The sequence below is a fragment of the Tympanuchus pallidicinctus genome, unplaced genomic scaffold (genome assembly GCF_026119805.1).
Source record: "Tympanuchus pallidicinctus isolate F22 unplaced genomic scaffold, pur_lepc_1.0 scaffold23, whole genome shotgun sequence".
Lineage (NCBI taxonomy): Eukaryota > Metazoa > Chordata > Aves > Galliformes > Phasianidae > Tympanuchus > Tympanuchus pallidicinctus.
In genome coordinates, this window is record NW_026294740.1 from 78,195 (window position 1) to 320,164 (window position 241,970).

At 42.4% G+C, this 241,970-nt stretch overlaps 5 protein-coding genes across 10 annotated transcripts; 2 read left to right on the top strand and 3 right to left on the bottom strand.

Moving 5' to 3' along the window:
* The first annotated feature begins 2,846 nt into the window (after positions 1-2,846).
* DHRS7C (dehydrogenase/reductase 7C) lies at positions 2,847-14,854 on the top strand. Its single transcript, XM_052688190.1, has 7 exons — positions 2,847-3,006; positions 3,496-3,651; positions 6,232-6,344; positions 8,192-8,402; positions 10,376-10,468; positions 11,573-11,728; positions 12,202-14,854. Exons 2-7 carry the CDS (start codon positions 3,498-3,500, stop codon positions 12,408-12,410), a joined length of 936 nt encoding a protein of 311 aa, XP_052544150.1. The 5' UTR covers positions 2,847-3,006; positions 3,496-3,497; the 3' UTR covers positions 12,411-14,854.
* Positions 14,855-17,926: 3,072 nt separating this feature from the next.
* On the bottom strand, positions 17,927-35,757 carry GSG1L2 (GSG1 like 2). Its single transcript, XM_052688200.1, has 5 exons — positions 34,749-35,757; positions 32,850-32,897; positions 29,169-29,321; positions 23,425-23,536; positions 17,927-18,310 (listed from the first exon to the last, which is right to left on the bottom strand). The coding sequence occupies exons 1-5, from the start codon at positions 35,092-35,094 to the stop codon at positions 18,055-18,057; spliced, it is 915 nt and encodes a 304-aa protein (XP_052544160.1). The 5' UTR covers positions 35,095-35,757; the 3' UTR covers positions 17,927-18,054.
* A 5,592-nt stretch (positions 35,758-41,349) lies between these two features.
* Positions 41,350-73,502, top strand: GLP2R (glucagon like peptide 2 receptor). 2 transcript variants are annotated; one of them, XM_052688171.1, is made up of 13 exons: positions 41,350-41,695; positions 46,112-46,205; positions 49,936-50,040; positions 53,318-53,439; positions 55,240-55,346; positions 55,563-55,719; positions 57,299-57,458; positions 60,250-60,310; positions 62,999-63,068; positions 65,123-65,211; positions 66,253-66,391; positions 69,670-69,711; positions 71,881-73,502. In XM_052688171.1, the coding sequence occupies exons 1-13, from the start codon at positions 41,591-41,593 to the stop codon at positions 72,214-72,216; spliced, it is 1,587 nt and encodes a 528-aa protein (XP_052544131.1). In that variant the 5' UTR covers positions 41,350-41,590; the 3' UTR covers positions 72,217-73,502. The 2 variants fall into 2 exon arrangements, with proteins under 2 accessions (XP_052544131.1, XP_052544133.1); XM_052688173.1 differs by lacking the exon at positions 49,936-50,040.
* Positions 73,503-86,362: 12,860 nt separating this feature from the next.
* GAS7 (growth arrest specific 7) lies at positions 86,363-184,601 on the bottom strand. Of its 5 annotated transcripts, none has more exons than XM_052688176.1 (14): positions 184,347-184,601; positions 146,377-146,497; positions 124,699-124,770; positions 123,574-123,659; positions 120,844-120,897; positions 114,872-114,961; positions 111,630-111,745; positions 104,620-104,694; positions 100,289-100,367; positions 96,960-97,088; positions 94,861-94,984; positions 91,493-91,572; positions 89,389-89,487; positions 86,363-88,720 (listed from the first exon to the last, which is right to left on the bottom strand). In XM_052688176.1, exons 1-14 carry the CDS (start codon positions 184,527-184,529, stop codon positions 88,607-88,609), a joined length of 1,422 nt encoding a protein of 473 aa, XP_052544136.1. In that variant the 5' UTR covers positions 184,530-184,601; the 3' UTR covers positions 86,363-88,606. The 5 variants fall into 5 exon arrangements, with proteins under 5 accessions (XP_052544136.1, XP_052544135.1, XP_052544138.1 ...); XM_052688175.1 differs by having other exon boundaries at positions 146,377-146,500; XM_052688178.1 differs by lacking the exon at positions 184,347-184,601 and adding an exon at positions 151,957-152,120 and having other exon boundaries at positions 146,377-146,500.
* Positions 184,602-191,973: 7,372 nt separating this feature from the next.
* Positions 191,974-235,534, bottom strand: LOC128083223 (myosin-1B-like). The gene is made up of 39 exons (XM_052688262.1): positions 235,331-235,534; positions 235,078-235,221; positions 234,826-234,982; positions 234,261-234,288; positions 233,830-233,941; positions 227,993-228,085; positions 227,833-227,896; positions 227,645-227,743; positions 227,450-227,553; positions 227,132-227,270; positions 226,749-226,867; positions 226,503-226,652; positions 226,230-226,400; positions 224,029-224,338; positions 223,186-223,253; positions 223,012-223,099; positions 220,844-220,961; positions 219,286-219,409; positions 218,647-218,783; positions 216,931-217,186; positions 215,097-215,339; positions 213,359-213,535; positions 212,579-212,724; positions 212,405-212,495; positions 210,250-210,639; positions 210,039-210,165; positions 209,413-209,531; positions 208,523-208,719; positions 207,739-207,922; positions 206,693-206,858; positions 203,637-203,761; positions 200,965-201,273; positions 200,675-200,878; positions 200,472-200,597; positions 199,179-199,349; positions 197,513-197,617; positions 197,335-197,430; positions 196,793-196,927; positions 191,974-192,054 (listed from the first exon to the last, which is right to left on the bottom strand). Exons 1-39 carry the CDS (start codon positions 235,532-235,534, stop codon positions 191,974-191,976), a joined length of 5,877 nt encoding a protein of 1,958 aa, XP_052544222.1.
* Between the last annotated feature and the right edge of the window lie 6,436 nt (positions 235,535-241,970).

The following is a 241,970-nucleotide window of genomic DNA, read 5'->3' on the forward strand; positions in this document are numbered from 1 at the left end:
TGCTTGGAGGTAAACCAAGTCCTGTGTGGCAGAAGAGAACTGGGAGGACATCTGGATATCACAAAGGTTAAGGAATGTGAGGGAAGCTGAGTGGCATCCCACCAGACAGGGTTGGATCCAGCACACAAGCAAAAATGTGAAGTGAAAGAATTAACTACACTCCTTTTGATGAATCCACTGATACACCCTACTTTCTTTCCCAAACCCTGAAAATGGGTGATGAATGGGAAAATTTACTGGAGTTGCTACATGTAGAAAGGGGGCATTCAGGATCATGATATCTATCTAAGGAAGACAGAATCTATCCATGTATCTATCTAAGGGTGACAGAACACTGGAACAGGTTGCTCAGAGAGTTTGTGGAGTCTCCTTCCATGGAGATATTCAAGACTTATCTGTACGCCGACCTGTATGACCTACAGTAGGGCACCTTCAGGGGGGTAGGTCTCGATGATCTCTTGAGGTCCGTTCCAACTCCTGTAATACTATGATTCTGTGATTTTCTCCTATTTTCTCATCCTTTCACTTGTTTTTCCCTCTATTCCTAACTTTTCCACTCTTATCCCCTTCTTCCCTGGAGGAAGTGTCCAAAGGAAGGCTACGAAATGGTGAAGGATCTGGAAGGCAGGGTGTTATGAGGAGCAGCTAACTCTCTTGGTTTGTTCAGCCCTGAGAAGAAGAGGCTGAGAGGATGCATCATGGCCTAACGCTTCCTCACAGAGAGATTTGGGAGCAGTCAATGACCTCTGTTGATAGTGACAGGGCCCAAGGGAGTGTCATGAAGCTGTAACAGATGAGGCTCAGGTTGGATATTAGGAAAAGGTTCTTCATCAAAGAATGGTTGGGCACAGGGCAGGCTTCCCAGGGAAGTGGTCATAGCACTGAGTTGTCAGAGTTAAGCATCTGGACAATGCACTCCGACATACGATCTGATTTTTGTATGATTCTGTGTGGAGCCATAAGTGGGACTTGGTGATCCTTATGGGTCATTTGTAACTAAGGATATTCTATGAATCTATGGAAAACCAGTCTCCATTTTGTTTATAATCTCCCTTTATGTACTGAAAGATTGCAATGAGGTCTTGTTAGAGCCTTCTCTCCTCCAGAGTGAAGAAGCCCAGCCCTTCTTCACAGGAGAAGGCTCCAGACCTCTGAGCATCTTCGTGGCCCACCTCTGGACCTGCTCCAACAACTCCACATCTTTTTCGTGCTTAGGGACGTGAACACAATATCCCAGATGGCTACTCTCAAAGGCAGAGCGGGACAATCCCTTCCCTGCCCTGTTGGTACTCTTCTGCGGATGGGTGCAGTTGGCCTTCTGAGCTGCAAGGACACACTGCTTGCTCATGTCCAGCTTTTCATACATCAGAACTCCCCAAGTCATTCTCTGCAATGCTACTCTCAGTTACTACTTTTATCAGTCTGTACAGATAATTTGTATTACTCCAACCCGGGTGTAACACCTCACACTTGGCCTTGTTGAACTTCATTCAGTTCATGTCAAGGTCCCTTTGGGCAGTATTCCTTCCATCTATTATGTCAACCACACCACTCAGCTGGGTGTTCTTTGCAAAGAACACTTGCTGAGAGTGCCCTTGATCCTTCTGACTAGGTCACTGATTTTTAAGATTTTTAAGAGTGCCATTCTCAAGAAAGACCCCTGGAGGCCAGTGCTCATTACTGGTCTCCATCTGGACAGAGAGCTGTTGACCACAACCCTCTGTCTGTGGCCATCCAGCCAATTCTTTATCCATCTCACAGTCCACCCTTCAAGTCCGTATCTCTCCAGTTTATAGAGAAGGATATCATGTGAGACCATGTCAGTGGCCTCACAGATGTCCATTATATAGTTCTTTGCTTTGGTAATCTTAAATCATGCATTCTTTCTCAGGAGATCCAACTGTCACAGAAAGGAATATGCATCTTTATTTCTAGAGCTAGTTAGAATTAACTGTCGATAAGTCTCCTCCTGATGGCCTCTTGAACAACTTTCTACTCTTCCCATTCATTGAAAGCTGATACTATTTTGTACCTGCAGACAATAACATCTTTGCTCCTTGTAACAACACCCCAATATCAATGATTCAGTAATGTTTCTAACCTTGTCATTCTCTCACAGAGTTGAGAATTGCTCTGTAGAATTTAGTTGACCAGTTACACAACATTAACAGGAGTATTAAATCCAACTGTTAATATTTACATTCATAAGATTGTGATAAAAGATTCTGAATGATTCATGATACATTCCCCCGCAATTCCAATTGAATCTCATTACTGAGTCAGTCAGGTCAATAAACATTGCATCTTTGAAGGAAATGCAAGAGGTGATAAGGTAAAATTGATAAGATCCTGAAATTGCTGGAAAAGATAGACATCTACCTTACAAATACCAAGACTGGAAAGCAGCATGTGCCCCCTGGAAGCACAGTACTTCCAGCACACTGCTGCCCAGCAGGAGCTCTTGGCTTATTACAAAACGTTAGCTCCCAAAGCCAGCTTGCTTGGAGACCCTTTCCCGGTGCACATGTATGATTCATATTGTAGAACAGTGACTATTTCAAACTGAAAGTTCTTTTTATTGTTTTTAAAACATATAATCATCATGCATTTGATACATAAGTTTTGGGTTTGTTTTTTTTAATAAAGTTAGTTGAAGACCTCAGATGGGAAACTGAGATAGTCCTATGAACAACTGCAACCAATGAGAAGACAAAAAGACAAATGTTTCATTGCACAGTGGATTTGATACTGTACATAGAGTCTTTACAGGACTGTCCAGCCTGCTGAACTAAACAGTCAAGCATGTGAATCACACTGTAGGTGCTATATTTACTTCTGAGGTCCCTCTGCTACAGCAGCAGGCTATACATAGCCATTCTCACACAGGGCAAGCAGCCTCAACTAGTGCAATCTTCAATGAAAATCTTGAAGGACTTTAATTAAACTCATAATACAAAAACTTGTTGCAAACAGTATTTATCTATACCAGGATTCTACATAGTCATAGTAAGTGGTTTTGGTTTTTCTTTTTTCCTGTATCTTTCAGAACAGAAAACATTTCTATTATATGTTTTACTTGAAATTAGTATAAAAAGCTTTTTATCTGTTTTCCCATAGTAGCCACATAATAAAAAGCTTAATCTTATATTTTATCCTATACTTTGCCATATTTGGCAATACTTGCCACTTTGGCAATATTTGAACTGCAATTTTATTCTGTTTTATCAACAGTCATTTTTAATCTAGAAATCTAGATTTCATTAAAATGTGAAATAATGAGGAAAATGGAGAAAAAAGCAAAAGGACTTATTAACTTATGTTAATATGAAACTGCTGATTGGAAGATAATATTCCCACAGCTTTATGTGTTTGTTATGCTGGGATTACTGACTTTTTATGCATGGAAACATTTCTTTTGTAGATAAGAGAAACTTGAAAATTATAAGTTCATATTATGGTTACTGTTACTTTAATATGGACTCTTGTTTTCCACAGATATGGGTATTCTTGCTGTGTTTGCCCTACCATTGCTTCTTCTAGGGATCAGTGGAATCATTTATATTTACCAGACAGTCATATGGCTAGTGTCCAAATCAGCAGTGCAGAACAAGGTGGTGGTGATCACAGATGCCATCTCTGGACTAGGCAAGGGTGAGTTGTCTCTTTTCTTCTCCACGTCAGAGAACTGAACAGTGTCTATGACTTTCAAGTGTACTTTTAAAATCTCAGATACAGGAACCGCAGATGAACTTTCAGGAACTGCAGAGCTTTGAGTTTACGGAACAGAGTAGCAGGTTTTATAACCATGTTAAGTGATATTTTTAGCACTTTGCTACTCTGAGATCTAATACCATAAGTTGTCACTGTAGAGTAGCAGCAAATCAGCATTAACTGGTGTCACCTTTCTCTGTTACTTGTTCCTTTTAAGCCCTTAAAGGCTTCCACTTTTTCTGTTCCCTGTAACAGTACTCACCCTTCTCCCCCTGTAAATTGCTGCCCCTCTATCACCTACATTACTCTTTTTCCCTTGATATCCTCCAGAACCTCCAACAGGGAGATCTGACCATGTGTGTTCAGTGGAAGAAAGGAAAGGATATGTGGTAGTTAATTTATTTATCCTAGGCAACTGCAAGATTCTTTTTTCCACATACTAGAATTTCTGGACAAATGGAGACGTGTCAAAGTTTAAAAAGTAACAAAAAAATGATGAAGATGTTTTCAGTGGTTTATGACTGCTAATGAAACTTGATTCCCAGGCTTTTTTCAGTGCCGTAACTCAAAAGAGTCTAGAGAAATACATCACTGGTTTCCCTTTTGCTGTTGATCACAAAATAATCTTGTTCATGAATTTTGTTCATAAACCTGCCCTGTTAAGTTAATAAGAAAAATATTGGTGTAGCTATAAATAATCTTTTTAAGTCACAAAATTTTTCTTTTCTAAAAAGGAATGAAAAAAATTCATGAAAATACAACTGTGAAAAACAAACATTACATAAATAGAAGTTTCCACTGAAAATGTTTATAGAGGTAAGAACCTGGGTCCAGAAGGCTTATATAAATACTTCCATACAGATATTAAGATTCTAATATTGAAATTTAAAAAAAAAAATAAGAATATCTGGATTTTCCTGCAGCTACTGAAATATGAAGAAAAATATTTTTGAAGAGTGGATAATGTTGCCTGTTTAAGAAGGGTCATAGGAAGCAAAACAAATCAAAGAGACGGGAAAAGCAAGAGTAATTGTAAGGTCATCTTCCTGTTCTTCCAGTGTTGAATATGCAAATGACATACAGATTTAATTTAAGGACCAAATATAAGGGTTTCAAGGCTGAAAGGATTTTGAAGATCTAGACAGAAAATAAATCATGAAAGGAAAAGACCTTTTAATTTTCAATCCTGCCAGCACACATAACCCACTGCCAGCTACTTGTCTATCTGCACCTAAAGCAGATCTTCTGATTTAAAGCAGTGTGTTCATTGTGTCATGCCTACAGGCTATCTGCAATACAATTTATATTACAAGAGATTAAAAAAAAAGGCAAGCGTGTACTTTTCCTCATTGCAAGGACTATCTTGACACATTTCCAAACTGAGAACCACTTCTTCAATTCAGCTGAGCTAGATTGCATATCCCTAGGCACCCTATGACCTCTTGGGGAGTACAACAGACAGTTAATCCCTGAAGATGTCCCTGATTTTTAAAAAGCCTTTCTCTGATCAAACGGGAAGCACAGTGAAGAATGTATTCTCCCTTCATCAGCTAGAGAAGAAAACCAGTCAGACACAAACCATCAAAAAGCTTCAACCTGATATTTCAGGCCGATGCTCAGGCATGAGAAACTGTAGTACTGACTGCCAGTTTCATTGAGCCACCAGTTTGAGAAAAGTACAATTCTAGCTCACTTGCATTAGCAAGAGAGAATCTTCTCCAGAGACAGTTTAACTGTTGTGAATCTTTAGTCCAGAATGTCCTTGTCTGTATGTAGAGAAAGCAGTTCTATCCTAGCATACACAGAAATTTCTCAGTGATCTTCTCAGGAAGGCTTCAGGAATCCTGTCTGAACCAGAGGTAGCTCAGGGTTGTCCCCATTGCCTCCACTGAGTCCTGGGAAGATTGATGAATAATAAGGGTCTGTGTAAGAAAGACCTTCCAGCTGCTATTTCATCTCATTTGTAGGGCAGTGGCTGCTAAGTTTCTATGTACCGTTCTTCCTCAGAATTGTAGATGAGTTTCATGTGCCTGAAAGTTTCATGAAGACAGTGCCCAAACCTAGTTTTCTGCATTCTGGGATTGGTTGGTGTATTGGTATTGTTGTGAGATTTTGACATGTAACAACATCATAAATGTATTTTTGTGTATGTTTTTCATTACACTGTACTTACATGTGGAGACAGTTAAGGAAGAAAGACAAACACTTTTTTTCTTATTCTAACCCATTAACTGTCACACTGTTCTTTTCTTAATTATATACCACAACTAAAGAGTATCATCATGCTATACCATTAATTGTGATGACCTTAATATGGTAAAAATATTCATAAAATTTCATTTATTACTCATTTATATTTGGAAATTCTTTTTTTCTCATATTTTTATCCTTCAAAAAATAATGAATTTTTAATGAATGATTCAACATCATTAGCAAAAACAGCCTCCCGTTTCAACTAAAATGGGTATAATCAAATTGCTACTATTGTTATTATTTCTTTTGAACTTCTTTCTCTCCTAGAATGTTCTCAAGTGTTTCATTCAGGAGGAGCAAGGCTTGTGTTGTGTGGCAGAACATGGGAGAAGTTGGAAGCCTTGTATGATGCTTTAATTAGCGTGGCAGACCCCAGTACAGTAAGTGTTTCCTCGCAGTGCTCTGAAGATTGACAAGTTGAGGTAAAAACCTTGTTCACGTACAAAAACTGCTTTTAAATCTACTAAAATGAGGTCTACATGGAGCTTAATTCAGACACCAGCAGTGATTTTGGTCATCCACAAAATATACCCAGCACAGTTCAGAGAAAGAGGAAATTTTGAAGAGCATGATGTCAAAAATATGTCAAAAATAAGATCAAAAGCTCCTGAGTGGACCTGCATTTTGAACGAATCCCTGCTCAAAGCCAGACAACTAGAAATGCGAGGTAGAATGATTTACATGTTAATTCAGATGTTGTTCTCCATTTCATTGTGTGAACTGCCATCATTTTTTTGCATAGCTTGAGTGTTCAAGAAAAGGGAGGTGGTTCCAAGGATTTCATTAATCTTAAATATTTCTACTACTTTGTGAGAGTTCTCAGATTGCAGGTTATGGGAGCACATAAATACAAGTTCTCTCATTACCACTGACTAAGCATGCAAATGGAGATGTGAGACCAGTAAAGGCTTCCCATGCTGTCAGAGGTGGTTCTTTGGGAGATGTTTCTTTGGTGCCCATGGAAAATCCTTCCTTCTGTGATCAGACTCATTTCAGAGCATAAGTAATCCATAAATTACATAGCCATTTGTCACCAGACCAACAAATACATGTCACCCTTTTTCTACAGTGAGCTTCATTCATCTTCACAAAGAAATACTGTGTTTGTGCTAATTTGTGTAATCAACTGGGAAAAATCATTAAGTATGACTAAGGGACCTGTCTGTACTTCAGCATAGTAATACGTGAAAATTCTCAGAGTTCATTCCTCTGTGCTGCAGCTGATAAAATCTACATCTTTGAAAGAAACAATACACGTGGTTTGGATTGCCTATAGTTAAACAAACTATTCCCACCTCCCAATTTCCCCTGTACATTCAGTTCCTCTTATATACGCGAATCATCTCTCAAAGCACTTTAACTAAGGTTCTGTGGTCAACAAATTTCTACAGAGTTCTGTTTATGAAAAGAGGAAGGATAGGAGTCATCCCATGTGTATTTATCTGCATTTATTGGATGCAGCTATTCCAGCTTACTCTTCCCGAGGTGTTATGCACCTGTATCTGAATTTCAGAGTACAAGAGTACCTATTACTGAGTTAACCTCTTTCCAGAGTGGGTTAAAAGAACAAATGAAGATTTTCTGTAAGAATAATAATGCACTTTCTTCAGATACAGTGGTAAATTTTATTGTTTTTAAGAGTAAATAGAAATTGTAAGTAGAAAATAATTTATGTATAAGGAATCTGAAACTGAGAAAACCAACAAAGTAACTTTATATGCCAATGGGTTCTGACGAGCAAGTATTCCTTTATTACAGCACTGGGTGCATGGAGATCGCTCCACCAACATGCACATGAAAAGAAGCAGCAATTGCATATTTAAAGGCATAGTGTATACGTAGTCATTACATTCCAAGCACATGGGCAGAAACTCCAAGAAATGATCAACATCTCTGGTGGTTGTGAACTGAAGGCTAGCAATCATTCTCGCTGTACATTTCCAACCTTTTAGGAAGGGTAGCCCAAACTGGTTTCCACTGACGTTACACTGAGCTGAGGTATCTGTTTTGCCATCTTATCTTCAACAACAAGACATCTGTTCTGCTTTCTTCACTTGGCAACGAGTCTTGCAGTTTTGCCGCCTCCACATTTTGTTCTTGAGCTTATGTTCACACAGGCCTCCTGTCCTGCAGCTTCTATCCACTCAAGTTATGCAAAAGGCTGTTCTCACAATATGGAAAAACTGTGCCATGATTCAAATCCTTGAATATTTTTTTCCTTTATTAGACATATACACCAAAGCTCATTCTTCTGGATATCTCAGACATAGACTGCATTCAAGATGTAGCTAAGGAAATCCTGAATTGCTATGGTTGTGTGGATATACTCATCAACAATGCAAGTATGAAGGTAAAAGGAGCAGTGCAGAGCATTTCATTGGAACTTGATAAAAAGATAATGGATGCCAACTATTTTGGACCTATAACATTAACCAAAGGTATTTTAATTTTTTTCCTTTTTTTTCCTGTCACAACTTGAAGTTTAAGATCCAAATCACCGGCATTATTCTGATGCATTAGCATTTAACTTTGCCTTCTTCACTACAGACAGAATCATGTGAACATGAGTGGGCTGCAATTGAAGTGAATAAGATCAAAATCAGCCTGGAAATAAATCAGGCTTGGAAATATATTAGTAGGTGTTTGAAAAAAATTTTGTCGACTTGTTTTTCCTTTTGGTGACTCCTTCAGTTCTGTGCTTGCTGCCTTTGTTGCTATGAAAATTTTGACTCCATCTCAGAGCTATGATACAATTAATACAAGCTATACCTAGCAGAAAGAGTCCTGAGTCTGGTGTGTCACAGCAGATGGTTACGATCTCCTCAGAGGGGACTGACAGTGCAGGCAAAGTGGGGAGTAGTGTGTGATGGAGAGGCTGAATTGCACAGAGCTTGCAGTTGGCAGTGACACATTTGAAAGCCTCTGGATAAGGATTTAAGTACAAGCAAATAAGTAGATGTCGTTATGGAAGTCTACTATTGGTCAATCAGACAAGATGGTGACTCACCAGTTCCTGGTAAAATTATGGGGAAAATTGTTTTAGAAATTATTGAAAAATACCAGAGAGACAATGCAGTCATTGGTTACAGGGTACTCAGAGAGTTGACTGATGGCACTGTGATAACTGTCATAATTACTTTTCAACAATCTTGGGTATCTGGAATGGTCTCAGTTGACTGGAAGCAAAGATCTTGAAAAAAAAAAGATCTTGAAAAAAAAAAGATCTTGACAATGATCTTGGAAATTAGGGGCCTTTCAGTGTCATTTCAGTGCCTGGTAAAATAATGGAGAAAATTATGCTGTGAGATATTAAAAAATGTCTGGAGGATGATGTATTAATTGGTCACAGACAATACAAATTCATGAGGGGAAGGTCCTGTTTAACTAACCCAATTTCCTTTTATTGACAAGATCATCCATTGAGCTGACCAAGGGAAGCCAGCTGGTGCTATCTTTTTGGATTTCAGCAGATCCTTAGATGCTGTTTCTCACAATATCCTTCCAGACAAAATGTCTAGCATATGATTAGGCAAAAACATAATGCAGTGCATGAACAATTAGATGACGAGTTGGGCCCAACGGATTATAGTGGATGAGTTACATCAGTCTGGTAGTCAGTCACTAGCAGGGTTCTACAGGGCTCTACTTTAGGGCCAGTTATCTTTACCAATTTCATCGATGAGTTAGTTTGAAGATATGCTAAGTGACAACACTACATTGGGAGGATCATCTGAAGGTAGAGCGGCTTTACAGAGAAAAGTTGGAGGAATGAAAAATCACCAATTCAATGAATTTTAACAGTAGTAAGTGCCAGATCCTGCCCCTGGGATGGGATTAACCCTGGGTATGTATGTAAATTTAGAGATGAGAGGCTGTAGAATAGTGCCACAGAAAGTAACCTAGGGGTTATGATTGACAGCAACTTGAGTATGAGTCAGTAGTGTGCACTGACAACCGTATCTTAGAATGCATTAAGCAAAGTATAGCTACACTGGCAAGGAAAGGGATCGTCGCACTCTGCTCTGGGCTGGAGGGCAAGGCGTATAAGGAGTAGATGAGATACCTTGGTTTGCTGCATCAGGGGAGGATCAGGTGGGGGTTAGGGAAAGATTCTGCACCGGAGATTGGTGTGTGTGGAACAGCTACCCAGGGCAGTGGGTACGGGCCTGAGCTGCTGGATTCACAGAGCATTTGGATCTCTCTCTCAGCCACATGGTTTGGATGGTGCTGAGTGGAGCCAGGAGCTGGCCTTGATAACTGCTATGGTCCCTTCCAACTTGGAATATTCTATGATTCTATGATCTTACTGTTCATTAAATTTTGCTAAATATACTTTACCTGTCATTTATTTTCTCTGAAGATATTAAGCTCTTTTACTTATTTGGCTTTTTCTTTCCATTTCTTTTTTCAGCCATTCTTCCCAACATGATTTCTAGAAGAACTGGCCAAATAGTTTTAATTAATAGTATTCAAGGAAAAATAGGAGTCCCATTTCGTGCAGCTTGTAAGTTATACATTCATTCATATGGTATGTTTTTATGAATTCATAAATTCAAAAAAATGTTCACATAATATTCATTTTAATGTATAAATATTTAGATATTAAAAGTGGTAATTTCCAGCCTTCTTAATTTAATTTTATTTAATTAATCAAATTTAAGTAGATGATTAATAATGTATTTGACTGAAACATTTTCAAAGTCAAACTCAAGAAAAAATAGTTAAAAGTACTGTGAAACATGACTGCTGCCTATGGTGCTTGAGAATACATAGATATCAAATGTGACAGCAAATTTTTAAAGTTCTTGGGAAGGAATCAGGGAACAATGAGCCTTTAGCTCTAATATCTTGTGGTGGCTTCACACTGATAGAAAGCTAAGCTTCACCACACCTCTCTCACTCCCACTCCTTAAAAGAACAGAGAAACAAAATACTGTAAAAAGAGGCTCATAGATAAGGAGTGGTTGAATTAAAGTGAAAAGGGAAAAAGAAAAGGTCATGCAGAAGCAAAAGAAGAAATAAATTATTTAATTTTAAAAATATTAACTTAATAAATATAGTTTATAAATATAAACTCTTATTTTAATATAAGTTTATAAATATAAACTTTAATATTGAAAACATACAGAATTGTTGCTGCAGGGCCAAGTCCGAATTTATTTGCAAAATACACAACTTGTCTTCCAGAAACAGCTGTGTATTTTACTGCATTTTACTAATGTGTCACAAATTACAGCATCAGATGCGGTGGACACTCATCTCAGAGACAACTGTCTGTCTACTAAAGATGTTCTCAAACTGTAGAGATATTAGAGAAACTACTCTTAACCCAGGACTTAATATTTATGACTGGGGAATCCAGACATGCTTTCTCACATGCTTAGGGAGGTTCATATTGCACCTTATGCAAAACTTAATTTTGTAAATTCCATTTCTTCTGTTTGTTTTAAATATGTCCTAATTTCACTGAGTGAAGTTATTCACTATTATTTTGTCTTTATTGGATAATCATTCCCAGATTAATGTTCTAAAAATTATTGTTTCATGGAATTCCTCACACATCCAAATCCATACATCCAAACATCCACGTGTTTTTTCTTTCTTTCAGATGCTGCTTCTAAACACGCTGCTGTAGGCTTTTTTGATTGTCTTAGAGCAGAAATGGAAGAATTTGATATTTCTGTCAGCACTGTCAATCCAACCTTCATCTGTTCATACCATCATCAGCCAGCACCTGGCAATTGGGAGGCATCAATTTGGAAATGTAAGGGGTTTGGTGAAACAAGACAGACATTGGATGAGTTCCATATAGATGTATGGAAGCTTTTCTTATGAAGAAAAGAGCACAGGGAAAGAAATGGAAAAGACAACAAGATGAACGCGTTAGGAGAACAAAAGGAAAGAAAGATTGAAGAGATCAGACGAATATATTAAAAAGAGGAGATATACGGAAAGGAGCAACATCATGTGAGAAAAAAATACAGCATGGCATGGAGAATGAAGGTTGAGAAGAGCATGAAAGATAGAAGGGAGATTTCAGCTGTGCTCAGGTTGCTTCTTCCCTTAGGGAAAATCTTGGTGTGGTTGGTCAGGAAGCACAAAAGAAGGGAAGGGAGAGGGTAAAGAAATGAAAGTTTATATGAACTTAACTGGACTGATGTACTAGTTGTCTATCTTCTCAATTCCCTCAGTTGTGCCTGCCTGTTTGTACTTCTAATTCCTCTCTCTTTGATTCAGTCTTTTTCAGAAAGGTGACTTATGGTGTGCACCCAGCAGAGGTGGCAGAGGAAGTCTTGCGCACAGTGAGCAGCAAGAAGCAGGAGGTGCTGATGGCCAACCCTATACCCAGAGCAGCTGTTTACATTCGCACCTTCTTTCCTGAAATGTTTTTTGCCATTGTTGCCTCAGGGATTAGGGAAAAACTGAAGACAGAACAAGAAAATTGATTTTGTTTCCTTCTCCCTGCTTACGACCTGAAAAATGTTTACATTTGAAATATCATTTCTGCTACCAGTATGGGTGGAATAAAGCAGGAGGCTGCTACCCTAAACCTGCCAGTGTCTCAGTGATTCACTACAATTGGCACCCTATCATCTGTGAGATTTCCACTCTTCTGGATTTAGTGAATATGACAAGGGAAAACCTGATAGGAACACCATCACTGTTGTTACAGAGCAATTCTCAATATAAATGGGCAGGTCAAAACTTTGGGGACTTGTAACAACTTATCAGAATAATCGTCAGAGCTGGGATTGATGGGGACTTAATGGAATGAAAGGATTGAGATGGAAGGAGATGTGGGAGACAGAGGTATACAAATTAATGGAAAAGGGCATTGGAGCCCCATCACATTGTTCTCCAGATACAGTTTTTTGTTAGTATTTGTAATGGATATTCAAATATTGACCTCCAAACAGAGCTCATCTAATTCAATGCCTCAGCTGTGACAGAATCCCAGAACATATGCAAAAATATAAGAATGGGGCAAAAATACAGAATAATGCTGTTGATTAGAATCTTCTAGTTTCTCACAACTGCTACACAAGCACAATGCATCCGTCTCTGCATCTTATTAAACTATCCCTTCTATCAATTTTTTGCACAAGTATTTTCAAATTCTTGTTAAAATATTCCATCCCTGAAGGCAGGAACTCATCATACATTTAAAAACATATTCATTTATGCTTTCTTTAAATCCGATGTCAGATAGTATCTTCTGATATCTCCTACTTTTTTTCTGTGGAACAAAAATCACTCTCAATTTGTTCACTCTCTGTCATTCATACCCATCATACTTTCCAAGCAGTTACTTGTTTTCCAAGTTGAAGAGCCCTGTTGTCAATTTGCCCTCTCTTTTGGAGGGCTTCTTATTTTTCTTAATGTCTTTCCTAGCTTATCTGTTTGGGGTTTTACTGTTGTTTTTTTGCTTGTTTTGTTGTTGTTTTAAGACAGAGAGGCCACAGCTGCATGAAGTATTCAAGATAGATAAATACTCTGTATTCATAAACAGGCTTACGTATATTTCCTGCATTACTATCCTGTGCTTTTCTTCTGCATGTCTTTTACAAAATCCTAGTTTTGAGATACTTTTCTAATGGCCACTGAAAATTGAGTTTGCCCGTTCCTTCTGTTATGTGAGGTTATTATGCAGCAGATCCAGTGTAAGCATGAATGCTATTCATGTCACTTGTGTAAATTCACCAAAGTTCTCTCACTCCTAGCTACAAGGTTTCTCTTCCCTATCATACTTTTCCAGTTCAATACTTACTTTTTCTTACCCTGTGAGATGAACCAGAATGTAAATAAAGCCAGAGCAGAAGTGTTCTGATCTTAAGTTTCACATCTGAAAGCTTAAATTTTGTCTCTTAAATCCTCCTCTTGCATCTCTTGTGTCATCAACGCAATCATAAGTGGCCACCTGCTCTTTTGCAAATCTTGGCAAAATGCCTTATCTGCTGAACCCCTTTATACTCCTAAAGTATGCAACCAATCTACACTTAAGGCTACAGCAAAGGCCAGTTACTCACACAGTTAATACCAGCTGCACTAATATGCCTATTCCTGTCAGTAAGAATCACCAAATGTGAAAGAAAATTCTCAGTGCAAAGAAATATATTCCTATCTGGTGGAGAGATTAACCTTTTCTCATATCACAAGTCCAGTTGCTCTGTTCTCAGGAAGCAAAAATTCATCTACTTCAGTCAGGGACGTTGTCCACAATTAGTCATAAGCAGTGAGTTTCTGCATTACCCACTGGACCTCAATCTGTATTCTTTTGGAGGTATGAGCTTCTATTGTTGTATGTTCCTTAATAGTGAAGTCAAACATCCATTTTGTGTATATTTCTTCTCCTCATCAGAATTCTGTTCCCTTAAACAAAAGAACTGTACTGTGGTCTCTGATGTGCTTGACTCTATGCCTCAGCAATAGCAAAACCTCAGCTCCACAAAGACAAAATATGAAATAACTGGGCAGTTTCTCCAGAAAAGGCTCAAGGAATCTGGATATCGCAGCTAAGTAGGTATTAATGTACTTTGCTGTAAAGCCAGGTAGATCTGCCATTAAAATAAGCTAAATAATCTTTTTTGCTCCCCTTTGCACTTCCTAAATATCAGCAGAAATTCTTGGTTCATTTCAAACACTTCAAAAACATTGAACATTATACAGAACGAAAGTGAAAATTGTGAGAATAACAAAGGCATGAAGAATCAAGAAATTTTGAAATTAGAAAGCAAAAGAAAGTTATATCTGATATTCAAATACATAAATATATTGCCAACAGCATAGAACTAAACTGTTCTCCCTTTCTGTTGCTGCAGGACAAACTGCAAAGGAGATTTGCAGGATAAGAATTTTTTGCTAAGAATAGCTAAGCATTAAGGATAAATTGTCACAGAAATTTTAGAATGCCTGTCTTTGGAGGCCTTAAAGAACAGATTAATGAAGCATCTGTAAAAAAGCAATGTAGCTTCAGCTTATCCTGCCTGGGGAAAAAGAAGGATTAGGTGACCTTTCAAATGGGTCACACTTTTCAATAATCTTGTGGGTTTGTTGTTGTTTCTTTTTTTAAACAAGGTTTATCCTCTGACATTTCTGAACTGTTTTTACCTGCCAAGGGAATTGTCTTATTTAATACAAAGTTTTCTGTTTCATTTCTCCCGTAAGTGCTTCCAGTGGCCTTCAACAAAGCCTAAGAGATGGTAGTGATAGAACAAGGGGCAATGGAGTTAAACTGAAAGAAGGGACATTTAGTTCAGACGGCAGCTGCACTTGTTACTCTTAATATCAGTGGAAAGAAACAGGTGCTGTAAATTACATAAATTGCATTCTGGAAGTGCTTATTTCTTCCGTTAACTTCTGCTGCACTCTGAGTAACCAACACAATCATAGCTTTGTCTGTATGTATCTCTGAGCACATCTTACTAAGATTTCATATCCATCAAACTTAATTGGGTCAAATGGTCTGCAATATAAACACCAATATATTTGGTGGTATAAATGCCTAACATCTTGCTAAAGCAAGTTCCACAGTGCTCTCTGCAATGAAGTGTAGAATGAAGAGCCGATTCACTGCCTAGAGATGCTGCATTGGGTTTGTTATGTTTAAGGTTCCTAGAAGTGGGTAAAGAATTGGCCGGCTGGTAGCAGCCAAGGGGCTGTGATCAATGGCTCTGTGTCAGGGTGCAGGCCGGGCACAAGCGGTGTCCCTCAGGGGTCCGTGTTGGGACAGTTGCTCTTCAACATCTTCGCCAATGGCAGACGATGGCATCCGGTGCAGCCTCAACAAGTTTGTGATGACACCAAGCTGAGCAGTGCAGTTGATACACTGGAGGGAAGGGAAGCCATCCAGAGGGATCTGGACAGGCTGGAGAAGTGGGCCCATGAGAACCCAATGGGGTTCAGTAAGGCCAGGTGCAGGGTGCTGCCATTGGGTGGGGGCAATGCCAGGTATTGATACAGACTGGGGGAAGATGTGGTTGAGAGCAGCCCTGCGCAGAAGGACTTGGGGTCCTGGTGGGCGAGAAGCTGGCCATGAGGCAGCAGTGAGCGCCTGCAGCCCAGAAGGCCAGCTGTGTTGTGGGCTGCATGAAAAAGGGGCGGCCAGCAGGAGAGGGAGCTGATCGTCCCCCTCTGCTGAGCTCCTGTGAGGCCCCATCTGCAGCGCTGCGTCCAGGCCTGGGGCCCCCAGCACAGGAGGGACGTGGAGCTCTGGTAGCGGGTCCAGAGGAGGCACTGAGATGAGCAGAGGGCTGGAGCAGCTCTGTGTGAGGCAAGGCTGAGGGAACTGGGCCTGTTGAGCTTGGGGAAGAGAAGGCTGCGGGGAGACCTCACTGTGGCCTTCCAGTGCTTGAAGGGAGAGTAGAAACAGGAGGGGAACGGTGATAGCATAAGGGGGAATGGATTTAAACTGAGACAGGGGAGGTTTAGGTTGGATATGAGGAGGAAGTTTTTGAGCCAGAGGGTGGTGAGGCACTGGCACAGGTTGCCCAAGGAGGCTGTGGATGCCCCATCCCTGCAGGCATTCAAGGCCAGGCTGGATGTGGCTCTGGGCAGCCTGGGCTGCTGGTTGGTGACCTGCACACAGCAGGGGGTTGGAACTGGATGAGCATTGCCTAGAATGTTGGCATTTCTGCCAAGCACATTTTCAGCTTGATGTCCAGCAAGATCCCCAAGTCACCCTTCATGGAGTTGATTTTCAATCATCATGGTAATCCAATCACTCAATCCATGCCACCACATTTCTCATTTCAATTACACTGCTGTTCTTTGTCTGCATACAGTGTTCTAGTTCCTCTCACTTGTTTCACAGGCTGCTTGGATTTGCATATGTACACTTGATATTAGTTTTATTTTATCCTGTTCTGTCATTCCTGAGGTCTCACTTGTCACCTTGTACCTTTTTCTTTCCATCTTTCCTGCTTAATGACATAATTTGTCTTTTCCATCATTCCTAGTAAACATTCACCTCAACATGTTGACCAGCTTCATCAATGACATTATTTTGTCCAGCTTTACCAAATAGCCCTTGTCTCCTCAAGCAGTTCCTGATCCTCAGAGAGGGTGCTACAGTTGTCAAAGCCTGTCATCTGGACCAGCTATGCAAAATCAAATGTTGTCCGAGGCATCTAGGCCCTTTACCCAGTCAGTCTTTCTTCCTGTAGGGTCATGGAAAACACAACCTGGGCCCCCATGTCCTATACCTTCCCCCTCAAATCAGAGTTGTATAGTCACTCTGGACATGCTCAAGGCCTCCCCAGTAGTATCTTTGGTGTCCAAATGGGTAATCAGCAGGGGATAGTTGTCTGAGGGCTGGACAGACTTCAGCAGTCTCCCTGAAACACTTTATATGCAATGTTCCAACAGAGAGCAAACATCCCTATATGTTATCACATCACCAGAAAAAGGCCTTCAGTCCCTGAAGGAGACAGTCTCCCACTGCTGTCACACACTGATGCTGCTGCATGTTTCAGGATTTGCTGGCTCTGAGCGCACCCCAGGTAGAGCTTCCACTCTTTACCTGATGCCAGAGGCCAAACCAATTCTGCAGTTGCAGATCTGCTAATGGAGAAAGAGCCATCTTCCTCTTACTGGACGTTACAAGCACCCAGCATTCTCAGTCCTGTGACCCTACAGCAAGCAGACTCCAGCTGCACTTTCTTCTGTGCATATAGAAGTTCAGGTGCTTGTCTTTGCAGCATCCTGTGAATAACTTGTTAATCTCTTTTTCATCACCCACTGTGCTATGCAGCCTGCTCACCTCCTCCCACAGCTCCTTAACTCATCCAAACAGCATATCTCCTGCAAACAAGGGTGCATGCCTTCACTTTTCTTAGCTTCAGCAAGAGACACCAGGCACTCTGCTTAAAAATCAGAGGAATGCAGAACCTATGTCACAGATCTTTTTCTGAACTAGGACACCTGAATCTGCTTTTGCAATACTAAGACTTCCTTGAAACATTCATGGAATTATTATTTTTTTTATTAGAGAAGATAACTAATACTACACAAATGTACAATTTTATTAAATAACATTGTTTCATTCTGTTCTGATTTTATGGTTCACAGTATGCCTTGAGAAAAGGTTAAAACTTATAGAACTGAAATAGTGCCCATGTAACGTAAATCTTTTACTGGATGTGCACAGTCCTCTGTAGTGTTGTGAAAAGAGTTCACATACACATTGCAAGCTTTCTCTGGAGCTGCGTGATCAGGAAACTTGTATTTAATCTTTAAACTCCTTTCCAGCATTTTTCTTTTGTGCTTGAATTCCAAAATAGTTTTTGTATATTTGTTAATAGTGGTGACAGCTGCAGCCATACAGCAAGCGAAGGAAGCCCAAGCGAGGCTATAAACAAAAAAGTTTATTAGAAATTAGCAGAACATCGTCATATCCAACTTCTTCAACTTTATTTTTGAAAAAATGCACCTAAGATGTTGCACTGTTTTATACTAGGGAAAGAGGAGCATAGTCAGAGAAGAAGAAATGCATTTGGTTAATTGCCATCCACATACCTGACTTATAAAATGGACCTCTGTATAATGCTTATAACATTCACATTTATTGTCCTTCCTTATAATATCCATTTTAATGCCTCTGATCCTCTGTTAATTCTGAGCTCATTTTCAGAAAGAGGAACTGCATAAGAATGAAGATGCATACAAAATTAGAATGTGCAGCTACTGAGACTAAAAATCTCACAGATGCCACCGACAAATAATTTGTGTCAGTTACTCACAAAGATTAGTAAGAAAAGAGTTAAATAAGAGGGTCAAACACTGAAATACATTCCTGAGAAAACAGATGATGACTAAAGAGGAAGAAAATAACACCAACTATGAAATGTTTGGAATAACACCATAAAAAGACGGAACTAAAAAATGATATTGAGTTACAGTTTACTGGAGATACAGGAAAACTCTAGACTACTGAGTGGGCAATGCATGCTAGAAATATAAAATTATCATGTAAAAATATGGTCACAGTGGAATGAATTAGAGTTTACAGTGAAGAAATTTAGCAGAGCCTTTCTTAACATGGCAAGGTCAGGATAATCAAATGAAATGTGTGCTTTAGTGGAGAAGTCAGTTTAAGAAACTCCTTTTAATATCTTTTCTCCTTCATAGATGTTTGTTCCTACATCCTTGCTGTAGTTCAATGAACTCATTTGTGTTTTTAAATAACTCTTTCCTTTTTTTAATTTTTTTTCCCCTTCTAAGTGCTATTTTCAGCAAGGATTAGTTACCAGATAATCAGACAACTAGATGCTTTGACAGAGTTTGAGTGCAATGGAGTATGGCACACAGATGCATAGGACTAATAGGAGCAGGAAGAAGGCAGATCAGTTTAAGTTATGCTTTCTCCTCAAGTCAGCCAAATTACACACTGACTTCCCATCTCAAATATGAGGATAAGTGGAAAAGATCTTGTAGCAAAGAAATAGCAAGAATTGGTGAAAGTCAACAGAAGCAGGTACACGTACATTACCGTTCAAACTGAACGCAAATGGAACAGTAGGTCTGCCTATGCTGGTAAGTAACCTATGGCTTGAGCCAACTGTAGTAGAGAAGAGCTGAAGATGGCAGCAATGAAATCACGTTTTAGCCTATGAGATGATTTAAAGTTAGTGTATCTGATCTGATAAAAAGCATTTTGACTGAATAAATAATGCACTGTGGGATTAGTAGAAAAATCAATATAATTAATACTATGAAGCACAACTCTTGTTGACCACCCTGTTAAAGGCCTTTGAAGAAGCTACTGAAATAAAGAAACTGATTACGAGAAAACTTCAAAAAAGGCCTCTTAGCAAAGACTGAAAAAAATTGAGCTCTTATAAGCAGATACTTCGGCAGACCAATGTTGTGTTAAAATATACAAAATAAAAACCAGAATTGTTTCTTTGACTGTAGAAAATATTAATGTGATTCTTCAAGATTTTTCCCAGAACTTTTCCTTTTACATAAACAATTTGGCAAAAAATAAAAATAAATAAAGAAAGAAAGAACCCAGTGGCTAAGGAGAACCAAGGAAAGAAGTGAGTGAACTCTTGTTACTGAAAGAGCCAGAGGATAAAAGAGAGCTTGGCTACAGTGGAAATTCAGCTTCAAGAAGCGAATTCAGTTTGAACTCTGCTCAAAGAATAAAGGCAAAAGCATGATCAGAAAGATCAACTGGAAAAGAAAGTGGATTACAGCAACTGGTTCATCTGGTAAAAAGAATTACAGATAAAAGCGCAACTGGAATACATGTTTTTCCATCACTGCTTCATGATGGAAACTTACTACAAAGTAAATCTTTAGAGAGAAAATGATTTTTCATTTGAGAATGTATCAATGTGAGAAACACAAGGGTAGTGAGAGATTCACTAACAATATAAAGATCTTTCAATCTACCTAAGAAGATAGAAAAGAAATATGGAGAGATTTATTGTCTTAGTTCCAGCTGGGATGGAATTGTTTTCTTCAGAGTCTGACACGATGATGTGTTTTTGGTTCTAGGAGAAAAACAATGTTGATAAGACATCAATGTGCAAACAACTGTGATGCTGAGCTACCTGCTGGGTTAAACCACAACACTTATTATAAAGATGTTCAGGGCCACCACAGACCGAGCCTACCCATCAGTAGTGATTATTGTTGCAGGTGCCTCCTGGACCAGGTGGAAAAAAAACCTCAGGCATTGCAGCCAGATATGAGGAAACATGGGAAAATGTAGCAGATGGAAGAAGCATGACAGGATCAACAGTTCTTGCTGGCACTGCAGTTCTTTTCCAATGAGTCTGGAGGTTGGGATGAAAAACTGCTGCCACGGGCCTGATTCTCTGTTTTCCTTGCTGTTAAGGAGGTAATGTTAAAGAGGACCCAAAGGTAAAGTAGTAAAATCTTTTCCTGTGTGTCTGCCTGTCCATATCCCTGACATGGTCTTAGTGACAAGTGGATGTTGGGATAATCAAAAACAGAGTTAAATACAATAATGAATGTCCAACTTTTGTCATTTGTCTTCTTTCCTCATACATGAGCATCTTTCCCTTTTCACTCTCATGAGGTTCTCCCAGTCAGTCAGTATGAGAGAAGTTTTGGAATGCTGAAGTTGAGGATTTACACAAAAATGAGGAAGGTCCAAATGTGGGCTATCAAAAAAGAGACGATATTACGTATAGAAAGAGATAAGAGGAAAGAAACCAAGAAAGACAGATGGAGGATGAGGCATCTGTATGTATTTTTTGCTTTATTCTTACATTTGAATGGGGTGACATGACTACCTTTCAGGTTGAGTAAAGGAAAGAAGACAGTAAACTTTGCCAGGAAAAAAAAAAAAAAAAAAAAAAAAAAAAAATAAGGAGCATGTAACTGATTAGAAAAAAGGCATCACAGGCACCACACAGACCATCTTCCTCTACGCCTTTGTACATGCAGGTACCAATGGCTTCCTTGTACGTTGGACAGACATGTTAAGCTACATAATTTCTTACTATTTGAATAGTCTCTGTCTTTGAAGTTTTGACTGGACCCAAATGTAAGTGCACTGAAGGCACAAGAGAAAATTTGTACGTATTGAACAGAAGCTTCCAAACAAGCTGCTTCTGCTCAGGAAATTTAGACCCCTGGAGGCAAAGCAATGTAGAGTTGTCGATGTGTTCAAATGTGATTTCAGTTATTAGAAAGGTGGAAAGTAACAAACCAGGAGACAGGGAAAAAAAAACCAAACACTATTTCACTGCAAAATCTCTAGAAAATCTGCATTGTAAAGACGTAGCTATAATCTCTCATTCAGTAAAAATACAATAAATCTTAAAAGAACAAAAGTGTGAATGACAATGAGCTGTGATCTAAACTCTCAGAACTGGTATGTAGAGAATTAGTCTGAGTTTTCCCTTAGTGACATTAATTATTGGGCCCCGGCAGACATTGGATTTAACCCATTCCCAATATAGATGTTTCTGCACTGACATAATGACAGCTGTTTCCAGCAAATATCATATCTGCAAATTCATAGAATTATCTTAGAATCATCGAATCATAGAATCATAGAATGAAAAGGACCTCAGAGATCAACTAGTTCCAACTCCCTGCTGTGTGCAGGTCACCAACCAGCAGCCCAGGCTGCCCAGAGCCACATCCAGCCTGGCCTCGAATGCCTGCAGGGATGGGGCATCCACAGCCTCCTTGGGCAACCTGTTCCAGTGCCTCACCACCCTCTGACTCAAAAACTTCCTCCTCACATCCAACCTAAACCTCCCCTGTCTCAGTTTAAATCCATTCCCCCTTATGCTATCACCATTCCCCTCCTGTTTCTACTCTCCCTTCAAGCACTGGAAGGCCACAGTGAGGTCTCCCCGCAGCCTTCTCTTCCCCAAGCTCAACAGGCCCAGTTCCCTCAGCCTTGCCTCACACAGAGCTGCTCCAGCCCTCTGCTCATCTCAGTGCCTCCTCTGGACCCGCTGCCAGAGCTCCACGTCCTTCCTGTGCTGGGGGCCCCAGGCCTGGACGCAGCGCTGCAGATGGGGCCTCACAGGAGCCCAGCAGAGGGGGACGATCAGCTCCCTCTCCTGCTGGCCGCCCCTTTTTCATGCAGCCCACAACACAGCTGCCTTCTGGGCTGCAGGCGCTCACTGCTGCCTCATGGCCAGCTTCTCGCCCACCAGGACCCCAAGTCCTTCTGCGCAGGGCTGCTCTCAAGCACATCTTCCCCCAGTCTGTATCAATACCTGGCATTGCCCCCACCCAATGGCAGCACCCTGCACCTGGCCTTACTGAACCCCATTGGGTTCCCATAGGCCCACTTCTCCAGCCTGTCCAGGTCTCTCTGGATGGCTTCCCTTCCCTCCAGTGTATCAACTGCACTGCTCAGCTTGGTGTCATCACAAACTTGTTGAGGTCCACTTGAATTCAAATGCTGACTACCGAACAAATTTGAATGGATTTTCAGTAGCACAACAGAGACATGCATATTGCAAAAATCCCTTGCATACCCCTCTTTCTTAATAAATTAACAGTATTTCCTCAGAAGAAATGTTGCAATTGCTTATAGGCTTATATATGCAAATCTTTTCTCAAAAATTTACATTTTGTCTGAAATGTTCCACACGCAATGAATTGAAGTAAGGAAATATGTAGCCTAAGTGTTTGAGGCCAGGAGAGTTGTAAGTAATTTATGCAAGACAGTCTTCCTGGAAAACAAAGGTACCAAATCTAACTCTGAAAACAAATGGGTAATCTGATGCATGTGGAAAAGAACCTCTTCTTCATGCAGAACTGTCTAAAGGATGGAAAATGCAAAACTGACAAGTTTATACATCCTATGCAATAATCTAAGTACTGAATTTGGAGAAAAAAAAACATCTAAATCAAGAGGGAAGTAGGTTAGACCCATCCATTATAAAGTAGGTATAAATTCTTTGAATATAGGGTGAAGTGACTGAAATGTAAGGGAAGAACCAAACATAAGCAAATAGGTACCAATAGGACCAGCCATAATCCCATGTGTGAGGTCTCCAGTCTTCAGGACCAAGATTTACAGTCATTTGAAATACAGTTGTGTACATCATGTGAGCAACCATGCCCAGAAGACCTAAAAAATACAATATCACGAGAATATTAGATATCAATACATAAAATATCATGAGAATATTAGAAAATGCAAGCTGCAGCCGTTCCTCACTCTCTATAGCAGTTGTCTCTTGAGCTTCTGAAGAACATTTTTCAACATATCTGAACTCTATAAGACACTGAACATACTTATGAGCATCCTGGACATTGTTATCTGGCTGTATTTATGTGTTGTGATAAAAGCAGAAAAAGCAACATTAAAAAGCAAAAAAGTTAATGGTCCTCACTCTCTACTTTTAGTATTTCAAAATCTACTTTTAGTAATTTAGCCCTGAGCAGGCATCAGCCACGGCAGTGAAGTCTCACTCAGTTGCATTGTGCAGGTCATGTTTCCTGTAGCTCTATCTTTCAGTGGAAAGATTTTCAAAAGTACAAGTATTAGTTGTATTGGTGCCTCAAAAGCAGACAGATTTATCAGCATTATTTGAGTAAATGAATTGAGTAAATGAGCAAGTGCCTAATGCCTATTAAAAAGCAGTGAAAGACTCAGTTGTCAAAGTGGATTCTATTTAATAATTTAATTTTCAAAATTCCTACAAAGCTACTACCCAAGCATAATGAGATCACTTTTCCCTCAGCATTTTATTTTCAATCAGTGAACTTCTCCATTAATTTCTGTATTTTTTGTTTCCAGCTATATATATAAACATCCTGGAAGTATCAAGCAACTCACTGTCTGAAACACCAGACAATCCCCCCACAAGTCCCAATTGATGGATATTCCCAAAGTAGCTCTGCTTCATGAATTCTTGGGGAAAAAAAAAAAAAAAAAAAAAAAAAAAAAGATAAAAGCAATTGCTTGTCCACAGAGGCTCTCAGTCTAGGACATAACAAGTAGAAGTTGGCAGTGACCTGGCTTCAGTAGTCATTACAAAAGCATCTTTCCTGAAATACTGGATGTGAACCTACTGTTTACCAGAACTACCTCCTTGAAGTTCTCATATAAGGATAAAATTTCACAGTAATAATTTTTTTAGTGCAACATATTCTACATCAGTTAGAACAGTTATTATAAGACTTTATTTGGTCTGAGCTAAAGACTGAAGGAAATTAAACCCTGACTTTTTTAAATGGTCAATTACTATAGCTGTTTCCTTAAAATGTGTTTTTAGTATAGCTTTAGTTATGTAGCTATTTTTTGCTGCACATCTCATTAGTTGACTTTCAGTTTGTTTTTGTGTGCTAGAATTAAGAGGATGTTGGTATAAAAAACTGCATTTTCATTACAGATTAAAGTGTAGGAATCTTTAAACCATTTCCTTGACTAGATTAGTCTAGTCAAGGAACTAGATTAGTAACTTAGTAATTAGTAATTAGTCAAGGATCTAGACTAGTAACTAGATTTGGTTCATATTTACAATAGATTATATGTAAATTTAACAGCCAAGACAGATGTTCTTCAATTTTTTAATATCTCATGAAATGTTTAAAATAGGGGTCTAGCTGAAGTAAAGAGTATCCAGTAAAAATGTACAAAGGTACATAGGGAATAACAGTGACACACCACTGACACAAGAAAAATGAGCTAGTAATTGGTGAAACTGTCTAAATAGTTAAATTAAGCTTGTAAGCGTGTATGGAAAGAGAACTTCTGCTCCTTTAAGTGTATCTGTACTACTACCTTTTTCTTGTGCAATGAAGGACAAGAAAGGAAGGAAGCCATAGACAAAAACATATAGGGGCAACAAACCTGACAGATAAATGATACAGGAAGTAGTGATGCAAACCAAACTGGAAAGCAGGTAGAAGGGAGGAGAAAGGAAGGGAGGACAAGCAGGAAGGAGTAATGAACATGGAGAGGTAGAGGGGTGGGGGTGGGGCTAGTGAAAAAGTATAAATGGGCTGAAGGTGCTGGTCCTGTATGAAATGGGGGCAGTCAGTGCTTTCGCTGGCAAAGCCCATTGCCTGATCATAGCAGCCTGTCCTATCTTCTTCTATTTTCTCACTTTTCTTTTTCTTAAATATCTGTGTACTTGTGCTCTCTGCCTTATGTGTATGTGGACATCAGAGACTGTGCCAGCTGCTAGGGATGTCTGATGTGTGTATGTGTGAAAACTGGTGCTGGCTCTTGGGAGTCAGGCCAGGGGATGAGGCACCCCTAGCTGCGCAGTCAGCTGCTGAACTGAGAGATGTTCCGACTGTCAGGTCCTGCAAACTTTGAGCCCTAAGTGCCAGCCACTGGAGTCAGAGTAGGGGTATGGGCCCCTGATTGTGATACCAGATCCTGGTTTTACCTGCCACTGAAACACAATGGTGTGTTCCCCAAACCAGCTGCTGGCAAAAACCAGTGTGACTGAGGAAATGTACATGTGTGTGGATGTGACTTTAAACGATCAAGTGCCAACCACTGAGGTCCTCTCAGTATGGGTGGAATTTAATGCCACTTACTGGAGTAGGGCTGGGAATGTGGATGCCCCAACCCATAATGTCAACTACTGGAACCCATAGGGTCTTAGTGCAGCTTCTGGTGTGTGGAGGGTCTTCTACTCCTGGCCACTGAGGCAAGCATGTTGTGCAATCCCAAACCATCTACTGGTGGGGTGCTGACTTGAGTGAAGCAAGTGTGGGGCTCCATACTGGTGGCTGAAGCCAGGCCATGCATCACAGCCCATGTGCTTGGCATCAGCCCATGTAGGGGCTGTCCATATCTTCCCCAAAGCTTATGTATGTGTGTATAAGCCAGCAAACACCAAGCTGAACCAGACAGCAAATGATGGTGCTGCAGGTCCAGTCTGGGGCATCAGGAGGGGTGGGAGTTCATGCTGTTATATCCAGGAGGATTTATAGCATGGGGTGCACATGGGATGAGTGTCTGCCTGTGATAACTGCATTTTTGCAGTATGCATCAGGCTGAACTAATTTATAAGTAGGAGATCTGAGAAGTAGACAAGGGAACCCAGGATCTGGGCAGGCATACTGGACAGACAGAGGGTTTGGGCCAGCATGTAGAGCATCTGTGAATGTCTGTGTGCTTGTGAACCTAGGGAGTGCTGTGTATGTGCCTGCACAACTGATTTCCTGCCTCTGCCAGCCCAAGCTGAGAGTCAGTTTTCTGTGTTCATGTTCTTATGTGAATCCTCTGTGTTCAAGTCAGTGTTTTGACTATGGCAAGCTGACTGAGTATGTCATGGTCCTTTGCATGTCTGTATTTGTCATGTCACTGCGACATGTACTCAGCATTGCTACTGGATAAGCTTTCAAAAGGGCAGAGACATCGGGTCCACGGGCACAGAGATGGGCTCCATTGGCCAAGAAAAAGAAGTAGTCTGGTGCCAGAGTGATTGGAGGAGGTGGCCACGGTCTTTACATCACTTAGGCTTACTACTCTTTCCTTAGAAATAGGCCTGACAATGGATGGAAAGATACAGGTAGAAATAAAAAGTAAGCAAAAAAGTAAGCTTATTTATTCAGTCAAAAAAAGTATGCTACTTTACTCTGTCTGTAGATGAGGTTCAAAATACAGAAAATCTCTCATCAGTGATAAGAGAAAAATATTTAAAATATTTTAAAATTGTTTCCAGGACCTCTAATGGTAAATCCCTGCTCAAGAAAGATTATGGAGACAGGGGTCTTTTTTGAGCATTTAGTAGAACTGGTGACTATGAACATTTTTACCAGCCTTCAGGAAAGTCATTCTTAAGAAAAAAAAAAAAAAAAAGAAAAGAAAAAAGAAAAAAGAAAGAAATAAAGAAAGAAGATATTCTACAATGTTCTCAAAGTCATAGACAGCAAATCTTGGGTACCACTCTCTGGCCTATATGGAGCTGAGAGAAATCTGGAAATGTGTAAGAGTTAATTAAAAAGAAGAGGAAATCGCCTGCTGTGTTTCAGGTGAAGATCCCTAAAGATACAAAAATTGTAGCAGCAGTGGCTTTATATTGGGCATGAAGAAAGCATTTTCATCATTAAGGTCTGGATTGCATTTCCTAAGAAAGTCACAGAACCTTTATTACAAAGGTGGGAGTTTTGTTTTGTTTTTGTTTTTGCTTTGTTTTGCTTTGTTTTGTTGTTGGTGGTAATTCTGGAGGTTGGAGATTTTTCCTAACACAAGGCTAGAAAATATCTGTCAGAAAAAGATTAGGAAATTTGGGCCTAACTTGAACGCTGAACTAAAACTACAGTGTTCCAGAAGTTACTATCTGGATTGTAAATCACTGTCTTCTAAAGTTTTTGGAAGGTCACCCCATTGTCTGCATTAAGCACTTTCCTCTAGGAGAACTGCAGAAAAGTTGAGCAAGAGAATACCTGGAGAAACAAGAGTGATCAGAAGCAGTAGAAATATACGTGAAGTCACGTGGCATGTTTTTCTATTATTTCTTTCAGAGAAGATGAATCTGAGACACAATAGATATCTTCAAGTATGCAAAGGCATCTTCAGAAAGGAAGAAAAATGTTTTTTTCCTCATTATAATTACTGGGCTTTTAAAAATCTTAGTTTACTTATCCAACAAATGATAATGGCAAATGCATTAAATATGTGATTATATTTAAGAGGAAAAAGTATAATGAAAAATCTTTAATTCATGAAGAAAAGCACAGCAATCACAAATACAAGAACACTAAATCCACAAATACTAGAATTAGGATCAAACCCAATTTTTTCAGAGAAAAGCATCTTGAGATAAATTCATAAAGACATAGGCTTTGCCATCTGCCCATGTATTTGACTTGCAATCTGTGTTTTTAGAAGATATCCCTCAACTAATATAAATCACTTTGGACTCATGACAGTGTGAAAGATAGTGGTATGTGTTCCACAAGAAGTTATATGTAACTATGAAACACTGTGCATGTTACCAGTAATTTTAGCTCAAATTTCCTCAGTGTTTGACGTAGAATGGCAGAGTAGCTCAGACTGCAAGACACTTTCAGAAGGCTCTGGTCTGATCTCCAGCTCTCATTGCATGGTCAATGATAAACTCAGACCACATTGCTCAGGTAGTGATATATTAAGTTCTTCACCATGAGGACAGACAAGCAGTGGAATCAACTTCCAAGGAAGGCTGCAGGTCTTTTGGAACCAGAAGGATATAACCCTGTAGAGCAAGCTGCTCAGATCTTGGAGGTAACCCTGCTGTGAACAGGGGTTGGACTGGGGACCATTTGAAGTTTCTTCTGAATTGAATTTGTCTAGGATGCTATTATGAGATAGCATTGGATTAAGAAATAAAATGCAGAAAATTAAACACAATTTGTATGATTGTTTTCTATTAAAAATTATGTGATTCCATTTTATTCCCTCTTATAACTGCCATTTTGATTTGACTATTGCTCATTTTATCCTCAGCATATTGGAAATAGAAAATCAAGTTATTTTGAAGGGTTTTTTTTTCTTTGACAATCAGACAACCAAATTCAAAATAATAAAGTTAAAACACTGACATTAAAAATAGCAAGTACAAATATAAACTAAACTTAAAAAAAAACATATTAAGTAATGACCATAATAATTAAAAAAAAAACAGCAATGTGTTATTAATGTCTCAGTAAATACAGTAGTAGTTTACAATCCTACACGCTGTTACTAATCTTCAGCTTGAACGCTATCAATGTTAAATTTTCTGGATGTAATAAATTGAGATCCTAAACTGTACCTGCTAGTACGATGACTACTGCAGAAAAGGCGTTGATCTTTAGTCCATCAATGACAGTACTGTAGTAGCACATTTCTACTGACATGAGAACAACTCCAGTCAGAAGCAAAATGTTATAGAGTAGCTCTGCTACAATAGACAGCCATAAAACTCCTGTAAAAACAAATAAATACTGAGAGATGATAAAAAAGTCATTTATATTTTCACCAGTTTTCTCTTCATTCATATTGTTTACATAACTTTAAACAAAAAGTCACAGAATCACAGAATCACAGAATGGCCAGGGTTGGAAGGGACCTCAAGAATCATGAATCTCCAACCCCCCTGCCACACGCAGAGCCACCAACCTCCACATTTAATGCTAAACCAGGCTGCCCAGCACCCCATCCAACCTGGCCCTGATCACCTCCAGGGACGAGGCATCAACAACCTCTCTGGGCAGCTGTTCCAGCACCTTACCAATATCTGTAAAGAATTTCCCCCTGACATCCAACCTAAGTCTTCTCTCCCTAAAATTAAAACCATTTCCCCTTGTTATGCTATTATCTACACTTTCAAAGAGTTGACTCCCTTCCTGTCTATAGGCTCCCTTTAGGTCACACAGAAGCCTTCTTTTCTCCAGGCTGAACAAGCCCAGCTCCCTCAGCCTGTCTTTATAGGGGAGGTGCTGCAGCCTCCTGATCATCTTTGTGGCTCCTCTGGACCCTCTCCAACAGCTCCCTGTCTTTCTTGTACTGAGGGCTCCAGACCTGGATGCAGCACTGCAAATGTGGCCTCAGAAGAGCGGAGTAGAGAGGGACAACCACCTCCCTGTCCCTGCTGGCCACTCATCTTCTGATGGAGCCCACAATACCATTTTTCCCAGGTGCAAGAGCACACTGCTGGCTCATGTTCAGTTTTTTCTCCATCAGGACCACCAGATCCTTCTCTGCAGGGCTGCTCTCAAGGACCACTCCTTCCAGTCTGTATGAATGCCAGGGATTCCTCCGGCCCAAATGCAAAACCTTGCACTTTGATGTGTTGAATCTCATCAGGTTCACCCGAACCCACCTTCCAAGTCTGTTTCAGGTCCCTCTGAATGGCATCCCTTCCTTCCCCTGCACCAACTCCTCAACCTCACCACTCAGCTTGGTGTTGTCAGCAAACTTGCTGAGGCTGTCCATCATCAATGTCATTGATGAAGATGTTAAAGAACACCGGTCTCAAGACAGACCCCTGGGGGACGCCGCTCCTTACTGGCCTCTACCTGGACACAGAGCCATTGATGACCATCCTCTGTCTGCAACCTTTCAACCAGTTTCTTATCCATCAGGTGGTCCACCCATCAAATCCACATCCCTCCAATTTGGAGATAAGGATGTGGTGGGGGACCATGTCAAAGGCCTTGCTCATGTCCAGCTAAATGACATCAGCCACTTTCCCCTTGTCCACCACTCCATCATGGAAGGTCACCAGATTGCTTAAGCATGACCTTCCCCTGGTGAAGCTGTACTGGCTGTCCAGGACTATCTGTTCCATGATCTTCCCAAGCACAGAGGTGAGACTCACCAGCCTGCAGCTCCTGGGTCCTCCTTGCTCCTTTTCTTATAAATGGGAGTGATGTGACCCTTCCTCCAGTCATCTGGGACCTTACCTGACTTCATCTGAAGTTAGAGGCTATGAGAATGCTATTTTAACATCAAGAAGAAGACTTCAAGTTCAATAGCTGCCCTAACTTATTATTCCTGTACTGGCCATGTAGTGAATGAGCTTTTGCATGTTTCTTCTGTATGTGTCAGAACCTCACAGTTCAAGGTGGGAAAGTACAGTTTTTGCACTGAATAGTTACCCCAATCATTAACAAACATATTCCCTTTTAGTTTACAGTCTTTCACCAGACAAGCTCTTTCTATTTGGACAGAGATGCCTTCATGTGCACAGACAATCTCCAGTTTTCACTGAGATTCATCTGCTAGTTCATCTCTCTCTAGTTATCTATTAGTTACATCACTGTTTTTCTGTTCATATGCTAATGTCACACAGGCAGGAGCAGGCAGAGTCCTCTTCTATCCAGACAGTAGCAGGAACCGGCCAACAGCTGGTCACTGAACCATACAAACCTTCTTAAAAACAAGTTATTGTGTCCTTTGACATCTGATTGTGTATCCACAAAGTGATTTCATAGATATATATATATACACCAGGTATATGTGCATACATATATACTAACAAACATAAATTAAAAATAGAAACATTGCTAAGACATGTAATTGACTACTACATGTAATTGAATACTATGCACTTGTGCTTTATATGAGTGGATCAGACGTTGCATGAGAGTTCCTGGGCGAGGTGTATTTCTCAAGAAAATCTTTATCTTGGCAAAAAAAAGTTCATTTTGTTCAGGAAATTTGAATGATACATTAACCAGAAGTATGGTCCAGTAATAGGACCTTGCATCTAAATATTTTTGAATAGTGAGCCATCATTATACATGCACTGAGCACTTATGTGTATCACCCTGCCTTGGGATATTCAGCTCAGGAACAGAGACTTTGATGCATCTCAAGTCTTGTGCACGCAGCAGCCATACGTATGTATGGAACACAAGCTTTGTCTTCCTGTGCAAGGTGAGATGTGACAAGGGCAAAAATCTTTATTTCCACACAGCATTGCACTGCCCTGAGGTATTTTCACATTGCAGTATTCAGGTACAGAAGTGCTTTCTTAGGTGTCTTAATCTGACTTCTGACCAGGGGCCAATGTCCTGTTAATGGAGGTGTTTCAGTACTGCATCCACCAGTGGTTCTAGGTGTGAGGAGCAATCAGTCCCAGGCCCACAACGTACTCCTCGTGATACAAACATCTTGAATTATTTGTGAACAGAGACATGGCTGCACAGAGGTGAGAAGAGGTGCTAGCCCTCAGATATTCAATCTTTCTGATACACAGGTAGTTGCAAATGCATATCCAGGCTATTTGGACAAGAGTACTTTTCTAGTATGCATTTGAAAACCTTGGAGAAGATTTTATTCTAGATCAGCCACTTCCTAGATTGGTCTAACCATTTACATGATGGGATTAACATTGGAGGAGACTCTCTTCATGGCATTGCAAGCAGGTTTTGTAGAAAAAGGAATGGTTCTTTGAAAGAACTAGGTTTACTCCACACTTTCTGTAGTTGTATTTGGACTGCAAAACCTGGATGAATGGAAATACCTACTGAGAGCTTACAGGGAGACGATTCATCTCCACATTAGTTTGGTTCACAGCACATCTCCCAAGTCCCTTGGGATTTAATGGGGACAGCAAGTTGCTACCCCATTTGTGCTTTGTATGCTGCCATCCCTGTGGCCTTTCAAGGTAGCACAGTGTCATCCATAGAGTTCTTGACTGAATTTGAAGATATGAGGAAAGAGATAGAAAAGCTTTGGAAATCCTAATTTCCAGTATCCTTATTCAAAATACGTTTGTTTTTTTTTTTTTGTTTAAGTTGCTATTCAAAAGGAGTAATTTCAGAGGATACTGACATATACTTTAAGTCATGTGGGCTTCATTTTGAAGTGGAAACACTAAATAAGCAATTAAAACTATATGAGATTTTTTTTTTTCAAATCCAAATACATTATATTTATTATATTTATTATATTGGTAAATCTGATCAAGAATGTTTGATTTATGTAAACAAAATTGCATATTTACCTCGATCAGAAGCTGGAGTCAAACTGATAAAACTTCTACATTTCTCACCTAAAAATAATAATAATAATTTTAAAAGAAAATTCTGCATTGTTTGGTATTCTGTAATGGCCTAAGGAAACAGTTAAAAAAAAAAAAAAAAAAAAAAAAATACCATAGAAGCACAAATTAAGATGATCAGGAAAACCTTTATTTAATGGGAGTTTGTTCATAGTCTCTGATAAGTGGATCAACTCCTGGAGATTGTCCCAGCCTGTTCCAGAGCAGAAATAGTATTACTCTTTTATGGGAGACTTAGAGAAAGCCTTTGAAGTGTTTTCCAAAAAGTTACAGCTGTGAAAGCCAGAAATTCAAAATTAACAGTTAATTTGAAAGACTATTTCATCCAGCTTATGAATTACAGAATCACTAAAGTTGGTAAAGACATCTGCAGCAACAAGACTGTTGCTCACACTAATTTCTTCGAAGCTTGACTGCTTTTTTATCTGTAAGATCTGATTTTCAAACCCATGTGACCTCCTGATTTCCATGTAGATGCTTTGAACAGAGCTCTTAGAATTAATTTTGGTCTGAGAACAGAGGATGGGCTTTTTTAGCTACTAACTGCACCAAGTATGAACAAAAACAGCCACAGCCAACAGATCAATCCTATGAACCCAGTATCTACAGCAATCTCTACCTAAAATGGTCTTTTTTTGTTGTTTTCTTTTGAGTGAGAGATGCTTTTTGCTCTGATCTTTGCCATTAACCCCCTTGAAATTGCGTAATATACAAGATCTTTTGGCAGAACTCACTCCTCAGAACATACAACTTCTAAAATATTTGTATTTTGTTGCAGATGACAGCTGACTTGATTCCTAGTTTTGTTCAATTTGGCACTCCTACACAATAAGAAAAAATTAACTTCAACCTAAATTCACAATATAAACCCTATTTCTTGAATCAGTTAAACAGTTCCCATATACAAAGATCCAAAATTAATTAGAGGTTCTCTTACACAGCAATTTCTTCCCATTCTACTGATACTTATGTAGTCAGAGTAAAACACAGTTAGATGCCAGAGCTCAGGATTCATGAATTCCAAATTCTTTTTTAGGAGGGTGAAAAATAATACTATTCTGCTTTGGTTTATGTATTGTGAGATCACAGTAAGAAAGTAAGAGTGCCTGTACTTAAGAGGAAATCCATGAAAAAACCTTAGTCTCAGATTTAACTGGTAAAATGAAAATCTAAATATCTTTAAAAATGCATGCTACGGTTTTTATGTTCCTACGGGGCAATCATTCAAGGCAAATATAACCTACAGAACTGTAGGGTTTGTATTGGGCCTCTGCAGACCGTCTAGTTCAATATCCCCTAAAACATGTTCCCTGCAGCAGATTGCTCAGGTAGGCACCCAGGTGAGCATCTCCAGAGTAGACAACTCCACCAGCTCTCTGGGAAGCCAGTTCCAGGGCTCTCCCACCCTCACTGCAAAGAACTTCTTCCTCGTATTTGTTTGGAACTCGCTGTGTTGCAGTTTGTTCCCATTGCCACTTGTTCTGTCATTGTACAACATTGAAAAGATCCTGGCCCATCCGTGATGGGGATTATTTTTGCCTAAGAGAGTAACAATATCAGAAAATTAAACACTTCCCTGTTATGAGTGAAAAAAAACAAACAAACGTTGATCTGCACTATCTCTGTCACTTCAAAATTCTTCACAGAATTTATTAGAATTTTTTTAGAAATTGACTAGGGAGTATCCTCTAAGATTCTCTTTCCTGGAGAAGATAAACTTTTAAAGGCTACTTTTTCTTTTAAAATACATACATGATATTGCAGCAAAGAGGAAATTGACATCAAATAAGTAGAAAAAAACTCTGAGTATTTTCTAAAGTAAGTTTATGTGCTTTTACTCACCTTCCCCATTTATAATTTCTTCACATGAATACCAAATCCCAGCATGAAACTTTCGGTCAACAAACTTGTCGTCTCCCATCTCCCAGATATATTGCACAGCATTGCTGTTGTTGGCATCAGGGCTATTAAAGCGGATGCAGTTATCCCCTTTGGCCTGTCCTATGCAGAAAGGTTTGGCAACTTTTCTTGTCCCTTCACACCAGTAATTGCTACTGAATGCTGTTAGAGAGAAAACTAAAGAGAGAAAACCGAGAAAAAATGCTGCTGAGGCTCTCTGCCGTCTGTCTGTGCCTGGGGCTGAAACTGGCATCCTCTGGGACTGTCGTATCTGTTCTGAAACAACCATTTACAAAGCTACATATATATCTGCCTTGTGAAACACCTGCCTGTATTTACTATCTTGATCTTCACTCCTCTCAGTGAACTGCACCAGCTTAGCAGTTAAGGCAGAAAGCAGAGACAGAGGCGTAATCAGAAATCATGTGGTAGGAGAGATTAAAGATTTAGGGCAGTGCTGGTTTGTACTAGCATCTTGTGAAAGAAATACGAGGAGAAGAGATAATGAATTATAATTTGGCCCAACAGTCACAGGACTAAAGGCACAAAGAATACAGAAGTATAAGAAGCATCTCAGAATCAGAGTCACAGAATTAGAAGTAGGGTTTGGAAGGGACCTCTAAAGTTATTGAGTCCAATGCCCCTGCAAAGCAGGCTCCCTACAGCAGGCTGCACAGCTCAGCATCCAGGCGGGTCTGCAATATCTTCAGGGAAGGAGAATCCACAGCCTCACTGGGAAGCCTGTAAAGCATACTGGTATGTAATCAGAAAAACAAAATATTTAAAGAAACAAAATACACTCGCTATCTCAATCAGCATGAGGAGTCAAACTGATGAAGCCTCTACATTTATCACCTAGTAAATAAATAAAATTAATCTTGCAGTTCCAAATGCTCCTGTAACACAGAGCATTGAATTAAATTGAATACAGCAGTCAATCTTACAGAAATACTTAAGGAGATCAGAGAATTTCACAGCACTACAGCATTTCCCACCATTTGTGCTGAAAGGAATGAGGAGCAGTCCCTGAAGAACGCTGCACAAGTGCCTAGTCCTCACTAGGTTTGCAGGCAGAGGTGGAAGTGCATCCTCATACACCATTTGTTTAATCCTACTGTCAGAGGATTTCCACTTTAAGTAGTGCTATGGGATTGATGCACATTCAGCAAAGCTTCTTGAGCACATTTACAGTACAATCTAAGACCTAAGGTTTTCCACTCCTTGGCCTTGCAGACTTTTTAATATTCACTGTTGAATGGCTAAGCTGAAAGATATGAACAAGGTTGCTTGTCAGGTAGCTTCCTCTCCTGTATATTAGCAGTTATCATTCAATAATCTGCATTTCCAAATAGAGTTTGTCTTTTGGTCAGCTGTAAAGTTGAAGCAAAGGCAGGACCTATCTTAAAACACAGTGGTTCCATACAATTGTTCTTTTTTGAGACTGGTTTACAGATTATTTGACAATCATTGTATTGGACAACTTGAACAGCACAAATATTATTGTGTTCTGTGTACAAACACAGAGGTTCTTATCTCTGCTTGTACCGAAACTCTTCTGAAATATCATTATCTGATCTAGAAAAGGGAAGTGTATAATCAAGATAGAAAATGCTGTTTACTATATATCCCTTGTTTGCACAGGAAGATCACCTAGAAATCCTATTATAAGCACTTCCAGAAAGGAAGACACTTGTTTAACACATTTTGGATAATACTTTTGATAGCGCACCTCAAAGAAACTGATACTGATACAGGCATCAAGAAGTACAAAAGCAGCAAGACCATGAATGATGGTGTGAGGAAAACAGAAGCAGACACAGCTGGTCCTTGGTGTAGCAGCAGCAATCAGATATAAAGATACCTTAACATTGGTCTCCTTCACTGACTGAGCCGTTGGGAGTGTTAATTCTAAAAAGAGACTGAAGAGAGACCACAGAGCATCAACATAAGTTTCAGATGACTTTAGAAGATGAGCAGTTACAAACAACTTCTGGAAGCTGAAAACTGAAAACAGAGCCTCAGCTGCTGGGGCCAGCTATAAATCAGCTCCTGTGAGACACAAGGTTGCATTGCAGAAGATCCTGCAGATCTCCTCATCTAAGGTCTAGGCTGGGCATGTCCGACGTGTGGCCTGCACCCTCACACAGCCCAGCACAGCCTGTCCTGCAGATGCCCCAGTCACAGAAACACAGAATCACAGAATTGTAGGGGTTGGAAGGGACTCCAGAGATCATCGAGTCCAACCCCCTGCCAAAGCAGGTTCCCTACAGCAGGTCGCACAGGTAGGCATCCAGGCAGGTCTGGAACATCTCCAGAGAAGGAGACTCCACCACCTCCCTGGGCAGCCTGTTCCACTGCTCCGTCACCTCACTGTAAAGAAGTTCTTGCGCATGTTTGTGCAGAACTTCCTATGCTGCAGTTCCCTCATCCTGTCTCCACTCACCACTGAAAACAGTCTGGCCTCGCCATTCTGTCCCCCACACCTCAGATATTTATAGACCTGGATCAGGTCCCCTCTCAGTCTTCTTTTCTCAAGGCTGAACAGACCCAGTTCACTCAGCCTTTCCCCATAGGAGAGATGCTCCAGACCCTTCACCATCTTCATAGCCCTCCGCTGGACTCTTTCCAAGAGATCCCTGTCTTTTTTGTACTGGGGAGCCCAGAACTGGACGCAGTACTCCAGATGAGGTCTTACCAGGGCAGAGTAGAGGGGGAGGATTACCTCCCTCGACCTGCTGGACACGCTCTTTTTAATGCACCCCAGTAAGCCATTGGCCTTTTTGGCCACAAGGGCAAACTGCTGGCTCATGGCCAACCTGTCATCCACCAGGACACCCAGGTCCCTTTCCGCAGAGCTCCCCTCCAGCAGGTCATCCCCCAACCTATACTGGTGCATGGAATTATTCCTCCCCAGATGCAAGACTTGCTTTTGTTAAACCTCATCCCATTTTTTTCTGCCCAGCTCTCAGCCTGTCCAGGTCTCGCTGAATGGCAGCACGGCCTTCAGGCTGTCAGCCAATCCTCCCAACTTCGTATCATCAGCAAACTTGCTGAGGGTGGCCATTATCCCCTCATCAAGGTCATTGATGAAGATGTTGAACAAGACTGGGCCCAGCACAGACCCCTGAGGAACACCGCTAATTACAGGCCTCCAACCAGACTCTGCACCACCAACAACAACCCTCTGTGCTCTGCCAGTCAGCCAGTTCTCAACCCACTTCACTGTCCACTCATCCATCCCACACTTCCTCAGCTTTGTTATAAGGATGTCGTGGGGGACAGTATCAAATGCCTTGCTGAAATCAAGGTAGACTACACCACTGCTCTCCCCCTATCCACCCAGCCAGAGACAACATCATAGAAGGCTACCAGGTTGGTCAAGCACGACCTCCCCCTGGTGAACCCGTGCTGACTACTCCTGATAACCTTCTCTTCTTCCAGTTGTCTGGAGATGACATCCAATACAAGCTGTTCCATCACCTTTCCAGGGACAGAGGTGAGGCTGACTGGTCTATAATTGCCTGGGTCTTCCTTCTTGCCTATTTTGAAGACCGGGGTGATGTTGGCTATCTTCCAGTCTTCAGGCACCTCCCCCATCCTCCAAGACCTCTCAAAGATGACAGAAAGCAGTTCAGCAATCACCTCTGCCAGCTCCCTCAGCACCCGTGGATGAATCCCATCGGGTCCCATGGATTTGTGAACATTGGTGTTGCCTAGGCGCTCCTGGACCACCTCTTCCCTGACAGAAGGGAGGTCTTCCATTCCCCAGATCCTCTCACTAACCTCCAGGGTCTCAGATTCCTGAGGGGGAGCTTTTTCACTGAAAACAGAAGCAAAGAAGGCATTCAGTATCTCCGCCTTCTAGGCATCCCCCGTTACCAGAACACCCCCGTCACTTAGCAGGGGAGCCACATTCTCCCTAGTCTTCCTTTTACTGTTAATGTACTTGAAAAAACCTTTTTTATTATCCTTTATCCCCTTTGCCAGATTTAATTCCAGGCAGGCTTTAGCCTTCCTTGTCGCATCCCTGCACACCCTGACAACATTCCTGTATTCTTCCCAAGTAGTCAGACAGTCCTGCACATCATGGCAGCAGCTTGGCCCCACAGAGTGGCCCTGGGCACGCAGCTATTGCATGGAATAGCCACACACTGGTGTTATTATGTCAGCTGGAACCAGGACACAGGGAGGATGCAGTGCAATGCTAACTCAAGTTACGGCAAACAACTTTATGCATTCTGATACATTGACTAAACATAGTCCTGCAATCGGCAAAAAAATACGCAGCCTTGTTTTCAGTTTTGATAAGGGGATTTGAGAGTAGGTTTCAAGATTGACAAAAAAATCATCAGTTTGTATTTGTGATTCCATTTTCAGTTGACATAAATGCATTAATGACAAATTTTCAAATGAAGCGCATAGAACTGCAATCAGAGGTTCAACTCAAAAATTGATTATATCTCTTTAGCAGACTGTTATAAGATCTGTCTTACCAGAGAAAGATAACCCTCACATCACAATCATGTCTTATTCATGTCATCACTTCTTGAAAGTGCACACATTTGTGAACAATTATTGTCAATGATGAAGTACAGGAAGAGTAAAATTTCATCAAAAACCTCTGGCAAACACCTTGAGGTCTCACATAGAATTGCAAACACTGCCATTGAATCAGACATGAATTAGTTTCACAGTGATGGGGTCAAATACTCCACTAGCTTTACAGTGTTGTTGCTCTCTTTTCTTTAATGTTTTAGTAAAAATATTAAAAGTTTAAATAAGTTTTGCTACTTATATACATTAACTATATTATTTACTTTACAAGGGCTCTGAAAGTAACGCCTCCTGTTTTATGATATAGATTGATAACATCAGAGGCAGATGTTGGTGAGATGCCAGTAGAAGTTGAACCTTCCCACCAGTATTTCATTACTTGCTGTCCTGTGACAGATGGCAGCAGAGGAGAACTCCAACAAATTGGACCCTGACATTAAAGTATGTTTAAAGCAAAGCTGTGCAACTGGATTCCTCCACATGGAAAAAAAATTGCACTCGTTAACATTCATCAGTGCTTTCTTAACTTTTATGGAGACCAAACAGTGGATGTGAGCACAGTGGGTGGTGTTTCTCAGCAGGGCTGACAGTGACATGTGCAGGCTCTTGTTCACTGTTGGTGAAAATGCACAGCCAACGGTAGAGACTGTTGAAAAACAGTGTTTTGTAGCTGAGAGTTTGCTTTTTTAGAGTTACCGTGCTCATTGTTTCAGTTTCCATGAAAATAAGTAGGAAGAATTACTTTCACAGAGACATACACAGATACTGCCTAAGACAATTCCTCATCACTCCGTGCAGCCCAGGCAAGCCCAGGATATCTTTAGCACTGAGACATTTCTTATGGTGGTCTCAAAAGAGCTCCAACGCCAGAGCACTGTTTGGGTTTGCTGTCTGTAGCCTACCGCAGAGCTGATCTTACACAGCAATGAGAAAATTTGTATTTATCCCTTGTAATAATACGCAGCTGAGCAATTGTGACAGGGGTTTATAGATGCCTCTCCTTCGTCCTCAGAATTGCCTGTAGGTGTGGCTTGGGGAGGATGTGTGCTCAGGAGAACAATCCCTGGCCCCAGACAAGACAATGAAGGCAGTTCATGTCCTTTCTGACAGACCTCTTGAGGGTGGGGTGGGTCCATTTCAACCCTGAAACGCTTGTCTCCAGAGCACTTTTGTATTTTGTTCCCAGAAAATTTCTGTACCACATCCAAGCCTCAAGTAAAGATGAGATACGGTTATACATCATGCCCTTCTATTTTTTCATTCATCTAGGCCAAATTTTGGGCAGGGAGAGAGGAAGACATGCTACTGAATAGATTGAAACAGTGCACTGCAGTTTGCTTTAAGCCTATGCATGGCGATGAAAACCAAGTTGCCACTGGTTCTACAATCTCAGTGGTGCATCTCTGTCCCTTATCTGGCTGAGCTGGAGGGGATACCCATGAATTCAGGGAGAACTTCTATACAAATAGCTGCATGTCTAATTTCTCTTGGAAGTGCAGAAGGACACATCCACCTGAGTCTCCATGCTGTGGAAAGTAGAAGCTAGGCCCTAAAATCTTTGTATTGTAAATATTTTTAATTTCCTACATTTGTGTATCATATACACTGAATATGAAAAGAATTATTGTAAAACTTTAACTGCTGACTACGTCAGTTTTTATACATTTTGACTGGCCTTGATCCTGCACTGACTGTGCATGTTTGACAAAGTATTGATTAGGGTGGATCAAAATGCCTGTTACTGAGACCGAGCTTCTTCATGCCAACCTACTTGATTCAGCAAGCTTTTACGGATTTTCTACATTCTAGGTCACCCTTTTATAGTTTCATGAGGTGTGCATAAACATATGTATATATTTAGGAACTGTATTACATTCTCACAAAGTCACTGGCAAAATTCCCATGAAGTTTCAAGGGAATAGGATCAGCTTCTTAATGTTTTAATAGTTTTGTGATTTCTTATTGGCTAAAAAACAAGCTACAGTAAACAGACTTCATGTGAAGTTTAGAGTAAATTCTCTGTGACTTTAATCAGAAAAAAAAATAAAAAAACAAGACATAGCTGGAGACCATCAAGTCTAGACATTTTAGTAGGCTTTCTGGTTTATATCTAAGAAGATTCTTGAAACAGAAGAATAAAAGAAGACGCTTTAAATCTGTTACAGGAACAAGTGATACAACTGGTCTATTGTACAGTGATACAGCAGCATACTGGAAACAAATTTATTAAAATGGGCATGATTACACTTTTTGGTCTCTGCTTCAGCATGCGGATCTGGTCCGGAATATCTCCCATACCTGCCAGCTCAGTCATGATATTATTTATAGTGAAACAGGTAAGCCAATTCCATAATTAATAATTATCAATATAAAAGTGAATATATATCACACAGCATTTTAACCTTCCCTGCATGTTTGTTTCAAAAACATTTGACATGACAACTAATGTTTGTTAAAATTAGTTATAAGAAGAAACATTGTCTGAGAAACAATAGAATTACATGTTATAACTCACTCAGAGTAGATGATATATTACAATTTTACTCTATAAAAGCTGGTTCATACAGTGAATAAACCATGTTTGCATTTATTTTTGCAGTGTATTTTCATAATGACATTGATTATTAAACTAGTTTTATTTTTTGAGTTTTCTACCAATATATCAATACTATTGTGAAAATTCTTTATTTTCTACTGTTGTTTCCAGTCATATTCTAATCCCAATGTTGTTCAATTTACATTTTTTAAATTTTTTATTTAATTTACATTTTACATAAATGTGCTATCATTTAGCCTTTTAGAAATATACAAAGTGAAGGCATTGCTTCTCATATTTGTGAAAGCTGATGTTACTGGTTTTGTTCTGCAACTCAACTTCTAACATCAGGCTAGCAAAACTATTTAGTATTGTTACTTCTAATTCTTGGAGTGCTCTAGCAAAATAGTCATTTCTTTCTTATTCTAAATGTATGAAAAATTAAAAGCTTTCTTCCTCATCTGTACTGTCTTGAAATTTGTGAGAGTTCTCAGAATTTAAGGACAGAATACCTCAGTGTTAATCTCCTCAGGGAAATTTTCTTCTTTTTTTTTTTTTCTTCCCATTTTATTTATTTATTTATGAATATATACCTTTATTTCAGTAAATTAAACTGATACATATATTAATGTGTTGAAGTTAATTCCAATTCATCCAAATAAAAATCATATGCAAATTTAGGGAAATAATCTGTGAAAGAAGTATACAAGGCAATGAGCACAACTGAACAGGTTTACTTTACACTGAAATTGTTACTTCTAACCGCTTGTGCTACAATTATGTGTGAATGTGCTGTAAATATTGAAATTTTGCTTTTTTTTCTGTTTTTCTTAAAAAAAAAAAATTACCAAGAGACACATATTCTGAATCTTGAGCTTCTCTCATGTAAATGGATAGAGAACTGATGCACTGATGCAGATCTCCGTTTTCTGAGAGTCCTTGAATCCAAAGGATGCCTCAAACAAAGCGCCAGTCAGTGTTAACTGAAAATCTCCCTGTGACTTCTGTGTCATTACAGTTTAAAGAAATTAAAGAGATGCAAACTTTATTATACAGTAGTCATTTATGAAAATAATAGGTAGATTACAATTATTCTGTTTGCAAACTTGGAGGTCTATTATAATAACCTACTTCTTAGAGGGGAACTTTTAGCAGTGCCATCTACTGCATCCAACGTATTTTTAAACAGTGGGGTCATCTTTGTACAGCTTTGTGCACCTGAGCGAACCAAACAAATGTTTGGAATGGAAAGACCTCTCCAGGAAGGTTTGGTAACATTTCAGTGTCAATGAACTGAAGTGAAATGAACTGAAGTGTTCACAGGCTCTACTCTGCAGAGACTGACTATTCCAGAAAGAAGTGAAATTGTCATTTGTACCTGGAGTGCTCCTCATTCTTGTTAACTAAAATTCTTCATGGATGACTCTCAGCAATTTCTCCAGAAAATGAACCAAACAAGCAGCCAGGTAGTCAACATGAGGCTTTCTCTGTGTTTCTTTAGCTGTTTAATGCATTTGTTTATTAGAAACAGAAGTGCTATCCTTAAATCAAGCAGTCCTTTCTACAAGTGCGTCATCATATCTTTTGCTTCTTTAAATGAGGTTCACTGACCAAGGAGTATCTGAAGAATCTCCCCTGGCTCTCAGCATTTTGAGGCCCAGATGAGGGAAATGTCAAGAAGATTTGTATTTTGGAAACATGCATTCTTTTCTCATGGCTGCTGTAAATATTCTCTCCTTATCTTGCAAGCCCATCAGATGAAGAAAAATTATAGACTTTCTGCTGCCTGGAATTTAAAGTAGGGCGTCTGGAAATTAGTTGAGAGTCTCAAAGCAGAGCAGTGAGCAAACAACATCTTGCACAGCCAAACCATGCAAGAATGGGTGGTTTCAAAAACAACTAGATAACATTCACTGTTGTTCTGTTTTGAACATGCATAAATACTACTTTTTTTTTGCTTTTTGGTAAACTTGTGTTCAAAAAATAGCTTACAGGTGAAGTTCACACCATAGGGCACCCTGGTTTATTTCAGCTCTTAGCACATTATCTGGCTCAGACAAGTACCACTGTACACATGTGAAAGGTGCTTTCTGAAAAGGGTCTAATCCAGTTGAAAGAAAATGGATTTTCCCTGGGGAGCTGAAAATTATTTGGTGCAAGAATTATTATTTTTTTTTTTAACTTTTGTTTGGATTGTCTTCCCAATTTTGTCATTAGAGTATGTAACATTTTCATCCAGTAATGAATTGTTCTGTTTTGGTGACACACACTGACATTGTTCTTGGACTACTTGCCTGCCTCTGGCTTCTGAAAGCCCCGGTGTTCAGAAGACCAAATGGCATATTATACAGAGATTGCTTTGACTAACGTTTCTTACACTGGATAAATAATGATCAAAGTATCATGCTGATACTGAGCTGCAAGCAATATTCTTTCTCTACTGCTATTGTACTAGTTGGGCATTACTTAAACAGCCCAAATCTGATAGGATGCAAAGCAATTTTGCATTTAGCTCTTCTGTTTTACCCATTCCTTTCCCAAACAGCATTTATCAAGTAGCTCTCTGAAGGCCTCTGCAGTAGGAGAGCGTTGTATGAATAAGATGAATCAGAAAGACAGATATTTAAAGAGAAAAAGTTAAAATTACAAGTCCTCTCAGGATAACAACAATTCTTACATTAACAAGATTTTTGCCACAGATGCCCACCTCATCCTCAGTGCAGCAGTCACTTCATGTGAAATCATTATTAGCATCTGTTTGTCACTGGGAATTACTACTTTTTTTTTAATGTAGCTTTTAATTTATAGCAGATTTTATCTTAGCTTTTTTTTTTTTTTCTTCTCTTTACTAGCAACTATATATCTACATCTCAAATTTCACCCTTTGAAGATAACAGCTAGGTCTCTTTTTTTCTCCGTATCAGTTTTCTGGTGCATCTCAGGTTCCAGGGTTATTGATCAACAGCCAGCTGAATGTGAGCCAGTAGTGTGCCCAGATGGCCAAGAAAGCCAATGTCATAGAATCATTGAATCACAGAATGGCCTGGGTTGAAAAGGACCATAATGATCATCTAGTTTCAGCTATATGTTCTCAGCTATGATCAGCTATGTGCAGGATTGCCAACCAGTTTCTTCACAGAAAGGGTGAATAGCCATTTGAAAAGCTTGATCTTGAAGATCTTTTCCGATCTATGTATTTCTGCAGTTGCAGTGCTGTGCATATCTTATAAATGCAACTCTGCAGGGAGCAGCTGAGAGGAGAATTGATTTTTCAGGCACTCCAAAGAATCTGCTGTCATCAAACCGCATAAATCTGAAGTCAAGCCTGTACTGCACTGCATTAATAAAAGAGAGATTGTTTTTTGTAGTGCTTTTAGTTGTATTCTCTTTGAGCAGATAAGATCAAAGCAGTTATTCTAGATTGTATTCTTCAGAAATCTAGTTTTTCAGAATTTAAAGGCCTTTTTGATCTCTCCCTAATGATAACTGTAACAGGAAGATCCAAGCTTCCAGGTTTGAAAATATCTAATATGAAAAAAAGAAATATTCATTTCTATGAGATGTTTTAAATGGAGAAAACTCTTTTATGGATAAAAATAAGCATTCATACTCCATTTCATTTTGTAAAACTGTCCCCTGACCAGGCAAAAACAACACAGTGTTAGTGGAGACAAGCAAGAATAAGTAGAATGAATGATTGTAAGTTCTCCGGAAAGCAGAGGAATAGAAATGCATTTATGGCATGTTTGCTGTATTAGAGGAAGAAGTGGCCTTTCAGTTGCTGAAATGGAGTGCAGAATGAAGTGGGGAAGAGACAACAATAGCCAAATATTACTGTTTATTCATTTCACTTCTATTCAAATTATTACTGAAGTATTCAATCAAGTAAGCTTGATTATCTTCAAAAATACTATAAAAATAAACAGCCCACAAAGTTGTTATCAATCAAATTCCAAAGTTAATCCAGCAGAAGGAGAAATGTAAATACATGAGAACAATTAGCTGACCTTGGAATGAAATGACTGTAGAAGCTTCCTCCCAGGGAAGAGAGGTCTTTTTCTCCCTGCCTACCTAACTTGCCTCCATTCTGCTCCTTGCTTCCTTGCTTCCTTGCTCCTCTCCTCACCTCTTAAATTTGTTAGTTGATGGAAACTTGTCCTCTAAAAGACCACTAGACTAGCTGGTTTTCTCCATGTAAGACTTTTTTTACTCACAGGCCAAAGGATCCGTGCTGGAAAAAACAACTACTGGATGGAACAAATACAAACAGGAATGCCTGAAAATGCTACAGGAAACAACTGTAGGTACTGGTAAGTGTACAAACAGCAAATAAAGATATGTTAAGCAGCATAGCTAAAAATGCAAATATTCATATAAAGTTATTTGATTCACAGAAGTGTGTGACTCTTAAGTTTTAAATGTAAACAGCCAGTTTTGTAACTAGACCTACAAATACGCAGTCATGAAGTAAATGGCTGCCTTTGTCCTCAGCTACTTTATATTGAAACAAGCCATAGAACAGCTGGTCCTGAGCTACTGCTGTGATACATCACAGACTACAGACTACTAGCTGAGAGGTCCTTTGGATGAAGGAGACCTGTGTTCACTCCCTTTTTCAGCCTGAAGGAAGACAAGCAATTATTTCTGGAAATTTCACTAAGCATAAGATAATGTGTCATTAAAGGAAAAAAAGATGACTCCCATTCCTCTTTTAGAAACTGAGCCATGGTGGACAAAAACACAAAACAAAGGAGGCAAAGCAACTGGGGTTTATCTCTTTTCACAGAACTGCTTGTGTATTTTTAATGCAGCCCACAACACAGCTGGCCTTCCGGGCTGCAGGCGCTCACTGCTGCCTCATGGCCAGCTTCTCGCCCACCAGGACCCCAAGTCCTTCTGCGCAGGGCTGCTCTCAACCACATCTTCCCCCAGTCTGTATCAATACCTGGCATTGCCCCCACCCAATGGCAGCACCCTGCACCTGGCCTTACTGAACCCCATTGGGTTCCCATGGGCCCACTTCTCCAGCCTGTCCAGGTCCCTCTGGATGGCTTCCCTTCCCTCCAGTGTATCAACTGCACTGCTCAGCTTGGTGTCATCACAAACTTGCTGAGGTACACTGGATGCCATTGTCTGTCATTGATGAAGATGTTGAAGAGCAACTGTCCCAACACCGACCCCTGAGGGACACTGCTTGTGCCCGGCCTGCACCCTGACACAGAGCCATTGATCACAGCCCTTTGGCTGCGACCAGCTGGCCAATTCCTTACCCATCCAACAGCCCATCCTTCAAATCTGCAATTCTCCAAGTTAGAGAGCAGGATGTGGCGAGGGACCATGTCCAAGGCCTTGCAGAAATCCAGGTAATGACATCCACTGCTCTTCCCCCATCCACCAATGCTGTCACTGCATCATAGAAGGCCGCCACATTGGTCAGGCACGATCTGTCCTTGGTACAGCCATGCTGGCTGTCTCGAATCACTTGTCTCATGTGCCTTAACATAGCTTCCAGCAGGATCTGCTCCATGATCTTCCCAGGCACAGAGGTGAGGTTCACCGGCCTGTAGTTCCCCAGGTCTTCCTTTCTACCTCTTTTAGAAATTGGAGTAATATTTCCTTTTTCCAGTCACCGGGGACTTTACCAGACAGCCATGATTTTTCAAATATGATGGAAAGCGGCTCGGCAACCACATCAGGCTTCTACCTCTTTCAGAACCCTAGGATGGATATCATCTGGCCCCATAAACTTGAATGTGTTCAGTTTCATGAGGAGGACTTGCTCCACCATTACAGTGGGACAGAAACTACTCCCCACACTCTCACCTAGAGACTCACGGTCCTGGCAGACATGGGAAGCCTGATCACCCATGAAGACTGAGGCAAAGCACTCATTGAGGACCTCAGCTTTTTCTACGTCTGAGAAAGTCAGCTCCCTGTTACCTTTCACCAGAGGGAGAAGGAACGCTCTCCTTGGCCTGTCTCCTCCTGCCTGTGTACCTGTAGAACCCCTTCTTGTTATCTTTCACATCTCTTGCCAAGTTCAGCTCCATCTGCTCCTTGGCTTTCCTAATCCTATCTCTACACACATGGAGAACAGCCCTGTATTCCTTCAAGGATACACCTTCTTCCACCTTCTGTACATTTCCCTCTTTTCTCTCAGGTTAAGCTGCAGGTCCTTGCACAGCCATGACAGTCACCCGCCTTCCCTGCTCAACTTCTGCTGGAGGATGGAGAGCCGTTGTGCTCTCAGAAGTGTGCCCTTAAAGAGCTGCCATCTCTGCTCTGTGCCCATCCCTTAAGGACAGTTTCCCAGGGGATCCCACTCAGCAGTTCCTTGAGCAGCTGGAATTTTGCTCTCCTGAAGCACAGGAGACTAACTCTGCTTTTTGCCAGGCCCGCATTCTTCAAGATCAGAAAATCCATAGAGGCATGGTCACTACAGCCCAGGCTGCCTCCAGTCTTAACCTCTCTAATGCTCTCCTTTGCATTAGTGAGCACCAGGTCCAGTAAGGCTTCACCTCGGGTTGGCCCATCTATTACCTGGACCAGGAGATTATCCTTAACAGACTCCAGGAATCTCTTGGATTGTCTGCCACCCACTATGCCGCTCTCTCATCAGATATCTGGGGTGATTGAAATCCCCCAATAGGACAAGAGCCCACGAGTGTCACACCTCCTGCAGCTGAAGCAAGAAGGCCTTGTCAGCAGGCTCCTCCTTATCAGGTGGCCTGTAGCAGACCCCAACCACTAGATGCCCTTTATCGGACTGATCCTTGATTTTTACCCACAAGCTCTCGACCTGATTGTGGCTTTTGTCAGATACAGCTCTTAGCAAAATGCAAAAGCAGAGTGTGTTGTGGTGGGAAGTGGCAATTGCAAACAATCCAAATGACCCAGGAAGCCAAAAAAGCAGTGACACATAGCAAGATGTCAGAAGACAGTGGTTTGTAAAAGAATTATACATACTCAGAAGTCCAGTTTTCAAGGAATAATGTAAAAACTATTTTTCTCCTGTCAGCCTACATAATTCATACTTGTCACAACTACCTGAATTCTGTACCTCTGATGAGATATGAGGGAAAGGAATAATAAGAATGCATCTATAAATGTTAACAACTGTGTGGGTCATAAGGCAGATGGAGCTCAAAAGTATAGCAAAATCATTAACAATTGTCCATGTGTTTTAGCAAAAGCACCCCGAAAAGATTCCAGTGAGAAAGTACACAACTATCCTTGTTTCTTCTTCCCACCAAAATCATCAAAGAATTGTTGATCATTATGGAAAACAAAGCAGGGTATATTCTTCTGCCTCCAATGGACAGAAAGATGTGAAGCTCAGAGATGAGAACTTTAACTTCTCCTAAAAAATGTCAGAAAGACTGAAAACTAGAAAACCCAGAAACTAGTACAACCAGCAGTGTTGAAGTGCAGTTTGAAGTGTTTTGTCTGCTCTTTATGTCCTGTGAGTGATGTGGTATCTGTGAAGATTAAAACTGATGGAGTTGATCTGATAGGCTGCCAGCTCCCAATCCATTATTACTGAGAGAGCAATAGAAGTCACTACCAGAGAAGATGATGATTATCTGAGCTGAGAACTGGTGTCACAGGGGTCATGAAAAGTGGAATATTTTCTATTTGTCAGCAGTCTTTGATGTACAGCAACTGAGAGCACGGCTGGAAGCTGTTGCATTTAGAAAACAGAGGTCTTGGGATGATTTTCTACAACACTACTAGCTCATGGTAAAGCGTGTGAAACATGTTGCTTATGTGTACTCAAGGCAAAAAGAACAGTAGCTATTTCTGCCCTGTTCAACAAACATGGTGCAATGAATGCATGAAGTCTGTTACATTTTCTAAATACTCTTCTCATGCCAGAGCACAAGTGATCGTATGTTGTTTCCATATGATAGGATTGATATTTACTCCACACTGAATGAATCCACATGCTTGCAGGTTACTTAAAATGGTACACGATGTTTTTCATGATCATCCATTGTTTGAAACATTTTTTGTAAAACATCTATTCACTTCTCTCCCCAGGGATACATTGTAATGGGACTTTTGATCAGTTTGTTTGCTGGCCATACTCAACCCCAGGAAAAGTATCTGTTCCTTGTCCTTTGTATTTGCCATGGTTGGAAAATGGTAATGTAAAAGTTGTAATTTTTCTTAGAGTTTACACTGGCAATCCAGACACATGACAAATATTTCTGGTCTATTTTGTGACCCGTGTCTTCATTTCAACTCTTTTCTAACTTGACACACAGAATTACAAGCAATATTTAGTTATTTACATTTTTTTACCCTTATTTACCACTGATGGAGTTTTGTGCTTCATCTCTGCGCTGTCAAAGCAAAATTTCCAGCAAAATTTCCAGCAAAAGCAAGAAGAATGTATAACTGTACAGTCAGGCCTTGATTGGCAGTAACAGATTTGGGGTTCAGCTTCTGGGATGCCTACAGACCCAAGAGATTAAGCACAGGAATGGAAGAGACAGTCTAATGGGTCTGAGCAGTCTGCCCTCCAGTGCAAGGTGCTGCACCAACAGCAAGTGGTGCATTGAACAAAAGGGTTTTCCAAGCTGTGCTGTGCTGGACAGAGTGGAGCAGGAAGGCCCTCCTGGAAGGGAAAAATAGTAACATCTGCAGGAGCAAAGCCATCTGAAAGCCTTCCTTTTCTACAAAAGAATTCCAAAAGCATTCTTACCAGCATAGTCTAGTGATTCTGAATCCTGCTTAGTTTTTCTTAGCTACGTATAGTTTTTGTAGTCATATTTGTAATACCTCTTAGAAGAACCAATTGTGCTTGAGTTTTTTGGTTGGGAATCTACCATGGGCTGCTTATCTTAGCTTTCTCCAGTCCACCCCACAAAAGATTTAATCAAAAATGTCATCATCTGTCTTTTCTGGGGCTGTTGAGCTCCAAAGCAGAGAAACCAACCTTTATCTATTCTCTCAAATACCTGCTTCTTCCAACCACTTGTAACAAATTCAGCTGTTCGAAATAAACATGGCAGCATCTTACTTCCCTCCCTGTAATTGAGACTCCTTTTTTTTTTTTTTTTCCTTTTTTGTCTTTTTCTGTCTGAATTTCTACAAAAACAACCTGTAAGACATTGCATCATATCATGAAGCTTTCCACTGTAATTGCAATGGGAAATACTAATACTGATTAGACTTAGGTTGGAATGCCCCAGTGTCTTAGGAGGAGTGTCACTGAGACAGCCCTGCTGTCTGTCCTGGTAGTTCTGTGGATCTGGGCTTACCTGTGGTCCTCTCTTCTCCTCTTCACGTTTTCAAGGTACAGCCGTGGTTATCCTGGAACACAACTTGGACTTGAACCAAAAATGCTTGTGGGCTTGAGATAGATTTTTTTATGATTTGGTATCATTTCACTAGAAAACTAGAGTACTATAGAACTAAGATTTTGGACCACATTTCATAGGAACTCCTTATTTTTATTCAATGATTAAGTATCTGCTCCAGTTAACGTCCACATAAATTTTAGCCCCTTTTCCTGGCTCTAGAATCCCAAGGCCCATCCTCACAGTCAGGCTCCTGCATGGCCTTTCTGAAGATTAGAATATACAAAGCGTTGCCAAAATTCTCCCTAATGCTAATACGGAAGAGCTCACAAAGCATTATTTCCTCTCTCCCACTTTGTATCTGGCATTGGTCAGTTTACTGCCTCTAGAGCTAGCCTAGCAATGAAGTGGGACCACACTGCAACATGGCAATTTCTGAATGAAAGCTTAAGAAGGTGATTCTCTAAATAACATAAACCCTAAGATCCCTCCTGACCTGATCTGCCATGAACTTCTGGGATCCCTTAGCTTTTTGTCCTAGACAGGAACTTTTTCTTCTCTGATATGCTTTTACTTTTTAAAGAGATATTTGTCATACTACATAAATCATGTCCTTAAAGAGTCTCCATCTCTGTACAGTATGCCAGAGTACTCGTAAACATAGAGGTCATTTCCTGCTTGGGGAATCTGTTAGAATTCCACTACATGTTGGACAATAAAATGTGCACTGAAAATGAACAGGCAATCATCACACAAAGCTCCTGCGCCTTCACAGCAAACTGTGCTCCAAAAACAGTTCTCTCAGTTTCAGTCATTCAAAGTAAAATTAGATATTCTGGAGGTTGCTGCTGTATGGCAACTGTTATGATAACCCCTCTTAGCTGTCTCTTCTCCAGACTGAACAGCCCCAGGTCTCTCAGCCTTTCCTCATAAGGGAGATGCTCCAGGCCCTGGCCATCTTTCCCTGCTAACCTTGAGCTGAGGAACCCAGAACTGGACATGACACTCCAGATGTGATCTCACCAGAGCAAAGCAGAGGGGAGAACCTCCCTCACCCTACTGGCCACACTCTTTGTAATGAACTATACATCACTGGCCTTCTTGGCCTCAAGGGCACACTGTTGGCTCATGGTCACTCTGATGGTCACCAGAATCTCTAGGTCCTTCTCTGCAGAGCACCTTTCCAGCAGGTCAGCACCTGTCCTGTACTGATGCATGTGGTTATTCCTCCTCAGGTGTAGGACACTTCATGTGCCCTCTTCACTTTTTGAACCTCATAAGGTTCCTCTCTGCCCAACACTCTAGTCTGTCCAGGTCCCACTGAATGGCAGGACAGCCTTCCAGTGTATCAGCCACTCCTCCCAGCTACTCCCATCAGAACATGCTGACGGTGGACACCGTCCTTTCTCCTGGGTCGTTGATGAAGATATTGAGGGAAGACTTGACCCAGCACTGTCCCCTAGGGAATACTAGATAAAGGCCTCCAACTAGACTCTGAGTCACTGATCATTACTCTCTGAGCTCTGCCATTCAGCCAGATCTCAGAACACCTCACCATCCACTCACCTATCCTACACCTTGTTTCACAACAAGGATGTTGCGGGAGATGGTGTCAAACACCTCGCTCAAGTCAAGATACACAAAATGCACTGCTCCCTCCCCATTGGTCAAGCATGATTACCCCTTGGTGAATCCACATTAACTACTCCTGATAACTTTCTTCTCTTCTAATTTCTTGGAGATGGCACCAAGAACAAATAGCTCCATCACCTCTCCAGGGACAGAATTGAAGCTAACTGGCATGTAATTTCCCAGATCCTTCTTCTTGCCCTTTTTGAAGACTGAGGTGACACTGACTATCTTCCCTACTTTCTTCTACACAAATGTGAAAAATATATTGTCAGACAAAATAAAAGATGTGTTTTGGGTTTTTTTTGTTTTGTTTTGATTGTTGTTGGTTTTTTTTGTTTTTGTTTATTGTTTTTTGTTGTTGTTGTTTGTTTTGACTGCATTTGAGCAAAGGTTTATTGCTATAGTGTAAAGAGAAATCCTTAGAATGTTCATGAAAAATGAAATCTTTATTTTTACTTGTAAGACTAAACTCTATTTACTTTCAGGAAGTGCAGGAAATGTATACAGAGTCTGCTTAGATGAAGGAACTTGGCAAACGAAGGAAAACTCCACAGACATTTGGCGTGACAGTTCAGAATGTTCTGAGAAAAATAATCTCCGAAAAAATGTAAGCATGATGTTTTATACCATGGTTTAATCCTTTAATCTTCGTAATCCCTTCTTGAATAACTGATAAAATATTTCGGTTGAATACCTGCAAAAGATGTTCAGATTTCATTTGGATTACCAAATTGAAAACTGCTAAGAAGAAGCAGAGGAAGAAAGATTAAGGAAGGAGATTCTAGCTTTAGATTAGATAAATTGTTTTCTGTTTAGAGTCCAGCATTCACATGTACTGAATCCCTCCTAATAAAATTGAAATGAAAAGCCTGCGACTTGTCTAGCAAATAGCTCAGAGGACTGGAAGTCGGCCAAAGCCAGACTCCCAACCCCTGTGACCTCCTGAGCCTTTTAGCATAGCAGTTCAAGCTGGAAACCAGGGATCCTGATGCCTTGCCACATTGCCCAGCTACGCAATGCCTGGCAATGAATGCAACAGTTTCAGATAACAGTAAAGCATGTGACTGAACTGGTTTCAGCTTCTTGTAACTTCTTTTGCCGCACTGTTTGGCTTGCTGATCTCAAAATGAAGTCTGTTTGGAGAGCAGTATTACTACTGAACACTTTATTAATTTAGCTTTTGTCACTTTGGTAAATGATACTAATGTTTATTACTTTATTGATTTTATTTTTATTAGTAATTTATTGATCGTGTATTATTTATTAAGCAAGATTATTTCAGGATTACCAAGACCTTAATAAATTCTTTATACAGTGAATATATGGTTTTCCAACCTCACAGTTTATTCAAGTGTGATAAACTTGGAGTACTTTGTTTTTCTGCAGCCCGTTGACTATCCTGGATTGTAAAGTTGTGGGTGGAGGACTACCACTTTAATTCATCAGGTGTGGCAGCAAGAGAACAAGAGGTTTCTCTGAAAGTTTTAGCCAGCTTTCCAAACAAGCCTAAATGTGTGTTTATACCGTGTAATTATATTTAGTCAAAAGCCACAAGCTGTTAGGAATAACCCAGAACTTGCATCCAACCGCATCTGATGAATCAACTTCATTTCATTTGCTTCAGATTTGAAAAAATATCACAGCCAATACAATTCATCTTGTTGGAATGTTTTCATGGAGCTGAGTGACTAATGAACATCCCTTGGGAATCTCCTGCTGTGCCTCTGGGCATCCTCTCCAAGCAGGCACAGCTCACTCTGCTATCCAGACAGTGCTTATTAGCATAGGCTGATTTAGAGACAATTAGCTGGCAGGAGGAGAGTGTGATAATCTGTGGCTGTATGATTAAATCACACAGTTAACAGCAAAGGTTACACAGTTAACAGCAAAGATAGCCAGACAAACCCCAGCCCAAATAAAACTCCTTAACATCTGTGTAGTATTAAGAAGCAGGCAGTCTATTTCAATCACTCTGTAGATACAATTGCCTCTGAAAATTGTGCTCGGAAGAGCAGTGTGCGTCTTGGCTCCCCAGATAACACAGCTATTGCATTTCAGTGCAGGGGTGGAGCTCACTCTGCACTTATTAAACGTTAGGATCTGTTTCATTTATGTGATTGTTTTAATGATTAATAGTCATTAAGACTCAAAATTGGATTTGTGCAAGAAAAATCTGGAAATGGGTCCTTGACTGCCTTCAAATCTGAGAAGAAACTTAGTCTGTTCTCCAGGGTGTCTCCCACAAGGTTTTCATGAGAAAATGCAGGGAACAGATATCAGAAATTTGCCCTGGCTATGCTGCAACACAAATAAATCGGACTCAAAAGCTTTTGATTTATATTCATACCCTACTTACCTGCCTGCATATACATATGCAAAGCTCCTCTTTCTTTTTTTCTTTTCCTAGGAAAAAGAACATAAATTACTTACCACACTACAGTTGCTGTACACCGTAGGATATTATCTTTCTCTCATCTCACTTGTCTTAGCTCTCCTTATACTTTCTTTACTCAGGTTAGTATGAAATTGCATGCATTTTTAAATATAAAACACAATATGCATATTGTTGTTTTTGCATAGTTGGATTTCTTATTTCTGATGTAAGTTATGGAGGAAATTCCTGTATAAAATCAATCAATGGCAACAATATGACTATAATGGTATTTTTTTATTGCTGCTTTCTTTGGATTAAATATACTCCAGAGGATTTATACATTTTCTTCCCCACAGAAAACTTCACTGCACAAGAAACTACATCCATATGAATTTATTTGCATCTTTCATCTTGCGCGCCACAGCCATTCTTATTAAAGACACTGTACTCCACAGGATTTACTCCAAAAGACCCAATGATGAAACTGGATGGATATTATACCTCAGTCCTGAGGTAACTTCTTAGTTGCTAATAGTAAATGTGTACTCCCAGTGGCCATAACAATTACAAATATAGAAGTTTGCCACATAGCACCAAGTTTTAAGGTGTTTGTTAGTTGAGATTCAAATCTCAGGCAGTCTGGAAAAACGTTTATAAATCATAATGCACTCATTAAAAAAACAACAAACATACTAAAAAAAAATCTATAGATATGTTTACACACTTTTACTTAAGCAAAACAGTTTTTTCACGCTTGTAGCCTTAGGAAGAATTCAATACATTTTTTCAGCACTTACATAAGAACTCTTGCATTTATTCATTCTAGGTATGCATAGCAAAATGCAACGTACACAAATACTGCATGTAACACTGTGCTTCCAAACAAAGTACATGAAGGGGAAAATAGTTCAAAGGTTTTTCAGCACTAGGAAAATGTGCAGATTTTCAGAGTCACTACTGACCACAACAGCCATTGCAGAGTTACTTTCACAGAATCCCATATGGTTGAATTGGAAGGGACTTCACAGCCTCCCCAGCCCCATCCCTGCCATGGATTGGCTCTCCGCCCAGCTCAGGCCCATCCATGGCCTTTGGGCATCTGCAAGGATGGGGAACCCACAGCTCTCAGGGTAGCAGTGCCAGGACCTCATCACTTCTGGGTGAAGAATTTCCTCTTAGTAGCTAACCTAAATCTCCCCATTTAAAGTTTAAAACCATTGCCCTTGCTCTGTTGCTATTAGATCATGAAAAAAATTGGTCTCTCTCCTGTTTATAATCTCCCTTTAAACACTGGAGAGCCTCAGTGAGATCTCTTTGAAGCCTTCCCTTCTCCAGGCTGAACAAGATGAACTCCCTCAGCCTTTCTCCATAGGAGGGGTGCTCCAGCCCCTCTCCATGGCCATTCCATGGCCATTTCCATGGCCATTCTCTGGACCAACTCCAACAGATCTGCATCCTTCTACTAGGGGCCCCAGAACTGGGCATGTGCTCCAGGTGGGGCCTCAGAAAGACAGAATAATTCTGCTGATCTGCTTGTATACCAGGAGCACTTCTAGTAAACAATAAAAGTAATACTCCTCAGTGCTTCCCCTTGTTCCCAAGTATAAACTCTTGGCATGAACTCTAAGTTGTTTTCAGAATCATAGTGCATCCTGTATTGGCAGGGATCCACAAGGATCATAGAATCATAGAACTATAGAGTGGCTTGGGTTGGAGGAACTCTTAAAGATCATCTAGTTTCAGCTCCTCTGCAATGGCAGATCATCAAGTCCAGCTCCTGATTCCACACTATCCTAATATCAATTCATATTCCAACATTTCACCAAATGCTTTTTGAACTTTGGTTCTGCCCTTTTTTTCCAAAGGCAGAGACAAATCCAATCTAACTGCATCACACGTTTACCTCTATTCCCAGAAAGTCCAGATCTCCCAAAATAACAGCAGCTCAGAATCTTGAAGTACATATGACTGAAATACATGTGTATCACAGCCACATACTGGTTTTAAAATGATTGCTGAAGTAACCAGGGAAAGTTAGGATTTGTCAGAACTTCTATGTATTACAGTGGTTCCTGGTCTTTCATTCCTACAGATTTTAATCATTTGCAGAACTGCTCAGTTTTTCATGCACTATTTTGTTGGAGCAAATTATTTTTGGCTATTAGTAGAAGGAATTTATCTGCATACGTTATTGATTACTGCTGTGTTCTCAGAAAGAAGACTGCTGCAGACATATATAGTGATAGGATGGGGTGAGTACCTAACAATTTCAAAGTTCTTGATTCTGTGGTATTTTTTCAAGTGATTAGTGAATATTTTGTAATGAAAAGAGGAAAAAAAAGTTTCATTTTTGTTCTGAAACCGGCATTTCTCAATAGAAGTATACTAGAAGTGACGTTAGTTGCAGCTCTGTTTGATTTGAGGTAATATCTTGGTTTACCTGAAAACAATAGCCTAATAGAATGAGAAGAAAATTTGCTACATTTGGTAATATTCTCTACCAGCGTAGAATATTAAAGCATTATCAGCACCTTCAATTTCTTCATTTGAATTAGAGCATTTATGTGGTCAAGATATCTACACATTAAGAGCTTTGCTTTTATGTATTCACCTTGTGAGCTCAGCAAAATTTGCTGAAGCTCTAAAGTGTGCTTTAAATTAGAGGACAGTTCAAAACACTACATGATTCAGATCCTGCATTTCAGAAATTTTTCATGGAAGAAAGACAACAACACAAAGGCAGTTACAAGCATTTTAACAATGTTGTGTAAATTATTTTCTCTTTTCCTTTGTTCATGTGAGTAGCGCATAATCGGACAATCGTGTTTGTTGCTCACTTATCATAATTCTGTATACAGGTTGAACAAAAGGAAAAGTCAAGGTTTCCTAATTCCCAATAATGATCTAAAATCTACCCATATAACTTGCAATTCTTAGAAAGTTTTTTTATGAAGATTTAAAAATGTGATTTTAGACAATGTTTAGGCAGGTTTAGTGCAGGACTGATTCATAGATGATGGACTGAACTGAGGAGGATGATAGGGTGGATGGAATAGAATATCTGTCGATCATAAAGCTCTTATCTGTGTACAGATTTACTAGCTCACTCACACCATTTAATTTACTTTCTCAAATGTAAAATTGCATATCCAGTACTGTAGGATACATATATATCTGTATATGCACATATGAATGTATATATATATGCTTATATATATATATATATATTTAAAACAAGAAAAAGAAAAAAAAACGTACTAAGGAAAATTATTTTTAAAGGATTAATCTGTAGTGGATGACTATGTAATTATAAGTAAATTATTCCATATTTTCTCTGCTTTATTGCGTACTAAAATCTTTACCCAAGATAAAGAGGTAAATCTTAAAGAACTGTTTAGATTCAAACAAAGAAAAACAAATGAAATGTCAACTAAGATTGAAATTATAATAATTGCAGTTGGAATGGAAAAAAAAACATTTAAAAATGCTAAAAATAAATTTTTGTTTACTGTTATAAAGACTGTTGTTACAAATTCCTTGTCAATTTGACAGTGATTCACATCATTCAGTTTCAGGTGTCTAAAATTGTACAAGATTGTAATAATCACAGGGAATTGAGACAAGTTCCTTTTACTTCTTTTTGGTACCTGTGCTATCTCTTGATATTTTAAATAGGAATTGGGTAGAATCTAAGAATGAAATATCTTTCTGGAATAATTTCTAGAATTAAGTGAATTTCAGTTAAGGCCACGTTTTCTGTGTTTATGAATATATTTGTTAAATAAATGTACAAATATTTATGAAATGGGAACCATTCCTGTAGAAAAATATCAATTCCTTAATCAAGATTCAAAACAGGGTTTCTGCATAAACTAGGAAATTTTACTGAACTAACACACATCAGTTCCTTTTGCTAAACAAATATACTAGTCTTTAAAGTATGTATTGATCTCTAATGCTGAACTAGACTATATCTTATGGTTAGTCTATCTGGTAGAGAGAGGGACTCATTTTATCTAACGAAGTTAAATTTCTGTGGGTAATATCTACCTTCTTCCCAGAACTAAAGGAAGAAGACAAGAAGGAACAGAACTGTAGAGATCATCTGGTTTCATCACATTGCTAGACATAGTGAGCATTGTCCAGACAAATATATTTTTGTGTGGAAATCTGTTTAGTTTTAATAAAACTAAGGTTTTATTAAAGGTTTTCCAGAAAGAACCTCTGCTTCTTAAAAAACAAGCAAACAAACAAACCCAAAATCAATAAAACAAACAAACAAAAAACCCACACCAAAACTTCACTGAAAATGACCACCATAAGACTGAAATATTTTCACTTTTGGTGTTTCATTGGAAAGATTGAATTTTCCCATGTCCTAAGCCCCTTCCTCAAAACGGCACCTGCTTCAAAGTTACATGAGTTTGCTCCAAACCAGTAGAGTTCTGATTATTTGGAGGAATGGAAATGCCACTTCTCGTTTGTGTGCACATTTCAATGCTTGGTTGCTCTAATTGTGAAGAATATTTTCTTTATATCTAATATGAACGTTGCCTGCTGCTGCTCTTTCTACCACTCTTTTGCTGTGCACCTCCTGCTCCATGTGCTTCTGCTATTGTTAGTATTGAAGACAGCAGTTAGGCTTCCTCTTAAACTTTTCTTCTTAAGGCTGAAGACATTTAATTCTCTCAGTCTCTTCTACATGATGCACTACAGGTCCCAGTAATCTTGGAGGCCTCTGCTGGAGTATTCATATTTTTTCTAGTTTATCTACATCAGAGACTTAGAAAATTTAGGCTGATCAGTAGTGTTTATGTATTCATGTATGTGCCTATGATTTGCACACTGAAAATGTGATATTCGATTATACAATGAAGTTCTTATTTTCTTTGAGGTGCAAATGGAGAAAAACAGGAAGAGGTCGATTTTTGTACAGCATCTAAGTAGAATGCTGAAAATCATATTGCACCAGGTCCATAGTAGTGTCTTTATTTTGTATGAATCATTCTGCAAGCTTGGCTGTAATAACTTTTTTTCTTACAGTTGTTCCTATTCTATTTGTTGCTCCCTGGGGAATAAGCAGATCGAAACTGGAGAACACAGGGTAGGTTACTAGGCTAAACAATCTTAGAATGCTGGTTTTCAGTTTGCTTATTTTTTTCCAGAAGCTTTTGACAGTAACTGGCAAAACTATTGACTATTGGATTACATTAAGATTATACAGCACATAATAAGACTTGCTAGATTTTAAAGGTTCATTTTATTCTTTTCACATTTAACTACTGGAAATTCATTGATTCAATTATACATAAATCAAGAAGGAAAATGAACATTCACTGTTTCTCAAATGAAAACTGTTGTATCTATTGTATCTATTTTTCATTCATGTGAGGCAATTTTCCTGCACAAACATCTTCCCCATAAAAGAGCGTCTTTTCAAGAAAAAGAGACCAGTGCTTTCCCTGGAGACCATCTTTGGTTTGAGTTTTATTAACATTCAGGAAAAAAATATTAGTTATAGTAGATAATGACAAAATCTGATATTCACAAAAAGTTGAACTTAAATGAATGCATTCTGTGTGAATTAATTGCTGAGGGTAACTTGCATTGGTAGCTATCAGTTTTCCACTTTTCTGGTCTTCAATTTTCTACTGGTGTCACATAGACTTGGTTTTTCATAAATAGTTCTTTCATAGATTTCATAAAATAAGATTTATTTTCTTTTATTCTCTTTTTTAATTTGTGGTTCCTAAAGAGTTTTGTTTGGAATAACCATATGCTTATTAGGCAATAACATCAGGAACCAAGTCACAATTACAGTCTCATAGAATTAGAGATTATACAGGCCTTAAATGGCAAGCCCTCGTCCCACAGGTTTACAGCAAGCTAATTGGCAAAAAAAAAGAATCATAGAACGATAAAATGGCTATGGGTTGGGAGGGATGTCATTGACCATCCATTTCTACCCCCCTGCTCTAGGCAGGGTTTTGCCAGCCACTAGATCAAGCAGCAGATAATGAATATGTGCACTGGACAAATCAGAAGTGTAGAGGAGAAAAGGAGACATTTTCCTGCTGACAGGAAGACAGCCAATGTTACACTCATCTACAAAAAGTGTGTGTGAAACCCAGGAAACTATGGACACATTATTTGATTCCTGGAAAAGCTATGGAGATCAGCCTGGGAGATGTGAAAGGCAGCTTAAGGACAAAGCTATTGTCAGGCATAGTCCACATGGATTCATAAGTGAAACTATTACCTTAGTAGCTTCATCTCCTTCTGTGATAAAGTATTCTGCTTGGTGGATGAAGGGAAGGCAGTGAACATCATCTTTCTGGATTTTAGTAAGGCTGTTGATACTGTTCCTTATGGCTTCCTTCTAGAATAATTGTCCAACTGTGAGATAAACAGGTTAACAACACACTAGGTGATGAATTGGCACAATGCTAGAGCTCACAGTTTTGTACTGAATGGGGCTATATCTGTTTGGTGATAGTCACTAGCAGGGCTCTCCAGACCTCAATTTTTATCAATGATCTGAATGCAAGAGTGCAATGCATCATCAGCGAGTGTGCTAATGAGTCTAAAGTGGGAGGATCTCTTGGCCCTCCGGAGGGACAAGTAGCCTTGCAGAGGGATTTACATAAGTTAATCATCAATGTCATGAAGTTCAAGAAAAGCAAGTGCCAGGCTCTGTGTCTGAGACAGAATAATGCCAGACACAATAATGGACTGGGAGATGAATGTCTGGAGAACACCCTGCAGAAAGAGACCTAGAGGCGCTGGTCGATAGCAGGCTCAATGTGCATCGTGCCAACAGTATGCCTTGGCAGCCAAAAGGACAAACTGCATTTTGGAGTGCAATAAATGCATTTTAGCCAGCCAGAGATAATTCTCCTATTATATTCAGTGTCGGTGTAGTCTCACCTTGCATATTGTGTACAGTTCTGTTCTTCACAGTATAAAAGGATATAAAAGTTCTTGAAAGCATCAAGAGGAAGGCAACAACACTGGTAAAAGGAAGGCATGTCAAGTAGCTCAAGTAGCTGAGGACACTTAGGTTGTCTGTTTTGGAGAGAAGGAGGCCAAGGCGTGACCTCATTGTTCTCCACAACTCCATGAGGAGGAGAAACAGAGGGAGGTGCTGGGCTCTGCTCCCTGGTGACTGTGTTAGTGGGGATTTCAGACTGGAGATTTGGCAAAATTTCTTTAACTGTGACGGTGGTCGAGCAGTAGAAGAGGTTCCTGAGAGGTGTGGTTTGTGCCCCATGCCTATCAATGCATTTGGATAATGCACTCAGTAAGATACTTTAACTTTTGCATAGCCCAGAAGCGATTAAGCAGTTGGATTTGATCTCTGAAAGCCCTTTCCAACTGAACTATTCTGTTCCATTCACAGTCTGTATGCATACTTCTTAGTTAGTTCAGAAGTTACAATTCAGATTTACCCTTTTCCAGTTCATGATTTTAGATGACTAAATTTGGGTAAGATGTGTCCCACTGTCAAGTTTCAGTGCCACTTGCAGTTGTAGTGTAGATCCAAAGGCAGAATTCACCAGATTGTTTTGAGCTTTACAGCCTACGGAAACGTCTCTCAAAATTCTAGCAGGAAGATCTTCACAAAATGTACAGTTGTTTGTTATACTATTCACAGTTTAATTCAATTTCTCTTGAATACCACTTAGATGTTTAAATTTAGTCAAGTTTCCTTTGAAATACGTACATACGTTATTTAAGCTTTCTTATTTGTTTCCATGAAAATAATATATATATTTTTTTAATTATGCTGCAGGTGCTGGGGAACAAATGAACACATGGGAATCTGGTGGATCATTCGAGGACCGATGTTGTTTTCCATTACAGTAAGAACTATTTTATCTGTTCCTCGCATGATGGCTGCATCAAAAGTAACATCTCTTATTTTATCATGTTGGCCCATGATGCATGAAAAAGTGTTCTATAGCTGCAAATTTGCACAATCAAATGGCATTACAGTGCTCTTTATATCTGTTGTAATTTCCATGGAAATAAATAGGAAGCATTACTTTCAGAGAATCCTACATAGCATACACAACTATGTCTATCATAATCCTTCCTATAAATGTAATCTAATTGTTGTATTAGAGGAGATGAGGCAGAAATGATTGTAAATGAGTTTTCTTACTCACTGTCAGTGCACACAGCTTCACATTATAAATCTGTAAGCAAGAAAATTTTCAGTGTCAGCTCTCAACTATGTATCTGTGCAGTGACTTCTGCAGTGCTCTGCACAAACTAACACAGTGCCTTCTAGTACCTGCTTCTTGTATTTTTACAATGCTTTATTCAGTGAATAGATTACTTAGGACAGTACTACCACGTGGTGAGCAACTACAGAGTATGTTGTGCAATAGCAAGGATACAAAGAAATAGCAACAAAAAATATTGATGGTCATAGGAAGAAAGCATTAGTCTAAACAAGCACCAGAATAATGTAAAAAAATGTAGTAAGGCATAACAAGACTAAAATATGTTTTCAAAAAGAAGTTTAAACCCGAAATCCGGTGGTAATGAAGATAGCATGATCAGAACAGTTCCTGAGGATATGGTTACAAACACAGAATTCTGATGGGTGAGGGTTAGGTAAGTCCCCAGAACAACTTACATTTTCACAGAGTCGACAAGGCGTAGAAAAGATTAGAGAAATAGATGATTTCATCAGCATCCTGCTAATTTGTCTAGCAAATATTGTAGAGAAGAAATCCACTTTACTTATGCTAGGACTGGTCAGACTGTGATACTGAGGAACTGATGTGTGTGGAAAGAAGGGTATAATTTTCTGTCATGCTGTAGTAGAGATGTAGCAATTATGACCTTAGAGAAGAAGCAGTGGACTGTTTTGCTTCTACTGAGCTGGAGAGAAGCATGAGAGAGAAAGGGGACATAGCTGGGACTGTGAAGCTGAGTGCTTAATAAGCAGTCATCAAGAAGTAAAACATTTGATGGGCAACAGAGCTTTCTCTGTCTCTCAAAAGGCAGTGGAGAGAAGAGCCAGAAAAGAATCATATCATAGAATCTTCAAAGAATCATAGAATCATAGAATGGCCTGGGTTGAAAATGACCACAATGCTCATCAGTTTCAACCCCCTGCTGTGTGCAGGTCACCCACCAGCAGCCCAGGCTGCCCAGAGCCACATCCAGCCTGGCCTCGAATGCCTGCAGGGATGGGGCATCCACAGCCTCCTTGGGCAACCTGTTCCAGTGCCTCACCACCCTCTGGCTCAGAAACTTCCTCCTCATATCCAACCTAAACCTCCCCTGTCTCAGTTTAAATCCATTCCCCCTTATGCTATCACCATTCCCCTCCTGTTTCTACCCTCCCTTCAAGCACTGGAAGGCCACAGTGAGGTCTCCCCGCAGCCTTCTCTTCCCCAAGCTCAACAGGCCCAGTTCCCTCAGCCTTGCCTCACACAGAGCTGCTCCAGCCCTCTGCTCATCTCAGTGCCTCCTCTGGACCCGCTGCCAGAGCTCCACGTCCTTCCTGTGCTGGGGGCCCCAGGCCTGGACGCAGCGCTGCAGATGGGGCCTCACAGGAGCCCAGCAGAGGGGGACGATCAGCTCCCTCTCCTGCTGGCCGCCCCTTTTTCATGCAGCCCACAACACAGCTGGCCTTCTGGGCTGCAGGCGCTCACTGCTGCCTCATGGCCAGCTTCTCACCCACCAGGACCCCAAGTCCTTCTGCGCAGGGCTGCTCTCAACCACATCTTCCCCCAGTCTGTATAAATAAAGAGAAGAGACTTGAAAGGTGTAAGGAAAAAGCTGAAAGAGAACAGAACTGCCCCAAAACTAAGGGAGGGATCACAACTGATGAAGTCCCGAACTTCAGATCCAGAGGGAATCTGAACTAATAAATAATCAATATGTATTTTCTTTCAAGGTTAATTTTGGCATCTTCTTAAAAATTTTGAGGATGTTGATTTCCAAACTAAAAGCCCAGCAAATGAGCTTTCATGACTACAAATACAGGTATGTAATACATAACAAGAAATCCTAGTCCTTTTTATTTTCACAGCATTGGAATGTTCCCATCAGAACATCAGTTCCCTTGCAGATTACACACTTACCTACCCACTACTGCCAATGTAAAATATATTCAGAATAAGATATACAGAAGCCAGCTGGGAAAACAGACTCCGCAAATAATTTCTTACCTGAGTGATAAAGATAGGTCATTATCAGTGTGTTAACCTCCTCAAAGAGTTTAAAATGCAGTATGGGTGTCCAGAATGCATATAAAATAGCCTTGACTGCTGTAACTTCTGTTTTCTGTGATTGTGACAAAGGGCCCTCAAAAAAAGAAATGTTCAGAATATCTGTGAAATGTTCCTAGTTTCCTTGGTCACCAGCACCTACCTGTTTTTCACTGACACAGGCACTGTGCAAAATTACTGAGCTTGCACCCCGTCCATCAAGATCATTGATTAAAATGTTCAGTAAAAATGGCCACAGTACTGAGCTCTGAGGAACACCACTTGTGACTGATTGCCAGCCACATTTAACTCTATTCACAGTGACCCTTTGTGCCCAGTCTTCTAGCTGGGCTAGCCATCCATTCAAACTATGAGCAGTCAGTTCTTCCAGGAGAAAGGTGTGGGATACAATATCAAATGCCTCGCAAAAGTCCAAGTAAACAATATCTACAGCTTTTCCCTCATGCACTACACAGGTCATCTTTTTATAGAAAATCAGGCTAGTCAAGAAGGACCTGCCTTTCATAAACACATGCTGACTGTGTCTGATCACTTGTTGTCCTGCACATGCTTTATGATTTCACCCAAGATGCTCTGCTGCATGACTTTCCCTGCACGGATGTCAGACTGACAGGTGTGTTAATCCCCCAGATCTCCTTCCTCCCTTCTTACAGATCAACATCACATTTGTCAATATCTAGCTAACTGAGAGCCCCCTAGTTAGCTGGGCAATCATTTCTGGAATCATTTCTATGTAGATCCACTTTTTGCACTAAGGATGTTGAGAAATACCGTAATTAAATATTTTCTTTTTAAGACTGGCAAGATCTACACTTGCGCTGATTCCATTGCTGGGGATCCATGAGTTTATATTTTCCTTCATCACTGATGAACAGGTGGAAGGATTTCCAAGACATGTAAGACTTTTCATTCAGCTGACAATGAGTTCATTTCATGTAAGTACTGTTCTGCAAGTATTTTTTAGGGGTCACATACCCACTACCTACGTATGTTGTTTATGTGTAGATTCCACAGGCATATAGAAACCTTTTAAAATAGTTTACTGTGGCCTGTAATGTCTGTAAATATACAGTAGAGATGATAAAAAATATACAGAGTGTTCAAAACATGGTGACCCCAAAGTCCAAAAAAAGGAGTCTGATGTTATCAGACAGAGCATATCCTGTGTTCTCTGATAGTAAGTGACAGATCTCTGACCTGAAAACAGAATAAAACCAGCCTATTTTAAGTAGTGTTTCATGTAAATTAATTCTTTAAAAACACTGGGCAGAATTTTATTACAATTTTAAAGTGACCTCTTGATTTTGTAGTCAGGAGAAGCAGGTTGGGCCTGGGTTCATGTTCTTCAGCAAATTTTGTATATTCAGCATACGTCAAATACACCACAATGATTATGTCATATCACATAACAAGAAAAGAAAAAAAAAAAAAGAAAAATAAGAGAAAATGGGCACAATACCTGCAGATACAAGGAACAGTTTCACTCCATTTTGGGTAATCGTACATGTGTAGAGGAAATTGTATGTGTAAAGGAAGCATGCTCCATTATAGCAGTTAATGCTAAATAGTCCAAATTCCACAGCTAGCCATTACTGAAAATGAATAGTGAATCTCACCACTCTCACCATCACTTATGCATAACTACACTCGTGTTTCATGATAACTTTATCCTGCAGTTTAGAAAGGCTATGGACATACCAGTCACTGCACTGCTGTATGCATCAATCCATGTTATACAAAGTTGCTGAGTATTGATTTTTTACATGTAGCACTCCCATTTAACTACCTTTCCAGGTAGTTTGAGGAACTGGGGGTATTCAGCATGGAGAAGGCTCCACGGAGACTTCACTGTGGCATTCCAGAACTTCAGGCGAGCTGTTAGGAAGGAGAAAGACTTTTTACATGGTCTGATAGTGATGGGACAAGGAGGAATGGTTTTAAACTAAAAGAAGGGAAATGTAGGTTAGATATGAAGACGAAATTCTTTACCTAGAGGCAGAGAGGCCACAGCACTGCTGCTAGCCTGAGCTGGGGGGGGGCAGCCAGCCCATGGCAGGAGAGCCTAGGGGGCTAAGAGAACCTTTACAACCATTCCATGATTCATTCAACACTCTTGCCCTGCCTTGCCTTTCAGCCTTAATAATCTCAGTGATACCACACCTCAGCATCCAGATCTTCTGTCTTTAATGAGGTGCCCAGGAATTCTTTGGGCCAGAAGTCCTTCTTGCTCACTAACTCAGCCCTTTTGCCGTCTTTGGTAGCCTGAAATACGAAGGCATCAAAGCACTAGAATTTATTGTAATCTCAGTTTTCAATCTGTATGTATGCTCCAGTGCCTTGGTGTATGCATCAGTGCTTTGACTGCAATTTGATCCTCTAATGAAAAATTTCCAATTGAGCAGAAAAATGTCCAGGCGGGCAGAAGGCAATTCATGTGGAACCATCACCCTAAGAGGACTGTTCGATATGGTGTTGAAGTGTATGTTAGACATATCCTTACTTGGAGAGGCTGCAGGGTCTAGATGTTATTTTAAGCAACATAATCATTTTAAATGAATTTTTTATTTAGTGGCTTGGACATGGAAGCATGATACAGAGGACAGCTTACTCAACCCTGCCAAAAAGCACAAACTTTCTTCTATTTACAGGAAGGTGCACGTGCTCTGCTGTATGACAAGCTTTAGAAGCAAAACTTCTTTTCAGAATACCCAGAAATCTTGGGTGATGTTTATTGTAGATTCTCTTTTTTAGCCACAACATTATTTTTTAAGGGATTAGTGAAAAAAGCACATAAACTGTACCCAATTACATTTGTTTAGTCTGTAAATCTCCTCAGTACTTTTAAAGCTCAGTTAAACTGTTTCATTAAAGGAAAAGAGCCACCTCTGGGATCTTCCCTGGAGTCTTTCACTCAAACATTTTCAAAAAGCACAACAGAAGCATTATAGAAATCAGAATATAAAACAAACAGCAAATACAAATAACCATGCCACCTTCTGATGTCATTTTACAGTGTTTCTGTGCATCATTCGGTGCTCTAATTCACATGGGGGTTGATAAACCTCCATTCAGCACAGAGATGCCACCAGCACTCACAAAGCCTTCTCCTGTTCTGGTGACTTCTGGCCATCTCTTAGCAGCACCAAGCGTACGGCCCCTATTTCTGCTTGTCAGTTTCCATGGTGTAAGAGATTAGAGACATGTGGCATTTCTATCCAATGAGAGAACAATCTTCAGATGAAGAAGTTCTGCAAAAAAAGCTCTTTTTCCATGTGTAGTTCTGCATAAAAACTGCTTTTTTAAGCCAACTTGTATTTAATCAACATAAAGTCTCTCAATATTCAGATTTATTTTTTCATAATGCTGTGAGATAATTCAGATGCAGAGAATCATTTGAAAGTTACACTGACAAAGGATATGTCAGAAGCACACAGATCTTGCAACCACTATCCAGAAGGAGCATGAAAGATGGTAGAATTAAAATATTCACAGAAAGCAATTGCAATTGGTTTTTCTCCTGTCCTTGCACCCACTGGCATGACAGAGAGGGTTAGAGGATTGTTAGAACCCTGTAGGTTCAAACTGATATTAGTTAATGGTAGGCATAATAAAAATATTAAAACTGCTGTGAATTTCATTGTAAATCTGAGAAAAACAGAAATATTTCTGGGGAGAAAAAAAGTTTCAATGTGAAAAAGAATGATATCAACTGTATTACATATTAAATATTGAGTTCTGACATGCATTTCAGTTTGTTTCACCATGTCTAGGAACAGGAATTAGACTAGTAATAGTCTATCACTATAACAGTAACAGTAATTAAACTATATTAATTTATTTATATTTAATATTATATATTAAACTATTAAACTAAATTACTGTAACTATAACAGTAATTAAACAGTAATAGTCTGAAAAAAAGAACTCTATGGTAGTAAAATACAGATTAAATATAAGATCAGATAGGGTTGCAGAGCCTCCATTCTTCAGCATCTGCATCAAAACATCTACAAATGTGCTCTACATTTGCTAAGGCATCACACAAAAATAAATTGATGAGTACTTGATAGCAGTGATAAATTATGACGGATAACTAGTTTGCATTCTGAAAATTAGATAGCACTGCGTGTTTCTATGGCTTTAATACTAGTGCCAACTCTACACTAAACCTTCAGATAATTAACTTTTCCTTCTTACTGTTTGTCTCCTACAGGGTTTTTTTGTAGCAGTTTTATATTGCTTTGCAAATGGAGAGGTAAGAGATGGCGATATAAGTTTTTGGTTAATTAATTAAACATATTGACACCAAGAAGAATGAAAACACTGACTAGCTCTGGTTATTGGAGAGCATACTTACACCTTTTAAAGCTTATGTAATTGTTTTGTATAAAGAAAGCAAGACTTCTCATATTCAAATGGATTCAAATGCAAAGTACTTTCAGTTAAGCTTGTGTTAATATATGGCACTGTGGACATATAGATACTCTATGACGTGAAACATCACTGAATGCTTATGGTCAGCCCTCTGAACTCCACTCCTTTACACAGATGAAATCCCAGTTTATATCCTTGGCTAGGCTGAACTCTTGCTTTACTTTCCCCTGCAGTCTAGGTAAAGCTGCAAAATCTGGCATGCTTACATGGTAAAAAGCAACAAGCTGAAAAATCAGTTTCATGTGTGCACTGCAAAGAACATCTCTAAATTTGAGGTGAAGGCAATTCTTGACTGGAGGTTGTTTTCCACTAAGCCTCAAGGGTCAGTTTGAGGGTTTTGTTTGCTCCATGCCAGAACTGAGACAGATCATTAATGGTTGTGCAAGGAGGTGCCAGCAGAGAAATCACAGAAAACTCACAAGGGACCTCGGGAGAACCCCAGTCCAATCTCTTGTTCAGTGCATTGTGGAGATGGAATTCAGAGAAGGCAGGTCATGGCTTTGTCCAGCAGGGCTTTGAAAACCATCAAGTGTGGTGGTTCTGCCACCTCTCCTGTCCTCTGCTCTAGTGCTTCCCGGCTATCAGAAGGAACCATCTTTTCCAGAGCTCCAGGAAGAACTTCTCCTGTTTCAATTTAGGACAACTATCTCCCATGTCAAAAAACACCTCGTAGAGTACCTACCTCCAAATCCCCCACAGTCTCCTCATAGGCTACATTCAGAACTCCACTGAAGCCTTTCTCCTCTGCAGAATGAACAAGCACTACTCATGCAGCCTCTCCTCAAAGTGCAAATGCTCCAACACTGTTCCCTACTGAAAAGTCCAAGCTTATCACCATATTTGTTACATCGAGGGCCCCAATATCAGATACAGTGTTGACACTGAGTAAAGGAGTATAACCACTTAATCTCCGCGTTCTGCTCTGCAGCCCGATACTGGAGGCCTTCATCGCTGCCACAGCTGCACGCAGTCTTGGCATGGCCACACCAGATCATTACAGGCTGCCTCTGGAAATGAGGCTTGTGTAGGCTTAGGAATTCATGTCACAATTTTAAATATTTTCTAAATTTAAGCTTTCTGTTTATACCTCCCTTATAGTCAGCCTGGGAGCAGCTGATGTGGTATACACTGCACTTGTATTGTGTATACTGTGGTATACTGACACTTGTACATGATTCTGAACACCTTTTTAAAGGCAAAAAAAAAAAAAAAAAAAATGATATAAGCTGTATAGAAAATGTAGGGCATGCAATCCTAATATTTAACCAAGAAACCTAGATCAACTTCCAAATTACTGTCAAAGACCTGGTGCTCATCTACAGCACAGGAGAACTTGTCCAACATTTATGAGGGGCACAGAACTACTAGCAACACTCATCAGCAGTTAAAAGTTGCTTTTGGGGGCTTTTAGATCCCAGCTGAGCTGAGCTCTCAGGCCAAACGTTTTGACAGTTGAAGCGGGGGCTGCTCTTCTGCGTGGGCTCTGAGGTCTGATTTCCATCTGCAGAGCAGAGCTGGGGTCGGGGCAGGGAAAAACAGGACATTGAGTGTTGGGGACTTAAGGCAGGCTGCCAAATTAAAAAAAAAAATCAGCAAAACAAACCTGATCTCTGAGCACAACACTGTGGAAAAGCCACACAGTCATCATTTCCACAGCCCTTGGGGTTTTCCTTCACTTCATCAGGCTGTAAACATGGAAGGGACTTGAGCTCTCCCCTCATACAGATCAGGGTCATAATACATCAAATTACAGAGAGGGATTCAGGCACTGGAAAAACTTTCCTGAGTTTGAGTGAAGAGGGTGGGAGCGTGAAGGCTCCCTTAGCAAACAAGCCCATTTCTGCACTACAAGGACCATCACAGCTGCAAGGTGACTCCAAAGGCACAAGACACTCAGCACTTCTGCAGTCCCTCTTCTTTAATTGCCAGTGTTTGGATGAGTGCACTGCTGGGCTGGCGTAAGACATCACCTGTTTTCTCCTCCCCTCAGGTAAAAGCAGAACTCCACAAGCAGTGGTCCCGCTTCCTGCTGGCAGAACCCTTTGGTCGCAAACTCTGCTTTCTTGGGCAAAACATCAAATACCTCAGGAGATGTTCACAGAAAGAGAAAAAAGAGCACCTCAGCAGCAACCACTTGTGCCTGGTGAGTGAGCCCTGGGGCATGAAGCTCCAGCAGTTGCTGACAAAGCAGAGGGCAGTTCCATGCACAGAGCAAGGCTGTGCACTTCCACCTCGTCTGCGGGCAAGTGTGTCAGACAGCAGCGAAGGAGAAGTGACCACTGGAGAGACAACTGAGGAGGTGGTCTTTGAAGAAAGTGAGATCTAGAAAGAAGTCCACCAGGACAGCACCTTCCAACAGCCACAGTACTTCAAAAGATGATCTTCTTCTTTCATCTCCAGGCTGCACAGATCTCTGTGATGTGCAATACAGAGAGAAAGCAGTCCTACTTCCTACCAGCCTCAGCTGTCCCACCTCAACTACCTGTGAAAAATTTGACTGTTCCTAACATGTGGCTGGGGAGGAACAGGTGTATCAAAAAATCCTTTGGGTTGGCCAACAGAGATAATAACATGCTGAAAGGGATGTACACAGGGGAGCAGGATGTATGCTGGAAATCAACAGACTGGTCAATTTCTCCCCCATCAGCTTCATCCATACATGTCCTATTCACACAACAAAGTTGTTTGTTGTTTGGTTTTCTCTTTTATAGCTGCATGATTTGGAAATTTTTCTCTGCAGATTGAAATAATCCTTCAACTCAAAAAACAAACAAAAAAACCCAAACCAAAACAAAACAAAAAAACATCTAGCTTCAGGTTAACCCAAATGCATTTTATTTAAGCAACACAATATACAAAAAGGCTTGGGATGAAGCAAATTTTGGCTTGGATGCTTAAGCTTCTTCCCTTGTGGCTTAGTGCTGGAAATGCCTATATGAAGTGACAGATCAAAAAGTACTTGTTCTTTTTTAAATGACCAAATGAAAAATTTTGACAGAAGTGTTCATTTTAGTTTTCACTATTTTTTGGCACAAACCACAAACATTCTGATTCATCTGCACGTTACATTACCCTACCTGTTCTGAAGACATGCATTATGACTGACCTAAATAACAAAAAAGATCAGTGGGAAATGCTGCTTCCACCTTCCCTGAGGTACCCAGCATGGATAGTGTATATGTGATTGTGTCTGCATGGAAAGATAATTCTGAAATTTATCCACTAGCATTTAAAAAGAGTAATGTTGAAATTTTCACAGTCATACACAGCTCACCTGGGGACCTGAGGAATTCAAGTTTGTTAATATCTATCTGATGAGCCAGCCTGCAAACTTGCCAACACAAGCCATCTGGCATACTGAAAGGAGAAAGAAAAAGGCAAAATAAAGATTAGCAAATAATATTTATCTATAATATAAATCTATGCTTCAGGCACATACACTGAGCCAGCAGCAAGTTACAGAAACATAGCATTTGTTATGATTATCTGCTGTACTTTGCTGGCAAACACTCTGAATGTTTGCAGATGTAATAAAACACAGCAGATGTCCCCTAAGCAAAGTTCAGATCTGCCCCTGGGCTCTGCTCTTCCATCTTTCCTTCTCCCTACCGGGTGCCAACACTGCAGATGGCCTTCCCTGCCCTTGCTTCTCCCCACAGTGCTGCTCTGTCCCCAGACCTCTGCTGACACCTAAAGGTGATGGCACTTTTTGGAGAGAAGTTGCCTGTATCTTCAATCTGTTGTTTGAGCAGATTCATTTTGTGTAGGTTATAAAACTTACCAATGTCACCTGCTGTGACATACTGCTTTTGTGCAGAGGTCAGATAAGTTCATTGATGAGTGCCAGATCAAGAACACATTTGAACCATCAAATTTCTGGTAGTTTTCAAAAAAGTATTTCTTTTATAGTTTTATCAAAGTTAAAAATTTAGTTTATTTAGTATATGTAGATAACATATTATTAAAAAGTAAATATTTGATCAATATGAAAATATATTCTCATTTTTTAAAGGCTTTTTTTCTAGAATGTCTGTTTTGCTTATATCATTTTAATGCAATGGTTTACAGGCACCCAGCACTACATATCTGCTGATGTCTCTTAAATTTAAAGATTGACTTCTTCCAGAGATTTTGTTTATGCTATTAAAAAGCCTTCAGCAGTTTAGAATGCATCTTATGGAGGTGATAAAAAATGTAAACTGCTTAAGAAATTTATTGTATCTCAGTAAAATACCTTTTTACTATAGAGTGTTTTTGTTTCCATTTCAAGTCTTCACAAATCCTATGCTGTGCTGAGCAAGTTGGTTTGGAGTACATTCATAGTCAGTCCCGAAGTCACACAGAACAACTGCGAGATGCAACTGTTGTAAGCCATGTCATTGCAATTATCTTCAGGAAATTAAGTGGGAGCTGCCACACCATCAGGCCATGTCTGTCAACTCAGCTTCTTCTTGTATCATGTGCATCACATTCAATGGTCATTTTCTCCCATCACAAATAAATTCCTTTCAGCATTTAAAAGGGCATTGTAACAGGAGGGGAATCAACTTTTTTACAAGGGTAGGCAGTGATAGGACAAGGGGAAATGGTATTAAGCTCAAGAAGGGAAGGTTTAGGTTGGATGTCAATGGGAAGTTCTTCACAGGTAGAGTGTTGAGGTGCTGGAACAGGCTGCCCAGAAAGACTGTGAATGCTCTGCCCCTGAAAGTGTTCAAGGCCAGGTTGGATGGGGCCCTGGTCTGGTACCACATCTGGAGGTTGGTGGCCTCCCCTGCAGCAGGGGGGATGGAACTTGATATCCTTGTGGTCCCCTCAACCCAAGGCATTCTGCGATTCTAAAATTCTCTTTTACCCCATTCAGTTTTCTTTACCTTCTCTGGAGGCAGCACTGATTTTATGCCCAGCAGAATCTGCAGACAACAGCAACGGTCTTGGGCTTCTCACCATCCCTCCAGGAGTGCCCTCTTCCTCTTGCATAGCTGAGTCTCTCTGAGATTTCTGTCTACACAACAACACTTTTAAACTCATGTTTGATTTTACAATGTTCTGTTCCTCACAGCAAGATTATTTCCCTGCCTGGAGAACCTTATTAATGCTGAAGATGAGAGATGACTTGCAGGGATTCTGCAGTCCAACTTCATCAGGCCCTAACCACAGGCACCATGGACCGTATCAGTGGCAGAGATGAAATAGGATGCAAGAGCAATTCTGGCTTCTTTCTTCCCTTTCACTTCTCACATCCAGTTGCTCCTCCCTCTCCTCTGTGCCTCAGGGCTGGTTCTTAGGTCTGCCTGTATAGCGCTTTGGGATTGCATTCTCACTTGCAGCCTAAAAAGTTTTCCCTCATTTTCACACATTTGAGTGTCATTCAAAGCTTCACTATAGATGAGGTCACAAAGAGTAACTGCCTTGATTTTCTTCTTGATCAATACAATAAATTGCACTGTAATTGCTTTGAGATTTGCACAGCAGAAGATGTTGCTTTCTACCTCCCACTCTTCTACAACCCAAAAAGTCACGTGCCAGATGTCAGCCTCCATATATGAAGTTTATAGAACGCTATCTTCCACTCCTACCCAACCTCCCATCACCTGCACCAGCAGGGTCACAGAGCTGCTGTGTTTCCTAGGGCTCCGCACCTACAGAACTACCCCGGAGGGTTCTCAACAGCTGACCTATCCTGAATTATCACATCGGCAGGCAGCTCCTCTGCATCGCACACCACTCCAGCAAAACCTGCATGGATCTTGCCAGGGGGAAGATTTAGAGGGCTCCCACCCCAGCAGCTTTTGTTGCTGCCTTGCAGCACCACTCATCTGCCCGAAGCAGCTGAGAAGTTCTCCCTGCAGCCCTGAAGTGCTCTTGGCTTTTTAATCCCTTGTTACTCTTCTGGAATGCGCTAAAGGGGACTTTGGGATATATTAAATGTAGAAATCCCTGCAGTCAGGGCATCCAGGAGTGCATACTGAGGCTGCTCCTGCAGCTTTGCATGAGGCGCGGGTGGGGATACAGACCTGGCAGGGCTACAGTGAGAGCAAGAAAAGCAGCAGATAAGATTGAAGTGCTGGAAATGAAGAGAGTGAATTTGTGGAGGCAATTAATGTGATTGAATTCTTCAAGAACAGCAGATGTGTGATAACAAAGCAGTGTTCAGAGGGTAAGGGTGAAGGACTGGAGAGGGAGAGGTGGCAGCTGAAGTAATTTGGGGAATAATTGGAATTCAAGGAAGAGAAGGCTGGATGGGAAGATGCCACTGGATGAAAAATGCTTTGAAAAGCAAATGACTGGGCAGGCAAGGAGAAATATGGCAGTGAGCTGCCAGATCGTGGGACCACAAAAGGCAAATAGCAGTCTTCTCCATACCAGCATTATGACAACAAACTAACTTGGAGAGTTGCAGGCAACACCACTGTGCTTTGCAGCTGTTTTCTTCAAAATGCCATGGGAAATATATATGAATTCAGAAATGAACTCACGGGAGAAAACATTTGGAAGAATCAAAATGCATTTCAATATAAAGGTTTCATCCTTCCCTGAGAAACCAGTACTTTCTGGTCACTGTCCAAGCCAAGATACTGGGCTGTATAGTTTTGGCCTGGTACAAATTTTTATTTTATTTACTTTCACCTTAAATACTTTATAATCCAGCAATATTTCCCCCTTTATGTATGTTTGCTTGCTAGGAAGTGAAGGGGCAGTAAAAAGTGTTCCTGAAGCCTGAACTTGTGAGCAGAGGATGACTGCAGCCACACTGCAGAGGTTAGCTTAAATATATTTAAGCAGCTGATTCAAAAAGAGCATTCTTCTCTCTTCCAGCGAGCAGAAGCAAATGACGCAGTCTTAAAGCATTTGCTAAGTCTACAAAAAATCATATGTCTGTAAATATGATGACTATAATTTATGCTGTAGCTGCGAGAGACTGAGTGTCTGCTTGTCAGCTTTATAAAACAGGAAGTCAAATTAAATTGGAGCTAGAAGTTCTCATCTACTTTCAGGGACCCGAAGGGAAAAAAAGAACATAAACAGAGCATGCAGTGTAACCAGCGAATCGGAACTGTTTGTCTCTATAATAAATACTTCACAAGTGCATGCTTGCAATTTTTCTTTTATTTGTATAAGGGCTGAGACAGTAATTTAGACAAGAAAGATTCTTTGAGTAAGAAATGTGACATTACTATGTTTATGGTTTGACTCCAGATAGAAGAACCTGACTCCCAAAATTTCATTCGTGTGTGGTCAGATTCAGTGTAAGGTCTACAAACAGCCCTCTCTGGGCCATTGAGTCTTGACCTTTACTTCAGAACTTGCAATAGTATTTAAGGAAACCATGCGAGAGCAATGGTAGTTGGCACCTGTATAGCAAAACTGTAAAGAATACTAGAGCTGTGTTAATTTTTGCACGTTTTGCTTTTAAGGGCCTTATGAAGGGCCTTATGTCAGTAAAGCCTCACAAACACCTTCAGCCTATTTTGCCTACAGAAGAAGTTTTCTGTACTTCATTTGACTTCCAGCATTAGTTATGACTGCTCCTGCTCTGTGATCTTCTATGAATTCCTCCACAAGCATTGCAAATTACAGTGGGCATCTCTGCCTGTCTGCAACCTGATTTGTTTCTGTCCATTGTAAGCTGTGCAGAACAGAGTTGTCTTGTGCTTATCCAGTGACCAACAGGTGGATGAAAACAGGTGAATCCTGGGAGACTGATTTTTTATGCAGTCTGACAATGATAGGACAAGTTTTAAACTAGAAGAGGGGAAATTCAGGTTGGATGTGTAGAGGAAAATCTTTACTCAGAGGGCAGTGAGGCCCTGGCACCGCGGCCCAAAGAGCTGTGGGTACCCCATCCCTGGTGGTGCCCAAGGCCATGCATGGGCCCTGGGCAGCTTGAGCTGGAGGGGCAACCAGTCCGTGGCAGGGGCAGTCTGGGGGCTTTGAGACCCCTTCTATCCCAACCACGTTGAATGGCTTTTGTCCTCCACCCAGCAGGCAAAGGTGTTGGGTGTGCTGGCATTTCCAAGACTGTAGCTCTCTGTGGTACAAAAATTGATTATCCCTTCTCCCGAGCTGCAAGCTATGGCCTACCCTTTCAGAGAATACTTGTGTTGATCCACCATTGCTCTACCCTGGGAGACTTTAACTGATGTACCTCTGCATGAAAAAAAAAAAAAGAGGATTTGGAGATAAAGGCTGAGCCGCAGCACTGGAAATACAATATGCAGTGCTGACAGTGTGCTGCTGCCCTCTGCTGACCATACCACACGTCAAGGTCGTAAAGAAAAGGATGCTGTTAGAAACATCTCCTCTTTCCTTTTTCCATTCCAAGTCAGGATACACAGCAAGACTATAAATTCTGGCAGAGAGCGAGGTGAGTCAATAAGAGAACAACGCCAAATATTAACCATCAGGCAGCTGACACATGTGGCTTCTTGTGCTTCCAGCCCTGTGTCTGCACATGCCCCATCACCAGTCCTGAGAACAGAGCTGGTGATCTCAGCACAGCTGCAGCTTCCTCAGTCTGAAACACAGTAAGGCAAAGAGACACACTGACATCCAGTGTAAGGGACAGAAAGACATTTCAAAAAACAAAACGTGCAATTTCAGAGGCAGAAATGGTCCTGAATTGTGAGGGAGAGCCAAAGGACCCCCCAGGTAATCCCAGGGCTCCCTTTGGGTAGCAAGCTGCTTGCAGGGAACTATCTGTAGGAAATCTATGCTGGGCACACCGCCTCCAATAATTTAAAAATGAACATCCAGCAACAGTTTCCTCTGTGTTCACAACAATTCTCAGAACTGTGTTGGGCCTCTTTTCTTCAATGGGGCCAGTAGTTCAAAGATGCTCCTGAAGGGGCTGGGCACATCCCACCTGGGCACATGCCCAGACACAGCAGCACAGAAAGCGTGCTGTTCTCAAGTTTACTCACAATTAAACTGCTCTGAAATTCTGCCTTCAGTAAGACCGAGACCAAAGGGCACAGGAACCACGCACAAGCAGAACGAAGGTGAAGAGCAGCACCCAGAGCAAGACCTGGCTCAAAAATCTGGAGTTTGTGCAGCTCTGATATACATATAAATATTTACAAATTTTAAGTACTCACCTGGTGAGTTCAAGATCATATTGCTCATAACAGCAAAAATGTAGACCGAACTTTACAATTAACAGGAACTACTGAAGCATTAGATAACAGTTTGAGGTATAAAGTATGCATTAGTTCCAAAAGCGTTCTGAAATAAATCCCTTCATCAATGTCCCTCCAGCTTTCTTTCTGCCTCTGAGGAATGGGAGGGTCAGAGGCTGAGTGTGAAATCCAGACTGGTGTTTTAAAATTACTACCTTGATTGCAAAATACCAGCACTGGTGTTCTTGTGCAAAACGTGTAAAAAATTCTGTGCTTCACATCTAAGTGTCACCACCTATGCCTGATGGCTGATCCTGGTCCTGCAGCACCTCTAAAGGTGCCACACCAGCACAGCAAATACATTGTTTCCTCACCTCTGGGTTCAAAGCTCTATCATATTCCTCCACACTAGAAAATACTCTTTGTTGATAAGGTGAAATGAAATCCATCACACCATGAAGAGAATTGCTAAGTACATACTGCTGTGAAAACCAAGCTTCATGTGGAACTTCCTCAGAGTCATACCTGTCTCTTCCTTTTCTGAGTGCAGAGAATTCTGCAACTACAACTACTTACCACATCCATTTTTAAGAAATTTCCTTCACTAGCACTTCCTGCGTTCCTTTTACAAACACATCATATAGCTGCAGGGCAGCACTTTGCAGGAGGGTGAGGAAAGTAAGTTTTTAGATAAGTTCAACACTGGAAGAGTTCTTAGGAGAAAACTCCACTGAGGAGTAAGAGATGTGTAGGTAATGCCTTTACTTCCAAGGCTGCTGTGTTGCTGGGAAAGTATGCTCCTGCTCTGCAGGGCTGCTGACACCTTGTTCTGTGCTGTGGTCTCCATCAGTATTACACATCAGAGACATAAGAATTTATTAGCATTTGACAACTGTCTTCTCTTCAACTAAGCTTCAAGGCACACGTGGAACCTGCAGATAAAGGACTGGGTGTACAAGACTTACAGAGCACGTAAGCCATGCGTATTTTTTCATAGTGATCAAAGTTAGTTTGCCTATTTAAGAATCAAACCTACTTAACTGCCAGTGATTTTAAAACTGGTTTCATAATAAAAATGAAATGTCAGCAACTGTACTCATCTGAATATCATGCAAAGGTCTGAAAAGGATACAAACAAACAGACTATGCCCTACTGATGTATGAATTCAAGCTTCACCATACTAGCATTAGCAAAGCAGTAAATGTGCGTATGGCACCCCAAGTGTGCTTTGATATCACTGCATTCAAAAGGTGTGTGACTTTGATAGAAGAAACACTCTAGTAAAGACAATTCCATGCTCAATACGTCTCTGTACAGTTTATTTTACAGGAGATGAGATGAGCACTGTGGTGCATATAAACCTGCAGAACAACATAGCAAAATACAGTTTAACCATATGAAGTAGTTTTACAGTAAGACAGAAAATATGTAGAGGAAATGCCTTCAACATCGAAGGACAAGATCCATAACTGACATCAAGTATCTTCCACCAAACTCTGCCAGTTCACCCAAGCTGAAGATCGGCCCCTTAAATCTTTCCTACATTGAACCCCTTCAGTTTGGCGATTTCTTCATGCACCTTTATGGAACGAAACCGATCCTATAATTTGCACAACAACCCAAGATTTACTGATTACTTAGACAGAGGCTGCATGATACATAATCTAATTTAAGGGGCCTTATCAGCCAGAATTTATGGAAAATTATAAAATATTGGTTAAGCATCTTTAAAAAGAACTCATTAGTACTGTCAAAAGACAACTTTTCAAAAAGTTTAGAAAGTATTTAGTAAATTACACAAAAAGGACCAAATAGGCAACCCTATTTTAGTAGAAAATTGTTTAACTGTAAGAGCAGTGATGTGGCCTACCTCTGAATCCCTGCTGCTGGAATGTCTGCAAAACTGTTGGGTAGAATTTTCCTTATCTTGTGCTGCCAGAAGGAAATTTAGAAGAAAAGATTTGCCCAATATTACTACCTGCTTTTTTCCACAATGGATAATCAGTTGCTGTCTGTAAAGCGTGTTCCTGCCATAGAGCAGTAACAGAGTGGCAAATGGATATCAAAATTCCTTATGCTATTTTGAAAATCTCTATCAGCACATCAAAAAATATCCAAAGGAACATGGGATTTCACATTGAGCATTCCCAAATTCAAATGACTAAAATTTTCATGTCAGGCAGATAGGAGATCCCTGAAATCATTCAGCTTTATGGACTTCCAGTACCAGACAAAATTGTTTTAAGTAGCTGCTTTAAAGAAGAGTTACGGTTTGTTTTTACAAAACAGCACTAGTTAAATCCGAAATGCCACCTTACTCAACTATTTTTATGCAGTATTCTTATTCTACTGAGACCCCGTGCTGAAGGATGTATCAGTAAATAAAGTTAGTAACTGTCCTCCAAAGCAGTTATTCTAAGTTTAATATGGCTTAACATTTCCTACTCCATTTTCAGCACTGAGAATTTATGACACCTATGTTGGACTGCAAATGATTAGTGAGATAAAGGCAGGTCTGTGGGTATGCTGATGCCCTAAGAAGAGTGCATAGTGCAGAACAAAGAAGGAGGGCTGGAAATCCTGCACAGCTCAGTGCGCACTGGCTGCTCCTGAGTTCTGGAAATTCATAGGGTGAATCTGTGTATGTTATATGGTTGTAGCAGGTACAGTTTAAATAGGCACTTCAAGGGAAACTACTGGATGAATTTTGGTAGGGTTGTGATAGAAGCCGTTGCTCAGTTATTTGTGAAATCAGTAGCCTTGAAAGACTGCATATATTCAAAATGAAGGTGTTGTGCACTCCTGAGCCTGAGTACAGCAGCTGAAAAGCTTTTGTTCTGAACGTCCACTGAGTTTGTCTCGTACGATACACCAGGGACAATTCAACTTCATGTAAGTCAAGGGAATTACATTTGAATGTTTCAAATTTATATATTTTTTTTCTGTAATTATTATGCTGTTATTATAAGACATAATTCATATTGGTCTCTGTAAGATTTTATCCATGTACAATTGTTAGAATCAGATGTTTCATTAGGCACAAAAGGTTTCTACTCTCAGGAATATGGGATTAGAAATTTAAGTCAAATTGTGCTATGGGTTGGTCCTTTCAGAAAAGATCTCCAAAAAAGAAGATGTGGCCAACAAAAAAAAAGAGTCACTACACTTCCAAGCCCAGAGGCTTGGAGGAACAATCCAAACAGAAGCCAAAATAAGCCAACAAAAAACAAGCACACCCTAAACTCAGAAAATATCCAAAAGCGTGAAGTTCAGGCAGCACATTAAAGCAAAAGAGATGTTCTGTGAGCACCTTGGAAAGTGCTGTATGTCAGTAATAGAGCTGGTGGGTACAGTAACAATGAAGAAGTACGAACTGACTGATGCACTCTTATGTGAGTAACATCTACCATTAGATAAAGTGATGGATATTATTTAAAAACAGCAGTTCTTCTCAGGAAAAGACAAGGACTTGCTGATGTGAAAGACGACACTGCCACTGTGCAACAGAAAGACTGCACATTCCAAACTCCTGGAGAACACGGACACACCAGGCTTGATGCAGTCCGGTTTACAGCCAGTTCAGTGCAGTGGCACACAACAAAACACTACTGCCAAATCCAAAAAACATTCTTCAGTCATCAGTGTGGTGTTGCCACCTACCGGATTCCTGCAGCCACAACCAGGTGCTGGCCAGAGAGCCCTTTAACAAGAAACAAACATGAGGGAACATCATTGACTTCAGGACACTAAACAAAATTCAGAGAGGAGTCTGTTACTGCAACCAGGAGGGAGATCTCAGATCTCTGAGGGAGATGAGTGCCTACTGTTGAGAAGCTCAAATTTCACTGAGGTGGCTAAATATTTTACTAGCTTCCATGTACAATGCAATGTGTCTGTGACTGTTGCCCATCCTGTTAAGCAAAGACCAGCAGGCTCCTCTGTGAACTGTCAGATGCCTTCACCACGCACTGAAGGACACCAGACAGCTCCTCCTGATCACTGTATGAGTTCAGGAGGAATGCTCAGATAGCACGAATTATTCACAGCAACACTTTGGTAACCACCAGCTCTGGGACTTCATTCTCCTATATCAATACATGCTAGTGAGCAAAAAGCCTACAGATGTTCCAGAAAGCTCAGTGATGTGCGAACAACACACTGCTCTTCCAGGACAACGAAGTCTGAACCTCATCTCTAAAAACATACCCAGCAGGCTGTACTAAATAGTGCAAAATAGTATGCTGGCTATTACAAAATAGCAAATAGCTGTGTGTTTTTTTTCTTTTCAGAATAAAGCAAACAACTGATCACACCAAGTCACATCTACTCACTCCAGGGGTGCCTTAAAGGTGCTGGTTGGGATTTTTAAGGTGCGTCATTGTGAAGGATCCACCTGGGTAAGCAATGCTCTTTTTCTGTCTGTGTGACTAAAGAAACAGAAGGTCAGAGCCTCTTTTTCACTTAATTTGGGATTTGGATCATTGGGACTGCAAAAGGAGAGCTGTCAGCCTGTGCTCCAGAGCTGTTGTGTCACTCTGCTGAGAACAGCATACAACAGCTATATTCATTAAGTACTGGATAATCTCATTTCTCAGTATTTCCCTATATATGTACTGAAAGACTAAGAAAAAAAAAAGTTTGTGCATTTCTAATCAGTAGCCTGATTTTCAAGGTCTCAGTTATCACCCATGCACACTCTCTTCACCTCTTAGAAATTTCTGAGTGCTGAGCACTTCCAAACAGAAGGCCAAAGGAAGAGGGCACATTTCTACATGAAGACTATGGAAGATCATTTCCAGCAAGTATTTGAAGGATGATGTAAAAAAGATACAAGCATAAAGACATTCTGAGAAGGTGTGGACAGTTAGGACTTTTACCAGCATGTAAATGCTTCCCGCGAATGCTTTATAGAAACCTTCTGTAAGAAAAAAAAAAAAAGAAAAAAAGAAGGTAATCTGCATGCAACTCACCACTCCAAGATAGCTATACTTGCTGTCACTACAGCACGGGGTTGCAATTAACAACAGTTAACTCTGCAACACAAAACTCAGGATGCATGAAGTGCAAACAAAAGCAGGGAACAAGTTTGTATGCTATCTGTTACACATGAAAGGAAAAATAACTTCAATATGTACTGTAGCTGTTCAACATGGAGGGAACACAGCTACTGCACAGCAGCTCAGGCAGGGCTGCAGAGGAGAAAAAGTATTCTGAGAACACAAGCAGGATTCCAATGTCTTTCAATGTTGTTACCATCTTTCAACATCTAAAAAAATAAATTAAAACCATCTCTAAAGATCTCAGTATCAAATAATAGATTTCCTAACAGAGAACAACTGCATTCTTTCAACAGAAGTCCACAGAATCATGGAACATCCTAAGTTGGATGAGAGCCACCAGGCTCAACATACAAAAGCAACTAGTATACGTGGGTTATGGACAATTGAGAATCTGCAGTAGGTTGGAAATCTGAGAATTAGGCTTTTTTGGATCTTGATTTATGAAAGCGACTGGAATCCTGGCAGTGACACAGAAGAGTGAACTTGGCTCACATGGCAAATAAGTCATCCCTTTCAGTTCATTAATTCAAACAGAAATTAGCCAGCAGCATTGGATCCAGAACTAATACTGTTAGGAAAAAAAGACCTAAAAGAATATTTCCAGGAAAGACTTTCAAAAAGGACTTCCTATTGAGTTAACAGTGCCTTGAGCCAGAAAAGAGAATTTACAGGCAGGCTGGAACAATGAATAAAATACCAGCATTCTGTTAGGAAGCTGAGGTTACAGTTGCATAAAACTTTGTTTTGACTGAGAACATTCAAAGGATTCAAACATTTGGAGCCCTCAACCTCAGACAAGAGCTCAAAAGCTCTGGCTGAAGCAGAGATCAATCACTGGGAAACCAGAGGCTTGGCAGCATGAGACCAGAATATCACTACACTACTTGGGTAGAGGAGCTGCACTGAAGGGGCAGGGCTCTGAAGCTCAGGCAGCTTCAAAAAACACCAGGGCAAGGAGGCCTACAAGATGGGAGTCAGAGGCAAATTCCCACAAACTGTACTGCACTTCTTTAGGTGAAAACAATCAATGCTGATCAACAGCCCATTTTCTGCTCTGTGACCAGGGAGCCATGTGAAGATGCAAGACAGCCACACCAAACCACAAAAAAGTGTATTATTTGCAGTGTAATAGTAAAAACTTGCATGATGTGTACTAGCCAGCCAGAAAAAGAACAAGATCACACGTGGGCTCAGGACCTATGGAGGCAAGAGACTTATTCTGCTGTTCCTATTAATCAGTCACACTGAAACATCCTCATGCTTTCACATGCATGCTGCAGCCTAACATCAAGCTTGATCTTGGTCCGGAGAAGTAAAGACTGGGAACAACTGCTTTTTCAATTTATTGGAAGATGAATAAAGAAATGCTGAAATTTCACCTGTTAGGAACAAAAACACCACTAGCAGTTTAAAAGATGAAGTCCGTTCAGAAACACCAGGTCTCCAGCACTCCCTTATTTGTTATGCCAAGATCCATCAGTCAGAGAATGCAATGGGCAAAGAATCACAGATCCCACTTTCTGCAGTGTGATACCACGAAGGTGTATCATTCCCAGGAAATAAGATGGAAACTATTTACAAGCAATAGCAAAACACTCCTAATGATTTTACCAGCTAGAAAATTATTATTAAGTCTTATTGTAAAGGAAGCATTTCACTCATTGCAGAGTAGATCCAAGTGAGAATTTGGGCAAAATAAAGGCAAGCAGCAGCTAGGTGAAGGTGCTCTCCTTATGTTTTGGAAGAAAAAAAAAATACAGCCTCCACCAAAAGAATTATCATTCTGTGCAGCTTATGCTTCCCTGCAACATTTCAAGAGGATCAAAAAGTAGAAGTAGGATCACTGTCTAGAAATAATATAATTAAAACCAAAGAAAACCAATAAACCCCAAGTCATCAGAAAATTCAAGTGAGAACTGAGAGCAGCTTAAGAACGCCTCAGAAGAGGAACCAAAATAAATTGCAGTCCTGAGAGAAACTTGTGCTAATGGACAGCATTTCCAGCCACAAACAAATAAAATAATAAATATCTGTGAAAAAAAAAAGTGAGGAAAAAATAAATTGCTAACAGAGTATTTCATATATTTAGTAAGGAGAATACCATATAAAGTGCACGACTAGCTTGTTTTTGTAATCAAACCACGAATGTGGTGATGGGTCATCAAGATTGCTCAAATTTGCAATATGGGTTAGAATACAGGGGTCAACCTTAGATACAGCTCTTAAGTATATAATTTTAGTATTGAAGTTTGGAAAGCTCACCTTGCATTTGTGGTTTAAAGAAAACAAAAAAACAAACCAAAAATACCTGCCCCCTGAAGTGCATGGAAGAGACAGCAGTACACATCAGTATGCCAGTAAGAATCATACCGAAGACAGACCGCAAAGGAATACGAAGACTGAAAAAGACAAGTTAGCAGAAAACCTCCTCATTCAAGTGGAACAGGAGGCGAGGGAAAAGTGTGTAGTCTTACGTAGCTCTGGGACTGAGCGACACTAAAACCATGTTTCAAATATCAACAAGCTGGGTGCTTCCAATACCAAGAATAAAATTACAGCTGCAAATTCTGAAGCGTGTAACAAAAGTGCAGTATAAGAGGTGTCAGCTCTAACAATCAGTAACACCAGGAACAATGATCCTAGCATACAACAGTCACAACACTGCACCTGCTGATGTGCAAAGGTTTATAAAGCTAGTGACATAGCGGAGAAAGGAGCTGAAGAGGCATTTGCAAGATGGGAATAACTCAGGTGAATAAAAGGTGACCAACCTTTTTTCTATGAATCTATACTAGTAAAGAAATGGTGGGGAAAGAAAAGGAACAACAGGAAAATGCAAGTTTGAAATGACGAGCCAGAAAAATAATCAATATTAAAAACATATTTCAGATAAGACTTCTCTATGTCTCAGCTTGTATTTGTAAAGATTAATTCTCAGAGATCTTCTCACAGCACAGTAACTTGAGATTGGTGAAGAGAAGCCTAGAAGGGCATACAGATGAGAGACAGAAGCTCCATACCAGGGAAAAAGACATGCTAACAAGATAAAAGTGGAACAAAAATGTGGATCTAAAGGAATAACACTGGAAAACAGCAGCTAACACCACAGCAGACAATGAGGAAAGGCCACAGTGGTGAGAATGAAGGTTTCACAGACTCACAGAATGGATGTGTTTGGAAAGGACCTCTAAAGATCATTTGGTCAAAACCCGCTGTTGAAGCCGAGTCACCAAGGGTGATGGTCCAAGACCATACCCAGGCTGCCTCAGAAGATCTCCAAGAGGGAAAATGTAGAACCTCTCTCTTTCTTCTGGACTTGAAGTAAGAATCTTGAGAAAGAGAAGCTGGAAAACAGATTAAGAGCAAAAATCTGAAATAACACTGGGAGAAGAAAATACCTTTTGAAAACCAGTCTCCAAACTACACAACACTCTGTACCAGGAGCTGCTCTGAATTTCTGGCAGTTCACACTATAGGAGAAACCGTTAAAAATCTGATTCAGAAATGCTGAGCACCTACATCTACATCTGATGCAGTCTAGAATCACAAGTACACGGCACCTTTGAAAATCAGGCTCTAAAAGATAAAAGTCACAATTCATCTACGCAAATTTGGTGAATAAATATAGCTAAGGGCTCTGATATTCACCTGCAGAAACCAACAAAGAGCAATTTAAATCTAGATCCCAAACAAAATGTTAGAGGGCTGTCTTTATGAGAAAACATCCTGCATAAGCAGAAAGTTTTAGAACATCTCATTTATTTCTTGCTATGCAACCTTCTTCTGTCACTGAGGGCACTCCAACAGCTAATGAGGTAGGTACAGCACAACCAAATCTTTCCTGTTAAACAACAGGGATGGTAACACTTTATAGATTGGCCTAGCACAAAAATGATGATACTGGGTTTATATATCCCTGAGAGGGAGTAAAAACAGGGAGAACAGGGGTCTTCTCCGTAGGTGTTTCCAAAGGGCCATTGTGGGAAACTATGTTGTATGAAATCAATGTACTCATACAACAGCGATGCAAGATATGTACGTTTAACTGAAGGGGGAGCCAGAAATGTTCATTGACTTGTCTGTGGTTATGAAAGCAGTCGGTGACAGGCCTGGGATTCTCGATCAGCACTTCCTTGACTCCTGCACTGTTTGGTTACCTACTTGCTGGCCGGCCAGAAGCGCACTGAGTGGTTGTTCTAACATAATATATACGATAGTCATGCAAGGGATGTAGCACAAAAGTCACAGAAGAACAGAGCTCTCTCTGTACCAGAAAGTAGATTTCTTCTGGAAGATGAGTGCAACTGGGAACTTCTGGTGGGAAGCACAAATCTATTTTCTTCACCCTGGAATGTTTGGTGCTTAAGGCTTAGCACAACAAGGACAAATTTTATGACTAAATTTAACAGACAGCCTGTACAGGCATAAATTACAAGGTGTCTGACAGAGGAACAACCTTTGCCCTATACTCTTCTGACCCCAAGAAAAAAAACATTAGCCTGGTTAATTCAGTGGGCTCATCACAACTGTAAGAACAGTCTATATTTCCATGTCCACAGGTCGAATATCTCCAGTTTTGTGTTCTTTTACCCACAGTTCCCTGTCTTTGGCAGGATCCACTTTCCGAAGCAGCTGATCCACAAGCTCTACTGTCTGAAATGAACAAAACAAGAATTAAAAAGTCAAGGGCGCATTTCAAGCAGAGACGGTCACTGCTCTCAACTGTAGAACAGCTATGAGCATGCCTATGTGACATCTGCAGATAACCAAGAACTACATGTACTTGAGCAGGTGAACAACAGCCAGGGTGGGAACCAGGCTTGCCTTGCCAAGCAAAGACAAGCTTCCTACAGCAGGCACTGGCCAGTCCATCTTCAGACTCCTACTCTGCAAACTGTATCTTGCATCAAACAAAACCGTGCATTACAGGTCAGCATAATCCACCTGCCTTTTAATATTTGAAAACTAGACAATTTTTTGAACTTTTTAAATGAAAAAATATATATGCTCACTTCTGCAACAGTGAAATTGTGTATTTTCTGTCTTTCTTTGCAAGAATAAATGACTTTGAGGCGCTAGGAGAGCTGTTAACAGCTCACGCTGGTCAAACGAATTCAAAACCCCAACAAAAAGCTGGGATCCAGTGGTATGAAATTTAAGTGGATCAGAGAGTCTTGGAGGATGAGGCTGCAGGCTGAAAGCTAACAGCTGACAACACGTAGTTTTCACATCTCCTTTTGATAGGAAGTTAGTCAGACCACAATGGGGACCATTCAACTCAGCGGCAGCAAAGACCAAAGACAAACAAGGAGCAGACTTACACTTTGGTTGAACATGTCTGTCTCATGCCGCAGCTGTGTATACTGGCAGAGATGTTGCCGAATCATCTCCACCCTTTCAACTTCTAGTCTCTCAAGCTCCTAAAGAGGAAGAAATTAAGTACACTTGTTTTGGAAGCCGAGCTTAAAGGCCCAAAGAAAGGACGATATACAAAAGTTTGCCTGTCAGTGCAATACAACCCCATGGTCATGCTTTGGAGTTGAACTCTGTGCTTGCACATTGCTCTAAATTGCTCTAAATTGCAAAGAAGCAGAGAGAGCAAGCAAAAGAATTCACTTCATCCCAATCCAAAGGACAGAAAAAAAGGCTGAATTCTTTCCAAAACTGAGACCACTCAGGGAGAGATAGGAGACATTATCTTTAGGGATACATGAGGAAATCTGTTTCTGGCAAAAAGCTTTGCATGCTATGTTGCTAGCACCAGAAGTTACAGTGAATAGATGGAGAAGCAGGTGACTGTGTTGGGATGTATGACTCAGAGGGCCTGACTATTTTTAGTCTAACCAGACCCCTAAAAGAACAGTTTTATTTGTTACAGATGATAGGCTGGGACAAGTCTCCACTGAGCTCAGCTGGCAGTGAGAGGAGCCCAGCAACATTTCAGTTATAAAGGAAGGTAGTTTCTAAAGGAAAGTAGTTTCTAAATTTCCTTCTGAATTTTTCTGCCTCCCTCCCCTCTAGGAGGCTCAATTAAGTCTGTGGAAGGGCAGCATGTCTCCTGGATTATGATTCTGCTACCGGGTTTTATAAGGATGTATATCAAGACATATTTTTACATGATCCTTAGCTTGCATGTCCCCACCAACCAAGCTGCTGAGCAGCCTCCAGGCCACGACTTCCCTCTAAAGCTAAGGAACAAACCTTTAGATTCTCCAGGAACCATAAAAAGAGAAGTAGCCAGTAGGTAGAGGGAGATGATTCTCCACCTCTACTTTGTCCTTGTGAGGCCCCATCTGTAGCACTGCGTCCAGGCCTGGGGCCCCCAGCACAAGAAGGACGTGGAGCTCTGGCAGCGGGTCCAGAGGAGGCACTGAGATGAGCAGAGGGCTGGAGCAGCTCTGTGTGAGGAAAGGTTGAGGGAACTGGGCTTGTTCAGCTTGGAGAAGAGAAGGCTCTAGGGAGACCTCATTGTGGCCTTCCAGTACTTGAAGGGAGCTTACAAGCAGAAGGTGACCAACTTTTTAGACTATCTGATAGTGACAGAACAAGGGGCAATGGTTTTAAACTGAAAGTGGGGAGATTTAGGTTAGATGTTAGGAGGACTTTTTTTATCAGAGGGTGGCAAGGCATAAGCACAGGCTGCCCAGAGGGGTTGTGGGTGCTCCATCTCTGGAGGAATTCAGACTGGGTTGGACAGGATCCTGGGCAGTCTGATCTTCTGGCTAGCAACCCTGCCCAGGCAGGAGGGTTGAAATAGGAGGGTTGCTTCTTTATTATGAGGCGTTTGATGCTTTGTTTTTGTCCAGTGAGAAAAATATTAACAAAAGATGCTTTTATTTCCCAATTTTGAAAATAATTGGCTATTGTCTAGGGAATTCTAAGGAATGACATGAGAGAGAGGAGCCCTTGTGCTGAAGTATATGCATTTCAAGGAGCACTGAAAGTAAAAGCCAGAAGAGCATTTTACCATTTTGATGACTAACCCTAAAGGTAAATGCCCTTTGGGTGAACACTGTGAGCTGTGCTGATCTTCAGAGAAGTAGAGCAATAAGAAATTAAATTCTGTCTCTTCTAAGCTGGCAATACTCATGGGAAACAAAAATTCATTAATGCTTAGTGTATTTAGTGTATGTGTTGTGTGTCTTTTCATTTTCATTTCTTTGCTCCTTGGTTATTACTTCATCCTTCTTGGGGAAAATTCCAGCATTCTGGCCTCTAAGAAGTTCTGAACTGGTTTTGAGCCTTCTGCAAAGAAATTATTTCTGCATTCTCCAAATGATGTGAGTTTTTTTCAGAACTAAGAATGCAATATACCAGTGGAGATTAATTATCTAATTCTCCCAGTGCTTTTTCCTGCAACAAGTTCAAGCTACTACAACCTGGTAATGTTATAAACTTAAGACGCTACACAGAGTTACTACATACCAGAGTGGTGGTCACCATTTCCTCAAACCACTTGGACTGGGCTTGATTGTAAAGATCCACACAACGCATCAGGTCATCTCCTGAAAAGTTCAGGACAGCAGCACATTAATTCTTTCTGGCCAATATTATGAAGCTTAGAATGAAGTTGTTTCAAATATGCATCCCAAAGTTTTGGGTTTAGTCCTGGCAGAGCTGAATACAGTTGCTGCACAATACTCATTTGGCACAATAAAAACAACTTCAATGCAGTGCATGCAATTATGTTTAGTATAAGATCAGGTGTTGGAGGTGAGGAATTAAAGTGAAATGGAATTAGAAAATTTTAAAAGGAAAATATGAACACTAAGTAATATTTTACAAAATAAACTGAACTATGAAAGTTACTACAGTTAAATTAAAGCTGGTCATAGACAGAAAACTGTACCAGAAAAAACAAAATAATTAAAATTGGAAATTAATACTAATGAGTCATGGAACTATGGGACAGTAACCCTAGTTATCCTATAGCAGAATAGTAGCTAAGACTGCATAGTCTTGCGCAGTCTATAACTTGTTTTCCTGAAGATGCATAATTCCAGTCCATGCTTCCTTTCTTGTCCAGGGCAGTACCACAATAAGGCGCAATTAGTGCAATTTTTCCTCCGTTGCAGCACTCTGTTCTGATATAGAGGGTAATGCAGGTAGGAAATCTGTCACTTTCAGATACTACTGCTTTCTGGCTAGTAAATTCTCTTTCTTAGTTATGTCTTCACAAATGGTTTAATGACTTAGTCTGGAATTCAAATTCTTACTGTTCTTTTAGGTGCAAAAATATTTTTATACACAAAACAGGGCAGAATAAAGAACTGTGAATGGGATAATATAGATCAAGCAAGTGTCAAATAAGTAAATCCATCTAAAAATCTTGCACAGACTCAATATTTAGGGAGACAACCAAAGTCTATTAAAAAACAAAAAATCAAAAAATGCACTGAGATTTCAGGACTTAAAGGCTAAGCTTTCAGGAACACTGTGTGTGCTCCAGGAGACTCCCTAGGTATCAAACTGGATATTCTTCACCTACCTCAGTAAAGCTGAGAGACTACACAGCCAGGAACATGAAAGTCACAAAGCACATGACGTGAAAGCAACATTACTTGTTAGTAACATGGCATTGTAGAAAGGGTGTAGTTTTAAGGAGCATCTGAAAATCTCAAGTCATACATCCACTTGCAGCTTGCCTAAGTTCAAAGCCAGATCAGTAACACTGCATGCATCACACGCACCTCAGCTGGGCTGCTGCGTAGCCATATGTGTGGGACGAGGCAAGTCCTCCCACTTCCATGCACTGCAACAGTGGCATAAAGTCTGGTACAGTGATGGGGGGACTCAAGCCAAACTACTGGTTACTCCTATCTGACCTTCAGCTATCCCTTGTTTGTTCAGTAAACAATTAGTAAATAACTATACAAACAATTTCCGATGATCAAAGCAAACAGAAGTTGTGAATTTTCAGGTGGACAAACTAACAACATTGACCAAACAGTCTCCTATCACCAATGAAGCATTTGTTCCTCCTCAAATGGTTCTCTGTATACACGAACTGCAAATGACTCTTACTAGTGTCATCAAGACCCACACAGGCTGAGAAAGCTCAGAGTTTTAGTACTGTGAAGGACCACTCTACCACAGGACAGACTGTGAAGTGATGAACTATGGAAACCACAGTTAAAATGCATTTGTAGTAATGTTACTAACAGTACTGCATAGGTCAGCTTTACAGGTCTCAAGAAAGACAGTTTCTAATGGATCCCATGAAAGTGATTTGAGTCTCTGTAAAAAGCATGCACAAATATAATCAAGTAAGTGTTGTCTTCACTACAATGTAACACGCACTACTATATCCTCAGCATGTGTTGAACAGAAATCATTTTAATTGCTTAATTAACAGAAGAAAAAAAAAAGTTTACTTTCAAAGAGGTAGGCAGCATAGCAAGCACCCACACCATTGTGGGTAACTGATTCAGTGAGTAACCAAGGAAGGAACTACAATTTAAGGAAGAAACTTCCCCAGCTGAGCAAAGATCTGTAACTACCTTTGACAGGAACTTCAGAAAAGCCGAAAATTCGAACACTGTACCCCAAGCAACTCTGTAAATAGAATCAGTTCTATGGGCCTTAATCTTGTAAGTACTCATGACCCTTAGAAAAAGAATAAAAGCTAAGACTGCACTTAGTTTGAGCTGTAAACAGCACTGTTTTAGCCAGAAATTGAGAAAAAAGTTGTACTGTGGGGTGGGTCATGCTACCTTCATCACTTATAAGTGATGTGTAGAGAGGAAGCCTGCAGTGAGCCCCTCTGAGATCTCCGGGGCTAACAGATCTTTGGTATAATATTTGAGCATACCTGAAAAAGTGTGAATTTGCAGATCCATAATCACACCAAGGAAAGCCCCGGACTCCTTGCTGCCATCTGGATGCCCTAGCTGATAGGTGGAATCAGGCTCCTTCTTTCTTGTTCTTCCTCTGGACCCATAAAACTTGCCTTCCTGGTTGCACAGTAACCCAGCTTCAACAGGAGCGATGCAGAGTAATCTTACCCCAGAGCACCCCATAATTTGCTTACACTTCTTTGTGGTTGGAGAGCTGTGTGTTTAGACCTCTGATTTGAGAGAGCCTAAACCATAGATCTGCTGCCTTCTAGGCAAGCACCAGCCTGCTACATGAGTGGCAATAGGTCTTGTGCTGGCAGATTTTTCAGCTGAACTAAGTACAACCTGAATAAGTCACAAACCTATTTTGAAAACCCTAAGAAACTTAAAAACGGAGGGGTCAGATGGGAGACAGGCATCTCATTATCTCAGCACCACCAACATGAAGGCACAACTCAAGCGTTTCTGTCTGAAACTAAAGCACATAAGCAGGCTAACTACACTGAAACTGGACACTAATTCCATTTCAAAGACACTTCAGGCTATGACAAATTTCTTTAACTCCCACTTATAAAGTTTAACAAACACTTACCTCAGCACAACTTTACAAAACACAAGTACAGTTCTACAAAACACTCTCCTTTTAGTTCAGTTATCAAAATCATCAATCATTTCCTGATGTCATATTAGAAAAACCTGACTGTTTTTTCCTTTGAAAAGAATTCCCTGCTTCTAAGGTTCATTGTGGGAGAGATGGACTAGATGACCTTTAATGGTCCCTTCTGATTCAAATGATTTTATGATTCATTTCTAGATTTCACTGCTGCAGTCTTAAAAACATGAAACACGTGGATGGACGGATGAGCAGTTAGATCCCAGTTATCCACACCACGATCTCCTAGCTGGTTCCCCAGTGCTGCACTTACCTCCCACTGGCTTACAACTGCAGGTACTCACCTGCCTGAGTAGACTTCCGCCTTGCCTTTTTAATTTCCTCTTCTGTCTTGTTGCTGAGCTTCACCTCCAGCTGCTGTGTTTTCATTTCCAGATCCTTCTGTCTCTCTGTCAAGGCTTTCCGGGCCTTGGAGTAATTAAAGGTCATATTGTTTACATGAAAATAGCTTCCACCTGCTTTCAGCCCTCAATGACTTTTTCATGCATGTGTCAGTAAGAAGTCAGGGATTTTACGTAAAACTGGGCTCTAACTGGCATTCAAGTTCCTAGGACATCATATGGTGTTCAGGGAAGGGTCCTACCACCATACAGAATTTTTCACTGATGAAACTGCAAAATCATCTGGACTTTCAGGTCACTGTCTATCTGCCTCACTGTACCAAAAGGCATCATCAGATTGTAATGTTCCCTATAACTTTTTCACTCTTTCTGGAACAAAGAGGAGCTGAAACTTCTTCCAAATCTCTTAAGCAGATACCTCTTACATATGCTTTTTTCAGTACAAATTGAAGAATTTCAATTACATTATAGAATTTATTTTCAACTACTTTCTAGTTTCAATATACATTTATCAGCAACTTTAACAACAGGAAATTTTAGACTTGCTTTAGAAAAACTAATTCAGGTCAGAGACAACAATAGTTCATAACATAGAAATCAATAACCTGAGACCTGTTTACAACTGATTACTTAAATCACCTTAAATTTCTTCAAGGTTTTAAGACCTGATTTATCAGTGTAATTACTTAAGTTATACAGGTAAATCAGCAAATTGTCTGAACAAGTAATCCAATACCTATGCAAGTTGTCTTCTCATTTGCTGAAGTTGCCTAAATACATAAGGAAAACTTGTTCTGCCTCAACTGTTCTGCTTGTTACAAAATAGGTCATGTTGTTCTTTCTCAAGTTAGAGTGCCAAAAACTAAATTTGGATGATCTGTTATCACCTTGCAGTTCTCCCACATCACACCTGAGAGTAACTTAAGATGCTCTCAAAGCACTGCCTGAATTTTTCATTTCAGTGTTATAGATATAGGCTTAGTTTGGCAGGTCACAAGAGGGAGCTACAGGAAAGCAATCTGGTGAGAAGCAATGTGCTTCATCTGGCAAACTGCAGACACAGCTTTTTTTTTTTTTTCTTTACCATTCTTTATTCTCAAGTCTGTTTATTCTGATTCACCCTTTTCAATCTTTCTACTGTCTTCTGATTCACCTTTTTCAATACCCCTACTGAAGTCTAAAGAAAAGTGCTTTCTCTGAATATATGCAGTCTAATAATCTTGTCTGTCCTGCCACAATTTTGCCCTTGAGCAAACTTTCTGATACGCACTCTGATCATAAATGGAAGTCCACACAACCTCCTGGGTTAACTGAGTGATGTTTTTCTTTCCACCCGAGAGCATACCCGAGTCATACCCGAGAGCATGCTGGGTGAAGATACCGTGACAAAGAACCACACAATGTAGCCCAAATATCTTGGCAGCTGAGCTTACTTCCCAACAGCTACTTACAAGAAACCTCTTTTCATAGGCACAGCTCTATAATCATGATCTCAGCTACCTACTGGATGCTTATGTTAAAACAGTACCTGAAACTAGGGTGCTGCTGTTTGCTGTGACACAGAAAACTAATACTGGGAGAGTGTCTGCAAACTGCTGTGCCAAGTTTGAGCTAACTTTTTTGACCATCTGCTTCTATTGTCCAAGAGGATACTGAAGTGGATGAGCTTTTGGCCTTAGCTGTTCTAATGCAGTGTCTCTTAGATTTTGAGGGCAATACATTTGATTTCTGGACACATATGAGCTAAGAATATTTCTACCAAATATGTCAGAAATAAGTTATCGCAAACTGAAAAAGAGCAGATGCAACAAAAAGCTAACTCAGCAGTAACACAGGAGCACTGGCTACAACTCTTAGCTTCCCAAAATTCAGCTAAGTAGCAAACCACATCTGGAACCCAGTAAAGCATAACCAGTAGCAGAAAGCACTCAGCAGAAATCTTTGTGGCTCCTTGTGATAGAACAGAATCTTTTCATGGGGCAGCTGTTTTTGTGTTCCAGACAGCAGCATCTCAAACTCTCCAGTTTGTTCTCCACTCCCACCTTTTCAACAGCTGCATAGCGGCTGGCCAGCTGCTTCCTTAAGTCTGCAATATGGTGGTCACACTTCTTCATGTCTTTCTTAAAGTTCTCTCTGAAGTTGAGCAGGGGTTTCTCTACCTCACTCTGAAGCTGATAAAAAAAAAAAAGGAAAATGGTATTAATGAAGAGTTCAGCAGTAATTCCTGGCTTTTCTGCTGATCAGAGATCAAGACAGAGTAAACAATACAAGCACTGCAGACACAGGTAGTACTGTACTAAAACATTTCTCTTGCCCAAGTCAGCTCTGAGTGATGCTACTACAAACATCATCTCCTCAAAGGACAGCTCTGCTAAGAGAATATTTACTGAGGGAAGCAGAAAGACATACATTTTGCTTTCCTCTTTCTCTGTTAAATCCTCTCTTCTCTTGCATGTAAGATCAAACTTCATGCAGTAGCATGCAGTGCTCCAATTCTGATGTAACTGATGCAATTTACACACCCAAAGAACACAAACAAAACCCGCTAACCCTGACTGCAGTGAAGTGACTCAACACAGTGAGGTTACATGTCTGTATGTACTGGGAAAAGGGATCCATTAATGGCCCATTTTATCTATTTATTTCTGCTAGGTGCAAGGGAGCCTAAAGAGAAGCAAGTCTCAGCAGTTAGCTGAGTCCCTTCAAATAATGGTAAGAAAACCACTGTGAAATGGACTCAGGAAAGACCCACTGAGACCACACCTGTGACTACAAGTACAGGCACTTAGCTCTTACAATCCAGACTTTACAGTCAGTAATTCTCAATTCTGCATCCCATTGCTCTGTAACTTTCTCATACATATACATGGCCTTGATTTTTTTTGGAAATGCACTCAGAAGGGATAAGGACATTTCACCCTCCCAGAAGCAACCCAATACTTTTTTTTCTATCATCCTTCCAGTGCAGGTGCCGGGCTCTGCTTATGCAGCTGAGTTTGGTCCTCAGTCACTTCTCATGGACCAGCGGAGCATAATTAAGTAGTTCTTAAAACCAAGTATTTTTTGCTTTCCTGTAGAACTATTTTAATGGAGGAAGACATTTCATTCGAGTTCAGTACAGCCTTTTGACAGAGAGATGCTACAGAGATAGCCTAGGCCACAAAGCACTTACTAGAGAAGTTAATAAAGCTGACGTTGATAAGGCAGCTGGAGAGTAGCACCAACGTGATTTAATATTGCCTGCAATTACTTGGAAGTCAAAGAGCCAAATTCTTCTTTGTAGGGCCAGGCAATATCACAACAGAGAATTTGTAGCCATTCTATCTTTGGAAGGTTCAGACAGAATATTGTTTTTAAAACATATCATAAGAATGGTAGTGGAAAATTGGTACAGAATGAACAGAGAGGTTGTGAAATTTCTATCCTTAAAAGGTACTCAAGATTTTGCCAGACAAAGATGTAGCTGACTTGATCCACTGTGGTTGATAACGTTTCTCTCAATGGGAATTTGGACAGGAAAATTCCAGACAATATTTTTATGACCCTCTAGATATGATGACCCTAGACAAGCTAATAAAGAGCTGTTCGCAGCTTTGTGGTCCAGCTCACCTGTACAAGCTCAGTACCTGAGGTACGAATGCATATCTGTGCCAGTAGCATTTCCACTGCTGAATGAAAATAAGAACTGACACAGAGAGAATTTCTGCATTGGTTCAGTTGCAACTGAAGAGGCAACGTATTATAATTGATAGAGATGTCTGTGTGCAAACGAGTTTGAATTAGCTGAATAGTCAGAGAGCCCTTCAGATCCCTCCATCAATAAATGAGTTAACCTGAGCAAACAATCCAAGATGAGTCAATCAGCCTTGGTAAGAAAGACAGAAACCTGACTCATCTGATCCAAACAAGCATTGCTGTAAAAACCCTCAAGAAAATCCCCAGAGCCAGAGAAAGGAAACAGAAGAAATTTCAGTAATCATCCTTGACCAACAGAAAGTTAAGGTTTTTATTACATGCATTTAATAATGAGATTGGAAAATTCTGAGATCCCCAAAACAATGGGAAATGCATCAAGAGGCTCAAAATGCAAGCAAGTAAACTCTCACCATTTTTGTGTGCTGGACATTAGAGAAGACTTCTCAGTGACAGCAGTTATCTGCTCCGTCAGCACTATTTCCAGAATGGCTGGTAAAATACCACCATAACCAGACCAGTCCATCATTACTTAAACTATGGTACATGCACATCTTCTCTTCTAGAGCGGAACTCACCTCCTGGAGCTCAATGAAAGATAATCAACTGGAGAAGTGCTTCAATCCCATGACAGCCTTCATGAAGAATAGATATATGCACCTGTGTGCGTGTACCTACAATTGCCATTCCAGTCTCTACATGTATCACTAATGCCATAACACCACACTTACTGAATGCCCCAAGAGCAGTCACCATCTCCAATGTATTTGCAATCCCTCCTCATGTGACAGCATCTTCACTGTCAGGTTTAGTTTTGATTACTCTTGGTGTGCCCTGCATTGTGCCAGCACTGATGATGGATTTTGTTTATCAATAAGAAATGCAATTACTACTTTTAAGATTCTTTTTCTGAACATAACAGCAATAATCAGTATTTTTAGAAACATCATGTTAATGAAAGAAAGCTGGAGTTAGGAAAAAGCAGTTAAAGGATCAGTGTTGAGTTCAGAGGATGCTGCAGGAGCTTCTGTGGAGGATTTAGGAGCAGCAAAACAATAAAAGAATCCTATTCACTGCTTGACTACATTTACATGTCAATCAGGGTGCACCTCCTCCCATTGGAGATCAATTTGGGAGACCAATAGGGAGCAAAAAGTATTTCACTAATTACAACCTTGAAGTAGAAGTTTGAAGCAGAGCAGTGGGTTACCAGGGCAGCAGTTGGTTGCCTGAGTAACTTCTGCATAATCACTTACTGCAGAACTATAATGTTCTTTCAGAACACGGCTGTTGTACTTAGATATGTGCATCTATATTAAACTTGATCACCCACAGAGGTGAACAATTTAACAGGATGCAAGCGTATGTCACATGTGGTGGGAAAAAAACAGATCATATTGTACAAGCAACAGTTTGCATAAGAAGTCTTCTTGGGCACTACTGGAGAGAAGACCTGAGAATAACACAAAGTTCCCACTGCCCTTTTCAAAAAGGCTAACAATATGAACAAGTCATAGTCCTGGTTCTCTTCCTTGCAGACAGGTAAAGCAGGTTCTTGGTGAGAAACCGAACAGTATTATTTTTGTTTCTTCCTCTAGAGAAGTAATCTGTACAAACTCAAGGCAAGTCATCAACTAGAGGGCAAAGATTTTTGCAACAAGGAAAACAAGCCATTTACCTTAGAAGAAAATTTGAGATGAACCTCTGCTTCATCAGCGAGACTCTTCTTCAGCTGAGCCCAAGCCTCTCCCAGTGTGCTGGAAAAACACAGCATAGCAACGATCAGTGCAGTTTTCTGAACATCCTTACATCAAGACTGATCAGGCAGTTTCATATGACACAACAAAGATTTGTAGCATACCATGCTCTGGAAAATCATGGAACAGCGACAGCAGAAATCTCTGAAGATAACTGGTCTCTTTGACCAACTAATCACATTTGCAGTGTATGTGGAAGACCTCTGAAAAGTGTTCATAATCACCTCCAGTTGCAGAGATAAGATACTCTGCTATCTGATCCTTAAAATTTTAAACACATATTTATCCAACATTTATTAACTTTTTTTCTTTTTTTATAATTAAAACAGATTTTCAAAAGTGCATTTTTTCCTTTCTCTTCTACCTCAAACACCGAGTTGGTGAGCAAGTAATTCTAATTTTCTGTGCAGAAGCTGTTAAGTATTTGAAAAATATTAGGCCCTTTCTCCCATCTTCTTTTTCTTTTAGACACGTTATTTTCTAGACAGTGCAATTTTAGGTACAATCCTCTATACCACAGATGTCCAACCTTCTGGTTTGCCTGGGCCACAGTAAGTGAAGATTGTCTTTGCCGCATACAAAATATATAGTATAGCTACTGTATATAAGTAACAATTTCTTTTAATATTTTTCATTAAAACAAAGACAAAAAAAAAAAAAAAAGGAGGGGGGGGAGGGGGCAACAGAACTATAAGACCAGTAGGATATTTGACCTTGCTTTTGTGAACCTAATGCATCAGTCTGGTTTGATGGAAGTGGTTGAAATCTTAATGAGTCTGATAGGCATCCAAAGATGCCTATCAGAGATTTTTTTTATCTAATTTTACTCTTCCTGAAAACATCTGTTCACAAATGTACCTACACTGTCAAAAACACTTATTGGGGAGATTGAGATTGGATATAAAGAAAAAGTTTTTTACAACAAGGGGGTGAGGCACTGGCACAGGTTGCCCAAAGATGTGGTGGATGCCCAGTCCTTGGAGACATTCAAGGTCAGGCTGGACCAGGCTCTGAGCATCTGATCTAGCTGTAGGTGTCTCTGTTCATTGCAGGAGTGTTGGATAAGATGACACCTAAAGTCCCTTCCAGCTCTAAGGATTCTGTAGTTTTCTACAATTCTACAGAAGTGATGATATGAATGAGGTGTGACTGTGAAGTAAGAGATATCTTTCTCTGGGAAGACAGATAAAGTCCAATAAGAGTCATGACCAAATCCGATATGAAAGCTAGGCTTCATATTTTTTGCTGTTCATAGGACTGTGGAGTCATTAGCCAATGTATGAAAATGTACGAAATGATTTTTCATAACTTCAGCTTGCCATAATTTTTCATTTTGAACATTGTCATGGTTAGAAATGTAGCACAGATAAGTTGATTTCCGCCACAAAGACACATGTTTGACTCATTTGAATGAGTAGTCAGATCCACCAGAAAGCTGAACCTGTGAGCTGTTCTTCATCTTCAAGTTCTGGCACAAGTTTTCCTTCGGATTCCATGGATGATTTGGTTTCATTTCACAAACGATAAAATCCTGTTGGCATTTTACCTCTTTCCTTCAGAGAGGAAATGATGATCCCACAATGAGCATCCGCACTTCTAAGGAACTCCTGGGATTAGTAATTATTCAGTCCCCTGAACTTCGTGAAATTCACAGCTCTCATGATAATGTAAAGTGTACGACACGTGGCTCTCAGTCACACCATGTTTGTGTGGCAGGCCCCAGAGGTGGGTCAGCCCTGCACCTTGCCCTCACCTGCACAGAGTTCCACTGTCACCTACAGTCTGTACTTGAGCTACGTGCAACCAACTCATGACAAATATTGCTAAAAATCACATGATAATGCTAAATGTTCATGATCTTACGAGGCTGCCCAGGGTTGTGTGTGGTCCACAGGCTGGACATGCCTTCATTAGACCCTCTCCAACAGCCCAGATTCCTCTTAATGTGTCATAACAAAAGTTACATCATCTTCCAGTTGCTAAACTGGTTACACACTATCTTGTATCAGACACTCTTCTGCAGATCTCAATGCAATTGCTTTTTTAGACAACAGCATGAAGTTGTTGATGAATAAGCTTGTGATTCAGTATAAACAGATCCTTCTCCCACAAACTGTTATGTAACTGTATCTTTCACATCCTTGTGGAAGCATAAAACCTGCTACTTTTTCCTTACTGAAATGAATTTCAATTTGTTTCTTCCGCTCATTTCTCTAGTTTATCAAAATCATTCTGAAATGCAATCTTTTCTACAAATTTTACGTCAGCCCTCCTAAATTTGCCTCATCTGTGATTTTAATAAACCCATTCTTTTTTCTATCACAAATCATTAATGAATATATTGAAAAAAAATCTAGACTTGAGACAAAATTTGTGGACTCTCAATCTATAGCTACTCACACAGCTAAGTGCTAAGTATGATTTCTTCCCCAGTTTTGAACATCAGCCTTTCGCCCATTTTTCTTGCCTGCCTACAAGAACCTCCCACTGTCAAAAGCTACACCAAATTAACAGCTATGGTGCTGATTCCTTCTTCCAAAGGGCCTGTTATTCTCATACTGGAGGTATTTGGGTTGTTTGACATCATTGGTTCTGCATTTATCCACAATAATTGCTCATCACTTTGTTTTCCACTAAGTACTTTTAGAAAGCTTGACTGCTTGTTCCATCACTTTCTCAAGGTTATATAAAGCTGACTGATCCACAATTTCACAGCTCCTTCTCTCTCTCTCCCTCAACTCCTTTTCATATTTACACATCCCTAGTAGCCTTAAAAATTCCCCATCATCTGTAATTTTAAAATAAAGATCTGTAAACTCTTAACGTTGCTCCAGTGAGTTGAGTCCTCTCAAACATGGTGGGAAAATAATAATAATATATATTACTGTATATAATATACTATATATATATATGTATATAAAACTATAATGCAGCAATATTATATATACATATGTATATATATTTACAAAACATAATTGCTCACCACTTGCAGACCAATGTTCAGCCAGTCCCCTAACCAACTCCCCACGGCTTTATAGTGTTCACATCATGTCATTTGGTATGGAATTATCCCTTTGGTCAGTTTAGGCCAGCTGTTCTGTTTCTGTCCTCTCTCAGTTCCTTGTGCCCCCTAGGCCTCCCCCTGGCAGAACACTGAGAGAAGCTGCTAACAACTAAAACACTGCTGTTATCAACACTGTTTTTCTCTTCAAGCAAAAGCACAGCATAATATCAGACTCTATGAAGAAAATCAATTCTGTCCCAGCTGAAACCTGGACATAAGTTTAGATGCTTAGAGAAATAATACAAGGCTGACCTCTTGTCTATTGGAAGCAGAGAAAACATCTTGTGAAGCTTCACTCCCAATAGAATTAGGGTGAGGACAGTCATTCGAGTAGTGATAGGGCAAGGGAGGGCAGCTTTAAACTAGAAGAGTGGAGACTGAAATTAGATATTAGGAAGAAATTATTTACTATGAAAGTGGTAATGCAATGGCACAGGCTGCCCAGAGAGGTGTGGGTGCCCCGTTGTGGGATGTATTCAAGGCTCTGGGCAGCCTGAGCTAGTGGGTGACAGCCAGCCCAAATCAAGTGCTGGAGCTTAGTGGGCTGCAAGGACCCTTGCAACCTGAGCCATTCTATGATTTCCAGCCTCAGATTTCAGTGGTGGTATCTTCAGGAGTGGTATCTTTTCACTATTACTAAAGAAGTGTAGTCTAGTCAAAGCACATTGCTTATTATCTTCTTGATAATTTCTGAAGTGTTGCTGCTGTGGTTTGCTCTGCAGTCTTTGTTAAGGCAAAAAAGTACTGGTGCCAGAGACATCCCAATGCCAGGAAAATGAAGAGCGTTCCACTCTTCATCAGCAAGGCCTCTCTGATTCTTCCCTTTCCAGCAACGAATATGTTTTCAGCTGCATATTTATTCTATACATTCCTCCACATTCAAAGTAACTTAGTATGTATTCATGCTAATCCCTATGTGAAATACTGCTGATCCCAACAAGGATAGCATTAAACACATCATCAGAAATGCAAGGTTTTATATAGGTATTGCTAAAAATTTACCATGAATATCTTCAAAATAAAAATATTCCACACCAATTCTGTCTTTCCCAATACACTCAAAATGCTAAGCTAAATAAACTTCTACTGAATGGAAGAGCTCAGGAAGAATGCCTGTATCTGTGTGGGAGAAATGACTTTAATGTTAAAAATTCTTGTCTTCTGCTAAAGTCACAGAGAAAAACTTACCCTTCTTCCTGAGCAGCCAAGGAATTCTGAGACAGTTTGGACAGGTTCTTAGCATATTCCTCCTCAATCTTTATCCTACACACACACACATAGAGAAAATAGAAAGACAGCAGTAAATCATCATTAACCTAGAAACCCACACACATAGTTTAAGGAAAATCTCTGTATTTGAAGGGATCTTGCCACAGGAATTTTCAGTGGTTGGCACAAGATCTCTCTCTCCCTTCCATATGCTAAAATGCGGTGTCAAGAACATGGATACACGCAGGAGAGCAGATGTGATAAAGTTAGAAGAAAAAACTACAGTTCTGGAGCACAAACAACAAGGACAAAGTGTTTCCAAGGTACAGCATGAACTGTCTGCAAAATTTGGGCTCGCTCGAAAAGTGTATTTCTCAGTGTACTGCTAAAGATGAAGTCATACATCCTTGAAGCAAAGATAAGGGGATGCAGCTACAATGAAAAATTCTGAGTGAGAGTGAGCAATGTGACATCATCAGCTATCAGGCTATAGTCAACCACTGGAGAATGGTTTCTCACAAGAAGAAAGATGTGACCTGAGGAGTGTAAGGAAGAACTTAAAAAATCACCAACAGCAAGTGAGAGAGATCAACTCAATCTAATTAAAGATGAAATCAAGTGGAGACATGGCATCAAGTATCCAGTACATAAATGGCTTCTCCATGTTTGCCATGGTCCCTGAATCTGGGGTGCTGGACTTCACTAGTGACACAAAATGCTTCCTAATTGCTGTTACAGATGACAAAGCTGGTGAATATGTGGCAGATGCTTCTACAACCATTGTGCAGGAGGGCAGCCCATGCCTTTCACCTACCCACCCAGTGCTGAAGCAGGGTCCTGATCCTTGCCTGCATTCACTCAGCAGCACCATTCCAGTAACAGCTGAACTTGCAAGCATTGGTGGGAAGGGAGCGTGAAGCTGTTGACACTGTAGGAATGGCTGCAGGGAGAACCATTAAGCAAGGTGATGGGGTAAGTTCTTACTGCACATTGGGGAGGGGAGGAACAGCTAGCTAGTGGTTCAGAGGTGACATGAATCACACTTGAAGCTGAACTCCAGCTCCCCTGATGATTTTCACCTAGTCAAACATTTGCAAAGTTCTCCTGACTACGAACTGCTTTGCCAATTTTCAAACAAATTTGCTCAGTTTAGCACCTCTGATGAAGAGCAGTGTGGCACCCAAGTGGAGCAGCTCCTGATTCTGTGCTGAACTACACACAGAAGGAAAGTGGGACAGAAGGTGGGATATTTGTGGCATACCAGCCTGCAGTAGCTAGCTGAACACACATTCCAGTGTGTGGTGCATTCAAGACAAAGGGATCCTTCTGACTAGCTAAAATATACCTAGTATTCTGGGCTGATGAAAATATGGTGTGGATGTTACTCTGAGATGCAGCTGGCTGAGACCAAGGTGATTCCCAGCCCTTTGCATCAGTACAGCAGAGCGCAACTACCAACCTCATACAGCATAGTGAGTTCTTTTTCTCTCCACCCTCTCAGTACAAAACCAGCCAGCTCAAGACCAATTTTACAAGAACACTACTAATCAGCTCTGCCACAAAGAGGTGTCAGTTCACAGTTTTGTCAACAATCAAGTTGTGGACTGTCCACATCTTGGTCCCCATTTGTAGGTCACTGGTCAGACTGCAGAACCAGCAGTATGAGTCAGGGCCACCAGCAGCACCATAGCTTGTCTTCCCTCACTCACAACTCTATCTACCAGCACTTTTCTCACACCAATTTAAAACATATGACAAAAGAAACTTATATGGCTAATTCTGCATCAAATCACAGAATGGTTTGAATTGGAAAAGCCTTTCCTGCCTGTAATATGGGGTTGGAACTTGTACTGTCCAATACAGCCTGGCCTCTGTGGACGAGGCATCCAGTTTCACCTGTGCCACTGCTTCACTATCCCCTGTAAAAAAATTCTTCCTAATATCTAATCTAAATCCATCCTCTTATAGTTCTAAGCCATTATTCCTCGTACTATTGCTACACTCCCCGACAAAGAGTCCCTCTCCAGCTTTTGTGCAGGCCCACCTTAAGTGCTGGAAGGATTCACAGGAATGACCTAGTTTCCATGTCAGCGGATCCCTGAGCCTGGCTCCCAGCAGCCCTGTTCTAACAGCAGCTCACCTTCACTCCACCCACCAACACAACTTCCTACACCCATGACACCGGGAATAATAAATCCTGTTACAGTGTGCCAGAGAAAATCTGCAAGCAAGATGAATGGCATCTAGCTCCTGGCAAATGTGAAGACTGTCTACGAAACACTTTCTGTGGAGTCTGGAAAGGACAAAAGCTCATAAAAAGAAAAGCAAAGCCTGCAGAAGTCCCATCAATCTCACTTTAGGGCAGAGAGAGAAGTAACTTCTGAATCTCCAAACTTTGTACTGAAAGACAAGTGAGTAATATCTACAACAACCAAAATGTATTTTATTCAGTGCTCCCAAGCACAACAAACAATTCATTTGTAAGAAACACAAAAGTGTAATTGTGCAGTCAAAATAAATGCAGGACTGAAGTCTCAGGATACAAATAAATATATAATTAAGAATTAGACACTACTTAGAAGGCAAGGAAGAAGGAACACTACTGGAGTCAGTAGTTCCTCAAAGAATTATAAAAAGGTGAACTGGTTACTGTGCAACAGCCTCAAGACAAAAATGGCCCCCACTCCAACCTTTGGCAAAAAGACCTTAAAGACTTTATCTTCAGTGGAAGAAAACAGCAAGACAAAGGTATACCTCAAAAATGGAGAAAACTGTTTGCTGGCCTTGGCCAGTTTACCTACCCTGAAAATACTCAACTGTGATCATTCTGAAACACCAACACACCAGACATTACAAGAGTCCTTAGATCTGTTTCAGTACCTCAAAAAAATCCAATTTTTGCAATTATTTCAGCTTCAACACAGACAAAATTAATTTTCTTGTTTCCACTAACTTGTTTGAAAACATTAAATATTTCACTCCCCGGGTACCAGAAGCATCAGTTTTTGAGCATATTTTCATGTGTATTGTCTTAATTTTTATTTGTTCTCATTGCTCTTTGGATGCTTATTTCCTAATCTTTTTTTTTTTTTTTTTTTTCTTTTTCTTTTCTAAAGTACATTGTGTGCTCACATTCAAACAGTTAAATGTTTCAGTCCTGGCATCCTACAGTAGATAAAGAAAATCCAGAGAGCTACAATGGGAGGTAAAGATGATCTGATGCGACTGCCATGTAGGAAAAAACTGAATAGATTATGACAACTTAGAGAACACAGAGAAGAGGTGATAGAGGATACCTGACAGACATCTAAACAACTGTCACTTGTGTGAAGACAGTGGCTAGGAGTCTTTTTACACCATCAGTTGAGATTAAAAATTATCAGACAACAGAATTACTTTTTGTGGCACATAAGTGCACTGAAGAAAGTCTTTGCTGTAAAACATTACCACTGCCAAAAAACCAGACATGTTCATAAGGATTAGACAAACAGTGGAAATCAGTTTTACAAACAACCTGCTGAACAAGGCAGACCTAATGCCAACTCTAGTTTCGGCAATCCCTACACAGAGGCTGGGAGGATAAAGGCTCTGACGGTCTTCTCCTAAGCCCTAAATACTGGCATGCTCAGAGTAAAGTTTCTGGGCTACAAAGACCTTTCACACAAGCAGGGTAATGGCTGTACACTCTGTTTCATTTCTTGTAGTTAAATAATCTGATATTTATTTTACATTTTTCCAATCACAACTCAGCTCAACTAAAAAGTGTGAGTAGCCAAACACTGAAGAGTGCTGTTCCTTAGTTAATAAAAAAACCTCTCTCCTAGTCACTCTGAGAGACTAATGCCTTCCAGTGCTGTTTGCAAGTTTTCCTGGCTTTTCTGGAGTGCAAATTACTTGAATGCAAATGCTGTACCATATCTTCAGTTCCAAATTAAAGTAATTATTTCCTTCTTTCACACCCAAACACTTGATCTCTCAGTTCACCTCTCTTTACCTCTTCCCATTCCTTCAGTCGTTCTAGTTCCAAAAGAAATGCTTTTTTACCATGTGCCTGCCACTGTGTTACACAGCTGCTACCAGGATTTCCAGTTCTTCCATTATTTACCTAGCTTCTGCCCCTCCTCAAAGTGTATGTCACAATGCAAAATCATGGAGATCTCATCCCAGCTTCCTATTTAGAGCTATCTTTATTAGCTGTCTGAACCTTAACTCCAGAAGGCAGTTTTTAACAAATGCAGAGTTTTCTGCACTTGAAGCTTGCACTTAACCATTCCGAAACGGTTTTAGTAGCAGTAGCCTAGTAGATCATCACAAGAATCTTACCATAATCTCTTTCATTTTAGCCAAGGAAGTTAAAGCTTCCCTGAAGTCCTGAGCTCTCACTTCCTCTTCAGCCTGACATGCTCCACCGTTTCCGTACACAGCAATCTTCAATCATTTGTTCCAAATTGGAGAAAAATATACTCAACTTTTTGTAGCTCCTTTCTAGACTCTCTCCAAACTCAATACCAAAGCCTCTTTGTTGCCCAGGACACAGTGAATCTTTTCTGTCCTTTCTTCCACAACATGCCTATTTCTTTCTCCAATAATGACACAGCCATGCCTTTTCCCAGAGTCAGAACTGGTCTCTCATTACTCCAGCCCAGCCTACCTGCATTTCGTGCCCAATCTGCCTCTCTCTTGAATTCTCCCTTGTTTTCTTTCTGCTAGATTTCCATCTTAGACTGTTTTCTTCAGATTTCTTTTCCCTGGCTATTTCCATCGTTATTCTGCTTGTTTTCTTTCCATCTTCTAGCTTAGCGCATCCATTTCTCAATTTTTTCCTCTGCCAGCTGGTATTTTTCTCTGCCCACTGCTCACATTTATTCACAGATCATACAGGCAACTGTCTCTTAGACTGTCTTACACCAAAAACATCAGGAACCAAATATGGATGCCAGGCACTCTGCACCTCCTACATCAGGCTGTCTTCATTGACTATGCTGTACTTTGTATAGCTGCCATACCCCTATTACTGCTGCTGCCATACCTCTCTATAATTAAAAAAAGAGGGAGGAATTACCTACAAGTTTTGCTCACTCAAACTACACCACAACCTTCAATGTCCATGTCTGCTTCTCGCCTTGTTCACTGCTTCCACAGCAATGAACCATCAGTACAACAATGCTGTGATGTAGAAGTGGAGCAGGAAGACAACATCAGCTCAGCAGGAAGCCCAAACAGAGAGGCAATAGCTAAGGACAGCAGCTTCTTCACTGGTACAACTGCCTCAAAGACAGAACATGCATAAACACAATCTGACCTTCTCTTGAGATTAATAATTTGTTCCCTATGAACGGTTCTGACAGTCATCCTCAAGATGACTTATACGGTCTTGGACACATGACAAGCAATTTCAAATGATAGCAACATTACTCACAAGATACTCTAGTATCTGATTGAACTGTGTATCTACCGCGTGGCTGGTGCTCAGCGCACCTACCATGTTAGCAGAGCAATGGACCATTAATACCATTCTAGCATTTTTTTTTGCTATTAACATCTCTCTTTATAATTTCATATTCACTCCAAATATGTGTGTTTAATTTAGCTCCATTAACAGTCTGAATTCCAAGTAATGTTTTTATACATTTTTTAGTAAGTTGTGCCTACATTGTTCTATGCCAAAAAATTGGTAGAATTATTTGGGCTGGAAGGGACCCTAATGATCATCTGGTTCTGTCACCCTTTCCATAGGGACAACTCCCACTAGACCAGGTTGTGCAAAGCCCCATCCAACCTAGTTCTGAACACTTCGAGGAATGGGGCATTCTGTTCCACTGCCTTATCACACTTACAGTAAATAATTTCTTCCTAATAGCTAATCTAAATCTATCCTTGTGTAGTTTAAAACCACTACTTCTTGTCCTACCACAACTCTCTTTAACAAAGAGTCCCTCTGCAGCTTTCACATGCAAGAAGGCATGCCCCATTAAAATACTGGAAGGCTGCTACAAGGTCTACCTGAATCCTCTTTATAAGCTAAATATCCTCAACTCTCTCAGACTGTCTTTATAAGAGAGGTGCTCCAGACCTCTGATCATCTCCATGGCCTCCTCCGGACTCACTCCAACAGGTCCAAGTTGTCCTTATGCTGGCTGCCCCAGAGCTAATACAGCACTGAAAGTAGGATCTCAAGAGAGCAGATTAGAGAAGATGAGTATCTTTCCTCAACCTGCTAGCCACACTTCTTTGGACGCACCCCAGAATACAGTTGGCTTTCTGGGCTGAAAGCACACCTTACCAGCTTCTGTTGAGTTTTTCCACCAACCAGCAACCTCAAGCCCTTCTTGGGGCTATTCTTTATCCACTCATCATCCAGCCTATATTCGTGCTTGGGACTACCCCATGACAGGTGCATGACGTTGCACTTGGCCTTGTGGAGCTTCAGGAGGTTCACATGGACCCTCAAACCCGTCAAGGTCTCTCTAGCAGCATTCCTTCCTTCCAGCATGTTGACCATATCACTCAGCTTCATGTCACTGGCAAACTCGCTGAGGATGCTGTCACTGACAAAAACGTTAAATAGCAGTCTTGATACCAACCCCTGAAGAAACACAATTTGTCACTAGCACTTTTTTTTTTTGGTCACTTTTGTCACATATTTTTCAGGGAAAAAAAAAGAATTCCATTCTAAACATCTGTACTCTGTTTTTCCCATACCCACATTTTTCCCTTAGATCTCCAGTTTAAAACTTCTTGGTTCCCTCCATCTAAATGGGCATACTGGGCAGTATGAATGAGATAGCTGAGATATGAGTGATAGCTGTAGAAGACTGGAGAATGTGGATAGATATTAGGGATATTAATGCACTTCAAGAATTGGTAGCATATCTTTTACACAGTGTAAGTTCTGTGATTAACGTACACAGGGAATGCTCATATCATGAAGAAAAAAAAACAACAAACCCAGACCAAAACAGTTAATTTGATAGCGGAGTGCCAATTACCTTTCTCGAACGAACTCTGCCATTTCTTTCTGCATTTGTTTCCCTTTAAGTTGCTTTTGAAGAAGAATCTCAAATCCTGATACCGTATTGTTCCCTTGTGAATCCTTCTTATCAGCCTGAAAGGAAAAAGGAATTTCAACCAAATGATCTATAGGAATCAAAGGCAGACACACAGTTCCCAGCAGCAACTCCAAGGAGTCTGACCACACTGAAGCAGTTTTTGAAGAGCCTTTTGCAGAAAGCATCACCTGTGACAAAGCTGCTTATCACACCCCACCTCAACCATTCTCAAAGAAATATTTAAACACTCTCTCATTCCTTCTCATTTCTCCCTTAAAAAAGAAGTTGTGCAGTTATCTTCAGCGAGCAAAAGGCTGCTGGGGCTATCTTCCCATTTGCTCTCAGCCCCTCACATCTGCTAAGCCCACAGGGCTGGCTCTGGCAATCATGAGCCCTGACGATACCCTACAAAGAAAAAAAAGACCCTGGGGCCATCACAATGGAATTTCTGCAGGAAAGGAGAAGATCCTGCTGCAGTCTTAAATGACCTATAATAGACTGTAACATTCTGTGCTGATCTATGCACAAGAAATACACAGCCAGTCCATAAAGCAGGGCAAAGCAGCAACTTTTTCAGTAGCTTAATGCAATCCATCCCACCTTTCACTTATTTTTCCTCCATGATCTTTTTAATCCCTTGCTTCACTGACTTCAACTTTGCTGCAAGGACCAACGCTGTCTCCTGTTTTCTATTCCATCTCTGCTTTTCTGTATTTCAGAATTACATTTCCCACTGTCTTCCAACAGGCCCAGAGAACACTCCAGAATGATTACTGTTTTGGCTGTCACAAATGTCACAGTAATCAAAGCATGAGACTTTAGAATGAATGTATGGCCATAACACCAGGCAGCAGGCAGCAGCATGTTACAAGCCTGAGACTGGAGGAGTATAGCGCACCGAAGAAGCCAGATCCTGGATTATAAGGCTGAATGACAAGAAATGGGAGAATAAATATCTGCAGAAGAAGGGCAGCTTTCAGTCAAGTTCCATCAAGGGAAAGATGTGAACTAAACCAATGTAAATGAAAAGAAAAAACTGAGGTGGTGTCTTCTGAAAGGCACATAAAAATATACCTATGAGCCATTTCACATTTTACTGTTTTTTGGGATCAGAAGCCTAGAAGAGATAGAAGAAATGCTATTGTTTTGGTAATGTGACCATTGGTAAACATGATACAGTATAATCTGCTGCATGTGCTTCACACAACACTGAGCACTCTCAAGGGGAAGTGCTGCTGCAGCTACAACTGAACTCTTCTTTATAGTGAAACTCTTTTTTTTTTTAAACACCTCACAGAATCACAGAATGATTTGAGTTGGAAAGGACCCTTAAAAGTCATCTAGTGCAACTTCCCTGCAATAAACAGGGACACTTTGTGCTAGATGAGGTTGCTCAGAACCTGGTCCAGCCTAATATGGAACAAGGACGCCCCACCGCTCTCTGGACTACCTGTGCCAATACCTCACCACCCTTGTAAAAACTTTCTTTCCTTACAGCTCTACATCTCCCCTCTTTTAGTTTGAGACAATTTCCCCTTTTCCTATCACAACATACACTGCTCAAAAGTCTGTCTCCTTTCTTTTAGCCCCTCTTTAGATACTGACAGGCTGCTCTCAGGTCTCCTCAGACCTTCTCTTCTCCAGGCTGAACAGCCCCAGATCTCTCAGCCTGTGTTTGTAGGGGAGGTGTTCCATTCCATCTCTGAGATCTGTGGCCCTTCTCCAGACATGATCCAACAGGTCCATATATCTCTCTTGTAGTGAGGACTCCACATCTGGATGCGGTACTCCAGGTGAGATCTCACAGTGCAATGCAGAGGGGCAGGATCACCTCCCTTGACTCGCAGGCCTGTATGGGAACTGCTGAGTCATACAGGCCTGAACCTCTGATCGATCACCTGAAGCGAGCACTGAGTCAGCATCTGAGTCAGTATCAGGAGCACGGTGAAGGCAATCCAGCTGTGCTGCAGGAAGGGTTGGAGCCTGGCTGCACCTCTCCCAGACCCATTTCAGAGCTGACTGCCAGTAGAGAAGGATCTCTTCTGGAGATCCACTCCACTGGAGTTTACCACGTGAGCCCAGGGTAGGGTGAGTGTCCTTCTTACTTACTCTAGTATAATAATTACTTTAGCCAAACTCCTGGATATACTGTATCATCTGCATATTCATTGATTGTACACAGGCCACAGTGACTTTGATGCAGTACAGAATACGGCTGGCTTTCTGGGCTGTGAGGGTACTCTGTTGGCTCATGTCCAGCTTGCCATTTTCAATAATTGGTCACCAGAAACACATGAAATTCATAACATTTCCACTGTTCAGGTAGTAATACCCTCCTCCCTCCCAAAAAATAGTTTTCCAGAGGAGGACCCTTTCTATCAGCTCCACACTTGAAGTACCAACTCCAGCTATCATAACAAACCTCAGTTTAATTTGATCTGATCTGACCTTAAAAGTGGAGCAAAGTAGAAGAGAGCACTGCCATGCTGAATGCCTACGGTGGTTTAAGACCAGTAGGAAGCTTAGTACCATCACGATTGTCTCTTGCTCTCCCCTCGCAGAAGAGCAGGGGAAGAAAACACACTGACAAAAGCTCATAACATTCTCTAACATGAGGCTGTTTCCAGTCTCTTCTCACAGAAGCCATCCCTGCAGCCCACCCCACCAAAACTTTGCCAGGTAACACAATACATCTAACCCTTTAAAAGATGAACTTATCATTTGGCCTCCAGAAAAAAACGATGAGAATAATCTTTACAATTTTGAAGAAAGACTGTAGATGTTAAATCTCTAGCTCACTTGTGCACTCCTAGCTGTTGTGCTCTAAGAAAGACTGAAATAATGTTCACTAATACGTTACTACTTCTGTATTCCTCTTCTGCTGCACAGCTGTTTCGCTGACGTATTTTGAGATGCGTAGTTTTTCCTACATCCCATCCATTTCCTGACAAAACTATGCTCCAACAGCTCGCACTGCCTTTCAGGACACTCTACTAATAGCTGTCCTCATCTGAGATGGATTAGAATGATCTTCACTGGTTTCTTCAGTCTCTCCTGCACTGCCCTAACACAACTGCAGCTCAGTCCAAATCCTTTTCCTTGTACCACAAAGCAAGCTTTTCATTCCTCTTTTTCAGAAGCTCAAGAGCTGCAATATGACATGTGGCTGTCTGCCTACTTACCCAGAAATAATCACAGTAGCTCCACTCTGAAGGTTTCAACAACTGCTGCTCTGGCATTACGTCAGGGTGGGGGAAAGTTACACAGTTTATCTGTAAAAGAAAAAAAAAAAGAAAAAAAAAAAGGCAGAAGATAGTTAGAAGGCAATGAAACTTAGTTGAGAAAAATGCAAATGAAAGATTACATATACACACTCCAATCAAAAAGAAACCAACAACACAGCAAGTGCGTGCTGGTGAAGAAACATTGGTGGTTGCATGGAAACAGCAGCTCAGTATTCCCAGAAAGCTCCTCTGAGCAAGCAGTAGCATCAGCTCAGAAGAAAATGAACTGTTTGTTTCACACAAGGTATGCTTGTCTGATTAAAAAGTACCACACACCAACTTCTATATCCCTAACAAAGCTGTGGTGAAATACGTGATGTCAACAAGCCCTGAATACAAGAAATACCACGAAGATCTAGAGCACTGAAAGCACTGCTATTGGCTTATCTCATTAGCAAATTTTGGTTTGCAGGATTACTTAAAAGGTCTCATTTTTTCAGTATACAGCACTCCAGTCAGTCAGAGACCTTTTCACATAAAGCTGATGATCCTGCAGAAATGGGAATGAAGTCTCTAAAATCAGCTAAACTTCAGTGCATAGAAGCCCCACAAATTTTTAAGATGGAACTCATCACACACTCACACAAAAATGTCCAAGTGCTCATTATGTTATCACAGAAGAAAATGCAGCACAGTGTAAGTGAAGGATGTGACAGCTACTGCAGAACACACTGCATATATATATATATATATATAATTCTGGGTGCAGCTAAGCCTGTCGGGGAAGCACCAGCATGAGTCAGACTGCTGTGACTACATACTGCTCTCATAAAACTCCTGCCAGGCAGGCGCACTAAAAGCAATCCGTCCCAGCACGCTAGCAGGTTCACTGGACAGTAATGGTACCTGTATATTAACCAAAGAATCAACAGAAATTAGGGATGGACAAGCATCACAACTGTAACTTTTTCTGAGGGAGGATTACTTAACATTCAAAGGAAAACCAAGGAATTGTGGGCAGGGCTATCACAGCTGCATATGCAGCCCTACATCTAGCAGTGATACGCTGTACATCTGCCCTTGGGCTTTTCAGAGTATCAGAAGGGACACAGCACACTGCTGTAAAGTGCTGACACAGGATAAATCCACAACGCCAGATCAATGCAGACAAAGCCTTTAGCTGATACAACACTGTTCCTGCAAGCCCACAGCAACTCTGCCACTGTTTGTCTGCACTAAAGTTTCAGTGGCTGTCCTGTATGTAATCCAAAAGGTTTGCTCCTCTTCCAGAAGGATTACTCTTTCTTTCCAGAGCTTGCCAGATCTATTTCAAAGCAAGCTCAGGACTTTTTCCCTGTGGTATCCATCTAGATCCTTTCTGAGCCATGTTTCTCCTGTCAGTTCTCCTTTCAGATCCCATGGGAACTGCAGCCACAGCCCCTGACAGGCCTAACGTTGTCAGCAGCCATTCTCTCTGGAACACAAGAGCTGTAGAAAACACTGCTCCCTCACACCTCCCCATCAGAAGCATCATGCATCAGGAAATCACAAAGGCAGCTCAATTCTGAGCTGGATGATGCAGCGAAGGACACCTGTGTGATGCCAGGCTGACCTCTGTCCCTGCAGTCTCTGCACTAACTCTGTCTGTGAGGGAGTTTTACTGAGGAAACCTTCTGCCTCAGCTAGTATTTTTCTCTCCCTTGTCAGCTCAATCATTTCAGAACAGCACTGCAAGCCTATTGCACCCTATTTTAGCGTTAGGTAGGTTGGGTTACCTTCACTCTTCCATTCAGGAACCACTAAGTCTGAAGGCCTGCAAGCTGTTTGCTTGATGCAAGATCGAGTCAAAGTCACTTGCACTGGTATCCTGATGTTCAAAAGCCCAGCCCATGGCATTAAATAGCCTTATCAACCCCATAAAGAGTGTCCTCATGGGACTGCTGATCTCATTAATCAAGTATCTGACAGTAAAGGTATAAAGTCTAAATCCAAACAACATGAAAGACAACAACTGTGCTGATTTCTTTTAAAAAAAAATAGACTTTTGAACCAATAGGGCATACAAAAACATGCAGAAGGGACTATTACAGCTTTTACTGCTGTATGTATATTAAATATATATTAAAGTACATATCTTAACTAATGACAGACTCACAGAACTTTAAGAGAAAACAAGGCATAATGACTCGCATTATGTTTGCACAGATGTCACTGGGGCAGCCCAGGTGATCATCAGCCTCATCATGGCAGGAAGTCCTCAAGCGGACTCTTCACTAATAAAAATAATGGCTGCTGTCAGCCAACAAAGCAACTTTAGTGAAAAGACACCAGCAAGGCGTGCTCCAAACATAAGCTAAGCAACGAGACAGGCGGAAAGCAGCCTGTCCTTGCAGCTGCCACAGAACACTGGTGGCATCACAAAACCTGTCTGAGAGGTCTGGGCACCTGGTGGATTGCCAAGGTGAGAGCCAAGCACACAGAAGCTGTGCTGTGACAAACATGGTGACAACAAAGCCAGGGGGGGACAAACAGAGAACAAGCAACCCCATTCAGTGCCTTTCTCGGACAAGTCTGTTTTGTATCAAATTAGATCAAAAATACTTTTGCCTGTGTACTGATCATGAGCAAAAGCAGCTGCAATCTTCACAGCCAAACACACCAGCTCATACTCCATGAACATGAAATAAAATAAGCTGTTTATTGTTGTTATCATTTTTATGTCTGAGATGCAAAAGGTTTACAGACAAAAAGTCACAGAGACATAGGTGAGTTTGCAGGATTTGCACAAGGGCAGCATGCACAAGACACTTTGTTGGCCAAAACATGCACATCCATTCCACAGACTTCAAAGTCCTCTTCATGCTTTGAAGTGGCTACCAGCAGCCTCTGGTAAATGAGACAATGCCAAACAACATGAATAAAACAAGAATAATTTGATGAAGGTTTAGATAATCAACTACATATTTATTACATAAGACGCTACATAAATAAGTGAGCAGAAAGTGGGTGAACTGCACTCTGTTGTGCTGAAGTGAAGCAACTACAGAGGGGCAACATACTTGCTCTTTTCTTCAATTTACACACACTCACAACATCTTAAGACAACACAACTTTGCCAACTTGCGTAACCTGCATTTGCTTTACAATCTCAGTACCTGAACACAAAATCTACAACAGCCAACTCAGGAAAGATCACTTGTCAAACAGGGCTGTTTGGATAAACAGACAAACTGGGAGGACAGCTGACACCTTTGTATAGCTTAGGCACAAATGAAGGCTTGGGCAGTTTTAACTCTACCCAGGCGTGGAAGCCCAGGAATGCCTAGGCTGTGTGTAGGTAACTTCAACATCACAGATTTGTACGTGGTGCGTTGGCAGTGATGTCTCAGCTGTAGCACAACAGGAGGGGAGAAAAGCCAACTGAAGCTCTGAATATTAGCAAAGAAAACTCATCCACTTGGTATTTAGAATGTCAGGTTCTGCCAGAAGTGTTTAGAAAGCTTCTTCATTCATGTTTCTGTAGAAATGTCTAGAGACAATTTGCTCAGCACGCACCAAAGCAGTGGATTTCTGATAGCTTCTGCCATGCTGTCAACCCTAGCGCAGAGCAGAGAACACTGCTGAATGGGCAGCCTCACACTGTATTAATTTCTTTATGTCAGATGCACAAAATGCTAAGCTACTGCATGCAGGCTGCCCCTCTTCCCATACACAGCACATGTTCATTTTGGTGTTCAATGTAAGCAATATAAACACCATCATTTTCCAAGTCATATCTTACCTTCATTAAGCACTAAAATATTCTTTAGAAAAAAATCTATGCTCAGAAACTACCATATCATCAGACATGCTCAGAAGGTTTCTTGCTCTTCAGGTGAAATACAGTTCAATTCTCCCTTGTACACAGTATTGCACTATACCTTCCCTCATCTACAGCTTCAGCTTCCACAGATAAAATTCCTGTCCAGAGGGACATCTCTTCAGAAATCAGACAACAAAAATCCATGCTAAAGCTGGTAAATGCACCTTGAAACTCACTGCAAAATCAGTGTGGACCACAGCACTGCACTTCTGCTTTCTTATGAGCAACAATAATTTGTGCAAGTGGCAGATTTGTAACAGCCTATCTTATAACCCATCAGGGTCTCCTTTCCAGGGAAAACAGATTCTTAGTGCTAGTAACACTCATTTACTGAGACACCATACCGTTCTTCCTGTGGGACACATACTCCAGCTTACACCTGCCTTCGGGACTGCCAGAAGAAAGAGGAAGTCCGTGCTCTTTGAAGTAGAGAAGGCACTTGCATTCCTTAGAAGACCATAACAAGGTCCTATTCCCCTGAGGAAAGCAGTGAAACAGAGCGCTGGGCTGCAGCTGCTGATCAGGTGTCACAACCCAATGTTTGCAGCTTCCCTATCAATGGGTTTCTCTTTGAATGGAGGTCTGATGGACTCGGAGACCCAAATTGATGACAAAAATCCTCTTTGCAAAAGGTTCTGCTTGAGTGCTGCTGCAACTCAAAGAAAGCCATTCAACAGCAAGCTAAGGACATGCCCTGCAGCCCTGTTAACCAGAGCATCCCAATGCCAGCTGGAGCAGCGCTGAACAAATAAAACCTCTGGGGAGGGGGAAGCAGAGAGGGAATTTACATTGCTTTACAGTTTACACTCCATCTGAGAATGTTATTTTTCATAATGCTTCCTTGACGCAGGCAGTGGCTTGAAGCAAGTGGCTGCTAAAATTAGCTTGGTTCTGCCTGTCTGGTGCATTGTGCTTGAAAGCTCTGGACTTCTGTTGGAGAAAGGCACACAGTGACCCTTACATAACATATCACACAACACTTCGACCGCTTTGCAGATGCTACCAGACAGCGCACAGGCCAGCAAATATGATATGGAAAAGCACCCCCAATGAGCAGCCCGTGTCCAGGCAGGTACAAAGCGACTTTTTCACAGACACAGGTGCTCTCATTTATGTACTGCTCTGTGCAGCACACACACACCGTGTCTGCACCCTCACTGTCTGCACCCTCAGGGCTACCCAAGTAGCCTGTTACCATCCTGCCCCACACCCGAAGCAGGCTGTGAATACCACAGGTAGAGCAGACACCTTTATTCCCTCTTTTTTACCACTGAAGTTTGTCTACCTTCTCATTTATCTTCATTATTTCCTATTCAATAGATCACAGCACGCCCAGGCACTTCCATTAATTCGTTTTGATTTCCTTCCCAATTTCAAACATCTGTCCTATACTGATGAGTCCAGAATTGTGAGCCATATTCCAGATGGAGTCACAATTCCTGCAGAATTCGTCAGTGTTTGTAAACCTCACACTGCAAACATCTTATCAACTACAGATAATTAATTAAAGCAAATTTAATGATCGCTTCATTCCTGTACCTACAATCTCTGCCTTTATCAGAAATCTTCAACTGGACATTCTAGCAAGGAAAAATATCTGATGCCTCTGAGCATCATTAAAGTGCTCCAAGTTCTCCCGCAAGGCTGTGACCCCATCCTTAAACAGTTTCTCATCCTTCACTGCTTCTCTGAGCGTCGGGACGGACCAGGGCCGGACAGCGACCCACAAAGGAGCGCGTTCGGTCAGGACCCGCAGCCAGCTCCTTTTTTGGGTACCTCCTCACCTGCTGCTCATCCCAGAACCCCAGAATCAAAGGGAGAAATCAGACAGGAATCGCACTCTGAGAACAGAACATCCCGAGCTGGAAGAGCCCCTGCAGGATCACCGAACCCGTCCCGGGGATGGAGCTCCATCCTTCGCAGCGGAGATCCCGCAGCCTTTCTGCGCCCCCCGACGCGGTGTTTAAACAGAGCAGAACTACTCTCGCCGCAGCAGCTCCCGCAGCGCCCCGTCCCGGGCGGTCAGCGCGCCCCGCGCCTCTCCGGAGCGCCGCACGGCCGGACTCACCGTCAGGCTGCTCTCCTTGCTCTGCCTCCGCGGCGCCGCCGGGGACCCCGGGGTCTGTGGAGAGAAGCGGATGGCATCATCGAGAGCGCGCTCGGAGCCCAGCATGGCGGGCACGGGCCGTGCCGGGGCTAGGCGGACCCCATGGCCCGGCGGCGCGGGGCGGAGCGGGAGGCGGCGTCGCCGGAGGCCAGGACCGCGCCCCCTCGCCCCTGCCGGCCGGGCCGGGCTGTCCGCCGTGTCCCGGGCCGGGCCCTCGGCGCGGCTACACCCCGCGCTCCTCTGAGCTGCGAGGTCGGCCGGCGCCCAGCGGGGCCGAGGCGGGATCGCGACCCGCAGCGCCGTGCGCGGGGCGGAGCCGCCCACCCCTTTTCAGGACCGCCATCGCGGCCCCGTGCCGTGCCCGGCGGCTGGGGGGGACGCGGGGCGGCGTGGAGGGAGCGCTCGCGAGTCATGCGGGGCTCTGTTGCAGCCCCTGAGCTGCAGCCCGAGAGCGGTGTGCAAAGGCTGCCTGCCGCTGTTCTGCCGCTCCGTTTGCGTCTGTTCATCGAAGCGGGCGGCACAGCGCTGCTGTCTAGGAAGTGGTAAACAAGGCCTGGCCCCGCGCCCGGCACGGCACGGCGCCGCTTTGTGCTCGGCTGTAGCTCTTTCCCCCTTGACCCGTTTCCGAGAGCTGTGGCTGAGCTTTCCCGAGCATTTGCCTGCGTGGTGGCTGCTGCGTAGGTCCTGCAGCAAGCCTGGAAGCGGCTCTCACGGGAGAACGCCATGCTGCTGGGAGCAGCTGCACAGACAGTCACAGCACTGACAGATATGGCCCAGGAATGGGGACTGGAGTTGGCCCAACTGAGCCAAAGTCTGGGGTCTGGAGAACGGCTGTAGAAAAATCCCCTTCCTGCAACCGGCGGCACATGGCAGACATTTTCCTCACTAAGGATTCTTCTGCAACAGCATGCACAGCTCCCAGGAAAAGCTGTATCTCATGTGGGCATGGACACAAGCTGCTCTCAGGGATAATGGCAGCAGTACCTTGTTGCAGATCCAATGCAGATTTGAGGCATGAATGAAGACCTGAGTTTGGGAAAACTGGTAATTAAAGAGTAATGGAAAGAAAGTGTGACGGAGGCCACTGAAGTGAATGAAGGAAGTCATGAACTCCTGTAGGCCCTGTGGCTGAGTCAGCTCAATGGAGCTGAGAAGTGCATGGAAACTGTGTATCTGTAAAGTGAATTTGAGTACACAGGTGACTTGAGTCTAAAAGATTTACCTGAGTCAGACACAGCACCATAAAAACAGTGAATATTAGAATTAAAGCTCTGGGGGAGTCAGTTATTCTGACTTGTTGGTAGATGGAAGCAGATCCTTCAGAAAATGGCATCTGTTGCACAAGGATTTAAACTGCTTATTGTAAAGGAAGTCAGAGTCTGCAAGTTGATCTGGGTTCTCTGAAGGAGATGCAGCAGGTGGGTGAACAGAGGTGTCCACCAATGGCTGTGGAGGTTATTAGAATGTTTTGAGTTTCTGCTTGTGCCCATAAGCTCCACCTCCAGCCTGTGTAAGGTACTCAGAGAGGAAACAGTGCAGGTCAGTTAAGTGAGAGATATTGGCCAGGGACGTGGAGCCTGAAATGACAGACTGTCATGGGAAATGCCATGAATCCATGGGGAAAGGGACCCAGAAATACAGGCTGAGGTGAAAGAGCACTGCTGGTGCAATGCACAGCACTGAGGGCTAGTGCCTAGAAGGGGTAAGAGAGATGGTAAAAGCGAAGTGGGCAGTTGGCAGACAACATAAAATTTAGACCAAGAAATAGGACTTCAGAGGAATACTGAGGCAGTGTAGTTCAGCATGGTAACTACACACAAAACACATATTTTGTAGGGAGTGTTCTAGTAGCTGCTTTGCAGAATAACCTAGCAGCTAGTAAAGAAATGAAACAAAACTGAGGTCCTGTGCTCTTTTTCTCAGCCAGCAGACTGGGAAGCATAACTCACCAGGAGTGCAACCCAGCAACACTGCTCAGCTGTTGCTATTTTGGCAGGGAACAAAGCATCTCACAGGAGGAGCTAGAAGAGGGCCCTGTACTGCATTTGCAGATCTGCAGAGAAGACTCTCCTGGAGATGAGAAGTGGTGCAATCAGCAGTGCAGAAATAATGAGTGAAAATGTAGCCAAACAGATGAGGGAGACGGTCAACAAGTCAGCATCTTGAATGCTAGCCTGAGGTGATGATGGGTGCGGCACAGGCTGTGAAAGGCACAGAGGAGGGCCTGTGAAAGAACACACTGACATGGATGAAGTAATTCAAAAAATAGCTTCGCTCAAATTCTTTGTGAATAATGTCTTTGGGAGGGAAGGCTGCAAGAAAATACAATAAGATAGGGGCACGGACGGATGTTCATGACTAGAGAGGACTGTGCTGGAGACAAGAGCGGAGTTCAGGCTGAAATGGCAGGACATTCTGCAGGGTTGTTAATGGTGACTGAAGTGGCCTCAGGGAATTTTCAGAAAGGAGCAATGGGACACAAAAATTCAAAGTATTTTGGTATTTTGTACTGTTTTACCATTAGAATACAAAGAGTGACTTTTCTAGATGCAATGAATCTGACTGATTTGACAGTTTCTTAAAGAAAATGCCTCTTGACATCCAACTCTAGCAGACTCCCAGTCTGCTTAAGCAGACATCCACATTTATGTCTGGATACCACTGCATGGACTTTTTTTCCCCAAAACTTACCTGGGGATCCCCACTGGCTTTTCGGAGATTCATGTGAGTGGAGTCCAGCTGGTGTACCGGGGTCCCAGAAATGTGATAGCCATTCACTGTAAGAACACGTAAGAAGTGAGCAGGCTTGCCGCAGTTGCAGATGTATAATTACACATTTTAAAAACAAGTCATGTAATTGATTGTCAGTGTGCATACTGTACTGAAACTCAGCCCATGGGGCCATTCTGCCCTCAGCATCCTGCAGCAGGCTTTTATCAGCAGTTATGATTGAATGAGTTGCAAGAGTCAAAAAAAAGAGGCTCCAAAATGCCACACAGTTCCTGCACCTGCAGTTTGGTAAAATGATGTGATTGAAGAAGCAGAGTATGTAAAAAGGAGGGGTTTCATGGAGATGGGCTGTTGATGTCAAGAAAGCATGCCTTGTAAGATGTTTATGGTTTATGTACACAGCTGTATGTTTGGAAAATAATGAGCTCAAATTAGGGATAAATGCAGCTATGTTACGTAGCCTTTGGTCACAACAAAACACAGTGTTCAAGCATACTTCCCACTCAGCTCAATGAAGACCTGCATCAGTTTGACCAAAAACTGGCTGAAGACATTCTCTAGACTGCATTGTTTACAGTCAGCTGCTAGTGCAGTTATTCTAGTGCAGTTTTACTCTTTGTGCAGCCCCTGCAGCTTTTTAGCTGATTCTGTTATGTGATTCCCCCAGCAGCAAACTGGACAGCCTTGCAACTACCATGTGTTAACAGAGTCCTCGTGCACACATGATGTGCAGGGTGCAGCTACAGGCAGCCCGCATTCCCTGCACCTGCTGCTCCCACAGCTGCAGGAAGCAGGAAGGAGAGGCAGATGTGCTTCTCGGAGCTGGCAGCCCCTGTTCGCTCTGTGCCCCAGGAAAGATGACCTTAGCCCTGAGCAGGTACATGGGGCAGGCCAAGAAACCCATCATTTGGAAACAAAGGGTGGTGGTATGGGTTGGAATGAAGACCCCCAACTACACTTGTTCTGCTGCAGGGCTATCTACGTGAAATACAAATCCCACCTATCACAGCATTTTTGTTGGCTTTGCTGGCTGGTAGAGAAGATGATTCATCCAATGCAGTGCTCAGGAATGGCAGTACACAGTACCTGCTGGGCTCTGCTGTGTCACAGGGCTCTTCGGGGTCCCAGGCACACTGCTTGGCCGCTCCCAGGTTGTCTCTGTTGGAGGAAAACAGCAGCATAAGGGTGACAGAGGCCAACAGCATCATGTGTCTGTGACACACAAATAGCTCTGACCCTCAGTGTTCTCCACTCCAGGGCTGCACCCCATGAGGAGGGTGTCTATGTCCCCTGGTGCTCCTCATCTCCTCTCTCATGCCTTTGCCTTCCCTTCTCAGCCCCACTCCTCAGCAGCTAGCTGAGATCAGTGGCAACCAGCATCACTGATTTCTCCAGTGCAGCTATACATCAGGGCCACTCAGAGGAAAACAGGGCCACAGCTGCACGTGAAAGATGCTCACTCCCTGTGAGCTGCTGCCACAACCCATGCAGGCAGCACTTCTAAGTAGATTACAGCAAGCCCAGACTGGGCCCTACCTGTGGCCTGTGTGGGCACAGCAGCTAGTCTGACAGAGCACAATCTGGGGACAGGGACTGCCTTTGTCCCTGCTCTCCATGTGGAACTCAGCTGGGACTCAAAGATGACAGTTCAGTGATAGGAACACAGACTACAACACTTTTTCCCCCTCAAAAAAGGCTACTGCCCCAGCAAATTCCACTTGGATCCCTTAACAAATGCACGTCACACCACTTTTAATACTCAAAAGACTGCTGCTGCTTTTTCCCTCTTTTCTCCTCTAGTTAGCCATTTTGCTCATTTTCTTAGCCAACAAAAAATTGTCCTTGGCTACACGCTAAACAAAGAGGATTTTATTGCAAAATGTCATTAAAGTTGCAAATGGCAGATAGTGGAATTACAACAGCAGCTGCTCTAAAAGTGTAGCTATAAAGCCCAAGCCAGCATTCCTATTTATAGAAGAAATATGTTGGTATCAAACAAAAATAAATACTGTTGGCTGCCAGGCAACATCAACTAAGAAAATAAGTCAAAGCATTGACCACTTCATTTCAACCCGCGATGCACAAAACCCATCCAGGAGCAATCTAATCTTACCAATGTCTGTAATCCTGCATCTGTCAGTATTCCGGATGGGAATGACAAGTGACAACATGCTTGCATTCGGGACATCAAGAAGAGGATACTAGATATCTGTAGATATCCGAGTACTGTGTCCAGTTTTGGGCCCCTCACTGAAAGAAAGATATTGAGGCCCTGGAACGTGTTCAAAGGAGGGCAACAAAGCTGGTGAGGGGTCTGGAACACAGGGCTGATGAGGAGAGGCTGAAGGAGCTGGGAATGTTCAGCCTGGAGAAGAGGAGCTCAGGGGGGACCTCACTGTTCTCTGTGACTGCCTGAAGGGAGGCTGTAGTGAGCTGGGGGTCGGCCTCTTCTCTCGTGTCGTTAGTGATAGGACCAGTGGGAATGGCTTCAAGCTACAGCAGGGGAGATTTAGGCTGAACATCAGGAAGTATTATTTTTCAGAAAGGGTGGTCAGGCACTGGAATGGATGCCCAGGAAGGTGGTGGAGTCACCGACCCTGGGGGTGTTCAAGGAAAGACTGGATGTTGTGTTGAGGGACATGGTTTAGTGGGAGCTATTGGTGATAGGTGAACGGTTGGACTGGATGAGCTTTGAGGTCTTTTCCAACCTTGGTGATTCTATGATTCTATGATATGATAAAGCCAGAGAACTGCTATCCACTCTTGGTCTCACAAGCTAAGTCATATGAGGTTGTGACGAGGAAACATCACTGGGATGGAGAAATAGCATTGGTGGACAAAGAAAGGGCAACTGATGTCATCTATCTGGATTTGTGCAAGGCCTTTAACAAAGTCATAGAATCACAGAATGGTTTGGGTTGGAAGGGACCTTTAAGATCATCTAGTTCCAACTCCTTTGCTATAAGCATTTACTTAAGTGTTGCTTTAGGCTCATCATTTCAGAAAAAGGGATCCCAAATTCTTCATTTCAGGAACTGCAGACCCCAGAAGAGGGAAGGTGCTGCACTCCCAAACCTATGCTGCTCACATCCCTGAAGATACACATTCTTCTGCTTGCTTTGCCCCTCTCTTCTTATTTTGCCTGCAAATCAAAATATTTTGACTATTTTTTTCTTTTGCACATGGAAAGCCTGGTGGACTGTAGCTTTGATGAATCACTGAATTTAAATTATGCTTAGATTTTTGTGAATTTGGTAGCAAATTAATGAATTCCACTCTTGACCAATGAGGCAGGATTGGAATGTATTAACTAAACAGAAGGAAAATCAAGTGATGTAAGTTGTCTTTTCTGAGTCAGCTTGTCTTAAAACACGCCTGTGTGTGGTTAAATAGGTAAAATCTGATTTATGTTTACTGTATACTAAAAGCGAACAGTAGAATATGCTACTCACATTTTTAGTAATTTTTTTTCTAATATAAGTAGCTCTTTATTGAATATTGTAAATGAGTTGACTTGAAGAAAAGTTCTTGGAGGTTTAGGAGCAACTCTGTACAGAGGGATTGTGATGTCCACTCAATGCCAACATGCGATCCAGAAGGTAATATGTTTTTATCATAACTGACTTGGACATTAGCAGTAAGAAATTACTTCAGTTACTTTCATATATATTTTATGCAAGCGTAGCTTTAGCATTTTTGAGACTGTACAGAGAAATGGACTTAAACCTAACAAATAAATTTGAAACATAACTAGTTGTTCAAAATTTCCCAGCTGTTTCTCTGCTTTGCCTGCTGGTTGTTGTGGAGCTGGTCTTCTGCCATACAAAAACTCCAGATATATAACCTGAAGGCAGAGATTTTGTACATACAAGCCCATTGCTCAGCATAGTTGTGAATGTGATCCAAAGCACCCAGCGATTTTCAAAATACAGAACTTAAGTTGACTGTAGAGCAATGCATATTGAAAAAGAAAAAAAAAAAAGCAATAAAATAGAATCGTTTTATTGGACAGGAAATGAAAAGAACAAGAAGAATGTTTTAAACCTCTCTTGTTTTCAATGCTGAGATGAAAGAAAATCCCTTTCTGTGCACACATTAATAGTGATATTGCAGATGCACAAGAGCAAGTAGAATGATCCTAACCCAGGCCTGTATTGCTGTGCCGCCACCTACTGCAAGCACAGCTATCACATTTGCCAAGATGAAACTGCAACATTATGAATTTCTTGGCAGTTCAGTCATTATTAGAAGTGAACATGTGTAGGGAAAAATGATGTTTTTCCACAACCACAAAGAGAAGACTTGGTGAGAGATAACATCCTGTCTAATACAGCCAAGACATCTGCTTAAACCAGAGTATGAAATACAGATTTGATCCTGGAAAATCTGAAGACTAGCTGTGATCCTGTGGTAAAACAATGGGCTTTCCTTTTAGGAATATATTCAGTATCAGTCAGTATTTTATATCCCATCCAATCTTCCAACAAGATGACAGCAACAAGCTAAAACCTTTTACTCTATGAGACTGTAATGTAGTACTGGCAGATGAAAACTGACAAGTTCTATTCTCCTTTATCAGTCACCTGATAATTATTCTGTTTAGTCAGAGTGGAAAAAATAACTGCTAGTTTCTTTGTCACTCTCTGGACTGTGAAGGAGTTCTGTGAACAGAAAGAAGTCTTACAGGCCTGAGATGGAGGCATGGGAGATATTTGTAAATTAATTACTAAAAGCAAGGCAGTAGAAAGCCATTTACTCAAAGTGAAATCAGAGAATTACAGAAGTTGGAAGGGACCTTACAGCCTTCCAGTGCCAGCTCCTGCCATGGGCTGGCAGCCACTCACTAGCTCAGACTGCCCAGGGCTCCATTCAGCCTGGCCTTGAACACTTGCAGGGATGTGATACTCACACTTCTCTGGGCAGCGGTGCCAGGGCCTCACTGTTTCTGGGTGAGGAATTTCCTCTTCACATCGAACTCAATCTCCCCTTTAACTTCTAGGTCAAAGCCATTACCCCATGTCCTATCACTACACTCCCTGGAGTCCCTCTCTCGCTTTCTTGTAGGCCAATTCTAAGTAATGAAAGGCCATCATAAGGTCTTCCTAGAACTCTCTCTTATTTTTTCCCCTTTTAAAAATGGCTGTTATGCTTCCTCTTATCTAGTCAGTGGGAACTTCACTGGACAGCTGATCCCTGAACTGGACCAAATCTGCTCTCCTAAAGCCCAGGGTAGTAAGCTTGCTGTGTGCTCGCTCTCTTTGCTGCCCTAAGGATGTTAAACTGCTTCATGATCACTGCAACCAAGGCTGGCCTTGAGCTTCACATTCTGCATCAACTTCTCCATTTGATGAGAATGAGGTCCAGCAGAGCACCTCCTTGCTGGTTTGTCTGTCTCTTCGAGAAGCAAGTTACCATCAACGCATTCGAAGAATGTCCTGAATTGCTTATGCCCTGCTATGTTGCCTTTCTGGCAAGGCTTGCTGCCTGTTTGTGGCTCCTTATAGTCCAAAACTTGGTTGGACCTGTGAGTCAGAGGGAGTGTAAACACGCCTGCTCTGAAAACAGGTTTTCTTTAACTCTACAGCACCGCATTCGACACTCCAAACCTCCAGGCTGCCTGGCACTGCCACGCTTCACCTGGCTTTGATTGGAGGCCACCTCACCAAGCAGAAGGATACAGTGCTGTCAGTGCTCCTGCATCTTCGCCTTTCTTGCTAAGATATTCCTCTCATTTGTGATGAGTCAGAAAAGGCTTAAGGATGCTTCACTCCTTGATATTGTAAGTGGGGAAAACAGCCCTAAGGAAAGGCAGAGGAAACGTGTATGTTTGTGTGTGAAACGAGGGGAAATGATTTGCAATGCCCTAAGACTAGGGTAAAACATTAAATACTTTAGAAGCAGAAGGAATAGGTGAATTATAGTATAATGAAAATATTTTTCTTCTGTTCCATAGAGGACGTGTAGCACAAGGAGATTTCATTTAGTTTGAATTAGGAGGTCTGACCAGTTCACAGAGACAGTGCACAGTTGGATTCTCGCTCTCCCTTTCTGATCTCCCAGTTCATCACAGCTGCTGTTTCTTCTTTGTGCTCTAACATCTTGACCCACTGAGCCTGCAGTACATGGCTGTGGTAACAACAGCTTAAAGGGCACAACCTACCACCCTGTGCACAAGATCCTGCACCGCAGCACTGTCCTCTACACACTGTGTTCCCATTGCAAGCCAAGACAAAACTAGTCCACGGGCCTTCCAAGGCCCTGATCTTCACTTCTATCTTCATATTTAATTTAAAGGGACAGGAAAAGAACTCAGAATGACCGATGCAAATCTCGCTGCACCTGCATGAAATATGAGATTCAATCTCTTAAGTGCTGAAAGTAGAGCTGGATGTAGTACATGAACTAGTTCAGCAGGAGCTGCATTATCAAATCTCAAATCCAACTCAATTGCTACAGGAATTTCAATGCAGAGACTGAGGCTGCAATATAGCTTATATTCTCTGGTTTTAAACATTGCAATGGAAACATAATTTCTTGAAATTTTCTGTGTTGATAGGAATGCTGTTACTACCTCAGCTGCATGGGAAAAGCTACTGACAAAGTCCTTATTTCATCTTTCAAAGTATCTCTTAAAATGAGCACGGGGACCTGTAACATGCCCTCCTTTTGTAAAGACCATAACACACAAAAGCAAGCCTGATACTGCAATATTGTAAGCTTGGTAGTGACAGCAGTGCTGTTTCCAGCATTTCCTGTGTCTTTCTTAGATTTTCTAGGATTTAGGCCACTTTACCAGGGCAGGTTACTGTATCAGAGGGATACTGTCACCGGTAGGTTTTGTCAATATGAGAAAAGACACACTATAGAAAAGACACAACAACCAATGCCTGTCATCTCTTACTTGCTTCCAGAGTGTCTCAAATGCAGTCCATAAGTTTAACTGGTTTGAGCAGGTGTTCCTTATGGCTGGTGACATACAAAAGAAAATCTCAACCTACAGACTGAATCCCTCCAAACTCCCTCAAAGAGATGGAAAATTATTAGGTAGAACAAGTACAAGAGTAGGTCATTATTATGTTCCTTCCATCTCTTACTTGAGGCATAGCAACCAATATTTCAGATGGATTCTGTATGCATTTCCTCTAGACAGTGGCCAATCCCTGCATTCAACAAGTTCTTTTCCCTTCTCACAACAGCACCAGTGAAAAAGCAAATATGAGATTACAGGTCACAATATCCTCTTGCTTAGTGTCCTGTCATCTTGCAATTACCCAGTGAAATGCAGCAGTATTAAAATTGCTATCATATTCTAATTAAGCTGTGGCTTATGAAAGTGCAGCAAGGAGGCTTCCTTTACACCTGGTGCCTCCTAATTTAATCCTTTTTATCCACTTACAATACTTAAAAATTATGTACCTTAGGAAAAAATAGTTGAGCTTGTGGCATCCTAAGGTTACAGTGCTCTCAGCTCTGGCATGGTATAGAAGCTATGAGACGTAAATTTAGCAAATGATAAATTTTAGGATGGAGAACCTCAAAACATGCATAAGTCCCTCTGAGTTTCCATGTGTATTCTCTGACCAAAGAAAAGTCCTAATGGCAATGGTATTGCATAGAACATGACTATAACCACTATGACTATCTCTTATTTGTACATGTTGTGCTAGGCACCATTCACACGACAGTGGCCTATGGATAAAGTGCACTAGGACCAAGAGCATTGCAGCTTACTACTGTGGATTCCAAGGGGGCTTAGAAGTGTCAGTTCTTCACCACTCAGACTGAGATGCTTTAGCAGGTAGTGGTTTGGTGCACTGGGAAACTTCCTTACAAGACAAAGGTAACAGGATCCTTGATGGAGGGAATCTAGCTGTTCACCAGCTGTAGGATGCTTAAGGTCATTGAATACTACTTTTGAAAGGGAACCTTTATCGCAATGAGTTTTCAGCTAGCATTCAAGCACTGTCTGGAAAAATGCAACTTGCTGTTTCTGACCCTCTTAAGGTTGGTAGGCAGGCTACAGGTTGCAATGGTTGCACAGCTGGATCAGAGACCAGCCAGGAATTAGGGGCTTCAATGAAATAAAGGTTAACACCAAAACAAAATAAGCAGGAATGGGTTTCTAGTAAAACAGAAGCAGAAAAGCTGGCTGGTAGAACCAGGAGGATACTAAGGAATATGTACTCTTTCAGGCAAATAGAGAACATTCTCCTGAGCTTCTAAAGTCCTGGACTTCTCAAGATTCCTCTCAAGTACTGTTTTTGTGATGATGAGAATAAATGGGTCTTAATTATGATGAAGATAATGTGAAAGTAAAATTTGTGCTTGCCAAGAGACAAAAAGCTGTTCAGTAAATGGGAATGTGACACCACAGACAATAAAAGCCTGGAAATAAGGATGCACCATGAAAAGCTGATCTTAGCTGAGAATGCAGGATGGCAGCAAGCCAAACACTTGTGTCATGTATATGTCATCTTTAATGTAATGGGTAAGGTAGCTGGAGTGCATTGTTTGACTAATACAAGAGGTATTACAGCTGCAGAACATCAGAGAATTTCTTCAGCGTCATCAAATATTTTCCAGCTGAATCTACCACCCACACACAGTAGTAAACCACTCCCAAAGACACTGAGCAACCATATGCTTAACCACATAGTAGTTGTGCACTTTGAACACATGCTGCTTTCAAACTTTGCAAAGTAATTCTAGGGTTCTCCACTCAAAAAACACACCAATGTCACCAACTATGAAGCCTGGAAATTTTTCCACATGCCTTTACAGTCCAGATTATGTGCATTCTCCTCTGCTATGCCAGCACAATTCAGTCAATGCCTTACAACAATTTCCTGTCAAAAAAAGGATTAACTGTAAGTCAAAGAAGAGGAGATTTCTCTCTTCAGTTTTCTTAAAGATGGATGAATATTGTCTATGCATTAGTTTTTAGAAGACAGCATTCAGAGGCTGTGTGAAGTACACAGTTCCTTACACCTACCAGAAACCAGATAGCACCTCTATTCTTCCATCCTGACTGTTTAAGTTTAGCTTCTTGGTCCCTTCACTGATCTTCCCCATCACGTCTCCTTATGCCTCAATTCATGTCTCTTCTCATTTGAAATCACAACACAGAACTACAATTATTATGGGTAAGAAGATATTGTACTAGGAATTACTGTAGAAATACATGCTTGTTTCAGATGATACCAGTGTAGCCCTGAAAAAGGGGACAGGCTCATCCCTAGAAAATTTCATGCAGGTATCAGCAGTCCTATCACTGCCTGAACCAAATCCGATGCACTGTATAGAAATGCGGGCAGAAGAGAACAGTGCTATTTTTCTTGCTTTGGGCTCTGAAAATGCCAGCTAGAAGCCAACTCCACAAAATTCAATGTGTAAATTCTTTGACTGCCAGATGGGAGATATTCAGGGCAGAAATTATTTCATCTCACGTGCACCAGCCTCCACTTCACCCAGAGGTTGTTCAGTTGCACTCACGGTTGAATGTAAACATTAGCACTCTATTTTGTACTCTGTCCCAGACAGGATTTCTTCCTATTCTCAGTCCTTCCTTCAGCTCATGTACATGAAAGGTTTTGAAAGCTTCACACATTGATTTTGCAACTCTGACCAACCTGGAGAAAGACGTTTAATGTAATTCCAGCAGAACAGAGCTTCTGGCTGACTTATTGTAATGGTACATGTGTTGGGAAGGGACATCCCTATGCACAAGGAGCAGCAAGCAATCTCGGCCAAATTGTTAAAAGGGACATGGGCTGTAAGGACCAAACAGGGGTATGCAGCAATTCACTTAAACACTTAATAGCTTCTCTTCATTAAGACCACACAGCACAACTCTTCACCTGAGTCACAGACAGAGGCAGAGGAGTCTGCATAGAGCACTGGGGTATTCACCAGGCTGGGACCTGAATTGAGGTCAACATTGGATCTGAGCCCAGGGGAAGTGCAGATGGAAACCACCACTCTTTGGTGAGGTGATGCCGACACAAAGGTCAGCACAAATTTGGTGAGGAAGAAATAACAAAAGCTCCTGTGTTCCAGTTTTCTTCTAAATATAAAAAAAAATTAATTGGAGAGATAGTGGGGGAGGGGAGGGAGGGAACATTCCTTCTTTGGCTCAGAAGTTTAGGAATTAAGCACAAGGGTGATTGCCACTGTTTTCCATACTCCTGTCTTTTTACCACAGGGACAGGAGGAGGAAGTCAGAACTCACAAAGGAAGAGATAATTGTCTGACCTCTAACTATGGGTGAGCTGCAAGATATGTGAAAAGACTTCAGTTGTCATCCAAGCATGAACATTGCCACCTCGCTGCTCTAGTGCTGGCATAACGGGGCCTAGTCTGGACATATTAGGCAGCTCAGATCCCTTTCTAGGGAACAGGGCACTGACAAAGCAGTTGGAAAAGGGACACAAGCCTGTACCCTATGAAGCTGACTCCTGTCAGCCAAGAAGGAAAGATGTCCTTTCAATAAAGATCTGCTATGTTACCTAGGCAAGTGGAGCACTGTGGAAAAAGGGAATTAGCTGTGCTGGAGGTGATGTATAATACTGAACAATCATTAATCCCAAGTTCCAGATGATATCATGTGCCCACAACATATGAGGTGGAAATTTGTAGGTAGTGCACTATCACTGTATGCCAACACACTAGCAGCAGTAACCTGGAAAGTTGAAGAAAAGCCAGTGGTGGACGAACTACCTAGGCTACTTCAACAATATGAAGAAAATCTCTTTTTCTCCCTACATGTTTGTGCCTCAGCTGTGGAGAAACTGTCTGGAGATATCAACCAATTCAAAGACAATATGCCTTGCTCCTGACCTGTATGGAGCAGTATCTCAGCTATAAGAAGTATACACTCCTGTGCTTGAGAGAGAGAATACAGTGGTTACAAACCACATGCCATCCTGTAATTTTACCTGGGTAACCATGAAGATGATATGAGGGAGTGGGATGGAAAATCACCAACCCTAGAGGCACGGCCATGTGAACTGCAAGGATTAAAACTAAAAAAGGGGGTTCTTCCAGGATAATGGCTGCTCCAGTTTCCAGCAGACAGTCTCCCAGCTAAAGAAGATGGTCTGATCCTATTTGTGAAGTAGATAAGAAGCCTTTGGGTTTGCCTTCATGAGAAGTGAGTGCTGAATACAACAACCAGCCAGATGGAGGAAAGGGACAAGTGGGTTTATTGAACCATGTGGATTTGATGACATATTACATCAGAACCACAGGAATATAAGGCTGTAGTGGACACTGGTGACCAGTGTACTGTAATGTCACTAAGCAATGAAGGGGCAGAACCTATCTGTATTTCTGAAGTGAGAAGTGGATCAGCTAACTATACTGGAGGCCGAAGTAAGCTTGACTAGAAATAAGTAGCAAAAGCCCATTGTGGCTGGATCAGAAGCTCTGTGCATCCTAGGTATAGATTACCTCAGGAGAGGGTACTTTAAGGACCTAAAAAGGTACTGGTGGGCTTTTGGTATAGCTATGTTGGAGATGGAGGACACTGAGCAACTGTCCATCTTGCCTGGTCTCTCAGAGGACTGTTCTGTTGTGGGATTGCTAAGACTGAAGGAACAAGTACCGATCACTACCACAACAGTGTGCCAGCAGCAGTACTGCACCAATTGGGCTCCCTGACTCCCATCCATATGCTGAATCGTCAACTGGAAAACCAAAGAGTAATCAGTAATGTGGCCAGTGAAAAAGTCAGGAGAGTGGAGGCTGACTGCAGACTACTGCGGCCTGAATGAAGTCACACCACTTTGGTGCTGCTGTCCCAAACATGCTACAACTCCAATATAAACTACAGTCAAAGGCAGCCACAATTGGTATCACAAGTGTGATATCAGTTCCTCTGGTAGTAGAGTGCAGACTACAGTTTGCTTTCACTTGATGGGGCATCCAGTACAGCTGGAATTGACTGTCCCAGGGTGGAAGCACAGCCCAACTATTTCCCATGGACTGATACAGACACAGACTTTCCTGGCACAGGGGAACAACTTATATTGTTATATATAACTTAAATAACTTATGAACAGTTGTAATACACTGTCAACATAATCATGTAGGGCAGCAGAAGTTTTTCAAAAAGGAAAGAAAATAATCCAAATCCTGAAAGCCAATTCTGCCATAAAACAAAGTAAGGCTGAGGGACCTAAACAGGAGATCCAGTACTTAAGAATAAAATGGCAAGATGGATGTCATAAGATCCCCATGGATGTGATCAATAAAATAACTGTTATGTTCCCACCAACGAGCAAAAAGGAAACACAAGCTTTCTTAGGTCTTGTGGGTTTTTGGAGAATGCATATTCCAGATTACCATCTGATTGTAAATCCTCCCTGTCAAGTCACCCTCCAAAATTTCACATGGGGCCCTAACTGAGCAACAGCAGCTTTTGAACAAATTAAACAGGAGATAGTTCATGCAGTAGACCTTCAGCCAGTCTGGGCAGGAGAAGATGTAAAAAATATGCTCTATACCACAGCCAGGCAGAATGGCCCTACCTGGAGCCTCTGGCAGAAATCCTCAGGGGAGACTCATGGTGGAGCCCTAGGGTTTTGGAGTTGAGGATACAGAGGAACCAAGGCCTGCTATACTCTGACTGAAAAAGAGATACTGGCATCATATGAAGGGGCCTGAGCTCCTATTGTCACCCTGTCTGTGCTAGGCTGGACGTTCAAATGCAGGGTCCCCTCCACCCATCACTGAACTGATGCTGTGTGCAGTAAGTGGGTTGCACTGTACATCAGGCTTGAATAGGAAAACCCCAGACACCCAGGAGTCTTGGAAGTGATTATGGGCTAGCCTGAAGGCAAGGATTTTGGAGTATCACCAGAGGAGGTGACATGCACTGAGAATGAAAAGCAATATGCCCTGTTCACTGATGGGTCCTGTAACATCATGGGGAAGTGTCAGAGGTGGAAGGCTGCTGAACAGTCTTACATGATGAGCTGCGGAAACTGTTGAAGGAGAAGGTAAATTGAGCCAATTTGCAAAAGGTCATCCAGCTGGCTTTAGATATTGCTGAACGAGAGAATTTGACCAGCGTTCTACCTCTACACTGACTTACAGATGGCCACCAATGCACTAGGGGAGTGGTTACAGAAGGAGAAGCAGAACAACTGCCAGTGAAGAGGCAAACCCATCTGAGCTGCTGCACTATGGAAAGACACTGCTGGTTGGGTAGAGAACATTGTTGTAAAGGTACATCATGTAAGTGTCATCAAGGAAGAGATGCAGCATGTAGGTGGGCTCGGAATTGAGGATGGGCTTGACCATGGATACCACTGCACAGGTTATGAATGAACATGATACATGTGCTATAATTATGCCAAGTGCATAAAACCTCTTTGGTATGGAGAACAATAGAAATATAAATACAAGAAAGCCTGGCAGATGGATTATATTACACTCCCACAAACCCATTATGGCAAGCACCGTCTGCTTACAACAATGAACCAACCGCCAGATTGCTGGAAACATAGCCCATGCTGCCCAAAGCACTATCCTGAGCACTGAAAAGCAAGTCTTGTGGTAACACGGCACTCCAGAAAGAACTGAGTGAGATGGTAGAACTCATTTCCCAAACAATCTCATAGATATCTGGGCCTAAGAGCGTGGCATTGAGAGGGTGCATCTGATCACCTATCATGCACTCACCTCTGGGAAAACTGAACAATACAATGGACTGTTAAAAACTACTGAAAACTACTAAAAACTGAGATTGATGGGTACTGCAACATTCAAACACCAGGTCACACATTTTGCAAAACCCATTTAGTTAGGCAGCATCTGGGGATCTGCCAGTAGAATTGGCCCTGCTCAGTCAAACTTCTATAAGCAGATAAAGTCCCTGTAGTAGACATAAAAAACATGCTGGGCAAAGACTGACTGGGTTATTCCTGCCACGGGCAAAGGCAAGCCCATCCGTGGGCTTTTGCTCAAGGACCTGGGTGCATGCGGTGAGTGACGTAGAAGAACAGGGAAACCTGGTGTGAACCTCAAGGGGATCTGATGTGGGGTGAGAACAGCCAGTAATTTGAATTATATAATACTGCAAGTCATCACTACTATGGTTGCTATGGTTGCTGCATTATCAGCGATATTACAGTAACAATCATCCAAATTAATGAATTCTGACCTTTTACTCTAAACCAGGAATGGCTTCAGCACGCAACAATCCAGCACCATGCATCATCCCTTCTGCACTGAAAGACTGCTATGACAGATGGAGCACAAAGTCATGAACTAAATGAACTCAACAGACTATTTAGAGGGATGGCTGAAAGACCATATCTGTAATTAAAGGAGATGTACGGGAAAGGGTAGGGCCTGAGTATGACATAAATGATATGGAAAAAGGGGTGGATATTGTCCTGGTTTCAGCCCAGAGAGGGCAGGTCAGGCCACTCAGTGGGGAAGAGCTGTGGCCATGATGGCACAGGGCAGGGGATGGGCAGAGCCAGGCCAAGTGGCCTGAACTGGCACTGGGACATTCCATACCATGTAGCACCATGTGGAAGGTCATGAAGCTGTGGGAGAATAATAATGGCAGCTTCTGCTGTATTTTGAAGGCTTGTAAGAATCTTGTTACTTGCCTCTAAAATCTCATTTCCTCCCAGTTATGGGAATGTGTATCTTGAGTTCCCATATCTGAATAGCTTGAACTATAAACAGAAATAAAACCTGGTTAATCTAAAAAACTACCCTCTGCTTAGTGTGGGGAAGGAGACAAGTGGTGGCTGCTGGTTGGTGTAGCAGTGCCAGGAGTGTTTGGAAAGGCCATTTGTCAGACTGGACTCATCCAACACCTTTTTTCAGGATGAAGGTGCAGAACTAGACAGTGTTCACACAGGGAGCAGTCCAGAAGTCCACTGCACCAAAACTTGTATAGCTTTTGCTCCTTGTCCTAATGTCCTGGTTTCAGCTGAGACAGAATTGATTTTCTTCTGTGCTGTGCTTTGGCTTTAGGAGAAAAACAGTGTTGATAACATGCTGAAGTTTTAGTTGTTGCTGCACTGCACAGAGCCAATGATGTTTCAGCTTCTTGAACTGTCCTATAAGTGGGGAAGTGTTGAGGGGGCACAAAGAGCTGGGAGGGAACAGAACCAGGACAACTGACCCAAACTGGGCAACATACGACATTGACATGGGGCAGAAAAGTTATAAAACTGAGTTGGCTGGGGGGCTGCTGCTACTTAGGGACTGACTGGGCAGTCAGACCCAACCTCTTAACATGCACACGCAGGCCACGGTTTCTCATCTTCTTTGCTGCTTTCTTCTGGGCTTTATCCAGCCAGCTTACATTTTTCTCAAGAGTGTAGAGCCCAAACAAAAAGATAAAACATTCCAACAGAGGCTTCATACTTTCCATGTAAAGTTAAAGGATTACTCTCACAGACAACATTTTTGTAACAGCACAAACCTGCTAGCCAGCACTCAGATTCAGATCCTCCAAAGCTTCTACATCTTTGTGAACTGCTCAATTACCTGCCTTTGTCACTTAATCAGTTCTGATGAAATCTCCCATCTTAAGCACATCTTTACTGAGCAGTTTCTTATCCTTTCAGCATCGTGATTCTGAATTCTGAGCTTGTTCTGTGCAGTACACAATGTTCTCTCCCAGCTTCATTTAAAGTGAACATTTGAATAAGTACTTTCAATGTCAGCATGCCATTCATTACTGGAAATACTGACTAGAACGAAGCCTAGGGAAGTCCCTGCAGGATTTCCTTCATTGGTAACTTCCCTTGACAAGGGGCCATTGAGAACCACTCTTCTGAATATGATTCTCCCAGCAGTTCTGCAGCATTTTATAGTAACTTCACAGTGTCTTTCTTCTATTTAGTTTGCTTTTCCACCAGCCAGCTTTCAAATTGCCTTTGCTGTTTTTAAGACTTGACTTCCTGTAACAGAGCTGCCCTGCTGCATGTGGGGTGTTTGCCCTGCCTGGAGGCTGCACAGATAATCCTGCCATTTGAGAGGGTGCCTGCCTCATCCCATTACTTCTTAGTGATGGAAGTGCTAAAATCTCTGTTACCCTGCCAAGAAAGCCTGCTTCTGCCAGTGCTCACCTTCTGTGAGGTGATGCTTCGCCCTGCAGCTTCACACCATGGTGAGCGTGTGGTGGAAGCTATGTTGTGCTCTCACCCATGCCAGGGCTCAGCCACAACTCCGAATTAAGTGAATAGCCCCAGCCTACGCCATTCTGAGATATATCTGACAGGGCAACTGGTTGGGCACACATGACAGCTGGAGTGCTGCAAGAGAAGGACATGTCTGTCACTCAGGAGATATCCAAATGCAGTGGTTAAATTAATAGACAGTGAACCCAGTGCCTGGACCTTCCACATATGGTTAGCATATGGCTGAGTTAAGTGGCTGTCCTCTACCTCATGCATGAGAGACATACGAGGATGACCACAGGGCATGTGCATAATAGCAATAAACACATATAAAACTGAAGCAGAAGCTTCAGGATCTTCGTGGCCTTCAGATTACAGAAGACCTCTTAGAGCACCTTTCAACCAAAAATGCAATGTTACATTTACTTCCTAACCTCAGTACTGAAGTTAAAAAGAAAAAACACCACTTCCTAACAGTAGTGTTTAGGTGTCTTGTGGCAGGCCAAGGTGGGGTAACCCTAGGCTCTGGCAGAGGTGGGATTAGAGACAGCTTCTGTAGCAGCATCCTGTAGGCAGAGGCTGAGCAGCTGCATTTGTGGATGGAAACAGCTGGATAGGCTCCCCAGGGCATGTATGGAACATGGTAAGGCAGACCTCAAACAAACTGCAAGCAGGGCTCCACGCAAGGAGAGCTGAGTATGTTCCTGGATGCTCTAACATGGAGACAGTTCACCCTTCCTTCCACTTACTTCCTGGCCACCTTCCCCCATATCACCTGTGAAAGCACACCAGCATCTCCCACTCCTCCCACTGGGCAGTTGTTTGCTTTTTCTAGTTATTATTAGTTTACTGTCTGAAGTTTCTGCATAAATTAGCAGAATTAAATAACTTCTTCCCTTTGTTTCAGTTTCGCTGCCTAGCTCAGTCTCAGTGGGTAGGAGGTGCAGAGCAAATAATAGAGAAATGCTTTGGTAGGAAGAATATTCTAACTTACTTAAAATAAGGAGAAAAATACATAACTCCAATCTCTAGACAATTTTGGTGCCTCAGTGCCTGGAGAAGACACCACTGATTTGAAAAGGTGGTTCCGATCCAGGCCCAGAATCTACGCTTGAAAACGGAAGGAAATCCCCAAAGGGCATTTCAGAAGCACTTAGGGAGTGAAACTGCCTTTGGTCGATCACAGATGGTGATCACAGACACCTTCCCAGGACAATTCCATGTGTTTTATTGTCAAACAAGAAGCTCTGTGGAGCCTGGTAACAGGAGACATGAGACATCTGTGAAGACACACATAAACTAAAGTCAGATCCTTCACTTTGGGACTGAAAACTGAAGTTCTCTCTGACAGAAGGACTGAAATGGAGCAGACATAAAACTAATTTTTCAGTACAGACCAGTGTAACAAGGCACCTAGAAGCCCTTACCATTCAAACAGATGTCCCAGCATTCTGCTGCATGTCAGAGCATCTGCACCTTCGGTGCCAGCTTTCCTCCTACTCCATGCAGCAGAAGGCCCTGAGAGGACTAAGCAGAAAGCATCCAGTTGAGGTCCCCCAGATGAAACATCTACTGTACTTTCCAGTGAACAATGCCTTGCTGTTATACAGTTGCCCCAAACTCACTTCCAGTGCAGCCGTGTTAATGTGAGATCCTACTAAAATACTTTATTCACAACATCTTGTTTCAGCAAAGATGAAACAGTTATATCAGTTGAAACATCAACAGTTACAACAGATGAAACATCAGTTACAGATGTTTGCAAAAGACAGAAGTGAAAAGAAAAAAAAAAGGAAAATTACAATTAAATTGCTCAGACTAGAAATAGCCTAGAAGGTTCTGTTTCGTTCCCTTACCGCTCTGAAACACTGTCCTCTTCTGGCACGGTGGTACACAGCTTCTTTCTCCAAGCATAGCTTATACCTTGCTGTATCTAGTAAGGAGAGCCCTCCACAAGAAAGTCTGCATTTAAACATACACTCATCAGAGCGCTTTGAGAAACTTTTTGGCTCCAAAAGTCTCTTTATCAGGCTATATTAAAGGGGTTCAGACAGATTTAATCTTTCACTTTGAATCTCATAATACTCCTTCCTCGTCCAGGAGACAGTTTGGTCATCTGTCTTCATTAAAATAAGGACTTCCTCACTCCCATGGGCATGCAAATATTCCTTCCTCAGATGGATGGGAACTACTCTGTTTCACCAACTGTTTAACACTTTGTTGCCTCAGAAAGTTCTCTGCTATTCCATCTAGTGACTTACTGGCATCTTTAGCTATGGCATGTATACAGAATCTTGCAGTCTGTAATAATCTGTGCATTAACAAGAACCCCCCATTGCATCCATCCAGATGAGATTAACATAGGCTGACTATGGTTGGCATCTGGCTGAGACCAAACACAGTGGCACTTAGGTGGGTAATCTCTAATATTCTTCTCTTGTAGGCACAGTCAAGAACCACATTCTGCTAGTCTGCATGGATGGATCCCAGGGCTGTTGCTTTTCGTGATATGTCTATCAAAAAACAGCTTACACTTACATCATTCTTGCTGACGATGGATCTCTGTCCAACAAGAAGAAATTACCAGTACTGTTTGATAAGATGTGCATCTTTTGATAGATGCACATTCTAGCAGAAAGAATGCTCGTCACTACGTGGGAGACATTACTGCCATCAGCACCCAAAGCAGCATTTCCTGATCCCACCCAGTCTCATGCTCCATGCCTGGGAGATGAGATAAAGCATCATTTCAGACCATCTGAGCTGGAGAATCACAGGGGAAAGCATATGCACAAGGTCTACAGTACTTCCTGATGGGGCTAGCAGTGTCCCTTCTGTTATAGCTGAGTCCAGATTCACTTGGGAACAATGGCTGTCATTTCTATAGCGGTTTCATAGTAAGTAAGTCAACATGCAGTCAGGCAGCCCCTTTGTGAGTCACTATCTGGAAGCTGCTGCACATGTGGTTCAAAGAAAATAACTGAAAGAATACGTGAAGACTTGACAAGATCTTGAAATAGTTTATTATAATTCATTGTAATAAAGAGACAACTGGTTCCTGGGAGGTATGTAAAATGGTTACAACCTCACAAGCCAAGAATTTTGCATCAGCTATTACTGGTGGGTAATGGTAGGTAAAATACCTTTCGCTTTTTGGAAGAAGCTAGAAGCCAACCAGGAGCACACCTAGTTTCTAGGAACACGGCTACTAGCCTGCACATCACCATGCTAGTGCAACTTAACAGATCTATCTCTCGAGTACTCCAGCACATATTCCTCATTTGGCTGTAACAGAGACTAATTTTACACTGCATCCACACAAAAGAAAAGACCTCAACAGAAAAGAGATCTAGGTCCTGCTGCTGAAAAAAAATTGTGCCAAGGTGGCAAATTGGGATGGAGAGATATGAAACACTGTGACAGAGATGTATGCTGGCATCATGTGCCCATAATAAACACTGCCAGTAGTAGCTTAAGCAGTGACAAGACAAACAGGCAGTTAAGACAAACCAGCAGGTGCCATCAGTGAGATGTCCAGTCTATGAAACTGCCACAGGTAAGGTAGGGACAGTGGTTTTATAGCATATTACCTTTGACATACCCATCGGCTCAAAGCCAAGTATGGAAATCAAATGTTGTTTCTGCATTAGAATTGGATAATATTATTTTTATTTTATGATCTCCGCTATCATAGTTCTTTTTGGGAGTCCTTCTACTTAACTTGGGGAAGATCTCTGATAAGTTTACATCACTTATCTTATAGACGAACCTTCCCAGGAACGCACACTCTGTATATAGGTGTATAGATGTATATTTTGTCATACACACTGCAAGAATATCCTGCACGAGATCAAACCAGAGAACAAGCCATGGCCTGCCCGAGGAAGCACCCGAAGAGACATTAGAAGGCCTGGCATCATCCCGCAGTGCTCTTTGTTTAACCATGATGACTTTAAAGAAAATCACCATATCAATAGGACAAGGAGAGCACCGAGACATCTTGGAAACAACAGGATGACTACTGACTGGCACCAGATAACAAATAAATTAACAAGTAAATAGCAAATGTAAACCTTCTGATAAGATTGTGAACCTGGAGTACCCAGCCATTGGGGAAACAGGAGAGGGGGAAGGCAAGGGGCAGAAAACAGGGTATAAAGGCTGTCATGTTGTGTCCATAGGCGCGCTCCTGCTTGCGGGACGCCCGCCATTGCAATCGCGAATAAATTCTGCTTTTATCAGAGATACCGTCCTGACAAAAATTATTTGGATATTTCCAACACAAGGAATAGACTCTGAGTGTCAAGGTGCTAACCCAGTGTTAAACAGCAGGCCTCAAATGCCAAATGTACCTTTGAGGTGACTGTATGGCGCAGCATCAACCCTGCATTAAAGTCAAGAAAAAAAGCAAATATACAAAATGAGACTGAACAAGCTGCCTATGTCCTGAACTACCAATTTTTCAGGAACAAAGGTCAAAGCCAATCAGTCAGATGTAATCAAAACATTGTCCTGCCAGGGCTGTATGGGGCTTCATCACCTGCTTCAACTGAAAAGTCTGGAGGTTGCATCGAACTTCTGCTTTGTCTGAGGCCTGAATGACACTACAGGTGTCACACTTCCTTGTCCACACTTTGAGGAAGTGCAGACATCTGCAGAGTTAACATGACACCACAGTATATCCCAACTTTAGCAAAAACAAAAACAAACAACAAAAAAATCAAAATTAAGAAAATGTAATATCCACACAGAAGATTTTCATGCAGTAGCATATTCTGCCTGAGCAGACTGAGAGAAACTGAGCCAGCCAAGAACACCAGGTAAGCTGGAGTTGTCCCTGTACAGTGTCTGTACATGCTGCAGGAGAATATTGTTGTCTCACAAAGGCTACAGACTTCATGGAAGGTGTGGGAGGCTCAGAAATGCATGGATCTTGTGTGCAGTATGACAAACAAGAGCAAGCATGCCCTGCTTCAATATTACTTGAGTTTAGGACTACTCCAGTGAGGAGCTTTAGACTCTAATCGGTCTTTCTAAAGTCATTTATATGTTTTACCCACTCATCTGAACAGAACTTAAGTGCTCCCCAAAGCAAGGACCAGATCCCTCTTCTATCCACTCTTCTATTCTCTGCTGCTCTGTAAACCATATTCCTTGGTCTACAGCAACCCCATTGCAACAAGTGCAACTGCAAATAATGGTGAGAGGACAGGTTGGAAGTGATTAGTCTCAATCCCAGCTGTTCACCAAGCAGTATCACTGCCAACAACAGGCATTTGTTAGTCAGGCCCTGAAAACCTCCAAGGATGGAGATTCTACCACCTCCCCAGGCAGCCTGTACCAGAGCTACCCTGCCTGTCTGGTAAGAACCTCATTTCTGATCTGGTCTTCTGAAGCAGGACGAGCTACTGTTCCTTGCTGTATCTTCTGTAAAAAGCTGCTTGAGATTATGAAGAAACTGACTCCAGGCCATCTGCTTTTCTGGGATAGGTTTCAATGACAACTGCCTTTATCACACAAAAAAGGGGCATCTACCTCTTGTGCCTGTTTTTTTTCCTCAGGCTAATGCATGTGAGTAAAGGTCCATCACCAAGCTGGCTCAGCCCTGAGCTTTGCAAATGCGGACAGAGCACTTAACTCCTAATGATCTCCCCAACCTGCGAAGGATGTTGTCAATGAGCCAGAGCCCACTGTGCTTCATAATGAAGGCAAGTGTTTAATGGCAGTGTGCTTTCTAAAAAAGTCCAGTGAGATGTCAGTGCATAAAGCTAAGGTAAATAAGGACTTGGCAGACTTCTAGGACAAAGACACATCAGTCCCTGAATGGACCATAAGGCTCACGGACAGCCCATGGCTCTTTCTTGCCCCTACAGTGAGTCAGAAAGAAGCTGATGGGTTTGGCTATGTAGTAAACACAGTGAACTCTTGCTGTCCTCCCCTATCATCTTGTCATTATTTCTATTTCAGAAATCTGGTTTTGCAGGTCACAAGTTTTGCAATGATGTTGTAAGCTCATGACCAGAAAAGCAGGTAAGATGGTGTAAGCCAAAGTGGTACGAGTTTGACAGGTCTTGAGTTGCTGGTAAGAATGTGAGTTAAGTCTGTTTCTCTATTAGCAAGACAGTGTTTAAAGACAGAAAAATGGACTGAAAAGTCTATCTCTGTTATCTCGTTACACACACTTTTCTTCTTCTGACTCCACAGGGAAACTGACTTTGAGTTGAGCAACTTTCCAATTAACTATTTCTGTTTTCCCCTGAAGATGCTTTAGTGGTGCCAGACATTCTATCAAACAACTCTAAATGTATGTACATATGTAGATACACATATCTCCAGCTGAAGGAAAAAGAAATAAAAGAACGTAGTAGAAATTACATCATTACAATGTCTTATGTTCTAATTCATTCATGGCAGGGCTTTTTCTACTTTACAGATATCTTTGAATGGTCAGAATTAAGATGAAAGAGGGCTAGAGAGTAGTTTACATGGCAGCAAGGTCATTCATTCATTTCTACAACTCTCTGGGCGTAGCTCTTATCAAAACTAACTTGAGAGACAACTCCCTGCAGCAGATGTCTGCTACTGGGGTGACACATCTACTGGAGCTTCCACTTACCGTTCGTGAAGGTGTTCACATAGTACCTGCGGCCCTGGGGAGACATATAGCTCTGCCAGCCTGGGGGAAGATGGCTGTTCAAGGTGTCTTCTCCTGGCTGAGGAGTTGCCTTTCTGGGCTTCTGCTGAGGAAAAAAAAAAGAAGAAAATAAATAAAGAAAAAACACAATCCTTTAACTTGATATCTAGATAATGTAAAGCCTAACGAGACACACGCCTGGAAAAGGATCATATGGTTTAGCATTCCAGACTGCAAGACACCTAAAGAGTTCCATTCATTGCTCTTCTTATCTGTCCTATTCCCAGAATAGAATTTATCTCCTAGAAATCTTCCTTTGGAGCACTGGGATACAGAATATTCTTTGGGAGAGAAATGGAACCCCTTTGTATTTGATGCTCCACAAGCACTGGACCTGTCCAGTAAAGGCACTCTTGTTAAATGATAAAGTGCAAAGCAGAAAGCAATCATCTGTCTGAGAAAGAAGGATATGCGTGTGGCACTCTCATTTACACTGACATGAATGCGCTGGCAAGTAAAAGCATTGGTCATAAAGGTTCTGTCCAAATGTAATTTACAGGGGTACCATCAGCTTTAAACATTGTCAAGAAACTCTGCAGAGCCCTGTTGCCTTAAAGGAGCAGCATGCTGAATTACACTCATCAGTATGCTGATTAAATACTGATAATGCATGTAATTATCAGTGCATAAATTACTGATCCAGATGTAATCTGCATCCATATCATGCGGATGCAGGATGATGTCTTTATATGGCTATTATTCTGATGGTTAGGATCCAGCTCACTAGGAGAGATCCACATCACATCTCAGAATTGCTATGAGTGTTCAAGTACCACCTCAATAGTTCACATCTCAGTTGCAAGTATTGGTGTGCTGGGGTTCAGGTTGGAAGAAAAAGGTGAAGCTGAAGGGCATGACATTGTAACCCCTGGTGATACCACCTCTTCCAAGCAGCTCTGGTGTTTCCTTGATAGCGAGGGAATTACAGTAGCTGCTTAATGTGAGAACAGCAAAGAGGGCTTCATCCCTGCCTTCAAGCAGGGATGCTGAATGACAACACCTGGGGAGCATGGCCAGAGACTGCCAGTCGCAGTCTCACAGGGCTGCAGCTGTGAGCCCAACAGCCTCCTGCTGGCTCACATCCAGAGAACATCGCCTTGTATTTCTGTTTACTCCCTAAGGCAAACCAGGCATGTAATATACTAATTTTTAGGGGTTTTTGTTTGCTTGCCTCGCCTTGCCTTAGAACAAAAGGAGAACAAGGAAGAACATGTGAAATTGAACTATTTATTCAACAGAAGCAAATATCCATCCAGAAAATGCCTTCTGATATGGTGGAGAGGTAAGAAATGACTGCAAAGGCAGCCACACTGAGGGAAGGCAGAGTTTCAGCATCTGCTGCATATAATATTCAAACACTGGCAAAATGAATAGAGTTGTTAGAAAGAAAAAAACCAAACAAACAATGTGGTGCGCCCTTCTTCTACAGATCTGATTTCTGCTTGAAGTTCCAATTCTGTTCCAACACAGAACAAATGGGATATTTAGTGATTTTGGAGCCAAAAGTATATTTTGCATTTCTTTTCAGTTTGAGAAAACTCTGATTCAGTGGCCCTCTGGAGGCACTGAACTTAAGAGTGATCTTGCATTTGTGTCTCATCAGGTATATGATAAAGGCAGATCACAGCTCCAAGGCAGCCATGTGGACCCAAGACCAACGTGAGATAAGTATTATCTTGACACTGCAGCACAGATCGTGCTTGTGCTGATTCAGATTTTAGCTCCTCTCTTGGGCAGAGAGAGAGCCTGGGGGACACAGCTGACCCAGTGTGACCAGGAGAAGACAGAGAGGGGATCTTATTAATGTGCACAAGCATCTCAGCGGAATTATCAACAGGATGGAGCTAGGCTGTTTTCTGTGGTGCACAGCAACAGGACAAGAGGCTCAAACTGGAACCCGAGAGGCTCCATCTGCACGTGAGAAACAAATTCTTCATTGTGAGGGTGGCAGAGCCCTGGCACAGGCTGTACAGAGGTGCATCTCCCCTGCAGATTTTCAGACGTGCCTGGAAGTGCTGCTGGGCAGTCTGCTCTGTGTGACCCTGAGTGATGCTGTGGGGTTACCTTTGTGATCCCCAGTGATCTTCCAACCTCAGCTATTCTGTGAGTCCAATTCTGTGGCTCTACAGAGTGCATGACTCAAATGAATATTTTGCATGCCTGAGGCTAGCATGGTGCTTCACACAACTGATCAGTAGGATCTTTGTTATCTGTTCCTGTTCCCTGTTCTTCTGGTCTCTGAGGCTTAATGAAATCACGTACATGTGAGAAAGCAGAACGGTTTATGTTGCTATTCAATATTTACTTTTTGCTGATCTCAACTTAGTATACCAGGGAAACCTCTCTTACACATCAGCCTGCCCCAAGGCAAACGTTCTCATTATTGTTTGTGTCTAGAAACACTGTTGTTTCTGCCTAGAAATGTACAAAATGAAATTCCTATCTTAGTCAAACTAACACAACCATGCCTATTTTTCTGTGGGATCCCTCCCCACGTGCCACTGAAATACCTCTGTGTTTCATACAGCCCTCCATAAGAGCACCAAATCCTACTAACGAAAACACTGAAGTTGATGAATCTGACGAACAGGTATCCCAGCTTCACCTCTGAGTTATCCAAGTTCTCCTCCACCAGACGGTTGCTGACAGCGGTGCCTTGTTTCACTCAGCAATACCACTCCCTGCACAGCTCCAGAAATCACGTTCTTCTTTCCAATTCCTTACAGCCATGCCTTGGCACCACAAAAAAGACCTGCTCGCACAGCCCCTGCCATACAAACACGGCATCCACCATCACCTTCTGTTTGATTTTATTCTCAGTCAGGACTGAAAATAGTTCCCTGCAGGCTTCCAAAGGTGCGATGTCACTGGGAGCACCCGCTGCTCGCACAGGTGATGCAGATCAGCACCTGCAGCACCAACCATGTGAACCTTAGACAAAAAATGTTTTTGTGCCAGCTGGCTTTGGCTGCTCCTCATTTGTGTGCTCTCCCCTGCCACACCGAGGAGTTTCTCCATTTCTGTCTCTCTCAGCCCCCCCCCCCCCCCCCTTTCTACAGCCCCACCTAATGGAATGAAGCATGGGGAACTAAAAAGAACCTTCATCAAGTGTGCCCCATCAGTGCAGTTACCCCAGTCACTCTGCTGATGGTTAGGAGGAATGGTGGCTGATTTCTGTCTACAAAAGTACCTCCCGAAGGGCTTTCCTTGCATTTGCCCACATACAGTCCTTATCCAAAGCACAGGTAGGTTTGTAAAGAAAGCCAAGACTGAAGGATGCTTGGAGGCTTGAGGTCAAGTAACACATGCAGGGAAGTTCAGATCAGAACGGAAAGCAAGTCAGTTCCAGGCTATTTTTTTAACTACAAACCAGTCCTTCTCCAAACATTTTCCAAGGGACAGCACAGAGTAATGGAACAACTCCAGGGTGAGCTCCTGAATGCTCTCTACCACAGGATTAGTGACCTTCATTATTGTTTGAAAAAGCATACTGAAGAAAATTGAAATTCCACAGCGCAGGAGTCTACCAGCTCCTGAAGAATTTGGCAGCAGACTGGGATCCACTGCTCAGCCTTGAAGATAACAAAGTTACAACAGACTGTCTCAGCTGTGCAAGATGACCCCAAGAAGAGGAATTCAGGATAATCCCCTCCTGGGTTCTGTTCCAGAATATTAAAGTTACAGGACTGTATAAACTTACTGCACACTTCCCACGTCTGTCCTTACACCTTCTTTGCCTCCTGGAGATGAAATCACATCCATCCCTGCTCCTCCTTTTGTTTAATAAGGCCCAGTAGTGTACCCATGTAGCAAGAAGGTCAAGACAAAGTTTGGCACACTTCAGATATCACTTCTCTTCACACCATCGACAAGCACCAGTACCCTGCAGGGACAGATACCCAGTGGTTTGCTTAATGAAAGCTCTGCAATTACTCCAACATCCTCTGAGTGACCTTTTCAGTTGCTTCTGGTCTCCCTGGCAGGCTGCAACAAAGGCAGAGGTCAGGTGCCACAGATGTGTTCTTAAATAAAAGCCAAGAGATGGAGGCAGACAAGAGAGAGTGGACACCACTGTGACCACCATTTAAACTAGGGTGGAAAAATAAAGAACAAAATTAAGCAAATGTTTCAGCTCAAACCTCTGTCAAAATGTATCACTTCAAAAAAGCATGCAAACATTATGTTTTGCAGTTATAATTCTATTTTGGAGTTCCTGATATTTCTACCACTGCTTCTGATTCTGCAAACGCAGAAGTGCTGAGAGCACAACAGTCCATGTGAATGACGGTAGAGATGACTGAACACAGGGAAAACCCCCGTGCTGCCAAATGCCGTTCTAATAAACAATAGAACATTGGTTTGCTTGGATGTACACGAACCATGGATATGTGAATCTCTTCCTTTTGTTTGTGAGGAACATGATTCTAAACAGGAGCTCACTACTGTGCAGTATTTTACCCCACCTCAGGGCTGCAAAAGAAAGCTTCTGGCTGTGAGGACCACTCTGTATTAGAATCTCTAATTGGTCCCACTGGAATCCCCTCCTGCACACACTTGCACTTCCTATAGCAGCTCCACTCCCATCCCACCGAGTGGGAGAAAGGAACTGAAAAAGGAACAGGGAAGGAATCAAAGCAGAAATGAAATTTGGTTTCACCCTCTACTCTTCAGCACCCTGCATTCATTGAAGCACGGACAGCAGGAAGCTCTGGCATACATTGTATGGTGTGGGGCAGCAGGGTTTAGGGCTAGGCTCTAAAATGCATCACAGCCAGTATTTTCGCCTGGCTCAGCAGTGCATCCTTTGAGAAATGAAGGTTGTGGAGGCCATGGGGACAGCGCATCGTCCCAGCTCGACCAGGCGATCAGAATCACAGTAGAGTGACTCTATTTTGCCTGGAAGACACAGCCCAATCCAAGCCATTCCCTTTTTCCAGCATCAGCACAGTTACATTTGAACCATACTTGCACACCCACACAAGAGGAGTTCAGACTAACCTGGCATGTAATGTAGGCAATCCTACTCAGTGCAGGAGACAAAGCAAAGCCAGAAGGCAACACAGGGACAGGAAGCAACCAGCAGATGGTGTTCAAGAGCCCAGCTCTGAAGCTGGCACTGCACACACAGACATGCTTCCATCCCTCCTCCCCAAGCCCTGCTCTTAGCAGAGCACACCCTCTGCCCCTGGCTCGGATTATCAGGAGAAGAGGCACTTCTGCTTGCACACCTTTGTCTTGTACAGCTCGGCAAGACCGTGCCATCACTTTGATTTCTTGTTACTATTTTTAGGAGAATAAAAACAAAAAGGATAGCTTATGAGAACTGTAAATCACAATAGAGGACAGTCTGTATGGACAGGAGGTTTTGTTATTAGCAGAGTGCACTATGAACCAACAGGCAAAGACAGGAGAGCAGACAATGAGTGGAACTTGAGACTAGATAGGCTCAGATCAAAAAGAATCTGTCAGTCACAAGGATAATTACCAACTAGAATGACTTACCAGGGGACTGTTCACTTTGTGTAGTTCCTCCATCAAGATCAAGTTCCCCTTTCTGGAAGAAGTGCTCTATTCCAATTAGGGGAAAAGATGGGACTCTGAAATCCCCCGATCCGGCCGTGCAGAAGCTGGGGCTGGCAAGCCTTCCTGTCTCTCAAATCTCACAACTCCCACAGCGCCTTTGAGCTGGGAGAAACAATTAATGCCACTCCCCTCGCTATCACCGGCCGGGAATGTCACCGGCCTCTACATGGTGCTGGGGGGCAGATTTGGACCTGGAAAGGATGTTTGCAGTACACCATGGAGGAAACAGGAAACGTGAACAATGTGAATGTGTGACCCCAGCAAAATCCTTCTGCATCTGTGTTTACTGATTGGAAAGGGGACCAATATGTCTCTCCAAACATTCAAAACCAAGAACACAAGCACTTCTGTCCTATGAAATTCACTGGGATCATAAACCCATTCAGCAGGAGCCACCTTAGTGAGGAGCCCCATGCCCAGCATGCCTCCTTCTCCATGACAAACAACGGTTTTCCAGCTCTGTCTGCAGAAGCACAGAGTCAGGAGTCTTCTGATAAATGCAGAACAGAAAGGAACTGGGAATATGCATCAAAAATCAAATGAATCTCAAAAAACTGGAGCTCTTCAGTACCAAAGCAGTCGCTCTGGTCTCTCCCACCAAGTCACAATGCATCTCTCAGCCTGTGTCTCAGAAACAGTTTTCATTTCCCAAGTGTAGGATGCTGGCAGAGACAAGTATACTAGCCCCCAAAGTCAAATTCCTTGCAAACACAGTCTTCAGGGGAGTGTTGCCATAAAGCAGAACTCTGGGCACGTCTGCACCGCAGCCTGGGAGCGGGGTGGGAGAGGAGGGGAATTTGGGCAGCTGTGGTTGGGGCTAGGAGACTGCCCCCACAATGGAGAAGATAGGACTGGGTGGGAGATGGATTGAGGGTGGACCTGATGATCCTAGAGGTCTTTTCCAATTTTAATTATTATGATTCTGTGATTCTATGGAAAGTATCCAGTGAGAGCGTAACAAAAGCAAATCTAAGAAAGTAGTTCGATAGGATCACCCACCTAATCCAGGGCCCGAGCTCCGATGGAGACAGAAATATGTGCTTCTTATGGCAGAGCACATGAACCTGACCACTACCCCCAGCATTAGAATCTGACTCCTGGGCATCAGCTAGGGGATGTTAGGGAGAGGACAACAACGAGGGGGCAGAGCACCCACCCCAGTGTGTCATGACCTACTCAAGAGCCACAGTCTTGGCCACTGAACAGCATTTAATTTTATGCAGCCAAGTAAGGGAACAGAGAACGAAAGGTCTACATCAGTCCATCCCATGCTGACTGATCCACTGAAATGAGTCCAGCCTTGCTCAATAGAACAAAATCACTTCCCATTTTCAAACTGCAGGAAATCCCCTTTTCCCTTCATAGCGGGATCCTCAGGAGGAAACATCTGTGTGCTCAAAAGCCTCATGGAGATGCGTTACCTCACACTGCACTCCAGAGGAGTACAGCCCTGAGGCTCTCCCATACACACAGCCCAAGGTAAGGCAAAACAACCTCTGAACACCCTGAGCAAGGTCCACCAGAAGTCCTTTCCAAATTCAGTTCTTCTATGACTGTATGGCCCTATTAAAGCATAGCACCCAGCCCCAGAGCTGTGAGAATCTGAGCAACCTGAACCAGTGGGATGTATCCCTGCCTGTAGCAGGGGTTGGAACTAGGTGATCTTAAAGGTCTCTTCCAACTCAAGCCATTCTCTATGTTTCTATTAACTAAATGCAGTGCTACCTGCTTCTGCCACTTACTTGGGGTCATACTGCACTTCAGCTGCAGATCTGATAGTACAGAGAAGGCCTGCAAAGTCCTTGCAGTGTCCTGCCCAGTGTCAGAGGATCACTGGAGCAGGGAACAATTAACAAAATGCAGTGCAAGCTCCCTGCAAGAAGGAATGTAGGGACAGAACAGGGAAAAGCTGCCACAACTCTGCACCAGAACAGCCCCTGTCCTGGGACGAAAAGCTTGCTCTGTAACGACCTCAGTGAGCTGGTGTTTCTGTCTAGCTAAAAGTTCCATAAACACTGATCTTGACAAAGCTATGTGTCCCATGGCGTGAAGCAGAATTAAGACCAATACACTGCAGCCAAAGAACTGGAGTTTGAGTCTGCATCTGAGTACAGCGGATGCTTCAAACAGGATTGTTAGTGAAAGAAGTCCACGAAAACCCTCAGCAGTAGCGATGCCTGTACTGAGACACTGAGACCTACACCACCCCCCCTCAGAATGAAACTATGAAGCTCCCACCCCAGAAATGCCCCACATGGGCAGGCTAGGCACGAGCACAGCCACTGCAATTCACACCATGGCAAACGGAAACACCAGTGCCCCTCGGAGCCCCTCCAGCACTGCCCAGTCTCTCTAGCACATTGAGTCATTTTGTGTTTTCTTCATTTTTATGCAATCTTTCTTGCTCAACATTTGGTTTCCATGGTGTCATATACACTGTGTGAAACAGATTTATATTTAGAAAGTGGAACGGGTCATATGAGCTCACCCAGTTGTTACGGCAACCAACACAACTCCTGTTCAGCTGCATCTGATGGCGCGGGGTGCTGCAGGAAGCGCCCCTCCATGGGTGGCCCTGCAGACACCGCTTCTGCAGCAGAAACTCAGCAGACGCCGCAAGTGCAGACGTGGCTACTGTCTGCCACAGCCCAGCGGTTGGCATGCTTCTTCTGAGCACTGCACCTCAGCCTGGCAACCTTCTGGCACACCAACCCACCTCCTCAGTAAGAAAAGCGCCTTTCACCTATGCCACCTGTTAGGAATCCCGATGTTGCCTGCGGCAGCTTGAGCAGAGACTGAGGAATGCACAGCACACACCCCACTGCCAGCTGAATGGGACAGCTCTCATTTGTCCTAGCCCCAAAAATCCCCTGCCTTGATAACTCTCCTTCCTGCCATCCCAAACTCTCTTCCATGTCCCTGCTTCCTAAATAACATTCGCAATTTTGTACAGCATCTGTTTGTTGGTCTGGTACACCAAGGCACGTACGGGGACAAGCTGGGCAAAGTCGCAGCAGTGTGTGGCAGTGGATCCCGTCTCATGGGACACATGGCACCAAGTCTGGCCCAGGTCCTGCTGCACACAATGTCCACTTCTCTGCAAAGCAGAAGTACAGGGAGGCTCTTGGCAGCGGTTTTAGGTCTTTTGGATGAAGAGAACAGAGCTGGGTAGATATAAGAAGTAGGAAGGAGAAGGAAGATGGGATGTGGGAGAGATTCAGTGTGGGGAAAGAGTGTAGGAGTGGGGTCTGGTCTTGGGGAGCACAGTATTCATGGAATACAACAAAAGGCGCTTCTGACATGGGGAGCAGCAGGCATGGCGGGAGGATGAGCGCAGAACAACAGTGTGGCAGCTGGCTTTAGTGCTTCTTGATCTGCCTGAGCTCTCAACATGCCCCCAAGCAAGTTAATCACATTCCCATGCTTTCTTTCCAGTGTGTTCATAGCCAGAGTGCTTCCCTGTCATGGTATTTAGTGCTATGTGACAAGCAACCAAGAAAGGGGAAACAAAATACCTACCACCTTCATAGCAGGCACTGCAGTCTCGGAATAGCCTGCTCTGATTAAGAAAGGCTGTCTAGAACATGATGATCACAGCTACAGGCGCTCATGTATTCCAGTAATGGATATACTATAACAAATGTACCCACAGAAAGCTCAGGAATACCCCTAATACAATAGATGGCCTGTTGCTTTTCCTTTCTGTGCTAATGCTAACCCAGTTACCGGACAAATCTGCCCTGCTGTCTTTGAGCAGCTCCCTCTGGCTAGTGTCATCCAGCTGAACTATGTATGAAAAGTAACAGGCCATTGTGAAACAGAATGGGAAAGAAGATGCAGGAGGCCCCAGCAGGCAGAGGCAGGAGCTAGCACTCCTATGGGGAGCCTCTCTGAAATGGTCTGGGGAGGCCAAAGGCATGAATGGCCAAAGAGGAGCCCACCGGGCACATAGCTGTGATGAAGGGCTCAAATGCGCAAGGGAGCAGAGAGGAACAACAAGAGCAACACAGCAGGACAGTGATAACTGTAGAACCCCAAAACCAAATGAAACAGAGCACTCTGCTTGGCTCCTGCCCCGTGCAGAACAATCAGCTCTATCATCTGGAGTGACAATCATCAACACAAGTCAAGGGAAAGACTCTGTAGACCATTTTACAGACTGGTACTGTCTTTAGGGGTTTGGGCTCATGAGAAGAAAGCAAAGCACACTTTGGGACTGAGCAAGTCTTGGGATGTTTAGGGGAAAAAACAAAGATGGGTGAAAGGAGGAATTCAGGTGGTTTGTGGCAGATCCAGTGCAGAAAAATACCTGCATCTGATCACTGCAGTCCATCCTGTCATCGTTTTATAAAATTCAATTTCTAGCTGTGTTCCTGGAAAAGAAGCTTTCTATGCAGCGTGCGTGAACATATATGAAGGTTAATTACTGCCAGCATTAGGAGTGGGGACCTTCAGTCACTGTGCATCTGCCAGCAACTGAAACCATGAGAGTATGGGTGTACACTGTGGCTGCATATCAAGATGGTATGATACCCAGGTATCAGAACAGCTGTGAGTGAGGGCCAGACACTGCAGAAGCTATTTGAGGGTCCAGAGGTCCAGTCCTGATCCTTGCAGGGGCTGTAGGTTCTGGGAATTGTCTGAGATCCATTTGCTTTTTGTGTGTCTATGTGAGAGGTAGAAGTATACACAGGTATCTACAAAGGGAAAGGATGAGACTATTGGTGCTGTTTGCGAGAGAGCTGAGTGTTTCTGTCAGTCTGAATCTGTGCAGCTGGCCATATGCATGTAAGTACTGTATATGTGCAGTGCTGTCGCATGCCTACTGTAAGTACACGCCTAGCCTTGCTGCTGCCTGCACCTGGGGACATGGAGCTTTCAGAACCTCACCTCAGCTGGTCTATCAGACTCAGCAGCTCCAGGCACAGTGCACTCGCACTTCCCAGCCTGCAGGGGTGGGGTTGCAGCTGCTGACATGGAGGACATTTAGATGAGGTGGAATAATCCCAGTCCAAAACAAAGCTGAGATGTGTCTGTGCCCTGCTACAGTCCCTGGAAAATGGGGGATCGAGCAGACCACCTCCCATTCATTCTATCTTGCAGAAGCTCAGCTCTACATCCATTCAAAGGCACCAGGTCATGAAAACAGGCAGATATCTGCATCTCTGTGAGGCTTTGGAGACACCCATGAGAAGCTAGCACATATGCATACCACACAGAACTTAAGAGGCAAGCACAAAAATGCCCAGGACTGAGGGGGTACCTCGCATCCATTCCCAAACACAGGTGTGTCAAACTACATCCCTCAAATATGGAATAATCTCTCACAGCAGTCTGCTGCCCCATAGCAGTCACAGAATTTCTCCAAAATACCTGTAGATTTTTCTTCTTCTCAAATAGAAATAATAAAGATAACACTCTCCCACTCTTCTTGTTTTCTTCTCACCATTGATGTTCAGAATTAATATCTTGCGTCTGATTTTCCAGTTAGCAAAGCCAATATGGGCTATGGGGATCTGGGAACAGTTTATTTGTTTGTACACAAGCAGCTTGGGTCACCAACAAGCAGCACACCCAAGTTTCTGTTATTAGGATGTGAAGCTGTGATGTCTTCCCACTATGCTGTCTCAAAAGAACATAGCATAATCTTCAAGTGTGGCCAGTTGGGCCAGTCTCACAGTTATCATGCCCAAACTCTGCATGCTGTTACGTATACTTAGCTGACAAACTTTGATATGAGCTAACTATGATACCCCCATTTTCTCAATAGGAACTGAAACCCAGAGCTCTGCACAGACTGCCATGAGCTGGTTCACCTGAATCCTAAGTCTTCCCCAGGAAGGGGTTAATTGCAGCAATGTGGGAATGTGCAGGAGAAGCTACAAGCCTGGGGATAAGGCATTGCCAGCACCTCATGAACATTTGGGCAGCCCAGGAGCCCAGCCTGCAGCACAGCCTGCGGCACGCTCCTCCACTTGCTGTGCTCCAGAGGACATTCCAGCTCCATCTGTGACATCAGCATTTGGTACGAGGCAGAGCACCAGGGCCAAGCACTCTGAAGGGCTCTGTTGTCCTATGCAGATCAGGACAACAGGCCTTTGTTGGGAAAATCTTGTACTGCAGAAGTCATCCCACATATGCCTGGAGAGTCACAATGGCAGGCCAGGCCAGCTGCAGCATTACTGCTTGTCTCCAGCTGGAAGTGACAGACCTACCTCTGAGGGACTGCAGAGCATGGCACACGCTGAAGTCAACTGGATGCTCAAGAGGCAGCCACGGAGCTGGGGCATGCTGTGTGCTCTGAGTGCTCTACACTGGGAAGGAGACTGGAAACAGTTAAAAAAAGGACATCTTCCATGGCTGCCTAAATTTGCAGCCTGTCCCTGCTGCTTAACTCAGTGCGCTTATTACTCTCACAGCCTTGCAGTGCACTGTGGCTACAGCATGGAAAAGGGCACCAGAGAAGTCAACAACAGCAGGCAAAGAGCAGGCAGAGAGCTGGGCAGGACAGCAAGTTCTGTGCTGCTGGGGCCCTGGAAGTGCAGCTGGTTCTAAAGAACTGAAACACCTGGGAACAATGCCAAATGTTTTCATACAGAACCTCCACTCCTTACGTTGTGGGAAACTTCAGCCTGGCTAAGCTCGCTCATCCATATGTCCTGACAGAACACACTCATCTCAGCCCAGGACAAAGCCCCAAGCGACTCATACAGAGATGTGCTTGGTGTTTCCAGTCAGGGCCAAAATTCATAATGATATGGGATCAGATGCAGTTTCACAGTTAGCTGCGGTCACCCCTAACATAGTGCCACAGGACTTGATGACACTAAGCTGTGAGGTGCAGTCAGCACCCTTAAGGGATGGGATGCCATCCAGAGAGATCCAGACAGGCTGAGCAGTGGGTCCAGGGGAACCTCAAGAGGTTCAACAAATCTGAGGGCAATGTGTTGCAGCAATACCCACTACTAGAACAAGGTGGGGGATGAAAGGATTATGTGCAGCCCTGCTGAAAAGGACTTGGGGGTACTGGTAGATGGCAAGCTGAACATCAGCCAGCAATCACCCAGAAAGCCAACCATATCCTGGGCTGCATCCAAAGCAGGACAGCAGGGCAAGGGAGGGGATCCTGCCCCTCTACTCTGCATTGTGAGACTTCACCTGGAGCACTGCATCCAGATGGGGAGTCCTTAGTACAGGAGAGACACGGAGCTGTTGGAACATCACAGAAATTATCTCAGGGATGGAACAGGACAGGCTGAGAGAGTTGGGGCTGTTCAGCTGGAGAAGAGAAGGTCTGGGGAGACCTGAGAGTGGCCTGTCAGTATCTAAAGAGGAGCTATAAGAAAGAGGACAAACTCTTTAGCAGGACCCTGTGGTGACAAGGGCAAGGGAAAATTGTTTCAAAGTAAAAGAGGGGAGATTTAGACTGGAAAATTTGTTTTACAATAATGGCGGTGAGGCACTGGCACGGGTTGCCCAGAGTGGATGCCCCATTGCTGGAGATACTGCAGGTTAGGCTGGACGGGGCTCTGAGCACCCGACAGAGCTATGGGTATCTCTGCTCATTGCAGTTCTGCAAACAGAGGCCTGCTTAATAGCTGTTTAAATAGGAAAAAGCTGAACAAAAACAGAAACGAGAAGATGTGGCAGAGAAACTTCCATGGCTTTTCCATTTCCATCCCTGGCCTCAGGTCCTGACCTGCTGCATGGCACTGCTCCACACTTCCCCTCTGCATCCCAGAGCCCCACTTGAGGCCCAGACAAGAAGGCTGCTCCTGCCCCCCGCACTGCTGAGCCCCTATCAGTTCGTGGGCCTGGGGGGTGCTCCACAGCTCCCAGGACTACCAGCACCTGCTGCAGCACTCCGCCTGACCCACAAGCAGAGAGCCAGGCCACAGAACCCAGCATCCACCATGGCAGCACCATGAGAGCACTCCTGCTTGGCACCGGATGGCAGCAGGAAAGCATGAGTGTGGTACCACCACAGCAGCTCCTAGCAGTAGAGGCATTTGCTTTCATGGTTTGCATGAATATTCTTCCTTTCCAGCAACGCACAAGATGCAAAAAGATCTAGTAAAGTAAAAATAAAACAATAATGACAAAACTGTAGTTTTTTTCTCAGAAGATGTTTGTACTCTCAAGGGCACAGTGCATCCACAGCACTCCTTGGTAGACACACACTGCTCACACACAGTCGTGTCAGGGCTTTGAGTGCTTTACCCCTCAAACATCTCTACATGCTTTTAATAAGCACAATTCTGCTGCTGTGCTCTGCAGTTTCCCAGGCACAAGGAAATAGTCCTGTCACAGCGCACAGCTCGTATCTATTCTCTTCGGAAGGAAGGGATTCTCCCTAAAATTATACAGGTACGTGCACACTGGGTCTCTCTGGATGGCAAGAGATATTTACAGAAACATTTTGTAGCACGTAAATAACTGCAGGCTAATAAAAGAAGTGAAAGCAACATGGAAGAGTCTGTGCTGAGACTTCCACAGCTGTATTCTCCCTTTGAGAGAGGTTAAAGGATATTCTGAGATTGTCCAAAGGATAACAGTATAGGATAGTGGTTGGTATTTTTCTTTAATTACTTATTTAACGACTGCAAATATCCTCTCCTTTTAGGAAGAATATTGAGACTGAGTCCCAGAGAAACCCATGTTGATGATCTGCATGTTTACAAAGATATTTTTATTACAAATATTATCTTAAAATCTGTGCAATTAAACTAAAATCGGAATAGTTGATTCAGATTCTGTTCCTGGCCCTAGGACTTAGCAGAACTACTAAGGCTCTGGCATGCTGCTGCTACATTTTCCTGTGCTTTCAAATGAAAATTGCTTCTCCCTGTCAAATAAAGCTCCCACCTACTCTTGCATGCAGCCTGGATGGGACTTTTTATTTTCAATTGTCCTTTGCTTTTCTGTAGTGGTGCTTCCTTGCAGAGGAAATCTGTTGTGCAGCCCTGACCTGATATTCCCTAGATTAAATGGCCCTCCACGACCAAAACTTCGGGAACCTCAGATGCAGAGAAAACAATGAAATGGCCAAGAGACAAAGTGCTGCCAGATGCACATTCCTGCACACTCCCTCATAATCCCTCTCAGGCGTGGGGAATGTAGCCGTTTTTGCCTGTAACTCTGCAGTAAAGCATTCTTGGACAGACACTCGGCATTGAGCTGTTGTTTTTGCTGCTATCAAACAGTACAAGTCTTCATAAATACGCAAACAAAAGGTGAGACAAGGAGGCAGTGCCCAGCACTTGCCATGACTGGAGCCCCCAGGCAGGGCTATGTCTCACCCTGCCCCACCACCACACCAAGGGCCACAGGCAGAAGGGACAGCAGCCAGACAGATGGACAGCCAGTGGCCAGACAGGCTGACAGACATTGGCTGCCATGGGGAAAGATCCCAGTCATGGCTCTGCCAGACTGGCAGAGTGGGGCTGGCAGGAGGGGCCTGCAGGACTGGACGTGGGCAGCAAGAGCAGGGCTGAGGTTTTGGGGCACACCAGCATGGGCAGAGACACCTGCTGGCATGAGAGGATGTTATTATTCACTTAAAAACTTCTTCCCAATACAGGTATGGAAAGAAGCGCAGGAAAGGTAGCACCATCAGCTTTCTGGAGTCGACCCTCTGCGTGCTGAGCAGCAGGGCCTGGCCATGAAGTGAGGGCTGGCCATGAGGTGAGGCCTGGCCATGAGGTGAGGCCTGGCCATGAGGTGAGGCCTGGCCGTGCCTCCGCAGCCCACCAGGACCCTCACAGTGCTCTCTGTGGCCACTGCCTCCCTCAGGCTTTCCTGCCCAGGGGTTCTGCTCCTCTTTCTAGCCCTTCTGATGCATAACCTGGAGCGTCTGATAAACCTCAGTTTCTTGTCCTCAGAGCTACTGCTCCAAAGGCAGTGCAGATCTCATTCACACAGCTTATCTCTTTGAAACGAATCTTCACGGTGCAAGAGTTCTATCTGAGAAAAGTATCCAGGTCACCACACCTGTACAAATTCATTTAGTCCTGGAACAGTCCATATGAGAGAATAACACTGAACCCAGCACACTGCAGGCAGCAGGAAGGGCTGTGGACACCAGCAATGATAAAAGCACTGAAAAGAAAGCACCAGCTGCTGCAGCCAAGCAGGTCTGGGACAGCAGGAGCCATCAGTCAGAGGTGATCGGCTGCAGCCAGGACAGACACATGCAATGAAGTGGAGCAGGGAGAAACACGGACAGGAAATAACAAGATTCAGCTCGGAAAAATGTAAGTACAACAAGCCCAAAAGCCCGCCTGTGGGAGGGAAATCCTGGGAAACAGTCGTCGATGATTTAAGATGTGCCCCACCCTGAGCACAACCTCAGAAGAACACATCACTGGATCACCACTTTGTCGAGTCACTGCTCTCTCACACTAATACTGATTTATAGGAAATTAATAAACTCCCCATTTTAAAACTGCCATATTTCCCTTTTGACACACCATTCCCAACTGGATTTGTCCAGACTTCAAGCCTCCAGTTGACTGTATATGAGGATGCTTCATCCCAAATTGGCTTACACGGGACAGAAGCACTTCCTGGAAAAAAGACCGGTCTTAAAGCAGGGGTGTGCTAATGCACAACCAGTGCGTCAGTGATGTGTGTATGAAATCATTAAGTTTTGCTGGGAAGTAGTGCTTCCCAGAGGCCCTGGGTAACAGCAGCTCAGAGGTTGTGCTAAGGATGGGGAACATCACAAAAGGGCAAAACACACATCTACAATCACTTGTAGAACTGGAAGAAGAAGGAGATGGAGTCATGAAGCAGCCAGTCTATATTCCCATTTCTAGAACAAAAGCTGAATAAATTGTTTACTAATGGACTCTGATAAGAGAAAAAAAATATAATTAAATGCCTACACCACTTTGTCACAGACAGATCTGTTAAATGAGTCTGATCACCTGCCTGAACGCTAGTGTAACATGAAAAACAAGACTGCCACCTGAGAGATATGGACCTGGTAGGCTGGATTATGTGACAAGGTCTGAACTTCATTCTTCAAGATAAGAAAAACTGGGTCATCCAAAACAGAGTAAAAGCCAGAGATCTGGAAGAAATGACCTGAAATGAAAGAGGAAAGGCTGTTTAATATAGAGGAGAAACAAGCAAAAAGGGGAGTATCTCAGATATACCATAAAGCTGCTGGAAAAAAAAAAAAAAAAGAGAAAGCATGGTTTATTTTCCTGCTCATAACAGGTAGGATAAAAATGGATTTCAGTTGGAGGCATAAAGATTCAGCTTGAACTTCCTTAAAAAAAGACCAGATAACTGCTTTTCAGAAATCATATATATGCTATCAAGCCTTGCATGGAGCAAAGGAGAGAGCCTGTGACTATAGTACGATACATATGCATTCCGTGTGCAGGTGTATTCAAAAATCACACTATGTGGATGTTCCCTGAGGTGACTTGGAATGTATGCACTTGTATTGCAAATGGAAATATTATGTAAAGTAGGGGACCGTGTATTGAAAAGAAAACAATACCTAATGTAAGGAAATGCTACTGAGGAAAGGCCAACATTTGGAGCTGAAAGTTACAGAGTGGAGGAGGGTATGTAATCTTATTGAATGCATGCATACTGCAATTTTTAATAACATTATCACAAACCATTTTCTTCCATAGGCCTGTGATGCGTAAATTATGCAATTATTGAGAAACTGTTTAACTGTACCTCATTTCTGTCCTACAGGGGATAACTTATTAGGAGGGTAATGGATTCGGTTAAGAGAGCAACCATTTACATTTACAGCAACAGAAAACAAGGCCCCAGAGATCACCGTGGCACGGGTTTTACCTCTCCTGATACTGAATATTGAATATTAATCCTGATACTTAAGAAAAAATACAAGTCATTGAATTACCATCAGCCAAACCAGTAATATTTCCCCATAGAGACACGAACCACAACAGATTCAAAGAATGCAGAGGACCTCAGGTCAGTTTTGCTTTCCAGTCACTTCTGAGATTGGTCATGTTTCACTTGCTTTCATAAGCCAAATGCAAGAGGAGCTCTTCAGCCCACTCTGGAGGAGACAAGCTTATGGAGTGATCCAGTAGAACTTCCCCAGCCCACATAAATAAAGGCCTCAGAAAAGCCTCTGGAAATGAAGGCACTTGAACAACAGGGATACAAAGTCTTCTTTTTTAAGGAAACCTACTAGAAGCTTGGCCTTTAGGTAGCTATGATCCTAGATCCAAGCCTGTGCTGTATTATTCAAAGGATTCTGCAGATCAGCAACCTTGGATTTGTACTAAGCCCATGCAGCAGAGTGGTCCCTGCCGAAGCCTTTGGGCACCGCAGCCCACACAGGCTTGCAGTAGCTGAGGGTTTCTGTCAGGGCTGGAACACAGAGCTGCTTGCTTCCAGCACAGAGCCGCAGCAGCAGCACCGCCCCACAGCCATCCTCCCTCACAACCTCACCCAGCTCTCAGCACAGAATCACAAAATCACAATGCATCTGGAATATCCTGAGCTAGAAGGAACCCAAAAGGATCACTGCGTCCATCCCCTGGTTCCAATCAATTGTTCAGTCCAATTGTAAATAACCCCAGAATCAAGTTTGTTATCATGTATATGGAATACTGGAATACATCCCGTGATGCTTTTCTGTAATATAACAGATATTCAGACTGCATTTTATATATAACTTTAATCACTGGCTAAATAAATCGGTATGTACAGGATTGTTTACATGGTGATTGTAAATTTATACTACTTAATCAGATTAGCCCACAGTCCCAGATGGAGTTTGACATAAAATCTACACTGCTGAAATTTATAAAAGTTTCCATTAAGACATATGGTAATTTTAGGTAACGAGATACAATACTTCTTATGAGGTGTGCTTATTAGATAATTAATATTATCTCTTTTTCTAATAAGAAATGATAGAAAGAAAAAATTAAAAACTTGTAAATCCTAGCTTCAGATTTCAGAACTTGAGAAGTAAAATTTTAAGAAGGTTATTCGCAAATTAATTTTTGTCCATAGAAATCAGGCAAATATTTCTGTCTATTATTCTGTCTTTTAATAATGTTTATTAATATTTCCTGGATCGATAATCCTGTCCTAAAGAAAATGGATTTCATCCTCAGTGGCTGTTTCTTTAGAAGGAATAACCAAACATAAAAGGAAGTTAAAAAAAAAAAAAAAAACTAATAACTGTATATCCAAGTTCAAGCAGATATCCAAAACTTAATATCCAAATCTAATACAGTTCATTCCAAAACGGAATTTCTAACACAGTTCACATCAATAGCCCCAGGTATTTTTCTACTTTTATTATAAAGAAGTGATTAGCAGAAATATATATTCTAACTTTTAAATGCTTTAAGATAAATGGGATGAATGACACCCATGTGCAGGTGCAAAGAAACTGGGAATGCTTGTTTCCAATTGAAAACTGAACATCTTCACAGTAACAAAATCACTGGTCATCTTAACTGCAGAAAACTAAGGACATATATTTAGAGGAAACCCAAACACATCAAGCTATCAGCAAGCAGAAGTATAGCACATCAGTACACCTACCACTGAGTAAATGGCATTTTACCCACAGGCCAATCTCTGCTCTTACATGGCAGTATTACCTTGAAGAGGTAAAGAGAAATAATTCCTAGTCTATAAACCCTTTCCACACGAACAAGTGAACAACTTGCACAGGAACCACAACCTTACTTGCAGTTGAGGTAGTCTGAAGCTGGGGTTTGCAAAAAACTGTAACTATACAAAACAAGCAAGTTCTAACGAATTTGGCGATCACATCTCATTGCTTTAGATGGGATTCTTAAGGCCTGGACTGGTGTTTCTGTAAAAAGTATCCTATTTTGAATCTATAATGAATCTGAAATAGAGGGTTAGAAGGTTTCTGGCAGGAAGCTGCTGTGCTGTGCTGAGCAAGCAGAGGAGCGCTGCAGCACAGCTTTTGATTCAGCTAATCCAGGAGCAAGGTAAGTGCCCTCCAAGGAATACACAAAAAAGAGAGCTCCTGAGAAGTCAGTCACCACTATCAGCAGCTTGCCCTTCTCAGAGTACCTCACCTTCTGAACCACTTCTCTACGGTAGCTCTGCATGAAGGTCCACTCTCACAGCTTCACCTGAAGTATTTTGTGAAGTTCTGGGTTCCATAATATGAAATGGACATTAGGGCGCTGAGATCATCCAGAGGAGGGCAACAAAGCTAGCAGAAGGACTTGAAGGCATGTGCTGTGAGGAAAGGCCAAGGTACTGCATGTACAGGCAGGTCCCACCTCCTTCAGGACACCAAATGCCAGCCTTGGCCTCATGCCTAGGAGAGAAGTATGACAACGCAGAACAGATGCTGAATTCAAACTACAGATTGATAGCAACTCTCTCAAGCTCCAGAACTTTGAGTTAGCAATAGGAAGAACAGTTTGGCAAAATATGAAAACTGCATTTCAGTGTGCCTTCTCATGAAGAGAGTCATTGAGTTCTGTGTGCATGGAAATCAACACTCAGCTGGTGAAAGCTTCCAGTTGGGTACAGCACTGCAGAGTTCATGAGTGAATGCAGGTGCCTACAGCTGTGCCCCATAACTGCTGGTGAGAAATGGAAGACAGCTCCTATCAGCCAGGACATCTGAAAAAAACATTGGGAGAGCTCAACTCAGATGTAACTCCTTCTCATCTATTTGTATCTCTAAAGTAAAGTAAGGTGAAATTATATTTCACTGTCTGCATGTTAGACTGAGAAGTTTTTCCTCCAGAGCTCGCCTGTCTGCCTACACTGGACTGTAACAGCAGAAACAGCCCTCAAAGCTTATAAGCAACCTGCACTCAACTTGGATTCCCTTTGCTTGCTTTCCTTTTGCTTCCCCTGAGCTCCTGCCTGCTGACAGCACAGACAGCCTTCCCTGGGAAGCAGGAAGATTTTCAGTGTACAGCCTGACACCGAACATGCTCCCCAGGAACTGAGAGCTCTAAGTTTGAGTCCTCTCAGAACAAGAGAAGTCATATCACCAACTTCTTTGCCCTCGAGCTGCTTGCATGCTGCAAGAGGTGGTGGTTAACAGTCTCCTCCCTCTGTAGCTTTTAATCAGGCGTGAGGCTCCCTCAGCAAGAACTGTCAAATGCATGTGATCCTCCTACACAGAGCAAGGTTTAGAATGGACACCTTGCTTTCCAAACTCTTCCTCAGAGGAACGTGGTTGTGGCTAGACCCGTTTCATTCCAGATTGTGTGCTCAGCTGGACTCATCCTGAAGCTGTAGAGAGGCAAGGGAGGAGCTGGGCAACCCTGAGTCCAGGCTATGAGGCCTTAGGGGCAGACCCAGCAGGCACTGAGCTGCCTTGCAGCATCCCCACTCCCAGCTTTCCCTTTGAACAGGCTCTGGTGATCCTGCAAGCTCACCCTGCAGAAAGCCAACCCAGGAAAACAGTCAGTCACCTCCTGCTAAGACACTTGATTCACAGAGGGAGCCTACAGGGGCTGAACAGGCCTGCTGCCAAATGAGGGCTAGGATTAAAGAACAAAAGAGGATCAAAGGGCAGGCCATACCAAACCACACCAAACCAACCTTCCATCCTGCCAAAGCCACTCAGGCAATAGCACCAAGGGAACAACCAAATTCTGAGCCTCAATTTCCCTCGCATTGGACTCAGTATCACAGGGCCAGTTGCTGAGCCAGAATAGTGAGAGCTGATGGACGACTGAGGATCAGCAGGATCTGTGTCACATCTGTGACCCTTCCCACAGCCCTCATGCTAAGGTTCTATCTCTCCCCACTTTCTCTGGTGCAGAGGTGCTCCTGCCACAGAAGCTTTCTGTTGTCCATCCCATGTTTCTGTAATTGCCTCGATTAAGAGAATAGTTGGTGTGATCGCTGAAGGTATTCATTCCCCTAGTGAATCTTGCACAGCTGCAGGACCTCACTATGTGAAGAAAAACAAAGCCTGAATTATCTGGGAAATATGGGAGGTCATCTCATTAATATTCAGTTAACGTTACTATTACTGTTCACCAGCATAATATTGTTTAAAAATACAGAGAATTAATAACTTTGCTGTAACTTGTGGGTCTCATCCTTCATCTTGTGCTCCTCAAAGAGGGAATCTCTGGAGCTGAAAAGCTTTTTCTCTTTTTTCTCAGGATGCTTTGAGCATGGTCTGCTCTAAAAGAGAAATTCTTTAGACAGGAAGCATGGCCGAGATCAAATTTAGTTTCACAGGAACAGCTTTCAGATCTGGCTTGCTCTTTTCTGGGGTGATATATTTAACTCCTTCAACTGAAGAAGTTGCCTTCCTACTGCTGGAGTCAATGCCAAGCAGACAGGAAAAAAAATGATTCAACACCAAGGAGGGCTTACAAACTTAGAAATAAATGTCTCACTTTGAGAGTAGTATGTAGAAATAGTATGTAGAAGCTTACAACAAATGAAAAATTGTGTCCTGTATTGCAATGATCAATTCCTTGGCAATATTCTGATAAGACGATTCAGGCAGTTGTAATTTACATGACAAAAAGAGCATAATAACACAGCTTGAATGTACAGGCTCTATCAGAGTTTTAGCTGTAAACTTGTTTGTTAAAATAAAAGGGGTATTTATAAGGATTTTAGATGTACTGCTTTTCAAGCTGTAACAAGTTGTCCTTCCAGCTGCATACTATTTGAACAAAGGAGAAGAAATGATTACAAATTACGACCTAAACATGTTTGCTTGGCACCTGACATGGCAGGTAGAACTGCTCATGACAGCTGTCTGTTGCACTGAAGCCGAACAGTCTTAACAATTCTCATGCTGCATTTCTCAGCAGAGGTGTACACCAAGAGGTGCTGGGAGCTACACTGTTAAATAAGCAATGGAACCACCCAGCGGCCCTCCCATCACACAAAGCAAGGCAAAACTTTCAGCCCACATCACCTTTATTTTTAAAAAAAGGACTAAAGACTGATTTTGGCATACTTCTCCAAGTGACTGAAAGCAGATGCTTGGAACACAACAGAACCCTACATGAGCACTGGATAGCAAGGTAACACAAACAGACCATCACAGAATCAGTGAGGTTGGAAAAGACCTCTAAGATCATCTACTGCAACCCTCCATGCCCACTAAGCCACATCCCTCAGAGCCACATGCATGTTTCTTGAACACCCGCAGGGATGGGGACTCCCACACACCCATGGGCAGCCCACTGCAATACCTCACCACTCTTTCAGAGAGGAAAGGCTTCCTAACAGTCAACCTGAACCTCCCCTTCAGGCCATTACCTCACCATATAGCAGTCATTAAAAAAAAAAAAAACCCTTGGATTGGGTAATAGATACCTTCAACAGAGTATCCATCAATAAAGGCCACATTGGCTTTTTTTTTATTGATAAGTAAGTTCAGGGCACCCTTACAGACCTGCAAGGCTGCAGTGTTGGTGATTTACCACCAATCCCTACAGTTTGTATTACTGGTCTCACTTCTTGCAGCTGTGGCAATGTAACTGCATGAAGTCTCTCCTCCAGTTATCCAGAGAATAGAATGGACTACAGATGCTAGCTCCTGCGGGGTGATGCAGAAAGGCCTGTGCATACACTGCCCCAGGCAAATGCATTTGGAGAAACCTTGCACCAATTTCTGCCAAGACCCAGGCAGTGCCTGCTGCTTGCACACATGGCAGCTTGAAATCCTTCAGGGACAGTCTTCCCACTGCAGCCACTCTTGTACAGTGATTTACTACTGTTGATGTGGGAATTAAATGCAGAGTTACGTGGAGTGTGGGGGGGTGAGGTTATTCAGGCACAGTGTTACAATTTAGGATAATTGCACCCTATCACATAAATAAAATACATTTGCCTCTACACAATGAAACTGAAGAAACTGTTTGGACTGCAAATCTCTCCTCAGTCAAATTTTCAACCAGTAGCTCTCTAAAGAGTGGCATGGGTTGTGACCAGCCCCGTAGTCAACAGGCTGCTGAAGACAAAGGGTGATCGCTCTCCTATTCACATAACACACAAGAGAGACAATAGTCTGGATTATCAGAGGTCCGAAAGGACCAGGGGATAGCTGTACCAAACAGAACTCACTATTTGTTTACTCTCAAACATCCAAACCAGCAGACACAGCACACAGCTCCGTGGTGTGAAGGGGCAGGTTCAGCAGATTAAAATCCCTGTGCAAAAATCTGCCCTTCCAAGATGCTGTGACATCAGACACGAATCCTTTGCAATGCACCGGCTTCTAGATGTTGTAAGATAACACTGTCTGCAGTATCACCTCCCACCCAGACCTTGCTCTCTAACTGGTTCAACTAGGCATTAGAGAAGGCGTAAAGAGAACGGCCCAGTGGCAAGCAGCTGGAGGAGCTGGCATCCCAGCACCCTGAGCATATAACTGCTTTTGGGGAATGCTGAGGGTGCAACAGCTCTCCCCTGATGCAGGGAGGGTAAAGCATGAAGTCTGTAAGGGGATTAAAAAAAAAAAAAAAAACACAGCAAAAGATTGCGGAAAATTGGTGAGCAGGAAACCTTCCATTCCAGCAGTGAGGGAAGAGCCTGAGCACAGCAGTTCCAAGTAACATCCCCAGCATGCTTCCCTCCCATGGAGAGGGGGAAAGGGCCTTTCAAGCTCTCTCCCCTCCACTGGATCCTCCAGCACTACAAGGCAAATCAACTTCTGTTCTGGGGAAAAAAAGTTGAGATTCATTTGCTCCAGAGGCTGACAGCGGAGCTGGAAACAGACTGGATCTCCTGAATGTCTGTTCACCAGCTGCCAGGGCACATCTGCTGAACCCAGTGGTGCTGTCAGAGCTCAGGAGCAGCCATGTTGCAAAAGGCAGCATGAGGGGGAAGGGAGGAGGAGGCTCAGGCATGTGACTTTAACAACATTGCATAAATCAGGGACACTCACGCACACACTCACAGAACATCAATCAGTGTTAACAGAGAGTACAGTGATTCCTGCTTTCATATTTCTCATCCTAGACTCACAAAAGAGCTATTTCCGGAGATCCACATCTCATCCAGCACAAACCCACCCCATTTGGTGCAGCCAACTTCATCCTCTGTGTTCCAGGAATCACCATCTTTCTAAGTGCAAAGCCCAGGAGCCCATATTTTGCACAGGACCTAGCACACAGCGCTCGGATGGCCCTCCCTGACCATCCACGCATGCAAGCACCAGCAACACCTCCAGTTCTACCAAAGCACCAAAAAGCAGCACCAACACTCCTCTTCATTGTTAACTGCGAAAAGAATGAGACCCCTTGGTTTCTGAGATACTGAGCCTAACGCAAAGTCCACTGAGGTCAGCAGAGAGAAAGGAAAATGAGGAGGCAGAAGCAGCCTTCCCAAGAGGAGATATGTGCAGCTGAGGCTGTGGCACTGTTGGTTTGTGGTGCAGGCAGCCCAGCTCTCCAGTCTGCAGGCAAACAACAGCCTGCAGGCCAGAGCTGACAAGATGTGGGCAGCTTCCCATGTGACACTCATGCAAATGATTTAATGAGATGATCTGCTTATCTAAAATGATCTACACATGGCTGCAAACTCTCTCAGCCCAGAAGATTTGTGTGGAGCAGCTCTTGGCCTGCAGAAGGAAGTGTGGTGAACACTATGCTGTTGAGTCATGGTCACACTGGAGCTGGCAGTCTCCATGCTTCCCAGATCATACTGGAGTGGTACTCATTTGGACATCCAGAAGGAGGGAGCAAGCACGTAAGACTGTAACAGAAAGAACACTGCTGGGCATCACTGAGTGGAGCACCGTGATAAGTTCTCCAACCTACCAGAAAAGAAAGTACCACAAGAGTTGAAGTTTTCAGTTAGTACACATTCCACAGACGTGCTCCTGATTTACAGTGAGGGTAGCAGCTGAGCCTTCAGGGCCTTTCCCCTTTCACAGGCTGCCTGCAGCCAGAGGATGGTCTTCAGATGTCGGTTCCATGTCTGTAAAGCTCCAACATGATCAGAAGATCTCCGGCTCTGCTCCAGCAGAGATTCCATGGCAGATCCCGCCTCAAAGCTGACAAGATGCCAGAGCAGGAGGTCATAAATGAGAAGATGCTGTGTTGTATCCTACCTCCTCCAAGGAAAAATCGAGTTTGCCATTCCCTGAGCAGGGTACTGTAACCATGTCTCTGGCCAGCGCTGAGGGAGGGTTTTGTCTCTCACCAATACTGACACAGCCTGCCCAGGGAGGTGGTGGAGTCACCATCCCTGGAGGTCTTAAGAAACGTGCAGATGTGACAGTGAGTGACAAAGGTTAGTGGGCGCAGTGGTGACGGGATGATGGTTAGACTTGGTGATCTTAATGGCCTTTTCCACCCTACCTAATTTTATAATTCTATCATCTTTTTTCAGCTTTGGTAAATCAAACTGGTCAAGTGTAGAGGGTGCAGGAGTGAAGAACTACAGCAATGCCTGGGGCAATGCAGCTGAGATGGCAATCAAAACCATTTTCCAAAACAGACTCATAGATCATTTAAGCATGCTTTTGTCATGGAAATACCTGAAGTTCCATTCTTCATCCCATAACACACCAAGGTTCAATTCCAGTCTTCCTTTGGTGCCAGCTATCACTGTGATAATCAGCAGTTCGTAGCACAATGAGATAAGTCATAGGCTCTCCTCTAAATCTTGCTATTGAGAGTGATTACTTGGCCTTGGGTAATGAATTAGTCCCATTATACAGCAGCTGGCACAAGAGAAGCAAATCTGCTGCTAAGGCAGCTCGTTACAAGGGCAGTGCTGGAACTACTCAACCATGTACTACTCATGCACCCCTCAGCAGGATTTTAAAACAGAATTCTGCAAACAGTACAAGGACTGCAAAATGCACTGCATTCATCAATCCAGTTTCTGGCTGTTGCTTTCTGAATTAAGCATTTGCCCACCCCTTGGAAGTATAATTCCTCTTCTGTGCAATTTTAAAATGGCAGTTTGCCATATCAATAATCAAATTCACTCTTTAATCTTTTATTCTCTGCCACCCCCCGCAATCTTTGTCCCCCCAAATTTCCGTTTCTGTTCCCAGAAACTTGCCAGCTCATGATGCTGCCTTTCTACAGCCCAGCCTCACCTCTGCAGCAGCTGCAGAAAGCTCACTTCACAACTGGTTTTGCTGAGCAGCAGCTTGTCACTGCAGATCTGGCTTTGTGGTATGTGGTTCAAGGAGGAGCATGTGGGCACACAGCAACTGCAGTTTTATTTTGGAAACCTGAATGAGTGCTAAATAGGTGAATTAGAAAGGGTCATGAAGAGGAAGCAGATGCAACCAGCCAATTTAAAGGAACTTTCTGAGAATATCAGGGGAAAAAAGCAGAATGAAAGAACACTGGATAGCAATGTAACAGCCATGATGGCATAAGCATCTGTGTTAGGTACAGTTCAGAGAGATGGTACCTTCTGTCAGACCAAGTAACACAATTTGGTTTGTCAAAACAAACCCTTTTATTGTGTGAAGACTTTAAGAAGAAAAGAAGCAGTCAAGGAGCATTAAAACTTCTGTGCAAAGTCAAAAAATAATGAGTCAGAGATCAAGAACCAGAAACAAAAGAGAAAGTCTCCATCAACTCAAAAGGCCAGCAATACAACCACAAAGGCCTGGAGATGCAGATCGTTTCTCAAGGAATTCAACAAAAGAGTGAGAAGTGTGTTGAAAATACTTGCAAGTGTTACATGAAGCAAGTCTAGTCAAAAGCCTGAAGCACTTAAGTATACAAGACACAATAAACATGTAACATTTTAGCATACCAATTACACTAATGAGAAGAGCAAAGTATTAAAGATGGGAGTAATAACTGTAATCCCACACATATTCTCCATGTCCCAGACAGTGTCCACCAGCTCAAAGATCCTTGCTTCTCCCATTTCTCTACAACAAAGGCTGGTCCACTGGCAGCCCACTGAGCTCTCGGGTGAGGGTGGAAACTCATTTTAACTTCTTTATTGCTGTTCATACAATTACTGCTTCTTCCTTCACAGTTCTGGTCCTGCTTGACCAGCTCTCTGTATCAGACCCAGTAGGTAACAGACAGTGAGTGATGCTGAAATGCCAGAAAGCAAACTGCAGGCTCAGTTAGAGACCTGAGTTAACTCTGAGCTAAGAGATATCACTCTGAGAGGCAAGAACTATTTACGAGAGTCTCAGATAAGATATGGGAAGATAATATGAGCACTTCGGGATTCTTCATTAAGCTGTGATGTGCCTCTGCTCCACCCTCACCCTCACAGAATCATAGAATGGCTTGGGTCGAAGGGGCCCAAGGATCATCAACTTCCAACCCCCTGACACAGGCAGGGCCTCCAATCTCCAGATCTGGTACTAGACCAGGCTGCCCAGAACCTCATCCAACATGGTCTTTAACTCCTCCAGGGATGGAGAATCCATAGCCTCTCTGGGCAGCCTGTTCCAGCACCTCACCACTCTCTCAGAGAAAAACTTCCCCTGACATCTAACCAAAATCTTCAGTTTAAAACCATCCCCCCTTCTCCTATCACTGTTTACCCAAGTAAAAAGTTGATTTCCCTCCTGTTTACAAACTCCCTTGAAATACTGGAGGCCACAATGAGGTTTTCCAGTAGCATTCTCTTTTCCAGGCTGAACAAGCCCAGCTCCTTCAGCCTGTCCTCGCAGGAGAGGTGCTCCAGCCCTCAGCGTTTTTATGGCCCTCTCAAGCTGTTCTCCATTCCTGGACTAGCTGAGTGCGTAAGTATACTTCAAAGACTAAGACACAGTGCTAATGGGATAACTTGACAATTACAGGTTATATAAACAGCCCAGAGACAGCTTTTGCTTTTTTTTCTACGTAACATGCCTTGCAGCATCACCCATCTTCTGGCAGCGCTGTCAGCAATGCTGTTCAGCTCTGGATTTGATGTTAGAATAGCAAAGGACAATACAACTGTGACAGGAAGCCACCCTACAGCTTCCACATCAGCTGTGTGTTTTCCTTGCTTCTGAGCACTCCATGAGACAGTCATGGAAAGCTCTCTCACACATCTTTCTTCCAGATCTTGGCCTGACCCATCCCAGGTCTTCTCAAACTTTTAGTTACCTTTCATTGAGCTCTCTCTTCCCCTGTGGAAAAAGAAATGACAGACAGAGAACTGATCAATATGGGTGCAAACAGTGATACAAGACAAAACAGCTAATGTTGAAGTCACTTTTTTTCTGCTACAGCTTGGAGACCACAATAGCAAGGTGAGGAGGACTATCTCAAGGTGCCATAGAGCTGAGACAGCCCTAGTAAATCCGTGCAGTAAACAAACCTGGAAGACCATGGTGCTTTTGCTGCCAGCATCACAGTGGGATCTCTGTGGCTCAAGAAGAATCTGCATAGACTCTACTGTTATCAACTGCATGCACAGGATAAAGTGCCAGACCACTCCCCAACAACGCAAGGAAGTAGTTTTGACGTTTGGTTCTATGCCTGCGTAGGAGCCCAAAAATCAGTGACCAAAAGCCTCCGAAAGTCACCTGTCAGCCTGCCTAAATTCACTCCAAAGCAGCCCATAACCTGCAGCTGGAAACTGGAGGGACTGCTCACAAGCAATGAAAAAGACATATTTTAAAAGGTGCTGGCCTGTGTCACTGCTGAAGGTGTGGAGTGGTAGTTCCTGAGTAATCCATAGCATCCCCCTTTAAGAAGTTGCCAGCAAAAAGGCTAACCACAAATGTACTAGACTGATGTAAAAGCTATTTTAACAGCATCATGTGGAAAATTGGGTTAGTAGCAGAAGCAAGAAGTGCTTCCCCCAGAGGGTGACCACAGCACGCACAGAGAAGGTCCTCTGGCCAACAGCACACAGCAACAGCTCTGCAGCCCACATGCAGCCTGCCCTGCCCCTCAACCCAAGCCGGTATCATCAGCCAGAAGTGCACTGTGGCTGTGGTGGCAGGTGTGCCAGGGGCTCTTACTGGTTGTTGCTCTCCCATGCCCCACCACTGCAGAGGCCTGGCTTCTGTGCTGCACTGCACAGTGCAGATCTGCATGGCTGATGGCCTGATTCCTGCCACAAACCAGTCGTTTACAAGAGGTCCACTTAACAAGTAATGTTTTATGCAGTGGCATGACATAAACATTCCAGTTATGGAATATCATACCCACGTTTCAATGCAAACACTTGCTGAAGCACCCTGCTCTTGAAAAACCAGCTGAAGAAATGGTTGGCCTTGATTTTACACTGTTCTGCACTGAGTGGCTCATACCAATACAAGGGAGTGCAGTGTGTAATTAAATATGGCCAAGGACACTTCGAACTGATGTAACAGTTGACAGTGAGCAGAGCACACAATGGGAACCATCAAACCTATTATGGTCGTTTCAGGTTTCCCCAGTAGTTCTGCAAACCTGTTTGCAAATTCTGCCCAGCACAGAGCCTCACATCGTTGCTAAAGTGTGCACCGTAGGGAGCAGCCACTACAACAAGTAAAGCTGCTGGGAAGTTTCCAGCAAATCAGCCTGCATGCACAGCGAGACGCATCCTGTGAGTGCTGGATTATGACAAAGCCACATAGAGCAAGCTCTCCCTGGAAGCATCTGAAACCAAAGACAGAGATATCAGTGCCTTACTTCAGTTATTCTAAAACACAAGTTGGCAGAGCTACTTGTTTGCCAGGCCCATCAGGCTGGTTCTTCATCCCAACAGGATTAATACAAGGAACTTGAGAAATATCACTCTTGCTGGCCTGAGTTATAATGTGGCCACTGTGAAAACAACTGCAAGAGTCCCAGATATTTCCAAAGAAGGACACTCTCTTTCAATACTGCAGAACCATATATTTATTACCATTATTATGGGACTTCTCCAAAAGAGAGAATGCCCTATTTTTGAGGTTGTACTTAGTATCAGCAGCCAGTGAAAGAACCAAACAAGTTCTGGACACATACCTGGACATTAAAGAATGAAGGTGCTTTAATGATAATAATGAAGCACAAGCAACCAGAGATTAAAAAAAAATACAAAACAAAACAAGAATTTAATGTTGTTATTAAAAGGACCAGTTAATTTTACCTGGTCATTTATTAATACACAGGTAAAAGTGAAATGAGTACAGAAAATCTGCAAGAATCTTCTGGTCTTGCTTTCAAGTATTTACCAATTTGGACATTAAAATACAGGTCGTTTTAGAAAATACTGAGTGTCCAGCATCTTCCCACTATTCCTTTAAAAGTATTCAGTATAATACGCCATGTAATATTTCAGGGGATCTGGTTTTCAGTGCAATACTCATGACGCTGAACATTAATCTTGCATCCACACCAGAAAAAGAGACAGACCATCTCTACAGAAAGCACTCTCAGTTTTTCCACAGGAGGTGTGTCCCATTGAAAGCACAGAATTAACAGGGAATTTGTCAGTGAACTAAGCAGTCTGTAAATGATCTGCATTTTTCATCTTCACTATATATCCACTCCCTACAATGCAGGTGAACAGTAACTTGCTTGATCTTCAATATCTACAAGACAAATCCCTGCGGTGAGATGGGTTTCAGACTCCCTTTGCAACCCATGGGTAGAATGAGGTTCTTACAGGATAAGTCTCCTATGACCCACTTTCATCTTTTTGAAGAAGGTAAATAAAAACATTTTTAAAAATTCTGTTTCATGCAATTTCTGCAAGGCAAGAGGTCTGATTGTTCTCACGTGCCACAGCCACAGCATCCGTGAGCACAGCTCCTGCAACATCTCACTTTGTCCAGAAGGAAAAAGAGCTCACCAAAATTCCCCATCTGCCAATAGAAACCCCCTTGACACACATTTTGGGGTAGTTGCAGTATTATTCAGTTTTGAAATTCTTCCTACAACTTCTACAGTTGAAGATAATTTTCACCATACACACGATTGACACTCTTACAAGCAAGGGACTGCAGCCTGCACATTCTCACAGGGCTTTAAAATCTCAAAATCTTGATCAAAAAGTGGCCTTCTTGCAGCAAAACATCATTTCTCCACTCTTTTAGCAGGAGAAAATAGGTTACTTAGTTCTGTTCTCACTCTCCAGAAACATAGGTGCTCCAATGACCAGAAGTTTCAAATATGAAACGTTACAGATGTCACAGACATCAGAAACAACCCTTTGAAATTAAAGTGCCTGTGCAAGCCACAGTTGCTTGTATCCTGACTGCAGAAAGACACCGCTGAACTGCGGTGCCTTCAGGGGGAGCTGGATGCTCTACATCTGTCCATAGCAGTCTCAGTCACCCTCTCAAATTTTGAAGCGATATCAGACCATTCTAATCGTCACTGCTGTCTCACAAATACTTCTAAGATCCCCTTTCAGACAAAGGTTGGCTGTTAAACCACACCAAGTAAAGCAGCCGAAACAGCTAGGAGCACTGAGTTCTGAAAACTCTTCCCTTGCCCCCGACACACTGCAGCCTCCAGCTACAGCACATTCCCTCCAACACACGTCCCCACACTGGGGACAGCTCAGAAAGCAGCAGCAGCAGCAGCTCTGCTGGTACTTAGCCCATCACACATCTCCCTTGTTGCTCTCTGTGACTTTTGACATCGAGCTCATTTCTGAGAGGAGATGCAGGAATGAAGGCATCAGGTAACCACATCCAGGATCAAGAAGGACCTGCTGAGAAAGCAAAACAGTGACGCTGTGCACTGAGGTATAGACACTACAACAAAAAGCACAGGGCTCAGGTACCTCAAGCCAGCTGCGTACTTTGCACATGCAACCTCACTCTCATGTATATGGTTGCCAGCATCATTTCCCCACTCCAACAGCTGCCAGCATCTCCCACCCCACCATGCACCTCACGTAGTGCCCAGCACAGCTGGCAGCCCACGGCCACCCACGCAGCACTGACTGCGCATCTTCTGACAAAATGTTTTCGGGTCTTTGATCAAAACACACTCCAAAATCAAGCAGGAGGTACAGAAATAAAAATAAACTTTTTTTTTTTTTTTTTTTTTTTTTTTTTTTTTCTGTATAGCTGGAGATTTCAGCAAAATTCTGTTTTGCAGAAATTTTTGAAAGTTGAGTTATGTCACGCAGCGGAATACTCCTTGTTAATCAGCTCGCAGATTCCAGTTCCTCCTTAAGCACAGTGTCACCCCAGATCACACCAGCTTACAACAAGATACAGTTTGGTACAGAAATCCTCTACAGTTCTTCTGCCATTATCAAATCAATCAGAGGTATTACTGTTTCCATTAATCTCTTTCACTCCTGTTCCCGTCACTACCTCGGCATGAAGAAGGAAGCGGCTCCAGAGCCCAGCATACTCCCACCTCCTTGCTATGCCTCTGGCACTTCCCATGCCCATGTGTCACAGGTTGAGTTTCATGAAATGAATCTCCCCCTGCCTTGGATCTTACGTGGCATTGGAAGTAACACATGACACTGCCCGCACGTGCACCAGGCATCGGGACAGTGCACGACTCCTTCCCTCCAGAACATCTCATGGTTCCAGCATGCCATGCTGTGCAGATAAGATCAGCTCTACTCCATCCTGCTTGCCCAGATTCCACAGCCACCTCCAGACAGGCTGGAAGCACACGCTGTGCTTCACACAAAGAATCACATCTGGGGGATGGCTGCAGCTATAAAAACTACTGACAATTATCAGCAAATTTGCATATGTTGCTACTGCTGCTGCTTATATAAGTGATTTCCAGCTAACCACAAATACAAAAAGCAGCACCCAAAATAGATTTTAAAACAAACCACTTGCAAATGTGACTGAATGACACATCTCTCTATCCTTGTGCAAGGCACATCTCAGAAAAGGCAGATGCAGCAGCCAGTATCTCCCCAAAGGACTCCACGCAAAACACGTCCTGGAGTATGTTCCATACCTCCCACCCACCCCCTACCCCATCTTGCCACTGTTCTGCAATGGGTATTGTTGTGGCAAACTGGAATACACCCAAAACTTCTCCAGGAATGCTCCTGGGTCTGGCGCTGCACAGAAACCTGTCTGCGCACATTATCCCAAGCATCTCTGCTGCAGGTGAGATGCAGAGCCTCTGGGTAAGTAACAAGTTGTTGCCTACAGCTGTTAAGAAATCCTCACTCACTGTATCACACACCTCATTCCACCTGCTCTGCCTGTGTGCTCACTGTAACGAAGCATTGCTTATCACCCACAGATTCCTCTTTGCACCAGACTGGGAAGGACAAGCCTTAGACTGCAGAGTCTTTGGTTCTGCTCAAGTGGCCAAAAAAATCTCAGACCAAAAAACAAGTGCATGTGAAGGAGGAAGCCAGAAGTATGTGACCATCCCTAAACCAAGCATAAGCCACCGCAGACTGCATGCAGCTCTGGGCAGCTGGTAATGCAGCCTTGGAAGGCCATAAACTTTTATCATTATCGTGTGATTTTTAGCAATATTTGTCATGAGTTGGTTGCACGTAGCTCAAGTACAGACTGTAGGTGACAGTGGAACTCTGTGCAGGTGAGGGCAAGGTGCAGGGCTGACCCACCTCTGGGGCCTGCCACACAAACATGGTGTGACTGAGACCCACGTGTCGTACACTTTACATTATCATGAGAGCTGTGAATTTCACGAAGTTCAGGGGACTGAATAATTACTAATCCCAGGAGTTCCTTAGAAGTGCGGATGCTCATTGTGGGATCATCATTTCCTCTCTGAAGGAAAGAGGTAAAATGCCAACAGGATTTTATCGTTTGTGAAATGAAACCAAATCATCCATGGAATCCGAAGGAAAACTTGTGCCAGAACTTGAAGATGAAGAACAGCTCACAGGTTCAGCTTTCTGGTGGATCTGACTACTCATTTAAATGAGTCAAACATGTGTCTTTGTGGCGGAAATCAACTTATCTGTGCTACATTTCTAACCATGACAATGTTCAAAATGAAAAATTATGGCAAGCTGAAGTTATGAAAAATCATTTCGTACATTTTCATACATTGGCTAATGACTCCACAGTCCTATGAACAGCAAAAAATATGAAGCCTAGCTTTCATATCGGATTTGGTCATGACTCTTATTGGACTTTATCTGTCTTCCCAGAGAAAGATATCTCTTACTTCACAGTCACACCTCATTCATATCATCACTTCTGTAGAATTGTAGAAAACTACAGAATCCTTAGAGCTGGAAGGGACTTTAGGTGTCATCTTATCCAACACTCCTGCAATGAACAGAGACACCTACAGCTAGATCAGGTGCTCAGAGCCTGGTCCAGCCTGACCTTGAATGTCTCCAAGGACTGGGCATCCACCACATCTTTGGGCAACCTGTGCCAGTGCCTCACCCCCTTGTTGTAAAAAACTTTCATGCATTTTGATATATAGGCTAAACACAGTCCTGTGAACAGCAAAAAAAGCGCAGCCTTGTTTTCCGTTTTGATAAAGAAATTTGAGAACAGGCTTTCATATTGCCAAAAAAAATCAATTTTTTGGGTACATTTGCAATTCTATTTTCAGGGAACATAAATACACTACCTGCGAATTTTTGAATGGAATGTATAGAGTTGCAGTCAGATGTTCATTTTGAAGAAAAATTTGATCAAGCCCTCCCTTACCAGAGAAGGATATCCCTCACTTCACAGTCACAACTGCTTCATGTCATCGCTTTTTGTGAACAGCTGTTTTCAAGGATGAAGCATAGGAATTGTAAAATTTCATCCAAAATCTTTACTGAACGTCTCAAGAGCTCACTGAGAATTGCAGCCACTTCCATCAAACCAGACTGATGCATTCATTTCATGAAAACAAGCTCAAATTTCCCACTCGCTTTATGCTTTTTTCACTCTCTCTTTTTATGTTTTAATTAAAAAAAAAAAAAAAAAAAGTTAAAAAATAAGTTTTGTTACTTACATACATTAAGTATAAATTTCTCTTGACTGACTGTGGTCCAGGCAACCCCATCATACAGCTAGAACCTCCTGAGTTCCGTCAGATTGGACCTATGAAGATTATCAGATCCGAATGCCTGATCATTTCTGGAGTACCAGAAGTTAAAGCATATTACTGAGGGCATTGTCCATATGCCCCAGAACCCTAACAGGCAAGGGAAGTCAGCCACCTCACTCAGAACCTGTTCCAGTCTTTGACCACCCTCATAGTGAGCTTTTAGCTCATGTCCAGTCTGACCCTGCCCCAGTGCAGCTTTGTGCTATTCCCACACGTCCTGTCATCAGTGACCAGGGAGCAAAGTACCAGCACCTCCCTCTGCTGCCCCTCCTCAGGGAGCTGCCAGGAGCAGTGAAGTCACCTCTGAGCCTCTATCCCTCCAAACCAGCCAACTCAAGTGTTCTCAACCTCTCCTTGTAGGACATGCCTTCCAAGTGCTTGCTTTTGCTCTGTGACACCTGTGTCCTCTCCTGAGCTCACAGAGACTTCTTTATTTCCAAGCTCTCCTCCCCAGACACCACATTGCTTCTCCAGCTCTCACTACTTACATCGTTGCCATGACAGGGACCTCCCAGCCATCATCCTTCCTTTCAACTAACGACAGCAAGAAGCAGGAACCAGAGGTTGCCAAACCTCCTTACCTCCCTGTGCCATTCAAACCAGCCCTAGTGAGCCAAAAGGCACAAACACCTACTTTTCTTTGCAAGAGCCAAGTGCTATCAGCCAGTGTGAGCAAGGATACAAGCATGAGGATCACGACCTGCTCCCTCCTGCAGCAGCAGAGCACGTAGCCAGCTGTCCTTCAGAGCAAAGAGCTGTGGGCTGCAGTACCTGCTGGAATGAGCACTGCCTTTATTAAGGCAGCCATAGGAGATCAAATCCTCCATGAGAGTAAATTTTGCTCCCAACATAGTACTGAACCAGAAGCTATGGCGATGGGGCACCCAAAGCCAGCATGAGTGCTGATCAGAGGATCGTGCTCATGACCCCATCCTCTACATGTTCTTACCTCCCTAGTACCAGCCCCAGTGTCTGTGCGCAGGATAAAGAATGGAAGACATGGGGTTGCTGTGGTGCCTTCAGTCAGGTCAGCTACACCGAGCACAGTGTGACACACTCAGACCCCTGCAGAAAGGAAGGAGTTTCCAAGAGGGAGATGATATAAAACAAAGTCATCGTGTTGACTTTCCACTGAGCAAGGTTTGTCTCACTGCATGATCCACTCTGTCTCCAATAATTTCTAAATTCCTGATTAGATGTGTAAATGTTTGGCAATGTGCGAGACCACAAACATTCACATATCTCAGTCAATGATCTTGTAGGTGGCAAACCTGACAAACAAACGGACTCCCACACTCCTAAACTATAGCGCAAAATTCTCAAGTGCTTCAGAGGCAGAGAGAAGTCCTCGGCCTCACTCCTGTAATGCTGAGTGGGGAAATTCTGCCTCCGCTTTCTTACAACAGCTAAGAATGAGCAACAGCAACTCCATGGAAACATCACAGATCTTTTTATTCATTTGGACTGGCAAAACGGAAGGGTGATTGCAGATCTACAGGCAAATGTCCTGCTCCCAGAGCTCTGCTCTGCAGGCACCTGGCGGTCCGGCTCTGGTCAATGCTGTGCACCCTGCCCTCCCCATGTCCCAGACGGGAAAGCCTGGGCACATGCAGCCCAGCAGGGAATGCATCCCAGCAGAAACCTGGCAGGCAGAGGTGACTGAGAAGCACTGCGCTGTTGACTGCTTTGCTGCAGCACCACGTCCATGGCCTGACTGACTGACAATGATAGGAGGGCTGATGGGCTCATGGCAGATTCTGGCAGTGCTAAGGGATGTTGCAGATTTCACTTTCACAAATGCGAAGACTGCGAAGGCAGACATGAATTTTACACTTGGACGGTGTCTTCCTTGCACGGAAAAGAACGTAACAAGCCAGTTGGGGAGCAAGCAGTACTGCAGGAATGGAACTGCTGCCCGAGCTCGCAGCTGCAGGGCTGTGAGGACAACTGCAGGTACAGCACCTCCTGGCATCCTGGCGGTGAGGTCACAGTATTTGGGTCCCTAAGGTGCTCTGGGCAAGACCACATGCTCTGGTAGGGTGCCCTGCCAGCTGGAAGCTGCTGCAGCAGAAGGGACATATCTGGGTTACCTCTTCTAGAGCATCAACTCAAAAAAGATGCTTAATGAAAGAAGGAGGAGAGGAGCGGAGGCATTCGCCCAGCCGACACGCATGGCCGCCAGGAGCTGCATCGTCTCCTCCGCCGACTGCTGCCTTTGAGCAACAGCGAAAAAACAAGCGTCCGGAGCAGCCCGCGTTCCGAAGCAGAGCTCAGCAGCACCGATCGCCCCGGGGCGCTGCACGCTCTGGGCACGGGGCGTCCCGTGAGAGTGGGAGCGACTCCGGGACGAAATGCTGCGGAGCTCTCCGTGCCCCGGCCCGGCCCGGCCGCCGCAGCCACCCGCGCGGCCCCGCCGCCACTCGGCCCCGCTCCTACCTCCAGGAGCTGCACGTAGCTGGCCGGGAACCAGCCGCGCAGCCCGTCCTCCTTCTGCCCTTCCCACCAGCCGCCGTCCGGCACCTGCAGCACCGTGATCAGCTCCCCCGCGGCGAAGCGGAGCCCTTGGCGGTGCCGCTCCCCGGAGAAGGGGTACAGCGTCTGGCAGCGCGATCCCGACATGCTCCCAACAGCAGCGCTGCCCCCGCTCAGCGCCCGCCGGGGCGCCGCCGCCCGCCCGCGGAGCGAGGGCTGCGGGAGGGCCGGACCCGCCCGCCCCGCCCCGCCCCGCCCCGCTCCGCCCGCTGCGGGGGCGCGGCGCACGCTAAGCGCGGAGGGAAAGGGGCGGGGCGGGCACGGAGCCCCACGGCGGCGAAGAGGAGGGGAGAGGGGCCCGGGACCGCGGGTGTGCGGCCGTCAGGAGCAGCGCGCGTGTCCGCGGTGACGCCGAGTGCGCGCTTTTGAGAGAAGCCGTGACATGGCCGTGAGGCACCGCTTGTCTGGGAGATGTGTGTGACACACGTGACGCCATCCGTGCGCTTGTGAGGTGCGTCTGTGTGGGACGGCGTTCTGCCCGACCGCAGGACACATCCGAGGCTGTGTGATGTACAGGTGTGTGCGTGGCGTACAGCAGTGAGTGATTTACGGGTCAGCGTGAAGTACGGGTGAGTGCGACATACCTGTGTGAGCGACACGAGTATGTGTCACACAGGTCAGCGTTACGGGTATCTCTCGCCCATCTTTGAATACAGGCACACCTCTGCTCAGTCAACATTGTAACTCTGTTCAGAGTCTTAATTCACAGGGATTGGGATCAATATAACAAACCACAAGCCCGTTCATCTTTCAACAGTGACACATCCCACGTGTGTGTCTGTGGCACTCAGCACCCCGCTTATTCCTCATGCACTCAGTGTGTGCGAGTCACACGTGAGACACCTCAGTGTGTGACACCTTCATTTGTGTCACACTGCTGTGACACCACTGTGAGTCTGACTTTGGCTGTAAGCGCCCATTCTGCACATGCAGCTGTGTGCTACATTCCCATACAGCCGTGTCCCACGGCAGCTCAAGGTGCCGGTGCTGGTGGGGCTCTGCACTTGCAGGCTCGCGGGTCAGGTTCTGTTCCAGTGGAGAGGACACAGGTATGCTTCATCTAGGGGTGTGCAAAATTTATGGCATATTTTCTATGGGCTCTGTCCTTTTTATCAATCCTATCTGGCTGTTGTATCCTGTATGGTCTTCCCTGTTCCTGTGATTCAAATTCTTTTCTCTTCCATCCTTTTTCAAGGAGTAGCCTTGTATTTATTCTTTCGGTTGGTTCATGCTTTGCAATGCGTAGGAATGAGGAGCACATTCAGAACAGACTGCCTCCTGTGCCAATCACGGACCATCACATGCATGTCTCCTTGTCTGGGGCTACACAGGCTTTAATTCATGTGGCAATTTTTCCTTCTCTCTTTTCTTCGGAGTTTTAAGAAATGGTGGTACCTTATCTGTGAAGTGAGCAATCAGGAAGCATTTCAGAAGGTGACCTTCAACAGAGGCATCCTTCAATTAGTGGGGATAAGCAGCCATCAGAGCAGAGCTCTTATTCTTTCAGCTACTTTGGGACTACAATCCACAATTCTATTTTGGATTGTCTGAGTTTGTGGTAAATTGCTTAAAATCATCTTTGAAAAGCATTTTCTCTCATAATGATTGAACTATGGTCCATTATTTGTTCTTAGCACACCAGCTGTGCCTTGTCTGGCAAAAAGCAATTGACTTGGTATCATGGCATATATCCATGTACATCTATCAGCAGAATTCTCTAACAATGCCATTCTTTCTCTTTTCTTAGTTTCTGATACTTTTTCCTCCGCTATTTTTGTGCTTTTCCAGCTTGTTCTTCTTTCTCTTTTTCTAGGGGCATATGTTCCATCACTAAACTTTATCAGCGAAAAAGCTTTCAGTAGGTTTTTAGTCCTGGGTTTGTCCATTTCCTGAAACAGTTTGGTTTTTCAGGACTTCACATGTAGTAGCAGACAAGACCCAATGTAAACATTAAGATCATACTTACTTTTTTTTTCCTGAATCTATCAATACAACTTCACTGTAAACAGAAGGGCTCTGTTCACTACAGAGGATGCCTATCAGTCAGTGGAAGTGTACCTCTCTGAACAGGTTCCACAAGCAATCATTTCAACTTGCAGATAATTACACAGCTATTTTCTCTTTAGATATGTCTGGTCCTTCATCTGATCGTGAAGAATGCCTTTACTTCTTGGAAAGAGAGCAGCTTTTATTGAAGGCTTAGATGTTTGCTTTTGCATTGTGTGTTGTCTTTATTGGGGATATTCTTGTCATCCTTGTAGGGAAAAGAAGTTATGGGCATAGAAAGTATTTTCATATAACACATCAGATCCAGAGTTAGTGATGGAAGATAAAGGAGCCATTTCCAAAGGTATGCAGCAGCAAAAGCAGTGATCAGCTTTTAGATTCAGTCTTGTTTTCTACCATCTGTTCCAGCTCTGTTAAAGCACCTTATCAGGATGCAGGTGCTCTCCAGCCAGTGCTGCGCAGGAGTGATCAATACTTCTGGCTGTGACATTGTAGGGATTTTATGTCCTGAGCCATCACAACTGTTATACTCTGTCATCTGATCTGGGGCAGTTTCCCAATTAGTGGTGAAAAAACAGTTTTAGAATGAGTGTCACGTGAACACATTCTGCATTAGGATAGGATGAATCTCACCTCAAGAGGGCCTTTTTCTCTGTCTGCCACCAAAAGCTGAAGTGTGAAGACCTCAAGTTTAGATTTCTAACTTTCTATCAAATTGAAATGCTCCTGGTGAATGGGAAAAAGCCAACTTCATATGATACTGCAAAAAGCCTCAATTATGGTCATCCAGAGATAAATTAATTCCTATTTGGCTTGATTTTGCAGATTGCATCTGGAGCTTAAAATGATGCCACAAAAACAAGATAGGCATATTCCCTCAAGAAGGACCTTACAACATCATGGCACTAACTGAAAGAATACTTGCACCTGACAGCAGTAGAAATGGTCAATATTTTGTTTCTTTAAAACAGCATCTGACGATCTCTCCAGCCTATGGAAAAGAGCTTAATTGCTCCTGCTGTCTTTGCTGAAAAGATCCTGCAGAGCTCAAAATAACAGAGCTGGAATGGAAGAGCTTTTCAGTCATGACAGGCTGGGATCACGTGAATAGCTGATTGGCTTTACCTGTTTGCAAGACTCAGCAGAAACAGATCTCCTGAGGCCAAGAATCAGCACAGAAAGAGTCTAAAAAGAAGCCGCACACAACACTGGATATTTAAATGACTTTTGTAATCTAATTATTTAGCAGAAATTACTTCTGTTGTTGAAGAGGAAATGTTCTGAGCCTGTATGGAAAAGATACATTTCTTAACATGTGTAAATGCTATAGCTTTTTATGAGAAAGGACCATTTTCAGTGCTTTGAACAGCCAAGACATAAGAACAGATACATGCGCTCAGAACAAAATGTAGTCTAGTCAGCAATGTTTCCGAAAGCAACTTAGAGAATACATGGGGTGGAGTGAAACAGCAGTATAATGTACAGCAGTGCTTCCCCTGGAAACTCTCCCATCATCCACCAAACTGCAGCGTAGGAACCTCCTAAGCCAGATATTCTGTAGCACTACACTTGAAAACTCGCTGTCCAGGCATTCAAGCATTCCAGGGAGAGGAGTCAGACTCATGACTCATATTCATATGACCAAATACATGTTTCGAACACAGTTTAAAAAAAAAAAAAATACAGATTGGCTTTATCTTTGATTCTGCATTTAGCCCTATTTCAGATGGCTTTGTTGATCTTGGAACTCCTCCTGTACATAGTTAATTCCACAAATAGGATTGGAGTTCACAGCATCGCCTTACCATGGCTGCTGCAGAACGCAGTGATGTTCCAGGGCAGGTTTAGTCATCTGTGTCTTAACAGTGCCCAGAGCTGTACCTACTATTTTAGAATCAGACATAAAACAGCTTCTGTCTGTAAAGGGACAGTGATACGCAACAAACGAAGTTTGTGGTGATTCACCTAAGACTAAACTGGATTTGCCTGCCACAATAATTCACCTGGAGAGCTGACTGCTTCCATTCACCTCCTGTCTTGAAAACAAGTTGAGAACAACAAACTGTTCTGATCAGCTTCCTTACAGTCATCGTATTCCCTGTGGAGGGGCGGGACAGGACCCACCCTGTTACATGGCAGGGACATATGTGGTCATATGAATGTGACTCACAACTGACTCTCTGACTTAGGTGTCAACAACACCCTGTTGTCACAAAACCTCTTGCTTGAAATGTTGATGCCATGCCTTTTCTCCAGCAGTTCAGCATTCTGCTCTCTAACTCAGGCTCTGGAATACCTAAGTCACAAAAATGTGCTCTCATCAGCTGGTTAGACTTCCAGGAGAGTGCTTCGACCAGTCTGACAAGAAGCATATGCTTTGGGTAAGGGCTAGGGCATTTCACAGCGGTGAGAACACTTACAGGGATCTGACTGTAGACCACTTCAACGACTGCTGAGCACTTATTTTCTTTAGAGCAGATTCTATAACCTTCTCCTCTCTTCTTCCAGATGAACTCACAACCAGAATTTTAAGCAAATCTTCATTGAAAGTTTAACTATTTCATGGAAAAGAGAAAAGCCCTTGAAAAGAAGAAAGACATTACCTATGAATCATGTCATTTAAGGATCAGTAACAACAGTCGAGCTATGGACATTTGGATGTCAGTTTATAGCATTTATATAAGACCATAAGGCAGATAGTTATGGGTTAGACCATAGGTCTGACTGATGTATTATCCTGTTTCTAGTAATGTCTAATAACAGAATAGGAAAAGGGACCTGTGCAGAAAGCTATTTCTGTTGAACATCCTCTCAGTTTCCTGAAAATTGTAGTTCATGTCTTCCCCGTTGAAAAATGGTATCTTCTATTTATAATAGTTCATTTTCATTATTCTAGGTAGTAATTGTCAGAGACCATGAGAACTTTTGGTATCCATATGATTCTGTAGACAGGTTTTCCAGTTTTGGAACCTGTCCCTAGCCTGTTTCATTTATAGCAGCATTGGCCCACTGTCACAGGCACAACCCACCCACATTGACCTTCATACTTGTACAGCTGCACTGATGTCCAAACCCGAAGCACTGAACTGAAAGTTACCCACATGTGGAGATGTGTAGATGCACATCCATCATTCACCTACTTTAAGCATCTTAAGGAACCTCTCCAAGATCACATGAAGGAGCATTGGAAAAAGCAGGAAAACATCCCAAGAGATCTCTGATGAAAGCAGATATCAAATATCCTTCTCTCTGGTTTAGTATAATTCTTAGCGATGTGATCTGGACTTGCCAGATAATCTACAACAGCCTGGTGGGTCCCTGAGCATCTGAGCTTTTCTTTTGATCCCATGGAGAGCCAGGCTTCTAGCCAGCTAAAAAGAGCAATCCAGCCAGGCAGTCCTCCAGCCCAAATCCTCCTGGATGTGCAAGCCTGAACGTTGATATTTCACTGACACTAAACTTCCCTTTTCACCATGTATTGCTCATGACTTGAATCCCATCAGGGATTTCCCATGTCTTGAAAGAGCAGAGGTTTTGCCTGAACATGCTGAGCAGGACTGACTGTCTGCTTTCTGTGGATAAAGTTGTTGATCTCTAAATATATGTGTGCCTGTATGTGCAGGACATAGATGTCTTAGAGTTTTCCTCTCAATGGTGACTCTGTTCTGCAACCATCTGTATATAAAGCTGCTATTCTCTCATGAACAATGACTCACACAGGAAAGTCTCTAAGAATTAGGCAAAAAACTGTTCATCCTGAGTAGGACATGAAAATTCAATCCCATAAACTCCTGAAAACTCAGCATTAGTTTTCCCTTGACGGCTTTAATCTTTAAAATATGCTGTTGCTGACACACATTTACAAACAACAGATTGGCAGTAAACAGTGCACATCAGCACTGCAAGTCCACTCCTTGCCCTTCTTAATAAACCTTCTAACAAAGATCCAGTACTGCACTGCTTATTGTAACCAACATTTTCTTTGCTCTGTTTTCCAGTGCAGATCCACCTAGCAACTCTTTCATCTCACAAATCTTTCTTAACCCTCACACATTGCTCTCTCCAGCCCTTTCTCTTACATTTCCAGACTACTCTACATGTCTGCGAACTGCAGTGGGTGAGCAGGAAAAAGCTAGGGTGACTGTTCTTTGCAATCAACAAGCTATACTTAGACCTGGGGCTGCCCAAAAGATTGTGAAGATGGCCATTGGGACTATCTGAAGGAGTGATTCATACTGGTATCAAAGAATAAGGCCAAGTGCATGGCCTTGCACCCAAGTCAGGGTAATCCCAAACATGGATAAGGACTCATCAACAATTAGATAGAAAGCAGCCCTGCAGGGAAGGATTTGGTGGTATTGGTGGATGAAAAAGTCAACACGAGCCAGCAATGTGCGCTTGAAGCCCAGAAAGCCAATCATATCCTGTGCAGCATCAGAAGAAGAGTGGCCAGCAGGTCAAGGGAGGAGATTCTCCTCATCCACTCCACGCTTGTGAGATCCCACCTGCAATCCTGCTGTCAGCTGTGGGGTTTCTCAGTGTAGAAAGGACAAGGACCTGTTGGTGTGGGTCCAGTGGAGGCCACAAGAATGCTCAGAGGGATAGAGCACCTCTCCTATAGAGATAGTCTGAGTGAGCTGGGGTTGTTCAGCCTGGAGAAGAGAAGGCTTGGGGGAAACCTTATAGTGGCCTTCCAGCATTTAAAGGCAGCCTACAAGAAAGATGGAGAAGGGGTCTATATAAGGGAGTGTTGTGATGGGAGAAGAGAAATGGCTTCAAACTAAAAGCACTCAGGGATTATAACGACAGGACAAGAAACAACCTTAAACTAAAAGAGGGGAGATATGGAATACATATAATGAAGAAATAGTTCACCAAGAGTGAAATGAGGCACTGGCACAGACTGCACAGAGATTCTGTGGATGCCCCATTCCTGCAGATGTTCAAGGCCAGGCTAGATGGGGCTTTCGGCAACCTGGTCCAGAGGAAAGTGGTCTTTACCATCCCTTCCAACTCATAACATTCTATGATTCTAATAACCGTGGCCTTCATTTCCCATACCTAGCAAGTCTGGGGACTTTGAAAATAGGTGAAAGAAAGAAATACTAGGAAATTTTCTCAGAAAGTGTCTTGTGTGTGGAAGAGAAGAAAGCAGAGTTTCTGAAAATCAAATGAGCTTCTCTGGCGAGTGGGTAAATTTCTGCTTTGTGGCACAATGTCAAACTAGATACATAGACCACATCCAGGATACCTGCATGCAACATTAAAATGTGTAGTTAGATTATATTTTTAATTACAAGTTTTAATCTTAGATTTTAAAAATTCTTCAAGATTGTAGGTGATAAGTAAGGGTCAGAGATGCTAACATGGAAAAGGAAAAATTCTCCTATGCATGTGAGTGAACCTTGGTGGCCAGAGTTGGCCAGATGTTAAAATCAAGACATAACATCATCTTCACTGAATTGCAGAATGGTTCAGACTGGAAGGGACTTCTGGAGGTCATCTACTCCAAAAGCAGGGCTGCCTAGATCTGTTTGACCAGATGTCCAGGATGATGTCCAGATGGCTTTGGAATATCTTCAAAGATTGATGTTACAAATCTATACTGTAAGAATACCAGAAGGAAAAAAGGGCAACTCTTTTACCCAGAGTCATCGCCTTGGACACTTACAGGCTGCAGGGGGTGATTTCATGGCTCACTCAGATGGTGTCTGAGAGCCCATCTCTGCTATTCTTTCTCAATCATGACCCTTCCTGCTACCTGCATTGTTTTGACTGTCCTGTATTTCCCTGTCTTTTCACTGAATCAATCAGTCTTCAAACAGCAGAAAGCTACTGCTGGGTTAGCAAGTTCAGTGAATCAGTGAAAAACATATTTTAGAAGAGATATGGGAGGTCTTCAACCCAGTTTCCTTCTCCAAGCAGAGCTGATTTCAAAACTCAGTGCCTTGCCCATGCAAATCCTTGAAATTCCTCGGGACAGAGATTCCATAATCTCTGAGCATCACTCAGAGATTCATCATGATCAAGAGAGCATCACTCTTATGGTAAATAATGTGTTCCTTTTGTCAAAAAACAACTTTGATTTACAACATGAGACCATTACCACTTGGCCTTTCATTGTGCACTTGCAGGAAAAGCTTGGATGTATCTATTTGCATTCTCTTTTGCAGCAGTATTAGTTTTGAGTCAGATAGTCTCTAAGCCTCCTCTTGTCCAGGCCAAAGAAATTTAATTCCCTTTTCATCTCCTGATGAGGCATCTGTTCCAGCTGACTGATAATACTGAGTGCTTTCGCTGGATTCCTTCCAGTATGTCGACATCTCTCATAATGGGAGGATACAAAACTGCACACAGTGCTGCAAATGCAGCCTCATCAGTGTCAAGTTTGGGGGAATAATCATATCCCTCTGCCACCTGCATGCTTATTGAGTACTTATTACTTCAGTGCAATCCATTGACTGGTTAGCTTTATCACTGCAGGAGTGCACTGCTAACACATAGCCAGCTGGTTTTCCATGAGGATCCCAAAGTCTTTTCTGCAGAGCTGCACTCTAGTCAGTCAATAGTCAGCCTGCACTGATGCAGGAGCTGTTCTATCCCAGGTAGAAAATATATAACAGGATTATTTCATAGAACTAGAGCAATCATATGAAGTCAGTTAGACCAAACTTATGAGGTGAAAAGGCCTCCTTCTGCTTTGTCTGATAATACATGTAAGGAGCAATGGTGGCACATGGTAGTACTGTTTCACACCCAGAAAATCCCCATTTTTTAGAGCTGCATAAGGTCTGATGTCTGTCACAGATGTAAGCAAATAGGCTGTAACTCTCACAATTTACTCTTTTTTATCACAGAAGTCCTTGCAGGCTTGAAAGAATCCTGGAGGCCATTGGAATGAACACCACTGCCATCAGTTCCCCCAGGACCTCAGAGAAGGAGCAGGCACCATGCCTAGGAGGAGTAAGTTTTGTGTGCTCACGTTATGTTTTTAATCCTCCTTCTGACTTCACATATAGGCAAAGTAGTAATAGTAGTAGTAGTTTACCTCTAGTATACCTTGGGATGTGACAAAACTCCAGCTCCCTTACTAAGTTTTTCTGTTACTATTCTAAAATAAAGAGTCTCTCCTTACTTGCTAAGTATGTCTCACACTACCTGTGAACCATCACTACCTGTGGTTTAACTGAAAGAATCACAGAATCACAGAATGGCTAAAGTTGGAAGGGACCTCAAGGATCATGAATCTCCAACCCCCCTGCCACATGCAGGGCCTCCAACCTCCACATTCAATACTAGATCAGGCTGCCCAGGGCCCCATCCAACCTGGTCTTGAACAACTCCAGGGGCATCCACAGCCTCTCTGGGCACCAGTTCCAGCTCCTCTGTAAAGAATTTTCCCCTGACATCCAGCCTCAATCTCCCCTCCCTCAACTTAAAACCATTTCCCCTCGTCCTACACATATCAACCATTTCAAAGAGTTGATTCCCCTCCCCTCTGTAGGATCCCTTTAGGTACTGAAATGCTGCAATGAGGTCATCCCACAGCCTTCTCTTCTCTAGGCTGAACAAGCCCAGCTCCCTCAGCCTGTCTTTATAGGGGGGATGCTCCAGTCCCCTGATCATCCTAGTGGCCCTCCTCTGGACCCTCTCCAACAGCTCCCTGTCTTTTTTGGACTGGGGGCTCCAGACCTGGACACAGTATTCCAGATGGAGTCTCACAAGAGCAGAGTAGAGGGGGACACCTCCCTGTTCCTGCTGGCCACCCCTCTTCTGATGGAGCCCAGGATACCATTTGCCTTCCAAGCCACAAGAGCACACTGCTGGCTCATGTTAAGTTTTTCATCTATCAAGACCCCCAAGTCCCTCTCCACAGGGCAAAACAACACTACTGTTGTCCAAAGAATAATAGTAGGCTTCTTGCTTTGAAATAAATAAATAAAATTTGTTCACAAAAGAAAGTCAGGGAATGAAACTCTTTGATTACTGATGCTAATGTATGATCAAAACTCCAAAGAGGCTGATTACTGAAGTACAGCCACACAGAGACACAGCTGATCACATAAAATGATCCTTCTTACTGCTGGCCAGCACACCAAGAAAAAGCTGGTGCTGTCTCATGGTAATGCACATGTCTGCTCATCCTGTCACCTCTCCCTCCCTGCTATACTGGGACAAGCAAAGAACACAGTGGGCTTTACAGATCTCATGGCAACACTGCACGTTTAGAAGCTTCTGGGATTGGAAAGACATTTTCAGCTTTACAAACATGCCTGTAGCTCTCATCATGATAAAGAGAAAATAGCATTTAAAAGCACTTCTGCAGAACAAAATTCTAGTGCAGATGCTATTTCTCCTCTGCGTTTTTCTTCCTTTATATACAAATGAGAGTATGAGAACAGGTTTGTTCTTAAGAAAAGTGCAAACTCTGCTAATCTTCTGATTTGTCTGCCAGCACTGTGCTTGCCACAGCAATTTGTTGGCTGGGGTGGATGTGGCCCTGATGTCCACATCTAGCTGTACAGTGGAACCGCATCATGTCATGTGCAAGCATGGGCAGGACTGCCGTTGTAGAGGGGGCTGGACTCGATAATGATTCAAGTCATAGACTGCTGTATTTGTGATGAGACTGTCCACATACATCCCTAACAACAGAGAACACTGTGCTGAAGAACATCCAAGCCAGAGCCATTGACTGCAGGTAGCCACGGAGCAGAGGAACAGTGAGATAGTTTTGATCAGCTTGACAGACAATAATCACAGATCATCATCTAATGGGGCATTAAGAGACAAAACACCATAGAGCTGAAACTGGCACAACAGGCCAGTGTGCAAGCGGGCCCATGAGTAGTCAGGAGGCAGATGGGTGACAGCCAACAGTGATGACAGGGTACAAAACACAGGAGGATGGCAGAGGCCCAAACTAAACACAATGGTACAAGAACAATTGCCATGGATGAACTAGCTAAAGGAAAAAGGAATGGTATAGAAGGAAGGAACATAAAGGAGAACAGCAGGCTAGTAATTACTGAATTCAAATGAGGAGAGATAGGAACCTCGTTGGGTGTGGTGGTGACACTTGTGACAACAAAAATGAAAGACAGCACTGATCAAGGACACTGAGTGGCACTCAGATGAACCACCCTGCTGAATACCACAAAATCAAAGCTCTCACTGAACATGGAGGCATTTTATACAGAAAAATCTGAAGGATGCAGCCCATCATCTCTGGGAGTGAAATGAGGATGGAGGAGCAGTGACAACTAAGTAGTCCTGCAGAGGAAGGAGAAGGAAAATCCTACTGCATGCCCGCCTGCCCCTGCTTCTGCCCTGGGCTGCTCACAGCCATGAGCATGCGTCATGCACATGGCAGTTCCACCCTTCTGCATCCTCATTCTGTGTGCAGCTACTCTCCTTTTCCTCTTCCAAAGTGCACAAGCCTGTACCCCACAGGAGTCTGTACTCCACATATGTGCAGCAGATAGCCATGTACAGGCACTGCATGAAGCAGATGCTTTCCCACAGGACTGTTTGGGGGACTTGGTAAGGCAAACAAGAGAGTGCTAGTTGCATTGCTACAACCTTACAGAGAGATTTTTGCTTTATTTTTTTCCTGTTCAACTATTAATTTCTTTAAAGTATCAAAGTTGAAACAGTGAATGTGTCCCATTACCTCAGGTATCCTTTCCCTGCATGGGATGTGACCCGTACTTCGTAACTGTTGCCTGTCTACTCCATCCATTCACAAACACTGTCAACTTCCTTACAAAGTGATAGTCCTTATCATCATGCAGGTTTATTTTTATTTCTGACAGCTTCTACTTAGAGTTGGCTGAGAATGAAGCAATCAAAGCCAAGTTACATGCACAACAAGAGATTTGAAGCAAGTAATGAATATCTGTTACATGAATAGAAGTGTACAGTGTCACGGAGCTTGCTGCAGTGCTTCTCATGGACCTCATTCTTCTGATTTCTACATGTGAAAAAAAAAAGAAGGAAGATAATGTACAAGTTACTGGTGTAAAAGAATTACTTGTGGGATTGTTTCAGGTCTGTGGATGTTGCACATATTATGCCATATTACTGGCAAAAAAGTATTATCTCCCAGTTCTGATGAGAGCCCTGGATTCTTACAGTAGATTATAGCTGGTATGTATCTTGGGAGGCACTAACAGGATTTTCAAAAAGCACTGGTTCTGAATAAATGCCAACTCTGGCCTTCCTTCATGATGACACTCCAATACAAGAGTTGGAATACAGCTGTGGCTGCCAGGTGTTTGAGCAGAGATCTTTGCAGCCCCCGATGCACAGGAAAGGTCCTTCTCTGCAGCACTCCAACTCACCTGTCTTCCAATGTCACGACTCTTGGCTCGCAGTTTGTTAGCCTGACATTCAGCAATATCGGCTCGTTCTTCAGCCTCTTCCAGCTCGTGCTGGGTCTTGCGGCATCGGGAGAGATTAGTGCTTGCCTGTTCCTCCTGGAAGTCACGGTTCCATCAGTGGCATGCACACAACCTAGCACTGCCCTGTTCCCATTAACACTACGCACCCATTCCATTCCATTCAAATGGCACCTACCGCAATTAACCTCACAGCTCCATCCATGCATTACCAGCACTCAGTACATTTCATCTAGTACCACAAACAACTTGAGCACTGGAAAAACTGCCTGGTGTGGCTCCAAAAGTGTGAAAATGCCAGGATAACTACAACTGTGTCCACTCTGTTGTGTGTCAGAATTCTTTAAAAATAAGCACTGTTCAAAGGCAATGACCACCACTGCTCTATCAAACTGAGTATTCAATTATTTTAACAAATGTGGTAGCCTAGACTTTTTGGAAACCTTCACCCAGGGCCAAAAGGACTTAAAGAGTCCTGTACTCACAGCTTCCTCAGCCTGTTTCTTGTATGCTTTCACTTTTAACTGCAGCTTGTCCACCAGGCTCTGGAGCCGGAGAATATTTTTCTTATCCTCTTCAGACTGTGGGAAGTGAAAATTAATACCAAGGTGATGCACGTAGAATACAAGAAAGATAAAGAAGAACACGGAGGATTTGTAATACCTGGTAAGTGAGCTCCTTCAGCCTTCGTTCATATTTGCGAGCACCTTTCAGTGACTCTGTTCCTCGCTTCTGCTCAATGTCAAGTTCATTTTCTAACTCATGAATCTGAAACACAATACCACAATAAAGACAGAAAGCTGCCAGGAATGGCTGCTGATCTTGCTGCAGGACCCAGGGTTCTGTGGACTAAAGCCTGCAGAGAAAGTGGCAGTGCAGAGCAGCTTCCTGCAGCTGCTTACTGGGCTTAGACTAGCTAACATCTGCTTACCACACTACATGAACAATGATATAGTGTGTGAGTCCACAGTTATTTTTACAGAGAACTTAGCTTTGTATACCTGGGGCTGCCTTAACCAAAATTAGGCTTAAATCTATCAGGGAAGAAGAAACTGAAACAGGGGAGGGAGGGTTTCGTTCGCATAGTTTAGGGAAATAGAAATGTTTCATTTGTAATTTTCAAAATTACCTTGTAAATTGCCTGCAACTACCCATTTGATGAGGGCTCCCACAGCTCTATTCCTGTTCTGCAGTGTAAGTCAAATCTAGATGCCAATCATTTTCCTTTTCTGTGTGTATTTCATTTCACAACCAAGAACACCCAACTCCCCATCAGCTGTGCTGTATCTTGGAAGATAAATAGTTTTAGACTGATTCAGTGGGTCAGGCAAATGTTCCATCTAGCCTAGTGCTCTGTCTCTGAGTGTCTAGAGTAGCTGCTATTTGGGGACAGCAGGGAAAACTGGCTGCTGTCTACCCCCTCACACCTGCCCAGCTTCCAGACATTAGATTACAGGTTTCAGGTGGCACATCTGTACCTGTTCCCCTGAGTTTATAAACCTGCTGATTTCTAATTCCTCTTTGAACCTTCCATCAGCTGCTTCTGCAGCATCCTATGGCAACAGGTTCCAGAATTTCACTGCCCAGACTGTAAAGTATTTTATTTGTTTTAAACTGACTTCTGAGTAAGGGTCACATGGTCTACATCACATTTCCTTACTTATAATATTTGTCTAATCATAGACTGTATTTTGATTCCTAACCATCCCAAATTCATCTTCTTTACTGTTTTCATGATTCTGTAAACTTTGATCACATTCTTCTCAGCTATCTCCTCTCCAAACTGAAAAGTCTTAGCCTTGTGTGTTTCTCATCAAAATTTCTCATCCCTGGATACTTCTCTAAGTATGGGTCCTTCTCTAAGCTGTAGGTCCTTCTTGAGATGCAGACACCAGAACTGCACAATGTACACACAGTGGCAAGTGATACCCTCCACCTGTGGTCTCAGTGCATTTCCTAATAAAGCCCATCTCTTTTTTTTTTTTTAATTTAGCATTCTGTTTTCTCTGTACACTGAGAACACAGTTTCTAAGGCCCATCATGTACTGAGACCTCTCCTTGCTGAGCTGTAGTGCCAGTTCCAAGTTCATCCCCACATGAACATGTTTTAAATTGTTTTTCTCTAGATGTATGCCTATACTGGTGTTTGTCTGCCACCATTTCATTCAGGTTTTATGAGATCATTCTCAAGGTCCTTACTTGCAGTGCGACACTTCACTAAGTGTAACCCTCATCAAATCTGATGGAGATCCCTGTCTTTCCAAGATATTCTAGCAGCCAAGGTCCAGCTAAAGACATTGACCTTAGTCTACCCCCATCTCCACCATACCCTAGCCTCTAGTTTCTGGAGTTGCTTCTTTCCACCCTTCAATGCCAGCTGCTCAGCTTCATCCAGACGGTGCTGCAGATCCTTCACCATTTGTTCCAGATTCCTCTTCATTCTCTCCAAGTGAGCACTGGTGTCCTGCTCCTTCTTCAGCTCTTCTGCCATCATGGCTGCCTGGTTGTAATGCAGAGTTATGTTATGAATACATCTCCATATCACTGGCAGTTCTGTGCCTTCTTTGGGAGAAATGCTCACAGTGACAAATGACTCTCCACATTCTCAGTCATCTGCCTATGATTGTGTTAAGGGTCTGTCATATAAAGAATCACAATTTCTTGATATTTGTATTTCAAAAGCTACTCTGACTTGGGAATTGGGCAGGGTTTGATAACAAGAATAAAAATAAGACAGCCAAATGACAAAGGAGTCAAAGTTTTTAAATGAAAGTGGAAGTTAGTGGCATCTTGAAGTATCACCAGCAAGCGCTCTGCTGACTGTGAATACATCACTGTTTGGTACCTAAGTCTGCCTGACATCCAGACTCCTAAGCAGCTTTGACCAGTGGAATGACTCTGAGGTTCTCCTGAACATCAATGAAGAGTTTGTATCTGTTGGGCTCTTCAGACTATGGGGTGGATAGCTGTCACCACTGTTTCATGAAAAGGATACGGAGGCCAAAGGAGAACCTAGAGCACTCTTACTGTGAAGAAACCACAGCTACACACATTGCTTCAGGTGTGCCACAATGTGATGCAAAAGAATAAGCATTTTCTGTATTATTTTCATATACCTTTTCTAGATAGTTCTAAGACTTGGTTCTTTTGATGCCATGAACAATTTCCTTGTTTAAATTAAACATTTCTATTATGCCTTTTTATTTTTTTTATATTTCTTACATAGAGAAGCATGTATGATTTTTAGTCTCAAATCCTGTTTTTCTGCAATATTTAGATAGGACTTACTCTCTTCCTGTTTCAATTTTGCCACCATCTGGCTTTTGCTGTCTATTACATCCATTGCAAAAGTGAATGTGAGCATCAGAAAGAGGAGACAAAATGCTTTTTCAGTATAGACTGCTGCAGAACATGAGTAGATTAACTTGACTGAAAGGTTCTTCCACAGCAAGCAGTAGAGCAGAGGCTGTGCAAAAGGTGCAGGTGGGAGGGCTTGTGTGTCACTGATATTTTCTGTTCCTAAGTTGAAGAATCAATTCTCTCTCACCTCACTGCTGCCTCTCTAAGGTGTAAATGTCACTGCAATAGTATAAAATAGAGTGAGACAAGCAAAAGTACTTACATCTGTGATTGCTTTCTTTGCCTTTTCCTCTGCATTTCTGGCTTCCTGAATGCTATCTTCAACTTCATTCTGTAGATGAGTAATGTCCACTTCTAGTTTCTTCTTGGTGTTTAGGAGGCTTGTGTTCTGTTGGGACAGTCCAAGGACAGGTCGTTCCCATCCCATTTCATACCAGTCCAACATGCATATTATAAAACAAATACCTGAGAATGGAGGATCTGCACTCGCTCACTGGCATCTGTCAGCTCCTGCTCGGAAACTTTGCGGGCTCGCTCTGTCTGCTCGAGGGCAGCTCGCATCTGCTCAAGTTCTGTCATCATCAGATTATTCCTGCGCTCTACCACAGCAAGCTGCTCCTTCAGGTCATCATTCTCTCTCAAAGCATCATCTAGATGGAGCTGGGAATCCTTTGAAGTTGAAGGCATGATAAGACTCAGAGGAAAGCAGAAATATGTCAAAGACCTTGTTGGACAGATGCCCTTGCGGTCCCTACCTTGAGTTGCCCTTGCACGCCTTTGAGATGCTTTTGTGTCTCTGCTACCTGACAGTTGGCACGGCTCAGCTGTATCTCCATGTCATTCAGATCTCCCTCCATCTTCTTTTTCAGCCTCAAAGCATCATTTCTGCTTCTAATCTCAGCATCCAATGTGGTTTGCATAGACTCTAATACCCACTGATGATTCTTCTTCAGCTGTTGAATTTCCTCATCTTTCTCTGCACTCCTTCTGTCAACATCTGACTTCACTTGGTTCAGCTCCAGCTGAACACGCAAGATTTTTCCTTCTTCGTGTTCTAAAGAGCCCTGGTAGTGTTGAAATAATATTATTTGTCTCTGAAATGTTCATTGCTGAGAAATGCCCATGCAGAATTTTGTCACTTCACAGTTAGTAACACAGATGTGCTTGTCTTATTGTACAACTTTAGAAAAGGCCTAGCTCTTAAAAAGCAGACTGCTCTTTTTATATACAGGAGTTATACCTTATCTGCATAGTAATCAGTAATTTGGTAACAGGACAGCTTAGAAAAATGCCTCCAATACCACAGAGTCTGGACACTGAGAGTTATGTTCACACTGCGGAGATAACAAAATGTGAAAACATTAAATTGACAGGAAAGCCAAGCGTTATGCTCAGTAGAAGTTTGCCTTCACTTGCATCTTCATGCTGAATTCTGTTTATGGACACTGCACTTGAGGTAAGGGAGAGCCTGGGTTCAGGGAGAGTTTCACTTCCACTGGGCTGAAAGCAGTTGGGGAAGCAGGGTAAAAAGTTTTGTTTTCTGATAAGGGTGCCTCTTACTCTGCTACATCAAGAATTATTCAGGACCTGGAAGGACCCAGGATAAGATTATAGCTGTAAAAAACTTTCTGTATTTTGTTTTGTAGAGAAATCTAATTTAGTGGTTTGTTCTGTTTTGCAAGCAGGTGTTCCACCTGGGCTCCATATCATGCACTGGCCTGCAGATGTGGAGCACAAGTGGAAAAAACCCTGCAGACCCTGAGAAGAACAAAAGCAGGAGAGAGTCTGCAGTGGGTGAGAAAAGCACACTTTGAAGTAGGGGACGCCTTGCTGGCACTGCCTATCACATCCACTGTCAGTGTTTCTTCCCTCTCCTTTCGGTGGTTTGCCATCTCGCAGGGGTCAATAAGTAGCAATACATTATCTTAGAGTTTCCATTTCCCACTTACAGAATTGTCTAAAATAAATGCCTGAGTGAGTGTGCATATATCGACTCAACAAATCGTGACCTTCTATGAAACTCTTATGTTTAATGTGTAATCAATTGAGGCTTTGATTGAGTTATGATGACTATGTTATTAATATAATTGGTGCTATTATTTTATAGTGTGGTAATAGTTTGCTAATAAACAAAAAAGGGGGAGTGTGGTTATGACCCCTTGGGAAAGAATAGCTGAAGCATGTTATGTTCTTAATTTTCTAAATGGGTGGACAACTGAGGGCCCCCCAATTTACAGGCATTTTGGTCAAAATGCTTTAAGTCATGTCAAGGAAAGAGCTTACATAGGTTATGGTAAAAAAGTCTGAATACTAATCAGCGAACAGGGGGTTGATAACGTGGGGCCAAGGCTGTGCTTGTGTCTTAACAGGTCCGAGATGGGTGCCTGCATGCAGGGTGAGCCAGCCGTCTCAGCGCCGGCTCTAACGTGATCACTGCACTGCCAGCAGCGGTTTGAACGCTCACCATCAAGTCACACCTTGTTTGTCAAGCAGTCTCACCAAGAAATCATAAGGACTGGAATCATTGGGAATTGGTCAACATGAACTACTGTTGGTATTCTAAAGAGCCCATCGTTTGTCCAGTGTGTTAATTTGAGTTTGCTAACTCTAGAATTGTTTCTGATATTTTTTCTTCTTATTTTATTATCAGAAAAGGAGGAGATGTGGGATAAAGATGATCGTTGTATTGCTATTGAGTGATAAAGCTCAGCAATAACTTGAGCCGGACGTAAACACCCACGAGGCGCCTTTGTTCTTCACCAGCGAAGGAGTCCGCACCTCTTTCGCCACAACCGCAAAGGAGCTTGATGCCGTCTTGCAACAAATACCAGGAAGAATTTTATGTCAGAAGGAGTGGTCCGGCATTGTCACAAGATACCTACGGTAGTGGTTAAGTCACAGCCCTACAGGTGTTTTAGGAAAAGGTCGGTATAGTACCTAGGGGCATGGTTAAGTGGGCAGTGCTGGTGGTAGGGGAGCAGATGGACTACATAATCTTAGAGGTCTTCTCCAACCCTAAAGATCTTATGATTCTAAGCAGCAAGGACAAAGGTTGTCCTACTATGAAATCTCCTTCCTTGGAAATTGCAGGGAACAGTTAAACAAGGCTCTGAATAACCTAGAGCAATTTGACTAAGGAACAAAAATAGATTCTCGAAACTCAAACGACCTTTCTGTAGCTTTTCAGAAGAGCAGAACAAACTAGTAGTGCAAAATGAGCTCAGTTTTAGACTGAGTTTTTTGCTCATGACAGCACAACAAGCTGTGCCACATTGGTGCAGGAGAGGGACAGGCCCTGTTAGTTGTTCTGTTTGTGATCTCATACTGCACCTTCCTGGCATTATCAGGATAAACAGGGGTGTATAATCTCCATATTTTCTCCATCCATGATCTCTCTGAAAACAAGCCCTCTTACTGAGACACTTGCCTCTGCTTCTTCTAACGCTGCTTGAAGGTCGTATTTTTCTTGCTCAGTTTGCTTCTTTGCTTTCTCCAGTCCATGATTAGCTTTTCCAGTTTCAGCAAGCTGTTCAGTAAGATCAGAAATTTCCTCTGAAACACAGAAAATGCACACTGAGTTCATCTTAAATAATGTTGTCATTGGCACCTGCAATTGCTTTTTGGCAGTGGGATTGATGGAAGAGATAATAATATACTAGGAAGTGACAGTGAGAAGAAATAACAGGTCTTGTATCATGTGCAGTCTTTATTTCTGATTAGCTGCTATTTCCAATTCAGTGTGCAATTTTAAAAATGAGGAGAACCAAGTGGAGAGAGCTCAGAGAGCAATCAGTTACTTCTGGATTCGGAAATTAAGTCTCCAGAGACAGTCCAGTTTGATTTTATTCTAAAATACTCCCCAGGGAACATTCAGCTCCACATAAAAGAACTAAATTCCGTTTGCTTTACACAGTTAATTCACTTACTAAATGCCAATCTGTTGTGCCACAGCTGCTCAATGCTCCAATCAGGAAATAGAAAACAACCCTCCAAGTTTTTTTCTAATGGCAGTGATTGAAGTGGTCTGAAAAAAATGAGTATCTGTTTTCATCATTGTTTCTGCAGATTCAGTTAATTTGGTGCCTATCCATGAATGGGATTATAATGGTGTGGAGCAGGGGAAGTACAGTGATGGCACTAGAAACCATCAAGAAGTACAATATTGTCATGAGCTGTAGGCATGTGCTCATAGGTGACCTTGTGATCATCTGAACAGAAAAGAAAGTTACACAGCCTGAGTTTTGTGGGAAAACCATAAGAAATAAAAGCTTGGGAAGAGGCAAAGCTTCAGTGTACCAGAAACATAGAAGCACCTCTGGGTTAATCACAGAATCACAGAATGGCCAGGGTTGGAAGGGACCTCAAGGATCATGAATCTCCAACCCCCCAGCCACATGCAGGGCCTCCAGCCTCCACATTCAATACCAGACCAGGCTGCCCAGGGCCCCCCCCATCCAAGCTGGCCTTGAACACCTCCAGGGATGGATGGGGCATCCACAGCCTCTCTGGGCAGCTGTTCCAGCTCCTCACCACTCTCTCTGTAAAGAACTTCCCCCTGACATCCAGCCTCAATCTCCCCTCCCTCAACTTAAAACCATTTCCCCTCGTCCTACACATATCAACCATTTCAAAGAGTTGATTTCCCTCCCCTCCGTAGGCTCCCTTTAGGTACTGAAATGCTGCAATGAGGTCATCCCACAGCCTTCTCTTCTCTAGGCTGAACAAGCCCAGCTCCCTCAGCCTATCTTTATAGGGGGGATGCTCCAGTCCCCTGATCATCCTAGTGGCCCTCCTCTGGACCCTCTCCAACAGCTCCCTGTCTTTTTTGGACTGGGGGCTCCAGACCTTGTCTGACAGACCAATTTGAATCCACTGTATTGCACTGCCCTTCTCAGCAGAGTTTCAGTTCTATGAACTTGTAATGAGAAACCCAGTGTTTCTGGTTTGCATATAAATTGATTAAAACAGCTTTGGTGAAAATAGATATTCTAGGAATCTGCATACAGTGCTCTAGAGTAAGTGACTGGCTTAAAAGCAAGGAATTTAATGATCTGGACTAGGTCAAAATTGGCTGGACATTGTGAAGGTACAATGTGAACTCAAGATATATATTTTTTTAAAAGCTGATTGAATTAAGATGCTTTACTATAGTTTTCTTAATCATTGTCACAGGTACATGCTCCTTCTTTTGTTTCTCTTGCTAATGGCTAAACAACAGATAATTCCAAGTGAATTTCATCAGAAATTACTGTTGACATTCAGTGGGAATGTTCTAGCCTTCAGAGCATTTGCCCTGAAACCAGACTGAATTTTCTGACAGAACAGGTTCCTGAAAACACTAATTCCCTTGTCTTTGATATATCTGAAAAAGAGCAAGGATGCTAGAAGTAGCAGAAATTCCCTGCAACTAGGAACCCAGAATAGTAGCCTCCATAACTTCCAGACATTCAAGCTGCTGAACCCTCAACTATTTGAGTGGGCTACCTGAGATGTACATCACGTGTTCTCATTTTCGTAGAATCAGAAAATAGTATAATATCCTGAGTTGGAAGTGTGGGAATCAAATGTTGTTTCTGCATTAGAATTGGATAATATTATTTTTATTTCATGGTCTCCGCTATCATAGTTCTTTTTGGGAGTCCTTCTACTTAACTTGGGGAAGATCTCTGATAAGTTTACATCTCTGATCCTCTAGACGAACCTTCCCAGGAACGCACACTCTGTATATAGGTGTATAGATGTATATTTTGTTATACACACTGCAAGAATATCCTGCACGAGATCAAACCAGAGAACAAGCCATGGCCTGCCCGAAGAAGCACCTGAAGAGACATTGGAAGGCCTGGCATCATCCCCCAGTGCTCTTTGTTTAACGATGATGACTTTAAAGAAAATCACCATATCAATAGGACAAGGAGAGCACCGAGACTTCTTGGAAACAACAGGATGGCTGCTGACTGACACCAGATAACAAGGCTGTCACGTTGTGTCCACAGGCGCTCCTGCTTGCAGGACGCCTGCCATTGCAATTGCAAATAAAATCTGCTTTTATCAGAGATACCGTCCTGACAAAATTACTTAGATATTTCCAACCGAAGGGACCCATAAGGGTCACCAAGCCCAATTCCTAGTTTGCTCCTTTGTGTTTTGTAAGACTATGTCAAATTTCTCCCAAGGGAACGCATTTGCTCCCTTATTGCTTTCTGAATCTATGAATTTCTCTAATGGTTCTAATACTTATTTCACTCCCTTTCTTGACTTCTCTTTTCAAAGGGATGTTTTGATTTAGCATTACAGCAAGGTCTTTCCTCGTCTGGTACAGCACAAAGTGGTGTTACTGGAGAATGCAGCATCTCATCCTTCCTTGACCACATTATCACAGACAAAGAAATACAGCAACCTAACGGCCTGAAATTGAGGTTCCCCTGTTTACTGACAGAAACATTTAATTGTGGATCCCAGCTGACAGAGATCTGAACTTACGCTGAAGGTTCTTGTTCTCCCGTCTGACAGTCTCAACCTGGTCAAGCACTTCTTCATAGGCATTCTTCATACGGAAGATCTCAGTGCTAAGGATGCGAGACTCCTTCTGGGCAGCTTCCAGCTCAGCTTGACACTCCTGGTACTTCTGCTTCCATTCAGCCATGACCTAGAGTGACGGGAACTATCAGTGCACAGGAGTGGTCCATTTTGCAGTACGCCTGTCCCTGCATATTTATAATATAAGAACCTAAGAGACGTGGTTTGTCTTGCAATCTTTTGCTTTGCAGTAATCTTTGCCTGTGGCAATCTATTCACTGATACACGTACTGTGGCTGTTTCAGTGATAACTACTTAAATTTCTCTCAAAGCTGACAGACAAGCATCAGCTAAAAGTCATAAAATTATTATCACAGAATCATTTGCCTTGGAAGAGATCTCTAAAGGTTATTTAGTTCAATGGACAGAAAACATGGACATCTGCAGCTTGATCAAGTGGTGAGAGCCTGGTCCAGCCTGATCTTGAATGTCTCCAGGGAGGGGCATCCATCATCTCTTTGGGCAATCAGTTCTAATGCTTCACTACCCTTATTGTATATATTTTTTCTTATAAGCAACCTAAATTCCGCATTTCAGTTTGAAACCACTTCCCCTTGTCCTGTCACAACAAACCCTGCTAAAGAGTCTGTATCCTTCCTTCTTATAGCCCCCTTTAGTTTCTGGAAGTCAGGGCTTGTTGGTATGCATTTGAAAACTTTCTTGTTCTGCTTGGTCTTCCACTCGATACAGAGCTTCCCAATCCCCCTCGTGAAAACTGTGCTTTTTAAAACTATCAGAAGCTATTTTATTTTTTGATGTGGTTACCTAGGGTTACTCACACTGTGACATTTTCATTACTATTTGTTGTGTTACGTGCTTCTTACCACAGTTTTGCTTTAGATAAAATGTAATTTATCTTAGGTTGAGTGCAGAACTCTCATACTTTCAGAATTCGGTCTGGCCTATCAAATTTTTATGATGTTCATATCTAGTAGCCTTTCTGAATGAACCTTGTCAAAATTCTTCTGCTTTTTATCAAATGCTGCACAGGCTGCATTCGACCTCTCCACAGCAATCATGAGATCATCCACTTCTCCCTGCAGCCTCTGCTTTGTCTTCTCCAGGGAAGCGCACTTTGAATTGACAGCCTCAGTCTGCTCTTCTGAATCCTGCAGGCGCTGAGCAAGCTTCTTTCTGCAGGATGAGACAAGCAGTGCTAAGAAAAGGAAAATTCTGTCATTCTGAGGAAATGGACAGGAAGGGAGTTTGGCACAGTAGAGAGCCAGCATAGAAAGCTGTAATATTATGGACAAAGCATTGAGTAAGAGCCTCGGATCACAAAGAATGCTGGAGTGGTGCATAGGCTTGGAGAACACAAAGAAAGAGATATGAACACACAAGTAACATAGGAAGAGGGTTCCCCAGAAATCTAGGAGAAAGGTGATATGTGTGATGGAATCAGTGCAGAAAAAAAGAGCATCTAAGGGGTAAACTACACCAAGATGGGGAGGAAGCAGAAACAATTTCTGTATTGGCAGTGTGAAGAATATGATTTTTCAACAATTATGTTAAACTCCATAACTAATACACTGGAATTCTGCATTCTACAGAGATTCTTCCAAACATCTACTCCTCCTCCTTTAACACTTTTTTTCTCCCTCACCTTTTCACTCTCAACACATTACAAAGCGCAATGCTGTGCATATTCCCACCATGAGCATATTCTGGTGTCCTCCAATTCCTTCTCATATTTTTACATAATTATCTTTTGCTCAAGACCATTCCTCCACATACTTGGCATCCTCCAGCTCCTCCATACACTGAATAGCGTCTGTCTCATATTTGGTTCTCCACTGGGCCACTTCGCTGTTGGCCTTGGACAGGGCACGCTGCAGCTCACCCTTGGCTTCCTGCTCCTCCTCGTATTGTTCCCGGAGCAAGTCACAGTCATGGCGGGCAGACTGCAAGGCATGGGCCAGGGCATTCTTGGCCTGCATAATCAGAATTATACAAACTGTCAAAACAGACAAAAAATTGACAATTTGTGACTGAACCTTTTTATTGCATTTTGAGAAAAATTTCACATCTCACTGACCATTTTGCTAGGGTAGCTGAAGGACAAAAGTCAACAGTATTTGGGAGTCTGTGTTTCAGACTTGATAATGTTAATCAAGATCAGGCCATTTTGTTCAGTTTGTTTGGGACGTTGCCTCTCAAACACAGCAGCACCATGTGCTTCAGGACAAGATACAGTAAATGCTGCAGTTGGAAAGGTGGGAATAATCTCTCCAAAAGTCTCCCTGTAAGCTTTTCAGGTAGAATTTAGTGTTTGTCTGAAGATGGAGAAGACTTGACACTATGTTGTCATTTCTAATCCTGGATAGTTCACTCCTGATCTTTTTCTTATTTTTTGGCTGCAGCTGTATTCTTTGAATCAGGGGTTTCCCACAGCAGTAAGGCACGTACACAGACATTCACTTCTCTCCTGTGTTTGAACTCCAGAAAGCATGGTAAGAAGAGCTTAAATTGTCTTACTTAATTTCTCGTGTCTCTTTTTGCATTATACTCCAAGGCAAAGTTCTGAAGTTTCACTGTTAATGTCTTTTTCTCAGAGGAGCTCTCATTTATTCTTTTATCACATTGATTTATTTTACAATTTTAAGGACCAAATTAAAACAAATCACCTTATTTTCTTCCTCTAGTTGCCTCTTCAGGTCTTCTGTCTGCTGTGTGATAGCCTGTTTGCCTCTAGTCAGCTGGGAAATCAAGGACTCCTTCTCCTCCAGTTGCCTAGTTAGTTCACCTAACAAGAAAATGTTTTATTTTAGACAGAAACATGAGACATAGAAAATTCATACAAATGAGAAAGGCTAGCCATACACAAAAAGATTACAAGATTTAAAGTAAAACTCAGGGACAGGCTCTGAACAACCTGATTGAACTGTGGATGTCTCTGTTCACTGCCGGGGAGTTGGACTAGATGACCTTTAAAGGTTCCATCCAACTCTGTGGATTCTGTGATTCTGTAATTTCATTCTCACCAGATAGGAAAAAGCTGTCAGAGATAGCATATGCTAGCATCGAAAGAAATGGAATGAACTGACCACAGGCCCACACATTCATTTTGATTGAGAGCACCTCTTTTGGCTTGTTTTGTTCCTTTGGGCAGAGTTTTCTTGACTACCCACAGGAAGAAATTCTACAGTCTGAATTTTGTTCAGATCACCCAGTAATGAATGTGTTAGAAAATATATAGGTAGCATACTTAAATACTTGGCAGTGCACAATTATATTTAATCTAAGGACACACCATTCTCAGTCTGTAGACGTGTTTTCTGGGTGTTCATATCATTAATTAGCCGCATATGCTCCTCATCTTTAGTTCTGACTTCACTGTACTGGTCTTCGAAAGCTCTGCACATCTTTTCCAGATTGCTCTGTTAAGACGTAGAAAGCATATCTATCAGCTCATTTAATTGTTCAGAAAAACAACTGCAGTGGCGAGAAATATTTAATCCAACCTTAGCTTTGGAGACAGACTCCATGTTGCTGGCCAAGTCATCAATCTCCAACTTCAGCTCACTCTTCTCCTTCTCCAGCTTCTGCTTGACTCGTTGCAGGTTGTCGATCTGCTCCCCAAGCTCCGCTGTGCTGTCCGCATGCTTCTTCCGCAGGGCGGCAGCCGTGGCTTCGTGCTGCAGCGTGGCCTCTTCCAGGTCACGGCGCATCTTCTGAAATTCTGCCTCACGCTTCTTGTTCATCTCGATCTGAGCTGCCGTAGCCCCTCCTGCTTCCTCCAGGCGCTCACTGATCTCCTCCAGCTCCCTGGAGAGGTCAGCTCGCTGCTTTTCAGTCTTTGCACGGATTGCACGTTCAGCCTCAATTTCCTCCTCCAATTCTTCTGTACGAGCCTAGCAAAGTTAATTGCTTAAATGAGAATGTCTGAATAGACCTAAAGTAAGCTTTAAGGAATAAAGAACAAATACTCACTTTTGTTATATCAACAAGGAGAGTAAAGCACTGCAAGAAATTTCACTGAATTGTGTCCTAGGACATTCAATACAGTGAACGTAGACTTAGGAACTGTGGGATAGATGAGTGGACTGTGAGTTGGACTGAGAAACAGCCGACTTGCAGTGCTCAGAGAGTTGTGATTAGTGGCTCATGGTCTAATTGGCGGTCTTTAACTAGCACTGTTTCCCAAGAGTCAGTACTGGATCTGCTCTTGTTGATCTTCATCAGTGACCTTGGTTAAGGGATGGAGTGCACCCTTAGCAAATTTGGTGATGAGACAAAGCTGGGAGGTGGATCTGACACAGCAGAAGACCGTGTGCCATTCAGCGAGGCCTGGACAGACTGAGATTTGTGTGCAGAGGAACCTGATCAACAAGAGCAAGTGTGGAGTCTTGCACCTGGGGAGGAATAACCACATGCATCAGTACAGGTCAGGGGCTGGCCTGCTGGAAAGGAGGTCTGTAAAGAAGGATCTGGGTGTTCTGGTGGACAAGAGGTTGGCCATCGTGGCAAAGAAGGCCCATGGGACCCTGGGGTGCATTACAAAGACCGTGGCCAGCAGCATGAAGGAGGTTATCACCTCTGCTCTGCCCCTGTAAGGCCATATCTGGAGTACTGTGTCCAGTTCTGGGTTCCTCAGTCCAAGACAGGGAACTGCTGGAGAGAGTCCAGTGGAGATCTACAAAGATGGTCAGGGACTGGATCATATCCCTTATGAGGAAAGGCTGGGGGTCTTCAACCTAGAGGAGAGGATCTTATCTGTGCTTATAACTATCTAAAGAGCAGGAGCCAAGCAGATGTGCCAGGCTCTTTTCAGTGGTGTCCAGTGACAGAATAAAGGGCAGTGGGCACAAACTAGAAAACAGGAATTTCCATTTGAACATGAGGAAAAACTTCTTTGCAGTGGCGATTACAGAGCACTAGAATAAGCTGCCCAGAGAGGTGGTGGAGTCTCCTCTGAAAATATTCAAGCTTGCCTGGACTCTTTCCTGTGCAACCTGCTGTAGGGAACCTGCTTTAGGGGCGGCTGGACTAGATGATCTGCAGAGGTCCCTTCCAATCTGTTTAAATCTGTGATTCTGTGAAAATCTGAAATTTCACTAAATATTATAGCTCAGAATGGATTTTTTTAATGTAATGACAGGCATAGAACTGCACTTTTCTAAAGGCGTAATGAATGAGCCTCTAAAAAATGTAAAATGATGTGAGCTGTTTAGGAATTTGCAGCAGGTCAGGTCATCTCCATCAGCAAACACAACGTAATGAATGTTGGGACAAGTAACCATGGGGTGATATCACTGAAAGGAACTGTTTTTCTTGGCTCTGCATTGAGATGGTGATCTCTATGCTGATTATGTAACTTTCTTTAATTTTCTTACAAAGGTAATTCTTCATGGCTTCACTACCATTTTAACTCAGTATGTTAGCCATTTTTGAAGCCTGCCATAAGCTCTGCTTAAGAAATCTTACATACTCACCTCTGATTATAGATCAGAGCCTCTGTAAAGTGCTGTCAGACAGGAACAGCACTGCAAGTCTATGTTCATTGTTTTTTTCTGTGCAGAATAATATTTCTCTATGACATTCTAAGAAAATATCAGATAATCCCAAGAAACCAGGACTCAGCTTCTAAAACTATCTTTAGATATCTTTAGACTTTACCTGAAGCTCCTTGATTTTCTTCTGCAGCTGAGAACTTTGAGCCTGCTCATCCTCAATTTTACTTTGTAGGTGGCTAATTTCAAAATCTTTTCTGTTAAAGAACAAGAATGTGAATTCAAGATAGTTAAGACACAATATTAATTTTGGAATTTAGAGAATAAGTCAGTGCAATACTTTTTTAGCCTTTCATCCATCTGTTGCTTATCATTTTCCAAATCCATGATGGAATCTTGAGACATTTTCAGATCCCCATCCAGTTTTCTCTTTGCTCTCTCAAGGTCCATTCGCTGTTTCCTCTCTTGTTCCAGAGATCCTTCAAGCTAGAACACATAAAACATACTTTGAAACACATAAAATATACTTCAATAGTAAATATTCTTGATGTAAAAATCTTAAATAGAGTTGCAAATCAAAACTAGGGGAAGCAACCAGATCCTATACATATTCTCATCTCCTCCCACTCTTACTACATGATCAGGGTTTGGTTTTTGATGTTAAGCTGATCACAACTTGGGCGTGCACACATGAAATGCAAGCTATTCAAAAATAAAGAAATTAAAGATTTCCAGTGACTGTAGTTCCTACCATACAGACTGCAAAACACTGACAATTTCCCAGAGTCCATAGCTTTCTGGATTAGACCCATAAAGTACACAGTTCTGCAACAATCCCTCGAACTGCCTCAGATAGCTGCTAAAGATAAGTGGTTAAAATGTGTAGTACAAAAGTCTACAATGCTGAAATATCTAGTGATGAGCACAGATTAAACAGCCAAGAAAAGATGGAAAATATACTGGATTCCACAACACCCTATCAACTGCCTGTAAGTTATTAGGTAAAATTGTTAGAGCTGGCTTGGCTGTTCTAAATGTTGTTTACTCTCCCAACATCAGATTTCTTTCCTGATCTGTCAGAGCATCCACCCGTACAACTTCATTTTTTTTTTTGTCTTACATCATCTACTTGCTGCTCCAGTTTGGTCTTGATTTTGGTGAGTGTACTGACTTTGTCCTCCTCAGCCTGTAGGTCATCCAGTGTCTGCTGGTGTGCCTCCTGGAGGGTCTTTTTCTCTTTGGTGAGTTTAGAAATATTTTCATCCAGAGCTGCCATCTCTTCAGTCAGATTCTTAACCTATTAGGCATCAAGCATCCATACTATGAGGGGGTGTAATAAGAGCAGACAGATTGAGAACACAGTGAAAGCACTTCTGCAAAATCTTGCATGGACTGAGTCAAGTGATTTCCACAGAACGTCTACATTTTTTATGATGAGAGTAGTAACCAGTATCGTGCCTGTCATACCACTGTGGTCCTGAAGTGGTAAAAAATGCTTGCTTTAGTTGGTCTTGACTCCCAGCCAGTTTTTATAGTGTAACATGTGCTAGACATTCACTTGTACCTGCAAGCTGTACTCTGCTTGGATTTACTGAAGGCCTCTGAGTTGCTCTTGTTCAAAAAATGCATTTTCTGCGTGTGATATATTTGCTAGGCACACAGCTGTAATTTCTCAGCAACTGAGGTTGTTTAGAAGATACTACCAAATGCAAATCACAGCAAATCACAGTATGTCAAATTTTCCATAAAAGTTTAAGTAACTTGGCAATACACAAAGAATCTTCTGCCTTTTAAGAGATTATCATGAATTGAGGTCTAGAGCCCTTGACACACCTGTTGACATACCAGCTCTGGTGGCTTTATTTTGGAAAATTATTCCCTGCTCTTCCCCTGCTCTTCATGAACCACTGTACTACCAACAACCTTATCTCGAACATATCAGCCTCTCTGCATGAGTCTGTCTGATGTTTGCTTCCCACTTGTCCCATTCAGGTGGGAAAGACTGACAGTATCCATAAGGAAAGTCCACTCTGCTGGGTGCTTTAGCTATGTGGTCCTTATCTTACTACCCAGCACCATCTAGATTTCCTCTAAACATTAGCATAGAAATGTCCAACATGTCTAAAATTGCAAACTTAGGATCCAGAAGTATTTTCAGTGTCGTCAGTAAAGGAAACCTTAACCTGTAAATACATCTCTGTTAGTATTGTTTCTATGGCAGGACTGAATGCTGTCACCACAGGTGTGGGCTTTTGAATTCTAAGATTTCAGTTCTGATTTGTCACATTAATCGTTGAGACGTATATAAAGAGATCAGTGCTTTTACTGGGAGATAAATGAGCTAATGACAACATGATCCTTCGAATTCAGGAATTCTCATCGTGTAGTCAAGTCAAGAAAGGAAAGGATAGCCATCCTAGCTGAGATCTGGGCTTCTTAAACACAAGAGGATTATAAGAAAACATTCTGCATTTGGAAGATCAGTTCTCCTCATTCATTGAGGAGAAAGGATCTACACAGCCATCCTCTATTGAGCCACCCACAAGCATACTAGTTCTCCATCCACAGGAGAGACACCGTGCCTGAAAATAGCAGTGTATGGAAATTCTCCATCAAACACCTGAACAAGCTGTTAACTTTTTTTGAAATCCCACGAAAAAAATATTTTTCCTAATGGGAAGTTATAATTTTAGCAAAATTTCTTCTGTTACAGGCAATTAAGTGGCAATATCTGTTTGTGCCTAGGGCACGTATCACTTCCATTGAGAGCACTTAGGAAACTCTGCAACATCCCACAAAACTGAAACCTGTCTGGGAAAACTGTCTGGGGAAGAATAATTTCCTGATTTGTCTATCACCTTATTCTCTGTCGCATGCTTCTCCTTTTCCACTTTGGCCAGAGTCAGTTCAAGATCATCAATATCTTTCTTCAGCTCAGAGCACTCATCCTCAAGTTTCCTCTTCTTTGCTGTCAATTCAGCATTCATCTCCTCTTCATCCTCCATTCTTTCATTAAGTTCTTTAATTCTAGCTTCCAGCTGAATTTTACTTTTGATGAGACCTTCACATCTCTCCTCAGCGTCAGCTAGATTTTCACTCTCCTGTCAGAACACATTGAAGGTGTGTTACATTTACCACGCACATGATGAAACGCAACTCACGCTGCTCAAGCGCCACCTCCAGGAAATGAACTGCACAAGTCATGGTAAAATTTCCTATGCAGTTAGGAAGTAATGCACATTATCCAGTCATTTGGAGATAACCCTGCTTGGTAGTGGTTTAGGAAAGTGAACCATAATCCCATAATCACAATAGAGCCCTTTCTTTAAGTTGGCCAGGTGGTTTGATATCAGTAATACAAACTGGATCTGCAACAATCTGGATCAGCAAACTGGATGTCATGGAAGCATGAACCTACATGAGTATTTGTAAAACATAAGGCATTTGAAAGTCATCTTTCATAATGTTGGATTATTCTATCTTTAATAAGCTCCTCCAGCTCTAATGACACAGGTCTGACTGTCTCTCCCCTAACTCCTTCTGTCCCATAATTCACTTGAGATTACCTGGCTCTCACATTGTTTAACCTCTTTCAGCCAAAATGGGGTTGAGCTTATGGCAAAAAAGCATTGCTTAACCTACAGTTTAGCCTGCAATTTCTACTATAACATTTTGAGCAACACGATTGACAGATTAAATGTTACTCAAATTAATGCTACTGTGATGTATTCTAGGCAGAATACCATAAAAGGTATATGCTGTTTCCCAGAAAAGTCATGGAGGAAAGACATCACTGCAGGAAAGAGGCAGACAACACTCTAAGGGAAATAATCATATCTTAAGACTTTTTTTATGCTCTGAAATCTGAAACCATGGAGTACATTGATGGAATCCTAACTTGGAAGCTAAACCTGAGCTTCTTGCTTTTTTTCACTTACATTCTATGTGAAGGGGTTATGGTGAAGCCTAAAATATTTATAGAATAGGTTGGCACTGGAGAACAGAACACTAAGTACCAAAAAGGATGCAAATGAACTCAGAAAACTGAATGATGTTAAGTTGAAGTGCTAAAGAAGGATTTAGGGAAGGAATCTATCCTTTGACATGCACAATGACCATCTTAGGGCTTGAAATAATACAGAACTGTCCAAAGACCAGCTACTTCAAGAGCAGATGGAATCAAGTGACAGTTCCACTCGCACCAGACAGCCCTTGGCCATAAAGTATCTTACTACCTTGTAACAGCTGATAGTATTCCTGTCTTATGCAGATTCAGTCTCTGCTTAGTATTGTTGCAGCTGAAAAACATCAGTCTTTGTTCCATGCTATCACTCGTGTCTCTGATAGAAAAGTAGCCTCATCCTTGGCTCCATATTAGAATGGTCAGCAACCCAGGAAACAAGCTGTATTTCCTACAGATCCTGAGAATGCAGCCAGGGACACATTGCAGATCCATGGCAAAGTGGCTTTACACTTGAACCCTGTCAGAATTTCCCTTTTTCATAACAGTGGTAATACTATATATCTGTTTTGTACCCACTTTGCTTAGGCATAGATGACAAGACCAGATAAAAGGTAGAGGAGAATGTGGCCCTGTTACCTGTCTGTTTATGTATGACACTGGAAAAGAGAATGGAAATAGCTGTAGAAAAAGAGAAAGTGGAGGTGAATTTGAAAATGGAGGTTACTCACAGACTGAACCTGCAGCTGCAAGTCGTTTTTCTCCTGCAATAGGGTCACCATTTTCTCCTCCAGTTCCTTCCTCTTTGCCTCAGACTTTGCAAGCTCTTCCTTGGTTTTCTCAAACTCTTCCTTCATGTTGGCCATCTCCTTCTCAGATTCTACACTCTTCAACATGGGCTTCATCTTGAAGTACAACTTCATCCAGGGCCAGTGCTTGACATTCATGAATGCTCTAACATTGTATTGGATTATATAAATGGATTCTCTGAAAATGCATGAAAATAATACAGGTTATGAGACTGGAGAGACTTGGGCTAGAAGCAGACTCTTATTGGTAACACAGCATCAGCATTTTGTTCAGGAAGTTTTATCTCACTTTGCTTGTGCTTATTAAAGTCATTTCTGGACACTGGACTGCTGAATACCTGGCTCTGTAAAATGAACAATAGCTACGTCTGGGCATAAGAGGGAGGACTAAAATTCTCTGTTATGCTGTCTGATAACCTCTGAAACTTTCCTGAATCTCAAAGCACAAGCACTCGGGTGAAGACCAGAGTGAAAACTGACATTCATGTTGAGATTATAAACATGGGTGTTACTGTAAATTGTGGAAATGGCAGCTTGATGCTTTTGGGTCTGAAAAAAAACCAACTATAATATTAGAAATTACTGACACACAAAATGAAAACAACAATGAAACCTTAGTATGGCAGCTCCAGCCCCCATCTGCACAACAACACTGTCTCTGGCTCTCCAACCATGATCCTAAGGACAGGGCACATGGAGCCACCATGGGCCCAGCGTGCTGTGCTCCACCTGCAGAGCCAGCAGTGCCTCCCATGATACAGAGGTCACTGGGAGAGGGTTGCAGCAGGAGGACCAGAGTGTGGAGCCAGATGTTGGACTCAGTGGTTCTTGTAGGTCCCCACAAGAACTCCAGATGCTCATTGTTTCTATTGAATGCCACAGGATTTTGTTCAAGGCAGCTTTGACAGTTCATTGCAGAGAAATCCAGTACAAGTTATCGAATTCTTAGAAACTACCCCTGTTTTGGGAAGCTGCTGAGCTAAACATATATGATAAGGTATTACAGATAAAGGCTACTAGTTGGCAGATAGCGTCCTATGGGTTTATGTTATCTTCGCTCCCCATGAACAGCTTTCACTTGTCAAAAATACTTGAGACTATTTGCTTGGTGTGTGCAGTGCTGCCACCCCTACACTCCAAATTTCGCATGAATTGTTCCACTCAAAAGGACAGAAATGAAAAGGGTATTTTCTCGACTGTTCCACATAACATATATTTTCTGTACAAGTCAGAATTCCTCATCTTAGACAGAAATGAAGCAACAAAATAAAACGAGTAGAATGTGAATCCATTCATTACAAACTGATGTGATTTAATGAAATTGTCAGACAGCATATTCCAAACAGCCAAATGAACATGTACTAAGGTTTGTCTATCTCTATCACAGGGTTCTTCAGAGGTTGAAAATGATTCTAAAGGTTATTACATTCCTGGAGGAAGGGCTCACTGTTAACTATCATGGTCCAGATGCTCAGTCTAGCTACTAAACTGCCATTGCCAGAATTTGGAATGTTACAACAAGGGAAGTGTTTCTGCTTTTTCTGTTTCCCCTAATCTTTCTAAATGTCTTCACCTAGAATAGGTTTGTCCCTGAATTGGATGTTGCACAATATGACTTGTGCTGTGTTCATTTATTACCTTCTTGCATTCATCTTTTTAAATTCAATTCTCGTGAGATACCCTCTACACATAGCTTGCATATGAGTGATGAGGCTTGCAAGCTTCTCGTCTCTCATTTCTTCTAGGAGTCCCAGGAGACCTGCCTTGAAGAACACCTAGAACATAAGAGAGGGCTAAGCAGTTTGAGGATTAGGCAGAGACACAATGATTGGCATGTGATGTAGGGTAAGCAAGGCAGTTTTGGAAGAAAGTATGGAGTAACTGTTAAATGGGTAGAGAAATTTTGGGTCACTGTAGATATTTTCAGTGCTCCTATGTTTTGTGACAAATCACCCTTTGCATGATCTAATCATGCTGTTGTGAAGTCATCCAAGGCTAGCTCCAGAGTAAGCTGGGGAAGACCTAATTAATAAAACAAAGAGTTAACCTAGCATGCCATTCAATTCTGTCTTTTCACTGTACCCTTTTGTATCTCAATGGTCAAGGCTCTGTTAAGTAACTTTCAGGTGGCTTGAGAACCATACACGATAAACTTCATTTAATAGTGTACACAGTTGTTTCCTAATCACCATGAAGGCTGATTTTATATGCAAGAAATACTTTAAAGAAGTGTTATTTTTTGCCATTAATATACCCACTCTTCCGCAAGAACTTTACCTTGGTGTGGCCAAATCTGTATTGGTTGTGGTCCACATAGATGGAAGAAAGAAGCTTTTCTGAAGCCTTTTTGCTGTCAATGAACTGGCCTTCTGGAATGGCTGAGGCATTAAGAATCTTGTACCTGTAAGACCGGTTGCAAAGTGCTGGTTGCAAACAGCATGAGGAGAACTGGGGCTACTGTGCATAATAAGATAGTGTAATTGGAAGCTGAGGTGCCTGAAAGCATCTGAGTACACCATGTGAAACCTAGATAGACTTGGCTGAACAGAATACAAGAATACAGAATGATGACAAGGGGATATGATTACTCTGCAATGGAATCTGTTGGCTGTGTAACAATATAGTATGTTGTGACATACAAAATTAATGTGCATACTTAACAGTATTTATATGTCCAGGAATTATGAAGAACACAGTGAGAACATGTCAACTTTGTCATCTCAACTTGTTTCATATACCAGAATAAGGCTATTTAAATTAAAGGGGAAGATGAATTAAAGCTGCTAACAAAAATCAACTGTATTCCAAAAGGAATACAAAACTTGAAAAGGAATACAGAACTCACTGTCTCTACAAGTCCCACCACTGAATCCTTCAGTTTGGACTAAAAATGACATGGTATTATTTTTTAACTGCTAGCAACAGTCTTAGCATGTTGCAAGATAGCTTAATGATTAAGGTAATGCCATGTCGTGGACAGGATTGCCTAGCTCTTCTAAAGGGGTTTCCTCCAATTAAGAAATGATGAAGGGTGACTGTACACTGGGGCACTTCTAGCAGTCAAGTAAGAGAAAATATAAAATCAAGATAGTGAAAGTGGAACAATCCATTTATTTTGTATTTTAGGCTTCTGTTATAGTTCCCTCTGAACCTCAGCACATCTCCTTTGCACTGTACAGCAATTTTTGTTTCTGGACCACTTTTGGAGTTTTGGAGTGTCCCCTTTACCTGTCACGTCAAGTTATGGTTTGACAATTGAGACCAGCTAATATCTTACTGAATTAAACATCAGGTTGCAGGGCATATTCAAAGGGGTCCTACATTCCAGTCTTCACTTCTTCAAAGTCTTTATATTCTTGCTGCAAAACGAGTCTCCATTTTAACAGGATACAGGCCAGTGGTAGTCACAGGATGCAGGCCAGCGACAAAGCACCAACAAAGTCTTGGAGTTTTAAATGCTTAGTAAATGCAATCTAAGGAGACTGTATCAATGTATTATTTTAGTATTGTTTTCTAAGACTCCCATAGACTCATAAAGAGTAATCTATAATTCCATTTAACTCATCCAACAAGCATTTTGTGACTCTTTGAAGCAATAGGCAGTGACCACAGTTCAGAAATGATACAGGTTCTGACAAATCAACACACCTCTGGTCTGATCAAAGAGGGAAAAGACTGGAGTGACTAATGATAATATTTATGGTAAAGTTCCCTCAAATGTCACCAAACTAGTCTGTTTCAGAGGGTGTTTGTCCATGGTGTTACCATATTTGTCACCTGAGTTGTGGGTTTACCGAATTTTTATGTTAACAGACAGTAATAACTGAAGACGTACCGTTGTTTAAAATCTGCATAAAGGATTCTGCTTGGAAAACCTTTCCTGCAAATTCGGATGCCTTCTAGAACCCCATTGCATCGCAGCTGATGCATCACCAAGTAATGGTCCATTTCACCTTAAAAAAGACATGTATATAATAACTCAATTTTTTTCCAAAGGATCTCGATATTTACTAGAATGACAGAGTAACTTCAGTTTTTGCTAAAATTCAACCAGCCTTGATTAAAGATGAAGGAAATAAAGACAGAACATGCCTTCAATTCATAGAAGTTGCAGAAAGTTGCTTTGACCAACTGAGCTTTGCAACTCAGAATATTAGGACTGGCAGTGCTTATAAATAACCAGTGGTAAAAGGCATAGGGCTGCATTTCTCAAAAATGGTAGAGAAGTACTCCAGAAGATGGAATGAAAAAATCTGCTACAGCAACAGGATGCAGGTAGAGGCGGCACAATGTGTACCACAGCTCTTCATTTCAGAGATGATTCTACCTCGAATCTGCTGTGGAAATATTCACTACACTCAACCTTGCTTAGATTTGAAAGATAGATTCCAGCAATTGAAGGGATAACAAGGATCCTTAACGCTCTCAGTCATTTTAACTGCCTGTAGAAGGTGGATGACTGAAATTGGAAGAATGATCTCTATCATATATAATAATCAATTAAATTTCTTAATCTTATTCCCATGTATTGCAAACAAAGTACAATTGGTAGACTAAAATACTTTTGGAATCACTTCGTGATGAAGAAAATTCTGTCAGCTGCTACAGAAATCAATTAATGCAGAATGGCCCATATCACTCACCCTTACCTTTTCATTGTAATCTATAAATAATGTGTACCCAAAGGCATAGTTAGGAAAGTTGAGCATAATTAGCCTAAGAACAGCTAAAAATCAGAAAATATCCAGTTTCTCTTCCTTCGCAATTCTTAATTCTGTTCACTCATCACCACTCTTTTTCTTAAAAGGCAGATATGATATTTCCTCTGAGTCACCTCTCTCCGAATATTAAAATGATAGCTGTATCTGGCGGAGTCGTTCATTCATGTATATTTCAGTAGATTTCCTCAATTCCCTTATGCCTACTCTACTGTCAAGACCCTAGCAGGGTACTCTCTCATTACTTCAGGAATGTGGACTTTCCATACTGGCTTCATTTATAGTCATTGGAGTGAAACAGTGTTTTCTAGGGTGTGATTCATTTCATCCTAAGACATTTAAAAAGGGCCAGATGAGTCATACCTTAAAATACCAGCTTCTCTCAATTAAATATAAAAGTAGTTTAGATGAATAGGATGATTGAACTGCATGATCTCAGAGGTCTTTTCCAACCTTTATGATTCTATGATTCTGTGAATAGCTGAGATCTGAATGTCATACATATGCATGTTTCTCATAGCATATTTGTGTTCTTCAAGGTTACCAAGAGAGACAAAAAGAAGGGTAAGAAATGCTTGGAAATTCTGGAGCAGAGCAAACTGATGCTAAACTTCTTATCCCTTGTATTCCTTTTGCATCTACTACACCTTATCATTCCACCAATATCAGGCTTTGTAATGATTATACTCCTGAGACTTACACGGGGTACTTAATGGCCTCAAACTGAACTGTTCTTGGAAACTGAACTCCTTGCAAGAGTTTAATACTTAATTCAAGAAAGGAACAAAACTAACTTTACATCAAAATGCTTTTCAGGTGCAAGCAGCACCCAGCAGCTTATACAATGAGTTCTACAAGTGATGAGTCTTCCAGCTAGAATTGGATTCTAACACTAACTATTTAGAAGTTGTTAAATTGCCTTGGTCTGAACCCAGCAGTTTTGAAAGACTCACTGCCTTAAAAACAGGCATTTATTAGGAACTTAGTAGTGCTGTTAGTCCCGACAGACACCTGTAAGTGTCAGTGCTAATATTCATCAACTCAACATTCACTCTAATATTCATCATTTGATATTCATTCTAAAATTCATCAACTCTAATAAATCTCATCTTTATTATCTTCAGCTCTGCACACTCATTAAGCAAAGACAGCTAAGTGTGAAGGATCACGTAGTGCTCAAAATTTTACAGACAAGACTAGAAAGCTCATTTGAGCATCAGAAGAAGTTTGTGTGGAAGCTGAACAGTTCAATTCTAGTCAGTTCAGTGTATAATGACAGACTTACCTGGTGTCTTGGTCTCATTTGGAATCAAGCAACGCACGAAATGAGGGTGGGTACTTCTCAGGTTAGTCATCAGCTTGTTTAGATTTTCCTGTGACAGAACAACACAAAGACCGAGCTATGAGTTACAAAGCTTTTTCATTTTTATTGGTTAATTTTAAGGAGAACTTCACTTACCCTGAATACAGCAGATACTGTCTGGAAAGATCCCCCCTTCTTCTTAGCACCTTTCTTGCCACTGTCACCTTGGGAGAAGTACATAAGAGCTGAAAGGCTGGAGTAAGCAGTATGTCAACGGAGACATTAAAGTGAAATAGCAAATCACTGCTGCATGGTAGTTTTATGTGAACTATAGGTAGCTGGTTATTAATCAATGTGGTATATTTAGGTCTCAGATATATGACTTAGTTTACATCATAATGCATGCAGCTTTGGGGGTATGGAACCCTGTGGCCTGACATTTTGCATTTTACTCTGTGCCATTTGACATTACTTTGACTCAAAGATACACCCTCAACTTATTTTTGTATTTATATGTAATTTGGTGATAGGCCACAGGAATGGCTCAGCAATGGACATTTGCTTATGAGTGCAGTGAAGTCTTCTCTAGAAAAAAAATGTTATTCTAATGCTTCAGTTGAAGAATAGGGATCTGTTCTGTGTTATGGCAGCCCAAAGGTAAGAAACAAAATATAATCTTCGAAGAATATAAAGTGCTTGCATTTTCCAAATATATTTGACACCCATCTAGATGATGGCTAGCATGCACATGAATCACAACTCAGTAAGTCAGGAAACATTCAACTCCTGTCACTTTGTTTTGGACTTGCTGCGTGTTGTTTCTCTGCAGCATGAATAAGGAGAATAGGGAGCTTTCTGCAGTTATATATGTTTGTATCTTAGTCTTGTGCACACAAGATTAGGATTGGGTTAAAGGATGATAAAGAACCTAGACAATACCACAAAGAGGAAAAACAGAAATAGACTTAGTTTTTTCCTGCCTCATCGATGAGCACTTACTTGTTTCTGCCCCAGCATAGTTAGAGAAAAGGAAGGACAGCAGCTTCAGGGATGATTTCTGATAGAGCCCCACAACAGTTTCATTCAAGGGATCCTTGTTCTTCTCAAGCCATCCAGTGATGTTGTAGTCCACTGTGCCAGCGTAGTGCACCAAGGAGAAGTGCGCTTCAGCCTTGCCTTTGGCAGGCTTGGGCTTCTGGAAGTTGCTGGACTTGCCCAGATGCTGGTCATAGAGCTTGTTCTTGAAAGAGGTGTCAGTTGCCTTGGGGAACATGCACTCCTCTTCCAGGATGGAGAAGATACCCATGGGCTGGGAGAAATATGAATATATGAAGAAAGAAAGCAGTGAGGAGAAGAAAGTGAATAAAATTTCATCTTGCATATGATTTGTAGCTTGTGTCCGTGACTGTAATTTGTGAGGCACAGGTTCTGGAGACATCATTAGTTACTGTAATAATCAAACATGATAGAGTTATTGCTTAGATACATCTCAGCGATCTTCTGAGTGAGAGGCTTGTAAAATTCATGTTATATTCAATTGCTTCAATAATCTTTTCCCTAAACTCTTCAGGATGTAAACCAGTGAAATAAAAATAGGAATTCAGAAGACAGCTTTCAGTGCCCTGCTCATGGGACTGCTGATGCTGTTGTGTATGTCTGTTACAAGTGATCCGGTTGCAACTGCCAATGTAAACTTAGTCTCATGGCTCCTCAAAAATGTGCATAAATAATGGCTGCACATGAGCGATAAGATTTTTCTCACCTTACATGGAATGTAATTGGCATCTATCTGGCACAGTAGAATACGCATAGCCTTCTGATTTATCATAGAATGTATTTAAAATTGGAAATATTTCAATACAGAAATGCAGGCATACATTTAGACACATCAGAGCTTACATCTGAGCCAAATTAGGAATCTTCTGATAGTGCAGATCAGTTATATTTTTTCTAATTTTGCTGGAGATACTCATTTGACTTCTATTTCATTGGACTAGAGATTAGGAGTTCCTTCTTTTTATAATATATGCCTTTTTCTAACATATAATTTAATTAGATTCCATCAGATGCTTACAGCTGACAGCAGGTAGACAGCTGCCATAACTATAATCAGTATTGCTCCGGAGCATCAGCTATCCCAGGAAGTGCATGTTGGACAGGAACACCGTGTTTTGAATGAACCTTTTGCCGAGTAGGTTTGGGCTGTTCTGTGAGAGCTCTGGGGTTAGGATATATCTTACTTAGCTGTAGGTGTCTCTAAAGTAAAATGTAGATCTGAGTTAGCTGTCCTGATTGTTCTAGCATCAGTGCATGCATACAGACATTTCACAGAATCACTAATGGGAAATTTTATCCGGTGGTTTACATCCTAGATTTGTCCACCTCTTCCCTGTCATTACAAAAGTGACTACAGCACTATATTAACGCATGTGATGTAATTCCTGTGGCTTTAACTATTCTGTATTGCATAGATGCAGGACACAAACTGTGGTCACTGAGCAGTAAGCATAAGTACAGCAATACGCACCGCCTGTGAATGGTTGTGCTGGTGCTGCCATGTGGTGGAAACAGTGTAAGGTTAGGAAGAAATATGAGGCTTATATGTGCAAAGGCATCATCCATGAGTATTAAGTGGTGAATGTCCTTGTGGGGTGGTTGAAGGAGTCACTGGGAAGCGGATGGGGAATAGGTACTGATGTGCTTCAGAAAGGGAAGATGTTTGGATGTGCATGCATCGATTTGCAGACACTATGTAAGTGCTGTGCACAGCCACTCATCACTGTCTCTGCTGCAGTGGGAAGTTAAGATCACTACCACTGTAGTGTCAGAGGGCACTGATAGAGGGCTTGGAAAGAATTATGTTGAGAGAACATGGAACTGAATTCTGTCAATTACTGCAAGAAGCAAAACTAGAAATTTCACCTTACTGTTTACTACTAAAAGCAAAATTAATGTGCCTCCCTGCTTTCCATCCCAATCAGAAAAGCACCCTTTGTGCAGAGGCAGTTTGTTGCTCCAGAACTTTGTATAAATTTGTAATTTTAAAATAGATTTTAGATACACTTTTAGATTTTATAAATTGCCTGTTTTTATAGGAGAATCAATCAACATAAATACTTGAATTTATTACGATTAAATTCACTAAGATAAATGACCTGGAAATAAATGTGCTTTCCTAAAAAGAAGAATGCTTCCTCTACCTTTTCAATGAGCTCAATGCAGGCAGCCAGGTCCATCCCAAAGTCAATGAACTCCCAATCAATGCCTTCCTTCTTGTACTCTTCCTGTTCCAGGACGAACATGTGATGGTTGAAAAACTGTTGCAGTTTCTCATTGGTGAAGTTGATGCACAGCTGCTCCAGGCTGTTGAACTGCAAATTCAAAATAAAAAACAAAACAAACAAACAAGCAAACAAAAATACCATTTAGTTTGGAAAAATTATCAAGGGGCAAACATACCTACTGTAACTCACATCAAATATCTCAAAGCCAGCAATGTCCAGGACACCAATGAAATGCTGCCTGGGTTGCTTCGTATCGAGCTGCTGGTTGATTCGAGTAACCATCCATAGGAACATCTTCTCGTAGACTGATTTAGCCAACGCTCCCACTGAATTGTATACCTGTGAGAAACATAGCCAAGGCAGTAAGGAAGATTGAGCTAACTTTGAAACTGAAAGAACTCAACAAAATGAAAAGTCAATCGGCTCTCTAGGTACCTGTTGGACATTTTGTCCTTTAGTCACGTATTCATTCCCAACTTTCACCCTAGGATAGCATAAAGCCTTGAGCAACTCTGCAGAATTCAGACCCATCAGGTAGGCAGCTTTGTCAGCCACTAGGAAGAATATAGCAAGGGAGTACAGCATGGGCAAACATGCCTCGATCCTCTAGGAAGCGTTTGTTAGAAGCAGCCTAGCTGGGCACTGCTCAGAGTGCCTGGTGTGATGGGAGCTCCCTTCAACGCTATGGAGAGTGCATCCCGTCAGCGCAGCAGTGTCCATAAACTGAACCAGCAACCTCGTCTCACCTGCTCCGCCTGCTAAAGCTTAGTTTCTGGAAAGGTAAAAGCAGTCCCAGAATTACAAGCAACCCTCCCCACCTTCTGTGCCGTCTGGCTCCGCCTGCTCTTCCCGCTGCTTCTGCTTGAACTTCATGTTCCCATAGTGCATGACAGCTCCCGTCAGCTTGTACATCCCCACCTTCTCGTCGGGGCTGAAGCCCAGGATGTCCACAGCATTCTGCGGACACAACAGTCCGGTTGGACAGGGCCAAAGGAACGTGGCCTGCAGCACCACGCTGCGATGCATCCGCGACCTTGGCTAGGTGAGCGCCGGAAGCGGCTGCTGCGGGATGGCACAAGCTGGCATCCATCCAGGCCATGCAGCTCAGATCTGCCCGGCCAGGGTTCCGTACTCACGTCTGTTGCCAGCAGCTCTTCGCTGTCATCGATGCTGGCGACAGTGATTTCCCCTTGGCTCACATAGGCGAAGTCATAGGGGTTGGTCGTGATGAGAAGGAGATCTGCAAGTGTAGAGTGTGCCGTTGGTGGTATGGGGCAGGTCAGAGTGCAAACGGAGCTCACTGAGCAGAGCCTAGCTGTGCTGGCACTCACCAATGAGCTCCGGCTTCTTGTTGGACATGATCTGGTAAAAAATATGATAGCTCCTTTCACTGGCTAGCTGGAAAGTCACTCTGGATTTCTCCAGCAGATCTAACCAAAAGAGAGATGCTGTGAGGCTCCAGGGACACCTTAGACCAGGAATGCACGAATTCTGTGTGTGTTGACTAGCTCCAACTCACAGGTTTCAATATCTGCAGAGGCCAGCTTTCCTGTTGTTCCAAAGTGGATCCGGATGAACTTCCCCTGTTAAGTTGTAGAGATCAACCTACTGGCCAGAGCGATCAATGGATGAGACATACGTTAGATGTCTGCATTCCAACAGAAATGAAATGAACTCACGAAGCGCGAGGAGTTGTCATTCCTGACAGTCTTGGCATTGCCAAAGGCCTCCAGCAGTGGGTTGGCGCTGATGATTTGATCCTCAAGCGTTCCCTAGTTCAGGGAGAAAGGGAATGTTAGTAATCACTACTAGTTGCTCACAAATATGGCAAGGGATACATTACAAACTGGTCATTTTTACATCTCACATATTACTTTAACCTCCAATTCACAGAGTTTTTAAACACTCATCTGTCACTCAAGAATGTTGTCATTGGTTTCAGGGGAAGATCAATCTGTATTTTGTTTCCTTTTTCTACCATATGCTGTGTGTAATATACAGAATCATTATGGCAGAGCTCAGAGAGGTTGGCATTTGCTTGAGAAAGGCATTTCCGCATTTCCATTTGCTGCTCACAAAGGACACTAACAGATAAAGAAAATATGAAAAATGAGTATTGGGTTTTTTTTCTTTTTTTTCTTTTTTCTTTGTTACTCGAGGTTACTTGAGGTTACTCAAACACAAAACAGCGAATATGGTACAGTCTTAAAGCTTTAAGTAGGACCCACCTAACAAGGAAGAATATAAAATTTTTCAGTTACGTTCAAACAAGCAGCAGCCTTTCAGCAGTGTATCTCCAGACACACTTTGATAAGAGGGGTAGGACATGGGTGAAGCCTAAGACTCAAATACCAAACCTAATGAAAAAAAGGGAGCAGTGACGCTTGGAGGTTGGAGTTCTTTCCTTTTTCTTATCTTTTCTTTCCTCTTTATTTATTTGTTTGTTTATCTTTTTTTTTTTTTTTTTTTTTTTTTTTTTCCTGCATGAAAACTGGATGGAACACAGAAGAAAAGATCAACATGCAAAATTTCAGCACTCTATTGTGTCTCTCTTTTTAAACGAAAAAAAAAAATGGGCAAGAAAAGAATTTTCTGTGACATTATGTCTCTTCTGTACAGGTGCAGGAAGGTTACACAAGGCAGAGTCACAGTGTGCTGCTTTGGGATGATAGAGAAAGGTTTTCTCAGGGCTCTTAGCAAAGACCTGGTTGATCCCTGAGCAGTCAGAAAATGAAAGTGTTGGCATGGATGGTTTCCAAGCAAAGCAAAGAATGAGATTTAAAAAAACCGTCAGTTTTATTTAGGTGAAAGATCATCGGCAGAGCTGAAAGTGCTGCACATCATTCGGGTATGGTGCAGCAGCCGGCAGCATCTTGCGGCGGGGTGGCAGAGCCTTTCCCAACAGTGTCTGCAGGCGGCGCAAAGGATTTAAGTTAGTTTGGAAGTGAAGAGCCCTTCAAAACTGAGCTGTGTCCGAAGCGCTCGCTCTCTGTGTCCCTCTCTCTGTCTCTCATAAGAAATCTCGAATATTTATGGTAGTGCCTTCTCACGTATCTCTTTCTAAATGAACTTCCTCATTTTAAGAGGTGTGTGTGTATCACTGCAGTTGATTCCACCGCCAAAAAGCTTCATTTTAATGCATAGCTGCAACCAGGGAGCATAGGTAGCCCAGTGAATGGGAACAGTATGGAAGATCTGAAATCCTTTACACAAGTTCAGTCTGGAGTTCTGTCTGCAGACTGTGTTACAAATTTCTCAAGGCTGAGAAAGCATTCCTGGGAAATATCATAAGTCACTTCCTTTATTCTTATGGTGTTGCCTGAGACCTGATTTCACTTATGTCTGAGACTGGATGCTGGGCTAGACGGAGCCATAACTGAGTGTTTTATTTAGTGGTCTTAAGAAGAGATTGCTAATTTAATGGCCTTATGGAAAGAAACAGACTACTGTTATACAGATTGCGAATATCAAATAAATATGAAAAATCTCAGAAGAGGGCAGAACAGGTAGTTGTCCATCTGAGAACCTGGTGATTTTTTTTTTTTTTTTGTATCAAGTCAGTACATCTTTCAGCTGTCTGCAAGTTTTGCTGAGATTGCTCCTAGCATAGTGAGCAGCTGGTGAAAACTGAGCCCAAGAGATACTGAAATGGTGCTCATGGAAAGAGTGCATGTACAGAAATTGTCTTTGCCATAACAACCCATCAATCACAGACACCTGCCTCTCAGTAAGAAAAAGTATTCAGCCTTGGGATTTCCTTAGGATCCACTGTGCCCTCGCGTAACTCAAATAGCACACTGACAAGCATCACCCTCTTTGATGCACATACCTCCTCACAGATCTTGGGGACACTTGTGCCACAAGGATGTTTGTTGCTTGCTGTGTGCTAGGGAATGAAGCCTGCTCCATGTAAGTGCACTGCTGGGCTCAGATTGCAGCAGCTAGGCTGCTCAGCAGAAAGGGGCATTGAGGTGTGTGTTTTCTTCCCTGGAAGGTTCCTTTCTGGGATTAATGTCAGGCAAGTGGTCCCAGCTGTCCCAGATTGGACCCTTTTCTTATGCTGCCTCTCAGGGCTGTTACACAGATCACAGACAGAAGAACGAGCCAGAAGAAATTACTGTGTGGTGCACCTGAAATTACTCTAACTTCAGTGTGACCTCTCTGGAGCCCATAGTTACTGTACTTTCCCTGTTAGGAATGAAACACAGTTTCATGCCAGTGGGAGCCAACTATTTCAGTGTAAACATGTTGGGAAAGAAATGAGGATACTTTAATTAATTAATCTGTTTTAAACTTAACGTAGATGAGAAAAATCAAATGCAATATATTTTGTTGCAGATAATGTAGCAAATGTGCATAGGAATGATACCTTATATGTTGAGCTGACTATTAATTCCATCACATAAGGGGAGACGGCAACCACTGAGCAAGAAATCCTAACGTACCCTACTTTTATTTGAGGGCTCTTGAAAGCCCTCAGGAAAGCCCTCAGAGCATACTAATGGTTCAGTACACAGGCAGACTGTCATGACAGAGAAGACTTGTGCAGATTTATATTATCTTCCTGCCTACGGTTGAAACTTTCCCTGTGTAAATAAGGATTGGCTAGGAAATTATATTTAGTTATTTCCTACATTATGGAAATGTTCTCTTCAGGGATCTGTGAGGTAGGTTGTATGATACAACTCTGGAGGGAAGAGGAGGCAAGGAAACCTGGATAATATTCAATAATCACTTACACTAAGCCCAAGAGTTGATGCATTCTAAAAAGAGGAAGCCAGAAAAAATGCTGAGAGGCCTGTAGGGATGAACAAGGAGTTCCTGGACAAAGTTAGACACAGAAAGAAAGCTTCCAGTGAATGGAAACAAGGACAGGTAGCCTAGGAGGAATACAGAGATGTTGTCTGAGCAGGCAGGGATCAGGTCAGTAAAGCTAAAAAGCTCTGATAGAATTGAATCTAGCAAAGGATGTCAGGGACAACAAGAATGGCTTCTAAAATTATGTATGTGATAAAAGCAAGACTACAGAAAATATGGGCCCTCTCCACAAGGAAATGGGAGATCTGGTTACTTGGGATGTTGTCCTGGTTTCAGCTGAAATAGAGCCATTTTTAACTTCATCATGTCTGGTAAGATGCTCTGCTTTGGCTTTTGCAGAAAAACATTGTTGATAACACACTGATGTTTTAGCTTTTGCTGAGCAGTGCTGCACAGAGCCAAAGATACTTCAGTTTCTCAGCTGCTTGCACTGTCTTGCCAGTGGGTGGCTGCGGAGCACAAGGAGGTAGGAGAGGGCAGAACCACTTCAGCTAAACTGGGCAAAGGGTTATCCCAGACCATGTGACTGCATGTAGAAAAAGCTTGAAAATGATGTCAGGCAACCTGCTGCTTGGGGACATCTTGGGCATTGGTCAGTGGGTGGTGAGCAATTGCTTGTGCAATCACTTGTTTTGTACGTAACTATTGTTTTGTTTGTAACTATTATCCTCTTTTTCTCTTCTCTTTTCTGACTTAGTAAATATTTTTTAATGTCAACCCATGATTTCAAATTTGTTTTGTTTTGTTTTTTTCCTTGATTCTCTCCCACGTCCCACTCGGAGGGGTGGGGTGCATGAATGACTGTGTGGAAAATGCTGAGGTACTCAGTGACATTTTTGCCTCAGTCTTCACCAGCAAGTCCTCTAACCACACCACGCTACTCACAAAATCCAAAAGGAGAGACAAGGGAATGAAGAACTGCCCACTGTAGGAGAAGATCAAGAGAGAGACCATTTAAGAAACCTGAAATGTGCACAAGTCCATGAGACCTGGTGAGGTGCAGTAGAGGGTATGGAGGAAACTGGCAGAAGAAATCATTAAGCTGCTATCGATCATATGTTAGAAGTTGTGGCAGTCCAGTGAAGTTCCTGCTGACTGAAAAAGGGTAAGCCCCATTTTAAAAAGAAAAAGAAAGGAGTTCTGGGGAACTTCAGGCCAATCAGTGTCATCCCTGTGCCTGGCAAGATCAGGAAGCAGATCCACCTGTAATCTGCTGAGGCACGTGAAAACAAAGAGGTGACTGGGGAGGAGAGCCATCCTCACTAAGGACAAATCATGCCTGACAAATTTGTTGGCCTACAATGATGAGGTTACAGCAATGATAGATAAGGGAAGAGTAACTGTTGTCATATCCCCGGACTTGTGCAAAGCATTTGACACTGTCCCGCATGATATTCTTGTCTCTAAATTTGAGATACATGAATTTGACAGATCACTTGGTGGATAGGGAATTGGCTATATAGTCTCACTCAAAGTGTTGCAGTCAATGGCTTGATGTCCAGGTGGAGACCAAGAACAAGTAGTGTTCCTCAGGAGCTGCTATTGTGACCAGAATTATTTGACATCTTTGGTGACATGAGTAATTGGATTGAGTACATCCTCAACAGGCTTATGGATGATACCAAGCTAAATGTTGTGATCAAGATGCTGGAGGGAAGGAATGCTACTAGAAGGACCTTGGCAATCTTGTGAAGTGGGCTTGTGTGAACCTCAGAGTTCAGTGAGGCCAAGTACAAAGTTGTGTGCCTCCACTTGGGACAATCCCAAACACGGCTGCAGGCTGGGTGATGAATGCATTGATAACAACCCTGCAGAGGATGACCTAGGAGTACTTTTTTTTTTTTTTTTTTTTTTTTAAGAGATATTGAGTCAGCAATGTGCACTTGTAGCTCAGAAAGCCAACCATATCCTGGGTAGCATCAAAAGAAATGTAGCCAGCAGCTTGAGGGAGCTGATCTCTGCTCTCATGAGGCCCCACCTACTGTACTACATTCATTTCTGAGGCCACAAGCATTAAAAGGATATAGGCATATCTCAGCAGGACTGGTAAAGGATCAGAAAGGCTGGAGCACCTCTTTTAAAAAGTCAGTCTGAAAAAGTTGGGTTTATTTAGCCTGGAGAAGAGAAGGCTCTAGGGAGATCTTTTAGGGGCCCTCTAGCAATTGAAGGAAGAGGTACAGGAAAAATGGAATGGGAATCTTCATCAGGGAGTGTTGTGATGGGAGAAGGGATAATGTTTTTAAACAATAAAGGGGTAGATTTATGGTAGATAATAGGAAAAAATTCATCATTATGAGAATTATGAGGCACTGGCACAGGCTGCCTAGAGAAGATTTGAATGTCCCATCTGTGGAAGTGTTCAAGGCCAGATTGGATGGGGCTTTGACTACCCAGGTCTAGTGCAAGGTGTTCTTGCCCATGACAGGATGGTTGGAACTAAGTGATCTTTACGGTCATCTCTAACCCAATCCACTCTATGATTCTGTTTCTTGAGGTAGAGTTTCACTCATGTTGGATGAAGGAGGATGGAAGCTGGGTAGCAGGGGTAACCAAGCATAGATGTGCTTGGACAGCGTATCCTGCCCAGTCACACTACACTTTATTTTGATAGTCTGGCAATGTAGAAATCTGCACTGATAGCTTCTGCTCTACGAGCACATTTTCAGCCAAACATTAGAAGAGGGTACCAGTCACATACCTGCATTTTACTAGGCTGTTGGTCTTTCTTCTTCTCACCAGTAACTGCAATTGTTGCAAAATACTGGATGACGCGCTTTGTGTTCACAGTCTTCCCTGCACCAGATTCTCCACTGTTGGAATGAAAAAACTGTTATAGGAAACAGGAACTTTTACTTCTTTATGAGAATAGATATTAGAAGGAAATTTTTTTACTCAAAGGGTGGTGAGGCTCTGACACAAACTACCCAGAGAACTGTGCGTGCCCCATCCCTGGAGATGCTCAGGGCCAGTTTGGATGGGACACTGGATAGCCTGATCTGGTAGGGGGATAGCTAGCCCAGAGCAGAGGGTTAGAACTTGATGGTCTTTGAGGTTCCCTTCCAATACAAGCCATTTTGTGATTCTGTGATTATGTGGTCGGCTTTGTCATGCATATCAAAATATACTCACGTGATAAGGATAGACTGATTGTCACGATCTGAAAACAAAGCCACAGAAAGAGCTCTTCAAATGAGTAGTGGAGGACTTTTATTCCTCAGAAATAGCTAACTGACTTCAAAAGTTATCAATGTCAAAACTGTATTTATCACTTTGTAATCAGTAAATTCTGCATTAATCTGCTTGTGCAATTTTATAGGTACAGCCAAATGAAGCTGTCCAAAATTAAGCAGTGGTTGTTTATAATGCTTTCCCACTTACTATTTCCTTTCACATGCATGTCCTGAGTATTATTTAATTGAAATTAGATTATCTTCTGTGACGGTTCCACCGTGTTTCTTCAAATTCCTTACTGATTCAGTGTGCACAAGGCCAAATGGCTAGCTACAGCCTTTTCTTCATTATCTAACAGGGCATGGTTGAGTTTGGACAACCCGTGGGATCTTAGTGGAGTTCAGCCACAGGACTATGGGAGTTGTTTCCCTCAGGCACTGAATAGAAGAGCACAAAAGATGCCTGAACTGCTAAGTGTTCTGTGAACAATCAGTCAGTCCTACATTCTTGTTAAATGACTCACCAGTCAGCATGAACTGATAGGCGTTGTCAGAGATGGAGAAGATGTGTGGAGGAGCCTCCTGGCGCTTTTTGCCTCTATAGCCAGACACCACCTCCGGGTTGTACACCGGCAGCCACTTGTAGGGGTTGACAGTGACACAGAAGAGGCCCGAGTAGGTCTGCGAGGAAGGGACACGGCACGTTGGCTTCCACTCAGCCTGGCACAGCAGTCCTCCCCAGCTACCAGCCCAGGAAGAGAGCTGCTGGTACTTACGTAGATCATCCAGGCTGCATAACGCTCTTTGAGGTTGTACAGCACAGCGGGTTCGTGGAGGTGGGTCATCATGGCCATGTCCTCAATTTTATCGTACTTGGGAGGGTTCATTGGAAATACTTCATCATCCTTTACTGTCACAGTCTGTAGAAAATGAAAAGAAACAAAAGGAGAATAAATTTTGGCTAGGGAACTTTCTGGACTGGAGAGGTGACGTATGATGAGTGACAATATGATGGTTAACAACACTTACTGTATCATCGTATGTTTTAACTGTGACTTTACCACCTTCTCTACTTTGTATGGTACCTTTCACGTACATTTGCTTTTGATCCACTACAAAACATGCTGCCTTAGCATCAAATGGGCGATTCTGGGCTTCAATTCGTTCTTTCTCAGACTTCCTTAAATACGGAGCAGCTTCTCCAAAGATTGCCATCTCTGCATCTGAAGACATGGCTGGAGTTCTTCTGAAGCAATTCAGAAAAGTTTTAGATATCCTGTGCATTTAGTTTTTCATAATTAAATATATACATATATTTAATATTATACATTTAATAACTTATTATATATAATTTAGTAATTGAAATTTATCCAGAAAGTAATTTTGTTCAGTGACTAAAAGGAAAAGGAGAGCTAATCAACCTCAGGAGCCTAACCTCTGCCATAATTTTAAGTATGCACTGAACACTGAACAAATCTTAATAGAGTTCCTTTGTACAAAAGCAAGATTTGTAAGTTAGGAACGCTTGCTTTCACACCTGATTTCAAAGTGGAGGTGTTTTTTGTGCCATTCTGTTTTAATATTAAGCAGGAAAGGTTCAACTAGTTTCTTTATGTATCAAGTACTGGAACAAACTGTGAATGGCAGTCATCATCCATCTAGAGCCAAACCTGTTTATTTTATCAACTAAACATAAAACATCTTTACATCTTAGTGACAAAATTAATAAATGAAGGCATATAATGTAGTAAAGGGTATCATTCAAAGCATAATGGTATTTAGCTAGATAAGTACTTGAGATTAGATTTCAAATATTTTCAAAGGACCATATTTTGCAGGGTGATATCAGTTATGAGTCATTAAAAAATGACTTGATTGTAACAATAATTTTATGTTAGGGATTATTCTAGTAGAAATATTTGTACTAGAAATATTTCTCCCAGTCACTCAACCACTAACTTTCCCTAAAACATTAGACAGGAATGTTTCATACTAAAGTTCTCTGTGAAGGTTCCTCTTTTTGTGTAAACAGTCATACCTATCAGACAGGACAGAAGAACATACTGAGTTTGTTCTGGATACTGGACCTTGTAGGTAAGCCACAGTCAGCATGCAATGTTCTAGACCTTACCCCCAAGGAAATTAACGTGAGAGAGGACAAACTTAAACCATTCTTGAATTATACTGTGAGCCTCCTCTCTGAGCACATCCTCAATTTCAGCAACTGGGCAGATTGCAGAGGGTGAATTTTGATAATCTATGAATTCCAAAGTACCAATTTATACCACAAAAAAAAAACATTACTTTTTCTTTCTTTCATGTCTTCTTGGCTAAGCATTAGTATTTGTCACTTTTCTTTCTCCATAACTGGAGTATTTCTTACTAAGACTTATGAATATGATCATAATGATCAAAATATAACTTTTGCAGTGAAAACGGTTCTAAAAAACAATTCTTTGCCATTGTTTAGATGAGCTCCACTCAACTGATCAAAGAAGATTGTTTGTTAAACCCTTACCTTCAGAGAGCCAAGGAGGAAATCTGCTTTCAGTATCTGTATAGAATGGTTAAAGAAAGGACAGAGAGTTAAATAAAAGAGTTATTTGTTAGCTTTTAGTCAATATGCCTAGAGCGTATGCTCTATGAAACATGTTCACATTTCTTGTGTAGTCTTATAATTGTTAAAGTAGGGCCAAATCCCAGAGAAAGATGTGTTTCACTCCACATTGCTGTGATCTGCTGGAAACATATATCATGTCCAGGAAAAACTAAGCAATTTTTGCATATTATCTCAATCAGTTTCAGTTGCCTTCAGAGTTGTTGGTTTTCTTGTGCCTCTCACAGGGCTTGGAGATACCGAAGTTAATAGAAGGCTCTTCAAGAAATAGCATACAACTGCTCTCTGCTCTTCCTTGTGCCACCACACTGGACTGGGTTGGATTATTTAACCTTGTCACTGCTTGTAAAACATGAATGAGAATGGTAGAAGTGATGACTAAAAAAACCGTGCACCTACATATTCCAGTTCTTTCCGTAGTTGTGGAGATGTCATGGTCAGAGTATGAAGCAAGGAGATGGGACTTACCGTGAGATGTGGAGGTAATAAGGAATAAAGCCACCTTCAGCTGTGGCTCTTTATATGCAACTTCCTGCCCACGCAGCAATTGAGTGCTCTATTTTTGGTCAATTATAATTTACTCTCTAGTTGCAAATGTGTTGAAGCTGTGATCTGTCTCCTAATTACTTAGAGGCCGGATTGACTGAAGGTTGTATGGAGTCAGCTGCACTGACCTTCTTTTTTTCATGTAGATCCATGCCAAGGTGGAGGATTAGGGAACTCAAAAATAGCACTAATAATGCCAAATAAGGCAACACTTGGTTTCTGACTTCAGGAGTTTTAACACTTACACAAACAACAAGAATTCTTTTTCTTCTTTCTTAACTGTGCATAATTATTTCTTAACAACATTAAATTTTAATAGATCCTATCCCATCCACCTCTGTATCTATCTGCACATGCTGGTAGAGAAGGGGGAAGATTTGCTAAGATTGCTTTTTTCTCTCATTATTTTTGTTTAAAGCATTGTGTAGAGTGCTGGCAAGTCTGAGGCCAGTGTAAACTTGGGACAGTGTACAGACATTTTATGGACTACAAGAAAGATTTGCAGTCCTGACCTGTAGGTTTACAATATCTGAGGCTTGCAGGTGTGCTTCAGAGCTCAACCTGTAGGAAGAAAGCTTCTGTGCTATTGGCTTACCATGTAGAGGATGTTATGGAGCAGGCTGAACACAGAAACAGAATAATTTTGACTTGCTTCATTGCAGAGGTCCAGTAGTTTTGGGAGAAGCTGTGGGGAATCAAAGGCATTACTGCAACTCTATTGGATACAAGAAGGAAATATTAAAAGTAGAGGAACAGGCTGTCCCCTGGTGCTATAAGATGAGCCAGCATGGAAGAAGAGTGGCCTGGCCAAACAGGGAGGTTTTGCTGAGACTCCAGAAAAAGAAGAGAGTTTACAGTCTTTGGAAGAAGAGTCAGGCAACTCAGGAAAAGTGCAAGGATATCAGTAGGGTATGCAGAGGCAAAATGAAAAAGGCAAAAGCCCAGCAAGAATTTAATTTGGACACCATTGTTAAAGATAATCTAAAATGTTTTTACAAATGTATTAACACCAAGAGGAGGGCCAAGGAGAATCTCTCACCTTTATTGGATGTGGTGAGGAGTATTATCACCAAGGACAAGACTGAGATTCTAAGTACCTTCTTTACTTCTGTCTTTAACAATCAGGACAGTTATCCATGGGTTACTCAGTTCCCTGAGCTGGAAGACAGGGATAGGCAACAGAAATAAACCTCCCACAATTTAGGAGGAAACAGCGACCTGCTGCTCCATCTGGACTGCCACAAATCCATGGGGTCAGATGGGGTCCTCTTGAGGGTATGAGGGAACTCGTGGAAGTGATTCCTAAGCTGCTTTATACAATTTATCAGCTGTTCTGATCAAACAGGAAGGTTCCAGAGAACTGGAGACTTGCTAATGCAAAACCCATCTACAAGAAGAATCAGAGGGAGGATCCAGGAAACTATAAGCTTGTCAGCCTGACCTCTGTACTAGGGAATGTCATGGGGTAGATTGTCTTGAGTGTGATCATATGGCATGTGTGGGACAACTGGGGGATCAGACCAAGCCATGGCCTGTTCATGAAAGGCAGATCGTGGTTGTCCAACCTTATCTCCTTCTATGACCAAGTGACTACTTGGTTGATGAGGAAAAGACTGTGAATGCAGTCTACCTAGACTTTAGTAAAGCCTTTGATTCTGAGTGCCTCAGCATTCTACTGGAGAAGCTGGCAGCCCACAGTTGGGACAGATGTACTCTTCATTGGGTAGAAAACCATCTGGGTCACTGGGCCCAGACAATAGTAGTGAATGGAGTTAAATCCAGCTGCAGTCAGTCAGAAGTGGTATTCCCCAAGGGTTGATATTGGGGCCCATGTTTAATATCTTTGGGACTTGAATGCACCCTCAGTTAAGTTTGCAGATGATGCCAGGTTGGAGGGAAGTGTTGATATGCCTTGGGGTGGGAAGAAAGGCCCTGCAAAGATATCTGGACAGTCTGGATTGCTTTTGCAGGTGAAGGCCAGTGACAAGTGGCATTCCCCTGAGGTCTTTCTTTGAACAGGTGCTCTCAAACAACTATATCAGTGACCTGGACGGTTGAACTCAGTGCACCCTCAGCAACTTTGCTGATGACTCTAAATTGAATGTTGATACAACAGAAGAAAGGGATGTCATTCAGAAAGATCTGGAGAAACTGGAAAAATGGTCCTACGGGAACATAATGAGATTCAACAAGGCCAAGTGCAAAGTGTTGCACTTGAGTTGAGGCAGTCCCACAAAAGTACCTGGTTTTTCTAGTGGATGAAAAGCTGGACATGAGCCAGAAGTGCAGCCCAGAAAGCCAGCTGTATCCTGGGCTGCATCAACAGAAGGGTGATGGGAGAAGGGAGATGATTTCCCCCCTCTGCTCTGCTCTTATGATACCCCATCTGGAGCACTGTTAAGGCTTGGGGCCTGCAGCACAAGGAATATGTGAAGCTGTTTAGTGGGTCCCGAGGAGGGCCGCAAAGATGCACAGAAGGCTTGAGCACCTCTACTATGAAGAAAGGTTGAGGGAGCTGTGTTTGTTCAGCCTGGAGAAGAGAAAACTTCAGGGATACCTTATTTTGGACTTCCAGTATGTAAAACTTAAAATAAAATAGCTTAAAAAACTGGAGAGAGACCGACTTTTTACATGGTCTGATAGTGGGAGGACAAGGGAGAATGGTTTTAAACTAAAAGAGAGGAGATTTAGCTTAAATATGAGAAGGAATTTTTTTTCTCAGAAGTTGGTGAGGCTCTGGCAGAGGCTGTCTAGAGAAGCTGTGGATGCCCCATCTCTGGAGATGTTCAAGTCCAGGCTGGATGGGGCCACAGTCATCTTGATCTAAGGGGTGGCAATCCTGTCCAAGGCAAGGGCTTGGAACTGAAGGATCTTTAAGATACTTTCCAAGCCTAGCCATTCTATAATTCTATGACTCTATGATTCTGATTAATAAGGCATATAATAAACAATCACAGAATCACAGAGTCAAAGAATGTCAGGGACGGGAGGGGACCTTGAAAGATCATCTAGTCCAATCCGCCTTCTGGAGCAGGAACACCCAGATTACATCATACAGGAACATGTGCAGGTTGGTTTTGAGTGTTTCCAGAGAAGGAGAGCCCACAAGTGCTCTGGGCAACCTGTTCCAGTGCTCTGTCACCCTCACCAAGTTTTTTTCTCATATTTATGTGGAACCTCCTGTGTTTCAGCTTGCACCCATTGTGCTATCATTGGATGTCACTGAGACAAATCAAACTGAAGCAAATGGTTACCAGAGTAACAACAGCAGAGCCAACTCATATCACAAAGGAAATGGTGACAGTGATAACATACTGTGAACTGGGGAGACAAAGAAGTATCACACAGCAGTACTTATCATAAAAACAACACTGCAAGGTTCAGCAAAGGCATAGCATGGGGTGTGCCCCATGAAGGGTGCTTCTTTTTGTTTTATGAGACATCATTGTCCTTTAAGAGAGCTCCCCACCTCCTAATTATACACCAACACCAGTGCTACCCACAAAGGAGAACATTCCCCACTTATAACTGTCAAACAGGTGATTGTGGGATATTGTGTCAAAGGCATGAGAATATATATATGACATGGAAATGCTATCTGTGTGCATTTTGAGCATTCCGACCTTCTGGAACAGCTCTGTAAGGCACTGAGGAGCTAAATAATTCAGAGGTATAGATGTCTACTTTACTTCCCATTGTATGAGAAGTTCAAAGGGTAAGTAGGACTAGAGTGTTTCATGCAATATAATTGTCAAGAAAAATGGCACACATTTATTGCAACAGTTCTTCAGTATGTGCTGTATCAGCTCATTCATCAGTTACTGTAAATTGTACTATTTTGAGAATTCTGTAAATTTTGCTACTTACATGGGCTCATCAATCAAGTCATCATCAAGCAAGCAGCATCTGTATGAGTTTTCCTCATTCTTGCTTTGTCAAGCAGTATGCAAGATTTAAATGTAAGCTACTCATCATTGCAGGCAGGTTAGCTATGTGAGCCACAACCTGTACAATTTGTGCATTTTGTTATCCTAGAAATGTTTTACTCTTTCTTGATGTGTGTTTGTTTTCTGCAGTTAGTGCAGGTTGACACATGACACATCTGTTCATAGAACTAAATATATTTGATCATATTGCAGTTATACAGTTTCTGTTCCACTGGGCTCATGAAAATATACTTTTCCTAGAGCAAACAGTCCTGTGCTGTCCATACTAAGTCCCCAGAACACTTAATAACATTATTTACCTGCAGCTGGCATCAATGGGTTAGATAGACATTTTGTCTTATCTAGGGTAGATATTCTAAGCTTTCATAAAATCTCTTTTTCTAGAGCTGTGTGTAGATACTTGTTCTTCATACTGTCCACTGTCCTGTCCTTTTCTCACTGCATATTAACAGGTCACCACATTGATGTTATTGCACTACACCTGGAGGAATGAATGGGGAAGAGAGGCAACTAACTCCTTGTTGTCTCCCATCCTTATATATACAGCTCCCAAAAATAC

Excerpts from the sequence above, each read along its gene's own strand:
- GSG1L2 (XM_052688200.1), bottom strand. The coding sequence starts at position 35,094 with ATGGTTGTTTCAGAACAGATACGACAGTCCCAGAGGATGCCAGTTTCA. Across the intron at positions 32,898-34,748 it reads AGAAATTATAAATGGGGAAG|GTGAGAAATGTAGAAGTTTT; the intron begins GTGAGTAAAAGC and ends TATTATTTTTAG. Across the intron at positions 23,537-29,168 it reads AGTAGTCATCGTACTAGCAG|GTCTTCTGGGCATGGTTGCT; the intron begins GTACAGTTTAGG and ends TGTATTTTTTAG.
- GLP2R (XM_052688171.1), top strand. The coding sequence starts at position 41,591 with ATGGGCATGATTACACTTTTTGGTCTCTGCTTCAGCATGCGGATCTGG. Across the intron at positions 53,440-55,239 it reads AAAATAATCTCCGAAAAAAT|GAAAAAGAACATAAATTACT; the intron begins GTAAGCATGATG and ends TTCTTTTCCTAG. Across the intron at positions 63,069-65,122 it reads CGATGTTGTTTTCCATTACA|GTTAATTTTGGCATCTTCTT; the intron begins GTAAGAACTATT and ends TTTTCTTTCAAG.
- GAS7 (XM_052688175.1), bottom strand. The coding sequence starts at position 184,529 with ATGTCGGGATCGCGCTGCCAGACGCTGTACCCCTTCTCCGGGGAGCGG. Across the intron at positions 146,501-184,346 it reads GCTACGTGCAGCTCCTGGAG|CAGAAGCCCAGAAAGGCAAC; the intron begins GTAGGAGCGGGG and ends TTTTTTCCTCAG. Across the intron at positions 123,660-124,698 it reads GACACAGCAGAGCCCAGCAG|TGAATGGCTATCACATTTCT; the intron begins GTACTGTGTACT and ends GTGTTCTTACAG.
- DHRS7C (XM_052688190.1), top strand. The coding sequence starts at position 3,498 with ATGGGTATTCTTGCTGTGTTTGCCCTACCATTGCTTCTTCTAGGGATC. Across the intron at positions 8,403-10,375 it reads ACCTATAACATTAACCAAAG|CCATTCTTCCCAACATGATT; the intron begins GTATTTTAATTT and ends TTCTTTTTTCAG. Across the intron at positions 11,729-12,201 it reads GGAGGCATCAATTTGGAAAT|TCTTTTTCAGAAAGGTGACT; the intron begins GTAAGGGGTTTG and ends TCTTTGATTCAG.
- LOC128083223 (XM_052688262.1), bottom strand. The coding sequence starts at position 235,534 with ATGTCTTCAGATGCAGAGATGGCAATCTTTGGAGAAGCTGCTCCGTAT. Across the intron at positions 224,339-226,229 it reads GCATTGAGCTCATTGAAAAG|CCCATGGGTATCTTCTCCAT; the intron begins GTAGAGGAAGCA and ends TATTTCTCCCAG. Across the intron at positions 197,618-199,178 it reads TCCAGAAACTAGAGGCTAGG|ATTCATGAGTTAGAAAATGA; the intron begins GTATGGTGGAGA and ends ATTGTGTTTCAG.